The following is a 264,552-nucleotide window of genomic DNA, read 5'->3' on the forward strand; positions in this document are numbered from 1 at the left end:
TGTGCTTTAATCAGCAGAACATCAATTAAGAGTTGGAAATAAAATGTCACCTTGGTGTTTCAGGGGAGAAGGCTTCTTCCCTCCAGCTTTCATTTGGAAAACTTAAAAACTCTTTCTTATGGTAATTCTCTGATTGTACTGTGTGCTCATACCATTTTCATTTACTGGGGTATTAATTATATTTGCAAAGTTTTAGAACTCAACAAAGTAATTAGAGCCAAATTGTACCACCGAATGTCAGTATTCAAATATGTTTTTCCAGCACCCTTGTTAATATAAGTTTTGAATTGTAAAATGTTGACAGAGATATTGTTTTGACTGCCAAGACAAATTAATTGGAAAAGACAGGATAGGTTCAATATGATTTGAATGTTAAAATAAACTTGACTTTGATATAATTACTCAAACAACCATTTAATATCTCAACAAACTCAACCACTCTGCCTTAATAACATCAGAAATTAGATGACAAGTCCTTCTTTTTGCTCCATGATAGGATAACTTTCACAAACACTGTCAAACTTTACACCAAAAAGACATGGACATTTGTGGAATACCTTATTTCCTTTATATTCAAAGTAGTAAAATAAGCTTATTTTTGGAATTAAAGACATCTTTGGTAATATTTCAGTGTGAGGTCATGTCTAAATCCACTTCCCCTGATCTCATGCCAAATAATGGCATTAGATCTTTTACCTAAAATGCAGGATGTGTGTGACACTATGCTGAGGTAGGACTGCGCAGCATATATCAGCCGAGTCCTGCCCATGTGATAATTCTCTGAAGTTAAATAGCCATAAAAGGCTTGAGAACTCTGACCTTCACAATCTAACTAAGCAAGAGAAGCCAATGATGTGGAACAGACCCATCGCAGCACCCACATGATGATAAACTATGCTCCAGCTTTGCTAAAAAATAACTGTATGTCTTCGATGACATATATAGCGCCAGCATTTCAATACGATCCCAATTTATTTTGCACTAAAATGGTTTATTGTCAGCTATAAAGCATATGCAGCAAGAGGCGGAAGGACGAGGATGCTTCAGTGCAGCGAGAGTGTCTCAAAGGCACATTGTTCTGTGTGCAGCTCAAGAGCACATCTCAGTGATGTGTCTCAGCTCCACTAGAAGGCCGTAAAAACTACCAAAACCTATCATTAGTCTGCCTCTTGTCACTCATTCCCGCTACTTTACTCACAGTTTGCTGTTTTTGTTCAACGACTTTCTACAAACTTATGAAAAACTTCTATCATGAGTGGGAATTTTGGCACAACAAAAAAAAGTAATAATTTGATCTCATATGAAGTGTTCTACAACAACCCACCACCACAACCACAGCACACACACAAATCCAATGAATTTACAGACATTTAGGCTTCCTAAGCAGTATTTGTCACTTTGTGTCAAAAAGTTATCATAGAAAGTAAAGTGGAAAAAAGGAGTTTTGCTTGTTGTGAGACGCTTGTCATGATACGGGGTCATTTACATTCCTATAACATATTCAGACGCTGAGCAGGTAAGCGAGTGATACATCTTTCGCCATGCCTGCCCTTCACACTTGTCATAGCAGCACCATAAACAGCATCCATAACAATTGAGTCCACAGAAGGAAAACCTGCGATATGCAGAGGAGCCTGCAGCTAGGGCATTCTCTGCAAAGAAATGGGATATGTTTTTCCAGTCGTTGTGAAAATATGAAAAACATTGTTCTTCTGTCTAGCACTATATTCTCCGTGGTAATTTTATTTTGCAGAAAACAGACCTACATTTAATGAATAATGTAGTGTTTAGTGAGAGCATTCTATTATTTGTGTTATTATTTGTCGTTGTATTATTTGTACTTGATAGAGGAAATCTTCATGGGTATGCAATTAATCACAATTAAGAAGATTTTGACAAGAGCTTGGGGACAGAGCAGACATAGCCCTCTTTCTATATTCCCAAGGAGGGTATGCTGTGAAGTGATGAGAGAGGTATGCATGCAGCTAATGAGATATGTTTCCAGTAGGTCTTGTTATGATCTTTGGTTTCCTCTGTGTTAAGGGAGATCATTGAAGGTTACAACCGCTGGCTGGAGAAGGGAGGACGCACGCCTCCTTGTTTCTCTAAACCTCCTCCTTAGATCTATTACAGTGCATTTCACAAGGCTAAGTACCATTTAATTTAGTTGCCCTCCCATATTTATCTTCAGCTTGTGATTTATGGGGTTAGAATGTATGCGCTTGAAATGTAGGGTATCTCTTTACTGTCGGTCCACAGGATTATGTGCTATGTTGCATGAACAGCTCATCCATCCTTTGGGTAATCATTAGCTAAATTACAAATGCATGTCACAATAATTATTTACAAATGAGTTTTGTGTATATTTCTGTTGTTTTGGATGTGGGTTTGAAAATTAAAAATCATAGCATAATATAAACATGTGCAATGTCAAAAAAGTAAAAGCTACTTTTCTCAGGCCACCCAGGTGGTGAAGTTTGTGTTCTAACCTGCCCTGTGCTGTATATACCTGATCTTGCCTACCGTGTTATCTCCACATAATGGTATCTCCGTTTTTTTTTTTTTTTTTTTATTTTTATTTTTAAATTTTGGTTGTTTTCTGTCCCTTAAATTTCATGCTTTTAGTATTAATAGAATCTGACATATTATTTGCGAATGTGGCAAATACACCTCTGAATCCTTGAACAACAACAAAAAAAAACCTCCACCACTCATCCCAAATATCTTCTATTTTATTTTCTTGTGGACTCTAGGACATCAGGATATACCTCAGTGTTGTTGTATTAAAGAATTCACCCATGAAGTACAACAGTCCATTAACTTGTTGGGCCAACAGACCCCACTTGTACTTCATGTGTGAATTCTGTGTGAACACACTGACATTTTTCAGCATGAGAAACACTGATAAGACAGAGGTCAGCGACCTTAACATTTGAGGAAAGTTCCTGGCTGATAGCTGCTTGTCAGCACCTGCGTATGTCTGACGGTCTGTGTTTAAGGTGTGCGGGGGCTGATGTTTGATTATTGTCCAGAGACTCTTCAAAGTCCAAGAGAGTGTGAGATAAAGTGGCGCCCAGGTGATGAATGGCCTCATTCCTCAGACCACCTCTCTAATTTTCCTTTTGGAAATGAAATGAGCTTGTCTGTTCGTTAATTGCTCCTCACAAGCAGTGTTGAGAAAGTGGATGACAAAGTGAGCATACCATCTGCAGCAGCTGCTGACTGGAGGCTAATGCCCCGAGAGCATACATACTGTCCTGACACTGGCATTTCTCACTCTGTACTGTTCATCCAGTCAGGAGCAATAACACCACGAGTTGAATAATTTAGCCATCGCCTCACTAAAAGTCAGTGATCATCCACAAAGACAGCCCGAGGATGAATGGCTTCAAGGTAGCATAGTTTACACATGTTCCACTTGGTTTGGCTGCCGTGAGAAAATGGTCTCGTTCAAAGCAAGTGCAAGATCAGAGTATTGATTATTATCATTTTCATGTTCAAGATAACAAGAAAATGATCATTTCTGTAATAAGTGGGATTTCATTATGAGATTATAAGCAGTAAATAGTGGAGATTTGTTGAGTGATCTAGAGAGCTGTCCCACTTGGCGAAGAGCTGAATTGTGTTTGATTTCATAAATAATTGCAGTCATCAGGGACACACATTGTTTTAGGCTTAACCGTGTTGTTTACCCATGCCACATGTCTGAGGGAGAGACACTGTTGTGGATACACATCGCCCTCAAGGAATCTTACCTAGGGCCCATGGTTGGCAAGTGTATTAAAGGCTTTTCCAGGGTGTGTGTGTGTGTGTGTGTGTGTGTGTGTGTGTGTGTGTGTGTGTGTGTGTGTGTGTGTGTGTGTGTGTGTGTGTGTGTGTGTGTGTGTGTGTGTGTGTGCGTGCGTGCGTGCGTGCGTGTGCGTGTGTTTTTGTATTGTGAATAAGTGAAGGAGAGAACTTAAAAGGGGAATGAAAAACAACATGCATCCAGTACTTGAGGTATTTAGGCGAAGCTGTAAGCAAACACATCCGTAGCTAATGAGGCCTGGCATATGGAGTGATCATTGGAATTCATCACTGTGGCTACAGAGCAGGAGTCTTATCCTCCATCACTTAGACAACCACTAAAGAAAAGTAGCGACGTTGTTTTTTTTGTTTTTTTTTACCCCAGTGTTAACAAATTAACTGACACATATGTGGGCCAAAAAGAAAGTTGAAAAGAAAGGTGATTGATTGTTCCCTTGTTGCCTTCCTGTCAGCTCAGTTTCTGTCAGCAGAGGATACATGAAAGATGGAAACTATCTACGCCTCTGGCCCAAATCCCACTTTGCACTCACAAATGTAGAAATTCTTCGAAAATAACAAAAAGCAAAAACTTTTCCTGTCCTCATGACCCCAAGAGTTTTCAGAATAAGAGGGAAAAATAAATTTCTTTTGGAAGAGGTGAGGCGCTCATTTCTACATTTGTTCACCAGAGCCTTGTGCAAAAGTCTCCGTGGTGGACTGTGCGTGCGTGTGTGTGTATTTCTGTGTACAAATGTGTACACTTGTGTTTGTGTGTGTGCTGAACAGAGCTGGGAGATGGAGGCAGAGGAGACGGCACTGATTAGGAATCAGTGGTTATGCTTCCTCTGACTGTGTTTGCTGCTCGAGATGAAAGGGAGAGGAGGTGGAGGTGTGGGTGCAGGTGGTTGAATCTTTATCTGAGAGTCTCCCTGCACACTAGAGGGACTGCTAGGTCCCTATTATGGGTGACTGCAGAGAGCGCGGGAGTCCCAGTCACCCCTCAAAAACAGCAGCTCGGTAGAACCGGCGTGGTGCCAATTAGGATGGAGCGAGCAAACATATACGCCTCTCTCAAAAAATCCTGATGAAAGTGCATATTGATGTCATAAATTAGAAGAGTACAATAGCTAGTTGGGCGTTTATGTGTAAATGTTTAATTAACCTGTTTGCCTACATCACTGCTGTGTTTTGCAGCTAAGGAATCAATCTACTTAGCAACCCATTTAACAATACAAGGCCTGCCTTGTATGACACATTCATTGGGGACAGCCGAGCAGTTGTTAATGTCTTCAAATTAACAAAGCCATTAACCCAAGTGATAATGGTCTGTTTGGTGTGTATGTGCAGGGTGTCCAAGGACGATAACTCTGAATAAAACCTTGGTCTAATTTTCTTTATGGCTTCATGTGAATTATCTGTTTTTTAATGATCACAGACACATTTATATCAGGACGCTAATGATCAAAGGTGTGCTCAAACTAGCTGTGTTTAATCAGGAATGAAAAAGGAAGCGTCTAATAGAAATGCTAATTATAATTAAGAGAGTTTTGTTGGTCCACAGCATAAAGTTGCCTATTATTGTTCGCCGTCAGCTTTTAGTTTTTACTAAATCAAACTTTTTATTCAACAATTCAATCTGTAGATGAGTCTTGATGAGTCTTTTTTTTTTTTTTCCCAACAGTATATAATAGTGAACAGTCTGCACCCCTCCCTTTTTTCAAAGATCACAGAACACAGAGGGGGCCATGATGACCCCATCCCAGAGGAGCATGCTGTTTTGCCTGCAAGGTAAAGAGCTGGGATGCAGAGGAGTTTTTTTGATTTAATCACCGTGTTCCACAGTGCACAATGTGTACGGAGGAGATGGCAATTATAACACCCATGCTGGCCTGCTGTCCTGCCCGTGTGGTGATGTATTCCCTGGGGGTGTCACAGGGAGACGGTGGTGGGGGCACCACTACCATGAAAGGGAGCAGAAATCCCCCCCTCTGCAGACACCAGGCTGATCCCTCTGCACTGGGAGCCAATGACGAGGCGGATCACTGAGGCGTGGTGCCACACTTAGTTATGGAGCCTTCGTTTGAGCAGAATAAACACTTTAAAACAAGGTGCCGGGTAATTTTTGTGTTTTCTTCTCCAGAAGAAAAATGCCATCTCCACACTGACCCAGTTTACTTTCCAGCTTCAAATCGATTTGATTACACAGCTTTGTATACAGTGGTTTCACATTTCCCTCAATCCTCATATTAATGCCATTCTCACAGTCCAGAATTAAAGTACCCTTTTTCTTGTGTTGTTTATACTAAGCGGAGAGGATATAGTATTATGATACAATATTGATATTTCCATAAATAAGTACCAGTGCCAGCTCCACCACATACTGCATTCGTCAGACTTTTTCCACACTGAGAGGAACTAGCTCAACAACTTTTCATATTGGATCAATCCTACAAGGAATATTGTTGTTTATTGGCAAACATCCTGACACATCATCATACACAATGAAGCGGGCATGAATAATTAATATCCCCTCACATACAAAATATTCACTTGCACTCCAATGGTGTTTACTCCCCTGCAGACATCCACACTGAGGATAACCTCTGCGCTGTTTAGAGGAGCTCTGCGCCTCACTTCTCTGCTGCTGAATACCGAGAAGTTACAAGAGACACAGTAACAACATAAAAGCAGCAAGAAATAGATCAGTAAATACACAGCAGCACTGTTTAAAGAGGGGCTGGAAAACACTCTGATTGTTTTTTGGAACCAGGAAAAATAGTGCAGTGCAGCAGTGCAGCCAAGAACTGGTGACTGAGGCAAATGCAGGTGAGATGATAATGAGCTTAATCTTAAACTATTGGAATTTAAATAGTTTTAGGAGCAGAGGACACATTTAAAAGGAAGGTTTGTATTTGAAGTCCATAAAAATCCTCAGTTGAATTTGGATTAAAATAATTGCATTCTTTTGAATTTCTCGGGGCTACATTTATTACCTCTGCCCCGTCTTTGTCTAGTGTGTTTGTTCAGGTTTGGCACCAGCTGTTAACACATATTTGGATTTGATTTCTCCAGCTCCACAGATTTACTGCCTTCCTCACTCGGATTCCAAATGTGCCCTAAATTCATTTTCAGTCACATGAATTATGCTCCAGACAAATTACCGGTATTGTTAATACTTGTGCTACATTTTTATCAGATTTGTATTAAAGTTAGTACATCTGGTTTGGACTAAAATCAACAGACTTAAAGTGAATTTGGTATACCTTAGTGAATGTAACCCAGTTGGGTCCTGTAGACAGTGTACAGCTGAATATTAAGCTGGTGACTGACTGACTGATGGAAGATGGTGCAGCCCTGGGGAGACGTCTTTGTGGGAGAAATGACACTCCCCTTGTAACTGTCTCGGAAGTAAATGCTATCACACCGTCAAACTCAGAACTTGCTTCCCTCATTTCTTTTATTTCCCCCCGTCTCTGCATTCAAAATCATTCCCACAGCCTACAGCTATGAGCGCAGACTTTTAGTGCACGTCCGCTCTAGACGGGAAGTGTGGGGGACGGGGGCGCATCCTGGGCCACCCTCACCAGGGAAAGTGACAGCCTGGATAATTGGCACTAATCAAGTGACTGCTTGGATTGAGAGAATGTCGCTATCTGCAGAGAGAAGAGCAGGGCTGACCCACAGAGGTAGTGCCCAAGGCCCTTACTCTCCTACAATAGATTCTGTCAATCCTCAGCCTGTGACAGTCGCATCTAGCAGCACAGTCCCTCTTTGGTCAATATGCAAAAAAGAAAGAAGAAAGTCAGAGATAGAGAAAGAAAGAGGCGGGGGTGGGAGAGGAGAGAGACATTTCCTATTTCACATGAAAACTAGGATGCTATGAAGAGCAGGCTACATTATTCTTTTTTATAATTTCTCTTACAGCTATTGCTTTGAATTACAGAGGACTTTTTGTCAAGAGCGAGAAGGAGATGAATCAAAAATTCATCTGAAGAAGTTCTGCATTGGGTGAGGCGAATATACCTCTGGTGGAACCAACATTTGCAAAAGTTCTATCTCCTTAAGCAATTATTAGCGGTGATAGTTTGACATGTACAAGAGTTGTCAACAACTGACTTTAAACAAAGTACAAAGCAGAAGTAAACAGTGCCTTGGGCAAAATTAACTTGGGGGACTAGCCATCTCATGAATTATAAATGGCTATCTATTACTGCAGTGAGTGGTACTACCAGGAGGCTTCATTCACTGGAATAGACTAACCTATTTTCAACACATCTGAAAGTCGAGTGACAGTGAGGCACTGAAGAATGCAGTTCAGGGAAAAATGAGCCTGTTATTTAGTAAATGAGTTGTGTAATTTCTAAATTGTACCAAACTAACCATGGAATACCCTCAGGGGTTTGTGTCATCTGCTATACACATTTGCCTACTAACTGCCTTTCAGTTGCAAATTAATTCCCTTCACAGAGCACATTTTAATCCACCTAATTAGCAAAGTGGCCTATACATAAAAGCCTATGTTTTATCTTTTTAATCCTCACCTCCCGCATGTTGCCTGGAAATAAGTGAAATGATGTCAGCTCGGATTCTATCGAGTCAGGATGAGCTTGACAAACTGATTTTGGACATTAGCTTGTCCTCTTTGATGCTCCCTGTAGATCAATTCTGTTTCTTTGTAGATTTGTATCTCAAGAGAAACAAATTTTGAACTCATCCACGGAAAAAAAAAAAAAATCCACAAGTTCAGCGTATTTCCTCTTTACAATTCTCAAGGTGGAAATGTAGCTCATCTACTGACCTGATATGACAAAGAAGAGGGAGTAGAAAAGCTCCCAGATGCAGCTGTGCAGAAGCCACAAGGAGTGTGGCTGGTCAACATTGATAAAAGACAGCAGCATGTCCTAACCAGGGACTTCTGCCTGCCTGTGCCTTCTGGGCTCCATCTTAGAAAGGTGGTGAGACGTCTGGATTGGCACCTCTCTGGATACACTAACCACTGGAGGACTGTGAAGCCTGAACTGCAGAGACTCCCTGTAGAACGAGACACACACCAAAGGCTTCTTTAGACATGTAGAGTAAACAGATGCTGAAAGTCAATTAGACAGAGCACTTTAGGTTTGATTTTAGAGACTCCCAGCTGGTAGAGTTTCAGGAAGAGACTGATTTCCCTTTGTCTATAAAATGAGCTTCACCTTTTAGTTTTTTGAGTTCTTAATTTGTCCAATCTCAAAGAAGCTGGCCTAATGCTGCAGAGGGCAAAGTCAGTTTCCACTCTTGTCAGATAAGGAGAAAAGGATGAAGCTGCAGTGGGAACATAATTACTAAATCTATAAAACTAAAGAATAGGAATACTTTGCCAGGTTTGGCTTTCAGTACACGCACACCACACTGAAGACACAGTTTGCTTTGCCAACCCTGAATTCCCCTTTTCCTCTTCTTTCCCTTTTTGCAATTTGCAAGTCTTTGCACAGCATGTGCAGATCCACCTCCTCTTCAAAAGACCAGTGAATACAATCTTTTTGCACCAATGGAAATAAATACATAGCTGAATACAGTAAGAAAACAAGGCGTGTGATCTAGCTCTACAAACATGGTGATTGGCAGGTGTATGGCACAAAGTGGGATTCAAGCACAGCTTCACACATTAATTGTAGTTGCTGTTAAAGGATGTTAACCAATATATATTCAATGCTCTCTTTTTAGACTCAGTTCTGAGGAGTCACTCTTCAAGCATGGCAGCGTTATGTGAGTAGCACCGCTGCAGATTTCAGGAGACTTGAAATACCTTTTTTAGTCAGAGCGTCACTGCAGAACAACATTCCCTCAAGGTGTTTATTGGCAACAAAATATACTTAAAATAACTTTAGTTTGTTTTGAATTGAAAGTCTTCATAAATGAAAATAAACAGCGCTGCAGCTATGTGCTGCTGAATATTCTCTCCCATACAAATGAATATATATGTTTACTTTGTGTGCTTTGGCACATCAATATTAAATTTTCTCTTATTTGAATTGAATGTTTTGACAAGGTCCAGAATTATTTATCACCCTGGACACACCGAGGCCATCGTGCTTTGTTGTTTCTAATTATGGGGCTTCAGTTACAAGTCTATGCTAATCTGAAGAACACAGGATTTGGTGAAGAACTTTGCAGATGAAAGTAGCCATGCTCTGATAAAAGGACAGTGAAGACAACACTGCATAACATTAGCAAAGTGCAGTTACTTCTACTGACTCATAATTGTCCAACATGCCTGGGAGATACACAGATGAGTTGGATTCCAAAATCCTTGCCCCTTGTTTTGCATAATACTCAGCTTTGAATGGAAGCAGAGAGGGAAAGCAGGGAGGGGCAGGTGCGAGTGATCTTCCTAGTGTCTCCAAGTCATTTTGTTTATCATTCAAATGCAAACCTTGTTCCATTATCCATGAGGGAGCAGGAGTAATGTGTTAATGTCCCCTACTCATGGCTCATCTTTTGGTCCGAGCTGACAGCACTGTACGCATACATGTCACACACGATAAGAGACAAAAGACAGAGGGCAGCAAAAACAGGTAATTACCTCATACCTACACTTTATAAAGGCGACTCCCTCAGCATTCACATTTCTGTGTATTATAATTAGGCTAACCAGGCCACAGTCTGGGAATGTGTTTGAGGACACATAGACTTGAGCACTTTGATGAAATCTGAGGTGTCAAGCAGACATGAAGAGACCACAGAACTTGTGCCCTTCACTCTCGGTCTTGTGTTTATGCTGCATGCAGTGAAAGAGCCTTCTCACAGGGATCCTTTGCTTTTATGGTGCTTTATGTGATTGATTATTTAGTGGAAAACTCCACAACTCAAATCAGTGTGAAGCCAGCAAATAAAGTCAAATAACAAAGGAGAGTGCAGGTCTGAGGGAGGGAAAGATCTCAAGAGGTTTTTGAAGCGAGTCAGAGTAGCCAAAGGCGAGTAGATCTTCAACCCTTCATATCCCCCCTTTTTTAATATTTCTCCCTCGTTTTAATGATGTGCTTCCTATCCTTGAGTAAAGTTCTTCATAGCCAGTCTTTTTGCCAGAAAGGATTTTTTTCTCTTTGAAATAATATGTAAGTATATATTTAGTCTCCTAGTTTGGAGGCTTAGAGGCCAAGGCACATATTCAAATTTGTGCTTTTATGAATACGCATATTGACGGTTGTCTGGCAATTGCCAAAATGTTAACAATATTTTAATAAACAGTGTGTATGCTCTGTTGCTGAGCTTTGCTGGAGGATTATGAAGCATTGGTTTGTAAATTAACAAAAATAATCACATTAATATTGAAATGTTTCATCTTACTTCCAGTCGTTGGGTACCAATTTATTATAAAAAGATAATTTACATTCCTATAATTCATGAAACTAAACAGACAGGTTGTATAAAGAAATATGGGGGGTTCTGCATAGATAAAAATCAAATATTGATGATGATAGTGTAGAAACTTCCAACAGAGAAAAAACAATGAAAACCAAAGCAGCGGGCCTCTGTCATTACAACGGCTATAAGTGTTTGAGGCCCAGATATCAAAGCATTGCCTTTGATATAACCAGTCTGACAGAGATCTGCTCTCCTTAAAACCAGCGATAATGAAGGCATCTCATCACACTCTGTCCATCACAAACCAAAGCCTCGCACTTCCAGTCCCAAACCCTCAGGCCAACTGAATGTACCTGCATCTCTTTTTCTCCTTCACTAAAAGGGGCTCTCTTGAAATGAAACACAGCCAGTAAAGTTGGTATATGTGACATTTCTTAGTCTGTATGAGGCAGTAGAGATAGTTAGCACCCAGGATGTCGAAATCATACAAATCTTTAAGACGGCACCATTGAAATACAAAAGACAACGATAAAAAGAAACACAATAAATAATCTTGATAGACTGCAGAAATGTACTGCTCTGGAAAATTAATATGGGTTCATGTTATTGACAAAAAAAAAATATACAAACATTTCAAACTAAAAAAGTCTAAGCAGAATTCCTTCTTCGATCTTGAAACACTATAACTTAAATAAAGATAATCAAGTTTTGGTGATATAAATTAGATTTTTCAACATCTAGTTTATGAGTCTTCCCGAAACTACTGCATTTACAGTTTGAGTTTACTGTAACAGTGTTACAATAAAGGGTTTAACAGTATTGTTGAACCTATTGTTCTGTAACAAAATATGATCAACTTTCCAGCAGAGGCATTGAAAGAGAAATATGTGTAGAACTCCCCCCCCCTGTCTTAAGGCAGAGATAGCCATTGAAAAAGTGCTGGTTCAGTCTCCTTCTGTCTCTGGGCATAGCTTTGATCAGTCCCACCTCAAGACTTATCCTGGAGGGAACACTGCACTTCTATTCTCCATGGCTAATCATACTTCCTGTCTTTGTCTTTATGTGCTTTAGACAAGCGTCAGATAGAAGCGCAGGAACAGATTTGCCCTGAAAACCTGGAGAATAAAGCCTCTGGTTGTGCTGCAGCTCGTCTTTACCAGCAGATTTCCTCATGAATATTTCCACTGTTTTGGAGTGGTGGATTGCAACCCATTGCAGCTTTGAGAAAAGGCGTTTTTGAGAGACAGAAAAAAAAAAAAAAAAGCCTTTCAGGAGTTGAAGATACCAGAGTAAATGTACTGTATGTCACCTGACTGTGGTGGAAAATGTATTTTTAGCTGTACCTACAGTTGTTGGATGACAGAAGATGTAGAGGCCAGAGGTTACAGTGTAGATCATTTTACTCTGAACTACAGCGCCTTGCTAACCAGAAGAGATGAGAACCAAGTAGCGAATAATTTCACATGCACAGCATATTCTTTGGGTTCAGGCAATATTGCTCAGCCTGCCACCAGTGGCACTTTTCACCAAGAAACGTGCTTTGTGTGTTTGATGCAAGTACAGAAAAGACCATTTATGCCAGGAGCCAAAAAGAATAAAAAGAAATAGACAAAAAAAAAAAAAAAAAATCCCTTTTCTTTATTCGGGGAAGCTGAAGGCTATGAAAACCATCTTGTGTTCTATTTTTGAACTGATTTACATTTCCATGGCCACCTGAGGGAGGTCAGGCTGCTCTGGCCAACTTCCTTACAGGGAGAAGGACCAACAGTGACAGGGACACAAACCCAAAGACGAACCATACTCCATCCCCTCCAACACCCACTCCACTCATTATCCTCAGTGGCACCATCAAGACTCTCACATGGATATAGAAAATTAAACGCCATAAAGAAACAGAAAACAACAAAATCCTTTTGCCTTTTACTTATTTCTTACTATTTTTCTTCTGCTTCAAAGCCTGTAACTCTCTGCTGTGCCCCAGGGTTAATTAACATGAACCAAACAGTGAATGATCAGAGAGAATGGGAAATCTCTAAAGGTTAAGTGTCACATGGGAAGCGTGTTGTCAAAAGACGAAGAGGAGGTAGGCTATTTTTTTTCCCTGCACGTTCAAAATCAAAAGAAAGAGCGTCTGTGCAAAGGGAAGAAATTTGTAGACACCTTTCCAAAACTTTGCATTTCTCCTGTCAGAGGGGCAGAGCTTCACGGTCTGGCTTCAAACAATATCTGTAATTCCATGACATTTTGATGAACAAAAGAACTCTCCTCTTTCCTCTATAACTTGCTGATCTTTCAAAGGATTTGTTCCCCCTTTCTGGATATCATTATAATTCATTTTAGAGAAGTACACACAGCAGAATTTCATAATGCGATAAGCAAAAGCTGGTCGAAAAAAACACATCCATCACAAAGTTAATCACTGCTTTTATAGACCTACTCATTGAAATTGTGTCTCCTCTTGGTATTCCCGCAAGGAAAAAGAGAAAATGATTTCATGATCCACAGATATCCTAGATAGCATGTCTTGCAGGTGAAATAGTATGATTTCTCTCTGTAATAATTAACATGGGCTCCTCTTCTCTCCCTGTGGCTTGTCGCTGACATTTGGATCATGCTTGAGTGTCTGCCTTGCTGATTTCAATCTCTTGCATGAATGTGAGTCTGTCTCTGTCTGTGTGTGTGTGTGTGTGTGTGTGTGTGTGTGTGTGTGTGTGTGTGTGTGTGTGTGTGTGTGTGTGTGTGTGTGTGTGTGTGTGTGTGTGTGTGTGTGTGTGTGTGTGTGTGTGTGTGTGTGTGTGTGTGTGTAAAGGGTCCAGTGGCCAGTCTGACAAGGACATTGAAGACAGGGCCTGCCTTTAGCAGATGGGATTAAGCATCATGACAATATGGATTAGAGACCCCCTCAGTCAATCCCAAACCTTCAGCAGGTTAGAAGTTGGAAGCCAAATGCTGAAACACAAATTAGTCTTGTCAGTGTGTTTGTGTTCTTGCAAAACTGCATTATGTAAAGGGTCATATCTCACTCACCACTGAATAGATATTTGACAATTCCCAAATTTATCACACCGATCCATACATTTTGTCTGCAGTGACACACCGTATTGATTTACACCATGCTCCGAGGATGAAAACGCTTCAGAATGGTCACCTCATCCACTGTTGCAACAGGCCTTATTTAACATTATTACATTATGTATGCAGGCTTGAATATGGATAATGGATGAATCTAAAGCAAAGCAGTTTAATTACCCACCATCATTCTGTCTCACCTAGCTGCGGCGCATACATCTTATTAGCCACGGTGTAAGTAAACATTAATATGCCACCCTGATAAAGTCTGTCCTCCCCCTTGCAGTTCTTGGTATGTTATCAGCATTGCTGCAAAGTCCACACACCCAAACTGATCCAGTGGCATGTGCAAACAACAGAGGAGATGCTGAAGCCAGGGCCAGACCATTACAACCACTTCACAGAAAATTATCATTAGTGCATCTGGCTTGAGGCCACACAACCCAATCAAAAGATTAAACTGTACACACAGTATTCATACGTGGATCCTGTATCGCTGTATGATTATAAAACAGAAATCCTGTGCTCCCATAATCTGTGTCAAAGAGTTGATCAAACCAAGTGGAGCACAACAATCTTAGCAAGTATCGTTCTTTGCCAGAGAATTCATTTTTCTGTGTTTGGTAGACCGGCGAGTAGCAGAATAGACACAGGGGATGAGGGACATCTCCGTGGGCCACCTGAGGAAGAGGAGACGTAGATATATGTGGGCATATAGATATATAGCATGTAGGTTAACCAGCCGCAGGGTATTCTAATTCTTTCAGCATAAGGCAATAGAGAGAAAGCTTCGAGCAAAGAGAAAACTCAGCATCCAGTCCGGCTCTGAGCATCAAACACTGCTGATCCGATAACCTACAGTCGAGTTACTGTATGTCTGCAGGCAGGCTTTTTAACAAACTGGATAGTGACTAGTATCACACATGACTGATTTAATGCACAACTAATAACAAAGCATTTTTTTTTTTAAGGCGCAACTGCACCTTATGTGTTTTTCCTGTATTAAACAGGCTGAAGTGAAGCAATAGATCCTTGTTGAGAATCTTTTTTGGCTTCTCAAGATGACAGAAGCTGAACTCTTCAAAGACAAAATTGTGTTGCATGTACACAAAGCTCTTTTATAAACTTCTCCATATGTCTTTTTTGTCTGCAGATGGACTGACTGCAGCCAAAACCCAAGAGGAGACAGGCCTTATTCTGCTCTCTTATGTTGTTTCAATCACCAGTCTACTGTACAAAGGAGGCAGCCTGATGGCATGATGAGTGCACAGCGCTCATCTGCCTGTGCTGTTGTCTCAGTTTGAGCCTCATAAAAGGAAGCGGGCCTGACGACGCCAGGGGCGAAGGATCCGGCTCTACGGTCTGAGCTGAGAAACATCAGCAGAGCTCCATTCTTTAGAAGGAGATGTCCTTCAGTGTGGTGCCAGCTCTCCCTGGGGCAGCAGCATAAGACACAGCCTCTTATTTACCATATACAGGATCTCTCCGCGCCCTTAATGAGCCAGGATATTCAGCATCACAGAGACAAAGGCCACACTTTCACTGGAGAAGCTGTGGTTTTGCTGAATTAAATAATGATAATTAAGAAAATATTAATCAAACTCTGGCTCTCTCGGCTCTGTAGATGTGTTGAGGGAGCGGGTCTTCCAGCTTAGCCTGTAGGAGTTCTCATTTAGAGTATGCCTGCGACCTATAGAGCTGCAGGCAAACACACACACACACACACACACACACACACACAAACACACACAGATGCACACAATTAAAAGCAGACCCTGGTGGCCCTCTACTCTATAATTAAACACCCTTTGGTGCTCTGCACAAAAATACCGAGCCAGGTTCAGATGTGTCAAGGAGAGAGGAGTGAAAGGAAACATTAGGAAGCTGTTGGTTCTCTACGTCGCAAGTTCTGTTCAATGCAATGAATTAATAAAAAGCACAAACTAATACCTTCCCAATGTGCAGTTGGTATGTCTGGCGGGCCAGCAGCAGCAGCTTCTATACAGCTGTACTGTGAAACTTTAATGCTGCTGGATGCCTAAAGCGCTGCCTGCTCGGCTCTTTCTCTGGGGTGGGGGTGTTGGGGCTTTTCACATATTCGATCTAACTGGGACAACTATTTGAAGAGAGAAAAATATTTCTCTGACCTTTAAAAACACCAAGACACAGCTGCCTGACAGGTGGGAATGGTCACTGGATCTTTATCAACATAGATTATATTTAAAAAAAAAAAAAAAAAAAAAAAAAATCCTCAGACAGCTTTTTCAGAGTATGAAGTAGTCAAACTCCTCTCAAATTCAAATGTTATTAGGTGATTATATGGTATTATTCCTCACCTTTTAGACTTTAGAGCGCTTGTCATTTGGCTCTAGTTGTTATGGTAATGTGAGGTATTCCATCTCCTTCCCAGCATGCTCTGTGTTTGACATTCATGGGGTTAAAGTCCTCTGAATGATGAAGTGCCAGTGTTTGGGACAGTAAATTGCATCGTTTCAATTGAGAAGAGAGTTCCCCTTGGGTTTGCTGGAGGTCCCCACGGGCTGGCCTTGAACAGAACAGCATGTTGTACATCCATATAAAAAAGGGAAAAATATGGTGGCACTTTTCTCTTTATGATTCAGAGATTAATCTGTCACCATATTCACGCATAAATCTCACTCCCTGCTTTGCAAAATACTGTTTTATCTTACTTTACACTATATTTTATTTTTTTATTGCCCATAAACACAAACCATCACAAAGGGCTAATGTTCTCATCAATATTATTACAAAATGATCATAAATCCACTGCCTTGTTAAAATTTGGAGCCATTTCTCTCCTCAGCTACTCAACCATTGGAAATATTAGACAGAAGCATTATTTTATCAGACAATTTCTCTCACAATAATAGATTATATTCTATCATATTTGAGCTACAGTACGCCACTTTATTTTCATTAGATTATTGCACTTTCCTTCCCATCCTTTCCTCATCACTGTGTTCAGCAGTACTGATCTTGCCTTTTGGGGCTATTTTTTTTTTTTATACTTCAGTAGAAATGCCTTGACAACACTGTGGTGGTTATTTCATCCTGAGAGACCACAAACTAAACAGCAGAAACACGTTGTATAGATGCTTGTTTAGTGGTATGCAAATCATCTTTGCCGGAGGTAAAATTAACATTTTCAATTAAAATATTAGCACCAAACAAACACGGAAAAACACACTAATGATTAAATCATCTTGATATAACCTCTTAGTGGAAAATAAGGTGGATTTCTCAATTTGTTGTATGAAAAAGATGCAGTATCAATCACACATTACTCTGCTTTCATAAAGTCATACATTTTTAAGATTGCAAATGGAGGTTTGCAGTTAAATGTTTGAATTTAAACAGTTGCCTTAATAATTTTTTGTTCTTGACATTCCCAACCTAAAACACAGTTCTGTTTATATCACTTGTGGAAATAAAATATATTGTCTAATTATTGTTTTTATTTATTTTCACTGACTTCACAACTGCTGATAATTAAGAGGGATGACAATAATGCAATACTAAAATGACATGTGTGGTCAAATATTTCATTATCCTTAAAATGTTAAAATCTCTGCCTTTCCTCAGCAGGTATGGAGGCACTACAGCTTTCTGTCCCTGCTTTTAATGCTACTTTATCACCCTCTGGTGGTTATCTGTGCAAACATCAATTTAGGATAAAATGAGAGGAGAGAAAATTAAGTAAGCAGGTTACCAACACAGCAACTTTATTACTTTATTGGTTCAGCATTCATAAACGGTAATAAAGATTCTTCATCTATTCAAACTTTTCTCTTTGAACGTTACATTCAAATGTGTATGCAGAAAAATAAGACCGCTTTTGTTGCAGAGATTGTTCTAGGCATGATATTCATATTTCTATGGGTGGAAAGTGACACTGATGATCGATTTTTACTGGTCTGGTCCACAGAGGCCAAGCAGCACCTTCTGGTAGTCTCCCTTGGAATGTTCCTGCAGAAAAGAAAAGAAACAGAGCAGGTTAGAGAGGCTGCATGATAGAACAAGCTTTAGTGTAACTCGGTAACAGACCAGGGGCTCGTTCTGAAATTCACTTACCATAATAGTCTGTTGCAGAGACTGTCCAAAGTTGGCCTTGTATTCAGAACAGATCTTCTTGAGGTCCACCTCACAGCGTGACACAATAATTCTGGTCACTATCTTCTCTTTGGCTCCTTTGCTCTGAGCAGACAAGCACAAGTAAGTTGTACATGTTCTGTACTTAACTACAGCAGCTGATGCAACACTGTTGTAAGACAACTTTTGCCAACTTTGGATTCTGTGTTCCTGCAGCAAAATTGCACTTTCAGAAGCAGATATATTTCTTACATCTGTTGGTAAAAACTAAAAAACTAAGTCTAGCCCTCCAACTAGCCACATTTCAACAAGAAGGAAAAGAGCAGCACTGTGAGTACCTTCATGGCTTCATTCAGTCTTTTGGCGAAGTACAGCTGCTTGTTCTCAAAGCACTGAACTGGAACAGAAGACAAACAGAATAAAAATCAACACTAGTTTTCTATTGGACAAATTATTTTCTTTTATAATTCTGGAGGGGATTCATAAAAAAAAAAACCTCATTGCTCATTCTATGTAGTCATTTATATATAAAAAAATATGATTTACTGATAAAAGATAAGTGTACCTAGCACCAGGAAAGACCTTTGCAAATCTCCTTTAACTTCCTTCACGATACTCTCCTGCATGTCGTAGGGGCTGTAACTCTTGTACCTCTGAAACACTTAAGAAGCATAAATGAAAAAGATGAACTTTGACAGGTAATGGGTACATTTTTACAATTTATGAACATTTTTGTATCAATAATGCCCTCAGAAAACATGGTGCAGTACCTTTTTGCAGGTGGGGTACGCTTCTCTCAGACATGATGGAGATCCAGGTCGGCACATCAGTTCCCTTTATCTTGACTCCAGCATCATAAAGGGCCTGAGTGCAATCAGCAAAACACCAGTAAACACTGACATACTTTATACTGTTACAGACTGGTGCTTTTCGCAGAGAACTAATAACTCAATCAGATCTAAACAGCTTCCATATTAAACACTTAAACAAGTGTCCACCTTACAGAAAAATAACAGGCAATCCCCTTGTTTTACACATTGGACACGTGATCACATGTATGACACGTTTACCACATGTTGCAACATATGACAACACGAGTAAAATATGTGGACAAGTTTTCACATGGGAATCTACATGGCTTCACAAATTACAGCAATAAAAACAAAACAAAAAACACATTTCCCATGGGCAAAAAAACACATTTTCACAATCACATTTTAGCACATGTAAAATTTCATGTGGTTGTTCTGTAAGGGCGTTATATGGCCGATTTACATTTTAACAGTAGGAGCTTACCGATAAATCTTAGTGGTACATTTGTCACTTGAAAAAGTTTTTAGTAGCTTGTGGAAGCCTTGAAGTTTATTTACAGTAACAGATGTTAGTTTTGTTGTTGCTCAGGAACAACATAAAACATTCACAGATGGAATCCTTTCCATTCCAGTGATACTGAATTTAATGTAAAAATGTGACTTATATTCAAAGACAGAGTGAAAAGGCCGACTTACTCTGGCGTCTTCATCAATCTTTTCATAGTCTACAACAGAGGATGGTTCGGCTCTCTTGGTCTGCACAGAAAAATGACTCAGGTCAGTTTCAACTACATTTTGTTATGTTTATCATAAAGACAGACAGACATGGTCATATCTCACCTGCATAAGAGCCAAGAGCAGCTTAGCAAAGTTCCCAGAAGTATCACCAGCCACGTCTTTGTCCAGTTCCTTCTTGAACACTAAGAAACAGGTTTTTTTTCTTCCTGTTAGGCATTTAGCTCTGTGCATATCCTGACCAGTCATATTGCTGCTGCATGTCTGCTCAAAGGTCATCCATGACATGACACACGACTTCAAATAGAGATACTGATACTCACAAAGAACAGGGACCTACGGGTGACACTTTATATAGGATATTAAAATGGACGAAAGCTTGGTATGTATTGAACTCACACTCTTTGTAGACCTTCTTGATTTCCACCAGCTCATGGCTGCTGCGTGAGCACAAAATCTCGATCAAAGTTTCTTCATCCGTTCCTAAGCCCTGCACAAGACAGAAATCGTGAAAATATAAACCGTCTAACTTCAAATTCATCAGAAGAAATATGCATATTTTGTCATTTTCCCAGTAGAGGGCAGTGTTACCCTTCCACTCAGTCCACTGATAAAATCGGAGTCCCTTACCTTTATGGATCCTCTGATCTCTGTGGCATCGTACTGAGTTGTGCTCTTCATCAGTCCGAGGATCACTGTTTCCAGCGAGCCAGACAGGGCTCCCTTCAGGGCTGAGATCATGTCCTAAAAATATATCAGCGTTACAGATTGTACTTATCATGTCCCATAATATTAAAAAAACAAAAACAAAAAACACACACACACACACACACATTGCAACTATGGAACAGTTTGGATTTTCTGTTCGGGCCTACTGTACCTTCTTTGCCTTCCTTTCATATGCAAAAGCAATGTCTCTCCTTTGGACATAGGTCCGCTGTGTTAGGATGTCAATAATGGTCTGCTCATCCACTCCTGATGTGAAGAATATACATCAATATTAGAGGGCTTGGTAATAAAGATAGCTTGCTTTAGCACACGATGTGGTCAGAAGGTATTTTTCCACATATTCTCATTTGTAGAGAAACGTCTCTCCACATAGATCACATTCTTCATCACTACAAAATGGTGGGCGGTTGAAGAGTTAGCGGTGTGACTGCTGCCAACAGCTCTCAGTCAGTGGCCAGAGCAGAGCTGTGCCAGCGCTGAGGCAGGCATGGAGGTGTTCCCTGCATGGTCAAAACATTTTAAGCCACGATGCTGACTCACAAATACCAGCTGCTCATTTGCAGCAAAAACTCGCAGAGGCAGGCACTGATTCTTTACAGAGACGCACAGTTTGGTATCTTGCCTTTGGTTTTGATGGCAGTCTCTACTCTGGCAGCATCTCTGTCTGGGTCAAAGTCCATAGCGGGTACCACTGTGGGGAACGTGGGTTCATGGGCCTGAGGATTCAAAGCATATCAGTGTGAGAGAAAAGCACCATCCCATTATTAAAACATATTGTATGCAATATGTCCAGTGTTTGTGAAATACTTTGTGTATTGTTTTTTCATAACATGAAAATATGACATTACCCCAATGTTGAGAGACAGCTGTCCCAGAAACTCTGATACCAAAGCCATTTTGATTCTCCTGAAAAATATGAAATGTTGTTATCAAATCTCGTTGTAATCCCTTCACTTACTTGTCTGAACCGAGAGGTCGTGTTTATTTTGACTGAAGATATAATCACTGGAGCCAGTAAAGCAGAGAGACTAAATTCATTAAGTTGCTTCTGGTACAAATGAGTCACTGCAGACAACTTTATTAATCTTATCACCGGTAATTTTCTTAAATGCTTTGCCATGCTCACATTCAGAATAGTTACTTGTGAAAATGGTCAGTTGACAATATGCCAAGTCTTTCAAATCCTCGTTAATTGTGACACATCCATAAGAGTTTAACTAAAGTGACACGCCCTGGAAAAAGTCCGACTGTGTTCCAGTCTGGTATGACAACAGAGTACATTCACATGGACACAAGAAAAGTAATCTGAGAACTAAAGCTGGAAGGCAGGAATTCAATATTAATAAAATCTCAGAGAAAGAAGGTGAAACTGCTTTCACAAGCTAAATGGAAATTGTATGGAATTCAAGTCATTTATCACAACTCATGAATGAAAGTTTACCATCAACTTTTCTGTAAACTTAATCTAAATCACAAATCAAGTTATTAAATGAAATGTTCACATGTATAATGTTACCAACTTACCTTACTGGTAAATGTTGAGATGGTTCAGAGCTTTGTCCTGGTGATGTTTAAGCAGAATGGGTGGAGGTTCAACTTTTCAGACATACAAGAAGGATTCCTCTTTCACCACGCCTGACTCAGATTCCTCCCCTTTCCATGCTCTCATGACTCCACCCTAATCCACTCCAAGCCACTGAAAGTTCAAGCCATCCAGTGTAAAGTTTTAAAGCTTTGAATAACATGTGTGTGTGTGTGTGTGTGTGTGTGTGAGAGAGAAACTTTACAAAGTGACTGCAGCTCTGTGCCTTCAGGAGATTTTCAAGATGGTGTCTAATCCTGATTTCACACAGTCCAGATGTTACAGACAGTTACCACACGCCCATATGAACATTCAACGTTTATTGTTGCTTTATACAAAAATAGCCCTGAACAAAATTTAAACATGAAGTACTGAGTGTGTTTTGTTTAGGCGCTTCAGCATTCACATCGATATTTAAGGACAATACACAACATAAAATCTTAAAACATTGGGGTTTCCTTTCATTTCATTTCCTTTGGAGTACAAGTCAAGTCCTCCCCCTGACTTAACTAACCAATGACATGAAACAATAAGACTGACATGGAGTTAAATCTGTTGATAAAAGATATTAAACCGACTTCTGAATTAGCTTTTTTAAATATCTGTTGCGCTTGGCCGCACGTTTTTTCTTCTTCTTCTTCGCGTTGCCTTGTGCATCCAAGTTGTTCTTCTGCCCAGCTCCAGGGTGGTGAGACTCCTTGGTAGGACAGAAAAGGGTACAAATGTTCTACATTAGTATTTCTGACACTAAAATCAAGTGGCATCACACACAATACGCCGAAACAATATTTTGTTCTTCATTCTCAGAAGTACAACCGTCAGTGGCAAGTGTTGACAATTCAAATGCCCAGCTGAAAACTGGTTGTTATTCGGAGTCCTTTCCTCTGCTGAATGACAACTTAAAGGTGTGTTAACGTCTTCACTATGTTGACTTTTCAGGCATCCAACGAATGTCTCGGACCATACAACAATAAATCTTGCTGAGCTGCTGCCAATATTGGTATGTTCTCTATTGTCTCAGTTTTGGTTTGTTCAGCACAGCTATGCAGTGTTCCACTGGTTCAGTTTGTCTCATAAGAAAACAACCAGGCTTTGCACTAACCAACTTAGAGGAGAAAGAAATTCTTGAAAAGCCATGATAAATGAAAGCGTGTTTGTGTGGTGGTGTGTGTGTGTGTGTGTGTGTGTGTGTGTGTGTGTGTGTGTGTGTGTGTGTGTGTGTGTCTCAGTGGAGTGTGTGGACTTCCCAGACATTAACCAATTAACACTTCCAACAACCTTACATCATTGAAATTGCCAGTATTTGTCTAGCCATGACAGTCATTGTTGTGTTTTTTCACAATTCCCTCTATCAACACAGTAACTATGGCGACAAAATCTAATACACACCTGTGGGAGTGGTTTTGGTGGAAATGTGCAGGGAACCCGGCCGTGTTTTTGGTGGAAGGGCAGGAGCACAGCTGGATCAACAGGTATCCAGGGCACGGAGCCAGAGGTCGGGGGTTGTGGAACGGAGCTGTGGACCTGCTGTAGGTTGTATGCTCCCCGACTCGCATTTCCATTAGCTGCTTTTAATAAGGTCACAAAAGGTTCCCCTGCTTTGTGCACAATCAGGTATTGTCCTTCGCCCAACCTACAACACCAAATGAAGTCACTGAGGGCGTGCTAAAGTCAGAACCCACACAAACATGTAGCACTGCAAGGAGGTCTCGTTTCCTGCCTGAGCAACATCAGCCTTGAGAAAGCAGAAGGTGATGCATCTATTGTGTCGTTGAGTAATCGATTGTGTAATTCTCCAACACAAATATGAAAGCTGACTGATGTCATATTTTCAGACCGAGGTTAAAAAACAAAACAAAACAAAAAAAACAGAACTGTACAGCTTGAACGCAGCTTCAACACAGATGTGTACAGATAATTCATCTCCAGATATTCTGCAACTAAACAACTGATTTTAAGTAAAAGACCTGATGTTAAATCAAATGTTGACACTTTTTTACACATTAACAGTGTGTTTGCATCACCAATTCATTTAAAGCTGCCGCATTAAAGCAAAAGATTCAAACCTCACCTAAACAAACATTCTTTCTGCACAAGTAACTTCATTAACAATCTTACAAGTTATTACGTTTGCGATAAAAAGGAGAGGAATGAGTGTGGGAGAGGCTCAGCACTTCTAATCTACAAACATAACTAAGACCATGAATGTCTGCAACAACTTACCCACTTAGCTTTTTCAGTAGGTGGTGCAGTATATTCAGCGACTTGGAAAGCCTGTGGATGGAAAAGAGACATCACCAAGTTTCAGTCAGCCTACTTTGGTTGGGATCAAAATTTCAACAGAATCTCTTGACGACCAAAACAGGTGATGGCAGCTACCGCTGATGAAAAGGCCTAGAGTTTTGATAAACTGAATGTCAAAACGACAACAATTACATCTTAAGTAACATAATCGTTATGAAGCGATTAGGCTAATCCAATCCACCCGCAAAGTGCTGTTCTGTCAACACTCACTTGAACCCACAGATGTTCTGCTTCCAGTCGTCAGGCAGCTTTCTCACACGAGCTACTTTTGATGTGTGCGCATTGATGTGAGCTACAGAGTCAGAGAGGGAGGGTGAAGATACAGAGGGAAAACAACAAGAGCCGGTGAGCGTGCACGTCAAGAGCTTCACTCCATCATCCACGCCATTCCGAGAGCTTGCAAAGTCATTTTGTGTATGGTGGTTTGCCAACATGGTCACGAGCTTGAGTCGGTGGAGAGAAAAGCTTGTTGGTCCTCTCTGCTTTCCTGCCTCCCACTCCAGCTGGTTAGGTCTCCTTATTTCAACAGTGCCTCCCTTCAATTATGGAGTGTTTTAGAGCTGGCAGCCACAGCCGTAAATACACAATTGGGGAATGCCACATGATAAACCACATGATGAACTACGTCCCACTAAACAAAGAGGGAAGTCTTTTTTTTTCAGTCTTGTTGCTTAATGTCCTTAACTGGGAGATATTCTATATTTTTTCTATAGCTGAAATATGATCACCCTTTCCTGCCTGGCTGTTCCTTTTCATAGAATACTAAACTAACACGAGCACGTTGTTCATTTTTGTTTTTTAAATTGAAAGATTCTCTTTAAAAAAAAACAACCTTAAAAACAAAATCAAGGGTCTCGGGTCCCTCATACAGGCTTATACCCACCTCTTTAGCAAGGCTATATTTACAGCAGTGAAGTTGAACATGAGAAAACATTAAACTGTATGTCAACAACAGAAAAGGACGGTGAAGATGTATAACTTATAAAACTTTCTTTTTGAAAGTCTACCCATTAGGGAGAAGAAAAAAAAAAACATCCATATGGAGGGACAGACAAAGCCTGCATAAGTAAACAAGTCAGAAAACCTAGTTCAGACAGGTAAGCAGCACATGCTCACTGACAATATGCATTAAGGGAATAGAATTGAGGATAAAAACAACATTTAGCTGAGCTGTGCACATGGCATTCTTAGTAATTCCCCACAATCAGATGTGGCTGTAGTTATGGCAACAGAGTAAACTTTGCCACTACACAGCAGGGTAATGACTCATCCAAAGACTATTCCGCTGGTTTGTGGGGGGATCTGCCTTGTGGACTCTACTAAACTCAGTGAGGGCAAGAAACAAGAAACAAACTTTTTTTTTTAAGTTCCATGAATGTTACTTTGACTATATTCTCTTGGCACCTATGTTGAAAAATGAAAGGTGATGAGGCTACTCCTATAACCTTATATTGAGAGCAATTTGGGGCACAGTGCTGCTTTGATTTGAACACAATTCACAAAGAAAAGGATTGCAGGTAACAGTGATTAAAAACTTTACCTATGTAAGGTACTGTGCTGGAGTGGAGCAGTGTCTCTGTCCACAGCTGGCATACCTCACTGCTTGTTAGACACTCAACACCATAAGTCAACTGGTACTCCAGCTTGGGCAAGACTTGAACTGGCACAAACTATTAAAGCAGAGCACAATGGACATAAATAACTGTTGCATATCATTTTTATACAATAATATATGACGTAAAACTCTTTGAAACCCCTGGAGGATGTAATGTAGGAGCATGTTTACCTGGTTTTCACCGTTGCCCACTCTTCTTGTATGGGTCAGTAAGACAGAGCTGCGCACCATAAGCAGCAGTTCCTGCAGACTGTAAAGCTTATAGATCAGGTTGCCCTCTGCTGGAGCCTCGTAATCCTGTTCATCTTCAGCACTGGCCTGCAGGTCTTGCGAGAGTATTTCTGAGTGGGGGTTAAAAGGACATTGCGTATTAATCAAGTCATACAGACACAAATCAATCCATGAAATGATTATCAATTGACACTAACTTTTGTGCTCTGTGGTTTTAATGCTGACAGGATGACAGGAGGATTCGTGAGGCGCAGCACAGGTCTCGCCATCCCCGTTCTGGTTTCTCTCCAAATATGAGGACACACAGGGTTTAACCAGGGATGTTGGATGAGAGGGAACTAAGGGTTCTGCACATCGGGTGGATGACTTAGTAGGGCATTTGGCTGTGTCACTGGCAGACTTGAACATGGCCGTCTGCATGCGCAGGATCTCGCCTAACTGGTCCCCGGGTACCTTTCCCCTATTGACTTGTCGCCTGCCCCTTGTAACTTTATTAGGGGAAGACGACTCTGAATTTACAGGGGTGGACTCGGAGGCAGGGGTAAGTGGGGGGTCGGAAGAGCATGTTGTGGTGTGAGGCTTGGTTTGTTTTGCAGTTGTTGCACTTGGAGACACAGAATCATCAATAACCAGCTTCTCATCATCCGAGTCTCCTGCAAACGGTAGGTCTTGATCACTTTCCTGGGCCGGGTCCTGTCTCATCGGTTCGGTGTTTGGTACAACAGCCTCACTCACAATTGGCTGAGGTGTCTCTGGTACGGGATCGTTGATGTATCTGTGTGAACTGCTGCTGGCACGCACAAGATGTCCACTGTCCTCTTTAGTCTCACTTAAAAAGGGGAGACTTGTGGCCGTCTTACTTTTAATACATCCATCCGTCTCATTCTGTATTTTTGGAATCATGGAGGTTTTAGTGTCTGTTGTCTCCCCAAATGTCTCCAGGTCAGTGAGGTCCACGTCAAAGTCAAGACCAGTGTTTTCAAATGACACACAATTTCTCCTTGAGCTCTTCTGATTCAGAAACAAAAGAGAAAGAATGAGACCAGATATACAATACGATACATACAACTACTACTATTTGCATGTCAACATACCGATGAGAGCTGCTGCTCATTCGTAGGAAGCTCGGTCATCACATGGAACACATTTCTAGTATTATTTTTCATGATGGAGAGCTTCAAACTCTCCTCGTGGTAGATATGACTCCTCTCTCTGACTGTCATTTCAGTCTTTAGGAGGGGTGAGTCTATGTACACAGTCTTCCTCTGAATACTGGCTGTAAAGAAGACATAGAAGATAAAAGACGATGTGAAACAGTACCACCATGAGGCCACTCTCTATTAAAACTGTATCAGATGATGTTACCGTTACATGCTGTATATATTTCACAAAAATAATCAGATATGTCTCAGCGATCAAGCAAAATCAGAAGCAACTTCAGTATATGCACTGCAAATGGTAGGTGTAAAACTATTAATCTTGTGTTGTATGTATTGATTCTTGTCTACGAATCAATGCATTTAAACATCTATTAAACAAGCTAAAACTATAAGGTTACATTCTTTGTTGATGCTTTCAAAATCCAAATCTACAAATCTAATGAGAAAAACCAGCAGTTAACCGTCTAAAATCCAATCAAGCACACAGTTAACATAAAAAAAATATGTTTTTGTTTATACAAATCTCACTGTACTGCACACTACTGTTTCTAATCCGTCTTCTTCTTTTGTATTACTGTGGTCATATGAACCAGAGGTCTCCATTTACCAACACCTGTTTCAGACAGGATGAAAAAGGGTGACACTGTGTGCCTCTTTTTGGCATGGTAGCTATATTAAGCATTTTACATATTGGAAGCAAATGTTAAATGGGCTACGATTAAGCCAACTTCCATCACGACAGTCTGAGCGGCCAACTGATGACGATGTACCTTTTCCTGGGTTTACTTTTACCCAAACAGGCAGCTCCCATTGCTCCCTGAAGTCAGGGCCGTGGTTGTCCAGCAGCCTAACCAAGGCATCTCGAGTCAGACACACATGAGGCTCATAGAGAGCACACAGCTTCTCGGCATTCCCATCACTGCTGATTGTCTGGAGAGAAAAAGAGGAAAGGGTCATGCTACCAGAACATCTGTTGCATCAGTCAAACAAATACTAGTGGATACACAACTGTGTACAACTAAATGGACTTTGATAGTACTGTATGCGTGTGTGTGTGTGTGCGCGTGTGTGCGTGTGTGACCTGCTATCTTTCAAAAAAGACAATTAGCGCTGGCATTGCTGAGCAAGACATGAACACCCTCTGGTGTCTTTTGTGAAAATTGCAAGAGCTGAAATGGAGTTACAATAGACCTGCGGTCATGAATCCCATTCTAGCAGTAAAACATCTCTGTGACTTAATTTATTGGAGCAATTAAAAAAAAAAAAAAAAAAAAGTGAGACAATTGCTTACAGCGTGCATGTCCTTAGCTTTTTTAGCTGGGGGATTCTCTGATGAAACACTCTGATAATCCGATGCAAGCTGTGCATCAGCAGGCAATATCTTGTGTTCTGTAACAGTCACATCGCCCTGGAGAAATAAAGGGTACAAATATGGAAATGAAGGAAGTAAATCAACACTAAAAAGACTGACTTTGCAACTCAACACTTGAAAGGGAGTATTAAAAAACTGGACAATGACATTTCTGAAAAAATGTAAGAATATGAAGTGGTAATCCTACACTTCTTGGATAAGAACAGCACTTCAAAAAAGAACATTACCATGATGAGCAGCTGTTTTTCAAAGGTCAACGCTAGCCCCGGATTGAATGTTCCCCCTGTCAAACTGGTCATCTCATGGATCTGATACAGCTGAGGAAGCATCTTAATGCACTCTAAACAGACCTCGAAGAAATCCTGAAAAACACATTTGGGCTCAATTACTTATGGACACAAACCACTCACAGCTGACGCCAGATGAAATCCTGGTGGTGGCCGTCTTACTTTTCACACATACCTCTGAATATTGCATAGCTCCTTGCGATATGAAGCTGTAGTCGGCAGCACATATTTGAGCCACGTCTTGCAGGTATTTCATGAACAGCATCACTTCATTGTCCACTCGTGTCTTTAAGCTCTGAAATATTAACACAGATGATGTGAAACGGCAGTGCAACTACAACTAACAGGAGTAAAATACCATTAAGGAGCAAATTCTGGTACCTGAGGAGGAAACCTGTTTTTCTTATTCGTCACAATGTCAACATACATCTTCTGTTCTTTGCTGGAAAGGTTGGACATGTAGGGGAAAGGCAGTCTGGGTTCAGGATATGGAGCATTGGCATCACTCTTAAGCTGCTTCTTTTTTGTTCTTGATCGTTTGGTGTCTTTGCAGTCTTCTGTGCTTTCAGCCGCATTGGCTGCACAAGGATCATCACTATCACAGCTCTGCTGGCTGGACACTTGGCTGCTGATGCAACTGTTGTCTTTAAAGTGTGCAGCCTCTTCTATGGAAGAAAGGCAGGAGGCTTTTGCAGCCCCAACATCACAGTCCTGTTTTATGGTGGAATTCTCCACAGGACTTGGAGAAGGAGAAATAAAAATCAAGGGAAATGTGTCAAATAAACACTCACTGGTTAGCCTTTAATAACACAGTGGAAATGCACCTGAACTTATATATTTTTTTTATGTATTATTTCAAATATCAATTTAATGACATACCTGTGGAGAAAGTTCCATAGTTCTCTGATATTAGGTGCAAGGGAATATTTGTCATAGAGGTCTCTGGTAAAGAAAGGAACTTCAGGGACGGGATCGTCCTCCCTTAAATTAAACGAAGAAAGTAACATTTTTTAGAGCGCCTCGTCTTTACATTGGGAAGGATTTACATTGTTTTTTGCATGCAAAAACTTAGCTGGGGTGTCCAAGTTGCTGTTGTAGGATAGTGTGCACAATCAATTACTCTATATTATAGATGACTCAGGTGTACCTGCACTCTTTTCCATTTCCCAAAATATACCACTATTGAGTCGAGGTTTGTGTGAAAGCAAAAATATTTACATTAAGCTGTTAACTTCATTTAAAAGGTTTACTGTAAAAATGAATTACAGAATCCATCATAATAACTTGGTCTTAGCTCAACTTATCTCGCTAAGACCAAATAACTCATTCTGACAGCTACTTGGCATGATGTCATCAAAAGAGATTTCATCTAAAAAAGCCAAGCATGTCAGCTACTAAAACATGATCATTTCCAACAACAATGAATATTCAATATTTGATTTTCCAGAAGACACGAATAATACCACTTAACAGAAATAACATCATACAATAAAGATGTCCAGTGTCATATAATGTAAGGTTATATTACACTACAACATACAGCATATCTTCAACTTGTGTCTATATTATTACATCATTTACTAACCAAACACGCATTCATTATCACACCTGATAATAAAATGCATAAATGTGTCATCATACCGAACACACTGTTTAACACTGGATGAGCAGCAAGAAAGCAACCAGCCGTGGGTGAGAGGGAGAAATAAATCTGTATTTACTGGCAGCATTCATTTTGTGTTGACCGTTGCAATGTTACTTTTGTTGGCCTCTGATCATGCATCCTTTTTTTTGATCAACTCAAACTTAACATTGTTTGAAATAGCAAAGGCGGAAACAACACACCAAAAAAAAAAAAAAAAAAAAGTAACATTACTTGTTTTTGTGTTTTGTGATAATGCCAACTGTTATATTTTGATATATATGTTTTTTTGTATTATTATAACTAAATTTTCAATAATGGTATTCAATTATCAGCTAAACAGCATGAACCAATTAAACCTATTCATGCGTCCGGTACAACGCATGCAACTTCCCGTTGCAGCCTTCAAAATACCAGCTAACAAAACGTCGTTGTGATAATTTGTAATATTTGTCGAGTAAAATCACATCCACAATTAAACGAGGAGCGAGGATACATATCCCTGTGTTTATTTAACGCAATAAATAACATCACGTCAAGAAAAGCGACAAAAGTGCGACGTCTTCTCAAATCTGGCTTAAACCTTTCTAAAAAACTAAGTTACGTCGTCTAATCCGAACATATTTCTGTGACTTTGCAACAACAACAACAAAAAAACACTTCTTATTTAACTTTATTGGATTAAAAATCGTGTGTTAAATGTTGTTAATTTATCATTGACTTCCTGTTTTGTTGAGGCAGCGTGACTACCAGCTGTCCAGTTAGCCCTGTGCAGCCACGTTGGGTCCTCCCTGGTTTCAAACACGTCTTTGAGGGCGACGAGCAAAAGTCAACTAACACCACCGCAGGCGGACACTGAACGGGATTAAGTCCGATTAGGTGCACTTTTATTATACAAGTGGGAAAATGTTTGGTGAACGCAGTTAGCTGTGAGCCACGACACCACTGAGTGATCACGGGCACAAAACTAAAATATAAGGATTGTATCTTGTAGTAGTGAAATACTACTTACCATACCAGCTCCATTGTTGTTACTTTTGGTGGTGTGCAGGAATGACAACATTGAACCTACTGTAAATAAATATCTGGTGGTGTTACCGTGAGCGTTGCCGGTTTACACGTTTGACGGGCGTCATTCTTCTTCGTCTACCGAAATTATGCAGACATTAAAGCGCTTTGTGCACCTTGCTGCCCCCCTCCGGATATTACCGAGAATGGACCTTATTGAATATTTGGTCCATGAATTAGGTAATCTGCAACTCTGCTTTGGTGCTCCGCAGCCTTAATATCTACCACTGAAAGAGAAGTTCAACTTCACCCACCAGCAGCACCTGACTCTCCAGCTCACGTCTTAATTATTTTCAATTTCACTTCAGGGCGTTTAACATTAAAAAATAAATAAATAAATAAAAAAAAGTACCTCATAGCAGAACCTTGCAACATTACAGAGAGGAACCCAACAATTAAACAAGTCCCACATCTGTGATAGTTGGAAGTTTCTTGTTCCTTCACTGACTCGGACCCAATTTATGACCAGAGTCTACAGCCATCTCTATAGGCCTACTATATGAATAAAAGTAATCCCCATACTGTCTTCAGTTTCACTCTGAGGGTCTGTGAAATCTGACTAAACCTGGAGGTGTGAGTCACATTTCTAATACAGATACTGTTATGGAGATCTTACAATTTGCACGTCTCATGCACTAAACTTTGTGTGTATACACCATTGTTTTGGTGAGGTGGATGAAAATGTAACTAAAATCTAAAACTCCAGAGGTAATAGCTTTTGAGCATTATTTGTGCACAAGTATCTCAAAATGTTCTTTTTGGTTTTCTTATTATGAAAAGGCTGTCTTTTCCTTTGCACTAAGTTAATTATAAAATTCTTCACACATATTTTAAGGACATGATATTGATGGGTGCATATAGAAAAATAATTTAAAGGTCTTGCAAATTATTCCCCAATTTTGTCACATTGCAGTTCATAAACCCAAAATAGCAAATGCACTACACAGATAAATTAGATGAAAAATGTATATTCCTTGCAGGGAAATTGAATCATTCATTAAAAATATTTATTTTTTTCTGTAACAACGAATTTGCCGAGAATGATCTTTCACAGAAGTGTGTCTGAATTTCCAACCAACTCCAGATTTTAAATTTTTAATTACCACAGACTTCATTTCAATGACATAAATTGTTGGGTTGACTGTTTTGAGGGAGATATTTTAGACTTATTTTTTTGATTAATCCTGGTAGCAAGCACATTCATGTATGAATTTACAAATTGATATATGACATAACCACTAAAACTAGTTCTTACACACAATGATTATGCAGTTTATATGGCCAGCATTGGGTTAATACTAATAATAATGATATGTCTAGACATATACTGCAAAGGCATGCTTTTCTCTTTTTAGTTTGTCTTTAAAAATGTGCTATGTCTTTGTCCAGATTTTCATTACCAGATGCACATGTTTAGACCGAAGTCTTGACCTAATTTAACATAATCTGTTCATGTAGAAGTTTCAAGTGGAGTGATTAAATATTGTAGCACTAACACTTCGGCCTGATGAGATTATTACAGCTCAAAAACATGGTATTTGTTTAATTGAGCTAAAAAGCCAGTGCAGCTGGACACAGAGAGCGGACAACAGAGACAGATAAACAATCAGGAAAAAAAAGCCCATTACAAGCGGTAAATTTTATTATGGGATAACAGCACATAAAGCACATCTAAAATCGATGTGTCCAATGCACTTTTAATAAAGGTAATATTAAAGGTACAGTTTCTAAGTACAATATAACAACATTCATATTAGAATGAAAAGTATTTAAAAGACAACATTAAATTTCTTATTTTTCTTTACAGCCGTATTTACAAAATGAATCAAAATACTTATTTTCATATTTAAGAATCAGACAAGAAGGAGCAAAACTACGTTTGTGAATAGACTACCTGCTAAAGAGAGTTCAAAAGAGCTGGATAAAAAGGTACATGATCATCTGTCCCCATTTAACATCAGTAGCAAATGTGTGACTTAGAAATTTGTGACAACCACACACTAGTTTCAGCTTCCCCACCATTTGTACTGCTTTTGCATGGGAAAAGAATCCACCCCTGCTCCACCCACCCTTCATGTTAAGTTACCCCAACAGACTGAGGGCACATTGAACACAGAACATTAAAGAAATCCAAATGTGTTGTATGCCTGTTTTACACACATACAAATACTTAATATACAATGCATTAGTAAATCTTTTCTTCTCAGTGAAATAAAAACGTTGATAGGACATCAACAGAAGATGAAAAAGTGTGGATTTTCTCTTAGTTTTTGCTTAATTAGGAAAAAAAACCAATGTGCAGGTGAACTTTTCCATAATATTATCCGCAAGCATTTATTGACCATTTGGGATTGACATGAAACAAACTTCCCAGTTCCTGAAACAAGGTAAGGGGTGACATGTACACTCTAAAACGGACCATCTATACATTGAAACCCTTCAACATAGCGCATCAACCCACGTGGAAATGATTAAAAACACATCTGAAAAACATTTTAAGCTTGTGAGAGTGAGAATTCATCCTCGTACAAAATACATTGTCACTTCAGTACACGTTTGGAAAACCACAAAAAAAAAAGACAATCAAAACCATGTATGCATTTTGTTACACCGAGAGGCACTCAGTGTGATACGCTGTGTATTATTGCAAGCATATTCTTACTGATAATTGCTACAGAGTAGAGAGAAAAGGTCAACTTTGTCTTCGAATGGCAATCCTGTCATGTACATTTTTAACACTTCATGTGGTGCAAAAGATTTATGCCACTGGTCTGAAGAAACCGCCGTTTCAGGATAATCTAAAATGGGGAATAACAAAAAGCATACCAAGGCTCTGTTTCATGAAATCCAAGCACCACTTCCCTGCATCAGGTGAAGAACAATGCAGACACAGGAGGTAAATAGTTAGTATCTTAAAACCTGACAAACTACAGCCTCAGTGAGTGGTTTTTACAATCAAACAAAGAAAAAAAGAACACAATACTGCTGTTTCAGTTTGAATATTATAATTTGTCCACAAACCAGAAGAGCAACCTTAAATAGCTTGTTAATTAGCAGATACTAGCTTTGCTATAAGTCAGAAGGAAATAAGTGCCTTATCCCAGGACTAGCACACTGATACAGGTACTGGCTGGGTAATTTTTTTTTTTACCAACTATCATTTTCATTATCATTATTATTTATTGAGTCCTAATATCAATAATACATTAATATCCAATGAAATGAATGAACTAATAGGGCGGCCAGGCTTAGGAATCAATACTTGGTTCACAAAATTAACTTACCTAGCACCACACATCAGGGCAACACAAAATAAATGTCAGCACACCCTATCTCTATTAAACTAATTCTAAAAGAGGGAAGCAAAGTAGAAAGAGTTTTATCGTACAATGTGATGTAATTGATAAACAGATAAATATTTTCACTGGGTAGGCCTTAGTAGCAGTATTTTCCTCTTACCTATACAGACAGAAGTTACAAAGCTACCTTTATACATGTGATCAATAGTAACATTAAATATGGTGAATAAACAGCTGAGAATGAGGGAGAGAGTGAGAAAATAAGATATACAGCATACAGGCCATGTCAAGTTCTTCGTTCTCCACCTGGGAACAGAACCGGTCAAATATACAGATGGAACATAAAAACATCCACAAAATCAACACAAAATAAAACAAAACCAAATAGTGATAAATAAGAAGTGTATTTACATGCAGATGTTCAAAGACTATTATGCACAAAAGAATGAAAAATAATACACAGACATATATTATTGCTTGACATTCGATTATGGCTAAAAGTTGCTTTTCATATTTTTTTTTTTTTACTATATTCCTTACATGTAATTTTAATCATAAATTCTTATCACCTGTGCTTTGGAGAATGAGTTCTGTCAAAATGTGATGACTGACTCATAATTCTGGGGAACACACTGGCAACTTTAAGCGTGACATAACGCCGATCTTCACAATTTATGGTCAAGAAGACTCATGTTCCCAATTTGCTGTCCAGAATTTAAGTCAGGTCATTTCAGCTCTGGCTGCGGCCTAGCTGGCCGAACTGATAGCAACACATGTTTTCACCGTCAATCTGGTTGCTTTACAGCATCCTGGAGACCGATGAATTGTTGAAGGCATTATGTCATGCTTTTAAAACCTACAGCTATTATGGATGGATCAAGCTCAGCATTTCCCAAATCCTTTTCATTTAAAAAAAGAAAAGAAAAAAAAGTCCCAAATAAAAACCAAAACCTGCTCGTCCAGATCACCCTGTTCCTCTGTAATTATTAAAGCCTTGTCTGGGTTTTTTTTTTTATTCACACATTGTGAGAACAAACACATACACACATACATACACATACACACACACACGCACACACGCGCACACACATACTATTGCTTTTTACACACGGACAACAGAGCAGAGACAGAAGGACCAGCACATTTTACTGTATACTATACACTGATTGAATAGCACACGTAGCATCAATCCCTTACTTAAATTGGGATATCTCAAATGAGAATACACAGAAGGACATCACTTTACTTAACGCCTGCATGAAGGCGTAGTTTATAGTTAGACACAAGTGTCCATGTGTTTGATGGCCATTTTCTGCAATCCTGCCACTATTTCAACCATGTACGTAAGAGGATGAAAATAAAGTGATGGGGTTTTATTACTTTTTGTTGCACGCTGTGAGTAAACATTATAAAATTGGAGTCAGCTGTAGGAATAAAGTCAATTCAAAAGGATGATGACTGCACTGTAGAGACCCGTAATTGTAACACAAGGCATATTGCTTGTTAAATCTTGTAGAACACATTACAAGCCACTCAACTATTGAGACTTTAATGAAAAAAAAAAAACTGAACACATTTTCACTTTTGACAAAAGAACCATTTTGGTGGTAGACCTTAGCTGACCACATTAGACAAAATACTGAATTGTTTATGTGACTATCAAGTAATATTACAACACCTTAAGAAAAGTGAATAACCAAAAATTTTGCAGATAATTAACAGGATATCAGCCAAATCCCCATTTCTTCATTTTCTGAACAGGAAGTGCTATACTACATGTTCAGTGTGCTATATGCCAAAAAAAAGTTCAGCCAAGCTCCTCTCGTCAGTGGAGCGCTTTCAAGAGATTTTAAAAATCTCATGAATTCACAAAAAGAGCTAATCAAATGCTCTGCGACTCCAGAGGAAAGCGAGCTGCTTCTTCGGTCTACCTGTTACCTCCCTGAGCGTTCACACCTCATCCTCTTCGCTGCTCTTGCCGGGCCACTGGGCCTCTCAACCTGGATTGTCTAGCAGTGTTCCAGACTGGGTTTCTTTTGTTTTGAGACTGAGGTTTACTAGTCGTAGAGGGCTTGTGCATATCCAAATCGTATTGGATCATAACAGAGATTATTACTCAGGTACAGCATATCTACTACAACCCAAACACAACGGATTAAGTATTGCATAAGAATATTTGGTTTTCTAACAAAGAGGGTTATCACTTGTAAAGACCCTGATGACACCATTTGAAACCAAAACTGATTTTTGTGTGACAGAAATATGCTGCTTACTGAAAAACTGCCGTTTGTAAAAGTGATGGGGTTTGTTGTTTTTACAAATGAGATATATATAGATTTTTTAATTTTTTTTTAACTCGACTTGGCTGGAGGCCCCTTATGGACATCAAAAATGTAAAATTCGGATCAACTCAGTGATGAATTTTCAAATCTTAAGTTCAACCACTTCTCATGGAACATCCCTGAAAAAAAAAATAAAAAAAAAATACTAAACTAAACCTAATGAATACAAACAAATGTCCTCTCAAACAGAAAGCACAAAAGAAACTCTTCCCTGAGGGGTGACAGCACGAGGCATTAACGCCTCATACAAATTGCACGGCAGAGGAATGATAGTGTGCAAACAGAAAACAAAAGACAAACAACTGGATTCTATGTTACAGTCTGTGACAGATGTGTTAACATGCTTTGTTGGGTTTCTAAAGGGATATCATTTTTTTCTTTCTTTTTTGTTCCTTTCTTTTTTTTCTCTTTTGAAAGATATTTCTAGAAGCCGCTACTGAGATTGTTGGAATGTCTTAGGAATCCATTCTACATTAAAGACGAGTAGACTGGAAAGCGGAAGCAACGACTACTGTTTGGCACATCCAGGGTTTTTTCTACCACTTTACTACCACACTGACAAGAAAGACACACTCAACAAAACAGAAGCACAACAACAAAGCATTCTGAAAATAGCACTTGTCCTACCATTTTTATGTTTCTTCCCTAATCATACAAACAACAGCTAATCTAATTATTGCAGGAATATAGTTAAGTGCTACCTGACATCTTTTTCTCTCCCTCATTCTCTTTCATGGGTTTATTAACCAAAACAAGTTACAAAAATAGAAGCTTTACTACCAGACAAGGCTTTGAATATTCACTTTCCCTTCACTGTTTCTTCTGTGTCCTGTTATGGCGTTGCTGGGCTGAGGCTGAGGTGAGAAGGCAGATAAAGTCACTCTTAAACAACAACAAAAAACACTCAAAACATTTTGACAGAGGCTCATAAATGTGCTTTCAGCTTAGGCCCTGCATTCCTGTCATTAGACTGTTAACTTGCTTGTTGTATCTTTATCTTCCACTAGATGGAACAGTTGGATTACAGTTTGTGTGTGATTTTTTTTTTGCCCCAGTCCAACCACATGGTATTCAGTGTTATTTATTAGACTTGGCTGGATTAATGTTTCTTTTTTTTCTTGTTTTCATGTGCAGTTTTTCACAGTAAAAAGAGAACCAAACATTTAGAAATTAATATTAAGAATTATGAAAGTGCTGTAAGTGTGCTGCAAATGTCTCAACATAGGATACCTCGGTTTTCTTGAATTTTAAAAACAAAAAAACAAAGCTATGATATTCAGACCTGTTTAGAACAAGGACTGTAACACATCCGCAAGGTTTGTTGGTTGCTATTTGGTGTGCGCGTGCTCACCGAGCGAAGTATCAGAGCTACATTTTGACAGGTGTCACTCTGGCATTTGTTGAGGAAACAGGTGATTGAGTGTCTTTAACGTGCCTTCTCATCCATACCTCTTTGTTCACCAACCAGCAGCCACGCCAGCCATCCTAACAGACATCCTGAACACTTCCAGACCAGTATCATCTGCAGTTCCCAAAACCTACCTCTGTGACCATGATTCAACTTGTATTTCTTGTGCACATGCAACACATCACTAGGTAAATATACAAGTCTTAAATTAAAGAAAGGTGTAAATAAAAGTGCCTTATCAATTCAACAATTAAGAATGGTCTAACTACTAATATCATACATGTTATTTAAAATAGATTCTATAAACATTACTTTTTTCTGTATAGTAAGTACTTATGACCATATACCCTGTAGTACATTATAAAACAGGTGGAATGGACCCTTTTCATTGTGTTGGTGCCCTGTGCTTCTCCAGGGTACCTGTCCAGAGAAGGATTAATAGCAGATGGCCTTACATGATTTCACTATGCAACAATGGTGGATGGAGTCTTTGACAGCTAAATTCATTGCGTTTTCATTAGAATTACCAGAATTCTAGGTTTCTTTTTTTTTCTTTAATTTCTTTTAAACGATTGTCCGTAGAGAGGTGCCGATTGCATCACCATGCCAACCTCAACCTCCCTCAAAGTCGCTGTGAGTTTTCATTCCAAGCACTGTGTCCAAAAAATACGACTGAACACAAGAGAAAAGATGGCTGAACTTGACCGAAATGTGCGCATTTATCAGTTATTTATTTGAGTTTGGGGATATAGTGCATGAAGGTAATCGGCTTGACTATGAAAATAGTAAAACCATTTTGGGAGTTTAATCATGGAAATAATTCTAATGTTGTCATCTTCTCACTGAGGAGGTCTTTAGCTATTTTTCAAAAGCATCTCAATAATTGTTTTTATAATTACAAGTCAGATGCACAGAAAAATCCTGATAATGGTGAAAAAATGAATAGTGGTGAAAATGAAAATAGAGGTGAATCATATGTTCTGTATTAGAAAAGCGCATAAGAGGGTCAAGTTCAACCAAAAATAAATGATTTGTTCCTCTCTCCTCTTCATGTCCCGTGTGGTGTGGGGTTCCACGTCTTCCAAAGAGAACTAAATTCAATATAGTAAACCTTGACAATCAACTCCCTAAGCCCTCCCCTCCAATGTAAAAGAAGAAGTTGAACAGCGTGCCATCTGTCCGCTCTGGTTTGTGCAGGGCACCAGTAAAGTGTCTCAGATTCCTCCTCCACATTCCCCTACGGTGGGCACACTGGCACCTGGCAGGGCTGCTACCCGTCAACGGGCATGGACTGCTCAAAGTCTGATCCAAACAGCTCCTTGTATAAGGGGGGGAAGTGGGCACGCACAATGTCTGGGTATATTGCTTTGAAAGCTGTAAGCTTCTCTGTATGCCTACTGCACAGCGCTCGCAGTGTCGACACTTTGCATATCAACTGTGGAGAGAGAGGAGACAGGCTGTTTAGATTCACAGGGAGGCAAGGACATGGAGCAATGGTAGTGAAAAACATTCCTCCCTACAGTGTATTCCATCTCACACAGGGGCAAACAGACTTGTAAATATTGAGACAAGCGCTCAGGCACAAGGAAAACTTGACACTTTATATTAAGGAGCTGGTGCAATTGATAAATTGCCACTTCTCTACTGATAAAAAGGCAGTTCATGTTGCATTATGAATGTTTCCCCTGAAATCTGTGTTCATTTAATCTAATACACTAAAAGTGGTTTATGGCCTGTGGATAAAGATCCGAAAGAGTGGGAGATTACACTGCTACAGCACTACAGCTTGCTTAGCGGACAGCTACTTTCATGGATAATGGATGGAGTGTGCGCTGCATTGCACTGTACCTTTGTAAGTATACCGTCCTCTCTGTGGTTCTTCTGCAGGACATGCTGGAGGGCCAGTTGGATTTTCTGCTGGAGTTTCTCCACCTTCACTTTCTCCTGGAGCCAGGACCGGTCTGGAGGGTAAATTATCACAACTTTTTGTTACTGTGAACAACATGTGGGCCCACTAAGATTCAACATGGCTCATATGAGAAGTAAGGATGCAAAGCCAATAATATGATATTAATTGTTTAGAGAAAAACAGGAGGGCAACCGTGTTCACTGTTGTGGTGAATGCATGTCTGCCTCACTTTTTCTTCGCACTATGAATGACACCTACCAGCAGACATCAACACAAAGGCGGAGAACAGGGCGATCTCATCCTCAGACAGGTGCATAGAACACAAGTTTTTCCCAAACTCGAAGACGGAGCTGATCAAGTCGTCACAGCCTGCCACAGCAAAGGACAGAGAGAGGGGGCTTAGGATGAGGAAGACCAAAGAACAACATTCACTCTTGATCTTTATTGGGAGAGAGGCACATAGGGCGGGGAGAGGAAGGGGAAGGAATGAAAAAGAGCGGCATGCTGACAGCACATGGGAGCGTCTTAAGCAGAACAGGCAATGCTTTTACTGAGTTTTGCCTCCCAGACGAGTCACTTTTGGCAGTTGGGTGGTGTTATGCAAGCCAAAATGAGGTCACTATTGAGGCTTTTAGTTAAATCAATTATCGGGAATAGAGAGAGACAGGCGGATGCCACCGCAGCTCGGGAAGCCAATCATTCTGCCTTCACTGCCGCAGAGCCCTCTGCACAGACCTCACAGGACACTGGGACAGATGCACATGCTCACTCATATAGCAACACGGAGTGTTATGGGGAATGGTAAACTCGCACTAAAAAACAGCAGTCTGTATTTTTACTGCCACTATGGGACACATTTACCTTTTTTTTTTTTTCAAAAGGTAGTTGGAAAAAAAAAATCCATGGTGGTAAATCTTTGTAATAATATGGCAGTCAAACACGAATGCTATTTGCTTTCGCCCGAGATGTTTTATGTCAGACTATCAATGATAGTTTTGATAGCACTCTCCCTAAAGACACTCCGTCTGGCTTTATTTATTCCACAGTTACAGGAGCCATATGCAGCAGAGCCTCACTAACATCTCTGTTGTACCATAAATAACCGTTGAAGCGACAGCAATACCAGGTGAGGAAAGGATGAGTGCTCAGTGTTTGCTTCTAGATGTTCAGAATTGTGCAGAGCGGAGCAGCAGACTCTAATTTTGGCTGTTACACCACTGGAAGGAGTAAGACACTGTAAGAAACACACATAAAACAGCAGCAGCACACACATACACACATGCACACTCATTCAAACATGCACACGCATGTACCCCCCACACACATGCGCACACACTTGCTCCCACTCCACTTACCTAATGACTTGAACACATCAGGTCCGGCATATTTTCCATCAAAATAGACTGTGTTGTTTTGCGAGTCAAAGGCACGGCACATTCTGACAAACACAACTTCCAAAGAGCCTGTGGAGACAGACAGGAACACAAGATGCTGAATCTGAGCTTTGTTTCTTTTCTTTTTTTCCGAACAGTTACACATCAGTCACGGGTGCAAAACACATGATTGTGCTTTGTGCTAATCTTCCACAATATGAGTAACACAACCACTTTGAAATAAAGAAGCCTGCCGTCAGAGAGAGAAAAAAAAAATCGCCTATGCAGATGAAAATATCATCGACAGAAGGCTATTCTTCCATAATGACATGCCAGATAAAAAATTTGCTTCATTCAGTGGTGACAGTGCTTATTCATTCAACCTTTATTTAGCAAGATAGGTATTTTTTATGCCCTACAATTTATACCACTCTGTAGGAGTGGATAAGAGGATCAAGAAAATGTAACAGAAGCCATTATTGCCTCTAAGGGAGACGCTACCGTTTTAAAATGTCATGTCTGACAAGGGATCTCCGTCTTCATTTCATTATTCATATTGGTTGTGCTAATGTAAAAAAATACCCATGGAAAGACCCAGGAGAGGTGTTTGTTTACTGCATGTGAAGTATGTGTGTGTTTGTGTGTCTGTGAGTTTGAGTATCCGTACTTGTGCATAAACAGAGGTGACAGTGTGCAAAGAGCCGTGGCAGAGTAATATATACTATTCTGCAAGTCCGTCTTCATGAGAACAGTTTGAATAGACATCATGGGTGTCTTGGAAAAAGGAGAGAGATGGCAGCCGACATAATAGGTATTATCTGAGCTCTGGAACACATGACTTATCTAATGCTGTGTCCGTCTCTGCTGTGTATGTAATGAACAGAGAGAGACAGAGAGGGGTAACAGGCGGGGTGGGGTCTCCTCTCTGTGACACTGTCTGTGCGTGTGAAGAAGAGGGCTTTGTGCAGTCAGGTCAGCTACGCCCTTGTGACAATGCCAGAGGGAGGTGGTAGTGGTGGGTGAGTTTGACGGCAGCAGGCCATGTTGACAGGCTGTCATACCTGCTTTCAGCAGCACTATCTGATCGTTCTGACACAGCTCCATGAAGCCGTCGATGCGCTTGGCAAACTCCACCACATACTGAATGGCCTCTGTTATTTTGATAGCACACAGCTGCCACATGACTTCCCGGGGCTAAGAACAGATAGGACAGAGAATGGGTTATCTGCTTTAAAACAATGGTTTTGATTACTGTAACTGCTGTGGAGGCCTTGTTAGGCCCAGTTGTGGTCAAGCTACCTTGTTCTGGTAGCTCTCCACCTCCTCTTGCAGGAATGCCTGCCAGGTCATCTGCTGCAGCTCCTCTCTCAGGTACTGACATGTCTCCATGTGCGACTTAGAGATGTTTTGGGCCAGGTGCTCTGAAATACAACCATCATCACAAAGATCACAGTTGAGATCTGAGTGTTACTCACAAGGCTATGTGAAAGTGAAGACCTCACTGATGAAATATGCCACAGGAAAAGAAGATTTATTTACTGAGCTTTCATGAAGGAGGAGAGGCGGATACGCGTGGGCTTTTTTGACTGGGAAAAGGCTTGTTGACATTTCCTTTTACTGCCTGCAGGAAGCTCATAGCTTAAGGTTGAGGCAAAGCCAATCTAGTTATGACACAAATGCATGGAAAGGAGGAGGGGCGCCACGTTACTCACTGAAACAAAGGTCACATTTTCTCTGAGAGAAATATTGAGTATAAGAATTTAAATGGTTTTGAAAACACATCTGTTAAAAAGGAGTTCCTAGGCACAGGGGAGCCTAAAAAAATGATTTCCCCAGACGCCTGCCCTGCTGGATCCTGATTGGCCCTAATTAATGGAAACTAATTACAAAAAAGAGGCTCTTTTAATGAGTGTTGGAGATGAGTCTCCAACCTCCTGCTATTTTAAGCAACCTTTGTGTCGTTTGCCCCACGGTTGAGTTGTTCACCCCCCTCCTTCATTTTGCTGTCTCTCATTTTGCCTCTCCCTCTCTTTTCTGCTCCTTACCTAGTTCCGCCATGGACACGGTGGGGGAGGTTTCTCCGTTGGTGAAGGAGCAGTAAGGGAAGAAGCCAGAGCCAGGGGCAAAGTCGCAGATGGGCTCCGGCTTGATGCCGTTGATGTCCAGGCCTGACTGGTCGGGAGACGGCTGAATGTCCAGGTAGAAGCTGCTGACCGCCGAGTCTGGTTTGCTGCCATCAGGGGTGTGACCATCCATGTAGCCACTGAGGTCATCATGGAGCTCTGTGAGGCCGTTGGCTGAGAGACCATAGCTAGGTGTGAGTGGCTCCGCCTCGCCAGGCTGTTGTTGGTGGTCACGTTGCTGCTGCTGCAGCCGGTGCTTCTGGACCTCAGCGTACAGGCTGTCTCGCTGCTTCTTTGACATGCGGCCAAACTTCACTGCTGTGATAAGCAGGACAAAACAAGTGTGAGACTCTCTCGAAACAATGAAACAAGAGACACTATTGTGCCACTCCATATGCAGCAGCAAGGGGCTTTTTGCTCCTTGCATCAAGTAAAATAAATTATGAACAATATAATTAATTAATTGTATGCATGATCATTTCTTTACACATGTACACATTTTATTGCAACATCCATATTATTGAGTGACTTAATTCATTCTGTAGTGATGTCAGTTGTGGGGTTATGAGTATATACATTATTTCACCTGTTTCCCAGGTATAAAAAGATGTTCAATACTTTTCTTAAACCAAGAAATGTACTTTAAAATGATGTATTATTTTTTTTCTACTCACTCTTTAAGGAAACTGACCCTCATCTACAGAAAATACCAGTTGAACCGCTTTGAAAATAAATGGATTTATCGCACACTCTTGGCTAAATTTGTATTCTTTTGCAGAAACAATCAATCTTTACGTTTGAGTCTGAGCAAAATCACCTGTTTTGACAAAGGAAAAGGATTGAACTGGGAAACACTTTTAGTCACACTAATTTCCCATTGTCTGATAATTGTGCATCACATTTAGATGACGTCTGTCAATTTGTGCTTTCCTCTGACACATTAACACACCATAATCTTTGTTAAAGTTCCCTTCAGACCAAGAGATAGCTTCCATTGGCATACTCCTCCACTGGACTCTTTACACAGATAACACCTATAACAGTGGAGTAAATCTCCATATTTCAGGAGGGATCAGTAATTATTACAGAAATGAACAGCTTCATAAGTTCAGAGGCAAAAGTGGGAGGTAACAAAGAGTTTATCAGCCAAACATGAGACAGGCTCTGTTACTGCCTCCTGTTTCAACGTTTCCAGACTAAACAGTGGCGCTGAGAATGAGACTGCTTGGCCGGCGTTCTGGGGGCCTGGCAGTAAGTCAGCCGGTCACAATGTGTGTGTATGTGTGTGTGAGTGCGTGCGTTTGTCTATGCACAGTGGAAAGTGAGTGAAGCGACACAGAGGAGAGTGCGGGCAGATGGGCTCTGGTGTGTTCAGTGAAGGTAAGAGTCACCTTCGTCTGTCCTAAGTGTGTGTGTGTGTGTGTGTGTGTGTGTGTGTGTGTGTGTGTGTGTGTGTGTGTGTGTGTGTGTGTGTGTGTGTGTGTGTGTGTGTGTGTGTGTGTGTGTGTCTTTGTGTGCATGTGAGAATGAGTACTGCCTAGCCACACACACACACACACAGTGCTAATGTACTTCTGTGCTCATTCATATTCATAAATATGCATGCATGTGTGCATGAAGATGTGCCAGTCTCTGTGCTTGTGTAGTATGTTCAGGTTTTTGCTCCTCTGTTTGTTTTACTGAGAAATATCAGAGCTGTACTCTGTTCTGATAAAGTTTCCTCAACCCAGCCTAGTCTGGACCAGCCTGGCACAACAGGAACCCTCCTGCACACGTCCCCACCTGTGTGCTCCCATTACTGCATCTCAGCTGCAGCAGCACTAATGACAACCTCTAACAACCTCCTGTTTCAACAAACCTAGTTTCTATCACAGCAGCAAATTGGGCCCACAGACAAAGCACTCACCTACTACTAGCAGACAATGAACATGGACTGACATCTTCACATATGTTCACAGCAAGAATTTCTTGGGAAATGTCTATTGTGCACCTTTGAAAATAATGGCATTATCTCACCATGTCATTATCTTTCTGTATGTTTCCTTTGTCACTCGACCAAGAGTATACAATTAGAGATAACAATAAATTGAGTAGGTAATGTAAATTAGCTGCTGCTGAATTGAGTAAAATGCGTAAAAAAAAACCACATTCCTGCATTGTAATTTGTAATAAAAAAAAATTGTCCTAAATAAAAACACATTATTGCTCTCAGTTTCAGTTTTCTTTGCTGTGATAACAGTCTGGAAACTGTGTTCGCCTTAATGTTTGTTCAGCCACTCTGAATGGTGGACCAATCAGCAACCATTGTCGTGGCTAAGTGCCATGACGTTGAAGTCGAGCACTTTTTTTTTTTTTCTTAATGCAGTTGTAGTGGTTGTAAAGTTTCTGCCCATCTGGTGATCAATGACGATTGGTTAAAGGCTACTTCAATAGATTAAAAATAAACTTGAGGTCTCCGCCCAATAAGATCCAAAGATTGGAAACGATTCCCAATGGAGCGTAGCCAGACCCTAATACACACCGTGAGTTTGGATCTGGTAACATAATTACTTGAGAATAATAATTTCATATTTTTATTACAATCAAGAAATTCTTCCCTCTCTTCCCCACCTTCACAGGATGACAAATGTCCACAACAGCATCCCTGAAGCCTGGATCCAAAGACACTTCAGCAGATCAGCTGTTTGCCCACACACGGACCTGATCTTAGGCTCATCACCCTCTCACTCCTCACCATGCCACCCTGCTGCATCCACCCACCTGTTTTACCTCTTCCATAAAGCACTTACCATCTCGTGACATGCCCACTGCCAGGCACTTCTGCAGCCGGCAGTGCTGGCAGCGGTTGCGACTGGTGCGGTCGATCAAGCAGTTCTTCTGACGGGGGCAGGAGTAGGCTGCATTGCTCTGCTGACTCCTCCTGAAGAAGCCCTGCACAGGAAGGGGGTGACATGGAAACACCTCAGGTTACTGGATGAACCTTAGTGGGTGGAAACATGCTCTGGGACTAAGGGATCAATTTATGACTTCATTGTGTTTTAGTGTTGACAAAATGTATTACGGGCTGATAGTGATTTACTGGGTTTCTAGTGGTGATATTTTTTTATTTTACTGCTGCCAAACTGATCTATAATAATGCCGCTGTGACGGTATTTTACTGGCTGCTCTGCTGTAATATCTGGCATTTGAGGAGCGTTGTATTTCACCAGTGTGTGCAGCATGAGTGTGGTGTGTTTGGGTAGAGATGATAACAGTGGATGGTATTTTTCTATGGTGGGGTTATTAGTGTTGATTAACGCAGCACTGGCATGTGCAGAGCTAAAGGATTGCGAATGCACACCGACTGGATTCCTCATCCTTTGACTTAATGAATTGATTCCAGCACATCATTAACATGCCCCACTCTACTGCTCCATACACATATGTCTTAATTAGCTGCTCATTGGCTGTTTAATTACAAGAAAACAGCTGACAGCTGCCAAGTTGCTTTATAATGGAAGCCATTATGGAAACAGTCTAAAACTGCCAGTGACAAGCAGCGCTCTTTAATAATGCTATGATTTATGGTCCAAACTTTTGTACTCGCACATTTCATTAAAGGGCCTCTCTGCCTGGACTAATTAGCAATCATTAAAGATAGATTTCAGCAGTTTATTCTTTAGTGTTTTGTCCCTTCCAGCTCCTGTGTTGAGGAAGAGGAGCGCTAGGAAGAACAGCTAAAAGGAACCTCTCTGTCCCTCTGTCTCTCTCTCTCTCTCTCTCTCTCTCTCTCTCTCTCTCTCTCTCTCTCTTTCTCACACACACTCACACACACATAGACATAGACACACACTCACACACACACTCACACACACATAGACACACAGGAGCAAACAGCAAAGGTGCAGGCTGGCTGAGGAATGCTAATGATGTGCTTGGTGACAAGCATTGGGACAAGAATACACTCTAAGCACAAAATTCCCCTCACTTTGAATGGCTGGTGCATTTGAAACAGTACAAAAGGTGGCTTCAATAGAAGCAACACTGTGTAGCAAACAGCCAACAATCTGCTATAATTCAAAGCACTCTCCTTTTGATCATTTTATTTCAAGAAGAGCAGGCTGCAGCAGAACCAAAAAACAGCAAAAAGACATGTCCCTGGGAGGGAAAGGCAGAGTAAGGCAGAGGAATGACTTTGTCCTACTAATTGTGGTTTTTCTGTGATGTCCTCTGTGGTGCTTGACCACTTTAATGATCATGCTCTGTGTGTTTACACTTTGCAGTCCCTCTCCAAATCATCGTAAAAACTTCAGCAACATTTTCAAATGTTTTTCCTAGCAAGCAACTTTCTTTACTGTCACAATTTTCCCCCATCTTTCCCCTCTCAGCTCCTCTGTCCTTCACACACACACACACACACACACACACACACACACACACACACACACACACACACACACACACACACACACACACACACACACACACACACACACACACACACACCCCTGAAACGAACAGGTTCAGTCTCTTGAAGCTTACCTTACAGCCTTCACATGTTATCACGCCGTAATGGATGCCTGATGATTTGTCTCCACAGATCTTGCAGGGAATTATTTCGATTTGAGCTGCAGAGAAGAAAAGGAAATGAAAGAAATAAAATAAAAAAATCAACATTTTGCTGTGACAAGTCACCGTACAACACCCTCACCATGGATCCATGTTGGTACATGAAAGAGGACTGTGCTTCTAAAAACATCTCATCCAGTGGCTTTTGAATTCTCACTTCCACAGAGCATTAGCTGGATATTTACAGAGTTGTGTGTGTGTGTGTGTGTGTGTGTGTGTGTGTGTGTGTGTGTGTGTGTGTGTGTGTGTGTGTGTGTGTGTGTGTGTGTGTGTGTGCGCAATAAGGGAAGGAGGCCATTTTAAGTCCTCACAAGCAGCCAATGTAAACATGGTGTTAATTTGCATCCTAAACACAACTTGCATAAGAAAAATCCCAGCTACCCACGAACCCTAATATAATACAGTAGTACTAATACTGGCCTTATGCAATGACAAAGACTCATTTAGCCACATGAGGAGATGTATTCCCTGTTGGAAAACTTGACTTCACGAAGCCTCTTAAATTTCAAAACCATAATAACCCCAGGAGTAAATCCACTGCGGCCACAAAGAATCATAACATGCTAGCTGTGCTGGATGGAGCAACGGCAGGGGCTGTGTGTGTACCTCTGTGTATACACTATAGAAAAAGGGTTTCAGTTGCAGTTTGGCTGTGGTGTTTGTGCTGTTGACAGGTCTGAGATTCACCCGCCATAGAGGACAAAAGCAGCGAGAGGACAGGCCTCATCCATCGTTGGCCTTCTCTTCAGGAGCAGACCACAGGGCAACACAACAGAGCAGACAGAACACACAGACATCAGAGACACAGAACTCCCTGCCCGTCCCACTACTCTCAGCTTTATCACTGCAGCCACTGATGCTACATCCCTCTCCACCTCCACCCCCCTCCGCCCCCTCCAGAGATCTCTATCTCATAGCCCTCCTCCACATCTCTAACATCTCAGTCCCGCCATCCCAACAGTGCACTGCAGCACCAGACAAATGCTGCTATCTGATCTAAATCGAGGAAAGATCACCGCGGGATATTTTCTCACGATGTAATGGTTTTCTCCAACCAACCAGGCGCCCAACCAATCAGAGCACGAGGAGATGTTGCAACACCACTCGATACCAATTTGGGAAAGAATATTATGATTTGCCTTAATAGGATACAATAAAAATTCAAATAAATAAAAGAAGGGTGGTACATTCAGAATGTCACAGTGTTACATCAGCCTCTCCCCTCTAACCAGGCCTAACTGTCTACTATAATGCCTCAGGTCTCTTCCAAAGACAAGAAGCCTTGAATATCCTTTGTACACCTTAACAACCAACCTCTTTAAACTAGTTTGATCACATCAAAAGTACTTTTGTTGGGGGTTCAATCCAGAGATCCCTGCCCATTTTAATCAGCTGCCTAGGAGCCTGTAATGTGTCATGTGGATAATGTCCTTGTCCCTGAGGCATGCTTGGGAGAGGCCCTTAACACTTAGTCTCTAATCCACTAACCCGGGAGCCACACTCTATTCATTCAGGAGTCTCTGTCTGCTCTCCACACGCTGCTGGAGTCAACAAGACCAGCCATGTTTACTTGGAATTAGCCTACATTTTAGTAAAATGAACAAAAGGGAGAGGTGGAACAAGCACAATTAATTCCCCTCCAGACAACACCTCCTGCAATTTGTGATTCTCACATACAATAGAGGGCACTGCACCTCATCGGCCCGGATTAGAGTGAAATCCAGGCAGGAGGCGGGCTTTGACAACCTAACTGAGAGGGTTAATTTATAATTAATCTTTTCCTTACTGTGCACAGTTGCTTGTTATTTCATTTAGGTCTATCTCTGTATGAGTGCACTCTATTGTTTGTTTTTGTGTTCTCTCCGCGTGAGCATTAGCAGTGCAGTGTGTTTCGACTCCTTTAGCATTTTCAGCCTCATTACTTACATAATTTGTTCTGACATGCACTCACAACAACTGAAGCGTGCTGTAATTATGACTAGCTGTGGTTATGGTGAACTAAAGGTTGTAGTGTTAGGCCCCAGCCATTGGGTGGCAGTGCAGGGCTGTGGCTATGGTTGTTTGCCAAGTTAAGCCAAGCTTCCACCCACCCTATCCAGCCCACAGGCTTTTGGCTCTGAGCTCCAGCCTCTGATAGCTTCAGGCTTAGGCTGCTGCTAGCTTCCCCCCACCCCCACAGCATAGCTGTGAGATGCCTTCATCTCTCCCGAAGAAGCGGAGCTGGCTGGGCGCTCGCTCAGGCCTGACAGAGGCTGTGCCACATCAGGTGAAAGCAGTGGGAGTATAGACACAAGGGTGCCAGGCTGGGCAGGGCATACATTCACACAAGCATGCCTCACAAAGCCCCTATCTGCAGCAGGAAGGCCCTGAGTGCACACAGTCTCACCAGCTAACACTCTCTCACTCCACCGCTGCACAAGCCCCTGGATGTTCAGTGCACTCAACAGTAAAAAGGGTTTGTCTCTGGACCAGCTGAGGCAGCCTCTATAATGTCTTGTATGAGAGAATACATCACTCTGAACATATAGTTATTTCCACACAAGGATGAGCCGTTTCCTAAAGACGCAGGTCAAGGAAAATAAATACTAAGCAATGACACCACGGAGATCAAATACGCATTGGAGTCACCTAAACCATCAGTCAATATTTGTCCCTTTGAGTGACTGGTCATGGGGCCCCGAAGCTACAGTTCAGACACTGAGGATGATTTAAACTGAATTCACACAGACGACTCAATCAAACAAAAAGGCCTACATTTATAAGCACTCCCAATCTGGCAGTCAATATCTATTGACATGAGCTGCGATGTTAACTGCCTCTTGGTGTGAAACAGGCAGCTGCTGGCTCGCTTGAGCTTGACCAGTGCAGTGCCACTGTTCCCATTCACCGCGCCTGCCTGCCTGCCTGCCTGCCTGCCTGCCTGCCTGCCTGCCTGCCTGCCTGCCTGCCTGCCTCTGCCTCCCTGCCTGCCCGCTTGCCTGCCCGCTTGCCTGCCCGCTTCCCTGCCAGCCAGCCCTGCCTGCTCTGTTTACGACATCAAAGCCAGGCACAGTTAGACAGGCAGCCAGGCTAAAGCCCATCCCAGCAGCCTGCCGCTCCTCATAGCACTGTGAGATGGCCTCTGCACGCAGGCCACTTCAAAGACACCTGCTGAGACGCCGAGATTATGTTTGAATCACACCGCAGCACAATCACGCCACGGATACGACCATAAGGGTTGGACAGCAGCTCAGGACTGATTTCCTGTATGTAGCATTGCAGCCTGGTGTGGGTGTCTTGGATAACGGGCATGGCAGAGAGAGAAGACAGTCAAACAGAATGTTAAAGCTTGTTCTTTGTCTGTCTGTGGCTGAGCAGTTCAAGGACACTGATTCACAACACTAGCGGGCCCTTTGAGGGGATGATGTGTCACTCAGAGCACATGTACAATAGGGCAGTGAGACCTCTGCATGTTCACCCAATGCCCTTCACTGTCTTCTCCAAAGCCTTGAGATCAACCCACTGCTCAGCCACTACATTACATTATCAAAGACCAGGAACCTCAGTCGAATGTAAATACCCAGAACAATTTGCCAATTGCACACTAACAGCTTACAGAGGCCCTGTCATAGTTCATTTTATCATAAGCATTGCGTAGGCAGACACTGCCAGACAAAATATGTTCCCTCGATGCAGTAGAAATACGATATAGCTTCATTTAAATAGATATAAAGAATAATTCACAAGACATAATTAAAATATGAAGCTTAGAAATATACTGAAAAAATAGGATTTATATAAAAATGCTGATATACTAAAAGTCACGATAAAGCTGTTGATAAAAAAAAAAAAAAAAACGGCTTCTGAGATGACCCACTGATTGTATAGTGGACTGTATTCTTGTCAGACAAAAAAATAAACAGGTTCAGGTAATTCTTTTTTCTATTGTTCAATGTCGCATAGAGATAAAACACAAAATATAATGAAACTGAAAATCCTACAGGCTTGTGCAAACATGGAAAATCACTAGTCAAAATCTCCTGGCCGTTCCCACTGAACCCTTGGACTACTGACATAACGTTGAAGGATTAAGATTATCCCTTACATTACAGACCCATGCCCAGGCCACCGTCATAATGCTGAGAGCTTAACCCATTACTCGATTGGACCATTAAATCAGTTTCACATGGCCTGATGATTCATGATAGATGTGCACAATAAATGAGGTCTGAAACCAAGGCTTTTATACTGTTGTGTATACGCAGAGTAGATTTTTTTCCCCATTGCCTAATTTGCAATGCACATCCTTCTGAAAGAAAGCATGTAAAGTAGATGGAGGAAAAAACACATTGGCTTCTCTGTGTGCATTGGTGTGTGAGTGAGTGTGTGTATATATATGTGTGTGTGTGTCAGCCATGTTGTGTTGACAGCTGTCAATGACAGAGTGATGCAAGCCAGTGGGCTCATGTCAGAGATTATGTAAGGAACTGGACAGGGCACAGCATTATGAGCAGATTAGCAATCCTTCCCCCATCACACAAACTGTGTTAAAATTTTCTGCTTCTAAAATAATTTGCAACAAAACGAAACAAAAGCTTTTAAAAGATCACGTCCGCTTGCAGGAAAGTTTCACAAAGCTCCTTTTCTTCCGGAGCATTTACACATGGTCAACACACAAACACCAGAGGCACTGAACTGTCTGGTAAATGCACACTAAGCAATGTTCACCCATCATTATGTGCACCTCTGTATTTTTCTACATGAACTTCCCATTTGGCAAAGGAGATCAGCTGTCGGTTGATAGAGTCTTCTCTAAAGGGATACCCGTAACAGTCAGATCGAGCTGTAGAGAGACGACAGCCTAACAAGAGATGGAATCAGAATTCTGCCTTTTTTCATCTGCTGACATGTGAAGTCGCACAACACAATACTTTTTTATTCCCATTTATGCAGCAGAAGAAAGGTTATTTGAATGTCAGCGGCAAAGGACAGTCATGGCACGGAACACAGGCTGAATAGTATAAATGTGTTATTTGTTTAGGGATCGGAGGCTGTTGGTGTATTACCATAGAGCCGCTCTCATGGCATTTGCTGGTTTGTAGCGCAATGAAAGCACACACTGCGGTGTAGAAATTCACCTGCAGACCTAAACTCTATATCAACCCTCTAAACAGCTTCCTTTCAACCTATAGATATTCTGAAGTCATCAAAAATATTCTGACCAAAGGGATTAGAGTGAGGAAAGGCATAATTGACACATTTTGATGTCTCTATGCTGAGTCTTGCTAATTCCCCCCAATCATTTAGCTGCCTAAGCTGTGATCCCCCTTCACTCGGGGGGGGGGGGGGGGGGGGGGGGGGGGGGGGGGGGGGGGGGGGGGGGGGGGGGGGGGGGGGGGGGGGGGGGGGGGGGGGGGGGGGGGGGGGGGGGGGGGGGGGGGGGGGGAGACCAACTACATTTGAAGAGATATTTCCGTTTCGAAAAATGGGCTCTTTAAGCCTTTCCCTATTATTCCTTCATAGCAGTGCAGTGACTTCGCTAAAGCTCAGGTCTGGACCATTGCCCTGGGCTGCTTTTTGGATGAACTCATGCGTACATCTCTGTGTTTGTTTGTGTGTGAGGCCTATTAATATTTCAACACTGCCCAACTCCAGATGCCTGTACAACACAGCAGTGCTTCTCTCTTCATGTCTCTCCCTGTATTTACTTGACTGTTTTATTGAAGTGCATTCTGACACCCTCTATGAGGGGGAGCAGGAGAAGGGAAGATGTATTCCCAAACCGCAGCACAAGACATCTCTCTCCATGTCTCTTTCTCCACCAGCGTAACAGTAATTTGGGCACTAATTTATGTGTTGTTGTGGCAAAGATTGACGAGCTTCCTGACTGGGAGTCTGCTTTCCTGCACTCTAGGGGAAACAACAAAAGCCTGGGTTTACTGAGCAGACGAGCACCATGATGGGTAGCATGTGTGCGGCTCCCCTCTCCCCTCCCTTGTCTGCCACACCTGAGCTCAAATCTCTCTCCCCATCACTCTTTACCTCCCCCGATCCATCTTCCCCCACCTATCACCTTCTTGTGTGCGACTACAGTGACAAGTGAAGTTGTGGCATGGGTGCTGAGGACCGGAGGGCACGCCCCTTCTGTGTGTGCACGTGAGGGGGGGGGGGGGGGGGCATGTGTGCCTGGGAGAAATGCTCACACTGTTTACTCTGATGGCAAAATACAATCAGTAGACAGCACTCTACCCGCCTAGTTAGTCACAGAGAGCCATGAGAACTGAATAAAAAAAATTTGTGTTGCAGATATTTACATGCTTTGTCTAACTGTTTAGATCACTTCGCTTGGGCTTTTCATAAAATCAAATCAAACCCATGCTCTATTATAATGCATTTCAACATTGTGAGTCAGAGCTGATTGTGCGCTGCTTTACTCATACATTGTGCAGCAACGCATTGGGATGCACCAAAACTCAAAATCACTGAGGCTGAAATCACACAGGGCCGACTGATTGACTGGCGCGGGAGCTGCCGGTTGAATTCTAAGATTTCCTGAAGACCATGTGATGTTTCTGAGTCTGTAGTCTGACCACTTGAACTACGCTTGCAATGGTTAAAGGCTCAATTGTGGTACAGTGCCTTAGTTAAGCACCTCTCAGCCCCACATCTCCCTGCAGGCATGGCAGCCAAGCAGGCTCCTTTAAAAAAAAAAACAAAAAAAAAAACAGGAATATATATATATATATATATATAATGAATCCTTCAAAACATCGCCTGCAATTACATGCAGAAACCTTTACGTAACAACAAAGACCCTTGTTCCATTGCACCAGGGAATTTGCGACTGCCACACAGTACAACTTCCTTTCTCCTATAATTGCTGTATTAGTATGCATTTCTGTAAGACAACCAGGATTCTGCTGTGGGTTTTTGAATACGATTTTTCTACTGTTTAACACAAAAGAAATTTACATCCAAACAACTTTTTGCATGTTCTTTTTTACCAGTGGGGTGACAGAGTAACAGCATTGTATGTGTACATTTGGCTGCTTCACTCATGGTGAATATTGGGAAGAGAAATGAGGGTGTAACGGGGGGAAAGAGGAGGGAGGCTGGATGTCCCATCTCATGCTGCTGCTCAGGGTCAGTGGGTCAAAGGAAAGCAGCCAGAACACACATGCAGAGCAGGCTGAATAGTTCAGCTGACAGTAATTGTCCCTCTGCGGTCTCCTTAGGAAAACATGTTTCCAGACAACGCAGACTGGCTGCACGAGCCAGATAGTAATCATGATCTTGATTTGCTCCATGGAAGAGGGAAGCTCAGCACAAGCCTCCAGTTATGGCGAGTCGGTATTTCCATTGGAGCTGACATCAGCTGAAGCAAGCTCTGGGCAGGAACACAGCAGTGTCATAATGCAATATCTCTACAAATAATAAAATAAGGAGAATCCAAGGAGGAGTCTATTCTTTAGAAAATGTCTAATTTTCTTACATTACTGTGACATGCTGGAGTTACTGGGTAAGGGAAATTAAACTGTAGGTAATATAACAATATAGGTACCGGCAACATTTCTACCCCATCATCCAAAACTAAATAAAAGGTTTGTGGAGATGTTTTTATGTGGTGTGGTTTTTGTGAATGAGATCAAATTTAAAAAAAATAAAAACAATCTTAGGAAGATTTGTTCTGACTAGACTGCCAAACTTGTCAGCTGCTGGCGCTGTGTACCAACTCCACCGGTGAACAAAAAACACTCCTCTTAGAAGAACCAAGATAAAAGTACGTGCTCTCACTGTCTTCTGACAATGTGCTAAAGAATTGTCAAAGTGAATCTCAAAATTTAAAAGTCAGTTGCCAAAACATGTGCAAGTCTGTCTACCTTTTAAATTTGGAAAGTTATTCTCGTCTATTCGTTTTAACAATGAATGCTCCACAGAGCACCTGCGTTACTCAACAGTTTTTACAGCAGGACTGATGAGCGCTGCCTTTGCCATTCTACTTGAAGGTCTTGGGTTTTCATCAGCTGAAAAAGAGCAGGCAAGGACAGGGAAGATGAATGACATCAATGGCCAGCCGATACTTCCAGGGACGTGTGATTGAGACAAATGAGCCTTGTTACATTAGCTGGGATACTGAATCCTGCTGCTCAAAGATCCAGAGCTTGATAGAGCTGAAACTAGAGGCACCCAACCTTTCTACAGATCACCGGTGTCATGGGGCCCCTGAAGAAGAGCTTTCTCAAAGTGCCTGCTTCACTGGGCTCTGTCCTGCACTTGTTTTTTGGACCACGTTTGTTTTCTCCCGTTTTATGTGCATCTACGCACACACACACACAGCGCTGTTATTTGGCCTTCAAAGATTTTGCGGCCCTCTTTTCCAGGAGCAGAGAGAAAACTGAAGTGAGATGGAGCCATTATCCAATCCATATACAATACATTTGTGTATTAGTGGCTTAATAAGTGACTGTAAATGCTTCCATCATTCATGATGTATCCCCAGTGCTACTAGATGTGCAAAATGATTACACTGAAATCCCGACCATGTAAAATATTTACTTGTGAGAAAATTGGCGAGGCAATTGAAAAATCAATCTGTTTATTCCATTTTGCTCTTGCTAGTATCACGGCCATGATCAGTGAACTAAGGCAATGAATCTGAATGGTTTGATTAAGTGTCAGTGCACTGGTATGTCTCTTTATTAGTAATTATGTGCGGAAGTGGGCATCAAGTTATACAGTATTTGATGGGCTTGCAGCAATATATATATATATATACATATATACATATATATATAAATATATATATATATTATATATAATATATATCATGATATATATGTCATATCATATATATAATATATATCACATATATATATATATATATATATATCATGTACTGTATTATGTAGATATATTTACTATACACTAGTTAAAACATTTTTAGATATGTTAAAAAAATTACACTCCATCTAACAGGTCTTTTTTTTGAAAAACCACTAGATTTTCTCAAAATTACACTGTCACTGATCTTAAAAGTAGCTAATTTACATTCGTTTCTAAAAAGCTTATATTTGGAAAAAATTTTTTTTTTTTTTTTTTTACAAATTTACACGGAGTTAAAAAAAAAAAAAATCTACAATAATATCTGCTTTCACCGTGGAGGAGCTGCTGAGCAACTCCACTGTCATCCTCCTTTCCTCCAGTTGTAGCAGACCGTATGAAAGGCATTCCTAGACGACAGGGGTGCACAAGGAGTATCTACTGCCACACAGAGTTCACAGACTGCTTACAGCGTGTGAGGCACATTCCCCCTGCACTGCTGTTTTCATAGTCCTACAAACACTGGCCTGGTTTTGTTTAACATGGCAGGATTAAGCAGCCATGCGCAAAGCGTGCTTTCCTCCTTGCACACTTTGCTTACAAGGGACGGCCTGAGCGCTCTCTGCTAGCTTTTGGTGAACCAGCTTCCCTGACTGCTGGTGAATACGCTGTAGTGCTCTAATCCCAGGCAAATAAACAAGTGCCAAGATTAATGATTGCATAAACACATCCCAAAAGCCCTGGAATAACAATCAGCTCTTCAGCCTGTTATGCTGCCATGCAAAGGCTCAAGAAGTCAGCTGACAGACACTATATCCCTCTTACCTTCCTGCCACCTAAAACAGCCAGGAATCGTCTGTGCTTTGTTGCTTCATTAACGACAGGAGGCTGTCAATACTTTCTACGTGTGAGAGGGAATGCGGCGCTGCACTAGGAGAGAGCTTCTGAGCCAGAGCAGGATGTAGGGTCCTCCACAGTTCTTCAGCTCTTCACTTCTTGCTTCTTGTTGCTAATCAAGGCCACTACACAGCATGTCTGGCCCTTAGCGCCTGACATAATGACCATGTGTGTCTGAAGCCATAATGAAGGCATCATGGTAGGAAGAAAGAGGAGATTGTGGTGCAGCTTTGATAAGTTTCTAAAACCTCATTATGAGTTCTAACACAATGGCATTTTCGACTTTTAGGAAAAAAGCAGTCAAGTTGACATCCAGGAGGATCTTGCAGAAATAAATCACGACCACAACAGACCAAAAAGGGCCATTAAAATGACATTAGGAGCACGGACCATCCTCTCATTCCTGTCATCCCAGGTCTGCGACTATATGATGAGCTGCTTTGTGATGAGGGGGAAGTAGTGGAGACGGGGAGAAATAGCGAGTGAAAAAGAAAAGAGAGGCGGGGCAGTGCAGTCCACTGGTACAGGGGCAGGAGAGCGTGGGATGTTCAGATGAAGTGGGAGGCCCCTCTCCAGGAGGTTGCTCCTCAACATGAAGGCAGAGGCAGCACCCCACCTAATGAGGGGTGAAGTGGAGCCCCCTGTGGGACCCCCTCAGGCACATTCATTAGGAGATGAAAAAGCATTTCCCGCGGCAGAGCAAGTGCCTGCCTTGGCCTGGACATGTTTAATTGAGGGCCATATGAAAACAGAAGGCCACACTGGCCAGGTCTGCTATCGTCAGTCAGGGGAATCAATACCACACAGGACCAGTGAGCCAGACCCTGACTAAATGCTGTGAAGAATTGAATTATGTTTTTTTTTTTTCAGTGTTTGGGTTTGATACCACATTTTAGGCTTACAACATTCAGATTATTAAAGGTCAAGTGAAGTGATACATCCAACTCTGGGTAAAAAGTATGTTGTAGACAGGCTATTATAGAGAAAATGTGTGGCTTATCACAAGTTTCATTTCCTTCAATGCATTGCATTTTGTTGCATCTTTTTAGCTCCAGGCAAAAATAATAGATTCATTTAGCCAGTGGTGGTTTGTGGAAGGGAACCAAGGATTATGGTAATACAGCGCTGAATGCTGCAAGCAAAATACGGTAAAAAAGAAACTGCTGCAGTAAGAGACACAGGAAGGATATCTGAGAGGTTAATTTATATGATTGCACAAATCTGCATTCACAAATACCTCTTGAAAATCTCATATCGCACAAGGTACGCTATTTGTAAAGACAACAGAGAAGACAGTGCTTCTTTCCTTTCACTGTATGAAGAAGGGCATTACAGGGTATCAATCCATGGTGATTCAAATACATGTCCGCTTATCACAGCCGCTTATCCTTGTTCCTGATGAATCCTCACATTTATTAAGGCTGTCTTCTTGCCTTGTTAGATATGTATAACCAATCTCCTGTAATTAGCAACTGCTAACCTTTGGGGTGCTAATCCCCCATGAATTGTGGATTTGTACATCAAAGCCCACACTCTCCCATATAGCTGGTGCTTGAAATTACACTCTATTTGAAACCTGCAATTATTTGTATAGCATGGATGCAAACAGTCTCCTCTTTTATGTCTCTGAGAATCCCGTGGGTTTGCAGTAAAGAATCCTTAATCCACTCCAGTTGAATCCAAATATAGAGTTAACACTAGCTCCCTAAAATTCAGATGCACAGCCAAGTGCCTGCCGTGCACGTAAAGTGGAGAAAGCTCTCTCTCTCGCTCTCTCTCTTTGCATAGTTAAGATTAGATTTATTTAGTGGCTTAGATGCATCACATAGGAAGCAACGGGGATAGCCCAGGGGTGTGACACAAAGATGCATCAGTGATGGAGCAGGGAGCACGGGGGCATGGTGTTGTGATCTTGTCCATTTCACATACAATAATTACCTGTAGTTTACTGTAATCACATGTCCAGGACTCTGTAAACGGGGTGAACACTCGGCTGTTTAGAGTCAGCTGCAATTTGTACTCTTGCCCATTCAAGGCTAGGCTAAATCCATTGTGCAAGGAGGGAGAGATTATAGAGAGTGAAAATAACTGAGATAGCTTTGCGTGCGTGCGTGCGCGCGCGCGCACACACACACACACACACACACACACACACACACACACACACACACACACACACACACACACACACACACACACACACACACACACACACACAACAACAAAAACTTGATGCTTTTGCAAGGAAGGATGCCTGAAGCATTTACTCTCTTTAATGAGAGACACGAGTCTCATGTGTCAGCAATGCACAGCATGGGAACAATAGGGTGGGCTTTAATTCCATCAATCTACTGTATTTATTCTTGTATCACATCAATACATGTCAGTTAAGCAGGATGAGATAAATCATGTCAAGCAGACCGAGTCAGGGCCACTCTCTGTGCCCAGTAGATATGCAGATTTAAAACTTGAATTGCGGTTATATGCAGTCAGTGACAAATTTAGAGCATCGGTTTTAAGCAGGAAAATACAAGAGATTACCTTGAGACAACATGACACAAAGATCATCCCTCCTGCACTTACTCTTGTAAGTGAGTAAATAGCTATGAATTAACGATGATGTTGTTAGGTATTTAGAGGAAACGATACACCTCGGCTGTCACCTAAGCCTCCCATGGAAATCTCTTTACTTACCTTACTGTAACAAGGATCCCACAGTTACACTTCTTTTGCCATCCTAAATGGGAACTGACACCTCACCTTGTGACACCTGACATAAAATGCATGCATAAGTGGGCAAAGGGCTATTGAATGACACGGAAAACTTGACTGTGACGAGCAGAATTGAAATTCATATCGCTCTTCCGTGTGTGTTTGTGTGTCGTATGTTAACTTATTGTGCAGAACGTGTAAATCTGCCTTTATCTGTGAGCAAAAAAAATAACAGGCAGTGGCATCTTCAAAAGTACATATATGTGCAATAACATCAGCTGTATCATCAGATAAAAAAAGTAACACATAAAACACCTTGAGGATTGGCTTTGAGCGATAGCAATAACCCTGCAGGCGGCCAAATTGTGATTTATATACTTTGGCTTGAGAGTGCATGGGGCATTAATGTATATCTCTATGGTCGCTGGGCTTCTCACTGTAGCATGAGACTGAGTCAGAGAGAATACATTTGGTGTAAAATTGCTTCATCTGTTTACAATTCCATTTGGAGTTTATGAGAAAGACAGGCAAACACAGCCTGATATATTGCCCCTGTGTCACGGCATGGCAGGAGCATCTACACAAAGATTCATCTCTCACTTAGAAGCCAAATGATACGTCTAATTTGCTGCAAGCACAGTTATTTTTAACCTCTCCAGCTGTCAGATAATGGAGCTTGACTGTCAGCGCTGGTGTGTGTGAGTGTGTTAAAAGGTTGCAAACTCTTTTCAATTTACCATTCCCTTTGAGGGAATTACAAAATGCACATTCCCATTAGTTCACCTGATTGACGTTACTTTTTCTTTTATCAAAACTAAAGGAGGGGGGTTAAAGAGAGTTGACTGAATTAAGATGGAGACTTGCAACAGCAATCTAAATTTGGCTTTCACATGCGTTGTCAATAATTGTGATGCCTTGAAAACATCTCAGAAAGTTCAGGGAGTGAAGGTTGTTTTTTGCGTTTATTAATTGGACAATATGAAGCCTTTTTATGACTTTCCTGAATAATTATATCCTTTTGTGCAACCTACTACAGTAACGTCATGTAAAAATCAGAAACATCACCTATCCTCTACAACTGTTCCTGCATTATTCAGTCTCCATTTAGGAAGGTGAGTCACTGGGTAAAAAATAAAAAAAATGTGGTGCTTAATCTTTGCCTAAGCTTTTATTTCATTTGGGAATTTCTCTTTGACAAAAGAAAACTGTACCTGTACCTACAGCAGTTCTTTTTGCCACGAACAGGAGCACAGCAACATTGCTGAAGTAATGCAAAGGGCCTGTTACAAAAGGCCATTGGAAACTGTTCTTAATCAATGAAGTGGCAGTGGACTGCACGCTCGTATCAGTGGTTTGGCTGATTTAACTTGGATGGACACTAATGGATTTCCCAGCCTCATCAAACATGGGTGTAAATCACAGCACTTTCAGTGTTGAGGCACATTAGACATTTCTAACAAGCAGCACTGGTTAGACTGCACTAACATGATAATGTAACAGGAAAACATGATGTCCTCGAGACACGGAAAGATCCAAAGAACATGACAAAGAATTGGATATAGGCAGTGGCACAAAAACATGAATAGAACAAGTTATGTCAGTCAGCTTTATGGACTTTATGTTCAATAAACCCGCTATCTTGAGCTTTGTATGGAATATTAACTAAATCAGCCAAACACCTAAAATGTTTATTTTTATTAACTCAACAAACAGCAGGGAGGAAACCATTGTTTGCCTCATACAGTTATTTCATTTTTCTACTGTAAATAATTCCACTGTCCCAATAACCAGCTGACCTCAAATGTTTGCTAACTCCTGCTTAACGGCATGTTATGTAAGAAAAGTGAGGGGAACATGAGAGGATTGCGCTCTGCTCACTTCACTTTTCTATGTCAGCACTGGTCTGCCTGCTTTTCTGTGTCATTGTATCATTTGGCTCTTACGAAAACGTATGGTATGCTCTCAGTGTGTAGTGACACTTCATATTGACCAGGTCTGCCTTTAGCTTTAAGGTAACTCAAGATCCGAACCACACTCATGGTATAACCTCAGCTGCTCTCAGCCTTGTGCTTACATGACCAGACTAGAGCTCAAGTGAACTGTTATAAAATAGTCTGTGACCTCAGCGTTAAACTGTAAGCTGAAGTTGTTCTTGCTTTTAAATGTCCGTGTAAAGTGTTGTATCACAACTAAAATGTGCCACAGTGTAGCGGAAAAACTGTAAATTCACAACAAATGTTGTAGTACACTGGAATTTTTCAAAATGTCTGGTCTAAAGATTTTTCATTGGTTTGCTATTTTTTTTTTTTAAATTTCTTTATTTAAGATTCACTTAATTCGACGTGAAATGACAACCTAATGCTAATCATATAGGACCTCATTATTTTAACAGAAAAGTAAAAAGATCATGTGCTGTGCTTGAAAGAGATCAATAAGTTAATGTGCTCTAAAATAAAAGGGGGATCATCTTTTTTCCTGCAAGAGATTCATGCTTATCAAAACAGATTTTTTTTTTTTGCAAACAGGCTGATGCAGTACAATGCTGTTCTTGCTCAAAAAAGCTGCTGAAAAAGCTTTTATGTATTCTAACCAAGTGTGCTCACACGTCATGTAGCAAGCGAGCAGCAACTGTACTATGAAAATGCTCCCATATTGGCTGTGTGTCCTGCCTCACTTCATAGGAGGCTGAGCTTCGTACTCAGGGGCCAAAAGCAGCGCTTTTTAAGGGTTACATAAGTAGCAGCTAATGGTGCTGGGTCAGTATTTTGGATCTAATCCTCAGAAGCAATACGATCCACCACAACAACTCTCTCCATGTTATGTTGTGCTGCCCCACCAGGAAACGTAACACTCTCTATGAATCGAAACAAACCGCATACAGTGGTGAATGGCAGGAAAAATGATTTCTCCCTCCCTACCTTCTTGATACACTAGATTTATTTCTCTGCCTGTTTGTTTGGCACAAATATCACGCCAATACAAACGAACGCAAGGCTTGAGGAATTTTCTAGAAAACCCATTGCAATTCTCCGCCATGCTAGTTAAATTACAGAAGAGGTCACAGCAGGGGACTTCAAAACACAGCTACCAATCAACTGCAGCAATTCTCCTGGTGTGTTTGTCAACATTGCTGCCTTGTGTAATTGGCATAATTGTCAGGTTAGTGCTCAGAACAAACTGGGCGTCCTCTTGGCGAGCACGGGCCGTGTCATTAAAAGGACATGTTTCTGGAGGCGCTCCCAGGGACACATAACACGCGAGCATGTTGGAGCGACAGCTCGCCTGATAAAATGGCTGCCTCTTATCTCTACTATGCATATGAAAGGCTTATGCCTTCTCCATGACAGATTCTACGCCTCATCACCACGGGATTTGCCCCGTTACACCAGAACAGAAGCTGCAAGAAAAACAATGTATCACATGTATAGCCTCGTCTTAACACTGTCAACTGTTAGTGTATTCTTGTGTGTACCGACGTACATTTTCCTGCACACTTAAGAAAAATACAGAGTGAACATAAACACACCACGCAGTTTCAGAACTAGTTTGATGTGGATAACGAAATGTGCGTGTCTCTCTCTCTCTCTCTTGCACAGAAATTCTCAGTTTAATGGCAGCAACAGTGAATTTGGCAATCCTGGAGCAAGCTTCAATTATCTTGATAATCTGTTATGAATACTTGATATAATAATGATATAGTATCTATAATTACCATGATGATGTGGGGTAGAGTGTGCTGAAAAATAATCGTTTGTATCATCACCGCTGGGTAGCATCATTATTAATCTGACAGCACTCATAAAGCGCTTTGTTTGTTTTCTCTGATTGCTCTTTTACTACCAAAATAAACAACTTGGCTCCTTTGAATTACAGCGATATAATTTGTTGGAACAGCAAAGGCATTTATCTAAAAATTTATTTTCAATTTGAGGTAAGCTGCAGTCATGAAAGCTAAATCACTACCAGGGAGAAGATTATTCTAATTACTAACCAGCTGTCGCACATGCTGTATGAGCACAGGATGTGTCAGAGCACACAGCTACCAGTAATCAGTTTCACAGAATCATTTGAGCACACATTTACATCTTGCACTAGATGTTAAACATGAAATTGTCTTCATTTGTATGGTAATGTTGTAAAACTAAAAGAAGCATATGCTATAATATGGCACGACTTCATTTAGAAACAAAAGTGTTATGTTCAATTTGTGACGCAATCTTAAAGGCTGAGTGTTTATTTGCAGCTGGAATAATCCGGATGGTATTTCAGTTTCCACTCAGAGTATAGTGAAGGGTATGTTGACCACCTGACAGCATAGGAATGTAACTCACATATTTGGACTAATGTGGGTAATGTTTATTTTTAAAAGGAAAAGGGAAAAGTGAACCCAGAGATATACTGTGATTTAGTCACACAGTACGCTAGTAAGGCAGAGTAGGGGAATTTTTCTTATATGAAAGTCTGTCTTTTCCGAGCTACAGTATATCTGAATTAGACCATAATGCAAGCATGGCTTGGTCCCTGGGGTTTTCTTTGCCATTTGCACTGCTAGCGCTGCAATCCCCCTGACAGGCCTGTTTATGACTGCTCTGCTATCAGAGGGCTGAGCAGAGCCAGGGACGAGCCTTCATTTGAGATTAAAGTGACCGTCACAAAGTCCAAAATCATCACTGCTTCCCACAGCAAGGCGAGGGGAGACACTGAATGGGCTTAAGCTCATGCATCAACAACAACTCAGTATCAGACGGATCCTCTGCTTAACACAAGTTCCTTTTAAATTTCAATATGCATTCATGAATGACATTTAAAGACATTTTTTAAATTGGCTACAATCAATCTTGTCATGTTTGTGGCTTTGCTGCCATAAAACAGAGATGGAGTTTGGCAAAAACCACGCATGACATTACCTTCTAAAGACAGCGATAATATAAGGAGGAAAATGTGCCACTCTGTAGCAGACAAACAAGGATGAACTGCATCATATCAAGATCAGACAAGTTCTGCTTATTAAAACTATCATCCATGATTTCTACTAACTGCATGGCTGAGAGCTTAGCTGACTTGCCTTTAGTGGTAAAGCTTATCTATGCCCTGATCCAGAACCACTGGACTTATTGCTTATATGAAAATATGAAACAGAATATGTGCAGCTGAATGGAATTCCTGGCCTCTTTCACCACAATCCTGACCATGACCAGTCAAGATGCCTTCTCCTTCCAGGCATCATATGCTCTGCACTCATCTGTCTCTTTCCCAAAACCCTGCAAATTCCCCAAAAGAGAGATGCTACTCTATTATAACGCTGATAGTTTTTCAGGGGGGGGAAACTCACTGATGAGTTTAAATTAAACCTGAGTTCCTTTACTCCTACACTGTAGGTAACAAAGAGCAATGTAACACAGGAAATAATGGCAGACAGAGGTTAAACAAAGCAACAAAGCCTTTATACACATTACGCTATTCCTCCTTCCATCAAAATTCTTGCTGTAACTCCGGAACAAAGCAGCTATTCTCAGAGGAACATGAAAGACGGACACCTGTCAATCACAGCGCCTGTGACTCCATATTTCCCGTGTCAGAGGCTGCAGGATGGAGAAATGTGCAATATTCTGATAATATTTCATGCAAACTAATGCAAGTCAGAACACTTCTCTGCTGGCCAGAAGGAGGGGGAATGAGAACAGGTAATTATCGGATTGCCTCAAGGCAAGAAATGATAGAGATTGCAGAGAACGGGGATATTTAGCCCTGCTAATGAAGGCCCATGTTTTGGGAGCACCAGGAAGGGGGAGCAGAGGGAAGCTAGGTTGTGGCTCAGCAGGAGGTAGAGTCTGATAAGACCATCTTACATAATGGCCACATCCAGGCCTGGCTAGCTGTTTGGACTGAGGCTCCCTGTCCCTCACATTCACTCCTTTACTCAGCATGGCCAGGTATTCAATTTCTCTAAACATGACCATTTAATATGTTAATTCCCACCAAACACATTTATAATGTTCAGGTCTGGGCATTCGGCCTGTTTACAGATGCACAGATACAGTAATGATTGCAATGCAGATGACTCCTGTGCCATTTTAGATACAGTTTCTTATGTTTAATATATCAATAGAGATTATAATCACTGAGGAAAGACAAAGACTTGAGAGTGATTTGAGTGAAGGATCAACCCCTGTGGCCCAGTCTATTTAACCCCATTGAAGGGTTTATGTTTGCCCATCTCGACAGCCTTACTTAAAGTGCTGAAAAATAAAAAAGAGATTGCTTATTTTGTATATGCAGCACTTCCCCCGGACGGATATGAAAGTTTAATCATGGCATTAGGATTCACAGGCATTCCCTTGCTAGACCTGCTTGCAGACATCAGAATTGCTAATTTGCTGGTTTGCCCAGGGAAGGGCTGGCTGGTGGTTGAGGAGGGGATGAATGGAAACAGGAGTCTGATTTGTCCAGATAACCTTGAACCCCAACGCTCAGCTTCCTGTGGATGTATGGAGCTCAATCAGTCCCTCTTTATCATGTTGATCTGAGCCGCTGTCCAGTACAGCGGCCGGCACAGTGCCACATTCGCTCTTACCTGACTACTCTGAGAGTGTGTCATCAGCCAGAATCATTTCCTCCTATCTTCTCTGCTTGTTCTGACACAGCCATTAACTTATGCTGCAATGTCGTGAATAAATACTGCTTTCAAAGGCAATCTAGGCTCTGCAGTATGATCCCAATCAGATATCAACATTAAGCCAAAAGTAAATCTTTGACAAAAATCATAGTAATTGTGGCTCAGTTTCTAATCTGAATAATTAATTTCTATTGCTTGTGATGAGAATCCACCGGAGGCATAGACATGATAAAGAAGAAAGGTCCTGACAGGGTTATGAGTCAGCAGAGATGTGAAATTCAAATTAGCCAGGCTAAGCAGTTTGGAGCTGATGTTGATTTGAGTGGACTCACTGGTCAGCCCTACAGTACAGTTCAAGAGCTCAAGGCTGAAAGACGGTGGAGTTACTCATGGGCACAGGTGCTTTATCAGCAAACCACATGTGAGGGGTGAAGCAGTAATAACTGTAAGCAGTCTCAGTGTATCTCTATATCTACAGTAAATTATAAAACACATCTTACAAGCATTCCTCTTTTCCAAACATATCTTCATGATTATCTCCATCTGAGGGAAAAGTGAGTGGAGTAGCTGTTCCGAGTCCATCGTAAGAGCTGGACTCGCAGATCTATCATTGGCAGGTTGAGATGGAGCAGCGGGAGCCGAAGTCTTACTGTTTTCTGTCACAGCCTCAGCTGTGTGCACACACTCTCCTTGCACACTGTCATCTTTCACTCAGCCAGGCACTTGCCTCTTCGCCCACTGTGCCCACCAGGCCCGGGCAGCACATGCCACTGCCAAACATCCATTTACTCCCCACAGGACTCCCACGTTTCTGAAGTGGGCCTGTCATTGAGACCCGTTTAGATTTCACTGCACTAAATGCCGGGCGCACAGGTAAATCTGTTGTTTGGTGAGCCACACAAACACACACAATACATGCAATTAAATGCTTCATTTAAAATCGGCTTTGATCATTTCTGCAGTAACACCTTGTCAAGCTGACTGGCTAAACCTGATGGAGGGTGGTAATTGCATCCCTGTAGAGAGGCCAATAGCCTTTCAGGGTATGTGTGGAAATATTGCACCACACGTGTCCACCAGATTCAGCCATGAAAGCTGTAAAGCACACACCATAGTCCTAATACAATGTAATGCATACTGTACTGTACATGCATCTTATAATACTTATTGTGTTGATAAGTACAGGCCGTGTGAGCAAACATGTATTAATTGGCTAGTATATGAGCAGCATGACCTGATGTCCAGAGTTATGTTCTCCCAACAAAGAATCCCACCTCCAACATCTGAGCCCGGAGGCAGGTCTAATGCTAACCTGCAGATGCTGCCTTTGTCTTTGAAGTGGAGCGATGGATGTATCAGAACAGATGGAGATGTTGGATGCTTTCAGGAATTATTAATGGCACGCTATGATCCCAAATGACCTTGAGCAAATAGTATCCCAGCACAGGAGTACACAGGCAGCCCTGCGCATCCATATTGTATTTAGACAACACACCTGGGTCAATGAAGAAAACACCACGCCACCCTTACTGTACTTCGAGCTCCACAGTAATCCATTTGGGAAGGTTTGCTTCCTTTTTCTTGAAGAGACAGCGCAGAAGAATCCAATCACATTAGACACAATCGTATGTTTCAGGAATAGATTTGAGATTTATGCAGCAAACACACTAATTCCGTAAAGCCCAATTTGTTTCTCCCACAATGGGAACCATACACTGGAATTAATCTGCAGAAAGCCTTTCCTGTAGTTTTAAAAATAAACCCTTCTTCACTGGAAGCTTTTTATGGTCGCTCAAGGGATATACTATTGTGACATCAAAATTTATCTTATGAACATACATCAGTAATAGCCATAATATATCTGTTGCCTATGGATAACGTTCAGTTTACATTACAAAGTGCACAATCTCGGAATTGCCTCAGAGAGAAACTGAGCTGCTGAAAAACACAACCCCTGCGTTTCTCTTTATAAATAAAGATAAATGATAAAAATTATGTTTAAAAAAAAAAAGAAAGTCATTGAAATTTGTTTATGTTAATATATGGATGTAGCCTCACAATGCGTGAATCTTCTTATATTTTACACCAGGAGAAACACAGACATGCTTCTAATCTCTGATCAACAGATCACAGAAATGTCGACTTTAAAAGTGTAATAATAATATTTCCCTTATGAATTATGAAATTACAAAATACTTGCTAGAATCTAATATGAACAGACGCTAATGTGTTTTACTGAGACTATAATGAAACTGTAAGTCTATTCTAAAATTGTACTGCACCTTTCGGGACATTCATTTAATTAGCCTGATTTTGTTGATTATTATTATGATTATTGTTAGCTTATACTGTAGCCTTTAACTGTCAGTGAACATTCAGCCAGATATTGTTTTTATTTACACTGCACTCTCTCAGAGCAGCTAAATTTTGTTTACTGTTGCTCCCCTGCTGACCTTTTTAGAGTGGACTTACAATTGATCTGTTGTTGCTGCAATACTGCAATTATCATTTACCTTTCTCTTTCAACAAATTTGAACCAATATTCCTTCCAAAACTGCCCCCCATAGTCCTCCTTTTATTTGCGCAATCCTCCTTAAATTCATATACACAAAAGAAAGAGGTGATTTTTCCATGTTTTTAATGTTTCCATGTTTTATGCCCTAGGTGCCTGAAAACATAAAATCATAAATAATGTGCGCAAAATGCACACAAATTACTCGGGCCATTTCCTGTGACCATCAACAGTAAACTGCAAAGTCTGAACCAAACTGAAGCTGCAGTCCGGCAATAAAGAGAACATATTACCTGTATGGGTTTAATTAAGGTTATAGAGTTCGTATACTGTATTTAAGGGGAATTGTAGGCTATTAAGATGATGCCGTGCAATGTTTGTACAGCTTGTGCAAGGTCTGCAGCCCTCAGTTAGAATAAATACTGTGGTGGTACTCTCATAAGACACTGCATGTCTTCAAAGAGCTACATCTAAGGGAGAAATTGATCAGACACTTTTTCTCACACTCGGTAAGAGTAGAAAGGAATACATTATTTGAACGGTGTCTGTCTACTTATATACCATGGCCTCTGATTAATTACCTTAGGGCTTGCTAATGAGCATTTGTAAATGAATACAAAGTTAATCTACTATGTATACCATGTTTACTCTAGTTTGCTGAGGCCAAAGAAAAAACAAAATCCCTTATGTATAAATTATAATAATCCCACATCAAGAGAAAGAAGGAAAAAAAAATACACGCTGAGATCAAAGCAGAAAGGTCCAATGTAATCATGTGTCAAAAGATCAAAAAAACAACTTCCTCACTGACTCAAATGGGCAAGGTATGTCAAACGTACGGTAGTTTATCTCTGATCATCCCTAATTTGAAAATCTGCTTCACCTTGTCTCTTATAATGCCTGTTTTCATTCCCCTCTTACTTTTAGTTTATCTAAAGTGGTACATATGGTCCAGGTCTTATACATGATGAGGAAAACAAATATCAAAAGCTGAAATTGGCCTGTGCTTTACGTGACAAAGAAATGTTAAAATCTAAGCACCGAGGTCCTGTTTAGATTTCACAACACCATCAATTTAGTCCCTAGAAAAAAAAAAAAAACTAATACTCAAATATACGCCAAGATGTGATGTAGCATGGAAATTTGTAACACACTTGGAATCAAAATTATTTAATTTCATAACAGAATAATAAAGATTTCCTCACACACAAAATACTCTCCCTAACGAACATACATCTTTCTTCCCATCTCAGATACTTCACACTGTCAGATGGAGCGTGTTTGGTGTCTTTCACCACAGCATTTACACAAGAAAGCAGAACTCCAGCCAGCTGTTTACTGGGAACGATGGCGTAACATTTGGACCTCCATTAGTTTTACTCTAAATTAGCCTTGATTAACAAACACACAAGAAATAAAAAACAATGTCCTTACCTCATTTATTTTTCTTTGAGTCTGTACATAACTAGATAATTTTGCTGATAATATCTTGTCTTAGCGAGCACAGTATGCAATGTATCGATTGCATATTCAATGGGTGACAAAATATTTAAACATTTCAGCAACAAGCAGTAAAACTGTGGGTGATCCATTTGACAGTGGGACGTCATTAGCGGTGGGTTGTACAGATTTTATAGTAATTGAGAATGCTCTGTTTGGGCAGATTCCTCCTCTGTTGCCCCAAGTTGCACATTAAAGGCATTAAAACAGCCATTAGCACAGTAGGAACAGGACCGTCTTTCTCTCCCTTCCAACTACTGTCAAAAACAAAACTTAGAGACGACAGCTGCTGATTTGTAACTAAGTGACAGATCCCTGCGAGCAAATAAAGCAGTCATGCAGTCTTTTTGCTAGAAAACTCTTTGTTTTGCTGTGATAGAAATCCACTGAACTGCACATAAACCCTTAAAAGTTTACATGAGGATTGATTTTTGAGGAGCTATTTACTTCAATTTATCTGATGCCTGTGTCCCTTGTAATGGATTCTGGGAGCTCTAAAAATGAGCAAAGAGAGAGTCTTTTTTTTTTTTTTTTTTACATCAGGGATGAGGATCCCTTTTTTGCCCAAATTAGGCTTCTGTAAGAGGGCGATCATAAGCAAATCTTAAGACTTTGAGCGAGGGTCTTTGCTGACTCTGCTGTTGTTGAGGCTGGACCAGGCTGAGCTGAGCAGCCAGGTTGACAAGGACCTGTGCTCAGCACTAGGAAAGCTCTCATCCAGAAACAAGAAACCCAGGGGAACAAAGACAACAATATGCCAAAAAAAAACCACACTTGAAAATAACAAAACAACCCAAAAAGCCTCCAAAAGAGTCAGTGGTGGGTGATTGCCAGCTGCACTCCAGATTACCAGGCTCTCTGAGAGACTTTCAGCAATTGCTGAGAGCTGTAGCATCATCTCTAGCTCCTTAATCAGTTCTGCTGGGGAGGGATGGATCCTGACATGCAAAAGGCTCAGCACGATGGGGAATAAACTCATAATCAGCAATCAGATATTCCACATTGCTGAAGGGGTTGGGGGATCTCATCTCAGATAGGTCAAGGATCTCTCCACAGCCAGTTAACCCCTTTGCTCCCGCTGGGAAACATGCACACATTCATTGTCTAGGACAGACATTGTGTAGTTGGCTCTGCTGCCTGACTGGCTGGATGGTGAGAGCGACACATGCTAACTTGAGTGTGTCTTTTTTGTTCCGTACATCAGCTGTGTAAATATAGTTTCAATTTCAAAACACACTTTATTAGTTTATAAATGGAGTAGGGTTTCATTAGCACACCATGTCCCTGAATAAGCCATGTGCTGTGCCTTTAAACAAAGTTCATTGCCTTGCACATTCTTCCTCCTTTCATCTTTGTAATTAGCACTGAAGCAGCATTTCTTTTATTTCAAATGTATGCATGTGCATAAAAATCAATCTTAAGCAGATTGTTCTGGCAAGGCTGTTTTTCTTTGTTATTTATGATAAATTCCTTTCATGCAGCTTAGTTGGTGTGTGGAGCAACCCTACATTCCAAACCTTGAGAGTTAATTTTCACTTTAATTTGAGATTCAGACATGCTCTGTAACATTCTGCCCAGTGGCAACGTCACGTGTAACCAGTGCCGGCAATGACAGAGAAGTTAGTCACAACTTCAAAAGTCTGCAGTACAGATATTATTATCATTTGTCTCTCTTGACGAGCACCCCCTAGTGTTGAGGAGGATTCACATTCTTTGTTTGTTCATCAGCGCAAACGCCAGATCAGATGAGTGTAAATGATGCCATCCTACTAGTAGAACCCCTAATGGCCTCTGCTGGGACATGTAATCAAACGCCTCACACACTTCTCTCCCTTTTGTAATCAAGTGGCGGAGCACATGTTGTGACGACCTTTGTTATAGCTCTGCCTGTTCCCTCATCTCATCAAAATTCCGTGCGCCCCTCATTTTTCATCCTTTCTTTCCCGCCAGGGTCCCTAGATGCTGCAGTAGCTCTCCATGGAGAAGAGGGGCGTGCGTCTCAGTATGCTGTGACCTCTGACCCTTCTTCATTCCCTGACTCTACAGCGTACTTTTTGCTGCCATTCTAGCAATGCCTTTATTATTTAGAGTCGTATTTCTAATTGCAAAAACACAGACTTCAATATGTGCAACCCGGAAGATCTGCTTCAACAAATTCATGGCTCAACCACACATGTCTAAAGCACAAGTGCTAAGTAAGCTATACTAGTGACAAGCTCATATCAGCAGCTATCACTGAGAGCTCCTTTTTAGTCACCCTCAGTCACATTAACACCAGAAAAGCAGTCCTTTCTTGTCTCACCTCTGCTGGGCTGACGCAGGAGGAGGATGAAGGTGATAAACCACACAAACAATACTCCTCTTCTTGCCTGCTGCCAGCATGCTTGCCTAGCAGGGAGATCTGATTACAACCGAGAAGAGAGCAGCTTGGTGTTTCATGGAAAAGCAGGTCAACTGTAGAGCGCTGTCAGACCTCGGGAGTCACCGGCCTGATGGAGGAGGACGAAAAGCTATCCGACATGGTAGGGAGAGACAGAGGTTTGTCTCTAGATGTACAGTAACGGTCTTTATTTACTCTCCCATTAGGAACAGAAAGAAGAGGAGAAATGATGGAAGTGAAAGGACTGTGCATACGACTCAAGGGAGAGATGCATTAGTGTTGTCTGGTGTTCCTCCTCACCTTCTACCTCTTTCGGTTTCTCCCCCATCTCCCTCTGGCTCACACACAAGAGACGGAGCTGCCCCACTGCCAACACCTTACTCCTTATGTGTTTTTCTGTCCTCAGTGTTTGAGTCAGACAAAACGCAAAATCAATAATGCTTTTTCTCCCCCATTTCCTCTTTGATGCAACTTCAAAAAGCCAATGGACAGCCCTCCAGAGGCTCACAGAGGAAAAAAGCCAATGGTACGAAACACGCTCTGAATGAAAGTGCAGGGGAATAAAACTTCAACCTTCACTCTCTTAAAACACAGCTAACTTCTAAACCACAAGTGGCAAAGCATATGAGGGCAGAGCTGAAGGGCTGAAGAAATTATTTTTTTCCCCCTAGTAAATTATGTATTCACACACTCATTTTATTGGTATACTGTACAGAATAAAGCTGATCTACACTGGGAGGATACATGTCCGTTTTTCAACCATCAATAATAAACCATTAGAATGTGAAGCAAAGGCTCTATGTGAACAGGGGCAGCTAAAATTTCCCATTTCTATTCTCTGTACATATTCTACAGAGGAAACTGGAAAAAAATTACAGAGGAAAAAAATGAAAGTAAAAATGTTCTTTAACTCCATGGACTGTGGTATATGATTATCTAACGAGTGCTGACAGAGGAAGTATTCTATCAGCAGCTAAATGCTGCATGACAGGGAGACACTTCAAAGGATCTATAAGTGACTCCTGAAATACTGAGTGAAAGTAAAGTAGTAAATTACCCTTAAGTTAGAGGCATTTGACTAAGCCCAGCTAGGTGTTTTACCTGACTGGAGAGCAAAACTGAGAACCCTGACTGAACTTGGTGTGAATGTTTCAGAGTGGAAAAAAAAAAAAAAAAAAAAAAAAAAAAATCCTCTCGTAGCACGATTGTTACCTTGAGGACCTGCTGTTTGTTGTGTCCTGCTGTTTGATTGGACACAGGACGGGAGAGTCATTTAACCTTGCCTGTGATTGGTCTAATCTGTCAAAACCACAAGGTGTGACTGACAAGACAAGATGATTGACAGAGCTGTCTGGCACCCCGGCAATGGTTTGGATGGTGTCGCAGGTTAATGTTTGTACAGTATAAGAACTATACTCAGATGTGACGACAAAAACACTGTAATTATTTTATTAATTTGGTTTCTGCAAGGACAGTTTTAGACGATGTGGGCAAGTCAAATCCCACAGTAATCATCACTTAAATACTGAAACTGAGGAACTGAGTATACTTCTGTAAAATGATGATCCGTTTTACATGCAATGCACAGATTACAAATTCCCATGTCATATTTATACTGTGATGATGTTCTTGTGGTAGCCAGCACACATGGTTGAATATTATGATCACCCTTCATGTGATTTATATAATTAAGTGCAGAGTGGACAATAGCGATTAATAATCATTTCCACAAGCGATACTAGAATTATCAATTAAAATTAGTAACATCATGAACACACGTAAATATCAGGAAATTAAAACATAAAATAATATAACATTCAGAAATTGGTGTCCATCATTTGGCTCCTCTCTTCTCCCGAGTGCACCCCCCTCTCTTCCCAACTTCTATGGAGCCAAATCAAAAATCCATGCTCTCAATGGGCAGTCAATATCTCATTACCCAGTCCCTCTACACACAGTCAGGCAGCCAGGAATGTTTGTCTCAGTGTGCACGGCACAGACTGGCACACCTCACACGCTTTAATAACCTGTGGGGACATCATTCCACTTCCTCAGCCAGCTAGGAAGCAAGAGAGAGGGCTAAAGCACACAGCCTCCGTCTGTTAGTGTCACTCTTGTTTTCCTGGTCTTTCATGTGCTCAGATGTTGTGTGCATGTTTTCAATTTCCCTCTAACATGTAAATACTCTCTTAAAGACAGTGAAAATAAATCGAAACAATTTTTAATAAATGCAAATATATATAATTTTATGGTACTACCGAACGGAATCATGTATAATTAAAATTAGTTTTAGAATTACATTCATATTAAAACCAAAATAATTAACAGCAGAGTAAAATATATGTTTTTTTTTACATCAGAAAAATTAAAGAATATCTCTTCTTAAAATATTCCTTCTTTGTAATTGGGTCTTTTATTTTAAATCCTTGCAGGTGGCTATATTTGCCTTCACCTTAATCTGTGACAATTTTTTCCTTTGGCTCTTCATGTCCTCAGTCCCTAACTGGATAATAGCCAATCTTGTTAACCTCTGCTTTAATGTGTGAGAGCCTGCAGCACTGGGTAGTGAGCACTTCAATCGGCCACTGATAGAAAGAGACAAAGAGTACCAAATCTACAGCAAATATTTACAGCCTTGTTAACATAGCCTTAAAGCGCCTATCACAAGATATTTGGCTTTACTTTCTCTGGGGCCCCAGAACATTTTTCACAGTCTAGTACACACTCGTGCTAAATCACATATTTATGTGCTGACTGTATGGACTGCAGTGGCTTCCTGGGCCTGGCTTTTAACAATTTGGAAACATTGTTGCTACGTATAGCTTTCCACAATAATGCTCTTTGTCGTGGGTTAATTATATGTACTCTGGATGAGATGCACTTTTTACCTTTTCTATCCACACATCAAACAACTTTCTTTAATTATGTAATTGGAATTTTCATCTTAATTGTGCTGAGTAGGCCGGCTAATTTGCATTGGGTAATGAGAGGGATGTTTCCATTACAGGTAATTAGGTACTTGAGAGGCAGTGGTGTGGTAGAGAGGCTGAATTGAGAGGGAGAGGTGGGTAAAGGTGGGGGGGGGTGCAAGGCAGAGACAAAGCCATAGAGACACATAGAGATGTTTGTTTTAATACTGTGTATTAGCATTATTTTGAAGTGCAGAGGAAGAAAAACAGTTTAAAAAAAAAAACACCCCAAAATGCACATGCAGTATGATCCTGCATCAATATCAACATAACGATAAAACAAGTCTGTGCCCAGGCAGCAGGTCATTGGACTACTCATTCATTTAACTGAATATTTTCAGTGAGAAATGACTACCGCCATTTACATTAGTTTCCAATAATATATCCTGTTCACATTTTAATTTAATATCTGACATTGCCACAGTATGCTGTCATGACACCAGCAACCCCTGTCAGACTGAAAGCACCAATATGGGGAAAGACAGAGCTAAAGGAAGACAGAAAGACTGGCAAATGGACCGGAAGAAACTACGAATTAACTAATGTTGTTTTTTGCTGATGATATACACAGAAAAATGTAATCATGGATCATCTCTATTCATGTGTCTAAATTACATTTATTCATGAAAAATAAAATAGTTCTTCTACACTAACACAAGGAAGTGAAACAAACACGCTAACATTTTTCGCATACGCCACACTTTTAAAAGTCACAGAAATGCTGCACTGCACGAGCCGTTTATTTTCTTCACAATTGTTTGATTTCACAAAGCCCTTCACTATAAAATGCATATAAAAGGACATTAGGTCAAAGGTCTTTTTTCATGTGTCCCACTGAAAATAAGACACTGCTCCTTCTCAATTTCAAACATGTCAGGCTTATCACTAATGACTGTGAGTTTCAATTCATAAATGAATTCTCACACGCTGTCGACAATGAAAAAGAAAAGAAAGAAATTAACTAACGCTGTGGTCAGAATTGCCAGTTTCACATAAACTCATGACATTTAAAAGGCAAAGTAATATCTAAACATATAAAATGAAATTAAGATAAGTTTTTAGGGTTACTATCAATATTACTAACATTGTACTAAAATATTATTTTGGTAATAGAATATTTTTCCACATTACTTCTATTTACTTGTAACAGTATGTATAACCCTCCACTGCTTTTTTTGTTTTAACAGCAAAAACAATATCATACAAAGATGTACATTTATTTTTAGAAAGGTGGGAAGAAAGAAATGCAGCACTTATCAAATCAAATTATCAGTAGTGATATTTTTCAGTTAACACAGAGTGACAGCTGCCTGTGCCCCATCGTGCTCATTGTAGCCTATTAATTTTTGTCATGAGTGCATTTAAGCACATATGTTTGGTTGTTCACATTTCTCTCCATGTGGTAGTATGAGAGTGCATTCATAAGTGTGAAAACCGTAATTATGTGCATGTTTGTGTGCAAGCATGCATTAGAGAAGTGCGTGCTCTACTGTATGTCTGACTGCACTTTCAGTATCTGTCTGCACGGATATGTGCGTGTGCACATGTAGCACGCCTGTATGATGGAGGAGGGTGGAAGAGCTGGGATTAAGCATACTAGATCAACATCACAACGACTGGGAGGACCCAGTCCTGGTCTCATGGCCACACATGTAAACCCGAAGAACCAAAAAATAGGTCAGTGGAACACAACACACTCATACACACACACACACACACACACACACACACACACACACACACACACACACACACACACACACACACACACACACACACACACACACACACACACACACACACACACATGCACCGGTATCAACTCAAAGAATCACAGTCTACCAGTCGCGCCAGTGCCTTGTCGCCCGTCTGCGACCCACGTTCAACACTGCCACACACATCTTCCTGCGGCACAGACACGTCCTCTGGACTGGAACAACAGGATTAAGAACGGGACAGAAAGGAAAAGCGACAGGACCCCCATTCCCCCTGCATGCTACCTCACATCTATGCCAAAAAAAACTTCTGCTCTGAAGCTCCGGACCTGTTCTTGTCAGAGACGTACCCGTGTAAAGATTACACCGGCTGTGGTTTGCACAGTATCCCACACAACCGTAGCAGTGAGAAAACACACTGTAAGTAATAAAAATCAAAGCAATAAACCTTTACAGATTTTTTTTTTTTTAAGATAAAGATTTCTAGTTAAGTTTCTGAGTTGAAAAAAAAAAAAAAAATTCTGTCCATGCACGAAAGAAACATGAGAAAAGCATAATTGACTTGGACACAATCAGAAGCACGCTGTATTTCTCCCTCCCTCCTTTCTCTCTCTCTCTCTTTCTCGCTCTCTCTCTGTCACACGCATGCCTTGCAAATGAAATGCAAAGAGTTGGCAGGCTATGAATAGCGTAGCCGTACTTCCCTACTTGTTACTCTGGGTGCAGGATCAGCATGCATTTGCTCTTACCTTTCATAGCTGAAATCACAAAATACATCATTAAGCTTCGAGTCCATAAGAGAAGAACTATCACCAGCGCAAAGCCCTCCACTGCTGTCTCAGCAGCAGCTGGCCAGCACAGCTCTGTCTCTCAGCCTCCGAGCATGACCACACCAGAATCCATGTGACTGTGACATCAGTGTTCATGTCTGACTGCTCCCCACCCACTAGCCTTTGATTGGCACAGCATGCAGCCAGTAGGGGCGCTGAGAGCTCAGGCAGGGAAGCTGGCCCTCTTCCCACTGATTGCAGTCAGAGCTTTGTATACCGGCTTGCTAGACACAGCACAGTCTAACTATCTTCTGTGCCTTATCTTTTTAGTGCAAGGATGAAGTCAGAACTAGCAGAAATATATATTTTTTCTTTTCTTTTTTTTTTATGATCTTGCTCTGCACCTTATGCTCTCTTGGTTTTCTGCCTTTAAAAACGGTGCAATGTCAAGTATAAAAAAAAAACAAAAAAAACAAACAGGCTAGACGGGGGTGATCAGAGAGGAGTGAAGGAGAAAAAGAGGAAACAACAAAAAGGTGGCAGAAAAAATAGAAAAGCTGAGAAAATGGACAAGTGAGGACGAGTAATGTTTCTGTGGCTCAAAGATAGAAGCACTCCACTCTTCTCCTCCTCCCTGTCTGTAGATATGAGTGATCAGTGTGAGGCCAGATGTCTGTGAGCAGCGGTGGGCTCTACGCAGAGAGAAGATGAGTGGAGCCTCAGCATCTTCCTCTGACCTCTCAGAGGACCTGCATGCCCCTCTCTCTCTCTCACACACACACTCTCCGACGGCTCTCACACACTCCTTTTGACAGGTGAAGAAGGGGAGATAGTGACGGAAGTGTTTGGATGATCCCCTCCACCCCACAGCGACCAGGCGATGAGTTTCTTCCTATCACTTCTCCCTCTCTTCCTCCTGTGCCCCTCACTCTCGCCCCCTGCTTTCCATTCCAGTCTCTAACTCTCTCTTTTCCTCTCTCCTCCCCCTTTCCTCACTCATCCTCTCTCATATGATAATCTGTTCTGACTCCTAACCAGCTGCCTCTCTCTGATACAATATTCTGGTTTTAGTGCAATCCAGCCTTGGCCAATAACCATTTGGCATTTCCATGAATAAGCCGGTGCTCATATCATCTTGTCTCAAGACAAACATCACACAGCTTCGGTTTCAGACACTGCAATGTTTCAAATATAAAAGTGAAAGTACAGAAAATGTTTTTTTTACACCATCGATATTTAAAATTTGGATATTGGAGGCTCATTTCTCTACAGTTGTCTGATTTTAAATATCAATAAAATACTTCAGCACTGTATCTTTGCCATAGAATTCAGACTCTTCCACGGGGTAGACATTTCATATTAACAAAGACGTTGTAACAGGTATTACGATTACTGATTTATTCCTTTTTTATACTTTTAATATCTATATTTATTTGATGTCTTCTATCCTCTGAATAAAATTACTTCTTCTACTTTACTCTATTTTACTTCTAAAATTACTTCTAACCACATACAAAAATTAAAATGAGGACTCAGCAGCTTGCAACATAAATCTTCCCATGACAATGTTTCATTAGGACTTCTATGATCCATTAGAGTCACTAAACACATTAACTCAGGTTGTGTCAACAGTGGTCTCTTATCGCACACCGTCTAATGAACAAAATATCATTCAGAGGCTGATAGAATCAAATGGAGCGTGCCTGGGATACAAACTACATGCTGACAGGCCATTGTAAACTATTCCAAACAATGTGATGCAAGAGAAAGCGCAGTCGTCTTGTTTCGATGTTGCCGTCTCACCACAAGATCTTCAAAGTTCAAAAGATGAGTCAGGGCCAGGGCCCACGCAGGAATATGTTCAACTGCCACTATCTGTGGTTGTCTCGCAGAAAGTGGCGGCTGCGTCAGTCTTTCTAGAACCAAGCATAGATCGACACACCGTGGCTCAACACTGAGGTACGGTTAAAGGAAAAAAATAAAACAGGATTGCGTTAGCTGGTTATACAAGAACATCTGAGAGGAGGATAACATCCATATTACAATCTGAGCATCAGGAGAGAGTTGGAAGGGGCGCATGTTTTCTACAGTATTCATCCACAGTGTGTATGTGGAGAATAGCTTCGGAGAGATTTTTCTGCGGGTTAGGAGGATTATAACATAACTCTGTGGCTATTTTCAATAATAACACAGAAAAAAAACGGTAAAAAGTCCAATTAAATTCGACCTGGGTCACAAATACAAAAAACATTCAATATTTCTATGATACATTAAATATAGTTATTTACTACAAAGCTTTTTAGACAACTCTAAGGTTGAATTAAGTTCACACTACTCTGACTACTCTGAAATAGTCCCTATAAAAAACCCTAGACAACAAGCTCTGTGGATAATCCAGAGTAACAGAGAATCTGTCTCTGGTAAGAGTTGCTGCTGTTGCTTTGTCCTTTCAACTCTGCAACAAATATAGTGCCTCCAACTGTATATAATCACTCTAAAAAGCCCAAGTCTCCCTGAGGACAAATGTTTCCAGCAAAGCCGCTTCATTAGCTCTTGATCACACTCTTTCTTGACTGCTCCGCATTACCAGTGACAGCATGCCAATACGCTACTGATACTTGTTCTTTGGGGCATTGATTAAGCCAAAAAGGGAATGATGGTCAACTGTCTATGAGTATTAATGCAGCGATGTGAAGCTATCAAAAGAATAATTTTCATCGATAATTTCTTTATACCCCTGAGTACAAAACAGCTTGTGATATTGAAGTCTCACAGCATTTCTGTCAACACATTAAAGACACTGAGCTGAGGCGGGCACAAAACACAACATTTCTGCATTAAGACTGGCTAAGTCATGTGTCTCACAATTCTCGTGAACTAATTCAAGCAAATGTATTTACTGTAAACAAGCCCTGTGGAATGAAATTCAATTGATATGTGGTACAGAACATCCACTGGTGCCCCCGGAGGAGAGAAGACGACGAGACCTGATAATGGCCTCATTAGCAGTCTGTCAGTAGCCATTCCATGCACAGGCTCACCATGCAGCTGATCCACATTAACTCTTACAACTCTGGACTGGCCACAAAGACCACGGACCTGCAGTCTGCACGGTGCTCTCTGTAGTCTCTGACCCCTGCAACATAAACACTTTCAGACCTCCACATTTTGTGTCCCGGTCTTGTTGTGTGGTATTTTAGAGAGCTGAAGCTTATAGTCCTCCACAGAGCCACTTGGGTGTTTGGAACAGCACCGGCAGCCTGAAGCAGCGGTAGAATTAACAAGCTCCAACAGGCACTCCATGAAAACAATACAGATCAATTTAATATAGATGCCAAGGAGTGGAGGGCATACTATTAGAACCATAACAGCACCGGCCCACACCACGCAATCATAAACCAATTTAGGGCCATTCCAGGCAATTTCCTGGGGGCTCCCACTTGTGGGAAGACTTCAATAAATCACACAGACAACAAAGGAAATATCTATTTCAGTGAAAATAGAGGACACTATTGGGTTATGTCCAGAGGACTGCGGAGGGTTGCATTTAAAGACAAGTTAAATAAGAGCAGTGAGAGTTTAAAAACATGCCACTGCTGTGCCAGTATTTTATGGCACGCATGGCTACAGGAAATGCTGTTAACTCATTACGACTAATGGATTTTCCATGGAGCAGCGCACTGTGGCTCATCTAGCGAGGTAGCAGCTGTAGGTAAGCGTTGTGCTTTTTACAATTTTTATAGTTACACTCAGATCAGATGGCTCGAGATGAATGACTATTCATGCTGCCCTTCATCCTTTATATGCACAGCAGCCACAGGGCCAGATCAGCACAAGTCTCTCTCTCTCTATCTGTCACTAAATGCACATACACACAAACACAATATTTATAGAATAATAGGGTCAAAAGGAAGGGATATGAAAGGATATCTTTCCTACATAGGTGAAGTGTACACCTGTCAACTGTCATGTAATCAGAATCAACAACACAGCACTTATAGTGAATGGTTGACAAGGCTATAGCCTTTTGTTTTACTGCCTCGGTTATTTATAGAGCGAAATTTAAATATTTTTTGAACAAACGTAAAAAAAAAAAAAAAAAAAAAAAAACAAGCTTCTGGTATTTCCAAATCAAGCCAATCATCGTGTTTTTGTCAAAGAAAAAATAAATTACAAGTCCTGTGTTACCAATGAAGCAAAAGCCAATGTGTTGACCACAGACTAACCAAGCTTCACATGGTTTAATGCAGACCTGCTTGCCTGCTCTAAACAATCAGTTAAAGGTATGAGTGAGGTGGTGAAAAGATGCTGTGAACAATAAGCATGTACTTCAAATGTACTCAACTGCTTTTTAGTCACTATTTTGTTTAGTGGCAGTTTAGCTGTTACTGTTATTTCCCGGCAAGATTTAAATTAAGTGAAAAGTCCGGGCATTTCTTCCAGTTTCTGGGCACTTTAACAGCAACAAAAGTGTTTGTAATGTGCCCACTGGAACTGGATGTTCAATTGGTTTACAAATTTGATTTGGTTTACACATTTACCAAGTTATTGAATAAAGGCTGTTGTTGAAGTGACTGGAATAATGAATGAATGTATGTGTTTGGTTTATCAGATGAAAAGGAAGTGGTAAAAGGAGCTCATCAGCACCGCTGCGGCGCTATCATATACCTCACAGGACAATTTTTCAATAGATCAATAGAAATCAGATTTAACAATGAATTGCACTGCATCTCTTTTGTGTGAGGCTGCCCTTGGGGACAGAAAGGAAAGGGATAGGAGGATAGAGCGAGAAGGAGCGAAAGGGAACGAGGAGAGGAGATTATCGCAGGCATGGCAGCCTGTGTGAGAGGCTTAGCTTGGCTAGGCAGGGAGGTGGAACCCTGTGAATTCTAATGAACTGGCAAGACTCCCCCAAAACCAGCTCCATCTCCATGGCATGAGGACGATAGGAGGGAAGGAGGAGGTGATTAGGAAGGCGCAGCCCCTCTACTGCAAACCAAACAGAGCAGGTCATTTTCCCTGTGATAATTATGGCTATAACCAGGCATGAGGGATTGGTAATGGACCTGCTTATTCTTCATGCTCTGCAAAGGCAACCACTGAGCCTGTCAAGGGGAAAAGCATGATGATGTGTCTTTTTTCTCTTAGTAGGGTGACTGTGGTAAGAGTTGCAATGGCTGTTGAAAAGGGCAGCAGGGGAACTTGGCCTTTGAGGGAGAAGTTAACGAATGAACTTCATTATTGAGGAGCATACCAGGGAGACCCCCTGGAGTGTGTGATGTATTACCTAGCGTCAAACTTACACACTCCCCCAACATCAGCATGGCCCGACATCAGCTCTGGGGGGAGGTAGGCGTGTAAACTAAAATAGTTTAACCTTCTGGCCTAAGGCTAGAAGAAAAGAAGACAACAGAGAAACAAGCTGGTGTACAAAATTTGCATCAAAAAAGTTGTTTTCAGTTAAAGAAATATTCTAAAATTTAAAACGCACTCAATATTTTCTCTGCTTTTGGGATGAACCATTTCTAAATTATTCTCAGACCTGAAACACCAAAGTGGATAATCGGGCAGAGCCTGATCCTGTGACTGTTCAGTGCAGAAACCCTTAGAAAAAAAAAAAAAAAAAAAAAAAAACAGTCTTGGCTGAAACCAACAAATAATTAATGTTCTCTCTGTGACTTCAGGTAATGCAGTCGGTCCGGTGAGGCATTCCAGATCAACACGATGTAGTTTACTCTAAAGCAGCTCTCTGTTCAAGCATGAAAGTTACTTTTCCTAAGTTCTATGAGATTTATAAAAAAAAAAAAAAAACAAGTGACCCACCAGAGGGACTCGTGTTTTCCTCAAGATTGAGGGAGATCTTCAGGCTATGTGTGATGTGCACCACTTAGCCTTCCCCCTTCCCCTCTTCCACTGGGCCTGCATGGTGTTTCTCTATGGTGGACGGGACGAAGGATCTCTTTACTGAGCGCACTCTCAACACTTTTACTCTTGACTTATGAGGATGCCATGGGTGCAGGGGAGTGATTCATCACTGAATGTGTTCCTCTTGCACCCTCACACATTAGTAATGTGGTCCGCTGAGGAGGAGTCCTGTCATCAGTCTGTACCTGGACCCTCTGAACAAGGTAGGTCAACAGGAGGCAGCAGCAGCTGGCCCACTTTTAGTCTTTCACAGCACCTTTAAGTTTCCTCCAGCTCTGCCACAGCTGAGCCTGACGGACACACCAAGACCAGCTTGGTCAAGGGGAGACATTGCCTTGCTAGTGTAAACGGTGTACTTGCTGTATCTGTTGACTCAGTGAAGCTTGTCCTCCGAGTGCCCAAGTACAGCAGGCCAAACAAAACTTGGTGAGAGGTTAATGTGAGGGGTAAACAGTATCTTCATTCAGAATTTTACACAGAATACAAAGAAAAAACAAGTGGAAAAACAAACAAAATATAGTTTGGATGAAAAGTTCCCAGACTTATCCATCTGAAACCGCCGGAGGGAATTTCATCACATGACTCCGTAGTCTTCTGTAATAGAGCCGCAACAACATAACACATGATTGTCTGTTCTTTCACAAAATATAGAGCCACTTTAAGTCAGCATAAGCCTTTGACCTTAACATTGCAGGTAATGCACATTTAAATACCTACCTCAGTATTCATGTTTGTCATTTTACTTGTGAAGATTAGGTGTAAAAAGGCTATTTGAAACCAAAACACAGGATTAAGGGATAATGCTGCTCTGTGTCTTGTGAGTCGACCTTGATTCTGTAATCCAGCACAATACTGGAGAACAGCATATTTTGCGCGCTGTTGTACATTCAATACTCTCACTGTAGAACAGCTCACTCTGATGTAATGGCACAAGCATAATGGCACCATGCTGAAAGAGAAAGTAATCTGAATTAATAGGAACTTCATTGTAATATCTGTGTAACACAACTGGAAATAGTATTATGAGATTTGTGCAAAGAAAAACATTATTGACAGTACTTTTATATCGATTAGGTATGAAAGGAGGCTACATGAAAGTGTAAGCCGGCAACAGTGTTATGGGTAAAAGAGAGGAAAAATAGAGTCGGTAAAAATAATTATAAAAGAAAAAAAACACAAATGAATTGTTTTGAGTTACGCAGGCCTGCACTTTAACGACCACAGTGAGAAATGAACTTGATCTTTAAAGTGAACCAACCTGCCGTCAACCGTGGTGTTATTAAGGGCTGTGCCACTTAATCAGAGTGGACGCCAATTTAGCGAGGAGCTAACTATGCAGCAGGGACCCACAGTGGCATCAAACATATTATAGAGCATTGTGTCAACTGACTCCTGCGTACTACACGCACAGTATACAAGCTCTCTTCTCTTCGCTCAATCTGCTTTATTTTCCTGCCTCCATATCTCTTTACCTGTTTTTTTTTTTTTTTTTTTTTTTTTTCCCTCTCTCTTTTCACCGTGCACCAGACACAGTAGAAGGAAAACCTGCCTTTGATGTCTGGGATCCTATAATGCTGAGCAGTAGAAATCCGCATGCCTGTTATCTGCAGAATCTTAATGATGACGGCTAACTTCACAATGGGTTAACCGCATCCCTGTGTTCTCACACTGCACACCCACGGAAACACAAATTAATAGCAACGCGGAAAAAAGAGCATTTCTCTAATAAAGCAGATTCAACAAAATGGGCACAATGCGATCAGCACAAATGTCAATGTATAATATCACCGAAAGCTTTTGTGAGCACGTCTGCTTTCTTCTCTGTGTATGTAACTTCTTTTTCTGCTTTCTGAACAGAATGACATTATTTGTCGGAAAGTTATGATCCTCACTTCGAATTATCTAATTCAGGTTCAGTACACATTTGATCGGTATGCAGTTTGTTGTGTTTTGTCCCAACATATTTTTTTTGCTTTGATGCACAGTGCAGATTATCATTGATCTTAAAATGGTGCTTACACCGTAAAGCATTTCAAAAGAACTATATTACTGGGGACATCCTATTCATTTAGTCAACAACATTTCAGCAATTCAATTATATCTGTTAATTGGATCTGCCTTGATTAATGCATATATACAGATCCTTAAAATCCATAACGTAATGTTTTTGACAATAGATTTATTTCATTTCATTTTTCCACTCCATTTTGCCTCAAAAGCCCGTCAGTATCTGAAAGACGCCGCTGTAAGGACAACCTCAGAGGAACCTTATGATGGCACAAGGACATAAAATTATGGACCCGATCTTAAAAGCTTCCCCATCAGCATCAGTCAGGATCATATCTGGAGGAGCTCCATGACCTCCGCCTCTGTCGCCCTCCATGAATCAAACCTTTCATTACATGCTGACACTCTTGTCCTGCGCCGAATGTGTGCACACCATGGGAAAATGATGAGGCATCCGAAACCTGATGAGAGACGGATAACCTGCGCTTGTGCGACTGTGTGCCACAGTGAGCGTGAGGCCAGCCGTGCCCTTCCAGCCATGCCAACTGCTTTGCCTGGCAGAAGCCACCATCTCAGCACAGCCCTCGCTCCCTGGCCCCTTTCACCTGAGGCGGCAGACAGCCGGCATAAGAAAAATCGCCCACAGCAGATGGGGCCACTTACTTTGGCTGGCCCATCCAAGCATTGTGTCCTTGTCACATGTCACTTACTCTTGTTTTCTGGTCTGACAACACTTCAAGACAGGGCCTTTCAGTTTTGCGGAAGACAAAAGGGAAAGGGTGAGGAAAAGAAGACGAGGTCTCTCTTCACTCCAGCTCAAATTCTCTGAAAGAGCCGGTACCAAGAGAAGAACCAGATTAAGAGCAAACAAAAGCAGAGCACCCACAGCCCCACAAAAACCTGTCTTGCACCCCACCCCCTACCCCCACCTTATAAAAAAAAAAAAAACCGGGCCCCTCGGAGGTGATATAAAGAGTCTTTACCCACAGAAACTTATGCAAAGAAAGTGCATGTACAAAGGCCATTTGCAATTTACAAAATGGCAGACATAATGCTTTTGCTGAAAAATGAGGACCTGCCATATTGAGTTGGAGCGGAAAAGACATGGCAGGAGAGGAAAAATAGAGAAAAATCATGTTGGCCTGGTTTACGACAAATAGATAGCTCTATTGATTTCCCTTTTACAGTGACTGTCCATCCCTCACTGTTGTGATTACACTGACCTATTTCAGAAAAAAATAGCCATCTATTATAGATTAAACCAAAATGTCCAAAAAGAAAATACTCCTTTTGTGGAACAAACAAATAGAGTAAGATGAAACATAACCTACAGTACAGAGGGAGAAAAAGATTGTGTCAATTTAAGCATTCAATGTTGCTGTGGGAGAAGAGGAAACAACCAGTCCTAGTACCATGCTGAGAATCAAATAACTTGCCACAGAAAGAGAAGCTGTTTGTAGCGGGGCCCTGCATTGTCATTTTCAGTTGCAATAAAAACATTGAAATGATGGTGATATTGCTCAACTAAAGTTTAAACATCATAATGGCAGTTTAAAAAAAAATTTGAATAATGTTTAGTAAGAACAACAGAGTATAATGTATTTGATAATAATCTACTGCACAGTACTGCATTGTGTTGTTTAATACACTACAGCACAATTCAGTGTTGTAGGTTTTGTGCTGATGATTCCTTTGTGTGTGTGTGTGCTCGTGCTGCTCCACTATGTCTGTGCTGTGCGTCTCACTAGACTATCTCTCTCCGTGTAGCTCAGGGGACTCTGGCTGGCTGATCTTCATTATCAGCCCTAGCTTAACAATGTACTGGATGCACTTCCCACATGAGTGCAACTAACAAATCCCCACGGAGCTGAATCAAGGCAACAATGTGATGAAATACCTTCAAACAACCACTGAGCATGGAACACTGAGCTATGCAGAGACAACTCACACTGCCCCGGGCGATTCCACAGGAGTGCGCCTGTTGCCAAGCAAAATTAGACAGCAACTGGGACATATTATTCTCCTAAATTGGCAATGTACAGCACTATTAAGGACCATAAATCTCATGTTTGATTAACTGAAAATACCTCCACTCACAGAGCCAGTGCACAACATTGTACTGCCCAGACATCCAAGCAGGATCTGCCATGTCATTTTGTGGCAAAGCAGATGCTCTTCAAGGGTAAAATCTGTCATTGTGCTATGTGAACACAGAGAGCATTATTGGGATTAATAAGGCTGTTAGCATATTTTCAAAAACATGTACCAGAATACTTTTATCAGTGTTCTGCAAAGAAAAGAAAAAATCAAACGCACAAAGGCATGAAGTCTACAAAACTCCGGCTTTATAACTTTGAGTGAGCCTTAATGAGTGATATAATTTCACTGTAATTCTGAACTCTGTGTTTTTTTCTAAGGCAGTACGGAATAATCTATCATCTGGCTCCTTTAAAACAGATTGGCTGTACTATTAGTATGTGAGCGCACATCGCTGACGTGAGAAACTCAATACAAGCGGCTGGCAAATAAATGAAGATGCAGGAGCAAGGCCATGTTTCTCAATCAGTGTAAGAAGTCTGTCACCACAATGGAGATAAATATAGGATGAAAAAAAAACAAAAAAAAACTGGAGCTCTCTAAAGTGTATCTGTAGACTGAAGAGAGGAAACTTCATCTGTCTCCTTTTCTCTTTTCCCGCAGTATCATTTGTACTACTGCCTCCCTCTGGCCACTCTATTTCCAATCTAAACCCAGACGCACACTCCACATACTGCACATTAATACAGGGGATTGGGAAAATAATGCAAATGTTTGAAATACAACTAAATCAAATACACTAAAATGGCATGAATTCAAATACAATTTACGTCGTGTAAAAATTCAATAATTTAATGACAAAAATTATGACCAGTATTGTGTTTGAAGAAGAACAAAAACTGTATATTTATTTGTAATAATACATTCACTGTATTTCTAAAATTCAGAAACTGTAAAAAATACAGTACTTTGCAGACAAAGCTGCTGCCAGTTAATTATTGTACATTTACAGAGAAAACTACAGTACTTAAATATTTGCGTATAGTGAATTGTGATGCTGATATTTTCCATCTTTTATTGAAATTATCAAAAAGGGGCAAATTCACTTCCAGTTGCTGTATTGGATTTTATTTTATTATTATGTGGTGCTTCTGTTATTTGGACATATTAGCAGATTTTGATTTTATCCAATAAGCTTTGTCTACTCTTTGATAAAGGAAACTGTAAACATGCAACTTAAAGTGTATATGCAGATCTTTGTCTTGTTCTATATTATGGTCTAAACAGTCAGCAGACAATCAGTATATTGTGCAGCTACAGCTGCAACAGAGAGAGAGGATTAGCTCTAGGTAATCAGGAGATCTCCTCTGTTCGAGGAAGAGCATCCTGGCTACATGACCTGTGTGTGTATGTGCTAGCTCGCTCTCTGCTATTCGAGCTGAGACAGAGTCCCAGACTGCTGATGGCAGATTAGAGGTGAGACGTCTAATCTCAGCGTAATCAGCTGCTGCATCTGAGCCTCCGCTCCACACCAACTCTCTCAACAGGTCCAAACAGAAACCCATCTCACAGAAACCCAGCCCTGCTGAGGTAGAAGAAGGTGATAGAGCATATCTGGTGTCCACCATCAAAGTAGGACAAAAAGAAATATATATATATATATATATATACAAAATTTAAATGCTTGATCTTTTACTGTCACCTCTTCTTGACACGGGCAGTTTGAGAGATAAATCCACTGCTTCTAAAAGTCTACATCACCGCGTGTACGTAAAACTGCCAGAGAAACGCACAGGAAAACCACAGCTGACTTCTTGCTGAGAATTAGAGCCTTGTGGTAAAAGGACTTGCTGGTGTGGGGCTGCCCCTTCTGGGGAAATGAAGAAGCAGGGACAGATAAAGAGAAGAGCGGGGTGCAGCCTCAGACATAAATCTACATAAGTCCTGAAGGGGGAGAAGACATCACAGCCATTGGCACAATGATTTAAGTATCTGTTTTCATCTAGAATACTTCACCTTCTGATGGCTCAATGATTAGTGAATTTGGGTAGATGGAAGAGGGAAGCAGAGGAGGAGAGGAAAGGAAAGGAGAGGAGAGGAGTCTGCCAGTGAACAGCTGCCCCTGTAATTTATATTGATGAGGGGACTGGCATGGCGGGGAGCTTCCAGCAGTTTGATCACTCAGGCAGAGTGGGGAGTTAGTTTGAGACACAGCCCATCCCTGTGGTCTGGGTTGGACTGGGAAGACCTCCTAAACACACACACACACACACACACACACACACACACACACACACACACACACACACACACACACACACACACACACACACACACACACACACACACACACACACACACACACACACACACACACACACACACACACACACACACACACACTCGCACACACTCGCACGCACACACAAGCAAGACTGCCAAGCTCACATTACGAGTGGCAGTAGCGGGGAAGCCGATGTTTTCACTCCGAGAACAGAAATAGATCTACAGCCCCGCTATAACCATGTAGGGCAGTGACATCTCCCTCATTATTACCCCACCAGCCATGGCTTGTGGGGGTAAAGCTTCTCTGAAAAAGACCTTCCCTCCACATTCTCAATGACCATTAACTGGCCCTTGAACTCCTTCTTGTGCACACAGCTCTGACGAGGCGCTAGGGCCGCTTCCTGTCTGTGAGGCACAGCAATCAACTACTTGTTAAGGGGCTTTACTTTGATTTCCTCACATGGACAAGATTTGAATATTTCTCACTGAAATGAGACAGGGTAGTCCAGTCTCTGCCCAGGGCTTTGAACCCAAGACTCCTAAATCATGCTCTTTGATTTGAGCCCCCATCCAGTGTAGAGGTGCTTAGCGCCGCACTAATTAAGATAGTGGGGTAGTGGATGGTGGGTCAAAGCGTTTCTGTTCTACCTTGAAGATATCCTGACACTAACACGAACATTCACACACACACACACACACACACACACACACACACACACACACACACACACACACACACACACACACACACACACACACACACACACACACACACACACACACACACACACACACACACACACACACACACACACACACACACACACACACACATCAAAAAAAATACCATAGCCCCTCCAGACAAGCAAATAGCTTAACACACAATCGTGCTGCTGTTTTGACAGGGCTGTTTGAGTAAGGTAGAGCTGTCTAGCGTTGAAGATCATATCCTTTGCCCTGCTGTCTGATGTAAGAAAGAGCCGGGGTGTTTTACAGGGGGAGATGCAGCCTCTCACAATCTGAAACACTCCGACCGCTCTTACAGAAAAGCCCTCTGGCCTTCCCTCTCCACAAGTTTCATCAGAGTGATCAGAGTGAAAGGATAGCCTTCAGGGCTAGTTTCTTCCATTCACATAGTGGGGTACGAACACACACGTACGAAGGTACACACATACACCGACACACTGCAGAGCACTACACAAAAGCGTTTTTACATGCCTTTTCGATTGCACTTCACAAGTGTCAAAATACAGTACAAATCTCTTGGAAATTATTGATTTCTACAGGTTTGACTGTTCATCAATTCTTAATGAGAAGAATGAATTGAAAAGGCAGCGGTGGTTAAAGAAAAGAAAAGCCTGTTGTTGTAGTGCACAAAGAAGCCTCGCATCTCACGTGTGAGACATGTGTCACATACTGTGTCTGTATCTTTCAATTGTGCTGATATGATCTGTACTTGAAGAATACAAACTGGTAGTTAATGCAGCCTCAGAGGTTACAAACCACCACACAACACCACATCCTTGTTGTTCAGCTGCAAGGCCTTGCAGAAAACAAAGAGGTGCTTCACCACACTGCCTGCTTCAAATGTGCATGATTATCAAGCAGTCATAAGACTGCATAGCATTTTAATTTCCTCTCTGGGGTTATCATCATATTCTCTCCGGTATGGAGATGGAGAAATACAAAATAGTGAAAGTGGGTGGCACAGATCTAATTGAGGGTTCATAACAGTACTAGTAAGGCAATAACATGTTTATAGGCAGTGAAAAAACAAAAAAAGAGTCAACATAGATGCAAATACAATGATCTAATCATCTCTACTGTGTCGATTATGAGATGTAGGGATTTTTTTTTCACATAGAATTTGCTTTAGAATTAGATGAAATTTTTACTGCCTTAAAATCATAGTAGGGATAAAAAACAGATTAATAAAAAAAAATTGTACTTACAAGTGTGTGTCTTCTTTGTAACTGAGATACCTGCAAAGACAGAACAAACAAACATGAACAAATATATATATAAAAAAAAAACAATTTAAAATCTGCACAAAGCCTAATTTATATGGGGGTTATAAATGGTTGAAAGTGATGACGGCAATGCAGAAGGAAACCGTGTGTCCCGACACACTGCGACTGACCAAGGTCACCGAGGTGGCAGGCCCCGGGTAATTCTGTGTGTAGGCTGGTGTCTGACTTACGGCCATGCTACATCAACATCTCTGACAAGGTGGTTGAAACTCCATTCTCTGCAGGCAGTGAATGGAAATTTAAACAAAAACCAACAACATTTGTTATGCTAATGAGTTGAGTAGCCACACTGATTGGGCCTGAGCTCATGACTAAGCCTGTCCTGAGGGAGATGGTGGCACTTTGACCTCAGTGTTAGCTAGCTAATCCTTTATTCAAGCAGGTAGTCTCCTCGAGATCAGGACCTCTTTTTCAAGAGACAGTGTACAATTTTTTTAATTTTAAAGTATAATCTAAACACAGGTGAAGATGCACAATAACAATTAAGTCAAAATATAAAGACAACTATTTAACATTTAAAAGATATGTGCATAATGTTTCAAACAGTTTAAATAATAATCTGTTGAGATCAAATATATTAAAACGGCTTTTAAAAAGTTCAGACTAAACATGTGGAACATTTAAAGATAAAAAAAAAAAAAGTCGCTTCTTGTGAGACTTGATCAGAGAGCAAAGGCTGGTCTTAAGTACTACTCTCTATGTGTGATACAATCCTCTTTTTCCAAAAAGAAAAATGTGGCTGAATTTATTGTAAAACTCACTGTGGCTTACACAGGCCTCAGAGAAAACATGTTCGCTTTTGCAACATAGTAGGAAAGATTTAATAACCCACAGAACAGATACGTGCAGTGATGTGTGTAGTCACCAACTGCTACTAATACAAGTGGCCAGTCTGACCAGTGTGAGTCAGACCTGGCTGCGACGGAGGTGGAGCCACGCAGCCGTTGCTCATACTGCCTGTCCTCATCCCTTCAGGTGTCAACTCATCGAATGAGCCACTTCGGTTTTTGCCGTGGCTCCGGCTGCTTCTCCTGTCTGCACCATTGGTCTAATGCCCCGGGAGCCTGACGCGGACAAGCGCACAGCCAGCCGAGGTCCCCAGCGGCCCGTTGGATGCTCATGCTTTGCAGGACGAGAGTACACTAATAGATCCCACTTGTCATGCGGAAGCAATTGCTAATTTTTTCTACAGCCTGCATTTGAAACTCCGGGGACGGCGAGTTGACATGATTCAATAACTCTCTGTGAAAAAGGCGTCTGGCCAGAGATAACAATGTTTCAGACACGTTTGAGGGGAAAACGAGTCAAAGAGCAACGAGGGGGAAAACAAATAAGCCCTTCAGTCTCCTATAGACATAAACAGAGAAACACATAACTAATAACAACTCCACTGAGCAGAAAGAAGGAAAGCAGTCACCTCGGGGCCAGCAGTCTGTGATGAAGCTCTAGCATTGTTTTAGTGCTCAGGGCTAAAAGCTTCTGTTCTGTCCAACTGTGAAACTACGCGAGGAGAAAATAAACAGTAATCCGGTCTTAATTCTACACTTCAATCAAATGGCATGAAAGCCAGCAAGAGCTGATGGCCCATTAAAGACCAGCAGTGTCAAGGTGCTGCAACACGAGGCAGCTGTAAAAGGCCGTATTAAGCAGTTAACCGACTCTCCGTTTGGGTAAGACAATTTCTTAGACCATGTAAGGAACATAGCTGGTGGCTCAGTGGAAACTGTATTCGCAGGAAATAGCAAATAGGCAGCTTTTTTGCCTGGCTTATAGTCAGACCTTACTATACAATTGCAGACACATAGAACAGACATCCTCAGACTACTTCTGGTCCATTAGACAAGTGATGTGAAAGGGAGTGATTTAATCCAGGGATAATTTACTTCCTGTAAAATGCATTTAACATACAGAAGGTGCATACAAAATTCAAATTTATTGCTGGTTGCATGGGGGTGTCATTTTCTCAAGTGTTAGCAAATGTGCCCCCGCCTGATCAGAGATCTTATGTTATAAACAACCCTTTACTTTGCGAAGTGTTTATGACAGAGGAAGTGAAAGATACAGTGTGAATACGATATGTGTGTGCTTTCGCCCAGCGTTAGCCACACAGACCACACTGATAATGTTGACAAGCTGACTTATGTTTCGACATGCAGGGATGACTAATGATTGTTCTTTAATCACTTCATTTCCTAATTAATACACTGAAGGCACCCATGAACTCAGTATCAAGTGATTCTGATACTAAGTAAATGTCTATTGTCCCACAGAAGCAAATGTATTAAATCTGAATGCTTCATGAAGTCAAGTCTATGTAAAGAGGGGTATTTATTGTAATAAGTACCCTGGGGAATTTTCAGCATAAACAAACAGTTTTGTTTACTGGACTTTAGAAGTTTCTCGCGACAAAATATTGTGTGCATCCCTGGGGCCAAAAAAAAGCAAGTTGAATGCATTTACTGCTTCATAAAAACTTGAAATTTCTTTCAAAACTTGCATTGTGAAACTTGTCCGATGGTCGCCTTCCTCCTCTTTTTGTTTATCCACTTCACTACCTGCTTTGGCATTTTTCTGGCACCAGCTGACAAACTACTAACCGCTGCAGCTTTTGGTGTGCATGTGTGTCTTCATGCAAGTGCTACAGGGAACAGATCATTTCTCTACAGTCCCGGTAGTGGTCAAAAACTCCACAGAATTTCTTTAGCAGGTTTATTAACTTCATCAATAAAACCAGATGAAAAGATAAAAATGTGTAACCTAAGTAAAAATAAACCCTGAAACAGCTAACACGGGAGCTGGCCTCTGTTGAATCTGCGTGTGTGTGATAAGCTACTGCCCACCTTGCACCCACCAAATCCCACACACCTCATGATAACAACACTATGCTCTTCTCTAATGTGTTGTAAAACGCAGAGAGAAAACCGTTACTGTATTTTAGCAAAGGCTCATCTGGCCTGTTGCTATACATGTTAGAAGAAGCAGGACGGGCGGTTAGTGGGCCCACTTCCTCCTCTATGTGTCATTCAGAGCCCTGTGATTGGGGGTGGTAAGGAGAAGGGGCCACAAAGCCAATGAATGAGTCAGGCGGGGAGAAAGAAGGAGTTAGCTCTGGGCACTGACATTGGCAATGCCTGCCAGCTCCTGTCTTCTCCACTGGATGGCAGGTTCAGAGGTCAGTCTGGAGGTGAAGCTCTCCTTGGCTGACAAACAGGCTGTTATAAACATGCCTACAACTTGAGGATCACCTTTAATAAGCATCTATGCTTTGTGGGCATTAAATAGAAATTCAAGTTAAAAGATAAGTCGATTGTCTGTATGTATTTGCGTCTGAAATCTAATTTCTATATTACCAGAAGGAGGGGCAGTTGTCACGGTGTGGCCTTTGATCTGTCATATTTTCCCTTACATCGGTAAACAATTCAGCATAAGTTCTCGTAAGACATCGCCTATGCTATAGAGAAAGAGAGATACCGTGCAGGTGACTGGAGGTTAACCACCACCACATCTATCTGTAGGGGGGGCACACATCCTGTAAACATGCCACTTAGACAGGAGGAGAGTGAATCTGGGGTTTGGCAGCCACAGTGCTGCAGCCGGCTGTGGAGCACGGTGCCATCGCAAGCGACTCAAAGTGACAGCACTGTAATGAAGTCTGAGGCGTACGGCAGGCTGTACGTCATAATTTCAGGTTCCTTAAAGCCTGACAGGGAATGATTATCATGGATGGTTATTGTCACCCTGCCTCCCTGGTAGACGAGGCGTGCTCTGGGGTTGTTGCACCGTGACATTCAAAGTTACAGTCTCCTTCATATAATGGAGCTGTCCTCTCAGCGCGCTAATGGGAGCGATCCATTTAACCTGTGCCAGAAACACACAGACGAGGAAGTTCCTAATGCGAGGCCTCTCCCGTGGGGACGTCACACTCCCCCCCCCTGGCTGCTCCCTTCCTGCTGCTTGATTCATTGACTGGCGCTCCTCACTTATCCTCATTCACTGTTCAGTCTGGGGAGACAGGGAGGCTCGCTTCCTGCTGCCTGCTCCACATGCCACTGCTGCACGCCCACCGCACACAAGGACACAGCCGGCGCAACAGACCCAATTGCAGGAAGAGCCAGTGAGGGTCCAGTGAGGGACTGGCTAGACACCTACTGGAATTACGGGTCAATACCATAGGCCTTGGGAATGCTAACAGTACCCACTCTCTACAGTTAATTAGTTAATAAGGCCTCTCAGATAGAAAAAAAACAGACAATAATGGAAGGTTTTCTTATTGTCTTAATGATGGCGGCTGTATGGGACTGTTAATTTTAGGCTACTCCTGAGGTTGCTGGTTAATAATGGTGGCTATGTCATGGTCATCTTAGGAATGATAGATGTAGCCACATTCAGTAGTCCATCTTTTGACTGCTACTGCCTGCCCGACTAACAAATTGCTGCTACACTCCTGAGAGAAAATAATTAGAAAAAATGAATGTGTTTCTCTTCTTAGCCATCACAATGCTCCAAAAAGTAGCACCAATTGTTTTTTCTGTGATTTATGGTGCTACACTGATGAAAATCAACAAAGTCCAAATTCAGACTTCAAAGAAACTAGAATATTTAGAAAGATGACTTGCATAGGTGTGTTTCAGCAATTCATACATTTATCTGGTGGAAGCACTGTTCAAGTACAAAGACATGATGTGTGGTTGCTCTTGCATTATCACTCATCTCATCAAAAGTCATAAAACATGATGGATGAGCTGATTCAAGGACCTTGATGCTTTCTTTGGCAGCCTTTGTGAAGGCCAAGTTTCATACACAAAGTCATTTAAACAATCCTCACTTTTGCTGTGACACACTTAGCCTTATTAGCTATTATACAGCTATAAACTATACATGCAAAAATGTAATGATTAAAAAAGCACAATGATTCTAATCAGCTGCCCCCTAATATACTAAAACACTTAATCCATGGAGAGGCCAACTCTCTGGGGAGGCTCAAAGAAAAATGACTTCTCTGTCTCCAGGCGCTGTTATTTCTGGTCATTTCTAATTGGTTTTAACTAAAAGCAACCACTCTGAGACTCTACAGGTTACGCCAATGCATCACTATGGAATTGTCTGCAAATAGAAGATATACATCCAAATTAGTTTTAGAGGACACCACAATTGTCTTTCAGAAGACGAAAGAAGAAAGGTCAGGAAAAAATAAAAGGATACAAGCCTTACTGAGGAAGGCAAGAAGGTGGAGGATCCCAATGGAAGAGTGACATTATCAGGGTGACCCTGAGATCATAGCAGCCCTGGCTGACTTGAGGCTCCGCGTCACACGCAACTCGACCCCATACAAATTTCTCCCAGGTTCATGTACAACATCTCCCCCAGTGCAGTTCTGCATTGCTGGGCCTGCGAGTCTCCAGGTGAGTCCTCAGTGCTGTTTGGTGGCTCGTGAATTATACATTGCAGCAGAGGAATTGACGTGGCCCAGGAGGGCTGAGAAACAGCAGGCATGGCTGGGAGGCAGACTGAAGACTCTGACGGAATTTTAATTGTACCACAGGGAACACTGCGATAAGTGCTATTGTTATTGGTGAGATGCTGCTGCGCAGGTTCAGTTGTCTGGGAGATTAAAAAATTGACAGGATCCAAAAATGACTCTGTTGTGCAATGTCCAAAGCTCTAACATGGCACCAGCTCAACTGTTAATGACTATTCTGAGAAGAATGGCTCATATCACTGTTGTACTGAAATTCATGACTGTGCTGTCTGTGTGCTCAGTATTTATGTACAACATGGTCAGAGGGCCAACAACAAACGTGGTGTGGCTAAAAATATTCAAGAAATATTTACAAACTAAACAAGAAGCCACTTAATCAGAAACCACTGAGGCGTTCCATTCACTTGTGCTGCTGTGTGATTCAGTTTAGTACTGCAGGTGAAAAGCCAAAATGGTCGGGTTTCTGCTGCTCTGGTGTGTTTCGCTCTGATCCTGGCTCTAGCTGCACTGTACAGTAATTCTCCTCTGAGTGCGAGCATGTCCCAGGGGGCCCGCTGGATGCAGGAAGGCCCTGGGCACTGGTCAAAGACAGGCCAGGAGCACAGGCAGGCCTCTGTGTACTCTCTGCGGTTCCCAGCCCAGCGGTAATCTCCCAGTGATCCAGCCTCAACCACACATGAAACCCAATAGCCTTTCAGCCCGCACCATAAATAAAGACAAACCACATTCAGTAGACCACCCCGGCTTACTTCACGGTTACTGAGCTGAACAGCAGGGACAGACCACCACTGGCTGTGTTTACACACGTATATATAAAGGCTTTTAACTACAAAAATTCTAAATGGATACTTTGTCAGAAGGCCGTAGATTTCAAAAGGTGTAATTACATCATCTTGACCTCTCTAAACTTTTTATTTACACAATGTATACAGAAAGCTATATCACAATATTGAGCTGAGAGTTTGCTCTGCCTGTGAAGTAGACAACAGCAAACCTTCCCCAGAGACAACAATTGAGAATTTCTATTCACATTACAATATATTACTTTAGTCCTACACAGGTTGAAATCTAAAGGGTAAATACAATTACCTACAGCTCCTGGGGCAAACACTCCAGTTATGCACTTTTTACAATAATGGCTTGTAAGAGCTCTACAGTTGGCCAATAGAGATGTGCCCCTTGGGGTTAACCTATTCAGAAGAGTTTAAATATTCATGATACGCAGTATGCTGCTGTTAAATGAAGATCATCTTAGACCTACAGTTTGCTTGTTTTTACTTGTTTTGTTTTTCTCTGTCTTTGGTTTCTGTCTTGGATGATTCACAGGCCACCTACTTCAGGAAACCTCGGTGGTAGACGGCTTTTGCCAAAGGTATATATCAAGTTAACAGATGAAGCATTGTTTGAGATTTGTTTACTCAACTCCCCTGTCCAAGGTTGGTATGTATTTTGTATCATCTCAAGAACAGCGGCTGTAAAAGATGGGATTAGAAAAGGTGAGTTGATATGTGCTCTGACAGTTAGTGACAATCTGTTACCAGAGCTGCCCAGGTCTGTCAGTAGACTGTACACACAAGCCTGCTTGTATAATCACCTAAGGGGGAGAAAAGACTAGAGCTTTAATGACAAACTAATGTCAGCTAATATCAGCTCTAAACGCTGACTCAGAAACATACAGGAAACCTTTCATTACCTTCACTCATTCAGTCTCAATTCTCATCCAGTAAAGTACAGTGCAGTACACTTGTCTAATGAACAAGGGTCTATGGGGAAGGATCAGTCTGTGAGTGTGTTGGAAGTCAAGGTCCCACAACAGTGGGCTCATGGCACTGCTGATAAGGACTTGGCTGTAATTGCTCAAAAGGGAGGGAACTGCAGCCCCATTAGGTCTGGTCTTAGCACTTGCCAATAAGCCGAACTGCCCCTCTGAAGCCTCCCATGTAATGAAAACTTCCTCTGAGATGAATTACATGTCTGTCAATCCACTAATTAATATCATGGACTTCGTCTTTTTGCTCCTCTGCAGTAACGAACTGAGTCAAAGAGACAGGAATTGAGGTAGTTGAGGCACTGGAAGACATAAAGGAAGGAAAGGCAGAGGCAAACTAGCGAGCACACTGCTACTGTGATTCACTGCAGTCATGGTCGGCACTTAGCGCAGCATCTATTTTTCATGTATTTCATAATTAAAACCTGAGAGTTCTGTAAGCCCTCCATGCTCCATGTAGATCAAAGGTAGTCCTATTAGCAGGGAGTTCATCAGTGTAGCCACTCCTCCATTTCCAGGCAGAAGTGCCATGCTTAAAGCACAAATACCCTGTAATTACACACGTGTGATAACGGGACAACCATGGAGCTGGACCATGATTAATAGAACACAGATCACAGTTTCCTCCTCCTTTTTCAAAGCTAACACAACACAGGACTTTACACACGAGGATAACCCATGCGTAGCAGATAAAGAGGTTGATGAAAGACTGAATACATATTTCACACATCGCCTCTTGTGGTGCAGGTGGAGTATGCTTCAGTTTGTTGCCTTCTCCCTCCCCGCTGCATTCTGTATGTAAATGTAATCGGAGGATAACACGGGATAAAGCTCGGCAGAGCAGAGACATGATGCCTCCCTTCTGCGGGGATAGAGGGATACAAATCTACCTCACATGGTGTGGTGAACAGAGTGAGCTGTGTTGCGTTATTTATTTGTCCCATTGACTCCTGGGTAACTTGACACCACAGGGTGCACCTGCCTGCATGCTCAGGCTGCGAGAGGTACTTTCCATCAATACTGTAACGACACAGCAACACCTGAATTTGGACTGTTCATCATTTTTAAATGATTTACTGTATATCTCTGACTTTTGACCCCTTAAAAAGTATTTGTAATCATTTCAACCCCGCCCCTCCTCCCCCTCTTCCTCCCTCTTTTATTCGATTGTTTTTAGGTAAAATAAATAAGTAATTCCACAAGAGAAAAGTAAACATTAGAGGAAATTCCTAAGAATTAAGAATCGTAAGCAGATATAAGTCGTAATACCACCGTTCTAAAATACTCCATCAGAAGTAAAAATTTAACATTTGAAATTTTAATTAAGGAAAAGTTAAAAAAAAATATATTGCAATATTTTTTGCAACATTTTAATTTTGGGGCATAATGCTGGATAGTTCAATTTTATTGTTATAGGTTCTTAATTTGCAAAGTAATTTCAGGCAAATGTGGTGGAGTAGAAATATTAACTCCTGAACTGTAATGGACTATAAGACTATAAATATAGATACCCAAGAAAAGTACCTCCGAACTTAAATACACAATTTGAGAAAATATATTTGGTTACTTTCTCCTACTGATGCCTTTAACACATCATCCCCACAAGAGTAACCGAACATTAAGCTCATATAGTGATTTAAGATATTTACACAATTTATCTTTTCTATTTGCTGCCTACTGTATCTTGCAGCTACAAAGCTTCCTGCTGTCAATTGAGTTATTCTTATGCTACTGCATAACAATGTCAGAGGAATAACTTGTGGTGAAGTCATTTGAAAAAAAATTATGATTAGCCAGACTAGTATTTGCACACTCATTGGCATAACAGTAGAGTTGTTTATTCTTTGTTTCTTACTTAAAGCATAACAACTCTCCAAACTAGAGCCAAGTAAACAGTAGGGAGCAGACTGCAGAACTTCCTCTGGGCTCATGAGGTCAGCTACAGTTCACAGTACAAATACCCTGGACAAGGTAACAGGAAGCACTGTTGGTTTAGTGAGTAGGAAGACAAAACTCCGAGCAGACCAGCAGCGTGATTGCCGATGCATTGCTATACTAAAACTTTGTGGGATATTGAACCTTTTAATGTTCTTTTTTTTTAATCTATGTTACATCAGTTATCTGCAATTGTCAACGTTATTATGTGGCAAACCAGACACATGGTATGAAGAGCATACAGAATACACAAATGGCCCCATTCACATAATATAAATCTCCAACATATGCAGAGACAGACACTTTGTGCAATCACAAAGTCAACAGGGGTCTGAGGTGGAGGCTGGGGCCACATCTATACTGCAACCACAGCCATACATTCTCAGCAATATGAAAGCTTGCAGCCGTGGCCAGCAGTAATAATTAATAGCATACTCTATAAGCATTCCATTAGGTGCAAGCAGCTGTCATAAACATCTTAATTAATTTACAAAGCAAGCAACTAGGGAATTATGGCGACGTAAAAATCTGCTTCCCTCTGCCGCTCCATAGCACTGGAACAGATCGGGCTTTTAAATTTTTAAACATGCCTTTCATGTTCTCTAGAGCACTAAAAAGCCTTTGAACAGTCAGCTTGTTAGGAGATGCACCTAGCAGCCCAATACCTACGGGTCGTCTTGCTATTCTTTTCATACAGTGACAAGAGGTTTTGGGCCTCTCTTTGCTGCTCCGGCTTGACTCAAGGAATCTCTCCCTCCCTCGTATTTTCTTTGCCACAGTTGACATAGCGGCACAATGTTTTTCTGTCAAGCACTCCATCTGAGCTCTCTCTCTCTCTGTCTATCTTTCTCGCTCTCTATCTTTTTTTTATGTACAAAGAGGACACACATTTACAGAGAAGCCACTGATGAGTTTAACAGCTTTTAACAATTATCTGACATCTGATCAGAGGTATAAACAAAAACTTCACACAGTGTGCTTTGTGCGAGAAGGTCGTCCTCCTGAGGATGGTGCAGCTGAGGGACAGAGGCAAAAAAGAACGAGGATGCATCTCTTTCAATGCACTATAATCTGAACACTATTGTGCCAAAGCAAGGGTCAGAGTGCTGTGGTAAAAACTCTCTTCCTTACCTGCTCTCACTCAGAGAGGGCAAGATTAGACTGGCCACTCCATTATAGGAGAAAGGCTTAAGAGCATTTCCACTTTCAGAGCTAGGATATCAGCAGCTTCTGACACTAAGCAGGGCTGACCCATCATTTTGGAGGGGGGCTGAGAGGCGGGTATCAGCTGTCTTCCCAGCAATACAGTTGAGTCTGGGTTAAAATCATTTTTCCTGACCACTACAGTCTTTTCAAAAGAAAATACACAGCTCTATGAAACAACAATGTGTGTGTGATTAATCTGTTAAGAAGCAGAGCCAACACTCTTCTAGTTAATATGCAGTATATTTACTATCTACAACTGAGTCAAATTAACTATGCATAACATCTACAGTATGCCATTTACCAAGTCGACATGGAATTTTAATGTGCCCATTACTCCCTGACGATGGCCCGGCATCACATATCCCCTTTTTTTTTTTTTTTTTTTCTCCCTCCCATTCTAACCTGTCTCTTTCTTACCATCTCTCTCCATTTCAGCCCATGCCATATTTGCTTAACCCAGCCAGTGTGACAGCACTCAATGCTAAAGCACTCCCAAGGCAGATGATCAAAGTCAGCAGTCAATTCACATTACAATGCATTGATTTGATGTTTCCTAACCTCCCAGGCCTTTCTCTAATGCTGCCAAGGACCTTCAGGATATTTCACAGTGTACCTCCTCTCCCGGCTTTTCGCTGTCTCCCTCTCTCTCTCTTTCTGTGTACCGTGTCTGAAACTGAAAAATATGGTTGACAGAGATGTTTCTCTGGTCATGTTGCATGCATATGATTTGAGTGTATTTTATCTCGTTCAAAAACTGCTGCTTTATAAATAGCAGACCTTCACACTCAGTAATTCATACAAGACCAGCCATTTCAAAACCACCTTCCTTTTACAATGTAATAACTGCCTTTCATTCACCCCATTTCAAATATTGTTTTAGAGTAAATCACTCCCTTGTTCGCATATACCACACTTCGTTTGTTCCTCATCACTTATTCATTTGCAATTCTTTACCGAGTTGGCTTCTATGCTTTAGTGACTGCCATTTCCCTTTGAGGGGATGTTCAGAGCACTTCCATATTTTATTCAATTATGAAAATCTAATATGGTGGAAAGGTGTGCATGGCGCTCACTCACCATGCATTATTTCACACATATTTATTCTGCCTCTCTTTTTTTGGGTGCAGAGCAAGCAGCCCAGACAGATGCATGCCATTTGGTTTCTGTCATTGACCCCTATCTATCACAGACAGAATGAGAGAACGAGTTACCATATCCGTGTATAACAGCGGCATCTATTGCAAGCCAGGTTTTTGTTTTGTTTTGAGCTTGTTTTTACTCAGAAGTTGTCAAAATACATAAGCATCATTGCCATGGCACAGTGACACACTGACCTACAAGCACAGAGGAGAACTTTGTCTGCCTTGATAAACACTCACACAAACACACAAAGAGCAAGAGATAGGAGGAGAGAGAAATAAGAACTATTGATTTATGTACAAGAGGCATTCCTTAAACACCATTAGTCATCATGGTTATGTGCAGCAAGCTGGCTCTTTAATTATTCGTCAGAAGCCAGACAAACTCAGTGCCGCGTGAAGAGCGTCTATTGATTTCCGCCTGGCAGATGGGACACACTTACTTATAGCAATTCACCGACCGTGTGGATGATCAGAAAGACAGAGATGCTACTTACCTCCTATTCAATCTACAGAGCAACAAGAGGACAACTGTTAGAACTAGCTTTTTGAGCAGCGGGGCAGACTGAAGAGTACATCAGGTCAAACTGCAGAGGTAAGAGAACCTGGCGGCTGTATCTGACAGGTGAGAGGCACCTGTTGTAGCATATAATAGAGAGCAAGAAGACATGAGTGACATGTACACTGCTAAATGTAAATAGAGGGTTCAAAAAGATGATAAATGTGTATGTTTTCATTTATGCAGTTTGACACTCACAATTGTTTTTGATTGCTTAAAGAAACGTCAAATAATAATGCAAATGTCCACGACCTCTTTAAAAGTCTTCTGCTATCCCACCAGCAGAGGCGAACCCAAACATATTCAATAAGCATCAAGAGTAATTGTTTGATCACTGTTGCGGAGTCTGACTTTCTGTTTGGCTGTGATCCTGTATGTACGTGTGTGTGCATGGATAAGAGAAAGATAAGGAAAGAGAAGGAGAGAGGTGGAGCATGTGTTGTCTGCACATAGACAGCTTGTTTATGGCCCGAAAAAGCAAAAAGGATATTTAGAGGACATAATCAAAAGAAAACATTAGAACAGATCTCTAACACAAAGTTTAGCTCCCTTATTACGCTGTATCATATTAGAGGATTCTCGTTAAATATCAAATGATCCAGAACAAATACACAGAAAAGCTTTAGAATAAAAGGGCACCTGTATTTCGAGTGAGCCTTTTTTGGAGCCGACTGTTCATCTTCTGTGAGGTCTGTGTTTTAAAGTGCTACTCTATTGTTATTTCATGAGAAGGGAAGCCAGAGCCTCGTCTGAGCCGTGCAGGGAAAAAAAGAAATCCCTCTGCATGGCTATACAACACACAGACAGCACATTTAGAGATGTCAGCTCCTAACTAGAGAACAGTCAGTGAGGTGAACCCTCTAACCCCATGTAGTCACCATGTCTAGCTGGGCTGCACTGGAAACCCCAGTTAAAAATGCATTTGGTGTAGCTGATGCAACGGGCAGAGCAGGCGGGCTAGGTTAACATGTGCTGTTCACAACCCTGGTTAGCGAAATGCCACTACTGTATGCCTCATCACCGCTGCTTCCCCTGCACTTACATAATTTACACAGGCAAAGGGAGGGGAGGACAGAACAGAGAGGCAGGGGGGAGGAAGGGGGTGGGGTCGGTGAGCTACAGGGAGCTCACGTCCAATTGCGTTTGGCCATGTGGAGAGACAAATACGGCAGTAAGAGGGGAGCTCATGCCACAGCGGGATTTGATGACTACATGCTGAGACATCCCTACGACATGCTGATAGACAGTATAAGACCCCACCCCTCCTTTGCATTCACAAAGCCAAGCGGAATATACAGTAGACGCAACAGGAACAAGGCAGAGAGTCTGAGCACATTAGAGGTGCACTGATCCAAGACCATGGCATGGTTATTTATTAATCAGCTGAGCTTAGCTAACTGCCTGCTTAGATGAACAGCACAAGCTTGTGGCACACTGCAGTAAGACAGCAAAACTGTTGGCATAACGCTGCTTAAAATACATGATGTATTGACTCGAGATAAAGCTATTGGCTACTGCAATTTTGGATTTCTTTATATTTTCATTTTCATGTAGCATGTATCTCTTTTCCATTACTACTCACAGAGAGTGTGAAAATAATACAATATTATACAGAGAGCAAACAATCTGAAGCTTAGCACTGTAAATCCATTTCTGCTTATTTGGCTGCAAAACAAAACATTACTACGTGATCCAAAGTAAATACTGTCAGAGTGTACAACAAACAAAGAATGTTTGCCCATTTGCACATTATTCATCTCCGAGGGTGAAGTCAGTGATGAGTAACAGCATGGCGATGTTGTCAGTAAATACACTCTAACATACACAAAATCACCCCTTTCATGTTGTACTTTTGGAGTTCACTGGCACCACAACACTGTGCGCTGACAATGTTTTTTGCCAATTTCAACACCTCACAGTTGGGGTGTCAGCACATTGAAATGGTGTTGAGAAACACAGCCTTTTAACTGAGAAGAAACATCTCTAGGAGAAAAAAAGAGAAAAGAAAAACAGAATGGGATGCAATTCTCCAGAGTGCATCCCCCTCATGTCTCTTCCACTGTTTTTTTGGCGGGCTCGGGTAATACACAGGAAAGCACTGGCACACAACACTCTCTACCTGAACACAAAGGGAAACATCTCAGCCTGGAGTTTGGGCTTCAGAGACTAATAGGAGGCTTGTGCATCACCATGGGGAAAATGACTGTTAGGATCTCCATTGGCTTATACTGTTGATGCAAGCTTTACTGACTGAAGTGGTTGTGTTTAGTTCTTCATTACTTCATGGGCCTTTTAGAGAGGTGCCACGAGGCTTCTGAAAACATGTGGGGAACAGCCAGTGAACAGGAAAGGCAGACTGGGGTCATTACAAGACACTTCCTTTCATCATTTCCGAGACTACCTTGCACATTCTCTCATTCTCCCAGACTTCTGCCGCACGGAGCTGAGAGAGCCAAAGCCTCTTGGACAGTTCATTTAGGATAATTCAGTGATGAGAAATGGGGAGTGGGGGATGGGGGAGTCTTGTATGTATGCGTGTGTGTGTGTGTGTGTGTGTGTGTGTGTGTGTGTGTGTGTGTGTGTGTGTGTGTGTGTGTGTGTGTGTGTGTGTGTGTGTGTGTGTGTGTGTGTGTGTGTGTGTTTGCCAAATCATGTCTGATAACTGCATCTTTTCAAAATGTCTCCTCTACATTTCAAGCGAGATGCAAAACACGTCAGCGAAGACAAGAATGATTATTTTCATAACCTGCTGTAACATAAAAAGGCAATCTAAAGTGCAGACATATAATTATTTTATGAATTCAAATGAATAACACAAAAAGCATATTTCAAAGAAATTTTCACATAAAAAAGATGGAACAGAAATTATCTAGGGGCTTTTTTCTCTTTCTTCAGACTTCAGAAAAGAGAAATTTATTTCTGCCTTCATCTCTAAATTGGATGCAATTTATTGCCTCTCCAAAGCTCATTTTTCACTGGCTTGCAGGATCCATGGGCCATGGCAGGCAATGCGTATCTGCCCGCCTCCCCTGGCCTCGGGTGCTAATATGTGGAAACTGGCCTGGGGATATGGAGCCCAACCAATGGAAGAGGAGGCAGAGGGACAGAGGAGAGAATCAATCCCTAATCGCTGAGGAGAAGGCAGTAGGAGGGGTGAAGAAGAAGTGGGAAGAAAAAAAAAAAAAAAAACAGAGAAAAGACAGAAAGCAGTGTGTTTACCAGCAGACATTTGGGTGCTGTCAGCTGACTGCAAGAGCTCTGGGATATCAGAGAAAGAAAACTGAATTATATAACCAGGCTGTTAAAGCAGGGAGAGAGGGTGAGAGAGACAGACAGACAGAGACAGAGAACAAGACAGGAACCAGGGAAAAAAACATTGCCATTTAAAGTGACAGGGACAACACGATCAAAGCAAAAACAAACATGGCACACGGTGCTGCCTGCACAGACACCAGACAGAGGCAGGTGAGTGTCCGACGAGCAGAGACCTCTGATGAGTAGTTAAAAATGCAAGCACCACGCGGATGTGAACACAGGTCAGAGGTTATTACATCCATCATGCTTGCATTATCTTGGCAAGGGTTCTCATGTAAGCAATGATTGAATGCCCCGGGAGCCACATTGTTGCCTGGTTACTGTGAAGTTTTTTGGTCTTCGTCCAACTCTACTGAAAGGAATGGTCCAAACCACACCACAAGCCAATACCCTCTAACGCCACTAATAGCAAAAAGTCCACTCAACACCACAGGGCCATCTATTGACTACCATTAGCTTTGCACTTGGACTCCATGTTATTTTATGTCACCCACTACATAAAAATATAATTATTAGATTAATAGTCTCATTTGCATGAGATGCAAAATATGTGCTTAATTTGAGGAATCTGTTCAGTTGGGCGCTACACATGCTGTGCACACACACACACAGACATTAAGTACAGTTAGCTCAAGGTGCATTCTGTCCTGTGACCTTGCTGTTACACTTCTGCAGAGCAATGAATAACTATCACATTCCTTTGGCTGACAGCTGACACCAAGAGGCCCAGGTGATATACGAGACATGACAAGTGATTCTAATTAAATGTAGAGCTTGTGGATGTAAAGTGGCAGGAAGGGAACAAATCCTGTCCAGACAGCAAGCGGCAAAGCGGCATGCCTTGCTCCAAACGAGATGAGCCGGGCTGTCAGGGCTGCCTCAGCTGTCCTGTAAACCTGGGCCTAGCTCCCCAGGGGGACTGACAGGTTTCAGCTGGAGGGGAGAAGGCACACCGCAAGCCTCCTGCCCGTTCACAACAACAACAAACACACGACACACAAGCAGGCAGTTCTGATGTAAAGCAAAGCCACGTGGAACCATGTGCATTTGTCACTTAACTATGTACTAACAAGGTACAAAGCCTGGTTGTCTGTACCCTGAGCCCAGATGAAGTCTACATGAATACATCGGCTCCGGTGTGATTCGGTGACTAAATAGAAAACAGGCTACAATCACAAAGAATCAATGGATACAGGAAGTAAGACACCTCTGTTGATGCTGCATCCCACTTGTGTTTCCACCACGACTGTATTCATCCAGCTCAGGTTGAGAACAAAGGACCAGACATGGTAAGAGTTTTTTTTTTTCTTTTCTTTTCTTTCACAGACAGCAGAGGACCCAATGGTACTCAAAGCAAACATGAGTGTCAGTATGTGACACAGGACTGCACTTTACAGAGGACATTCACGGGGTCTTCAGCTTCCCAATCAGACCCCTCGAGACAAGCCTCACCAAATCAGTTAACCTTCGACCCATCTAGAACAACTTGGGTCCCAGGAGACATGGTCAGCCAGCTAAAAGACAATTGTACATCGTGCACTTCTCGACTGACAGGAGCAGTCATGTTGGTTGGCATCTGTCCCCTCCAGAAAATGAAGCAACAACAATCTATCATAAGCCCATCTGATGCTAGACAGGAAATAATGATTTGATAATACAAAGTCATGGCTAAGTCATTCTCTTGTCTCCAGCAAAGCAGGGCCTGAGTTGAAAAATATGGCTTACAATCTCATGATTTTTCCTTTATGATAGTAGCAATAATATAATGTCTTCAGCATGATAGTGAAAATGATTTTTAAGACAACATGCATCGTTGTTGATTGCTCAGCAAAAAGGTGGTGCAAAGACAACCACCAAAAAAGTAATAGTCGAGCAACAATGACGTCATATCTTAAATTGTCGTACACTTCCTGATTTTGGAGCAGCAGGCTTTGATACGTACCGCACCCGAGTACACCTAGTCCGGACGAAAGTCTGCCTCTTACAAACAGACCAAGGTTTTGGACCATTGATAAGCAACGTTCACACAAACGTTTGGGCTCTAACATAATCAACGACGTAGCAAGTTTGGAAGCACCCTAAATTACCTGCTTTAAGGGAACTCAGTGTGATGTATTCCTTATGATTAAGTAACCGTATGCTAAAGAAGTTGCAATGTATTTCCCTAAAGATAAATTTGAATTCAATGTACACGCAAATAATTTACTATTACATTATTGCATTCTGTTCTGGTTTTATGCTGTGAGGTTTGATGCCCCATTCAACTGTGACATGTATCATTTTCACATGCTCACTGCTGGAGTCCAGTCCATTACTTTCTTTGGCCCTCAGCAACAGGTCTCATCAGTTTTCCCCGCCCCCTGTCCAGCCCACAAGCCCTCTATTTTGGGTGTCTTACAAAGCCGCTGATGTGATTAGAGAGGATGATGATTACAGTTACATAACAGAATCAAATTAATTTGTGGCCTGAACAGAGCAGCGACAGTAGGAAATCACTCAAGTTCTCAAATCTCCCTTTCTCTTGGTTGCTCCTGTGTTCCCTATCTTCACTCAACACCCTCCTCCCGCCGCCTCTTCTGTGCCCACTGCCCCCTCCTAGAACACACATAGACACACCCCTCTCTCCTCCCTGCCCCTCCCTCTAGTCAATTAAAGTCACATCCAGGGATTAAAAGGAAGTAGGTCAGTGGAGCATTGCTGGGGGAAAAAAATGCAACAAACCACGTCAGAAGTCACTACGTCGACCTTGTGAAACACACCAAACTAGCGGTGGCCTGTGATCTCATCCTGTCTCGGCCAATGCCGGGGCTCCGCTACAGAAACCAGGTTCAAATCCCATAAACTAAGCTTTGCCCTCACCTTGATTTCTCTGCAGCTCACAGGAAACCCACCTGGAGGGCAGCCTAGGGAGCTAGGCTTTGGTGGCGGACACTTGATACCCTCTACAGAATGCTTTGTCTCCAGTCCCCTGAACAGATCCTCTTCAAATGCAGGATTATAGCAGCGCTACAGGCAATGAAAGCCCCATAGCTCCACTGCAAGGAGACAATGCCAATAGTCGCCATGTGAGGTGAAAACAGTACACATGGTGTAACACTTTTATGTCCCTCTCGTACAGCGACAGTGATGCAAGTCTACAGAACACGCGTTCTCATTTCCTTTGACTTATTCCTACTGCATGCAAGACTGCTGTTGTAAATTAATCCTTTGGCTTTATTGTTTACATATCAAATCTACAACTTTAGTTCAATATGTATTGCTGAAAAAAATAAAAGATTTATAATAATACTGTAGCTTAAATTGATGTAATCATCACAGTAAATATTACCTTGGAATTAATGATTGCCAAAATAACAATACTGTTGCTTGAAAATAGCAGGTTAGAATTTGTATCCTGTAAGTAAATGAGAGAAAGGCCTCACTTGTACTGTGCCATGACATAAAGGTGCTTCTGTCAACAAATTACACCATATCTGTCCATAATAATCAGCCTCATTCTCCACGCAGACCATAGAGCAGTGAATAATAATGGGGAAAAAAATAAGCTTGTCATCGCTGCACATTAACAAGCGAAAACTATATTCCACGCTCACCAGCTGTGAACGGCTTTACAAATAATGTATAAAGGGTTTTTTCGATGACAGTCACAGAGACAAGACGACACATCTAATTGTTTAGCAACACTATGTATTGAGATGACAAGGGATTTAAAGTAAAGGCATGCTGCAAGTAATTTGTTTACTTTCTTGATAACAGCCAGACTACAGACAAGACAGGATTAATAGGCTGGACATTAAGAACAAATGAAAAATGATAACACATTTTGTAATGCGTTTCAACTCTTTGAGCAGTTGTATGAATCCATCCTCTCAAGAAATTATGCATTTTTAATAGGCAGCTGTGTATACACAATGATGTAACAGTAAAGATGCATTGTGGTGTCAGATGTCTAGACACTAAGCTGGAAAGAGATATAATAATACCACCCGTGTGAATAATTTGACCCCTACCCTACTTGTGTTTACTTATTGTTACATGACTGCATTTATTTATTTCGCTTTTATATTTTTCATGAGGTCATTTTGTGTTCACTCAAACTTACGAATGGCAAATTCCCACAATGGCCATTCATGGTCTTAGAACCTGACTCACTGCCTGTCTGAGGTGTGTTGTGGGTGTGTCTTACTTCACTTACACTACATATTTTATGTCACATAAGCTTTAGTTTTTATATAATATAGGCTCATTTATCATATAGTTAACCTGGTCCTTCATTGCAGTGAAGGTCCCAGGTTCTGTACTTGGTCTTTTGATGGTCACTAGTATTTTAGACAAGTGCCATTCAGACAGGTAACACATTTAATGGTCCTGAATATTAATGCTTACATTACAGTTTTCTTTGTTAGTTTGTTAATAAACTAAAAGGTCTTAGAGACACCATACTGCTATGTAGGCCTTGGCTGCTGGGGGACCTCCCATGATGCACTGAGCACCTCACCTCTCTATCACCTATACGATCTTTCTCTTTCCATGAATTCTATGCCATTATTCCATGTCATTAACTTTATATCTTCTCTCTCCTGTAGTCTATGAGTTTTCCTCTCTCTTCCTGTACCTTTCTGCAGGTATCACTGGTTTCAGAGCTGCATGTTTCTGATCTGCGGTTACTGTGCCCCGCAACCTGCCCATTGTTTATTGTTTGTTGTTTCTCTATGCTGTTCTTTTCTCTATCTGCTATCCTCTCACTCAAACCTATTGAGACAGATGGCCACCTACCTCTAAGTCTGGTTCTGTCAGAGGTTTCTTCCTGTTAAAAGGATTTTTTTTTTCTCCCCAATGTTGCCAAGTGCTTGTTCAAAGGAGATTTGTAAGGTTTCTCTCTATGATGCTGTAAGCTCTTAACCTTGCTATGTAAAGTGCCCTGACATGACTTATGCTGGGATTTGGCGCCAATAAATCGAATTGAATATAGAAGCATTTAAATACTATGACTTGTTTTCAGATCATTAGTTTTAGCTGTAACAAGATTTGCTGTGACAAATCTCCTTACCACAAACCTACCTGACTAATATTGATATATAGAGTAAACTCGAGACAATACAACATTCAACAAACAGACAGAGAGGCATAGAAACTGTTGTCATTGATCTGCAGAGCTTATTTAGAGATCTACGCAGAGATCGACGGGGTTGATTTAAGGTGTGGGCAGACAAGCAAAGCTGCAGCCGCACCAAACTCTGAGGGATTTGCAGCGGCATGTCTAAGGCTCCCTGATGACCACTAAAAGGTCCAGATGGAGGAAATTAAATAATTCCCTTTGACATAAGATAGTCCAAAACATTTTCCAAAAGCTAAGCTTATAATGCAGCTCTCTTACTGCCCATCTAAATCTTTCTGACATAAATCTGCAGTGAGAAACATAATAGCTTAAAATATTATCATCATATAAAATGCTTCTGCGTCACTTCCTATTAGTTATTGTTTAAATTATATTTAATTTCAAGACATATATTACAGTGTTTTTTCTGCTTGTTCTGAGAATCGCAGTGAATACAAATTTACAGTTGAACAGATGACCAACTGTTACTTTTGAGGAAAACAAAACAAAACAATGCAACAAAGACAACAACTGAACAATCAGAGGTGGAAATCAGGAATAAACATGAAAACTTCTGTCTCTACTGGAATATTTTAAACTGCATCAAAGCCTAACATGTTTCTAAAAATTTAAATATTTTTCATTTTAACTTATATTCAACTTTCTTTGTGGTAAGACATCCAAGCCTGATATAAAATCACTAATCAGTTGTGGGGTTGTTGTTCTCATCATGTTTGATTGTTTAATCTAACAAACATGTACAGTCACTGCAAAGCCCTCCAGTTATTCTAACTACAATGATTCATCATCATTTCAGTGACGATATGGTTTACAAGGTTGACTTTCAGATCCTTTTGAAGAAGACACCTTTACAATCTAAGACATGAAGTGAAAGAACAGGATACCTGCGGTTGCGATCTTAACAGTCTACTTGTTAATGGTGTTAATGGTGTTAATGGTGAGATCTCAGCGCAAAGCTTTCATTAAACCATCGAAATAAAAAGCAACTCTCTCCTCTCCCGAACAGCAGTGCACCGGGAACAATGTTGTTGCTAGATGATGATTGGCTAATTAGCTTCGAATGCAACTTGAGACACTCACACTCTGACTCAACTTCTCCTCTGAGTGTGTTGTAAGATGAAATACAAAACTGTTGGAGACACTGATTTCTGATATTATGAAAAAAAATAAAAAAGTGGCCAAGCCTGCCACATTCACACTACATCAAAGCAAAGCCCTGGCAGGGATGATGGCTTGAGTCGACATCTACAGACTTCCTCCATAATGAGCATGTTATCGCATCCTGATTTCAATTAGAGCAGGACACAGATCTAGACAGCCACATGTTAAAGTGTCTGCACCTCAGGATTCCCTGCCATTATCAGATGAGGAGTTGACTGAAACAAACCTGATTGGTTCAGGGACAAATTGCTGCAGGTCACGGCTTAAAACTAAATTGGAGGATCCATTCGTTGTGCCTATCATAGGGAGAAATTACACGATATGTTGATATCAGAATTTTGATTAGATTAGTGTTGTCGAGGATAACATTAAACTAATACCAAGAGTTCGCACGTCTTGGTCTATGTGAGCAAGTCTGCATAAAGTGAACACATTCAACCCCTGTCGTTGAAGACATGAATGTTGGTGCAAACTCACAAGAGAGATTAATAAATATATCTTTTGATAAATACACAAAGAAAGACTTGGTGTAAAAGGCTCACAAATTCAGAGTCACTTAATCATGTATGGAAAAAAACACTGCAGCTGTCCTTATGTTATCAGAGCCTTGTCGACAAAAAAAGTTCACACATAGTTTTAGAGGTAAAACTGAACAAAGATAACAATATTGCCAGCAATTCTGACCCTTTGAAGAAATGGCTGTGACAGTGTGAAATTCCACAGACTCGTCACTGTGAGGATGAAAGTCTAAGAAAAGCAAGGGATGAAATCTGCATTCCCGAAAGAGCCTGCTGCTCTAATCTTTGCATTGTGAAGGCAAAAGACGAGTGAGTCAGATTTACGTCACCATTTGTTTGCTCTTTTTTCCACCCACAAATGGCTCTTCCTGCTTCCTCTTTCAGACTTGCCTTGAGGAGATGAATCGTTTTACAGTTTAGTTCCTCATTTAAATGAAGTGGGCGGGATGTGGGGAGGGTATTTTAATCACTTATATAAATATTTGCATTCACATGGGCTGACCCTTGGAATAGTCTATTACTTCATCTCTTTCACCCGCTGGCCCCCACCTCTCATCCAGACACGCTTATTTACCTCTTCTGCTCTCCCTTTCAATAAGACTCCAACCCGCCTCGAGACATTAGCATAGCCACAGAGCTCCACAGACCAGACGGCTATGAAGCTTTGTTCTACGCTTTGTTCTGAGGGGACAAATAAAGCCTGCAATGCAATGTGAGACTAGTAGCAGAGGAGGAGAGGGGGGCTGGACCACTGGGGAGACTGGCAAGTCCTCTGTTTCTACCCTTTAATGCTTTGACAGCAAGTAATAAATTGATCATAGCGTTGGGCATGATGCCGACCTTGAGATTTCCTCTTAAAGTAGTAGCTGGGCAGCAGAGAGGGAGAGGTGGTCATCATCCGACTACAGCACATGTGTGATTTACTGGGAAGACTCAACGATAGTGATCTGGGATGGATCTCAGAAGAGACAGGGCTCCTGCATCTTTAATTGTTCAGAGGAACAGAGCCTCATCACAATTATAGAGCATTCAGGAAGCCTCCAAACTCATTTAGCTCTCCTCATCTGGGAACAGGAATCCACTAAACACAAATTCCTCTTCTGCCGCCTGCGGCAAAAAGCCTTCTTTTTTTTTTTTTTAAGATTAATAAGATAAGAGATTTAAGAATATCCAAAAGACAGAAGAAAAGACTCATTGTTGAAAATGAAACATCTCCACATGTCAGCATGTACAGAGGGGCAGAAAGATGTGAAAAAAACTTGACAACGCCCTTATTGTCCATTTGATTACTTCAATTAAACCCTGCATAAACAGAGAACATTTACATATCTTATTTTCTCTGTGTAAATACACATATGTTCGATCTCTTAGTCTGCTTATTGTGTGCCTCTCTATAGCGACCACACAGGACAGTAAGAGAAAACATGAACAGAGCAATACTAACATTCATTATGAACCTTCTCATCTCTCTGTGTACTCTTCATCTACAACTCCCTCGGGGGGGGGGGGGGGGGGGGGGGGGGGGGGGGGGGGGGGGGGGGGGGGGGGGGGGGGGGGGGGGGGGGGGGGGGGGGGGGGGGGGGGGGGGGTGTATGAGGTCAACTACAACTATAATTGAAACATTGCACGTTACACACATCTGAGCCCTCCCATCATTTAAAAAAAAACAAAAAACAAAGGCATTAAAACAAATAAAATGGTCGAGGTATTGCTGCAAGAAAGACTTGTCTAGGACAAACACACAATCTGTGCCACTGCTGCAAGATGAAGATGTGAAAGAGGATGATGCCACTGGAATAGCTAAGGGCTTGTACACAAAATAGAAAAGGGACTAAATCTTTAGAGTTATATTCTTTCTCATCTTAATGGATATATGGCTGTTTTCATCGTAGCCATTGTGATGGATGTCCCTGGGCAACATCGGTAAAGTGCACTCTGTTTCCTTGCATGGCCCTGGTGAGATTCAGCATCACAGAATGAAGCTCAGAATGATAGAGAGGTGTGACCAGGTATATCTCTCTCTTTCACTCACAAACACAAACACAAACACACACACACACACACACACACACACACACACACACACACACACACACACACACACACACACACACACACACACACACACACACACACACACACACACACACTTGCACACCACCATATTTTAGCCTTTCAAGCAATCCACATTGAAGCTTTCAAGGGCCATGAGAGCAGATAAATATTTGAGGTGAAGTAAGCACACTGTTCCCTTACCTTTGACAATGTACATTTTTAATGTTGCCATAGACTGCCCAAGCACTTTACAGGTACTTTTAAGGAGGAACAATGCCTACAAGAAAGTCTGTACACATGTGGCCTTTACTAATATGTCACTGCATGTAACTACAAGTAATGAAAGCTTCCTTTACTCTCTTTTAGGAGGTACAATTTTTGTCATGGTAAATCACTGCAGGGTTTTCTGATCAAGAAAAGAGCAGTACATAATTTGTGCAACACTGACAGCACTGTGGACCGTGGAGCAAAGAACGCCACCAACACGCACCTGTAGAGGGCATTGTAATGCATGTACCATTTGGAGCCAATGAAGAAAAAACAGACAAGGCACAACTGTCACCACAATGTGAGCCTCCCTCTGTGCAATCACATCAGCCTGATCACGGCTCTTTAGTCATCATGGTCACATGAGAGAGGGGAAAAAGAAGTGACATAATTTCCTCCATTTAAGCACATCTGTTCCACATCTGACAGCCATCCAGACAGATTTAGTGGGGTTTTCTGCCCCTGCTGTGGAGATTGTAAACAGGCCATTCAGCTTGTGTTGTTAACTCAAACAAGATGTGAGGCCCTTGGCCAAGACTGCCTTCAACCTGGGGCCTTGTGATTACACTGGACTCGGGACAGATTTGGGCCCTCGCTGAATGTCTGCCTGGTCACAACAACACCTGGTCTGAGATCAGCAAGGGAGCACAGAGAAGGCACAGGATCTAAGAGGGGTTTGTCCGCCGTAAGCCGGGGCTGAGTGCTCAGCAGACAAACTCAGGTTGCATAACACTGCCTACTTCAACACTAGCCTTAATGAGGAGAGAGCCTTTCAATTCGCCTCACAATGACGAGCTATAAAGGAGAGAGTGAGGGAAGAGAAGCGAGTGGCTACAGGAATCCCATTTGTATTTTTAAGATGAGCTCTTTCAGACAAAGGTGTCGCTCGGAAGTATCACTGTGTAATGTGGCTAATCTCACACCGAAGATATTGTAAATGACTGCTTAAGACCTCTCATTTATCTGCGGCACTGCTCGCACTCATCCATTCGATCAGCATCATTTAGCACGTAAACATGCTGCCAGTGACAGGTATCAGAGCCGCCTCTCTAATCAGACACATACCTCACCACTGTGGCATGTCCTCATCTATCTCCCTCTCCTCAGAGGCAGCCCAGCCTCCCAATCAGTATGGATAATACCCTGTGGACCAACTACCACCGTCTACACAGACAGAGAAACACTGCAGCTGAAAAGAAAAGACAGCTCAGGCCCATTTAGCATTGGTGTGTTGACACTAATGGACACACATACTACACCCTCATGTTTGAGAATAAGGATATTATGCAAACATCCAGCCATCCCTTTGCTTTCCTCCCTAAAGCACAAGGTGGCGGGGGAACAATTGGTTTCATGGGTACCATGGGGTATCATTTGGTAAGGTCTCCCTGTCTCTGTCTCTTCTTTCTGAGCTGGAGCTGGTGGAGTTAAAGAGGAAGGGGTATTATCTCAGACTCTTGCCAGCCCAGTGCACTCTTTGGGATAATGTTCTTATTGGGCGTGATCCTCCGGCTGCAGAAGTCATGCTGTCTTTACTCAGAAAAGCAGAGGGGGGACTGGAGGTGGGTGGATGGCTTCGCCCCAACAGATTTAAAAAAAAAAAAAAAAAAAAGAAAGTTCCTGTTACACTTGCTTAAACCCACATGTTTGCAGAAAATAAGAGAATTAGTAATAACAAGAAAAGGGGTCGTATTGCTATAATTACTCTTATAATCACATGCAAATAAAGGACCAAAATGTATTACTTTCCACTTGTGAAAAACAGCAATTTAGTATTTTATTCTTATATTTAATACAAAAAGGGATATTTCAAAATGTATTTTGTTTCAAAAACAGTTCCAGTTCACCTTTGCCAGATATTTTCTTGCGAAAATATCTGATATCACTTGACTGTGCTCCTGCTGAACAAACAAACCACTCAGGAGGTCATGCGGAGCAAGGGGGAAACACTTCATGTATTCTCTACACAGCAAACTTTGAAGTAACTTTTTTCACTTGTAACTATAGGCTATGTCAATATTTGACTCAGACCCTGGCAGGATGTTCAGGGGAATCCAGAGGGATATACAGTTCCATAAGTACATTATAACAGGAAAGCAATAAGAGTCTAATACAGCTGCATGGGCATAGTGTACAATAGAGACAGGTACAACCTCAGCAGACCAGAGCCGGTTCATAGGGTGCTACCATGATTGTCTCTGAGCTCACAGAATTAAACATAGCATTATGTTAGCACCTCCTCTCCAGCCTCACATCAGAGAGTCTTTTGAAGAATAAATAAACAATCTGTGAGGCTTCAGGTGACAACACAGCATACTGGCAGCACCTCAGCATCTGATAAGGTCCATCTCCTTGCCCGTGGCTCACAATCAGAGAGATCAATTTCAATCTGGAGACGTGATAAAGAGAGTTGACAATGCGCCCCTGCAGCTGTAAATATACAATGTCATGTCTGAAAATAACTGATGAGAAATGATCTAAGCTCAAAATGTGCATTGATTTCATTGCCTCACTCCCATCCCATTCCAATAATTTCAGCTGGCAGTTCTGTCGACTGGGAAACTCTGGAGACATTGTCAAAATAAAAAATAAAAAATAAACGGCAGAGCTCTGGTGTCAAATGCATAAAAAAACGATCACTCTTCCTGCGAAAGAGCTATTGCATTTCAGTGTCTTTTTTTTTTCCCAGTTTGGTTTCTCAATTAGCTAATCTAAATGATATAGTGTCATTTCATACTGCAAATGTGTTCTTTATTAACCAACAGACATTCTGCTGTTGTGTGCCAGACGGAGGTGATTGTGTTATCTGTGAGGCCGGCTGTGCAACTCTCCGCTGGGCTCCTGCAGCTCGAGGACTGTCCCTTACCTCCCCACTACCCCAAGCGCTGCTTCTCCCCTGCACTCTAATTGCCTCCATTACTGTATCTGCAGTCAGATAAAATGCTAATTTCACAGCACATTAATTTCTCCAGGCTGAACAATAAGCAACACAAAGCCCAGGCCGCCTGTCTTTGCCTGGGCAAGCACGTCTGCGGCGCTGGGCTCCTTCCCAGTGGTAGAGGAGTGAGAGCACCATTATGCACAGGTCAATGAAATGAAGGAAAAATCCATCGATTCTACATTTGAAAAGAAAACACAGGAGAAGGGCTGGGGCAAGGTGATTTATCAGTCTCAGACGGAGTCTGGCAGTCAGGCCAGGAAAATGCTGAGGAAAAATGCACCATCCTCATTGGCCTGTCTCAGCCAAGCCATAATACAGTAACATCTGTCTATGAATAGATATAGCTTTTCAGCCTTCACCTGAAACATGCCAGACTTTTAAAAAAGGGATCAAACTTGTAGATAAAAACTGTAACTTAGCTGAAAATGATCTGCTGATGACATTTTGTGGGTCTTTAACTCAATCATGTCTCTGATCTACTTAAGCATTATGGGATGAATTAGCTAATTTCATATCCATCACTTTATCCTTCTGGAGTTCATCGATCATCCGTATTTTTCTTGCTCTGAAGCACCCGTCTGTGTACATCAACCTAATGTTCTCATATTATATGCATGGCTTGATTCCTCCCTCCAGCATCCCCAATTGTCTCAGGATTAGCAAGTCCACATCCCACTTCACCAATCAAAATGTAATAGCTCCCATCCTCTAATGGCTACACAACACACTTCATTTATTCAACCGCAGTTTTTAATAAGTCATTATCAAATTCTGCTCAATTCTATTTAGCCCTCCAGGATAGCAAGAACAGTGACGGAAGTGCTGTTAAACACATGCAAAATTTACATTTGTTTGTATGTGCACATGTGTGTGTGTGTGTGTGTGTGTGTGTGTGTGTGTGTGTGTGTGTGTGTGTGTGTGTGTGTGTGTGTGTGTGTGTGTGTGCGTGCGTGCGTGCATGTGCTTGTGCCAGGAGCAGAGAGAATCCTGACCCACAGTCTCTCTCTTCCTGGGAGAGGCAGATTTCCAAACTGGAGTGGGGCTGGCCGCGACTTTCTCTGATACGCCCTTCACACAAGGAGCACTGGAGGGCTCACTAAAGTGTGCATCAACATAAACAAGTCACATCAAGTCACAATTCAGCTCTCTAATTATGCAGTATATCAACAAAGGCAATTAAAATACGAATGCAGCACTGTGTTAGGCACTAATGCTTTCAAAAATAAAGTTAAAATAGCTTTGCCTTTAAAACAGCACCCCTTCTCAGAAATACACTTATGGACAGTTTTTCCAAATACTTTGCTGGTATGTTGTTCCGAGCATCTTGGAGAACTTGCTACAGTTCTGAGGATTTCAGCTGTCTCGGTGTCTTCTGTCTCTTCATGTAATCCTAACTCAATGTTGTTGAGATCAGGGCTCTGTGGGGGCAAGACCATCTGTTGCAGGAGTTCTTGTTTATTCTTTATGATTCTGGCTATGTGTTTAAGGTTGTTGTCAAACTGCAGAATGAATCTGGGATTAATCAGACAACTCCCTATAATGGTACCGGCCATGGATAATAAACTAAGGATCGAAATTGCCAAAAACTTTTGCACAGTACTGTCGGTCACAAGTGTTTGGTAAAGAAAATGAAGCCTAGATGTTCTTTCCTCACTAGTCAAAAACAATCAAGCAACTTTAATGATCCTGAACAAATACGTTTCATAAATATTACATAAAGGATGTGAGCATGTCAAAAAGTTGATGGGAGATTAATGAGCACTTTCTACACTCTGGTGTAAAAAATGAAAGTGCCAACATGTAGAATTTGAGGTTTGTAGACTTTGGTGACCCCTTGTGTCTCTCAGTATTTTATGACAGCTGTAATAAAAAAAAATTTTTTTTAAACAGCCCCACTCCACCAACCACCTCATCACAGGCTGCAGACATGCACACAATAGAAAACTGGTGATTGATGAAACCGATGTTAAATGAGTATGAATGAGTTTTCTTTCCTACAGCAGAACATGTGCTCAGCAGGAGACAAACCCAGGTCTGTCAGTCAAACAGTACCGCTTCACTTCTCAAAGCACTCAAATGATCTTCACTCCCTCAGTGACTGGTACATACATTTTTGCAACTGAACAGGCTCATAACGCAGTATATCCTGCAAACTTTTTTTTGTAGTAAATATTTAGTCAGAGAAGTTGACCTTTGACTTTTTGGATACAGAATGTCATCTTATTTTTTTTAAGATCACAGTAAACCTTTACCTTTGGTCACCAAAATGTAATCTGTTCATCCTTGAGTCTAAGTATACATTTGTGCCAAATATGAAGAAATTCCCTAATGGCGTTCCTGAGATATTGTGTCCACAAGAATGGCGCAGACAAACAAACAGCCAACCCGAAAACATAATGCCTCCAGCAATGGCTGTCGCTGGCATGGGAGAAGAAACCGCATGATTGGGAAAAAAAAACACTGATTTTCTTGTTCAAATTCCTAGTCAGACATGCTCACTAACAGATTTCAAAATCTGGCAAATACCAACTGATAAAATAGCCTGACATACTCTGACCCAAATTCACTGAGTAAATATATGGGCCTAGGTACGTTCCACAGGGAATTGTTTGCAGTTGTTCTATCCCACTGGGCGTAGACTTTGGGTTAATTTTAACCAATCAGCATGCGCCAAAACTGGCCAACACTGCTGCAATTACAAGCATTTTTCCGTGAACAATTTTTTTTTTTTTTAATGGTGGCGCCACATTTTTTTCAAACCCAGAAGTGTGATGGAACACTGAGCATTTGTTTTGCGCTGAGCACTGAATGTTTTTTTCTTTTTTTTCTTTTTCCGATCACAGAGTTGAGAAATGGCTGAGCGAATGCTAAATGAGCAGCGTATCCAGACTATAATCACAGTAAAGAAAACTGAAGCTGTGAGCAATAGTCTGGCAAAGCCAGGCAAATGATAAGAGTTAACTAGTGCAAACAGTGGCAAAAAACATTGAGAAGACTTCGACGCTAAAGAGCTTTTAATTTAAAACAAATGAAATCAGTGTTGAGTTTACATTAAGGCGTAATACAGAAAATGTAACATGGCAAATGGTAGCGGATCAAAACAAGGCTTTGAATTGATGTCATGAATCACTTAATACACCTTCAATGGCAATATGTCAACTTTCATTTGTTTTTACTGGCTCTCTTGCATGACTTATGGGACCAAGCAGACAGAATTGTTTATTTCCTCACTTAGAAAAAAGTGGCAGAGCGTCATTTAAGTGTGCTCCAGCAGCACTACACCTATGCCTGTAGAACAACTTTCTTTACCACAACAAAATATGAGATGACAATTGAATTACTTAAAAGTTACTTTAGCAGCTTTTCCAAAAAATGATCATCCAGAAATAATGTACCATTTTGCACCAACTCAGATCGGTTTACACAGAGTAGACAGCAAAACAAAACAAAACAAAAATGAAACTGTGACAAAGAGCCCTATCAAAATCAATCTGAGAATATTCAGCACAGGGACTTTAAAACCATAGATTAAGGGAAGCTATTTGAAAAGGAAATATAAACCATCTAATAATTTGTCTGTATACAGTGTGTTTCTTCATATAATAGAAGGAATCCCTCAGTGTCTAATGTAAACCTGCACAGTGTTATAAGTATAAACATTCTTACTTAACATTTTCAAAATGTTTACCATCCACATAGCTGGGATGGAACTGAATATCTATTAAAACACAGTCAGCTAGTGAAAGGCTTAAGTGTGGCAGGCCGAGTTACATCATACTCTCACTGGTATTAACCCCCTGTTTCTAAGAGCTGTTCTGGCAAGTCTGTATGGTTCCTCCTGTTTCCATTCAAACACTCTGAGTGCTGTGGAAGTGTTGACAGACTGAGCACGCCCGCACTGGCTGGCTGGCTGGCTGGGGACTGGGTGGGGTGGGGAGAGAGCCTGCTAGAGGAAAAGCAAAGAGGATAGTAGGCTGGTGCCACACGCTGCATGAGGGACCAATGAACAGACAAGCTCTGTTAATTCTGCATCTCGATATTAATCAAGCAGGCACAATGGCAACAGCTTAAAAAGATATCAATCAGATATTGTTTACCAAAGGCTGAGGAGGACACGTGATAGATTAAGAGGTGTGGTATCTGGTATCGAAATCAATGGGCGAATGTTTGAGAAGTGATGGCAGGTGGGATGCCATGATGCCATGACGCCCGCCTCCCCTCCCCTAATTAAACCATTACTGCAGGGCGTGTAGACTTGGAGGGGATTACATAATGCACTCCAATGTGCTAGAATGGGCCAGTCCCAGTGGACAGCAGGCACTGAGAAGAGAAAGAGTGGAGGAGAGGCATTTGAGGCATTTGAGATTAAGTCCCTTTCATCTTCAACCAGACTCATATTTCCTAAAGTTAAGTACTAGATGAAGACTGTGCGATTACGCTCTCCCTCTCCATCTCTCTCTTTCGCACATATACACACTCTCTCTTGGTCTCTCCCTTTTTTTTTTTTTTTTTTTTTTTTTTTTTACTTTAGTGGAGGACTCACGAAATGTGCATTGAAATGCCTGTGGAAGACTCAGGCTCTCAATCCCCAGTGCTAAATACAGGAATTTCTAAGAATCACAGTTCAAAAAGGAGACACTTAGCTATCTGCTCTCACATTTCACAAGAGAACCAGAGTCAATGGCTGGGCTAGGATGCTTGTAGTAGAGGCTTCAGCATGGAGAGAATTATCTCACATGTTTCACTGAATGCTTGCCTAACCAGACAATAAGGGTTATTTGTAATTCTTCTCAGGTACTTATTATGATTAAAACAAACACATACGGAAATAAAGTAAGCACAAATGATGTCTGGTATCCACTGGGAAACTATTTCACTAATGTAATCAAAAGCAGAAAAGAGGACCAGCTGGAAAAAAAAAAAAAAAATGTTATGGCAAGAGGAAATACAGGCATGTGTTTGTATTTAAGGAGACATTTTTTTTCTGATTTCCACAAAGCAGATGCAAATTACACTTACACACTCGTCCAAACATTCTCCATACTGAGAAAAAACTTTGGTTACTACCCACACAGGTCATAACTCACACCGTAGGTTACACATAAGACAGAGCTCTTGCAAAAACATCCTTCTGTAAACAGTCTTGTGTGCCACTTTTCTGCCGCAAAAACTGTTTGTGAAGTACTGACGATCTCTTCACATCACATTTCCAAACACTGAAATGCTTCTGATAGGAACTCGTAAAAGAAACAACAAAGAATAGACAGGTCACATGTGCAGGAGTAGACGGATGCATTATTCTAAACCTTACATGTGATGGAATTGTTTCAGCCAGTTACAGGAGGCAGGAGAGTAAATCACTGTGATTGCTCACAAATAGCTGGATGCAGCCGAGACGTACTCGGGTTGGGGAGCTATCACTCAAGCCCCGAGACACAGAACACTCAAATCCGCTCACTCTGAGTCCTCTCCATGTCAAGTGGATGGGGGATATCATGACATGAAAAATGTCTATTCTCTGGCTCTAATCACACAGGCCCTCATATGATTAAAGCATTGCAGCAATCAAGCAAATTCTTGGTTGTGTGTTTTTGCGAGAGAGGATGCGATCGCCACCAGGGCAGGGCTTCTCCACTCAGCAGTGTTTGCTGAAATAAATCCTGCATCTCCAGTGGTGCCAGACAGCAGACGCCGTCTTTGCCAGCTGTCTGCCATGCCGCTCTGCTCCATTCTACCCGCCGCTTTCTGCCGTGACTGCTGTCCGACGCTCAGCACTCAGCCCCTTGTTTTCATAACAGTTCCGGCACGGACGGCTGGCACAGCTGTTCTGTGGGTCCCCACGGCCTTTTAAAAAAGGCAATAAATCAATCTAGGCACTCAATACAGGCGGGAAATTGACCAATTAGAGTGGCCCAAGATGCTTATGTTCAGGCGGACGATTTTACAAATTGGCTATCTATTTATACCAACACAGGCACTCTACAAGAAAAATTCACTGGCTGCAGTCAGTGCATTAATGTTTTTTTTTCTCAGGCAATAGACACCACATTTTAGTATTCTGAGGCCCTGCTGTTTAATCACACTTCCCTCTTTCAACACAGCCTTTGTATAACTACTACGTTCTTTTTCACTCCCACTGTTTCTATTAACAACACAAAGAGAGGATGGGATCAAACATCAAATGGTGTAATTTTGTGTTTGTTTTATTTATATACTTTATGTGCAAAGAAATAAAAACGGTCTTGTGCGGACCTTTTAAGTAATGAGGTCTTATCAGAGGCTGCCAAAAGTGTTGTATGTAAGTGCTTATAAGTGATTGTTTGAACAGCATGTCAGAGTTTCGAATGCAATTATTTATCTGGACAATATAATGTATGGGTGCGCATAATGCTTCAGTATAACAGTAGAGCTAGGACTTTTTTTTTTTTTTTTTTTTTTTTTACTATTTTATGAGCATTACTGTGTGTTTGAGTTGTTTTGTCTCTCTTAACTCTACGTAATGGTAACACTTTTAATCTGCCTCATTAACATTTATGATCATGATGTGAACATCAAAAAGGGTTTATATCACACTATATAGAATGTAGCTATAAGAAGATATGAGCAGATTTGTGTGTTCACATACAATATTTATTAACAATTATAATTTCTCTCATGAAGCTGTATATTAAATATTATTACAACTGTGTCTCACTATTATTCCTATTTATCATCTGTTTTTACATCAGTCTCCACAGGAGTTAGAGTTGTTCGCAAATATATGAATAAACACTTATATCAGCTCCCGGCTACATTAAAGTGTGCTATAAGGCATTTGTAAATGTGTATGTGCTGCTTACTAAAGCTAAAGAAGTTTTACCTGCAGAATATAAATTCATCATTTTGTATTTTTTATTCTTTCCTGTAAGATAATACAGATCAACAAAAGGATAATGTGTCTATTGTGGACATCTTGTTTGCGACAACAATGACCTTCCATTTCTGCATCAACACCATCATTATATTTCACTTGTATTGTATCATCTTTTGAACTACAGTCCTGTTGCCTGTCTGAAACCCCCCAAAACAGAAAAATAAACTCGATAAGGAGCTACAGGTACCCTGGCATCTGTTGGCAATCTGTCTGTGTACTCGCACTTTTTCCGCTCAACGTAAAAAGCATTTATTGGAAGCCTTTTCATTAAGGAGACTGAACGTCATCCTGATGCCTTTGTTGTTGATTATCAATCTCTAGGTAACAATCACATAACAGGCTGCTTGCACCTGCTTGGCTGTATCTCCATATGCTGCTCTCATAACAGGTAACAGCATAAGTTAGCATTCATCCCCAGAACTGGCTGATGCAATGCTCAAGCTAAATCATGCACAGGATCCAGAAACAAGCCACAATGGTGGTTTTGTAGAGCCGCTGGCTAAGTGTGGTAAAGCCTAATTAGTGCTAGTCTGTAACAAAGTCCACTGACTACGTTCTGAGGAATGCCATGAGCACAAGCAGCAGTCCCTTATGTTATGCTAACTAGAACTCCAGAGCATCATTATCATTCACAGTCTACTTGCCTGCAGACTCATTTATGCTTACATGTCACTTTCCCTCCATACAGTCTAATCAGCTGATTAACACACACGCACACGCACACGCACACACACACACACACACACACACACAGAAGACTTTAAAGGTTACAGTCCCTATTGTGAGTATTTAAACTAGATCGCCCTGCTACAAAAAGGTTATCAAGATTAATATAAACAGGAAATGAAAACAAATAGGATTGTGTTGTTTTTCTCCCTCATTCGCTTCAAAAGAAGGCTTGTGGCTCTCTAGCTGCACCAGAACCCCACTACTAAATCTACGACTCAATCCCCTCGGCTCGGCACGACTCTTCAGGCAGTCATTTGTGTCTTTGCTTCTTGACTGTGACTGTGTATGCCTTTGACAAAAAAGTTCAAGGGTTAGAATTGTGCTCAACAATTGTTATCAGTTAAAAAAAAAAAAAAAAAAAGGAGGAATAATCGCTGCATTTTTAGCACATATTGTGGCAGCACTATAAGAAATATTTAAATAATAAAACACGGTTCAAACACTTCCATTTTGATGCTATCAATTACCCTCTTTATTCCTCAATTCCAACCCCTTAAATATTAATATGATTCCATAATGAGGCTGAGTGGTCGGAATCACTCACTGTCCCTCAAGGCAGCTTCGCAGTGGACGAGTGCACAGACCTCGCTTGATGAATAAAACCATCCCATTAAGCTACACTTCACCACTCATACATGCCTCGGTGGAAATTGTGTCTTCTCTTTGTCACAGGAACAAAATAAAAAGCTCCATGCTCCGTCTGCAGGTGCCTCCTCTAATAACTACATTCCTCACCTGGTGTCTTCGAGCTGCACGCTGCCATGTTAGGTTTAATAAATTGTAATAACTTTATTTGTGTGCATGTGTGTGCCTATTATTTATGTGTATATTGTGGTCTGGGGTAAGGGTCTTCGACTGTAACACATAAAGACTCAAATAAGAAAACAAAGCAGAGAAACTCAAGACACCGGCAACCTAAATAATTACCCACAAAACATTTTTTTTTTTTGATGGGCTTAAAAAAACTGTTTTTCGTGCTTCCAAATGAACTGCATGATAAATTCTATGGGGTCAGTGGTTTACAGGCAAAGGAGGACCTTTCAATTACTGCCTGATGAGGCCTGAAAAGAGACAGTCCTCAGTGGAGAGCACAGAATGAGAAATGAGACGCTTAACATTACTGAAATTGTTACATTTCAAAAAGCAATTTTCTTAAATTGCTGAACAAGTTACTAAAATCAGACACGCAATTAGGATCTGATTTTTGAGAGTGGAATTAAAGGAGTGGCTCTACTATCAGCACTGTCTGGGGTACAGGCAGCCGTTGCTCATCTCCACAGAAAGGCTTTTATGTGTAGGACCCCATATCATGCAACTCACACAATCTAATTAGCTCCTCTCGAATGGAAGAACACTCATTTTGAAATGCAGCTAATAAACGGCACAAGATAACTTGGGCTGCTGTTATTGTCGCATTTATCGACAGATCCTCCCTTTCATGTGTCATGTGAAAATGAGTAGCCATGCTACTGAATCATCACTATTTAGACAGTCAGCTAATACACTGTGAAATGAGCACCACTTCACCATCACAGAGCAAAATAAATCACCCTGAGAACAGAGCTTTTGACAAGAGCGTGTATTATTTCTATAATACTAGCAGCTTGATACTTCTTGTAATAGTGCATTAGGAAATTATCCCCTCTTGGAACTGCACTGACCTTTCACTGAGCAACTTAACATTATATCCTTCAGACAAATTAAATGACGGCAGACTCGCTACTCACTTAAGTATTCAATAGTTACGTAAAGCACTCAAATGCAAATACGTGGACATGCATATACAGTATGGTGTATGGCCACTTAAGAGTTACACAAAGAGAGATATGTGCAGATTCACCCAGACACACAAACACGCGCACCACATGAGCGCAGACGAGGCAACCAGTGAACCATGAAACATCTTCATCCATCTCTGTTCCCATGGCAACAAGTGAATCATATTCCTTTTACAACTTTGTTCTTCACTCAAAAATGTAACCATCTGCTAAAAACATATAGTCACACAGAAAAGTTATGTGATGAATATTTTAGAGGGCTTTGCTAGCGGCTGCAGGCATTATGGTCCCAGGCCAACGTCTTCCTTCGAGGCAGAAAAACAGCCACATCCTCCCCCTCTGTGGTTGATGCTGAGGGGGACGTCCTTCTTCAGGAGTGTCCTGGCTGCTCACACTCCTGTACGACTATTATTGTTATACCAGGACACCACAGGATTATAGCTGACCTGTCTTTTTCCTTTTTTAAGTAGTATATATAGTTTCAGATTTATTTTTCTATTGGAGGAAATTTGTTCCCACAAAGAGTTTTGATACTGCCTGTCATCATAATAATGCATCAAAAAACTATTATTTAAATAATCAACTTAAATTTACTTTTCAGAAATTATATTTTTCAATATTAAGTTATAATGCAATTGAAAAAAAAAGGCTGAAAATGATCACTTAAGAAAAAAAATATTGCTCAGTAAATACTAAACCACAACTCCAAACATTGCATAGCTATGACTGTAGACTCAAGCCTTTAAAAGTTCTAAGACTTTGGCAAATTTCAAGTGATTTTTGGTTCGTTTGGTCTGTCCTTGTTTGTGTGTAAGAGAGGTCTCTTGGTAGGTTTTTATCTGTTTATTTGGATGTGTTTTTTTTATTTTTGTATCTGGTGCTTATTAAATATATATCTACTTACTAACAAAAAAAAAATATTCATAAGAACCATTGGAATACTATATTTACTCAGTCTAAACACATCTATCTCTTACAGAGCTGATTAACAATCATGCCATCAGTTGTAAATAAGACTAATGATAATAGCAATTTTACACCTCAACAGTCTTGATGATGCATATTTCACAGAAGCGTAATAAAAAAAAAATAAAAAAAAGAAGAAGAAATTCTTTAAGTACCAGTTTCCCCAACGGTATCTTCATTGGTACTAATTAAGATCATGAAGTTACCTTCAGTCACCTTTTCTTCCATGAAATTATATACACTTTAATTGAACTAATATTAAAGACAAGAATTTAATAATATGTTTTCTAAAATCTTTGAAGCGTACAGTATGTTACAAAAGCATTCAAACTAATAGAGTGTTAAACACATCAATTTATCTACAGTATACAGTATTTGACTTTAAGTCCATCTGTGTACTCTTGTTGGTAATGAAGTTAAATGACGGTAAAATGCATGCAATTAGGCATTCATAAATTAGTAGCCTGACAAGTAGCAGAAACTAATGGTAACTGTGGCCAATGTAATTCCAGAGAGCAGACACCTTAAGTAGAATTACAGAATACTGACATACAATATTAACCTGCTGTGCTTTGACATCAACATGAAAATATCTTAAATGTATCAAATATTACCTTCTTAAAGATAAAATAACATAAATAATGTAGCCACAGTAGAGAGAGGTGATTTTAATGTATGACCTCACAGGGCAATCAGCATGAATTACCAAAAAAAAAAACCAACAAAGGCTATCCTAGACACGATGTCATGACTTCATCTCTCCATTTTCCCTTCATAAAGTTCTTATTGTAAAAGTTAGCAAGTAATTGCCTAGTTACAGAAAACATACAGCTAATTCATCATCCATGTGGAGTTTGGTCTGGAGATGAATCAAAGTCCAACACTCACTCTCTTCTTATTTCATTCTTATTCCTGTTAAGATGCTGTACTAAGCTCATCAGCTAGTCGGTAACGTTGTCTGCTGTATGGTGTTGTGCTGGTAGTACACACTGTGCAGAGTATATTTAGGAAAGAAGATGCAGCTGGAAACTGATATTGATGACAGCAGAATCTGAACAAAAACCAAGACACTGAAATAAAAGACTTCATAGAAGGCTTCATAGAGCTGCCTTTAAACTGCAGAGCTGGCTGGTAATTCTCTGTTTGTCACTATGAGCAACACTTTCCCCATTTCACTGACAATATGATACCATAGTCAGTACTAACTATTTATAATACATGTTAAAGAGATCCATTTTGAATCATTGCTTGTTTGGATATATCTATTCAGATTATATTATTGTAATAGGTCATATTTGCTAAAATGTTAATGTGTGGGTGGTACAGTGGTACAGCGGTGAGCACTGTCTCCTCACAGCAAGGAGCTTCTGGGTTCAAACCTCAGCCGGGGCCTTTCTGTGTGGAGTTTGGATGTTCTCCCTGTGCCTGCGTGGGTTCCCTCTGTGTACTCTGGCTTCCTCCCACCGCCCAAAAGACATGCATGTCTGGTTAATTGGTGATTCTATAAATTGCCCTTAGGTGTGAATGAGAGCGTGAATGGTCTTTGTTTCTGTCTGTCGTTCTGTGTTGGCCCTGTGACAGATTGGCAACCTCTCCAAGGTGTACCCTGCCTTCGCCCAAAGTATGCTGGGATAACCCCCCCCCCCCCCATGACCCTGTTTAGGCTAAAGCAGGTATAGATAATGGATGCATGTTAATTTGTATAATTTAAAATACAATCTTGCATTGGATATATGAGTGTGTGGCTCCCTCTGCTTAAACATGTATATTAGGAAGTTAGCATGTTGATGTTAGCAAGTTAGCTGCCTTTGATATGTCATTAGGTTTAGATACTGTATATGCTGTCATTAATTTAAATGTAATTTTTTTTTTGGCCAGGCTAAATGAACAAATAGAGAGCACAAAGAATTTAAGTCAACTATTTGTATCATATCATTTTTGAGAGTCCAAATTTCAAAAGTGGCACTCGGCTTTAGATTCTACCAATGCCATAAAATTGAAATGGAACAGAGTCATGTATAAAAGAAACTTTTAAATTTAAAACGCCCAACAAAACCACAAATTAGAGATTTCTTCTTGCAATTGAACCTTAAAATCTGGCTGTTAAACTTAAGAAGAGTTTGAAATTTGTTTATCATTTACTTAAAAATATATATATATATATATTTCACATGGTTTTCAATAAGCTGCTTTTTTGTGAAAATTGTTTGAACAAAAATTAAGAAAACTGAAATGTATTTCGGTGCCCTACTGATAACAGTGCCACAGCAGAGAACAGACTTATGACCACTCTCACTTCCAGTCTGGATCGGTGCCAGAGAGTTTCACATGGGTTGAAACCCCATTGTGTAGCAGTGGGTTCACTCCTAGAGCAATACATTACGGGTGAACAGAACGCTGCTGAGGAACAAAAGAGACAACTGAACCAGTATATTAAGCACAACAGCATCCAATCCATAAAAGCCAGCATTAATAGCCAGGCCGGCCATTTAATATTTCATCTACAATGAGGCCAATTTAGAAGAGTTGAAATGAGCTGTTGGAAAGATGCCCATTTTTTAGCACCATGCCACACAACACAGCCACATTATTTATTCCCCCCCTCTGCCCTCTTCACCTGCCAGAATTAATGGCTCCCAAAAAGCTAATTATACGGTTTAATCTGGATTATAATGTATGTTCTCCTGATCAACAGCAACAGTTTGTGAAGCATATGTAGCAACTCTGTGGTGTTGTGCTGACCTCGTGTCGAACATTACTCTGGAGGACTGACACTCTACACACCAGATGGGGGAAGACCAGGCTCACTGTTTTCTGGAGAGGTAAGAGTCTGGCTAAAACAACTCACGTTAACACCACAGCCAACACATCTGTTTCATCCTGTGGTTATATGAATTGCGCTTATTTTTATCCTGACACTTTCTGGTTGTCTGAGAGCAATTTGATTGACTAGGCCAAAGAAAGAAGCATTTTGGTCCAGAGGAAATCTTTTCCATTTTCTCTTTGAGTGTAATGACAATTTCAAGTTCAACCACAAACATGTAATGAATATTATTGTCAAATTCTGAGGCTCCTTTGTTTTCTGTATTTTTATTCTATCCTTGAGATTTTCTAAAACATGTTTTGCAAAAAGTCTGTAACCAAAAACAAACCTACATCCTTCTGAAAAAAAAAAGAAAAATCAATAAAGCTGACAAAAATTGTATACGGCTTCATACAAATAGTTTTTATGTGTCACAATTGTGCTTCTACTTAATTGTAAAGAAAAACCTGACAGTGTTTTGCCATAAAGGATGGTAGTTATGAAACAAGTTGTAAGTTCGCCTGTTTAGGTGCAAAATCAGAGCCACCTGTTGAGTAACTATGGCATGAGCTAAGATTAAAAGCAATATTGTGTATATGACATATAGCTTTAAGACTTACGCGAGCTCAAGAGAGTTATCTCCTTTGTATTAGTGACATCTGTCTGCAGTAGTAACACTGACATCTGCTGGGAAAGGAGTGATTCCTGGCTAAAAGTGGGACAAGTAGAGTCACCTGTACCTGAGAATAGCTCTTTTACTACAGGGGCACAAATTTGTAGAACTGTGAAATAAATATTGTATATACTTTATTCACTTTGTTTAAAAGTGTCTAAATTATTGGCATCATAAATTCTTGCAACCCACTGTGGGATGGGGGTTGTGGTAAGTGGTGGGCACAGGATTTTAGCTTAAATACAAATACTATATCTATCCTTCCCTTGTTGACTGCATCCCCAGGCTTAGAAACAACTTAAAGTAAATCTTACCCCTTCCCTCCACCCAGCTCTGGAGGCTGGAGGTGGTAGTGGGGGGAGGAATAAATCATTTGGCACTTGAGGCCCCATGAGGAGACCAAGTTTGCCTGTAAAATAATCACAAATACAAGTGAAAATGTTCCATTTTGAACAGCATGCTTCCTAATGTAAAAGTGGCAGGTGGCATATTTCAAGTGGGCTTTGATTGATCCCCAGCTGTTTGTAAAATTGTCTGTCGTCACAGAATTCAGGTCAGAGCGATAAGCATTGTGGGCATTCCCTCTGGGAGTGCTGTTCACATGTTCTCATTCAGATGTCTGTGTGGCACACTGTACCACTGAGGCAGTGGCAGGCCGGCGCGATGGTACCGAGCAGAGCAGAAGATGGAGAAAAAGAAGTTTAAGAACAAAAACAAATCATGATTAAGATATATAGTATTAAATTATGTACATCTTAAAAACGTTTTGTTCTTTCTTGCAAAACATTCCTCATTTTCTCCAGCAATCCGTCAAAGAAACATATTATGTGTGTAATTTAAAAATTACAAGTCTGCTCCAGCATAACCAGTATGAAAAATTAGACATCCAAAATTAAAGTGAATTTTCTATAGAAAAAAAACCTGAAGAAACACAGCCGCTGCCATGAAAAGGCAAGTGCAGTCTAAAACAAAGTAATGGTAGAAAAGATGGCAGCTGTAATTTTTTTTCATGGTTTCTTTTTATTTTTTCCTGCCAACCTGGCGAATAATCAAAGCCTCCAACAAAGGAGGAGAGGGGAGGGGGGGACAAAAACGAAATAAAAACTACATGAGCAGTCATACATTTCTAATGGGACTCTTTTAATCTTGCAAGGGAGACTTTCAATAGTGAATTAGTCTTTTTTGTATTCCTTTAATGCGTCCAAGAGAAATATATGCAAATCTCTAGCTAATGCTAACGGCAGCAACAAAGGAGCCAGTTCTTTGCTTCTACACTGTGTTACCAAGCCGGCAGTGCAGCAGTGGCCGGTATAATGCCTCCAGATTCAGACAAGGCCTCCTGGATCAAAACCATTAATGAATACATGTGGACGTTCTCGGCTAGAAAGATTTCGTTCTTCTGCTACCCAGAACCTTGGTCAAGGCTTCCTGTGTTTTTTTTAAGCCTCAACCAGGCTACGGTTTCAACCCATAGTGCATTAAATGTTTTTAGATGGAGCTGACATCTCCATCTTCTTTTTCCCCTTTTAAAATGGAAAAAAAAAAAAAAAAAAAACCATGTCTTTCGAGTGATGAGAAGTCACTGCGCCTCGAGAAATTGTCAAGAGAGTGACAGGAGCTTTACCTTCGAGAAAAACAAATGTTCATTTTTGAGAACTATAATAAACATAAGGTGTTTAATAATGTGATATAAAAATCGGAAACTGCCAAAATATTTCCATGTATATCACAATTAAACTCTACTCACAATCAATATTCACCTCTTTTTATACTGTGACTATTGCTACTGGAATAATTGATAATTTGATCAATTCTTTTCCACATGATACTTGATGACACACAGTCGAAACACACTGATGTAGGCATTTGAAATCCATCTATTTTCATTTTGAGGGCCTGCCTGGCAAAGTCTAAACGTGGTTAACTAGTAGAGGCAGAGTTAATCCTTTTATCTAGATCCCTGCTGCAGGGGATCCCAAACACACTCTGATTAAAAAAGGAAACGTGGGCAATGAACAGTTTAAGAATCATGGGCCCTAAACAGATAAAGGCGGAACATCTTGTTGCTATGGCAGTGCATATGGAATGACTGGCGACAGTTCTCTCCCCGTCTAATATATTCACATTATTTATGAAATATTTTATAAGTAGCATAGCAAATGCTAAATATAAATCCCAAGGAGATGCTCTGTGCCTTTCCAGCTGGAGTTGTGGAATGCCAGTGCCTGTGTTACACAGCTTTTCCTTTGGAAAGGCTGGGTGTTTGTTCACGAGACACACTGCTTTTGATTCCTCATCCTCCTCTTCTTCAATATGTAAAAAGTAAAAAAAAAGAAGAAAAAAAAGAAAAGAAAGAAACTTCAATCTCTTTTTACATTGGCAGATAGAAACCATGAACAAAAGAGACAATTTGATCTGCTCATGTGGGAAATCGGATTCCTGTCTGAGATTTATGCACTGCACTCCAGGATACAAGTAAAGACCGGTTGAAAAAACTAAAAAAAAAACTAAAAAAGGAAATTAGAAAATTAGAATACTATTTAGAAAAGGTAGCTTCCATATGAAACGGAGATCTCTACATCTAACATGTCCATGCAGTTATTATTCTTAGACGGCAAGTGAAAATCCTTCAGTAGAAGTAGAGAATAGATTTTTGAGGCACTCTGTGAGCGAGTCAGACAGATGTGAACTAGGTATCCGGAGTATAGGACATGTCCCCTCCCTCATATATGATATGACAGAGCAGGACAACTGCACTGCTATTTCTCCTGTCAATACTCTCCCAGCATCCATTTTCACCTGGCTGACACCTTTTACTGGTCAAGGGATGAATAAATCACACTTAGTGTACTCCCTTGGTAGTTTGACTAAAAAAAGGATATCAACATGAAGGAGGACTGCAGTGTTTTCCTGTCATCGCTGCCCCTGAGGTACGGTGAAAAATTACCGTTGATAAAATATCATTTTTCAAAGAGCCTTATTGCTCTTTTAATCTATCCGCCACAATGGATGGCTTCTGGGATGTGTTTCATTTCATCTGAACACAAACAATCTTTCAAAGGGCTTAATAACAGTTACACAAATGAGAGTCATTAATTACCTGCTAATGGAATAATAGATGTGCCATCTAGTGGAGCTCTGCTACAGGAAAGGTGTGGGGCTTAAAAAATAATTATGTAGGACTCCACTTGTCTTTGAGCTTCATTAGCGCTCCGACACAAGCACCATAATGCAAATACAGGCACAAAAATATGCTGATCATATTCTCTCTGATTCTGGTGATCTGTTTACATAATGATAGAAAAATTCACAAGTGGGGATCATTTCAGCTGCATAGAAAGGGCAAGGTAAAAAATTAATACAAAATGTGCTGTGCTATGAATATTACTGTGTGGATTCCTAAGAAATGTTTTATGGTTGTTTTTGTTTTTCCTCCCAATGAATGTATTTTGTGGAAATCCTGCCATAAAAAACAATTGCAGTTTAAATGCATTCCCAGCATTAATCTAAATAAATTACTCCAGTCTAAAAAAGTATTTTCACAAATTATAGCAACTGTGTTGTCGACGGCTTCTCGTCGACAACAAATTCAACAACTGAGGGAAGAATTTCACTTTGATTATTAAATCAGAGCTGACTGATGTGACACACTTGCAGTCAAAAATCACATTCATCTTCCTGCAGAATCAAAAACTAACACATAGGTATTTTTCATCCCAACCTTACTGATAAAACTAACAAATAGAGATGGATTTAGGGGGAGAAAGAGTAGTTAATGAATGATAAATTAGAGACGAGGGGAAACATCATAAATTCTGACAAGGCGCTGTTGTCTGCTGGATGATAAACAGCACTGTTGGATGGAATCTGCCTCTCTGTGTATCTCTCAGACGCTGGCTGCCACTTTATCTCTTCCATCCTGCTAGATTACACCTCCAGGGTTCAGGTGGGAATCAATCATTGCTATTATTACCTGAAGTCACAAGATGCATCTATCACCACTAAGGTTACCATAACCTCAATATTAACAGAGGAAAAGCCCCTCTAATAAACAGCAGAAAGGATGGGCTGGCTGGTGGGATTTCATCTTCCTTTCACTTTTAATAAGGCACTCAGAGGAATAAAGATTACAGGCCATATTTAGCATGCAGAACAAATCAGGCTCTTCCAGGCTCTTCCTCTCCTCCACTTCTCATTCTGGTTAGTCATTAAGACTGAGGAGAAGGGTTGGGTTGGGGTGGGGGGTTGGGGGGGGGGGTTCTAGTGTGGAGAGGCGTTCCCTAGTTCAGCAGTCATGCTGCCGTTCTCTGTGTTCTCCTACTGCCTGCAGCTGCTGTTAATAAGACTCTTCTAAGGCCCGATATGTGTAAACTTGGTAGTGAGTCTCCACATGCCTCCACAAGCCTGGTTAGACCACTGGCTCTGGATCTCTCTCTCTCTCTCTCTCTCTCTCTCGCCTATATAGTGCACCACCAGACAGATCCAGTGAAGGAAGAGTGGCTAAAGTCCCGGGGACACAACCTTGTTAATGTTCATCCTTCTTTTATAAGCCACCATTACACAATGGTGTCTCTGTAAAACAAGATGCAGAAAGAAAGTGAGCATCAGGGCAAAAATGGCTAAGCTTCTTTGAGGATTAATGGAATTTAGTCGAGTAGCAGTCTGTGAGTGCATTAGAGCAGCTAACATGGGGTCATGGCACTGCCGACTGTTTTCACACGCCACCCCTGACATGAATCATTCATTGCCATTCAAATGAATATCATCAGCCGAATGAAATATCATTAACCACTGCTAAAGTCATTCCATAATAATATACCTCCAATTAAACTATGATCAGAGCATCAGGCCTGATAATAGATTCATACCAATTAAGTTAGAAATATATTCAAAGGACTTTTCACTTTGAAACCAGTCTTGTTATTCCCCTCGACATCCAACAACAGCACTCATTACAGTGGCTCCAAAACTAGAAATGGAGAGACCATGTAAATATTTAAAACCCTCACAAATATATAAATATTCATTCCAGAATGATTTGATGCGCTAAATAAATAATCCCTTGTTAAATAAATGACACCCTAAATAAAACTTTAAAAACAGGATCTGGGGAAATGAAGATGAGATGAATCAGAGGGGAGGATTCTGGCAAGAGGGGAGTGAGAAAATGTCAGCTATCACTCCACCCTATTTGAATTCCTAATGGCAGCCATGCAAATGAGCCGGTCTAATTAAAGCCCAACAACCAATTAGACAAGTTTTAGCTGAACCTTTTGGGGAGGTACTCAGACTGAGCCACAGAGGAGATTGTCTGTTTGGAAGGTGGAGTTACAGAGTCGGCTCAGAATTGCTCTGCATTTATATTTCTTAACACGTTAAAAAGCAGGTTTTTATATCTTTCCAGACCTTTTGGATCAATATACTTCAGGCCTTTTTTGTGTGCAAAGTGCAGCGTCAGGCAGGATGTGCAGGAAGGAAGCAGGCAGGTATGAAGACAGGAATAGATAAGATTGCATTTTCACTTTGATATAGAGCCCATTGTAAATAACCTGTAATCGCTGAAGAAATTAAGAACAGGTGAAATATTACTCATTATCCTCTAACACTATACACATCCTCAGCAGAATACCATACAACTGTTATCGCTTAACTTTTCTTGTTCTCATCATCTGATGTGAAATTATAACTGCTCTATTGCTTCGGCCCAGAGACTGACCTCCTCTGATAGATGTCTGGTCCTACAGGTCCGCGCTCTCCCCACACGGCGGACGAGACATAATCTAGGGTGTCGCTTGGCCTATTCTGCTTCCCATTTGACTGCCTCTTCCAGCCTCCTGGCTCTCTGGAGGGCTAGGCCTTTATGCTGCTGGAGACTGTCCTATCACACACCGGGCTGCAGGAACAGCGCTTTTGTGATGGCTGTGATTAGTCTTTTGTGTTCCCAGGTAGAATTAAGATGAAATTCTACAGGCAGTCATTGTGTTCCTATCTTCAGGACACTCAAAGAAATATGTTGGGTTTTGAAGGGGTGAAATGAAGCCCGCGGGGCCTTGGCAGACCTTGCTCTGTGGGGAAATACACAGTGGGAACACAATGGGAACAATCTTGTCCTTCAGTTTCCTTTTGTGCTCTGCTGAACCTTAGTCAGTGCTGCCCATTTACTGTAGCTTCTTTTTAACAGAGCAGTATTGTCTCACTCCAGTCTGCCTTTCCCTTTTTGCTAGCTTCTGAGAAAGACCCAAAAGCTGATGAGATGACAGCCATGACTTTGCCAGAGTCTGGGAGACCCTCAGGGTTTATTACCCACATTCCTCCAAGTGTTGGGTATGCAAATAAAGTTTGGGATGGCGGCTTTCAGATGTGATAATTATGGATTTATTTGTAAGCTGTCACTTCCCTTAATGCTCAGGGACATCAAAATAAGTTCAAATGCAACCATCAGAGAGGATCACATTTGCTAGTGTACCAGAGATTCAAAGAACACGTGATTCTCATGACGCCAAAGGTCTGTCAATAACCACTCATTTAGACAGCAGTGTGCTTTGGAGACCTTCACTGCATGCAGTCCCCCTCAAAAAATGTCTGGCAGAAAATATTTACATTTTCTCAGTCGTTTAGATATTCAAACATCAAGGCGCTTTTATCAGCGGGTAACACAAACAAAGACAGAGAGCAAATTTTTATTGCCACCTCATCCCCTGAAACAGACTGGAGATGTGTACAACTGTTTCAGGCTGCTCCAATCCTCTGATAAAAAAAACAGAAGCAGCTTTTTAGATTTATATACTACAGACTGAGCCTGTTGGCCTAATGTTGCAACAGTCCTTAGTAAATACCCTTACTCTTTAACATCTCCAGATTACATCAGCCACTTTCTTGACAGGAGGAAATAAATGAACGACCACATAAAGACGTCTGAGAGAGAAACAACAAAGTGTTTCACGATGAACTGTGCATCTATTGTCTTGCGTGAAGTGGTGCCTAATGCAGGGGGAGTAGGTGAGGATTTCCAGCTGCTGTTTCAGCAGGAGTGGAAAGGCAGGGCAGAGCGCCGAGCGTGGTGCCTACCTGAGAAACAGCCTGGCTGCCAGGGCTGCCTCACATCACAGACTCTCTGATGGAAGAAAATGGCTGGGCCCGGAGAGTGCTATCTCCTTTCAGCTCAATTCTCAAACATTGGTCTGTCGGCCTCTAGGAAAGTTCTCTGTCATTGTATAAGTGCACATTAAGGCCTGATAAAAAAAAAAAAAAACGATGGAATCCAGCCATCTGTCTTGATTTGCCGGTGGTAGTGAGCGTATGAGCACTGAATACCTGCCACTCAGTGGAAGAATACTGCAACTGTAGGTTGACTAAAGACAAATACCGTCATCCACTATGTTCTAGAGTATTTGTAAATAAATTAAAGTGATTAAGGTCCTTTTAATGATTATTTATATACAGATAAAAGCCCATGTTAGGAAAATATGAAGGGATGAAACAAACATGAACTCATCTAACTTTCCTTTTCATTTGTAATTTATAGATGAATAAGTAATAAAGAAAAGCAAATGTAATATGTATGTATATATGAATGAGTATGTGTCAGAGTAAACATGTAATATAAGACAAACAATTTTCATATATATTTACACTTACCTCCTTTGTCTTTGCATTTAGAGGACAAGAAATATATTTCAGAAAATAAATGGTATTAAAGCTGTCTAAAACAATACAAATCAGCTGACATCAGCTAAAACAGATCATGCAACTGCTCTGTTAAGTAGCCGTCGTATTTTACACCAGTTTAATTAAGAGTATGATGGGTGGTTAGGTAACTGGACTTACCTTTAAAATGTGATGATGATCATGTGAAGACAGTGCACGGGGACGAACGCAGCACCGAAGAGAAAAAAGAAAAAGAGACAGACAATTTATATTTGTATTTTCAGGACACAGTAGGAGTCGTGACGGCACGAATGAACCAGATCATTTTTAAATTACATGTTAAATAAATCCAAATTTTCTGCATTGGGGAAAAAACTATTGTGAGTGGCAATAAAATTACACTTTAACAGCACAGCTCACTCATTGCAATAAATCATATCAAAGTGTCTGGAGCACAAGTGGTTGCCTTGTAGACAAAGACCTTAAAACGCGTCTGTATTAGCCCTCTGCTGGTTAATATCAGCAACTCAGATGATAAACGATGCACAAAATTCATCCTCTTATTACAGCACAGTCTGTTCATTGCAAACTAAATGAAATGTAATGATAAGAATCACGGCAATGACAAACCGAGGTTAAATACTGTACCCTGCTGGCAAATACGTGTGTTATACTGATAAATAGAGCTCGTTTCCAGAGAATGTCTCTCTGTCGGTCTGTTGGTCTCTCTGTTTCTCCAGCTCGCTCTGTCTGTTTCACACACACACACACACACACACACACACACACACACACACACACACACACACACACACACACACACACACACACACACACACACACACACACACACACACATAGATAGACAGAACTCACACACATGCACACACGCTGAGACTGTGGCTCTCTAGGGGCTGTTTCACAGTGGCGCTGGGCTGCCTCAGAGCACATTCTATCACCAGCGCAAGATAGCATCTGATGACTTGTGCGATGTAATTGAAGTGTAGATTACTATCTCTCATGTGCTTGCCAGATCAAAATAATAAAAATGCAGGGAGGGAGAGATAGAGAGTGAGTGTGAGCAGGCTACTCCACTGTGGCAGAGCTGTACATGCCTTTCTACTGCTGCAGACAGAGAGAAACCTCGCAATCCTTCTCAGGAGGACGTTATGCCACTTAGAAAATTGAATCCCCCCCCACCATCTCCTAAACTGCACTCTGGATGAGTGTATGACAGGCCAGGACATGTTCCCCACATACAGAGTGAGGCGGAAGCCTGGGTGTTGAGAGAAGTGAAGTGTTGGAGGACATGGGCGTCACTGAGAGTTGACTGACAGCTGTGACAGCACTGAGATGTCAGAAGTAGGCTTTACAGGAGTCAGACCTGGACTAACAGTTCAAGGACGCCAAAACGCTCGGCAACTTCCAGAGACACAATGAGTGATTGTGAGGATGAGCATTTTTTTTTTTTTTGGTCTACATTGACTAAACAATTAACAAAAATGTTAAAAGGGTAAATAAGAGCCAAAGATAATCAGCAGCTAAAATCATGACCTAGTGCACGACAGGGGAAGGATCTGAAATCTCCGTTCAGCTGAAATAAAGAGGGGATCAATGAATGGAAGGGAGCGGAGAGATGGAAAACTTGGAAGGAGATGAGAGACCGAGAGAGAAAAAAAAGGGGGAAAGAGCACAAGAGGAGGCAAGAGAAACAGAGAGGCAGAGAGCGAGAGCACAGAAAAGAGCAAGCGCACACAAAATGAAAAAATGATCAGGTTCACATGCAGCGAGGCCACCAAATTTGTCGTTGTGTAGGAGAACCCCTCATTACTGCACCTCATGGGCACTCGGCGTGGCCTTTGAAGTGCTTTGAGGTACATCATCCCATGAAACGAGCATAGTTAATCCACTTGTTAATCAAGTGTGCTCATGAGCTTATGTCTGAAGTGGCTCTTTCTCCTTGGAAGACTTGAAGCGTTCAAAGGAAATAGTGGTGGGGTGAAAAAGACGGAGAATTGTAAACTTCAGACAAAATCGGAGTGCAGCTGTGCCAAAACATACACAATATCCCAAATTTCTTCCACAGGTCTGCAAGTGTCTCTCAGTGATGCTAAATGTGAACCATTTAAATGTTTCTTTGTACTGCCCCCTTAAGATAAACATCTCTAATTTATTGCAACAAACAAGGGCAGTTGGTTGCTCCTTAGGTTCATGTATGCAAACTGAAATATTAAAGAGGCAATTGGGAAAGGTGGATGCTGTTTCCTCATGCTTGTCTTCCTCGTTCACTCTCCATCCATTCCTGATGAATGGCTTGTCCCCCTTTCTATCCACAGCAAACAGGAAACTGACAGAGGTGAGCGAGGGATGGCTGCCTCACCCTCACTACCTCACTCACACTCTCTCTCTCTCTCTCTCTCTCTCTCTCTCCCCCCCCCCCCGAAAGCCTGTGGGCCGCTCTGAGGCACAGCCATGGAGGCATGGCGCTGCCTCCCCTGCTGCGCCAACAAGTCTCCTTTTCACTTCAATTAATGAGCCATAAATAACCCAATGAAGGTGTCAACAAAGAGCACCATTTATCATGGCTTTCACCAACTCCACTTCATGTGACGAGAGGAGCTCATTCCCAGCCTACAGCTCACCCAAACAAAGACAATGGAAAAAGAGATTTATTCCTGGACAAACACTCCAACCTAGAATTCATCTTGCACAGGGACTCTCACAGGTGCAGTGATTTGACAAATATACTGGGAACAGTGGGCCCGTGCCTTTGTTAGATTTCCACAGTCAGACCAGCAATAAATTTGGTTAATGGGAGGGGGGGGGGGGGGACAACACTCTTGCTAAGCTCCCAAGAGGCTGCCAGGAAGCCCATGTTAAAGACACTTCTTTCTGTCTGCATCTACTTCTGGGCTGTGGATCACAAAAGGCAGCCAGGGTCTCCCTGAAAAAAAAAGTGAATACAAACGAATGAGAGAATCTGTTGAAAATACCAGGCTGGTCTGAGCAGCAGGAAGAATTGCTTTATCAGGGTGTCCCATAAATGTCACTTTGAGTCAACAATGAGGAAAAGAATATACAGCACTGAATCATAGACCCTCCTCTGAACAGAATGGCTTCAAGAATCATGCAGCAAGCAGAGGTACAGTGCTATAGTGAAGTGCTTCGGAGAAAAGACGCAAACTCCCTGAATAATATATGACAGCTCGGGTTTTGAATCCGACATTAAAAGTGATGATGTGAGTACAAACTCAGCTCTGCTTCATCTTGGATCCACAAATCAAAACCTAAGGCACAAAAGTGAACAGCAAATAGTCCATTTTCACAGTAAGAGGGCTTATGGTGTGAAAAAAAATAATAATAACAACAAGCAGAAGCATTTTCTTCCTTGCAGCAAAGCCGGAACTAGTGTCTATATGATCCTGCTAAACCAATTAATGGTTCCTGTTAACCCACTCATCTTTAGGGAGGATTGTCTTTCTAAATAATACAGCAAGATGTCCCCCATCCACCACGCAGCCCACACACACACACACACACACACACACACACACACACACACACACACACACACACACACACACACACACACACACACACACACACACACACACACACACACACACACACACTTTGATAAAGACGAGGACATTGTCACTTAAATCTGGGGCTCTGCTCATTCCACAAACACACACTTCAACTCATAGGTTCTGCACAATACAGAGGATGGCGGAAGTCTTTGTCTGGCTATGGAGTGAATCCCCGATCTAAACGCCTCCACACGCCAGACACTTTGATGGTGTCTGATACACGCTTCATAAAATAAACTAGCAAGTACAGCATATAATGTTGAGTCTATTCAGACAAGGGAGAAGAGGTAAGGGAACAAAATCAAATCCATTACAGCAAAAGGGATATTAAGTGCTGTTATCACAGAAAAACATAGCATTTGTACAATTTTCCAAGCCACCCCCAGTGATATAAATGTCCAGCAACCATAATCAGTCTGGGTTACAGCCACGGCCAGAAAGCCGCGATAAATGACATTTCCCAAAATCACGCTGACATTTTCTCTTATCAAGCAGCAGGCACTGGCATGGTGAGAGCAGGCTTGTCAGTCAGAGGCAGACAGGCCTCACACCTTATCACGAGGGCACTCAGCCTCTCTGGAGCTAATGCTGAGACTGGGGATGAAGTTTAGAGATGGGGCTAAGGGGCAAAGACCGATACTGAAGCAGAATCTGGAGCTCGCCCCCCAAAAAATGAACAGCACAGTTACATCAGGTCTTAAATCTTTGGTTCTTTAGAAACGGTATGCTTTTAACTGGACTTCAGATGGAGTTGATGTGGAGAAACACTGCTGCACTTCTGCTTTGGTTGGAGCCGACTTTAAAGCAGCGGATGCAGATAAGGCTGATGCTACAGCACGACTCGCCCCCGCCCCCCACCCCCCACCCCGCCCCCACCACCGCTGCTGGTGCTTTTCCAGTCAGCCTCCCTCGGAAGCAGACACAGAGCGGAAAATTAAATATTTAAGGTTGATAATGACGCTCTTCATTAACATGTGATTCCGAATAAAAAGTGGAATACATAAATAAAGAAATAATAGAAAGCCTATAAGCGGACATGTTGAATGAATTTCGGTGATGATAAAAGGGAACGAGTGAGAGGGATTTCTTGGTTGGGCAGAAAATGATTGAAGCAAAGGGGAAGAGATCAGAAAGAAATGTCGGTCTGGGGAAAAAAATTTGACATATAGTGTGCATTACTGATTGTCGAGTTTTTTCTGAGAGCTTCATATAAATCAATTGCCTCAGTATTTATTTTTTTTCGTGTGTGTGACCCAACTTGTGCCCTGCTGTTCTATATTTTTCTCTCATCATGTTCTATTTCTCTATTTTCAGAGTCCAGATGGTGCATTTCTTACTGTCAAAACTAAGACTGGACTTCCAGCTCTGTTAAAGCAGCTGGCTCAGCTTCAGGAAAGTTAACAAATGTCACCGCGACACCTTTCTCGTGACAGCACGCAGTCAGCTAGCGGAAGAAAGTGTGGGAGAAAACTCGAGGTATTCTCCTGGCTACTGAAGATAGCAGTCAACAGTGTGATTGGCCTGTGCTCATGGGGTAACGGACTCAAGGGGCAAGTTATGTTTTCTGTAGGATGATGATTTGGTTGGAGATGGCTGTCTGAGGCAGCATTGTGGCAGTGAGACAATATAAGTGGGGGAGAAAGCCTTTATCCCTGGCAGCACATGTCTGAGTCAGAGCAGTAGATCCTGCTAAGCCTCAGTGACTCACAGCGCAGCTCGCAGTGCGGATCATCAGCTGTGTTTCTGTGATGTGTAGGAGCTTTTCAAAGTCAAAAGCATTACTTCAGGAATTCAGGGTTAAAATCTGCATGAAATGAAAGGATACGCAAATAAACACCGATGTTTATGAGAGGACTGCATACAAAACAACTGATGTTATGATGAGCATTTCTGCTATACAGTACAGATGAATACCATTTGGCGATTTAAACAAAATAAAATCCTGTGGCTGAACAGCATTGGGATCTCAGCTTGTAGTTAACTGCACTGAGGTGATGGATGGGTTAACAGGGCATAAATTATATAACAGCAGGTAAACGCAATACACTCATTAGATTCCAATGCTTTTATTTTCCCCAGGAGTAGCTGCAGTAATTGATGTCTTGCTCCTCTGTCTGTTTGTTTTACCCTGACAGAATCAGTGAGATAATTCACACTCGACTGGCATTAACTACAAAGCAACAGTGTTTTCCCTGACTGTATGGAATAAAAGGGGACTACGGAGAGAGCTAATGTGGGATATGATGATGAGAAATTGTAACAAACAGGGGCCAAAATGGGATTTTTTTTTTTTTTTTTAATGATTTTTCAGCTGTAATGGTGAACAATTCAAATATTTTAGACATCTGTGGTATAAAAACAAAAAACAAATGAAACAGATGACTTCCTGTGTGAATTGAACAGGAGTCTTTTATAGGGTCCATATGTAATCAATCCAAATTCCGGGGATTTGATTTCTGTAATGACCTCCTGTACTGCAGCTAAAGCCCCAGTTATGGCGTGACACGTACACAGGAACATGATTGTTTGTTTACTCCTGTCTGTCCCTTGAGTCTGTGAGTTATCATGGTGTTTATGCTCCCTTTGTCCAACAGTGACTTCACTGCTGTTGTCATCGCTTACACAATTGGACAATTAGATCCATATTTTTAATGGTTGTGATTATCTCAGTGCTTTTCCCTTCATGAGATTCCTAAGGCGTGTAAATCATCTCCTCTTACACCTCTATTAAAAGATGGAAATGCTCCTTCTTTAAACCACAGGCCTATATCACGATATTTGTATCAGTCTGGATTGAGGAAGTGGCACAATACCACTACCATTAACCATTACTCTCTCAGACACATAACTGCTGCTGTCTGTCCCCAGCACAGACAGACATGGTTTCACATGTTTTCTGCTCTTGCAACTTAGAATAGTTTGCAAACGGAAAATAAAGTAAATAACTTGGTATTACAGGCTGAACTCAAGGTACTGCAAATCCTCTGTAAATTGAATCTTTTAGTCTTTGTCTCTGTTTTTAGTCAATTTTAGCTTCCTTAATGCAGATTTCATCTATGAACCTTACTTGAACATTGTTACTTATTTTGTTAAGTAGTGTTATATTTGTGTGCCTGATGTTGTATCGTCCTGTCTGGAATTATTACTATTACAAAGACAGAGAGACACAAAACCTTCAGCCTGTATACAGGGAAGCTGCTTGGGACATTGGTCCTATTTATTTCCCTCTGACATTCTTTCTTCATTATGTAGTGCGCTATGCCTCCGGCCACAGTCATCCGGCTGCCTGTCCACTCTCTTGCGTCTCTAAATGGGACAGCACTATTGAGAAGATTTTGAAAAAAAAAAAAAATTATACATTATAGGGACCATACTGAATAGAGGGACAAGACGTAAATACAGATGATCATAAATGAAAATGTCAAAGAAATGAAATTACAGCTGGAGAATCACTAATGGAGTGCAGATATTTCCTATTAAGAGTGCACACAACACATGGGTATAATGTGCAATATGCGCATCACTTTTATAAATAAAAAAAAAAGAGAAAATAAAAAGTAGTGATGCTTAACATTTGACATTCATTTTTCAGGGAAAGATATCTGATGCCCAGCTCAGTAGCTGTGATCAATATCTAATCTGGAGAAATAAATTGCTGCTGTTTGTCTTTCATCTTTGAGGAAATGTATAAGCATCCTGACAACACCGTGGAAGCATTAATCAAATAATAAAATAATGATTTGGGGAGGAGGAGGGGCAAAAAAGAAGCATACTGTAGTTTGCTCTGATATTCACTGTGACCTAGCGCTGTTGACATCCTTGCATCTTGTATCACATCCTGTTACTTCAGTGCAGTCGGGGGAACTTCAGGAGAGATCATCTCCTCTCTTTGTCAGAAAGCAAAGCGATGAATTGGATATCTAAGAAAAGGTATCAGTCCCCTGTGTACACTGTGAATAATACACTGTAACATACACGGATGTCATACACTTGTGCTTCTGACCTTCCTCTATTTGACAGTAAAGCATTTTTTTTTTTCCCATTTATTCTCAGCCCCTGTCTTTGCAATTACCATGTTCCAATCTTGCCTTGTCCCCACAGTCACCCGCAATACCCAGAAGGATCGGCAGTCTTTCTTCTGGTGCAGCAATTACCACCCCTATCTCTTTGAAACAAAAAAGTTTGGTGTAGGATATTAGAAAATGTCAAATTCAGGTTATATTTCACTTAAGTCCAAAGGCGGTGCAGTGTGCTCTCAGGAAACACTATTTTCACAGCCGTTGCATTATGCATGACCTGCGAGGTCCATCATTATTTTCTAGAGGAGGCAAAGGAGTATTGTTTGCTATCAGCGATGTGTAGAATAAATGACTGAAAAAACATGAATCACCAGGTATTGACGTTCATAGCAGAGGAATAAAATCCTCTTTAGAAGCGTGTCTTCCCCAATCAAATTTAGCAGCTCAATTAGCAAATGAAAAGTGATTGACTTGAACATGTATTTGACTTTTTTTTTTTAGCAAGTCTTTATTAAGTATCACTTTTTGAGAGTTGAGTCAAATAGTTCCTGCTTCACTGACATGCATGAACTGTGGCCTCTTATCACAATCCTGCAGGACAGACTAATCACATTCCAGTCTTTCACCTGCATGCCTGACATGCTTTGCTAGAGCTCATGATGAACCTTCTCAGGCAGGCATGACACCACTCTGTCACTGATGGTGCCAGACTCTCATGTGTGGAATATACTACTGCAACAGCTAGTTCTACTTCTACCGCTACTTTGCCACCACCACCAGTAATAACAAGGGGGAAAATGATTTCATAAAAATCCCACCTCAAATTCTATATAAACATCACTCTGAAAATAGTCAACAAATAAAATAAGTAAATAGGGATAGTGGAGGGCCAAGTGTTTCAACAGGGGGTCCACACACAAATAGCATATGAGACTTTTTAAACATATGGCTTAAACCACTTCCCTGGTCCCTGTGGCAATGCATTTTTAATCAGTTAGTTAACTAGATAATGTCTCCATGTTCAGAAGATCTGAAAGCAAAAACAGCAGCTCGACAGGCTTATTAAGTGGTGTCCGTGTGTGTGCTGATACACATTTATACATTTTTTTGTACATTTTTCTTTGACCGACAAGTTTTTTTTTTCAGTGTTTTAATTTACTCTTCTTGCCTGGCTGTATTGTTTGTAATTATCGAAGTGTAATATTCTACATCAGAGTAGTAATTTGCCTTTAAAAGAATAGCAGCTGTAAATTGATGGAATTTTATTTAGGATAGTATTCAGACTGCGCTTTGACCTGTCCAAATCACAGTGCTGTTTATGACCAGGTGCGAAGGCTCTGACACTGCGGTTAAGATGCTCATCCTGTATGTCCTGTTTAATTCTACATTCTCTTTCAAATAGACCTCTAAAAATATTAATAATTTTGTCCTAAACAAGATATTTAGAAAATAAATAGTAAATTGGATAATTAAGAATATTACTTAGAATTATCTGAAGAATCTATTAATATCCGCAGACCTATTTTTCATACATTAGACGATTTTATACATTAGACGATTTCTGAAATGGACATTAATGCCTAAAATGTTCACACAAAGAAGTGTATTTATTCTGTATATCTTGATTTAGTCTGAATATTTAGTTCATTGTACTACATTGTAAAGTTTTAAAGTAGTAAGTAAGTAGTAGTAAAGTAAATGTACAAACTGTTTTGTTTTTTTAAATAGGTGATGGAGGAAAAACTCAAGTTTACTATTGGTGTCTTTAAAAAGTTGTGAAGGTACATTTGAAGACAGAAAATGTCATCATTATTATTTCAAAATTCTAAAGAAAATATTGCAGATTTTCAACCAGATTTGTATACTTTTTTATAATTGGGACAGTCATACTGAGAGAGTAAGCATCTCATAAAAAAAAATTAAAAAAAATCAAAACAGCCAGTCTGTCTACTTCCTTTTCCACTGCTGGCACCAGCTCAGCTCGATTCTGTTCACTTTTCTTGGTGTTCCATTGTGATGGAGTGAATCTATCACAATCACTGCGTCACTGTGCATGACTCGGGACACCATGCACCATTATTATCTCACCAAGCTACTATAGCAGCAACAATTTATTTTACTCACTGATACGTGATTAACAGCAACCCGCAATTTTGAGGAGAAGCAGACGGTGCCGTTAGGTCGCAAAGAAAGGATCCAGTGAATGTGTGTCTCTTTGAGGATGACATCACGGTGGTTTTATGCAACGTTACTAAAGTAACATCGCCACATTGAAGGGGTTCTATCTGCAGTGGAAAACTAAATCCAGAAAAGTACCTGGTACCAAAAGCGAGTTGAGTGGAGTATAGTAAAATTCGTATCTGCAGTGGCTTTACACAAACAACAACTGGAAGAGCATGGAATAAGGCAACTTTCCTGTAGATATGAAAAAAAAATATTTGAACAGATAAATGTGGGAATCAAACATTCAGAGCCAGAATAAAGTGTCAAGGATTTATGGCATTTGGAGGTGGAAGAGGCCACCGCAGATGAAATTAAAGCACCGCCAGCCGGTAAGGACAGCAGCGCAGAGATGCCCTGTGCTGAACAAAACTGGTGGTGGCACTGTGGTAAATGTGCACCGATGTAAACACATGTGGAGTCGCTGTGTTGCAGCAAATTTGTGTAATGTTACACCAAAGCTCTGGGCCACACATGGACAGAGGAGTGCTTGAGCTATATTTAAGAATCCTTTTTAAGGTTTTAAGAACCCCCCCCCCCAAAAAAAAAAAAAAAAAAAAAAAACCTGTAAAAAATAACCAAAGTCAGCGGGGTGAATGTCGGAGCATAGAATAAGAGCAGTAGTTATTATTACAGGTTATATGTTTCATCCGGTGAGGGAAAATTCTGAATCAAATGTTTAACTGTACAAGTACCCAGGTGTCCGTCAAAACACCAACATGAGTGACTGACCATGAATGACTAAATGAGCTAGTTGCATTAGCTGCAAGACATTTTTTTTAAGTATTGGTTATGGTTAAGCCGATCCAATAGGCAATGAGTCAGATGCATTCTGGTTGTTGTAGGTTTTGTTTCCTTTTGAGCAAACGGTAATATCAGAGTCCTTTTTCTTTGTTTTCTTTGGTCCTTTAGCACCAACTCCAAAAATATTTATGCCCTTCTATTGCATAGATAGCCCAGTGTTATGAAAGACCATGGTGGTTTGTGCCTGGGTAGCTCAGTTTTCATCCAATATGTGAAGGCAATGTGAATCTCAGATTCTAGGTTTCACATCCAAAACCTTTCCACATTCACAAAGTATATATGGAAGTATATGATATATGATTTTTTTTTTATTAATTTCTAAATGTGTTGTCTCCCCTTACAATGACCATATTTCTCACCTTTGTTTAAGCCAAGTGTAAACCAAACGTTTAAGCCAAACTTCTTCAGACCAAACTCTTGAGACTGCTGTTTTTTTTCACTGTGGTGAAGTATGTGTGGCCTGATGGAAAAGGAGAAAAGTCTGGTGATGTAACACCCTCTGAGGCTAAGTGCTCCACACCCTGTTCCTGTCTCTACTACCACAGCGATTTTCAGAGAGATTTATTTTCCACCCCATTTTATTGTCGTGTTTGCAAACACTGACAACACAGAAACAGAATATGACAGATTTTTTTTTTTTTTTTTACTAAATATGTATTTACTTTGTGGATGGCATATACTATGTCTGCTATTTAATTAGAAAGCCTCCTTTATGAGATCAATCCTCACTGTAAAAGTTTGAACCTTTCTTGGTTCCTGCTTGGGAAAGAATTGTTGATGAAGTGTTATGAAAAGGAGGAAAGCTGTGTAACAAAAATGACTTTGGAGTGGACCTGGCAAACAGTCCACTGACATCTGTTTTCTACTAGTTTAGCAACTCTATACTATGTTCAGGCCTAGTAAGGCCAAGTCACTGTAAGAGTTACAGTTGCTATAGAAACAAAACAGGATGGACAGTATTGTCGGTGCTGTGGTTGAAGGTCTGGGATGAATAGGCTCTCATTGTGTTCCCTTGTTGGCAATTTGAGTGAGATTTACCTAAAAGAAAAAACAGTAATATCCTGTTTTGGCAGTAGCATAGCTTGTTTAACCTTTCACCCATCGTGTAATTTGTCAAGAGGAAAATGAACAATACCCCACCAGCTGAATCCCACTTTGGGACAATGCAGCCGAACCTGAAAAAAGAAAGGGACCTAGCCCTAAAAAAAAGGGTACTTCAAAGTGAAGGTGGACAGATGGCGGTGCTCTGGTTTGAGCTTCATCATTTTAAGTGAAATCATGCAAAAGAAACAACTGTGTTCCCTCAAAGGAATGCTGTTAAAAACAAAACAGAGGCAGGTTGCTCACTTTCTCCAGTTGAGTTCAAGAAGTGTTTCCACACAACAATAAGACTGTCTACAAAGTCACTTTCAATCCAGAGGTAGCAACTCATCTGAGCAAAGAACAAAGCCTTCTCATTACCTGACCTCCGAGATGAGTCGTATTCTCTACCATTAGTGAATGCACATTCAATTACACACGCTGGAAACAGCTCCAGGGTGCTGAATGGGTGAAGAGAGCCAGACAAGACAGAAATTAAGCTTGTTACAGACTGATTTTCAACTTCACTTAATTCAGTTTCCCTTTACAGAGCGCTTCCATACCCAAGCATTTCTTGTGTTTTTTTTCTTTCCTCCTCAACATGGAAGCAGGATTTACATATTGCAGGTAAACTGGGGAATAAAGAATGCAGATCCAATTAAACCTCTAGGGAGCTAATTAGTTACAATTAAGTTTCTGCTTCACTTGTTGTGTGGGATTATTTAGTAAACACCTACAGAATGTTGAAAGAATCTTGGCCTTTTCCCTGAACTTGAGAAGAGCTCTATTCATCTCGTGGAAATTTAGCCTTTGTAACGATTTTTTTTTTTTATCATATTAATTAATCTGTGTGGATCCTGTGGCGAGTTATTGACATCAAAGTTGATAGAGACATGGCGAAGGAGCAGAGCATCCACTCCATGACTTTTAAAGGAATCTAAGAGGTAAACAAGGTGCACGATAAAGTGGCCAGTGTTACTATCAAAGAGGCTGAGGAAGTCATCGTACAACCAAGGTCTGCTTTGAGTTAATTGCGAGTTGACTTCATTAACCGTGATGCTCAGTATTAAGTGCCACTTTCACACTCCCTCGTTATGCCTGCACCACATCTTACGAAAAGGACCAAGGCCGACAAATAACACAGACAAAGATAACAGGCTTTTTGTGTCTGGCTTGTTGCTCAGTTGAACTGTTTGCAACAAGCAGAGAGGAATGTCACATAACATTAAACAACAATTGCTAAGGCATTTCACCTTCCTCTGCAGACCAGCCTAGAGCCAGTCATAGGTGTGTGCAGTGTCTTTGTCCTGTCATCACATATCACCATTCATGTGGACCTCATGACACATCCCTTTCCTTTACAATGCCCACTAAGTGACAGACAGAGTTTCAGCTGGGCTGTCAAATAGTGCCATATGCGTCTGAGATAAACAACAGTAGGGACTGAACATGATTCCCAGGACCTTTCAACATTAAATCTTTGATTCAGTTACAAAAACGCATATTTTCTCACTTATATTTTGTTATCTGAACTTGCAGATGCTGTTGGTTTTATTTGCCGACATTCTTCATGTTTTTATTATTTTATTTTCCTCTTGCTATAATTACACTGCAGCTATTGTGAATAATTTTCCATTTTTAAAACCATTTTGCACCCATTAGCAGGAACAGTCAGGCCTTTTGATAACTGAAGGTTAGCAATGAAAGGAGATGCACTTTCAACTTCCATAATTTGCTACAAACAAGAGTATGTCATAGCCTGTGGGATACCATATGAATGCTGATACAAGCTATTTAAAGCACACACAGTTATGTACGATGATACTGTCCCATTGCAATATTCAGCATTTGTGCTGTTACAGTTTTCAGCAAGTCTAAGTTGGTTAACTTAGGCCGCTAACTTTAACTTTGGTTCCCATTACAACTATATATTGTAAATAATACACAAACTAATTTCATTTGAAGTGAAAGGAATTTCATTTGTGGTGCCCCAAGTTGAAAAAAAGTACTGCTGCAGATAGATTCAGAGTCCCTGTTACTTTGGAAAATCCAGAAGTTGGTTTTGACTTTTCACAGTTTCCACTGGAAATATTTTCCTCCAAGGAAACAGTCCCAGTGAAAACAGTTCACGCTGAGGTATGTGGATCATCCAGAGTAATAGAGACATGTCGCTGTTTAATTTTTATGTTTTTGTCTTATAAAATAAAGAAGTTTTGAGCACCACAAATTAAATTTCACTCACCTCTGTTGGATTGGGATGGCGACTGAAAGATATCTCAAAACATGTGTAAATAAAACCAAAACTATCTCTACAGCTGAATATCACACAAGTTAGGTGAGAAGAGTATGTTGTCCTGATTTTGGTGAAATGACACTTTAATAGAGTTTCAAACAATCTCTTAATACCAGTTGAGCTTTAACAAGCAGCATTTTACTGATCATTTTTGCAGGTGGTGCAGGAGGTGTTTAAAGAGGAGGTCTGTGAGCTACATGCTTAAGTTGACATTGGCATTCAGCGCGCTACAAATGCAAATCGTTTCATATTATGGCAGAGAGGGAAATGGCACCTGCTGGGCAAACACGCCATATATTGTAATGTAGCTTAGCAGCACTTGCCCAGCTCCTTGCACTACAAAGCAGTCCATCAAAGTGAGATCTGAGAGGGAGAGAGAAGATCGAGACTCTTTTCACACCTTGTCAGACTGACTCGCCTCTACCAGTTCCTGACCGGTCAGTGGTTTTCCTCTACAGGAACATCGCCGAGCAGTGCCACAACCCAAAAAATAAACTACAGACAGTGCGATACTTATAATCAAAGCACTTTCTAATAAAGGTGAGTCTATGAGTGGGGTACATTTCCAACTTCTCAACTAAAATCAACACTATATGATACTTTTTCTTTTTTTCTATGGTAAACCATGTCATATATAATACCATGCCTTTTTCATTTCAAGGTGATTTCAGCTATAAAGTGAATGTTTTTTCATATTTGTTGAATTAGTGCATGTACGTGTGTGTATAATCTGGAGGACAGTTCAAATACTTTATTTTATTTTCAAACTTGAACTGATACAACGTACAGTGTCCATACAAAAGTAAAAACTATTACAAGTAAATTCCCTGTACGAAGCAAGATTAAAATCTATCCGGTAAACTGAGATGACACTTGGAGGTAACAAGAAAAATAAAAAGTCAGTGTAAACCTACAGTAACTTTTGGCTTTTCACTGAGCTTGGAAAGGGTTTGCATTAAAGCTGACGGAGGGTAATTTCCATATTAATGACCTGTTTGATGAATCTCATTTAAATAATAAAAATGTTGCAGAAAACCCTCTTATTTCATTCTAATGAACAAAGTAAGGTGGGGATATGGGGAACAGCTACATTCTGTCAGTGTACTGCATGTTTTAATAGAAACAGTAAACTGATTTGAATAAACTGATATTATTGAAAATGAAATGTGAAAAACCAGAACACAAGCACAGTACAGTACAATACAATCTAATTCAGAGCCATACAATTATCATTAACTTAGCAAGACCAGATAAATTTGTAGTGAATACTTGTTAGGATGGATCGCACTATATTGAAGGTATCCCTGTTACTTTATCCACTGTTCTCTCAGCGCCCACATTGATTTTCAAATTATCCATCCAAACAGAGAGAAATTGTTTGTGTGACTTAAAACATCAGACATGTGCCACTGGAGAAAACTCACATACAATGTTAAATATCCTCCACAACAGTCAGATTACAAGCTATACTGAGCCCCCCTGCTTTGCAGGGGCCTCCAAAATGTCAAAGGAAATGCTTTGCCACATGCCAAAGGCACTTGTCTCCATTAACATGGCACCAGGGGAGACTTACTTAGACTGACAGGCGGCAACAATACTGAAAACTCTCCCAACTGTGAGAAGAGAGACCCAAAATGAAGAGAAGTGAGAAAAATGAGTTTGGAACTTTCATTGTCCTAAGACTTCCCTCCACACAGATGCGCAGCTGAGCCAGTGCAGCTGGCCAACTGACAAATGGGAAAAAATAGTCCAATTTGAGCTGGTCGTTAGCAGTCGGAGCGCAGCATTCCAGATAAATGAGCGGCTGCCTCAGGTATGGCAGGAGATCTTCCTGAAGCATTCCTGGGAGACCGGACCGTACCACGGCAACCCCTTAGCCATGCCTTCGATCCGACAGGCCCGACACTACAGCAGAGGTGACCTTGCAGTGCCGCTCCTGCCGGGCTTCTTATTTTTACACTCCCCATCACAGCCCCCTCTTCTCCCTTGGCCTCGACTCCTCTTTTTTCTAATCCCCACTTAAAGAGACAGTGTGGTGGTTTTGATATCATTAACTTCCCCTTCCCACCGCTTTTTGTCTACAGACCGAGGCAACGATCGAGACGGAGCGAGTGAGAGAGAGGTGGTGGCGTTCCATCTGGGCTGGATCCAGGGCGAAGGGTGGAGGGAGAGCCAACTCCATTAAAAGTGTCTACGAGGGGTTGAGCTAAGTCAAACACTTACTACGGATGTTTGGACTTTGACTCTCCCCTTGTTGACGCTATGCAAGTCTGCCTCTCCTGCTCCATGTGTTTGTGTATGCGTGTCTGAGTGTGTTTGTGTATGTTGCAGTGTGCCAGCGTATGCCACTGTGCCTAAGTATATATGTTTCAGTGCCAGCTGCCAGAGCATGGCCACTTTTTCTCTGCACACCCACTGTGGCCTGTGGGACCGTAATCTTTGTCAATGCCACGCTGGTTACATTTTGCAAGAGCCCTGAACGGAGTGGGCCAAACGAACACAGACATGGTTGATTCCGCTTGTTTTTCACTCTATTTTCAGGACATAGCTCGTGAAACCCCGATCCAAAGGCAGTATTTAGACATTACAAGATTAGAAATGAATCAGAAGCCAATTTGGAAAGTAGCTGTATGCTCTCCATGAACTGTCTGCAGAAGCAGCCACACTCGGTGAAACAATGGGAAATGTGCTAAAACAAAGTAACTGTCCAAGAAATTTCCTTTTTCACTTACTGCGACATGATCTTCAAAAAAAAAAAAAAGTTCATCAGAAGACAATTTATTTCCAAATATATTGGCCACTGACTGTATATTCACTACATCTGCACATTACACATTTTTGGCTTTGGTTAAAACAAAACATCTCCATCCCTGTGGACACTAATACAAACCACAGTGTGCCTCTCATCAGCCTCTTAACACTTCACACAACCACTTCTTGACAACTACTTCATTGAATAAATCATGACTATTGATTAACATGCTCACAAACGTCTGCACAGGCACATTCTGAGGTTTGTTTCTTGAGTGCCAAGCTCATTTAACAAGGGCTCTTTCATGTGAGTAATTGTGCATGCTTCCAGCCATCTACACCACTCACCCCCCACCCCACCCACCCATATAAAATAGAAAATTCCACAGCTATTCCTCCCAAACAAATTAGTGAATTGTGATGAGGTGAACTGAATCAATTAATGCCTTAAGGTCAGAACCTATTAAAAACATTTTCCCCATGTTGTCATCACTTATCTTTCCTGATGTATGCAATCTCATTTTGTGCTCTTAAAACCGTGTGTGACACACTATGCAATTGCAATATCTATTAGTATTCATTGTTCTTTTTCTTCAAATGTGTAGTGGCAGACTTGTCTAGGATCACAGGTGTACATGTTTTCATTAGAATATCAAATATATCAAATCAATATCATGGCATCCTTAACAGAGACATTCTGTGACTCATCTTTGCAGAAACATAAAAGCAGCAATGCAATCATCTTTTTTTTTTTAAATTTCAAATAGAATTATATTAAAATGTGTTAAACTTGTAATTAAGTGTATAGTAGTAAGCATTGCCTCGACCTGAAGAGCAACGGCAGTACTTGGCTTGGTGGAAGAGGAGAGGAGAGGAGAGGAGAGGAGAGGAGAGGAGAGGAGAGGAGAGGAGAGGATGGGCTCTGACTGTCACAATTTGGAGAAGGGATCCCAGAGACAAGGTGTGCTCTGGGACTTGTTCAATCACCTCACTGCTACAGTGAGTATGTAGATCCCAGCCAGCCATCCAGGTGTCCCTGGTCATCCCAGACAGCCCCTTCCCTAACCAACAAATGAGCTACTACTCTGTTGGACAGGCATGCTCATTAAAAATGAGGTTGTGCAATTGTGGGGGGAAATAAGGGAGAGCCGAGGCAGACACACCGCGACTTTCCTCCCACTCTGTGCATCCCTTTCTTTCTCTTTCCCTGGTGTGGAAAGCTGAAGACCAGTAGAGGAGGGTGAAAGCATCTGGATCATGACCTTTCCTCAGGCGCACTGAGACAAATTAAAGCCAGACATCTGATGAGAAGAGACTGAGGAGACCTTCCAAGCTGCTCCAAGAGCAGCCTTAACACTTCCACACTTTCAAGTCACTGCACATATAACAGGTTACGTTGCCCAGTTATTTTCATAACAAGCTGAGGGCGTGCATTACATCTCAATAATTTCACCATCAATTTTGTTTTTATACAAAAAAGCTTTTTTTCTGAAATACAAGAAACAAACAGTTAACTCGCCCTACATTTAGCCCCTGAAAACAGGAAAAACCAGACCCTCCAGGAAATCACATTCGTTATAATTAATGCAAATTCAGCCAATCCCCGCAATATTTGTGGGGGCTTCCAAATTTTGCAAAATTACAGCAATTTCTCCGCATTAAGTACTCAACAGAAGCTCTGCTGAAGGCATCACAGCAAAAAGTAAACCTTTCCAAACAAAAGTTGCTTTATCAATTAAAATAACTCCTCTTATACAAGTAGTGAGGTTTCTCAACCTCTCCTTTCATCATCAAAACAAACCACATGCAAGTAAAAAAAACGGCAAAGCTGATGGGAAATGTGGTCTTATCATGAAAGTGGACTACCAAGTGTCACACTTCCCTGCATGAATCATGAGTTGTAGTTTATCGGTTTTATACATCGACTCTGTAGTGCAGCATTGAGGATGATACAGTGGAGCCGTAGGTTCATACATGATTTTATACACTCTTACAGAAATTGCACTTCATTTTTTTTACATTAAGTATGAACTAATATTATTTAAAAGCATTTAAAGTACTTATTTATACAAAGGATGTAGATATTGTATTTAATATAACAGTTGCAGACTGCATTTATCTGTAAAGCAATAGGTTACTTTTATGACTCAGGAATTGTTTTTGTAACTTTGAGCCCATGGTTCTTTAAGTTTAGAAAATAACAAAAAGATAACTCAAATATTTACAGCCATTTTTGTGAGGTGCAGTGTGCTTATTATCATATTTTTTGGGAAAAAAAAAAAAACACAAAATCTTACAAATTGCATCACAACTTTTTTGAAAAGTTGTTGCAAAATCGAGCATTTTTGATTGCATCCAATCATAAAAAAATAAGTAAAGGGACTGGAAAACCATTTTAGGCTCAAAGGAAGAGTCTGTCCACACAACAGACTGCCTCAGGGATTGAACTAATTGTTTCCATTTGTGATCAGGGAAACTCTGATAGTTGGACTCCAAGAAACCAAACATTCAGTAACACTGTGGCTGATCCTGATCACCCAGAATATCCGCTTCTCTGCACTCTGGCATCGACAGAGACTCACTTACAAGTAGCATCATGGTCCATCTCCGTCAAGACCAACAAAAGCTACACTTTAGAAGAGCCAGACTAAATAAAGTGTTCTCCCTGAGGTCTAAATGGGAAAAAAAGACTCTTGGAAAATCCAGTCTTAATTGCTAAGGAAAACCAAGAAACTGAGAGGCTATTGCTTAATACATCAGACAGAAATGCTGAGACTGGCTTGACGTACACGCAATTAACCGTGGATCCAGAGCCGGCGAGAGGATCTAGCAGGAACAGATTTTGATTGAATGTGCAACTTTCACTGAAATATGACTGAAGAAATTGAGCTTAGTGCAAAATGAATTAGGCTGGTGAAACGTCCAGAGAAAGTTTTGAAAATGTTTTAATGTTATTGTAACGGGGTTGAATTAAAGCTCATGGTCTTTGAAGCCCTTTGTTTCATAATGGACATGACGACATGTCTTCCACAGAACTTTATGTGTCATTTAATTTGTATGTAAGATGTATACTCTCTACATTGGATATGTATTTATGGATGGAAATGACACCGCGATAAACAAGGGTCTTCTTACAAAACAAAAGCTGAAAAATGTAACTAACAAACAGGAAATAACACTGAGAAAATGTTTTACTTTGGTCTATCATAGGATATAAAACTGACTATTTGATTACATTTCATTAGTTTGTAGATAGAAAAAGAAAAAAAGAAAAACACTTTCTTACCTGAAGAAGAGGCCACCAACAACGGGACAGCAACGTAAGGAAAGAAAAGAAAAGAAAAGAGAAAGAGAAATGTTTACAAGCTGTGGGTTATTTTGTTCTATCAAATATGGTATATGATAGTCAATTTAAATATATTTGATCAGACAACAGAGAACCTCCATGGAACAACAATATGTAAACAATTTTCTGAGAGACAAAATAAGATGAAATCTTCAAGACCACAAGAGAAAAGTGGGAAACATTTGAACTAAATTATGACTTTCATATGCCTGGTCTGTGCCCTGTAGAGACAGACTCATCTCTTTGACATGTTCAAACAAAACTGAACAGTCAAGCTTGTAAGACATAAATACTCTCTTGGAAGTCTGTCCACCTCTCTCCGACACCCATGTCCATAAATCTATACAGACAATCGCAGTAGCTCATCAACACAGTAGGGAAAAATTCAATGTGGGGAAAAACAGTTTTGTTTGAAGTAGAGATTATGTAGTCAGGGCAGTTGTTACACTAAAGTAAGGTTTGTAAAGCTGTAATAGAGGGGATGTCTCGGCAGGAGAGCCTCAGTCAGGGCTGAATACTGATGCGTCTGACTGATTGCCACGTCTGTGGGATCTAATTTGAAAGGTGGACAGTGATGAATGTCTTTCCTCCACTTACTGGCCGTCTGATGTATTATGCATCCCCATCTGATCAGAGAGGCTGATGAGGCGCGTGGAGACGAGGGGTGTCCATGTCCGACGCACCCTGACATTGGTTATATAAATGAATGCACCTCCACGCCTTTCATTTCCCAGCTCACAGGTCACAAGAGGAGCTAAGAGGGCCATCGTTAATAGGGGATGACTGACTTCAGCTGGGGCCGCCCGTGCATTTTGATGGGCTACACATTTGACAAAGTCTCTTAGCACAGTGGCTGAACCATGCTCCCCTGTCAGCCTGGAGTCTAATTGTCAGAGACACAAACGTGGGCAGCAGCCGCAGGATAGTGCTTTCGGCTGCCCAACCACCACTGTGATCATCTGTCTGTGTACATCTTGGCACGGCATGAGAAAAGGTGTGCTTACTTCAGTTGTTTGGCAGACAGATGTGGTGGAAAAGGGACCCTTATTGTTACAGCCTGTCAGCGACAAAAACCCATGATTTAAGACTATTGCTTTGATCCATGGCGACTGGAAAGCGTGTTTTGCTGCTGACATCATGATGCCAGCTGTATAACTGAAGGAGTGAAACCGTTCTATTAGCCTGAAGGAAAAAGCCTGACAGCCGAACCATGTTTTGTTCTCTCCCCAGGAAAAACAGCACTGATAATTGTGCCTCTACTGAGGGAGTTGAGTAGGCTCATTCTTTGTTTAAGTGTCCACCAGGAGAGCACTCTCTGACACAACCAGGGCTCCTTAGCGCCCATCAACTGCACATTTTAATGTTCTGTAGCAATATTAACCGCAGCGGCAAATAAAAAAAAACCCGGCCCTGGCGGGCATGACGTGGGCCCTAACGAGTTTATGGCTGCCCTAATTGAGCCATTTTCACATCAGCTGCGGTTTTTTTGTTTTTTTTGTCAGATCAGGATCCACTCTCCCACTCCCAGCTGGAATTCTCTCCAACAAGTCAACCCCCTGCCCCCCATATCAACCCTGCACAACGAAGGTCATTGTTGGCACAGATAAACCCATTTGCAGCAGCCCACACACTGACACACCCTGAGAAGGATTTGTGGTCGAGAAAACATCTCCTGGAAATACAAAACAAGATTTAGGATCATTTCTCATGGCTGATAAAACTGAGCACAGGTACCCCAGTTGACAGTGATTACGAGTGTTCAACTGTATCCGATTCCACATCCACTGTTTTTAAAAGCCCCTCACTTTCAACCATTATATGAATCTTGAATATAACCATGGCATTCATTTGTATAAATCCGCAAGCTGATTATGCGGCAAACGGCAATGTTTACCAGCCAGCGAGCAAGGAAGCCATCTTTAATTCATTAGAAAAACACATTTTGTGGGAAGATTTTGAGCGGAGACTTTACATTACTCAGGCTGCTTTAATACATGATCAGTATGCAGAGGAGCCCTATGTTAAAGTAGTGGATAATGGGTGAAAAGGGCTGGGGTAAAATACCGTACTCCTCCAATGAGCCATTAATTAGTTCTAAAGGAGGTGAACGACGTGTTCAAAAGCTGAGGATTTTTCATTAGTCATCCTGTGGCTGCACACTAGTCATAGAGACGCACAATTAGCCCTCCCTCCCCGCCGGCAGCAGCCTCTGCTGTGTGGGTGCCATTGTCACAATTTGACGGGACAAGATGAAAATAATGTCCGTGCTGTCCGTACACGATGTCACTGTCAGCGTTCCTTCCCGATCACCATCCTCTGTCACACGACTGCTTTGATTTAAAATACACGTGTCCCATTATGGCATATCTGGCCGTTATAATTAGACGATGGGAGCAGATTTTATGACGAGACACTGCAAGTGATCTAATTAGCATTGTATTAAACCACTAAATCAAAGTTGTAGCACGTGTGCTTTTGTTTGAGAGTTCTTTCATCTTTGGGGGATTGTTGTAAAGATTCTTCATGTCATTAATCTCTCTTTAAGATGCTAAATGAGCCAGAATATTAAGCAGATGAGTGGCACACTATCTAGCCCAACCAGATTTGGTACAACATTTTTTTTTTTGTATACAAAACAGAGTTTTGTTTTGTAGGCAATAGCAGTCAATGAAAAATGAGATGGGATCAGAAAAATTATCTATTACAAAGCTCAATAAAGCTGCTATGAACAACCGCTTGCTTTAAATTTACTCAGCTCACAGGGTGTATAGTGTAACATATGTAGCTCATTCTGTTAATGTCAAAAAATCTCCAAACTTAAGAGTCATATTAGTTCTACTAGCCTGGTATTCCCAGAGCAAAATTAACTGTGTCACGCTCCATCGAGGATTGTTTCCAGTCTTCAAGATAACCAATCAGCATTGACCACCATACTGTATGTTGGACGCCAAAACTCTACCGTTACTGCCATTGTTGGAAGTACTTCAACGTCACCCACACCCGTTGCTGATTGGTCCACCGTTCAAGGTGGCTGAGCGAATCTTAATGCAAACAAGGTTTCCAAACTTCATCAGATCATTTCTCAAAGACTGAAGCTGTGAGCAGATAGTCGGGTGGAGCCAGGCTAATTTTCTACAGCCACAAATGGACCTCTATTTCAGCATGGGCGTTTTCCTGTGACAACTATTAGATCACAGTTAAATCACTGACTGCATTCTACCATGGCAGCCATAATGCTGTCTACTCTTTTTTTTTTTTTTTTTTTTTTTTTGCAGTTTAATGTGTAACTAATATTTTCTTTTAACAGCACAAATTATGAGCAAATATACACTACTACAAAATAACATGCATGAGTCAGGCTTCAATAGATGCAGGCCTTGATGGTAAACTTGAGAAAGCTGCACACGGGACAAGTGTGGCAGCAGACAAGAGTAAAGAGGAGGGAAAAAAAAGACTGTTCTGCTGGGAATGTGACAGGCTTCTCCATGCTAAGCCCATTCTTCCATGCTCATGTAAAACGCATGCAAGTGCGCACACGTCTGCACGCAAGCAGATTCACTCATAAACAGCCTCCCTTCACTGATAGCCCTACAACTTATTATTTTTTTATTTACTTGCTTCCTGTCGTGATACGCTGATAAGTGGCAAAGAGACCAAACATGTGCAAAGTAAGAAAACAACAGCAATATAGTCATTTAAAGGGAGTCTATTTCGAGTCAGGGACAGCTTCTCTCTCCGTTACTGAATTAATCAAATCCAAAGGACATCATCTTCAAACTCGACATCCCCCTAAAGGCGAGCATCTCATTCGGTATGCAGCTGAGGAAGCTTCACAACATCCTAAAAATACAGCGCTCCTGGAAGAGAGGTGCTCTACCAGTCTGAAGGGGAGCATGAAGAAGTAGCAGGCCCATGGGAATAGACATTGTGATTAGATGCAAAAACTCTGCTTTCATAAACAGCATTAGTTCTTGTTAGACATCCCACCCCTCCCACAGATGCAAGACCTCTCTGTTTTGCAAAGCAGGGAGAAGGCATTATTGTTTTATTTGCATTTTCGTTTCCCAAGCTCTTTACCCCCACATGTCAAACACTAGTGGGCAAAAGCTGTTCCTGTTAGACAGGTGTTTGGACAGAAAGCTCAGTCCGCATTCATCATCTGGTGGTTCCTGCGTCTGGCAACACGGAGTCATCTGAATGTATTTTTTCTTCCCTTTCACCCACCACCTCTTTGAGCTAATCAATTTGCTCCAGGCTATAGCTGTGAGCCTGTGATCATATGCTGCGAGTCCAATAAAGATTCAGCAATTGGACAGGGCATCAGTTTATTTTGCTGTTTTATCAGTATAATCACTGTTAACTTGGTTTGCAAAAGAAAATAAAACCGACACTGATGAGGTGTTTCACAGCATTATATGTAAAAGTATGAATAGCTTCATTTACTGAACGTACAATTGCATTCTTAGTCTTTAATGATAAAACAACAAATTTGATTTGTTTTTTTGTTTTTTGCCATAATAGTTGTGATTATAGCTTATTCTTATATACAAGATACATATTGTGATCTATTTACGTACATTATAAGTTGTATGCTGTAAATTTCTATTCTAATATGAACTATTTACCACTCAATAACCAGGTAATGTAAAAGGTGTTTTGTAGTGTTAGGTAAGGACTGCAGGTGCCATGAATGCAAATGATACAACACAACATGTATTTCAGTTCCAAACGGTAATGAGAGCAGATCATTTTGCAACCCATCACTCAGTGTCAGTGCCAGTTATCAACAAATTTGTCTTTCTGCCAGGTTGTCACTCTATGGACTCCCCTATTACTCTTCTGCCTAAATTCAAGAAAATATATAATTTTAGAGGCAAACACGCTCTGAAACTTTAACAACAAAGGAAATGAGACTGCTGTGCCGTGATTAGAGTTCAAATAAAAATACAAATATAACTGCATTATAGCAGAGATGTAATTAAAGTCCCACTGTTCATTGCATTCTTTCTGCACTAACGCTGCAGACTTTAGTTAACTTCACAGGAAATAAAATGATTACACAATTAATCATTCACCAACTGTTCATCTTGTACAGTCATGTGAATTAACATTTCAAACTATCAGTTTTACTTTGGGCTGCCTAATATGCACGGTTGTTTTGGAAAAACCTGATCAAAGTTTTTCACCAGATGAAGCTGTGCAGTTTGGCTCTTTACTTTTATCATTTGCTGTTTCTCAATTTGGGTACTTTTGTAACAGGTAAATTACTTGTGTAGTTTGTCAATTTTGACAGTTTTGTCTCAAATCGAACACTACTGTTGTGCCCTTGCCTGAAATAACATTTGAATGCATCACCGACCAATATGCCTGCCACTTTGTTTGCTCATTTTACATAAAACGGAACGTGATTTTGTGCCCTCTGTTTCAAGCTCATAGTAAACATATTGATGGCTTCTGTCCGACAATAGCACAGTAGTACTTAGTGACAAATAAATACTTTTGTGTGGGCTTGTATAACTGGTATTTGTATAGTGTTGTAACACCTTCTTCCTTTGCAGTCACTGTTAGAAATGGGTTGGTGGTCCCTCCCTTTCTGTGGGGTAGCCGTGATGGCGACAGCTGAGGTTAAAAAGTGTTCAGCATTATATACGCAATGTTCGGATCATTATGAATACACCATCTGGGTTCACAGAGTGCATACCTGCCATACTTGTCAGTGTAAATGGATTTATGCACTAAAATTACGTAAAGTGTAAGTACGTAAATTGAGAAAAAGCAATTTCATTTATTGTATTGAGATTAGAAGGTTTTAGAGGGTAAAACAACAGCAATCAGGATTCCGTCCAAACAGTAAAATTCGACAGTTAAACCTCAAATAATGGAAAATGTGATAGATATGTAACATTTATGCCTATTTTGTGTATTAACTACATTATAGTCTCCTAATTGATTCAAATAAACCTGATGAATTCATATAGTGTTGCAGAAGCTTGTTTCATGTTTAGAGGTGCAATATGCAAGATTCAAATTCCATCTTGAAATACCACTTTGAACATTCAGGGCGTTCAGTCTGGTTAGTTAGTTAGTAGTTTATTTATTTTTTTATAACTAATAATTGTACAGTTAGATTGTATGGACCCCGTTCTCGATCAATCGCAAGCCACACAATAATAGCAAAAAAACAGCCACAGCAAAACCATATTTTTTGGTATAATTTGTGTGGACTGATTTATATAAATTTATACAAATAGAAAAAACATGATGCGGATTTAGTGTTTTCCATGACTCACTATCGCCTGTTAAGTTGCAGGGTGGTTTTATGAGACAAGATGACTAGCAGATATCAATGCAACTTAATACATAGACGTTATTAACATAAAGTTAAAACTTTCTTCAGATTCTGTGTAATATTTTAGTTATGTTTTTAATGTTTTAAACAAAAAAAAATCTTGCATTCAGCACCTTCAATTTCAATGGCACAAGTTCATCATGGTTTATTTGATCATTTTGTTTCAACTGTCACATTTTCTTTTCATTGATATCTCAACTTTTCCACCTCTGTCAAGTGCATTCAGAATCCCAGTGTTTTCACTGAGGTAAGTTGTTCCATTGTTTTCCAGCTTAGAGGCAAGAGGAAATTAGCATTACTGTGTTATATATAGGATACTTTTCAACATGAATTTAAATGCTGTGAGAAAGAAGTGAACAATACATGTTACTTTTAGGCTATTGCTGTTCCCAACTCTGTTGCATTTTGGTGAGTTGAAGTTACTGTACAGTAATAATTTGTAAATGCATTGAAATGAATTTAATTTACGCTCCCAGGCTAGACCCTTTGGGCTTTATCTATTGTGTTTCAAGAGACAGTTTACAGCTAGATGAAGAGAGAAATCCTTAACACCATTGCAGTTTTAAAACAGCCAGAAGGAAGACACATTAAATTCCCTAATCCATTTTGATTACAATGTCTTTTCATCTAACTTTAACAACCATCTAAACAAATACTGCTCTGTGCTTTCACAACGAGGCAGCTATATTGGTGTAATGCATTTTGAAACTGGGCAAAAACGTGTCCTTGCAGCCTGCAGTCAAGACATGTCGTGATTCCATCTCTTGCATTAAAAGTATTTTATGTGTATCACAGTGAAATTTAAATAATGTGTAAAATTCACAATAAATGATAACAAATCAAAGGAATTATTTAAGTTGAAGAGATTTCAACAGAGGCATTTATTGTTTTGATTGCAGATGTCAGAGGATGCAAAGTTTGCATCATTTAACCAGGACTGCATTAAAGAATGTAACCAGTAACTTAAAATTGTGTCGAGACAGATTGAGTAAAGATTGTAAAAACACCTCTGTGTTAATTGGATGTGAATATTTCAGTGATATAGGTTGTTTCCTACCAGTTTCTGAGAGCAAATAAACATGCCTCTATTCTAAATGAACCAATTCACTGCACACAAACCTGCCTTACTGTTTCTGATACTGCTGCTGCTTTATTGTCTCTCTTGACAAATTTACCGTTGCAGATGTTCCTAAATATAAACATATCTGGTTGCGTGCCACATCCTTGCCAGTGACTGTAAAATCCTTTTGTCCGTCTGTACTGTGAGGATTCTGTGGGGTATGGATGAAGCCATTTTGTGAACATAGTTCTTGTAAAATGAAGTGTATATAAAGTAATAACATGCAGGAGGGTCTCCTCTCTGCACCATGAATGAGTCGCTGCTGCCGTGGGGAGCCGGTGACATGATTGTGATTGGACGAGACACAGAGAATCCAGATCAAAGCAATCTCTAGTGTTTTGGCCCCCAGCGCAGTGTAGAGCAGGCCCACACACACGAACACACACACGCACGCACACACACACACACACATATATATATACATATACATATATATATATATGCGTGTATGTGTGTGCGAATATATATATATATATATAATGTATCTATACACACACACACACACTATACAGTACACAGACAAGTATGTACACACACGTGCACAGTCTTGCACTAACACTGAAACACATGCACCCTCTTTACCTTTTCACTCTCACACATGTACACTCACACTTGGTGTCACACATTTATGCACTCAACCTCACAAATTCAGTCTCTATCTCTCCTGACACATTCACACATGTACAGCCGACACTCTAATGCACTCAGTGGCTGTGGAGTGTTGATTTGGATGAGTAAGCTGCAGGAGCTGAAGGACACTACCATGCCTTTGCAAAGATATTTAAACTTTTAGAATTAAAATTCACAGTATTAATATTGACTACTAGGTGAAGTTTTTTTTTAAGCTGCAAAAGAAAAATCCAATTTAAAAATATGGAGGAAATTGTATTTATCATGAATCATTTCTTTCCATCTATAGCATGAATATACACATATAAAACTTATCTTATTTTTAATTGCAAAATTGTACACTAAATGGCAAGCACAAATATACATTATACACAGTAAACAAATATACTTTCAGATTAAGTTGTTGTAGCAAGATATATTCTTTTTGACTTCAGCCTAAAGTTACAATGTGCATTACAGTATTTATCTTGAGACAGGATGTCATGTTGTTGTCATTCCTGCCTTCCTTCCCGTTAGTTGGTCCCATTTCCTTCATAACATTGTGATAAATCTTAAAAGGATATTTTTGGTGATATTCCATAATTTTCTTACTGTCAACAACTTCCAATTAAAAGACCAAAACTAACAATTAAGCACCAGGTTATTTTAGGAGCTTATTTGTTTAATCTTAAAACTAAAAGTGCATATTTGTGGTTCATTGAGGCTAATTGTCACAGTATTTAGAGACTGATACACTGTTGCCTTTGTATTTCTCAAGATATTTATGAACACTAAGAAAATATAGGAGTTTGCTACACTTGTAAAGTAAAATAGTACAACACAAAGCATGATAGTGACCTTGAGTTAACCAACGTCCGTCCACTACCTCTGTAGCACTGTTGCTGGGGCTTTTTATTCTAATGTGTTTGATCGACAAACTCTACTGCAGCCTGCTCCTATTGCAAAAATCACATTGCCAATCAAACAGGCGCCGAAACTAATAATATTGTGCATGATGGTGCAGCAGTGATTAATCAACTACTCATTTGAATGACAGAAAAACATTGTGTTTGAATAATTGAAAATATCATACATTTAAAAGTTATAGTCCCCACTAAGGCAAAGCTCTTCTTTAAGAACTAAGTAGCCATTTGCAATGGGCATTTTTAGGTGTTAAAAATCTGATTTCAAATCAATAATGACATTATTTGTTCGCTGCACCCCTTTTGTTTTCTAATTATTTATTGTTCATGTGTTGCTAGCTGCAGTTTTACATCCACAGGTGCCTCTCATGTAATTGCTCCTCGGATGTCTGGCCTGACTGAAGAGCTGAGGTCAGTCTGAGGTTACTATGAGGAAATGCCCTGTCTGTGGCACGCAAGAGCAGCACACATTAGCCATGCTGCAGTTTCGACTCTCCTGTCTGCCTCTTCACCAAAACACACCCTTCACAATATAAATATAATTATAATAATAATAATAATTCCTTGAATTACAATAGGGATTTTGCACCATCGGTCCTCGGGCCCTAATTATTTTACAAATATATTTAGCATGGTGGGTAATGATCTGACCGTGGCAAGCTGCCACGGTACATAAACACAGTTCATAGTTTGAGTCTGAGGTTAAGAGTAACATCATCAGAGGTAAGTGTTCACTGGTATGCATGTAAACAGTCTTTGTCTTGCCTGCACACACACTGTCACTGTGACACATTTGTTGTGTATACACTCGTGCAAAAGCAGGTTCTTTTTTCCCTTTTGCTTTTCTTTTTAAACACACACGTGCACAGACAAACGCAGACAGTCATCCACCGTATTTGCTGTGGAGCGTGGGTCTGGCTGCTGACGAGTGGGGTAAAAACTGAAGCCGAATGGGAGGATGCAGTGCTTTCAATGTGACCTTGCTGGTGACATGAGAGCAGTGTCTGCGCTATGAGCAGGCAGACAGACAGCTTCAGACTAACACACACACACACACACACACACACACACACACACACACACACACACACACACACAGGATTGAAATAGAAGCCGACTGTGGTTACAAGACTCTCCGTCTTATTTCATACTTTCCAGTGGTAACAGTTAAATTGACATTTTCTGTTCCCGCCATCCCCGTAAATGGAAGCCTCCGTTAAATTGCTTTCATATGGTTAATCCAAATTAAGCATACCCACAAAATAAGATATTCCATTTCATTTGGATAGCTGATGATTCCAACAAATCTCTCTTTTCCTTCTCCGTGTGCTCACAATACCAAGGCACGTCTGAATGAATAACTTCAAATCTTGGAAAAGACCCAATTTTGGGCAAAAGTGTTTGTACAAGACAATCCTCAATGTTTGCCATGGCATGAGAGCTGAATATGGCAGCATTCAAGTGTTTTAGTGGCTTAGAGAAAGTACATTTCAGCTGGAAAAAGTTGCTTAATTGAACCAGATACTCTATTGTGTAACATTCACGTTCTTTCTCTAAAACCAACAGAGGAGAAAAGAATGTGTGAAACAGCTGAAAGAATGACAGAATTATCTTCATGTCGTAATTCATGCGGCTCTTTATGCCTGCTGATTTATCTCAGCAGTGGTCGGATACATTTCCTCCTTCATAATCAGTGACGAAGAGGGAATTAGAGCTGCGTTCATTAAAACAATTTCTTTATTCTAGTCCTACTGCTGCACGCCCTGTTTGAGATAAAAAAGAAAAAAAAATGTATAGATACTTCAGACAAAAGTGTATAGATATTCTGGAGAAATGCTGTAACTGTGTACTTTCATCCCATTCAGTTATTCTAACTTGTTCCATAACAGTCAGGCTTGCAAAGCTTTATCAAGTGGGAATTTAAATTGTTTAAGTTTCTCCGCAGTGACACAATTGATCCTTTTGCTGCATGCCTGATGTCACCAAAGTAAACTGAATGCTGGAAAAACTGTGAACCAGATGCTGAAGTAACCAAAGACAAGACAGACTATAGTTCACAGATATTTGGAGTGCCTGTCTTTAGTTCCGAGCTATAAATTAGCTCTGCTGTCAGTTCTGTCTTCACTTACAAGTAAAAAAGGGAGACCTTTTTTCTCATCACAGAGGACTTGGACTGTCACACAGGGAGTGCTACCACTACTCAAAAAAGGGACAGGGCCTTCAAGTCCTAAAGTACCCCCCCCCCCCTTCTCTTCTTCTCCCAGCCTCAAACTTGATTCCCAAAGGCTTCCATTGATTCATGTGCTACAGTGTTGATAGAGAGCAAACAGATATCCCCTTCTTCAGTGTACCAAAGTCTGCATTGCCTTTTTAACCTGTCTACTGATACAATTTCCCCATTTTGAGTCCTAGACATACTCACTGATAAAATAGAAAGTCATCCCTCATACTATACACAAATCTGCCTCACTCCAACCATGAAATCAGCCTTGTACACACCAACATTCTGTCTGTATTTACACTCCTGCTGAAGTGCAGGGCTGAATGAGAATTGGAAAGCAGGGCTATGGGGAAGTTTTCTCCCTTATACACTGGGCATATCGTGTTTCTTTACTAAACAACCTGTTTTTGTTGAATTTGAGGCATTGCAAGTCATTCCAGTGTCCCACTGTAAAAGAGATCGTGTGCAAACGAGTTGAAGAGAAAACCGACAAAACAGTCTCAGGGTGACTGAGTTTGCAAGTTCAAGTCGGGACACACGTCAACAGCTGGCTCTACAGGAGCGCTTGTGCAATTATCAACAGCAACAGCAGGGAAAGTGAAGAAAGGGCCAAACTTTACGTCATCCAATAGGAGAGCACTACAGACAGTTCTACTTTTTTAAATTTATGATGAAGTGTACTTGAAGTGAACATTTCAATTGACCAAATATCAGGTGCTGCTGCCTCAGCTGCAGATGGAATATCTGCTCGGGACCGCTCAAAATCCCCACAATGAATTACACATGTGACAAAGCACTTTGATTAACAGTCTCTACGGTATCTTGATGTTGGCAGTTATAACAGTTACACCTTTACAACTGATAAGTATAATTGCCTCACATTAACTCATTGCAGATCCAGACAATGCAGCACAAAACTTTGGAGGGTTCTCTCTTATCTAGTGGGGCTGCGTTGTAGAGTAACAGCAGCTGAAAGCCATCTGCTGTAGAGGAAGAACTGGCTGCCTTAACAAGTAGGCAAACTGTCAGAGAGGATTAATGCTCTACCTTAAACCTGAGTTAATAATAAATGGGCTGTTTACTTGTTCAAGGGGGAGGCCATAGATAACAGTACTCCGAACCCCTCCTCTTACTGCCAAAAAGATAAATTCTGGTTAAGTGGGGACCTGCCTGCATTGTGGCCTCCATTTCCCCAATCATTATGAACAAAACAAGAGTTTTACTCTCATTTACTAATGGAAAAGGTCAGATTGCAATGCATGTATATACCACTTTTAGAGGAGCTTTTGAATATTCCGTTCAGTGATAGTAAGTCTCTTACCCGAACTGGACCTCTTAAAAGTCTAAACTTTATTAAAAGAACCTGTTTTAAACATCTTTCATTTTCACTGTAGTAAACAGCATAATAACACTAATGATTTGATCATGAAAGATCCATTAAATCTGACCACCAGCACAGCACCCAGCTCCATGCAACCCCCACCAAAGCTCTTCAAGAGAACGCTGAAGGCGGTGTTAAAACCGGCGACGTGCATCACCTTCTTAGCTGCTGATGCATGCAAGAAAATGTGGGAAAGAAACCCCTGAGAAGGAGTCAAAGAAATGTCTTCTTCTCTCCCCCTCTCTCCTTCACTCCTAGAGGGCTGTATTAGCCCACGGTGGGGATTTAACTAATGAGCCTAGCTGCTCTCCAATGAGGGCATCCCAAGACAGCCTTTCTCCTACAATTGGTTCCAATGGGTTTAAATGCGCTGGTCGCTGCAAAGCTCCTCTCTGTCCAGGAGATTATAAGGTAATAAAATAGATGGAAGAGATGCAGTAGAGGGGTAACTTTTTACATTATTTGCTGTAATGATGATTGCTGAGCACAAAAACTGCATGTTGCTAAGTCAGTTAGGTAAAGCTGCATTATTTTATTTCTATCATCATCGTGGAAGTTGTTAAAAAGTGTTGTGTTTTACATCAAGCAAGAAGAAAAAGAGAGAACAATAAATTAAACTTATGTTGAAAATAACGTGAAATAAAAAGATTGCATGATTGATGATTGCACTTTGGTCGACTAAAGAATCCTTCAGCTTCTCATCAAAATCATGAATTGATATTTCTCGGTGTAGTTTTCTGCTACGGTGTTTTGTGGAAAATGTGCAGTTATTGCTTTACTACGAAGATATTAAGCTACAATAATAGATTCCTATTCCACTTGACATTTTCCACAAACCCAGTCATTTACAGATGTTCTGGTTGTTTTACTTTTTCGGGTTAGCTAGCATGCAATTGTTTTCGTGGCGAGAAGAGAGGGAGCTTAATCATTTTTGTTATGAAAGCGAGTTTTGTTTAGGAAGGCTAGTTCATGCCGTTAGGATTTCATGCTGAATAATTTTTTGTGAAAAAATTACAGGAATTTTGTAAAATTGCAAGCTCCTGAAAATTTTGCGGAAATTGCTTGAATTTACGTGAATTATTACAATTGCAAGATTGCGATTTCCTGGAGGGACTGGACCAGCGAAGGAAAGACCAGGGTCAAAGTTGGATTGCTAAATTCCAAGTGGGGCGGTAGGTTGGCGGTGGTAGGATGGATCCAAACCAGGACTTTCATCCAGGAGATGTCGGTTGAAGTACGTGAGGAAGTGACATGGATTTCTTCAAGGAAATCCTTTCCTAACCCTAACTAAGTAGTTTTGGTGCTGAACCCTAACCACATGTTTTTTTTCCCTCAAACTCATTTTGCTTTCAAGAGTTTCTATTGGGGGGGAGGGGGTGACTGGATCCAGTTCTCTTTTGTCGAGTGTTTGAGTAAGGGTGTGTGTGTGTGTGTGTGTGTGTGTGTGTATAGCCATGTTGTGGATCCAAGTGAAACCCACCAATCGAAACTTGTCTCCCCCATCAGCATAGATTTCTCCCATTACGTCCAATTTAACTTTTTGACTCACGACCAAAGAGGCCGGATTCGCAATCTAGACTTTTTGTGACCGAGGAAGAGACTAGGTTCATGAGCTAAACTGTGAACTCTGTGACTGAAACCAACAAACTTGTAACTGATAATTTGTTGGCAATTCAGATCGAGTTCATATGTTTTTATTTACGAATTAGATTTTTGATTGCAGGTGCAAGACATTTTCTCTCAAACCAGTCTTTAATTCTTGCATTAAAAAGACGCGAAACTAACTTTATATAACAAATCCTTATGTGTGTCCATGTGTCACACCTGACTGCCCAAACTTATTAACGATTTTGACTGGAAAGAGGTAATAATGACAGTTAGCGCATAACAACTAACCAAGTGTCATATTATTGCCTGTATATCACACATACAGTATGCTAATGACCAGTTACAGCAGGTTGTGAATTGAGTTATTTTGTCAGATAAATGCCTGAAAGCTATTTAGTGTGATACTATTTGTCTGGCGTTGTTAACATTCAAATACCTAAATCCTGAGTGGCACCAGTGCACTTTGCATGCTGCTGGTGACCTGCACAGATGGGAGATGCTCTGAATATCTCAACAAGAAATCCTGACACAAACATGAAAATATTTCTCAAACACCAACATGATGTCTGGCTGCAAACAGTGATGATATGGCGTCAAACCAAGTGGTTGTTGAAACCATGCGGTCCTGGAATTGTCACAAACCATCACTGTGTGTGATTCCTGAGATCAAAAGGAAGATATTTTCTCTCAAGCATCAATTTTGCCACGACCCATTCATTCACAATAATCTATTTCAATCTTGTGTCAAATGTGCAAACAAAACCTGCGATAATCCCGACTATGGTGTGTGTGAGTAAGGATAGGATTCTCTTGACTGTTCCTGTAACACGAACAGCTGACAGAGAGCTTATCACAGGGGATTAACTGCTGCTTTTCAAGGTGTTTTTCCACATCAAAACTGTACTTTTTCACACACCACCAAAGAGCATGGGTGTGGCATGCAGCAAATCTCTCTCCCTCTCAAAACCTCCCTTGTGATGGTTGAGCCTTTCGACAAGCCCAACGTGACAACTTGCAGCAAGCAAGGTAAGCATTTAACAATGATGAAAACTGACACCCACCTGATTACCGTGTGTATGCAAAGCCAGTAAATATATTACCCTGAGGAATCAGAGAGGAAATCCATTGATTGTAAGTGAATGGGAATTTATCTACAGTGCATTCATCATCACCGTTGTACAATCATAGCTGACTGACTCCAAGCAGAACAGTCATGTGGGTGTGTCCCTGCACAATGATGTCTATTCAATGGCCCCTGCTTTGTTTTCATGACAACCAATAATAAATAAACCTTGAACACTGACTCACTAACTCAAGCTCAAGTTACTCAGCCTCATGCAGTGATAGCTCAGAGAACCAAATTGAAATGTTTAGGCTATCTCGTCAGTAAACTGGAAACAAGGGAGTACAGTATAATCCCTTTTCTCAAAACCGATGTAATTTTCACGACAAAGCCAGCAAAGGGGGCATCTCCTCACTTTTCTCAGCCCCTCTTCTTCTTATTAGGCATCCAAGGGACACTCATTTGCAACACTGAAGCGACGCCGTGAATATCACCCTCAACTGCTAATTCTCAGTGGTCTTTATGGTGGTATAAATCATTAAGACAGATACTCCTAGGAGATGCGATGGTGGTCATATACCTCTCGTGCCAACATGAATTTGATTTCATTTGTTCTATGCTGTGTATCTGGCAAAGCACATAACAAGCTGAGTGATGTTTAACTTAACCCCTTGTTGAGATCATTTGCATTATTTTCAGCTCATTTAAACACCGTAGCAGGATATGCAAAATGGGTGTTATGGGGTTTGGCCAAGGACAGTATATCAGATTAAATGATACATAACGTGTCACTTGAGTCATTTAAGCCCAGCAATTGACGAACAAACGGTAAATTCCATCCCATTCAAATGCTTATAGGTGAGCCTTCCATCTGCAGCAGATACAGTGATGTGCTATATGGAGGATGCTCATTGTGAGGAAACCATTGTTCTACTGCTAATCCTGGCTCAGCTTCTCAACCAACCAGCACTGGAGGCTTAAATGCAGCAGCCCTTTTAATTCTCCACTTTGTGCTGCCGTTGTTGTGCTCTTCTTGTAAATAATACCAACAGGCTCAAGAAACAGACCCGCAATTGAATATGGACCAAGTCTGTAGAATGAATTGTGACTTGTAAATTAAGTTTTTCTTTTTTCTCCCTCCTTCCCTTGGACTGGCTCTTGTTGTCTGCCAGGAGATGTGCAGTGGCAGAGATATGACTCTGGTGTCGAAGAGCACATCAAAGACGGGGCCTATGAGAGGTCTGCTTTACCTTTGAACATAGAATAGGATTGGAGGCTGCGCCAGCTCTCTGCAGGCAAGGCTCAGGCTGATCAGAGGCTGCCCAGCGCAGCGAATGCAGCAGCAGTGGGCACAAACACTCGTACTATAGTCAGTTTCAAAGGAGCCCTCTACCCACCACTGATAGCCTACACACAGAGTGAGCGCAAGCTTTGCCACTGAGGGAAACTGAGACTGTATGCCAAAGCACAACACCCTGCAGAGCTTAGGCAGTGTCATATGGAACAAAGTTACTGATTCAACAGTCTCTTGCATAGTTCCTCCTAAATACTGCATTTCCCACTACGCCGAGCCAGCATGAGGAGAAAAGATAAGTGCATGCTTGAATAGAGTCTCTCAGAGGGAGGTTCAGAGTGTCCACAACATTATTCAGAAAACACAAATCACACACACCTTTATGTCTGTACTGGCCAATGGGAATTGGATAGCACAGATAAATTCAGCATGCTCATCTGACCTGTTCCCTGGGACTGATTCAATTAAAATTAGCTTTATGTTTCTTTTTTTTTCAATCTTTCTTCCACTTCTTCTGCGCAAAATATTAATTACATGAATCATAGTTCACAGTCTCTCAGTTAATTGTTCAGCAGTAGAGCATTTCACAGGGCCGCAGCTGAAGCCTGGGAGATGAAAACAGGATGGAGATGGGGGGATGTGAGGCGTTCAGGAAAGGGGGAGGGCATTAATGCTTTTCCACTGTCACTGGACTGTAAAGCGCAGATGGGACCCCCATCATGTGTTGTTGCTTAGAAGAAAGACAACCCCTTACATTTAAAATGCCCACATCTATTGTTAATTATTAACAATTATCAGCAATTGATATTCATTATCTGCCTTACAAATACAAAGCGAGATGCTGCTGGCATTGAAATGATATCTAACTGCATTCGGTGGCACAGTAAATGTTACTGGATTCCTTACTCCTCTTAATTTTATTTTCAGTAAGACGATAAAGCCCCTAATCATGCAGTGTCTACTCTTGTCACTTCAGAGCAACATGATTGTTTAAAAACCATTTGGCAAATTATCTCACAAAAACGTGCGTGGGCAGAAAAGTGTTTATGAGCAAAAACGATTATCAGGTTAAGGCGAAGAAAGCCATGAGCTAGCAGTTTGCTTGCTTTGTAATCTCTTCCCCCATATCTTTATAACAAATTTACTGTGGACTCCACAGCTTACCAAAAAAAAAGGTTTGTATCCTGGCAGTGGCCCACCAATTAAACAGATAATTATGCAAATGTAGCCTTTACTTAGTCAGCGAGTGGGCAGCGGCAGCATCTAGCGCTTTCCACGGGGCAAAGGCTATCGCTGCGCTCACACAGAAGAGTCTATAGTTAAGCAGCATGCTCACGATCTGGCTTCCCTTTCATTTACACACACACTTACACACACACACTTCACCTTTAATTATCGGAAACAGGAAGCTTACAAGCCGAAGTCAATGACCACAGGGAGAAAAAGAGACACCCCTGCTGACTGTGCATGAATAACACTTGAATGCCACAATACTGTAACTGTGCACTGAATCACTAAAAGCTGTTTTTCAGAGCTGATAAGGAAATCACAAAGGGAAATGTCTTTCTCTAATGTGTATTATTACTCATGGCAGTTTGTCAACAGCAAACCTCTTGTCATGATTCAAGTAAATGGATCTGGGAAAACAAAGCGGAATTGTAAAGTGACAAAAGTGCCAATGTAGTTTAAGTATGAAAGAGCCCTCATTAGTATGGGATGTATCTCCTTTTGCGAGATGTCTGCCAGATTGAGCGGTTCTAGAGGCATACCGAGCCATTCAAGATGCACACTACAACAAAATGCTAATGGAAGACACAAAGCACTGTGCTGACAGGATTTCGATACAGGGATTGTTACCAGTTGGAAAAAGAGAGAAGGCTGGATGCCCGAGTGCTCTAATCCCACCTGCCTTTCAATACACTGGGGGAAAAAAGAGACGAAATCCGCCCCCACGAAGTTCAATATCTGCTTCTGCTTGACCACATCTCAGCCCCCTCGATGAGAAGCCGCGTCTCTGTGGCAAGGTGAAGCAGCGTGGCTCGAGGAGTGCAGGATTAGGCCAGACTCTCTGGGCAGACCTCACAGCACTTCGCTGAAACATTCATGAGGGTGCCAGCATGGAGTCACAAAGACAGAAGCCAGCGACTGATCCCCAGGAAGAGCCCCCTGTGTGAACTAGACCCCCAGCTGCTCCTTAACCAGGGTGAGTGTGACAAGCCCTCTCACATAGCCCATCAGCCACTGGCTGCAAGGCTCTGTTGGGACTCTGTAGGTCCTGGCCACTAACCAAGTCCCTCCTGGAAGGGTCTGGTAGCCATGCTGAGGTGCTCTTTAAACTGAGAGAACTCACACTCCGGAGGCCGAGGTAAGGGCTTTCCTTTGCCTCATATATGTTTGTTCCTTAGTGACAAACAGAGGGCTGCTTGTGCCTGCAGAAAAGTCACAGTGAGGCTGACATGTTTGGATTGGAGAGCAGGCAGGCCTGTCTACATAGTTGCAGTGAAGCAACAAGGGGCTGCTATAGAGCTAACACTGACAGAGGAAATACTTTGGACTGCAAAGGATGTTTTCTTACTGTAGCTCAGTGCTCATGGATGCTGTTAGAATAACAGAAAGGTCATAAACTTACAGGAACTCGGCAGTCACACTAATGGTTACTGAGCTCAAACATTTTCCCTGCTTTTAGAGCATCTGCTATTAACTCTTTTAAACTTCTTCTTTTTTTTTTCTCCATAACTCTCCATCAGTGTTTGAAGTGGTAAACGCTTTTTAAAATGATTTGTGGGATCCGAAATCATTTCCTGTAGTTTCCCCAGTTTACCTGACCTTGGCGAACAGATGTGCCAGATATGTGTCAATTACAGAAACAGTCATTTCTGCCTCCACACCAACAACTAACACTGAATGAGGCTTAGTCTACTTTTCTTAGTTATTCTCATCATTCCGAAGTAACACAAAGCAGTAAAGCCATCCCTGGATACTTTAAAACACATCTAAATAAAAGGGGGCGGAAACAGCAATACAGCCCTAATAATGCAAACTAATATGCAATAATAAGTAATTTATAACTTATCAATATTTAAGAGGTTGTTGGGAAGTGATCATTTTATACATATTTTGTATGTTGCTTAACACAGATAACACCTTCACATATTAAATGTGAATACATAATTAAAAATGTGTGAATGCTAAATTTTAGGGTCGGTTTTTATGGACTCAAAACATGTATGGGTCAATTGATTGTGTGAATTCTTGTTAAATGCTGCTATAATGCAAATTTTGAAAATATAAATGTAATTAAAACATCTGAAATTTTTGATTGGAGGTTTTGGAGTAGAGCGCTTTATTATCACGATGTTACTGTCTATAAAAATATGAAGAGCATTGCTTATGTAGTTTAACCAGTGTATATGTGTGTTTGCAAGTGTGTCTGTAAGCACTTCTCTGTTCTCTCCCCATGTCTTTTTATGTGTAAAATTTACACTACATACAGTAGCCATACGCAGCGCTGTTACATGACTACACTTGGTTGTCGAGGACCTCAGAGGTGCCTGATGGAGCAAAGCACACACACTGAAATACAACAATCAAAGCGTCTCTGTTACCTTGCCACCACCGCACTGCATGAGAATCATAGCACTACAGACATAAAGTTAGGCTGTGTTAATTTGAGCATTACATATCCACAGGCAATCTGCAGAAAGACACCAATTACACAGAGTTTTAAAGTGTCTAATTGAGGCCCTTCAGTCTGAATATGTTATTGCCAGTTCTGATTCAAGAATGAAGACAACATGCTCAGCTGCGCCCTGCTGCTTACTCTTCAAGGGATATGTGGTGTTAATAGGATGGATGCTCAGCCTTTGGTTCAGCGTCCTCCTACTGAACCAGCATGCCGCGGGGTGATAATCCTTATTTTGTTGCACTGGCTTATTACAATGCTAGCAGTAAATTTTGCATTTAACCACAGGCCCAAGCTGCTTGATGGGAGAGCATCCCTCCGGAGGGAGTGTCAACTCTATAGCATATCATGAACTGGCCTGTTGTGCGCTTAAGAAAACTTTTTAAGTTGAAAAAAATTATGCTCTCTGATGTTAATTATCATCACCATTCCATGTACTGATGTTAAATTACACTTAAAATAATGACTAACTATAAGACAGACATGAAAAGACATGAGGCTGTGATGAATGTGAATGATTTCTGGAACTCGAATCAAAACTCTTCTAAATTGGAGTGCTGATGAACTTGGTTGGCCTTTAATTCCACTTTTTTGCAAATGCAAAGCTTTGTCCACAGACTCGAGTACGGGTCACACTGATTTCCATGACTCCAACTCCAAAAACAGCCACCAGACTCTCATTAGGAACCCCATGTTGGAGAACATGAATAATGCAGCACACTTAGAACACTGGCCAGCGTCTGTACATTCACCAGTGTGTTTGATCTTGTCAAGTTTAGCTCACATTTCTGCATTTATTCTGTGGCGTTTAACTAAGCAAGTTCCCCGAATGCACACAAGGGTGTCGCAGGCAGTCACTGGTATTTGATGGGTATAAATATGGGAACGTTTGAAGATTAACCCAAAAGACTAATGCCGCTGTAACACTTGCAACGAGTAGATCAGCTAATGAGAAGCCAGCCCTGGTCTTTGGCATCATAAACATTTTACCAAATGTATTCCAAAGCCCCATGGAAAAGCAGCTTGAGAGTTCTTCCCCTTATGTACTGTACTTCATCTCATTACTAGAAGGAGTCAAAAACATCAACAGGAACTTTGAAGCTCTGAGCTCTCCTGCGAACCACACGGCACAGAGGTGAGAGTGGGCATATTAAAAATATATAAATATAAAAATAACAACTCAAAATAGTCCATCCAGTCCACCCACCGAGGTGTTACAAAATACAAAATAAACCACAAGGGCCTACACTCAACAAGTGTTAGAAAGGTAACTATTAAATTATATTGCTGTGTGGCTCAGAAGAGAAAGTTGAACATGGAAAACGGAGTTGTGGTTTGCTCTCATGTGAAGTTTTGCATGTTAAACCGTCCAAAAAATTCAAAGCAAAATTTCAGACACACATTAATGTAGACCACAGTCAGAATTTTTTTTTTTTTAAACAAACAGCCCCCCAAAAAACTCAACATCAGACTAAACAGTGGAGGCCTCTTTGAGTTTATACTGTTTCTAAACACATAACCAATTATTTCAATACTAATCAACACAGCCTAATAGTTAATTCGAAATTATTTGTGGTGAAATGTTAATATGAAACCAAATGCATGATGTTGAAACATTCAAGGGGACAAGAAAACAGTTTGAAGTCTGTTTTCTGAGGGATAGTCGTCTAATTCAAGAAGAAAAGAAAAAAAGACCTCAGAGAACGTAGGAAACTGATGGCAGTTAATACCGAGCCGTCGTGTTAGAAGCCCACTGATTTGAAAAGACTTGGGCAAAAAAGGGGGAAATAGGCATGTCAAGCTTAGCTTTATTGAAGGTCAGAGTAGCCTACTTGCAGTGTGGGCAATCTTCCCCTTAAGTCATTTAGCTTTAATTTCCACATCTGATATCACAAAACGTGCTCCCTGTAAGAGGGATAAGCTTAGCATTGGCCAGAGCTAAAAATAATAAGTCTTAGATGTTAAGAGACCAAGGTTTGTTCTCCCAAGTCATTAGCTGAGATAGCCGTTATACTGACTTTTATTCCCTGAGAGGAGCGCAGGAGGAATGGTGCACTGCCCGTTCTTGCCTTCAATGTCATTCCAAAGAGTTTGGTCTCCTCCAAATAAAACAAGATTTTCCAAGAAATAATATTCCAAAGTACAGGATTACTGACACGATCAAGGTTTTTGTTTTTTGTTTTTTGTTTTTTTTTCTCATTTAGGCGTGATGCTGAAATAATGCTGTTACAATTGACTTATTTAGTCACCAAGTCAGAACCTATCAAGTCAAATTAATGATGATTATACAAGTACACTCCCCAATGGATGACAAGCTGCATCATCTGCATAAAGATAAGAGCATCTCCACCAGAGAGATACTATCAATGCCCTTGTGAAAGCCAAGATGAGAAAGTTCAGCAGAATTACCAAGTACTCATCGAAGAACTCAATTATAGTAAACAAGAATAGTTAATTTGTTGCCAGCAGATAATCAAACTGGATTAAGCTGATAAAGACTGATTTTAAGGTGCTGTGGCAGGGAATGTAGCGCATGAGCCAAAATGTTTCCAGTTTGATAAGTCAGCCGGCACCTCCTTAAAGCACATTGGGATATTTGATACAGAGTCACTCATCCTGCCCCTTTGACAGCAATGAAGGTAAAAAGTTAGGGGCTATAAAAATGATATACATGACAACGGCATTTCATCATGTGTTGTACCAGCTCCCAGATACTCGCTGTTAGCTCAGGACCCAGAGGAGCTTCTGTATCTCCATGATAAACTCATCTGGCATGATTTATTAACTAGTGAATCACACTCTGCTCTCGCTCCGTAACGCAGACACACACACACACACACACACACACACACACACACACACACACACACACACACACACACACACACACACACACACACACACACACACACACACACACACACACACACACACACACACACACACACACACACACACACACACACTTCTCTACAACTTCTCTGGAACAGTAAGCCTTTCCACAGGGACAGTCAAAGTCATTAGCACCTCCAAACTTTCTCCATGCTAATTTTTGCTTTGATATACTGGGTAGCTCATTTAAAACATAGTTCAGAAACAGGGTGCTAATGTTTAAAACTTTTACACTCAATACAACTTCTTGCCACCGTCACATGAGAGAACTCACCATAAATTGCACAAACGTTAATAATGGTTCTTGGAAAACGCATCTTTCAAGCTGGGTAGTTAAAAAATCATGACTTGTTTCACTTTCAAGTCATCCGTCTGTCTATGGATTCAGGGTGCCTTCCCTCATCAGCGCGATACTCTACTCTGGCCAAAATGACCTTGTGGAGGTTAGGCTAAGGCAGCTGTCTTATCACATCGGCCCTACCCAGGTCTCAAGCGGTCCATCGAGTGCACTGCTGGCACCAGACTGCACAAAGAATGCTGGCATCATTTCATTCTTTGAGCCTCCATCTGCCACGACTCTGACCAAGGGGCTACTTCTTATTTTAGACCATCTATTCGCATCCCCGCATCCGTGTCCGCTCATACAGACCCCCACCGGCCCATCACCCCTGTCCCATTTACCCCTCACATCCACTCTTCAAACGCAAAACTTGGGCTCCCAAGGCAGAGCCACGCTGAACTCTATGAAGTAGACTGGAAACATCCGTGTCCTTTCCCAAACTTTGTCAGGTGAAGGATAGTGGTTCTGCTCTAATGGACAGAGGAGCAGCTTTGCCCTCTCACTTACACAGCACTTTAAAAAGGAAACCCCAGACAGCCAGTACAAAAGCAACAATGGGACACACTTATCACTTTGTTGAGTACAGTTTATGAACAAAGTGATCATTTTAAAGCCAGCAGCTAAACATTTGTTTTCTGAATAGTTTTTTTCCCCCCTCAGAGTTTACTTATCAAATTAATTTTATTAAGTGATCAATAATGAACATTTTGAGTATGTTAAATCTAAATAGCTAAATAGCATCATATGGAGTTGGCTATATTAGAAAATGCATAACAGTTTTATAACTACTGCAATACCTGACACACCAGGCCAGAGACCGCAACATCTGTAATGATTGATGTCCATCATATTAAAGATATCAAAGTAACCCAAAAAGAAATACATCAGAACTGACACATATGTATTACCAAGGGGCAATGGTTGCACATAATTGACTTCATATGCAGCTCGAGTGAGATCTGGCATGCAGCTGACAGCTCTGTGGAGATAGTGAAATTTTACAGTGCACAGAATGTGCTGTGGTGGATGATGGACTGCAGAGACCAAATATTTGGTAAACGGACGCAGTGTGTTTTAAATTCGCATTGGAGCCTTTTTTACGGGCTCATCTAGAAATGAAGGTAACAGGATTAAGACTATGGATAAAACCTATTTGTCCTGGTGACATTTCCTCTGCTTTTCATGCAAGGACACATAAACATGAGAGTATGTAATAGGAAAAAAAGCTCTAATGATGATCTGACAACTCCTGACATGTGCATGCTTCAACGTTGTTGCTTCTTTAACCACCTTGTTGGCTGGGCTGGTACGAGCAAATACAGAGCCAAGTCAAGTAGTGAAAGATTGCCAAAGAAATGTCTGGCAGAAAAGAAAGATTTCTCTCCTGTTGGATAAATCTCCACGGTAGAAAAGTACACCTGAGGCCACTACTGTACCAGAACAGTTGACTTTGACTTTTTTTTTGTGTTTGGAGTCTCACAGGTGGGACCAAATTAACTGTAATCATACCCAACTTTTAAATTACTACAACTCTGAAAGCACAAGTGACAGAACAAACTTAATATCAAAAGCTTTTCTTCATGTGGTATTCATCTAAATAACAGCCAAAACGCTGCAGCATATCTACAGCTGCCCAGCTTGCTGCTTGAGTTGTAAAATATAACCCACTATAGGGAAGATAAACCACAGCTTTTCTGTTCATGACCTCCATTTCTTGAACTTTTGCCTTTCCAGCTTTAGTTCCGTGTCTCTCTCAGCTGCATTGTGCTACTATATTGTCTGCTCCATCAGTTGGGGAAGACAGTACTTTGGTGAATCTGAATTGTTCTGTGTTTTAAGATTACTCCCCAGAGTGTGCATCACAGCCCCACACCGTTAGTTCAGAATTTAAAGGAGTGCAGATTAATAAATCATAATCCCGAGCTCAGCCCTCCTCAGTCACCTTTTTTGTTGTATCTAACACCCCTATTCCCTGCAGGCTGGGCACAGAAAAGTATGTAACTTCTGTACTGCTCAGGAGAAGGGAAACAAACAGGTGGTGTAAACCTCGGCGGGCCCTGCATCTCCGCACGAAGTCTCCCTGACTCTGTCCTATCAAAGCAGATTGTGAGACCTTGCTGCAGTTCCCCGGTAGTCCCTTGCTATGCACACTTATCAGCCTCTGGGAAAACCACTCCAGGTGCTCATTGACTTGCATGAAGGCTGACTTCAGTTCTCACGCTTGTACATTCGAAAGGCTGATGAGCTGCTATTGATCTCTTGCAGAAGATGCTTTTTCTCATGTACAAAGAAGATTATATAACTAATAGCAAGAAAAGGATTTTACCAATTATCTCCACTGGTTATTATTCTAGGAAGCCTGAAAAAATTACAGCAGGAAAAAGTTTGCATTCTTTCAACTATCAACCCTTGTTACCGCTACCAGCAGAGGAAGCATCAGCCTGATACAATGTGCACAGAGTTGGGAAAGTAGACTGCTATTACCCATGAGTGCTGAAAGATGCCCAGCATAAGTGAGATGCCGCTTGCTTTCAAGGACACTTAGGATCCCAAGGTACTTGTTGAAAAGGAGGAATATTATTAACCCCAATGGCATGGCCTTCCGTTTCTTTATATTTCACAGGCAGAACCGTCAAACCATTATATTACAACGTTTCTTTGAATGGTGAAAGCTAATTTGACTTGGGGAAAATTGTTCTGCGTAAGGTCAAAACAATGGCACAACAATGGCGGAAATGGGGCATTTTAAAAATAACTAGACAGGAGAGGAAACTTCAGAAACACAAGCTGTTCTTTTTTTTCTAGGCCAGTGTGCACCAGCTTGCCATGACTAGACACTTGTTTAAGTAAAAAAAAAAAAAAAAAGGCAAGTAACACACTTTTACTTTAGAGAAAAGCCAGATGAGAGTTGATAGATGCATAACTTGCTTTTAGATTTTTGTCTCTGCCGTTCACTTTGAGAAACTTTGTAAAAGACCTTGAAAATCCTCAGATGACAAATTCGTCATTCTTACAAACCAATTTAAACTACACTTGTAAATCTGTTTGAGGAGGCTAGAACCGCTGGATTAACAGGGAACATTAGAAGAAATAGCAGCACCATCTGAAATGACCTTTTCACCTCATGAATGATAATAAACGAAAGACGACTGCATGTTTAAAGCCTTCACTGCTACTCCTAAAGAGCTCTGATGTTCATTAACCCACATTGCAAAAGTGTTTGTGGCAAACATACAAATGCCCTCTGAGTCTTACTGCCGAGGGAGGTTAAAATGTAAAGTTTGACCTCAAAATGCTACTACAAAACAGGTCATTTCTTTGTGTGTGGAAAGTATGAATATTCATAGAAAATATAACAGGAATCACTTGGTTGGCACTTGAGAAAAGAAACAGTCACCAATGTCACAACAGCTCATTCTCTTTAGACCATTAATATCAGTAGAATCTGTGAGAAGTTAGTCATAAATTATTGGTGTTCCTAAGAAAAAGTCTTACGAATGCCAAATGATCAGATATCCCCTAGCACTGTATGACAGTGTTCGGTAATGTTCATGGTAATCTGCCCTTCAGATTTTGACAGATGTCACGTGTGGAAATGTTGGCCTGGGGGTGGTGGTAAAGGAAAGGTCAATGGGTCACAGTGAACCAATGACATTTTGACATTATAGTGGTGCTATAGGTTAAGACTTCACCAAAATTATTACAGGAACCATTCTGACACTTTGAATATTCACAAAACGTTACTACAATCCTCAGCAGTTGTCAAGGTATCTTGCTTGACCAATGAGCTGGATAAAGCTAATGGACATTAGCATGATTATGATGTGATTCAGATGATAATATTTGTAATAAAGGTAGAATAAAAAGCAGACAATCTTTTGAGTATGTCTGACACTTGCATATAAAAACTGTTAACAGGTTTTTGGAAACACTCACGTGTGAAAAAAAATGGTTTCACGTGACCTCATTTGAGGCTGCGTTAATTGACAGAAAGTTTGGAAATTAAAGACTCTGGGGGTATCACAGATGTATTGGTATCGGCATATACGTTTTTTTACAGCATATAATGCAGAAAAAGATGCTTGGATTGGCCTCCTCCTTCGTCCTCCTCCATCTATGCTTGATGTGAGAGGTTCAAGGCTACATTTGCCCCTTCTTGTAAACCTAGCCGTCAGTAGTCAAACTGCATTGTGTGTAACGTGGACACCAGTTTTTGATGAGGAAGGATGAATTATAAATGCAATATTGCTGGTTTGGCTGCATTGATTGATCTTTTTTTTTTTAATTCATTGAGTTACTAATACTAAATCAATAGAGTACTCACAATTACTCCATTCTCCAGCTTGTGACCATGTTAAGAAGCACAACATTGCAAGTAGTATATTAAACTGTTATCTAACAAATGTTATCAGTCATACCATGGGAGTATTTTTACTAATTTGTCCACCAAACACAAATTTTACCAGCCATTTGACTCTTGGCTGCTATTCATTTAGTTTCAGCCCTACAGTGAAATGACTGTGGAGGAGAGAAATGCTGGAAAAACTCTGGCTGAGCAGGTGTGCTTTTACTCTTGTCTTTTCTGTATAGGACATGGCAGTATGACAATATTCTGTCTACCATCCTTAGTGACACAAGACTCTGGAGCTCCCCTATAATTAACCCTGGCTGAGCTCCAGCCCAGGTAGTGCAAGAGAGAAGGCCCACTGACTGCCAGCATGTCTGGCAGACACCATCCATCCCCCAAAACCTGGAGATGATCCTGCACAAGAGACACTTTGACACTCTCTACCGCATCCACGGTGGACTCAGCAGAGCTTCAGCCAACAAACCCATCTGTGGAACTCATTATTAGATCACAGCTAAAGACTCAAGCAAGGCCCTCTAAACGAAAACACAACTCTGCAGATATTTTTTTTTGTAGCTGTGACAAATATCACTATTCTATTAGCTCATTAAATTGGTCATATATTTTGCTTATATATTTCCCATCATTTACATTTCTGTAATGGAAAGAATTGATACTCCACCTTTGTGATCTCAGCAAACCTGTGAGGCTGTTTCCTTTGTTTATATGGTAATGAGTCATGTAAATAACTGACCGCAAATATTTGCTCAGTGTAGATAGGGAAACATAGCTGGTAGAGCTCCTACTACATAAAACTTCTGGTATATGAAACATTTCCACAGCATCCAGAAGTGCTGAGCATTGTTGTGCATCAGCATTTCTTAAAAGGGCCCATAAGAGTTTGAACATTCGAGGTATCATCTCAGTCGTTGTTGGATAAAGGGAATCCATAAGCCCCTCATTGTTTGCAGTTTGACCAGGTGCTTGGCACATAAAACCTCTACATTCATCTGCCAAAAACGGCTGGCTTGCACACAGGACTTCAAACATCTCTCTTGCTCACTGCTATGGAAATAATTTTTTCAATAAACTGCTCTCCATGTGGAAACATAAACTGTTTATCTTGAGATTATTCTTTGAAAAAGAAAAAAAAAACTTTAAAACAAATATTTATAAAAAATAAATATTAAAAAAAAGAACTGCGGATATAGCATAATGGTTTTAGAAAAATTAAACATTATCTGTTTATCTGTTTTTGTATAATAGTCTGTTACTCCTCAGTTCCAGTGAATGAAAGGCATATCATCACGCATAAATCAAACTAATCATACATCTCATAAAAATGCAAGACAGCCCAGTGCTGTCGTTTTTTTTGTTGCTCCGAGATGAATGCGAACCTGAGGTTAACCAGATTTCTTACAAAGACCAGAAATCAATTAATATCTAATATGTCTGACAATTAAATATTGAGAAAACAGCGGGTTTTCTATTAGATTAATTTGAGTGTCTTTCAAGGTAACATTTCACCAGGGCTGCCACATTTCCTTACCTTCCCTGTTTTGGCTGCACTTTTCTATCAAAATGATTGATTCATGAATGGATGACTGCACAGGCCTGGTGTGCGTTTCAGTGTTTCTTTTATGCTGCGAGCCCAATCTGGTTTTTAACATCTTAAAATGGTTTTCGTATAATAAATTACATATCCCATTTGATGACAGTAGATAAGGGTACTCTGCTTTATGAGAAACATTACTTTATTATAACTTACCACCACACCAGGTGTGATCATGTTTGCAAGATTTGCTTTCATTAATCCCAAAGCTTCTTGTCTGACATACTCAGTAACAAGTTATCATTTGATGTTATTAAACTTATTAAAAACAAAACACACTTGCAGTAATTTAACATCATTAAATTCTCAATTATGAGCTGTCATTAAATCATGGCTAGTGAGCAATTTCGTAGTTTTTGTTTAAGTAAATAGGATCCAAATATGACACTAATTGCGCGACACAAACTCTCAAGCATCAGATTAACATAAGCGACATCTTGGCATGCATATCCATGCTGCTTCACACTCCCATTTAAGAACCTCACGACGTCTAAAAGTTTTGATGTGATTCAGTCACCCTGATATATGGCATGTTTCGACAGCCTGCTCTGGTCTCATCCTGTGAGTGATCATAGAAAATCACCTGCAACACAACAGTCCCATCCAGGATCCCGGAATCACAACTTGCCATTTGAATTCTCGCATAAAATAATGCACAAAGAACATAACAGCATTTCATTACTAGGAGGCAAAATAATCATTTTATCCCTGCTGACCTTGTGCCTTCACGATAATTTTAAGAGTTTCATTCTCTTTTCTCAACTTGGTGTTCAAAGACACACAAAGGAAGAGACTCTCTGATTTGTTACTAAACATTCAAAAGCCAGCAGTGATGCTTGTTAAGCTTCAACATGTTCAGCATATCCAGCTGGCAGACCATCATTACACAAAATCAGACTCACTGGCGCTCAAAAAGACTTCCTGATATTTAAATCCTCATATCTAAATAACGATCAAGAAATATCAGAAATGTGAACTATAAAACATCATTATAACATGATATCAAGGATTGCATCTATTTTTCTTTAAAGTTCTCTTGTAATTTCACTTTCCATTAAATACAGTGTGGTATAGATCATTTTACAGAATAGATGGTTGAACCTGGGCTATCGTTAAGGGTCAAACAATATCCAAATGTATGACACAGGTTGAAACCACCCAGTGCTCCGCAAATCAGCTGGGCACAAAATACCCTTCTGTTCCCACTGTCACCTCCTGGTACCTTCACGCTTTGTGGATATATCTGGGAGGGAGGGGGAAGCAGGGGAGAGCCAGAAACCAGGGGCTGAGGCCGAGGAGCCTGGATAAATTAGCCAAACCACTTAGGTGATTTCAACTAAAATTAGCAGTGCTGCCTGTGGGCTCCATCAATTCTGAACTTGCTCAAACTCTGACAAGCATGGGGGAACTTTTTCCCCCTGGCCCCGCTATCTAGGAGCCCCCTCTGTCTGGCTCTCTCTCTCCTCCTTACACCCTATCCTCTGCATTCCCTCCACATTTTACTGTAGAGAGCTCCAATTAGGGCTCTCAGCCACTTTGCATAATCACTACACTACATGATAAGCTAAATCTTTCCTTATTTCTTTACCTCATTCATATCAGAAGCATCTTTCAATTTAGGAACATTTTCTAGGGTGCTGAAAAAAATAATAACTGAGACCTCCGGGGCTCAGAAAAACTATAAACCTGAATTTTTTTAAAAAAATTTCAGTTTGAAAGCACAAACAAATGGTGACAGTGTTCAAAACTGTGCTGTGATTCATTTTTAAGGTTCACATTCAACATTGAACTCCATGGTCAGAGGTTGACACACAACAATGTGGCAGCTAAGAAACCACATGATCTGAATTGGAGGAAACACAATGAGCTGATATTTCAAAGGGATCCTTTTCAAGTGTTCTAATACAAAATGTACACATCTCCAAAGATTTCTCCTTTTTTAAAACATGCAGCACATATTGTATGTATCTGATTTGATTCAGTGGAATTATAAAATGAGAGAATAATGGAACAAAACTGTTTTTAATAATTAAGACAACTTCCTTTTAAAAATGTTCCAGTCTTCTAAAACGGACAGGTTTGAAATGAAAAATTCACAACACATTTTCTATTAAGTGAGTGTCAAAGCACTGGACTATCTCATGTCAGGTGACACACACGGCACCTGAACTTTTTAAAGAAGCAGTAAATGCTGAATAATTTGATCAACAACAGGGGTAAAACCCTCTTTTTATGCACACGGACACAGGACCGATTCAGCTAAAGCCACAACAAAAAAAACCATGTTCAATTTGGAGAACATGTCTGGATCCACGTATGTTTATGAAATCAACCAGAAATTTCATGGTGATTTTTGTTATTAGCACAATTAATTGCTCATGAAGCTGCGGGGTGAACAGTGCCTTTCATTGCTAATCAGACAGTAACTCATCAGCACCCAGACGGCTTGCATGCCGAAACAGAGCACAGGAGCATGAAAACCCAAACACACGTGTACAAATCTGTTATACACACACACACACACACACACACACACACACACACACACACACACACACACACACACACACAATCATAGCATTTAAAATGATACTGCCATGACTCACTAAGATGTTCAGTCAGACATGTAAACATGCATAAAATCTAGGACTACCCAAGCCCATAGAGCGACGGCAGATGAAGACAAAGACATGTCAGAGGAAGAAATGCTTGGCTCAACCAGCCAAGCAGACTAAATTGACCTATTCCTTAATCGCCTTTAATGAAGACAGTGTGAGCCCTGAGTGCCGCTGAGACCCTGAACGTTGGCGCTGCCCGTGCACACTGCCGCAAACTGGCTGCCACACAAACAAAGCTGAGCAGCTGATTTTTTTTATTTTAAATTGTGAATTCCAAATAATCTCTCCCAGAGATTACCTTTCCCCCAGCAGACTCTCTCTAATTTGTTCAATTAATGTGAATAGTGTTCCAATTATAATGTCATATCCAAATGAATTTAATTTGAGATGAAACTGCCTGTGACAACTGGTTGGTGAGAGATCTCTGACAATGGAAATGAATAAAGTCATTATACTAAGATCCATCCATCCATTTCAGACTCATGCAGGTTTTCCAGAGCCCTTTCTCAATATTTCGGATACCTTGAGATCACTTTCAGAAAGAAAATAATGTGAGCAGTTTTGACAAACCAAACTTGATTTCTTTATCAGTTTGGCTGTTCCATAAGGAATAAAGACAAATTTAAATGCACACTTTTCTTGCATGAGCAGAATATATGGACTTCCATTAATCCTCACCTGTTTGATGACAGTCTATTTTGTAAGCTCCTACAGCTCCGAGATACCACTGAGACAAAGAGGTCAAATCAAATTAAAACTATTTGATCACACTGCTGTACACCACCACGGCCGGCTGCTTTTTTTCCTTGCCATTATGCAACTGCTAACATCTGTTACTTCTTCACAGACATTACGTGTGGCCTAATACAGCTGCAACATTATATGCCGGACTACAAGACAAAACAGAACAGGATCATTTGAGCAATTAATGGTCAATCTGAATATCACAAGGATAAATGTTGGAACTTGCAAAAGAGGTTGACTTTTTCAGATTCCCTCGTGAAATTATTTGCTCACATGTTAAATGAATTCATTTTGACTCAACCTCCATTTTGTACTGGGCCAGGACCGGTAAAAATGTATGCAGACAAATGTTCTTATCTCTTTTGGGAATGTCTAGCGGAGGACATTTCAGTGGGAATATGCGAACATTCTTTATTCAGCATAACAGCTCCTGCAAACCTATTGTTTTGAGTTGACAAGGTGCTCCACGGAAGCATGTCAGCTCTTATATCAAATTCGCCATTCTGACCTTCGCCCTAGTTTCAAGTGGGGAAAAAAGAGTGCACGTGAAACGGAGCGGGAGAGGGGTTGGAGAGAGTAAAGACAAGAGAAGTTACAGAGAGGAGATTTCCAAGGACGACTCCAACTTTCTAATGGAGTCTCCAGAAGCTGGAGACTTGTGCACCAGTGAGGAGGAGGAGGAGGGCAACAGGAACAACAGCTCCCTCTGGGGTGAAAAGACCAGGCAGTGATCAAGGGTACCAGTGAGATGAATAACTGATCAATCAACTGCACAAGTCAAGCATCAACACATCATATCCAGCTCTCGCCTGTGGTGTGGATCGCTTAAAAATACCAGCATACTCTTCCTTTTTTAAACCGTCACTGGTTTTGTCTCTTCATACTGCAGATATTCTTGTCATCTTTCTTGATTTATATATATTTCTCAAATATGTATATAATTAACAGCCTATAAAACTATACAAACTGCCAAGCTTGCCCATTTTCAAACCCAGCTGCTTATTTGTTTTTTACACATCTCCCAGCTCTAAGTTGTGTTAAGAATATATCTCCTCAGCACTGCTGCCACAGTCCTATTTGTGGAGCTGAACAGTAAAAATACCTTTGCTTGAATAAAACATGGATGAGGGGGATACAATTGTTTCTGCTTCCTCTCATGACATCACGGTGTATTTTGGCAAGTCATTACATGAACTGATAAACCATGCGATATTAAAGAAGCTTGCCAGCATTAATGTAATTCAACATTCAGCATGTGTCCTCAGCCATATTTCAATTTCTGTAACATTTTCTATACTCATTTGTTCACTTTACACAAAACTGTGGACTCAATTCTTTATCAGAGAAGACAGAAAAAAGTAAAAAGACAAACCTCTTTTGTCTTTTGTTATTTCTAGCCTGACAAAGTGCTGAAAATGTCACTATTGCAACACTTTCTCCATATGCCTCCAGACATCATCAAAAGACTATTTTTACTTTTTATTGGTAAATCATCAACTTTTATTTGAAAGTAAAACAAATGACAGACGTTTCAGCCCCTTGGCGCACCATCATGCGGGCAGGACAGCAAAGCCAGGCAGCCTGACGAATGCCCAGCCAAGGCAAGCTGGAGGGAAGTAAAAGACACTCCTCCTCAAACAGGCCCGTCAGCTTTCAAAGAAGCAGCCATTAGTGAGTGCTCATCAAGCGGGAGTAGGGGCCCGTCCATTCCCCCGGAGGAGGGGAGCAAACGGCAGGCCGCAATGCCTGTACTGGAGGAAGGGAGGCGGAGGACTACAGAGATGAGCCCCGGACCCAGTGGTGTTTCCGAGTGGAGTCAAGCCGCACGTCCCAGGCACAACTCAATTCCCAGCCCAACTGTCACTGCTGGCACTCAATTCAGCCCCTTCAAGCACATAATCTGTGCTCGTATGGCTGTTAAACACCACACACTCCGGTCCTTCACTCATTTTGTGCCATGGCATTGTTGTGTCTGCCGTCTTTCTATTATTGAGTCATTAAAGGATTTGGATGGGGAACCATTTCTCAGCATATGGTATCTTGATCAGCGACAAGGCAATAAGATAACGAGACAATAGATTCCTTCCATATTTAGAAACTGATCATATTTTTTCTACCTGGAAATGTCACAATATTGTTATATATACACATACATAAATATTTCTACACACACATACATATTTCTACACGGAGTATATATGCATATACATATGCTTTGTAGCTTAGAAACCACTACAATCATTGGCTTTTTGGTTCATGCAGTGAGGAACTGTATGCGGTGACTGATTCTTGCAAGTTGGAGGGAGAATCACTGCATTAATCTCAGTGAACACAGTGGGGTCTAAGGTGGCACTGTGCCACGCCGGAGATTCCCACTTACGGCTATCTCTCCCGATGACAGAGCGATAATGTCACATGGGTCCAGGTGAGCGAAAAATGGCAGCCTGCTTGATGCTCAGCCGGCTGCTTTAATTGGCTAAAACAAAGTAATTTGAGAGCGGTATGGGGGGCACGAGAGGGTAAATGATGGGACAGAAGGTCATTGCTTCTCTTTTACTCTGCTGTGTGCCATCCACCAACACTCCCAGCATGTGCTACAGTTAATATTGAGATCTATTATACACTAGCCTTTCACCATCTGCTTCACACACTGAGAATCTGTGCTGCATACCTTGTTATTGAATATAAAAAAAATAAAAACATATTTTGCTATACTGTATGGCTTTTTGAGAATGCAGCAGCTTACTTTGATCCATGGGGATCATAAGACACCCAGATGTTACTGATGGCTGGTAAATTATAACAAATGATGTAACAACATCAAAAACGTTTTTAGCCAAAAAAGCAAAAAGATATATATATTTTTTTTTACAAAATAAATAGCCTCTGTATTCAGAAATAGTGAAAAAGATTCCTTACAATTATCTCCGAGTCTAATGTGTTGTCTTCAAGTTGCTTGTTTTGTCTGACCACCAAAAATAAAAGAGAGTCAGACAAATACAGCATCACATCTGAAAAACTGAAACCAGATAAACACAAAAGAAATCTCGGAGACATCGATGATATCTCCTTCCAATTCAGATGTACTAAATTAGTAATATAAAACCTTTCATACCTCCCTACACACATTTGAACAGTGTTTTTTGAAAGACCGATTTTATTTAGACTGTTGTATGTTTTATTATCCTATACATATCCCCTATTTAACTGTCAATCACGGCTTTCAAAACTGAACGAGCGAAAAGAAACAGAAAAAAACAGGTCATAACAAAAGGTGCTGTACTGTGGACATTTTTCCAATATATATCATAGCATTTCATTAACACTTGTCTGTCTGTGTGCATGTGTGCATTTGTCCATGTGTGTATCTCCGCCTATGCGTTCAAGCGTGTGGATATGTGTGTATGCGCTTGTTTGAGTGCGCCGAGATACATGATGCACCTGTGTTAAACAAATGACCCCTATGCCTGTGTGGGTTTTTCCCAGGTGTGGCTGATGCATGGATCATGTGGTGCAGTGTGCTCGGGGCCACATTGGCTCAATCGTCCTGGGATCATCTCTGAATGTGGCCCTGAATTTGCATTGAGTGAAGGAACGGTTCACTTCCTCAGCACAGCCTTCGACGCATCCGAGGCGCTGGGGAGGAGTGTGCCAGACCAGCCCCCTGCAGGCAGAATCAGGTGTTATCTGTCTGACTGGGGACACCACCATCAATCTTTCCTGTCCACTTTCCTTTGCCCAGAATCAAATCAGCATAGTGTAGTACATCTGCGCTGACAACATGCAGACAAGATAAGCAATCGACGATGTCAAAGTTTTGCCACATTTGCCTGATGTGTGTAAGGAGTACTGATAATGTATTTATCACTACATGCAACTGGTTTCGCCTTTCAGCTATCAAAGGATATTGTGATATATTGTGATTCCGCTTTTCTTTCTCTTAATTCCTCTTTTAATTTCTCAGGTTTTGCTCTCTCATCCATGCTCCATACAGCTGGAGGAGCAACAATCCAGATGTAACCTTGTTATAAGTCAACTAAAACCTTTTATGTACCAAAGCAAAATGCACCAGACAAACACCGATAAGCTTTTTTCAATCAAAAACTAAAAAAGATCCAAGTTCAATTTTTTTTAATTCTGAAAGTGACCGTCTCAAATATTTGGTCAGATATAAAAACAGCGCTTGGTGTAATTGATTCCACTTGTACTGCCTTTTACACACTTTTTTCTCATCTTTCAAAACACATTACCTTGGCTCTTCCTCAAGGTTCATTTTCATGCCCTATCATATTTTCCATTTATATGCTTCCACTTTTCATGTCAACAGAACACAAAACATTTCCTCCTACTGCAGCACGAATACAGCGATGTAGAGCCCTTGAAGGCTCTTGACTCAAAACACTCGACGTCTTTTCTTCACCGTAAACTGCCCTGAGTAAAAAAATGCAATCTGAAACAATACCAAATTTTTCAGAACTTATATGAGAAAAACTCTGCTATCTCCTCATGTCTGGACAATCTCCTTCCTGACATCAATCACTTCCCTGCCTCACTCAAAATTCAGCTGTTACGCTTTCAAACCTATTCAGACAGACAAAATAGCATCAGCCAACGTGCAGCTCTTTTCATTGGTTACTTATTAGATGAAGAATTGATCTGAAGATTTGGCCCTTGATTTTTTACAAGCACGGTGAAGTCTGGCCCCGAGCTATACTGCACACTTTAAATCCCTGTGTGAGCAAGCCTGCAGCCACAGAGTCTGCTTCTGGCTGGTGCACATGTTTCTGTACTTGAAACTAAAGATGACCAGGCAGGTAAGGATTTAATACTTTGGTATGGACCTGCATGGGAAAATTCTCATCATCTGTTAAACCACTTGAAAATCTGATTGATCTCCCATGTTTGATGTCTTTTTTCCAAATTGCTCAATAAACAATAAAGGCACGAAAGTAAAAAAAACAAGTGCAATTACTTGTAATTAATCTGTACGACAAGCATCAGTTTGTCACAAGGTGGTAGGGAGTTTAAAAAGCACCACAGCCCAGGGATAATCTGAAAATCAACCAAAAGATGCAGAAGAGAGCAGAAGGGGAAGAAGGAGGTGAAAAACCTCTGTTGACACCTGGTCTGTATGATAATCTGATTTTTGTATGATGGCTCAGAGTTTGAAAGGCACTTTGTCCAATTAGAAGTGTGCAGCAAATTTCCACCTGCCCCTGACAGAGATGAAGTGGCTCTTTCAGAAGACACTGTGGCACTGAGCCAGCAAAGAGAGCCCAAACACCGCAAGTGGAGCAAGCAGAAATTAATGAGCATCACAAGCCACACTTGTTTAACACAAGATGACATTGAATGAATATTCCCTCAGTAAGGCTGTTTCATACTATATTTCAATTACGCGAACAAACTTTCTACCCCTAAAAAGGCTGAATTATAATTATTTATGTAGGGACAGTAAGCTAATGAAAGCTTTGTATCAGCAGGAATTCAAAAAGTACATAATTTCTCATTTTAGAGGCTTTGGATTTGGACTTTTACATACCTGTAACTTTCTTCTTTTTTTTTTTTTAAAGGATCAGTGTGTAGGGTTTAGCATCTAGTGGTGAGGTTGCAGATTGCAGCCAGCTGAACACACCTCACCTAACCTTCCCCTTCCAAACGTGTAAGGGAATCCACAGGGGCTGTGAAGCTCATCACAAATGTAAAAGGCCCTCTCTAGAGCCAGTGCTGGGTTTGTCCCCTCTTAGTCACTGTAGACATATGGCGGTGCAACATGGTGCACTCTGTGGAAGAGGACCCACTCATTATGTAGATATGAAAGGCTCATTTTAAGTTAATAAACACACGATTTGGGGGTTGGTCATATTGCCCTAAAATAACGTCACAATATTTCAGCGATAACAAAAAATATGACGATGTGACAAAACTGTGAAAAGTTTGTTATTAATTTAAAAATAAGTGCTATAGTGTTATATGTTAGCATAAACGTCAAAGGCTGCCTTTACATATTCTATACACTGATGAAAACATAACTATTAATTATTACCATTTCAACCAATAGATCTGCCTAAATCCTACATGGTAAATTGTTAAAGTGCTGTCCTTAAACTAGCTATAACCCAAATAGTTTTTAGTATTGGCTGATGGCATTCAACTTTAAAAAAACTAAATAAAACAAAACTCCAGATTTGTACATTAACATAACTGAAAAGCAACTGAAATTGTATGCCGTAAGAAAATCTCAAGTTCTTGATAAGTTTGTAGGGCAGCATATAAGGAACATCTGCCATGACCAACCTCAGCCAAAGGTTTTAATCTTCCTATTTCTGTATGTCTATTTCGGTCTGTCACATAAAAATAGGGTTTTAACAACCCAGCATGGCGTTAATTATTGCCTCTTAAGCACTGCATTACTAAAATAAAGCTGCAAATATTGATTGATCAGACAGATGATATTTGTCAGTGAATAAGGATTCGAAAATCCTACATGGGGAAGAGTGACTCTGTCTTTCAATCATTGTCAGAAAGCAGCACAGCAGCTTTGACTGAGCCCCATCGTGCCACACTTTGTCTTTGTACGCCTCCTAAAGCAATCAATTCACAGACACATACAAGAACCAAATATTCATTAGTGACTTATTCATATTCAAAAGCTGCCTTTTGAAAGTAACAAAAGAGACAAATTGTCTTTGACAGGCACGTTACAATGATTCTGTGACATACTGCGTGAGGTAGGAACAATTGTGATCATATTCTATTATTTTATGAGTAAAGAGTTGTGTTCGTTGCTGCTGTCTGCCAGATGAGGACATTTCTATGAACAACTGGTTTATTTAACAAAGATTATAGTGTTACAATTCATTTGAAACTGACAAAATCTTACAAAATGAAACAAATACAAATGGCCTCTTTTATTGCACTAATTTCGACACTCAGATTTGCTTAAAAACACGCAAGGGTCAGTGAAACATCAGTGTTTGGAAAATACAATGATGAGTATGTTTCAATAAGACCAAGCTAATAGTTTCACACAGAGTGATTGAACATGATTAATTCTTACATGTATTGTTTAACTACTCCAGTCCACTGGCCCTTAGTAAATGGCAAAAAAAAAAAAAAAGAGAGAGAGATGGTCTTGATGTTAATAATTAGTTAGTTCTGCGCTCAAAAAAATTCTGTCCAACCTCACCAGATTTTAATCAAAGGCTGAAAATAGTAGCTGATTGTAATCGGCACTCAGAAGTCACCAGGGGTGTTTGAAGAGCCCGTCAAGCCTGCGAGTGGAGCTAATTCGATTAAGTGATGGCAGTACCTGGAGGGGACGGATCTGTATCTCTCCCTTTTTTATTTATGAGATTAAGTTGCGCTTGTTATTCCAATATAAATAATCAAGCCAACAGAAATGACATTGATTTTCAAGTTGTTTTATCTCCCATGTCTCCAAAAGTTTTTTGTTTATTTCAGGTGACAAATAAACTTTGTGAAGTCATTACCCTGGCATTACTGATGTAACGAACATAACGAGGGAGGATGTGATATATGTGCTTCGCCCTTCTCTTTGCTGTTACCTTACCTCATGTGAGAGAACCAAGGAAAAACAATGTTTATACATCAAAAATGGTTTGCTCTTGCAAGTCTTTTTTTCAATCTATACAATTTTAAGAAGAATTTGTGCAAATGAAAAGCGCTAACTTCATGTGGTGATGGTGCAGAGACTAAGAAAAGGTAAAAACACACATTCTCCAGACTGATGTTTTAACCATTCCTGTGACCACCTTCCCTATACTGCAGTATACTGAAAATACGCAAGAGCACATATTGTTAAATTACATTATTGCTCTTTGCAAAGAGGAGAGAACACGGATTAGTATATCTTGTTACCTTTTGTAGCTGCCGCTCTTCTTCTATGCTCGACAAGACAGGCTACAATTTGCGACAGATATTTCCATTTTTATGTTAGTCTGATGTCGTATTCCACCAGAGTCCTAAAAAGCAGGGTTGCGGTGAGGGCCATTTAACCTCCAGAAAGCAAGATAAATAACAGTTAAGAGGTTCTTGAGGTGCGCTGTTTGAATAACATACTTTAGATTTTACAACGTTACCTCTTCCTGTTTTAAAGGAGACACATGCACATAACGTCTGGGAGAACCTCCACAGCTGCAAGATCGACCTGTGCTCAACACATGCCAACATGTGCTCTGCAGCCAGCATGAAGAGGTAAAAAATACACTTTCTCTTGAGCGCGCAGACACTCAGTGGCTTTAGGTTCACATGACTTGACAGACCCGACGTGAAGCGGCATGATTGCATGTGTCCTGTACGATTTTTTTTTTTCAAAGCCAAAAGAATGATGGTTTGAAAGATACTTTAGGTCAAAGTTTCTGAGTGCCAGGATTTTCCATGCGAGAGGCTTACCTACCTTCTCGGGAGCTTTTTACCGTCCACAATAGTGGAGATGTAAAAGGCTTGGCGCAAGATGTGACATAAGAATTCCTCCGAGTGATCCTTTAGACCATTCGCACCAACTCTTTCCCTCCAGGCCTCTTCTAAGGGGCCCATTTCATATCAGAGAGGCACAGAGTAGCACGGAGCCAAGCACCACTAGTACTTAGGTCACAGTGTACCACATTAAATTTAGACTCCTTTAACACCCTCCAATAATGCATCTGGAGTATTTCCGGTCATAACTATTCAAAAATTTCTATCTAAGATACAAACTTCTGTAAATGGGCCATAGATCTGAGCTATCAGTCACCACTGGAGATTTCACATCAAATCTGGTGTCTGTCACCAGTTGAAATTTTCTCGCCAGCCCCACTTAAGCCACTGGTGATTCAAACTCCAAAATAAACTCTCCCAAAAGAATAAAACTTTCATAGTTGGGCTAGGTTAAGTTTCTAAACTTGTTTTAATTAATATTTCCTATTAGAGCTTTGACAGCATTACCTATGATGTACACCTAAAAAAAAAAACTGATTTACAAGTTATAAAAAATTAAGCTACACCAGAACATTTGTGGTTTTGCATTATTGTGGTTGTGTTTTAGTTTAAGTAGTTAGTTTGTCAGAGCCTTTCAACTTTTCTTCTGCATCTACAGTGTGTATCCTGAGCTGGGGAACAAACTGTTTTGTAATGTGCATGCGCCATTTAACAACTGGTACAACCAGTGCAATCCTGTGCTGATTAAAAGCACATGGACATCACTTGAACCTAGACAAATTGAATTTTCTGCATCATATCAAACAAAATATAGATGGTGGAAATGTTTACAAGTTGACATTAATGCAGAGTTCAGTCATATGAATGTTTATGGAGAGAATCATGAGTCAAGTGTAGAAGTTAAGCAATGGTATGCCTGCAAAGACTTAGCAACACAAGATACAAAAGATTAAATGCTCCAGTAATAATAATAATAATAATAATAATAATATTTTTAGAAATCTTAAACCCCTGCTAGTGCCTCCCAGAGATCAGAGTCATACACCACACTCACACACATTTTTTTCATACGCGATACTACTGAACCAATGTCCGTAATGTTGTAAACAGAAGAAGTAATGTAAAACAGTGCTAAACATGCTACTGTCCCAACTTTTTTGGGATGAGTTGCTGATATCAAATTCAAAATGAGCATATATTTTTCAGTTTCTCCATTTCAACACTTCATATGTTATCTTTGGTTTATTTGCAATTAAATATGGGTTTATAAGATTTGCAAATCATGGTTTTTTTTTTTTATTTACATTTTACACAGCACCCCAACTTCTTCGGAAACAGGGTTGTAAAATGTCACGAGAATTAATACTTGGCTACCAAGTCGATGCCAATTTTTTTTTTGAAAACATGACGGCACTTGTTTTTCTATGGTGGCAAAACTTATCAAAGGTACATAGATGTTGTAGGTACTGAACATACTTGACAATGACAATAACATGTGTAAAGTCAGTAGCAAATGCAGCCACAGCAACAGGTTGGCTGCGACTTCAGGGAAAAGAGTTGTGCATGGTGATATTTTTAGTTCGACAACCAAGAGCCAGACTGCAAAAGGTGTCACAGAGCCTTTTGAACAAGGATATAAACACCATAAAATTATCTCAGCACCTTAAAGACAGGCATGCGGATCAATTCACAGATTTTAGGAAGGTGAGTTTCAGTTGATAACTTTACATTAACACATTGTCAAGCGTTCATATCCTGAAATGTCATTATTTTATGTGAATTGGGACAGCTTCCTCTGATGAAACAATGCTCAATAAACTATGTTCATATTGGTTAAGGTTATCTTTTTAGGGTAATGAAGCGATAGCTCATAATATGAGCTGAATACTGCTCATTATGTAAAAACATCTGTTATAATACAATCAATGTGTGTGTGTTAGCACACGGTGTGCAGCAGTTTGTTTGTTTTTATATATAAGTGTTTATGTTGAATCACATTTATTTGATAAATAATTTTTGGTGTCAAACTTGGTATCAAGAATATCAGGAATTTCAACAGTACTGGTACCAACTACCTAATTATGGTATCATGACATCTCTAATGTGTTGTTAATTAGTACAGCAGGCTTTAATTCATTGCTGAAATCGGAAGCAGGTTAAGACAGCTCCAGAGCTCCGAGGACATGCTGACTGCCTGTGTGAGAATGAATGAATTCATCGAACTTATCAACTTGAGAAAAATTGGGGGGTTAGAAAATGTAATACCTATTAATCAGTTTATTTCATTAATTTCCAATCCCTCATTTTATACATATTCTTACTTACTATTTTAGACTGGCATAAAGAAACAAAGCCTCACACTTGACCTAACAAAATCTAAATCAATGCTCATCTAACTAATACTACTGATGTAATGCTGACAGTCGCAAACACTTTTTAGAGAACCACGCTGCAACTAAAACATAATTTGACCTTTGAAGCTCACAAGAACAGAAGACCTTTTTTCAAAGACAGTGGTGCCAAAGTCTAAACTAGAAACAGATGTCACCATCTATGCAGCAGCTCAGTGTACAGCTGAAGAAATACTGAAGAAGTAAGCTGATTGTTAACATTTAACAATGTAAAGTGCCTGACAGGTATCAATAAAAGAGTTCATGATATCATTACTTCACCCACATTTAAGAGTCAAAAATGCAAGAGGACAGAAACTTGATATTGTGTTATAGGCAGCCAGCCAGAAAAAAAGAGCCACATAATGGAGTTCCTCTCCTGGATCTGTCTGAGCTGAAGGTTCAGCTATAAGCCTATACCTGTATCTTCATGCTCTCTAGCGGGCAGAGAGCCCTAATTCATTGAATTTGAGAATGCCACAGCCACAATAATACTGCTGTGCACTCGAGTGCCATTCAAAATTCAATGCCAACTCCTGGCTAAAAACTTTTTTTTTTCAAAATACCTCTGCGTCCCTGCAACTCATCTGTCTTGTGTCAAAAGCAACTAAATAAATGCAGCCGCTCTCGCTGAGAGCTCTCATTTCGCATCTGGCTGCATGTGTACATTAGGAGAAGACTAAATAGTTTTTAGTTTGAATCACCTAAACTGCAGTGTCAAGTGAGACATTTATCCTACCACAAAAACCAACACTTAAAACAGATTTATTTGTCAAAAACATTGTAATGGGACAATCTACAATAACACTAAACATTGCGACATAATAGGAAGAGAGGTGGTATTTAGTCTGAAGATATCATGAGATTTCATTTAGATATGACACTGAGGCAAACTAATAAGCAGGACGCACTGTGATATTCTCCACTGCAGGAAACCACATCGAACTTCACCTGATGACAGCGTTCACATTTAAAAAGCAACATAATGTTATTTGTACTTTATGAGTTGCCTCTTTCTTGCCAAAGAAGGACAATGATTTGCAGATGATTTTCTGTCAGTGTAAATGAGAATAGCATTGTATTTGCATTTGTACAGTATAAAAAGACAACATAAAAGTCACTGACACACGCTGGAGTCTAATACTACACTATTAAAGACACACAAAAAACGCACACACATTTTTGACCCTCAAACTTGTTAAAAGAGAATCCAGACACCAGGAATCAGATCTGTGACTTCAAGAGCTTTCCTGAGCAATTGTGAGGTTTCAAACCTCTGCAGAGACCATCACCTTACATAACCAAGCCATTAATATTGATTGTTTCCAAATTTGCGAACGGAGAGATCTTGCAATATGAAAATAACACCCTTTCTTCTTTCCAGTAATGATATCCACAGCCCTTCAAGGCCTGTTCTCTGACCCACTCAAGTTTTAACAGCAGAGCTTCTGCTGAAGTAAGCCCTTTCTACTTAAAAGGTATTAGCACTCAGGGTTAAAACAGTAAACGCTCTGCATGCAGGATAAGAAATGTGCATCCTCAGAAAGTCTAATACAGCTGGTGTAAAGAGGGAAACTGCGCTTAAGCAAGTGTCTGACACCTTTCAGATGTTGGTTTCTGTGGCTGGCCTGAAAAGCCGGAATCTGCGTGTAGAGCTGTAATCCTAAAAAATGTCTTACAAGTCTGCAACGCTACTGTGGACCATAGATGGGTTTTTTTTGTTTTTTTTTTACAGTTTTAATGTTTAAGCAAGCCTGCACTCAACTGTGCCAATATAATACCCAGCTGCAGTTTCTTCTAAATAGAACATGTGTACTTTTACGTGAGCACTTTATTAAATAAAGCAATTAAGCCATTATTTCTTTATGAAAGCGAGCTTTTCTTCTGTGCTCCTGCATGATGAAGGCCATGAATATTTCTACATTATTACAACATAAAATATGTCCTTTGTGACAATGGTTAAAGGTCTTTTAAAACAACAGCAGAGATTAGAAAGCAGACCGCAACAGACTGGCGTTACAGTATGTAACACTACATCTATGTTACAGATGGCAATTTAATGATTCTAAAAGATTTTTAAAAAATGGCTTGCCCTTTCTTAACACACTCTTAAAAATCAATCAGCTCTGCCTGTATGACAGAATACACGAGGTGATCAGCTATAATACACATTAAGATTTGAACTACACAGTTAAACATGCGAGAATAAATAAACTCAGGAGACTACAGCCAGACAAATGTTGACTCACAAAAAGTTTTAAAAAGTTCTCAAAACTTTTCTTGAAACCTTCCAATGCTCTTACTCTCGAACTACTATCCTTATTTTTTGCAAAAACGTCCCCCCCAAAAAAAGTTTAATTGCAGAGAAACTCCTTTAAAAGTGCTGAGATTGCCCCACTGAAAATATTTTTTTCACCCATTCAACATTACATAACAGAGCAAAGGCGTTCATTTTCCTGTCTTTCTCTTTCCCAGACGCACTTTAATCCTGTGCATAAAAGGGTGGGGTGAATATGGGTCAGCAGGTTAGGAGAGTCTCAAAGTCAGACTTGTGAAAAAAGAAATCAATCCACGAAGCCTCCCAACTACCTGTCTTTGCCGGGCTATTACATAAGAGCTCTCAGGCTGTGCCAACCCACAAAGTCCCACAGTTTCCCTTCAGTGTTGTATAAAAACTGCGGTGCTTTTTATTTTTTTTTTTATTATTATTATTATTATTTTAACTAGATAATCGTGTTGCTATTGAGGTCTGGGTGAACTATTTTATACAGTGAAAAGATCTGCGATGATGATTTCTGCTGTCTGTTGCGCGGCTCGTCTGTTTATGGCTAAACCTGTTACATAACCAGCTTACATTCCACATTCACCATATCACACTCTAAATATACCCTTGCGCACAGGAAGAGTGCGCACACAAAAACCACCGTTCAGTAAATTAATTGTCACAGCTCCACCGCTCGCCTTTACTGCCGTGTATCGACACCAACTCTGCTTGTCAGGAATCAGCAGAGAAATCACTATTTCTTTGAACTTGGGTGAGCCCGGTTAGCCTGTACTGGAGACAGCCGAGAGGGGGTGTGGTTAAATACTGTCTTGTACTGTACAACATGGACGGGACGTGATGGATAAATCATGTAAAAAAAATAAAGAATAATAAGTCGTCCTCATGCAGCAAACCAGACAGACTTTTTAGCGGGCTAAATGGCAATGCCTTGTTTAGTTGTTTTTTTGGTTGTTTTTTTTATTGTCTGATCATGTGGGGCTTTATGGCCGCGAAAGGCGTGCAGCGCCTTCATGCTGACAGCGTTTGCTGGCACTAAACAAATTCCAGCAGCTGGGGCGTCTTTTTCATACACGAATAGCCTAAATGTGTTAGCTGGGGATGTAAAAAAAAATAATAAAAAAAAAAAAAAAAATCCAGCCAGACGGCGCTGTGTGCTGTGTAAGGCATGGTGGAGGACACGTCCCTACAAAGGAGAATGGGACTGATCGATAAACTGAGCCACAGTTTCTCAAAGTTCACTTTCGACACTTTGACAATATCGCGTCGGAGCGAGCCGGTCGGCCTGTTTTTGGAACGAGGAGAGTGTCCTGTTGATCAAGTCCGAGCTTCTGGATAATTGATTAATCTTGCAGTCAGAGTAAATGTGACATCTGTGACCGTATCACCCCCTATGATTTGAGCTGTCAGTAGAGCCTGAACACCAGCAACACACACCGAAGCACTAATTAAACCGAGCGGGCAAACGCCTCCGTGGTACTAAATAAAAAAAAAGCCCTGTCCCTGTGGTCGGGTGAATTTAGACAGTGTGCAGTTATTTGAGGACGCGATTTAATTCATTTTGAAGTTTGATTAAAACGTCCTCGATCGGTCTGTATTCTTCATCCAGTAAAAATGGAAATGCGGTACGCTTACCTCTGTTGGTGCTTGAACAGGTCTGCCTTCGAACCGGGGCTGGATGGTCCGCTTTCCGGAGCGTCTCCAGGTTTACCGGGGTTTCCCTGACCGGGGTAGCCGGCTCCGAGGCGCTGTTGCCCGGGTCGCTCGCAGGATCTGGAGGGGACTCCATGTTGAATTTCAGATTTACTGTTTAACTACCGCTAGTACTTCAAACTAATTCTATGCGATCTGTGAGCTCCGACACCACGTCTTGCTATGTAATTTAGACTAGAAGTAAGAAATGAGAAATGCGAGTGTGTCTGGAGGTGGGTGTGTAGGTTTGATTGTCCACTAGCAGCGCTAGTGAGAGCTCCAGTCATGCAAACTGAAAAGGGAGAGGTTGTCAATAGCCGAAGAATAGATGTAGGCCTGAAAGTAATCCATGTTGATCGACCCTGCGCAGTTTTACATGGGAATGGCAATATTTTTTATTTTATTAATGCCTAACCCTCTAGCAACAGTTTCGTATATCTGTGCATTATCTTATCATATTTTGAAAAAAATATAACACCACCTCTAGATTGCTGCTGAATTTAGAACTGGAAACTGTCCAGAATGGTCAAAATACATCATTATGGCTTGCAATTACATCAGTACACCATTGAAACCATATATGTGTGTATTAAACTGACAATAAATATTGTTTATGGAAAGCAGTGCTTTTTTTTTTTAGGTCATTATTTTTCTTAATTCACAGACTGAGAATCCCTCTGCATAATATTGTCACTTGCATTCTCATCGCCACATTTCTCAATATTTTTCACCATCAATAAAGTCTGCGTTTGCAAATTCGCTCAGAAGCTGCGGAGGTGCAGGACATATTCACTGCAAATTCCTTCACTGTGAATGCCCTCCCTGGCTGCAGCATATATACAGTCTGCTGGCTGCTCCCGGCCACAAAACTACTATAATGTGCAAGAATTCAAACAGGAATAGTCCGAGGACTTTTCATTATGTTCATCAACATCACCACCATTAACATCATCATCATCATCATCATCTCCACCATCCTGTGGGAGGAGCGGACTTGCATCTGTGAGTAGTCTGCCCGAGCTTGTTGAAAGGACTCTTCCTTTTCCTCGCAGAATAACCTGTGTCTCCGCACTGCCTGATAAAAGAGACGATTGACAGCAGTTTTGAGGCTGTAAGATGCGGTGCCGTGTACAGCTGGCATCAAACGTCACTCTGGCAACCGGCATCCGTGCCGCGCTTGTTGCGCAGAAATTACAAACACCATGCTTTCTGCATGTGATCAGCGGGCGAGCTGCGAGACGGAACCCCGCCTCTTCAAAGCGGTGCACGTGGACTTTGATATGGTCCTGCCCTCTCAGCACACAGACAGGCGGCTTATGGAAGTCGACCATAAAAAACGAGAACGTCTCAAATGTAATGTCTTCAAACACAACCGTGTTTCTGTAGTCTGTGTCTATACAATATTCATTACAAGGCCTTACTCAAACAACTGCCTTCATAAAAAATCATCAGCATGAATTTCAGTCCACAACTTCTCCCAGATTTAGTCAAGAAAGTACAGTATATGATCTATGCAGTTGCCTCTTTCAAAGTTTACTTAGTGAATGCCACTGTAAATGCCCTCCCTGGAGAAGTAACTCAGAAGTAACTTTACTTCTCACTATCTGGCTTTAATGTGGGGTGTTGGGTTTCTGTCTTGAATAATGCCCAAAGCAGTACACATAAACAAAACTGTATTTGACTGCATCTGCATTCAACACTTATAATTACATGACTACAGCATACTGTGATTTAACAGAAATGAAATTAATGTATGGTATTGTAATGTAATGCGTTGTATTGCTGAAGCAATCTCATTTTATTGCTAACATTAATAAATCTGATACCACGAAATGCAATACAAATTTCTGAAGAATGTTTTTCAGGTTCTTCATTTAGATTCAGAATCCTAAATGTGTTTCTCTCTGCCACAGTGTCACATTAGCTTTAGTTGATTTGACGAATTAGAAATGATCACTAACATTAAGAGTAGGAATTTTGTAATTGGCTATCACCTTTCATTTAATTGTTTGTTTATGTGCTGGATAGACATTTCATTAGTCAAGTGACATAATTAATATGGAGATAAATAGTGACAAACATGGCCCTGAAACAATTAAAGGGTGAGAGAAGAAGACTGGATATGATTCATATTCTTACTTCCTTGTAATTAGGCTAATCTACTAACATCAAGATGTGAATTATTAAATCCATGTAAAAAAAATAAATTAAAAAAAACCCACAAAATCCTATAAAACGAACCAACAACATAAAGCATTTTCAGTGTGGGCTAACCACATGTACTTCAAGGACTTTGTTACGAATAATCAATTTTCATGTTTCCACTGCAGCACTCCTGCATGTAACTCACCAACAAGAGCATGATATAACTTTTGGAGCTATGCTCTGCTGAAGGCCGACTTTTTGACAGAAAGCCAGAAGGAATCTCTCACTGCCAGGAGAAGAGGCCAAGTTCCATTCCTTCTGCTCAGCTTTAGCTCCTCCAAATTTCCCTGACCTCCTGACCCAATGCAATTTGGCTGCATGAACTATACACTCACATTCCACGCCTGTTGCATGTTCTGCATTGAAACTGAGATACACTTTAGAAATGTAAACACTCAGAATTTTACCTCTGAAAAAAAACACAAAACAACCCATGTCTGCATAAACAAACATGCTTATATAGTTTGTGCGTGCAAGCCCAATTGTAACTGAAACACTCACTAATGTATATGCATGCATTTCACAAGGCTAAGAAAGAATATCTTATTTTGCACCTACAATAGGTTCAATATAGATGCACAAACAATAGCAACACAGACACACACTCATACTAACACACTGTCCTGTGTTTAAACCAAAAAGATGCAAGGACAAGTTTGATGTTACTGCTTTAATTTTTGAGTTAAAATGAATTATGCTGCTGTCACATTGTTGAGCAGGGGGAAGGATGTGGCGGATGTGAAGCGAGTAGAGTAAGCATGCCTGCCGTGATCAGATGATTGATTAAGCTGACACTGGCTCAGGGGTGCAACACCGCTCTATTTTTCTCCCCCATTATGTAAGGCTATATTTCAAATCAGGAGTGCACTGGAGGAAGACACCAGAGACACGAGACAGGACACCCTTCAAATAAAAAGTTTATCAGACAACAAGCCAAGGAGACTGATGAGTTTCCCTTCTAATCTTGTCTTGGGAGTGGCGATAGAAAGGAAGAAAAAATGTGTTTGTCAAAGGACAGAGTGATCTTTAGACAAAAGAAAACTAAACTAAAACTACATTTCACCAGTTTGTCCACTGTATTCACAATTTCCTCTGGTTCATTTTATTAAATTGTTTGACACTAAATTCACAATTAAACAAAATGTAGACGGTTACAAGTAGACTATGTATTTTTTTGTTGTTGTTATAACTGATTAATTTCATCAGAAAAAGATATGTTCAGCTGTACTTGTTAAATAAAAATTCATTCAAATTAAGGCAAAAAAAAAAAAAAAGGCTCATAATTCAAAACAAAACTGAAATGTTTACTGTATGAAAGTGAGTCCTTCTTCCATTCCTCTAGCTGTCAATTTAAACAACAGGAACAAAATCTGAATTCTCAGAAAGACACTTTTTCCAGGCCGACATGGTGACATATCTTTGTTGCCTTACAAATCGGACATCAGAACCAGAGCCCAGCAAACACGCCGTTCTTTGCATGCTCGCTCAGCGCAGAGTGCCAGAGTGTAATGAAAGAGACATATTAATGGCCTTTCACTTATTCATGTGTTGGAAATGAAGAGGCACAGTCACATTTTGAAATGGTTGACAGAATAAAGAGCCAACATTGGGGAAATGATTGTATTTATGATTTCAGTCTGACAGATGAAGGTATCAAGAGAGAGACTGAGTGACACATTTCTGACAGTTCACAGTGTTAAATGATGTGATGTATGGCAATATACCCGAGCACGGGGGCACCCGCTCTTATATGCTCTCGCTTTTAGAATCAGCGCCTCATGAGTGCAGGTGGCAGACGAAAAGTCTGTTATTTCAGCAAACACGGGCAGTACAGTATTTTGTACAGTATACACACATAATGTATAGGAATATAACAATAGTACTGCAGTATAGCTCAGTCTGAAATGGTTTTACACTTTTTAAATCTTGGAAAACACAGATGAATCTACAGTGTTGTTTCACTCACTGTAGTCTCTCCTTCAGAGACAGCACCACTAGCACCACCTAGCAGCAGCTTGACTTGACCACAGTGAATCACTGTGTCCACACTTGGCTTCAGGTTGCCAACACATTATGTCTATATTTTTTGTAAAGAGAAATGCCTCAGCATACTAAATAACTAGTTCAACAGTGTGATTACATTTAAATCCCTATTTAAATATGCCATTTTGTCTATTTTGTTTTTTTCCAGGATCATATTAGAAAGGAAATAGAAGTGTTCATGGTGCCTCTGCTCTCCCTTTTCCACAATTAAAGCAGCAATGACATTGAGAATTACACTTCCTCTTTATAACATTTGTACATTTCCTGCAGCTGAGTAATTTTAGTTCCATTTGCAACCTAAGGACTAAATAAGACAAGAGACAATTGATATTTACTTTTCGTAAATAGTCGTTTTGCATGCGTCTTGGTCACAAAGGCATGAAATCAAGACAGCTAGAGTTGTCACAGTGCACTTATTCATGCATGCCTAGCCAGTTACATCACTATGCATTCATACACTCTGGTTTCAGATGGGTATATTACACCAAGTACTCCAAAACACTGAACTGTGAAAGAAATGTTCTACAATGGTGAAAGGGATAAAGATTTGGCGGGTTAGAGTGAACTCCTTTCTGTCAGAGCTTGAATTGACTCATGGCATGTGCAGAGAGTTCATATGACTGGGGACCGGAATGATTTTCTCAGTTCAAAATCAGGAGGTGAAAAATGGTGTGGTTATTTGTGCTGGACAGAAGTTAAGAGCTTTTCCCTGAGGCCCACTGCCTCCCTGCTGACCGCAAGGCAGCCTTCTCCTCCAGCATCCACTCACCTTGTGAGATCACACCTCTACACCGGCTGCCGGGATGGCACACCCCACAACTCTGCAGCAGCTATACTCTGCATATAGACTCGCTGGTGTTTTTCATTTGTCTATGTATCACTGTGTCTGTTCTTGTTTGTGTGTAAGATGCCTACAAAAGTTGAATTCTGTGGCAAAACACAGAGGCAGGTGCATTAAGTGCAAGGTCAAGGTTTTGTGCTTGTGTAATTAGTAGTGTAATTGCTGCCTGGTTCTAAGGCTTATCAGAGAATCCGGTGTGGCACAAACAGGTCCCACGGGAAGAGATCAAAGCAGTGTCTGGGGAAGGAGGATCTCCAATATAGATTATATTTTAAAGGTTCAGAGGACAGAAAACAATCCTACATGCAGTTTGGAATACTTTATATGGACCCAAAAAAAATCAGTATACATTAATGTAGATTACAGCAGTCGCACAAGCAAGTCTATACCTGCTAAAGAGTGGCAGTAACGGTATGAAATACTGTTGCATAAGTATACATATGTATAATTACTTTAAATGTGGCATAGGGTCATTACTTTTTGAATTTTTAAACGTCACATTGAAATCATGAAAAAAAATCAAAGACTTTATTCGACTATCATTTTATCACAGAATATATTTTCCCATTTCTTTTTCTTTTACTGGCACCCGGTAGTAATGCATTGCTACTACCAGAAGGTGGCAGTGATGCACCTAAAAGCTGTTTGCCAACCACCATTATGCAACAAAACAAGAAGAACACGACCAACCAGATGCAGGTGGTGAGATTAGATGCTACTCTCAGAGTCATACAAAAACTATTCCATTACTCAAAACACTATTGCTCAAAATATTCTGCGTGGAACTCCTCTAAAAAAATAAACAAAAATGAGGTGCAGTGCAAACATTACAAGGTGGAGCTAGCATATCACAACTATGTACTGGCATTTGTGAGCAAAGCACCAAGCAAATGGGCTATCCACAGACCACTAATCAATGGCCAGTGTTGTTACCAAATGAAGTAAGTTTGATGTTATATGTGCAGAGCAAACAACGGCTCTCATCTTAAATATGATAGCTAAAGACATGCTTCTCATCAGCTTTGTTGAGGGTGAAGTTGACAGTGTGAATGGGTGTATGTGCATGCATGTCTGCATTTGGGGAGTTGGTGTTCAGTATGGTGGATGTTAAATAATAGTCGAATTGTTCCCAAATAATAATCGAATCATTTTTGTTTAACATTAGCATCCCCAGTTTATATAATTCTTTACATAAATGTTGCAGGTAATCCAAATAATGTGTCGTACAAATGCCTTTAGGAAGCACAACGGGGTGTATGTGAGATCCACTAACTGTTCACTTTATTAGGAACACCTATGCAACTCAATGCAATCCCCTCTTATGTATGTTATTAGGGTGGACAAAATATTAGGTACACGTAATACAATGCAAGACCCAATATAAAACAGTCCAGTACATTATTGCCCACTACAGCCTCAATGGAAATGAACAGCAATAACACAAAGTTGAATTATCACCTTTGTGACAATGTCAACAAAAACTGAAAATGTATAAAAGTAGAATTGACGGCAGAGCTGATGTATTAGATTACATTTAATAACTCTGATATTCCTAATAAAGGAGTTAAGCCAAATATGTTATGTTTTTCTTTGTCCCTATAATTTGGTTTTCATTAACATGCTGTAAACAGTCAAATTGCCCTGAATTTAGGGACCTTATGTTACAGCACAAATTATTTTGACTCATCTGTCAACAAGGCACCATGGCCGCCAACCCATACTGTTGCATGTGATGAAAACAAGACAGCGGCACAATGCCTGCCTGATCCTATCTGACAATCCTCGCCCATCCAACATTACTGTGAGGTCTCTGATGTTGGGCGGCTGTTAATTTAGCCTTTAGCTCAACGGTACCGTAAATCACAAGACTCAGGAAGACAAATGTCAGAACACATGTTGCCAGACTGTGTCTTTGAGTAGAAGATTCCTTTAATTGGGTGTGCAGGGACTGTGTCCAATCCCCAGCACCCTCCTCTTCTGCCTCCTCCCTCATTCTCCCTCTCTGCCTCTCTCAACATACTAACAAAAGGCAGAGAGATGAAAAAGACAGCGACAACCCATCCCTACTTTGTGCCATTATAGAACAGACACACTAGGGGTAAAGAGGTACGATGCTGAACATCAAGGAGAGCTTTATATAACTCTCTTTTTATTCGCCTTGTTTCATGTTTATTTTACTTCTTCAAGTTATCATGTCTGATTGACACTGCTCCCTGTCATAACAACCATTATTCATCGAACCAGCTTATGGAATACAGTGATAGCTTCTGGATATATTTGTCTGAGTTTAGGAAAATGTGTAAAGAATCAAAAATGCTCTCCAAAGTATGTTCGGTGTCATCTCATCATCAGTGTTATGATTCCACCCTTCCCCTTTCTCTGTTCGCGCACACTCTGAACTTCAGCAGAGGGAATAGAGATCATAAAGAATAGATATTCAAAGGCTTTAACACAAAAAGACTTTCCTCAAAGCTTGCCTCTCTCTGGATCCGTGGGGCTAGGGAGGGTGAAATGTCCACATAGAGGAATCACAGGGCTCAAGTCATTTTAATTCTGTTAAAATGTATTGTTCACAATTAAGAAATCATCGCTTTTGAGCATAAAATGTATATTTTATCATTTGAAACCACTTTTGAAAGTGTGTACAGATCTAAAATTTCCAATTTTGCCGACATTGAAGTTCAAATGCTTAAACCTCACATAATAATCCACAATGTGAATAAAACGTATACAAGAGTAAATTCCCAAATTGCTCATTAGTAGTCAAATAAACTAAAGAGCACAGTCAAAGGTTGAATCCAGTTTAATAAAATCTGAACAAGATGAAATGACTTCAAATTGTATAGTTACCACAAAACTAACATTGATTCATACTGGCCCAAGTCTAATTATCAGATATTTTTTTTCTTTTAGCAAAGCCTCACCAAAAGATGAAGGATTGTAATAAGAGTTGTGATAATTCTGTATATCGTGACAAAAATTGATCTAATTCAGTGAAATTATTTGTTCGGTGTACATGGAGGCCGTGCAGATTAAAGGCTGTAAAACTGAAATGGAGCTGTAATACTGCTGCAGCTCAGGGGAAGTTGAAAAAGCCAGTTAGATACTGCATATAGGATAGATGAAGCTGTTCTGGAAAAATCCTCTTATATCTCCGCTTTCCCTCAGCAAAGCCTGGAACTGGAATAAGAGAAAATGGTGCCTGAAAGGATATGCTACATGCACGTGTGATGATTTATTGATGAAAACATTACAAATACTAGCTTAAACAACAAAGATTGGGGCAGACAATGTTTTGATACAGTGATAGTACCAGCTACAGCATCCTCAAGAAGTAAAATAGTCCATAAAAGGTTTGTTTATAAAGCTGACTGTTTCAGATCAAATATTTTCAAATACAATATGTCTGAATTTCTTTTTCAAACATTAAAAAAATGATCAGCAAAATAAGATGAAATAACAGTTTTGATGTTCTGTCAAAATTTTTTTTATATTTTGTTGCAGATATATCTGGTGAATCTAGCATCAAGCTTTAAGAGGTGATAGTGAGTCACTGTAGCATCCAGTCCACCCTCAGTCCAACATGGGATAAAGAATTTATTATTATCTTAGAATATTTTTATCTCTTCTTACAATGAATGCAACAATAACAACAATGATGGTTGAACCTCCTGGCATAATAGAAGCAAAACAACAGTTAACCTTGACTTTGCAATTTTAAGTAGCAAACAAATCAGGTGTACTGACTTTGTTTCGACAATTCAAAATGGATCTTTAGTGCAGCTGATGACAACACAAACGGTACCAAAACCTTTCAAAATAGCATTGACATAATGTGTTTTTCTGTGGCTGTTTTTTTTGTGCAATGTTGATAAGTGAGCTATGTCGTAAACTGTAAGATGATTCCACACATGAAAATTACAAGATTGCAATGTTTTCCTGAGTCAAATGTATAGCACACTTTCCAACCTTCAAATCTTGCCTCATCTCATTACAGTAATGCCAAGTGATTTCGATATTATGAATTGATCTCCATTATTTTCATCTATCCACTCCTGACTGCTTACAATATAACTATACAATCACCAGTTATAAAAAACAATAATAAGCCAATCACTACCTAATGGCAGAACAAGAAAATGCAAAATTCAAACAAACGGCCAAAACTCAGAGAGCCAGACTGAGGAACACTGCAGTGACTCACTATCGCCTCTTAACATACTAAGTGGTATTACAAGATGGGACTTAAATTTTACAGATTGCACCTTTAAAACGGTAGGATTCACAGAATATGCCTATTCTTGATCGTCGCACTAATACGCATAATAAACTCAATGTACAAGTAATTGACCCTGCAACCCTGTTAGTTTTGAAAATGCAACAGTATTGCAATTTCAAAAGTCATTTTTCTTACACAGATTACATTTGCAAAGCAACCTCAATTGTGTATGTTGTGTTGCAACCCCAAAGCACAGCAGAAACTCTTATTTCCTGCAACCCTCTGACATGTGATGCACATCATCTCTGTTTGTTTAGGTAAGGCCCGGCATAGCAGTGGGGAGCGATGGGTCATGAGCTGCACAGCACCACTCTAATGAGCAGAGCTGGACACAGACAAAGAGAGTCTGGACTCTGTTCAGCGTCTCTGCCCATTATCTGGCTCTGGTCCAATAAACAGAAATTAATTCCTGTTCCTTTCACTGACTATGTTTTCATGTGCATTACTCTGTCCGCAAAGGCTACGCAAATTTTAATTAATATGCCTTAATAATACATGACGTTCAGCGTAAAACTCTTGTATCCCGGAGAGAGCGCTGTTTTACTTTAATAAATAAATTTCACAACAGAACAAAATATAATTATCTATTAAAAAAATTAAAAAATAAACCTTGTATTCTTGATAAATCACAGGATTGTGGGTCTTTTTATTCCATGTATTCAGAGTAAAAACACTCAGAATGTAAAAAACAATTTGCATCAGTAAAGTTAAGTGCAAACATTGTGGACATCTTTGATGAACACTATCAAAACCATCATGTCATTACAGTACAATCAGGAGGACAATGTCACTGTGGGACAAACTATTGCCTGTCCATACATGTTTTGTACAGAATATATAATCCATGCTCTATAAAGTGTAAGTGCTTCACAAAGGAATGAAACCATAAACTACAATCTCCATAAATAGAACAGTGTCTCCGTTCTCTTTAAAAAAAAAAAAAAAAAAAAAAAAAAAATTCTTTAGGTTCACATGTGACCAAACTTGGAATTTATGGAACTAAATTTTGGAAACAGTGTGGGTTGCTAAACAACAGTCTAAAATTCACCAAGACTAAAATAGACAGCCTGTAAAGAAAATTACATAGAGACAACAGCCAAAGCTGTCGTTTTCCCCAAGGTTTTCTAAAGCCTGAATTGTTGACAGTAATGTTTGTCTTCAACAACAAAACAAGTCTCTTCTTTTTTTCCTAAGTGGATTTTTTTTTTCCCCAACCAGACCCCATAGTGAGCAGCAGGCACCTTTTATTGATCAACACAAAGTCCCAAATAAATGAGCGCAGAATGAGAGCTATGCTCCAGGGAGTTCAGGGTAGCTGGAGCTCCATAGGTTCCCATCAATTTTAATCACTCCACTAATGAAGAGGCTCCTCTCTGTTGGATGTCCATAACTCACTGTGCCAGAGTTACCTCCACTACCTCAATCAAATCATTTCTACGCAGCTCGCTTCTCTTCCCAACTCTAATGACCTTTTCAAAATAAACAATGCCTGCATTCACATCACTGAAAAATGGTTAGATATGAATAGAAAAGTTAAGTGTTTTACAAAAAAAAACAAAAAATGCACGCAGGACAGAGGGAGTTAATCAAGCTCACTTCAACTTGTTTGCCGAGAACACAAAGCATTTTTGTAATGAATTCTCACTGAGTAAAGCATGATACCACAATCTCTTTAAATTGGCAATGTTCTCAGTTAAAATACCCAGTTTGTTCCTCAATAACAAGAACTAATTTAACAGATTATTAGTCCTTGCAAAACATTTATTATTTGCAGCAGAAAAGTCATTATTTGATTTGAGAAAACACATTTTAAATCGATGTGCCTATTTGCTAAAGGCTTAAATTATTTATTGATGATTGCACCAAGCAATGAACTAAAGGGACATTTTTGGAAGAGTTGGCAGATAATAATTATTATGCGATTCATGTGTCCAAAGTTTTCCTTTTGCAAAATGCCAAGACCAATTCTTCACCGGCAACATTTTATATTCTATGCTGCCACTTTTGAAAATATTCAAATGAAATGCTGTCCATTTCATTTACCGGCACTTGCTTTTTTTTGGTCTTTTTTTTTTTGTCTCCAAAGTGTCGATAAATACAACGTGAAGCCCACAAATATAACTTGAGAGATCTGGGCCTTCCTGGGGAGAATCTCCTCATGCCGTGATGGTGTGTAATCTCTTCTTCACGTCATTATTATTATTATTTTCTTTTTATCCTCCAAGGATTTCAAAAGTTATTGAAACTCCAGAACTCTGTGAACTAGTGTTTCATTTACTCACATACACACACGGCCGCAATCATATTTTACTTCTCGTGACGTCCAGAATCTTTCTCCAGCATCTGCTCCGCTCACTGTAGGTAAGGGAAAATATCCATCACCTTCCCCCTGGGTTTGCGTAAGCCTCTCAAAGAGGGGAGTCACTGCCATTGGGCTGTTTGTTGCCACGTTCTGGGATTTGCCCTGTCTTTTCAAACTTGATATCTGAACTCTCCATTCTGGGCATCTTGGCAAAGGAGCCGGTTTAACCCATGTTTATGAGAAGCATTAGATATTTGCATTAAAAGGTGCCCTAATTATTATATATTACATGAATTTTGCAGTGAAAGTGTACTGGGACTTTTATTAAGTAAAATGTGACTAATAAAATGCAAGGGAGAGCCATACAACATAAATGAAAGCCATCATATACCATTTGATTCAAATCTACTGTGGTGCGACAGTAATTTGTACATTATTATGTGGAGGCATTTGCTTTGCTCAGAAAACACACAGTGGCGTACTCTCTGGGTGATCTCTCAACTGGAACACATTAAATTCACTGTGATTAACAGCTTGCTCTGAGAGCCTATGGTGAGCATTGATGTTTGATCTTTCATTTGTGATGTAGCACATGGGGCACTCTTTGTGTGTTGTTGTTGTAGCCTGTGGGCACAGTGCGCCGTGTGCGCAGGCAGGGGCAGTGGGCCAAGTGGACAGAGACATTGCTCTCGTCTCTGCAGCTGGCTTGACCTGCTCATACATCCACATTGAGAGCGGATGGGACCAGCACCGGCGTTGCTCTTTAGATATCAGACTGGGAATACTCATGACACATTGTTGCATTAGACACCGGAGTATTGTTGTAGATTCAAACATTGAATCTACAACAATATGATAAATACAAAAAGTAGCTTTATGGTTGTAAATCAAATGCATTCGACAGACGAGGATGAAATATTTTTGTGAGTGGAACTAAAATTAAAAAGTAAGATAATGACTAGAACCTGATAAATGAGCTTGTGCGGCGGGCAGGTCTATGTTAAGATGCATTGGTTATTATCGATCAAACTAAACAACCTGATGGAACTGACTGAAAGTCACCTTGATGTAATTCTGGCTATCAATCATTTGGAGTGCACTCTTAGTCATGGTTGGCAGTGCCATTAGCATCACCATGGCATTGTTTGGTGAAGACGACAGGGCTGTTCCGCTGTGATTAACACAACGAAGAATCATATCCTCCTGTCCCGCTGCAGCATCTATTGTTTCCCATTTAGCTCACTAATCTCCTCCGGATGCTTCATCTCTGCATTATAACTATCCCAAAATGTCTCGAATGTCACTCTGAGAGTGTCTGTGTGTGAAATATAGTACACTTGCCTCTGTATTTGTATTTTTAAGCCTGCCATTGTCAAGCAGTTGTATCACAATGAGGAAATCTACCGTGGATAATTAGTTGAGAATAAGGTGCTGAGAAGCCAGAAGATTGCTTAAGGTTTTTTTTTTTTTTTTTTTTTTTCAAACAGACCTCTTAAGCCTTTTTTGTTTGTTTTGTAAACAACATTGAATGTTCAAAAGGCACTTACATTAACTGAAATTAGCCTGGACCAGAACCATTGCTCAGATAAATTTCCATGAATTTGTGTTTCATTTACAGAATCAAACCTGAGCTACTCTTTATCTAGGCTAGGTACTGAACTTTGATACTTTGATAGCACCAAACAAATTGCTCCAGTACCCTCTGGTATCAAAAAATGCATTGACATATGCTAAAAAAAATGTTGATACCTAGGCTGCATCTCCATCAACACATTTTTGTTTTAAAAGGCATTACTTTTGCTCTGTTTACTTACCATGCTAAGGCTACATGGGCAGTCTGTCTTCTTACAGCGGCCTACATGATGACACCTTATTTCTCTTTTCAAACAGATATTTGGCCGGTCACCTGTCTGAGTTGCATGAAAATTCTAGCAACAGAAAACATCCCGGGTTACTCTCTCCCCCTCTAAACCGCATGCAAATTTAAGATTTGTAGTAAGTAATGTAATTTCTTAAAGTGGATTTCATAAAATTGGTGTCAGAAAAAGTTTTTGTCCAGGGAAAAAAGTCAAAGTATCAATACTGGTATCGATAATTTTTTTTAACCATACTCAGCCCTATCTATACCCTCAGCAATATGAAATCAAGTTGTTTACTTGATCACTATTTACAATGTAATAGTCCTCTGGACAGATGACCAGACAATGTGTTGTACTCATGATCATTACCTTTATACCACCATCCAGCTGTCTTGCTGCCAGTGTTCACAACAGAAGCACAGTGAAGCAGTGCACTGAACACCTGGTCTGGGATCAAGGAGCAGAACACATTTGCCCTCTGGTCTCACATGGACTGCATTCAGCAGCGAACTATGGGCATCCTAAAGATTCTGTGTGGTTGGGAGACATATGGTTTAGGCTGGTGTTACGTAACCCTCAACCCTCACCATCTGCTTGGAGGCCCAGGTGTGTGGAGCCTGCCAGCCTCCGACTGAATCCAACACCACTGGAGCTCTCTCACTCATGGCTTTTTAATCTCGCCACCATCCCCTCTCTTGTTCCAATTACCAGACATGCACGTGTACAAATAAGCTGTATTAATAACTGTGGAAGCCCTTCCCAATTTGTCTCAACAGAGGAGGGAAGGACCGTAGAAGCTTCTACTATGGACGTGGGAGAGAAGGTGTAGAGGAATAGTCATGCCTGGTGATTGTTGACAGGAGGGCCCAGCGCACTGAGCAGGCTGGGAGTTATTGGAAAATAAATCATAAATCATCTCACCTCAGTGACAAGGAAAGGCCCTCGCAGAGTGCATCTCCTGTGTGGCCAGTCTGACTTCATCCAATTGCCTGCTCCTGTATTGCTCATGCTAATACAGCTCTAACTAGTATGCATGTACCACACCAAGGATGGATCATTAAAGAGATGTGCCTGAGACATGGATGAGGAAGGAAAACTTGTGTCCCATAAGCAGGAACAACTTTGACCTCTCTATGAGCACCACTAAGAGTTCATCCCACAAACCCTCTGTGTTCCCATGAGGCATTTACAGGCGTGTTTCTACCACTGGTGATTTAGCCAGCAACTCATCCCCTCAGAATATTGGGGAGAAAAATCTATAGTGGGACTTGAAACATCGCGGGTGGCTTTCTATTCAAAGCACAGACAGGCTTGTAGTCAGAGTGCAAATGCTGCAAAACCAACAAATGCATTTGCCTTTACAAATACAGAGCATCGAGTCAGGTGACCGAGCCATTAGTAAATATTGAGTGGAGGGGTGTCCCGGTAGCGTGGTCTGCAGATTTATCTGTAGAGCGAGGAGTACAAAGATGAGCCCCCATGAGGATTCAGGGAGAGATGGCTTGTGTTTGATCACCCATCAGGTGTCAGCGATGTTTCGGCTGTTAAAAACACAGGAGAGGCTGCCGCTCTTGTTTGTGCCAAGCGCATCTCTTCAAAGAGCCTCGGAAGCTCGTAGCTCCTCATTTAAATGGGAAAGTTTCTTTCAGCTGATAGCGAGCGCTGGTGGATCTCCTGTTGACACAGGACATTTTTTTCCTGTGAAAACACATCACTGTTGTTTTCCTGCCTCGTGTTGAGAAGGTGATTAATGACCAATTTTGAGATTCTATCAAAGCAACTGCAGTGTTCTGCAAATCCAGCTTAATTACTACACATTGTTCAAAGTGTAAGAGGAAGAGGATAGCACATGAATGCTGAGACCAGAAAAAAGAAGTGGTTTTAGTTATCAAAATATATATTCAAAAATACTTAAACAAGGCTCAATAACTTCTACCTACTGCAGATAACGTAATATTTTTCTTTTGCTGAGATTCCTTTTTTATACCACGCTCTGTAAATAACCGATATAAACTTCCTCTGAACACATACTTGATCAATTTTAATTGCCACAGCTCTCACCCATCCAATATAAACAGAAAGTTGAAAGTAAGAAAAAGAAAAAAGTAAGAATGAAATGTATTCCTGCGTACTATGATATGGTAAATGTTAGCGCCTGCTGCATCGTACTCCATATCACTTCGCTCCATATGAAAAATAGTTTGCTATTTTGGAACCCCCTGGCAGCCATAGTGGATCACCACAGACCCAGAGCTCATTTATCTTTTGTCAGAGATGAAGCCAAACTAACGCCATCTCCTGAAGCTGCTAAAGAATGAGGAGGGACATAGGGAGGGTAAAAATAAACCCGGAGCCCAGGTAGCTACATAAAGAAGTCATTCTACAAGTAATGGGTGGCTTCTGAAAGTGGAACTCTGTTTGGAACTGTCTCTCCGCTCAGAAATGATGCTATTTAGTGTTCAAGTTTATCCAGTTACCTTTGCGGGCATTTATGAAGACTGCCTGTAATGAGAACATGTGGATGTATAATAGCAATGTGACCTGGCAAGCTGTCTGGCCAATTAAATGATGATTCTGTAAAGTTCCTGTAAATACAATACGATTAGGAGCCAAAATAAAGGTGCCTCTATATGTGTCATATTAGAGTGCTGCCGCAGGGCACCTCACCATCCAATTAATCATCTGAAAGAAAATACACCATTGGTGTATAACTCTGGTGTAAAGCACCACTATTGCTTAATTAATGAAACACCTTCATGTACTGTTTATGAAAGAGAAATACTATATATGTCTACTAAATTCATATGAAACAGTACCATAATAGATAAAAAACCAAGGCAGCCATACTGTTTCCTATAGATTAACATTACTTTCAATACTATTTCACAATTCAGTGACCTTTCATCCTCTCTAAATAATTCTATACATAATCCATACATTTTAAATTACCTTTTTAATTTTACAAATGGAGACACTCCTTCTTACAACTACTTTTACTTAGAGTGTAACTGTCTCTTAGGAGCACAATACATACTGTTACAGAACAGCTAAATACGGTAAGAACAATTACTGTGCCCCAATAGTATAGAAAAAAAATGCCCTTTGCCCCTTCCCTCTGCTTGGACAGGTAAAACATCATCCTCTTACAGCGTCGGGCACAAAAAGTACGCCTGCTCAGTGCAGTCAACACAGAGACAAGCCAATACATAAAAAAAACTGTGTTTACATGCACAGAGTAATCGGGCTATCGGCCATGCTCTGCTAAAAATCTTCCTTGGCTTTAGCTGTTTACACAAACCTTTGATAGCCTGCAAACGTATATCCATGTTCCCATGAATAAGCCCGTTAAAAGAATATAAATCCTTTACACCTGTGGTGCCCCAGATAGAAAAGTCTGCCAGCAAAAAGATGTAGCCACCAGCTACAGTAGATTTCTTCTACTACAGTAAAATAAATGATAATCCTTGTGGAAGTGCTAACATTAACAGTGGAAACTCCTTCCCACAAAATTCAATGATATGCACAGTGTACAAGTTTCCGTAGATGATAAATTATCAAAACTAAATTAATACATTTTTGTGACTTGATCTTGACCAGGTTTCTCAGAAGGCGCAGGATGTGCTTTTAGAGGCTGGAAGTTTACGCGTCACATTCAAGGTTGTTTTCTTGTTTCTAAAACTGTTCTGTATCCGTACTGATGCTCCTTCGTGGACACATTATGATACAAGTCCTCCTGTTCCAAAGAACAGAACAGATGCACCTAACCAGCCATAGTTTTAAAAAGTAAAGCTTCCACAATGAACAGACGTACTGCCAGGAAGTGGCAGTGTAAAATATAGAGGCCAACTGCGCTTTGTCAATTTGCCCAGTCAGATAGCATAAAACATACTTACTCACTGCAGTACAAATTCAATACTTAATTTGTATGTCATATAGGGGGCTGGAGGACTCTGAGAAACCAAGAGTCCGGTCTGGGTTCTTCCTCTCTGAGAGGCCAGCCGTGCTACACATTTACAGATATTTTGCATGTATGTGGAAATAACATGTTGCGGATGGATTGCTCACTTCAACGTGAAAATAAAACATGAAATACACTAAAATGCCATGTGAACTCCTATATTACGGTATTTCTTTGTACTGTCACTAACGGTGATAAAAGAAATGGAATGGCTTTGTGTGATAATTGTTATCTGGAAATAGAAAATGCCAACAGAAACTCTATGCCACAGAGTAAATCATTCTCTGCTTCCCCCAATTCACAGGCCGTGGGATTAGCCATCCTTTGCATCTCCTCCACGCTCTACATGATTGGATGGATCTGTGGCGCAATAAACTGGAGGTGTAGTGTAGCATATCTGTCTGACAAGGCAATGAGAGATCAGTCTGTGTCTCCTCAAAATGAGTCATCTGTGGGTCCTGGAGGTGCGGAGCTGCTTTGTGGACAGTATGACAGTCCTCAGGTATATCTCTCAGCATGGCGCAGGCTGATAGCGTAGTGGGCTGGTGTGATACACTGCTTGGTTACTGTTACAGATCGATGACCCTGATGTGTCTGACTGTCCCCACCCTTGTCTCTATCTGTGCACCTCGGAGAAGTTCCACTGTAAAGGCAGGCAGACAAACGCACCCGTAACCAACACACAGCCATCGGGCTTGTCATTGGGGAGAACACACCGTGACTAAAAAAGGCCAAACTGTGATTGCCTCTCCATGCCTGATGTGGTCTGATGATGGCTCATCCCTGGACCGGAGATGAGAACCTGATGAACTGTCAGGAGCCAAACAGCTTTAAATGAGAAATCGACAGACAAAAGCTGCATATAAGGAACTTAATAAACACGGTGGGATGCTCGGACTTCTCTTTGCGGGTGGTAAAACAGTATGATGGCTTCTCTGCCTTGAACATACAATGCAATGTTTTACGACACCAGCAGTATATCCAGATTGCAGCCTCTTCGCTTAAACACAACTGGCCACATTTCCATTGCAGTGTCTTGTTAATTATAAAACTGCTGAAACAGACTGTATGCATTGTTTCATGTTGCACTACTATTATCAAAGAAATGTATTATTCTTTCTCGCGGTAAAAGATTTCATCACATCTGCAGAGCTCGGAAAGCTGTTTGACTTTGATCTCAACGTGTCTTTTTAATCAAGTTCCAAAAAAGACGTCTTCATTGTTGCAGGCCCTGGCCAGGCAGCACTGGGAGACATATGCTAAGTTTATCTTCAGCAAATAGATCAGCAGTGCTTTAATATTTTTGCTCTAAAATGGTCTTTTTTTTTTTCCCATTGCACTGGGCCCATTTGGCATTTTTCGCTGCTGGGCATGACTTCTTAATAGAATCGGAATTCCAATTTGACTCTCCCGCTTAGCAGCCTTAATTTGAAGACAGGCTGTCCACAGCTTTGGAAAGTGGAAGGCAGTAATTTGAGCAGACCCCCCCTAGCATTACCATTGCTGCATGAAGCATAATTCCTGGTTAAGTTTTTCTTTTTCTTTGAAGGCTACAAATGAAGTAACTATTTTTTTTGTTAGTGTTTTCAATTGTTCACAAAGATTAGAGTGTTTTGTCTTGTGATATTCAACTGATCTCTGTGTGTAGGGAAGTTCATCTGTTCGCTTGCCTCCCCCCTTCTGAGTGGTCAAGGTACAGGGTCAGCAGCAGAAAGATGGGGCCAGGGTTGGTAGAGATTCAGACTTTTGCTCAAGGACGCTTCAAAAGGATGGATGTTTTCTGTCATGGGGGCCTGAACTCAGCCCTTCTGGATGAAGGACAGTCTGGATCACAAACGTCTAACTTCACAGATTATTGTGATTCACTGATTCCCTCAGCACAAACGGGTCCAAAAAGATTGCACACCTACGCTGTAATAGCATGGGGATCAATAAATTATTAGCTTTAAAGCAACAGACACAAAGAGGCTGCTAATTGAGTGTATAATTACTAGAACATGAAGGGAGGTAAATTGTCTCATCAGAGCGCTAACAAGCATGTGACCGGTTTTCTAAAAAAATTATTCTTTAGAATTGCCCTGGAAGCGATTGCCTCCTGAGGATCAGTATGAATGGGGCAAAGGAAGATAATATTAAACAAAGTTTAGAAATTATAGTTGATGTGCAAATAGTATTTGAATGACTTACAAAGAGAGATAATGTTTCAGTGTGTTCAGAGACAGGGCTGAAACTGCCACATTTCTCGGGTAAAGTAGAATATTAAGTATGGTTATCTTTTTTTCATCTAACTAAATTATCATTAAAAGATGACTTATGCTACCCATTATACACATATATTTAACCATAATTAACCAAGTCAATACAGCCCTATGATTGCACCATCAGTTGTGCATCTGAAGAACAGCAGTTCAGTGTGCGTAATGTGGATGGATAAATAGGAAGCGAGGAGAGAGATGAAGAGAGAGATGGCTGCCCAGTCTGCTAGCACTCAGACCCAGCTGGGTTATGGGGAGGCAGTGGCTGCCTAATGAGCCTCTCTTACCCCAGAGAGCTCACCCCACTCCTCCCCCTAGAGCCCCTAATATAAGGATAAAGGACTGCACACACTCCATCACTATCACATGTGTTGCTTTTCCAATGCGCAGCATGGGATCTGATGAAAACGCAATCTTTGTCTGTAAAGCGGCCACTTGCTCACCAGTTAGCAGCACACTCATATTGTCTTAATCCACAGGAGTAACACTGATAGCTAACACAAATACTTACACCTCAAACTGAGACGTTTTTTGTTTTTGTTTTTTTCAATCACCATTTTGTTGTTTCAGTGTTTTCTTCACCAGACCTGTATCCATGAAAACTGCTTGGGGCTTTCCCAATAAAAGCACCATAATGTCATTATTAATGACCACCAATGATGCTGTGTTAAGGCAAAGGTGGGCCCTGCTTCGTGTTTAACAATCCTATGAACACATTTTCCTTGGCAGTTCTAAAATTCATGGCTTGTCCGTGAAGTTTGTCTTACTTTCTTATGCGTGTAAAAACCCTACTTAATGGCCTTTTCTTTGTCAGGTCAAAGCCATAGTTCAACCTGTGCAGAGGAATACTCCCCAGACAGTTGTAAATTCCAATAAGAGGTTCATGCCAAAGTGAGCGTGAGTGAGTTATTCTGTTAAGGAGGGTGGTGGGCAGAACTCCAGTGGGCCCTCTTTCCATTACCACAGCTCCCCAGTGCCTAATGGTCAAGGCCCGTCTCCACTGGGTAAATGTTTACCCTACAATAAGAAGAGAAGAGGCTCACCGCAAACAGGAATACAGAGGCCAGCATGGGCAGGGAAATAATGAGCTGCTATCAGCCTCCCTGCTTCCCTGCCTCGGCCACAGCCAACGCTCATTAAAGCCCGGGTGATGTGCAGGAGACTTGAATGCACTCAGTCAAGTGGTTCTCCACTCTTCCACGGAGAAACCTGCCTTCACATTCAAAAGGAGAGAGAAAGAATCAACAGTGAAAATATTTGAACAATCTATTCAAACACCTTGTGGATTGTACTGAAGGCAGGCGGCCAGAGAGCAGTTGTTGAGAATGGGCAATGAAGAGATGGCGAAGACTCGTAGGCAGTTCAGTGGGGTTTTTTGTCATGGGCTGCCAAAATGGCTTTGATTTACTGAGGGACCTATTGATAATTAATTGTATCATCTGTTTCCTCCTCCACTCCAGCCAAGAAAAGCGAACCCCAACTCTTCATCAGAGGCCTGGGCACAATTCATACCATCAGAGAGGGCGATTGGACTGAAACTGGCTGTGCAAGCTGTCAGCAGATGGCAGCTGAAACTAAACACCTTCCACTCTCAGCCCCGAAGAGAACACAGACTCATGAGTCCAGAACTTTGCCAAGGTATGGCGGAAACAATTAATAGTGTACTCATGAATACACCACTCTGTTTGCTGCTTAGCTAATTAAATCAGGTGGAAGGTGCCGCGCTTCCTTATTCTGGCCCCTCCCATCAAACTGTAATGGCAGACACTGCAAACAGTCTTTCTCATTTCAGCTAGTTAAAATGGCATTGCGGGTTTAGGCTATCATCTGCGGTTAGGATTACCGATAGCTTTAATATTTCCTGCCTGATTCACACAAATACAGCACTGTCTACAGCGAGTTACAGAACATGGCCGTATATGGAACATACTTTTACCTCAATAATTCATAATCTTGGAGGGATGCTGAATAATTGAAGTGAACTTGGAGGCCTTTCAGCTCAGCAGAGCTTTGCATGTAGCTGATGGATCTTTGGGATTCAATGCACATTACAGGGGGAGAGGGGAAATATAGTGCTAAGCTGTGTTTCTGTTTTCACTGCACATTCATTGATCAATTATTCAGCCAGGCCCTCTGACTGTGACCTACAGTTCTGAGAAGAGGCCCGAGTCTTCTCAGCCAAAGATGGGTCTGTGACAGCATTTCTCTTATTGTGCTTCATTTCATGCATCAGCCAGTATGCACTTATACAGTGTGGAAAACACACCCAAAATTCTCTGTGAAAACGCTCCCATGTTGTTCAGCTGCTGTGGCCACTGCTTCAAATATTACAGTAACTGTCTTTCATCTTCTTAAATGAGTCAAAGCGGCGAGGCTACTTATGAAATGAGCAGCGTGGCCACTTCAGGCAACTCTGTTCCTTTCCATGTTCTCCGCTAGTCTGGGAAAAGACGTGAAAAAGATGGAGGGGGTGAGGTGGGGTGGTGCTTTTAGAGAGCTGGGGGGGCTCTCCCGATTGAGTGTGGCTTTATCACACAATCCTTCTCATGAGTGCTGGATCTTTTAATCAAAGAGATTATTTCACAGTAAAACCAGCCTTGCAGCCAACATGACTGGGGGTGTCTAATTAACACAAAAGCAAAACACTGTGCTTGTGCAAAGTCCCTCAAAAAAGGCGACCTCCGTCACTGCGTCTGCGATAGCCTTCTTTCATCCCCCAAGAATGCTGTTTTTCACACTGAGGAATTTGTCCACTGTGGCTATTTTACCGTGTTGAGCATAACTCAGAGCTCTCTATGCAGTCAACAAATTACACTGAAGGCTCAGTTTATTGTAAATCAGTCATGAACTCATTTTGAAAAAGAGCCATTATGTGCATTGCAGGACTTGAGAAATAGTGCAGTGTTCTCTAACTTCTCAGGTCTATTTGAAAAAGTACAGCAAGACCGTCGGACACATTGAGATTGTTTGCTATGCAGAAACAGCCCTCTGGGATTAGGTCTGCATTGTTCAAAGCTCAAATAAAAGTAAGTGTACCTATTGAGGCCAAAAGACATCCTCACTGAATGAGAATAGCCTGATATACAACCGTTTAGAGGTCAAGCTGAGCTTTGTCTGCTATGATTTATGATCCACATGCTCACCTACAGCTGTAGGGGAGAATACATGTCATATAACATTGCTTTGTTAGAAAAACACAGTTTGATACCGTTTTGATAGATGGATTTGAAGTTACCCGGGCTTTCTGACATGAGCTGAGTGTGTTTTAGACAGAGGTGTTTAATCTTCATCCTGACTGGTAGGCTCCTCACGTCCCCAGAGCTCCTTGTTTTCCTGTATTGATTAAAATCTGCCCTATCCACCTTCCTGGTGTAAGAACTCCTTCAAAGAAGGCTCAGTGGGATTATTCACTGAGAAAAACTTAGCCCAGTCTTTGTTCTGCAGGTTGCTCTACCTTGTTCAAAGAGGCAAGTCACTGGGCCAATATTGGTACAGAAAAAAAATGGTTATGAACAGGCATTTTGTTGTGAGCCCCTTGGTGACTGGTGCATTTTCATACTGTATATCAGGTAATTTATCTTATTGCTCCATCACAAAGCGTATTTGGAGGATCTAAACTGCAAACAGAGAAAGCCAGAGGTGACCTTCATTCAGAATGGACAGCTTCGCGGTTATTTCGCTTTGACCCTTGAAGCTGTGGTCTGCACAGAGCAAATGAAGTGGGGATTGGAACAAGGGATTAGTTTGGAAATGAGCCCTGCCCTATCACGAAACAGGGACTGGCTGAGGACTGGGTAGCTTACATCTTATCTTTTTTTTTTGTTGTTGCCGGAGCTGAGGATATAATTTGAACACACATTCACATGTCTGGGTCTGCGGGTATGTTCTACAAAGGTATGATGGCAACAACCACTTAATTCGTGATTAGGGCTTTATTCAAAGGCGTGTTTATTCTCCCAGGAATTCATTAGATCCAGAAGCTGCTTCATTTTTTTTCCACTCCTGCGACTCATTCCCCCAGTGAGGTGATTTAATGCTAGTCTCTTGGTGATAAAAAACTGAAGAGCATGACCACAAATACATTGAATACATTAGCTCTTTTTTCTCTCACAAACACAGGGAAGGTTATTCTATCATGCAAATTACCCAGTGCACCAACACATTTCTCTTGCGTCTCATTCCACAGACATCAAATTATTTTAGGTTTAGTGCCAGGTGACTTACCTGTATTGTTTTAATGTTCCCATTGGAAAAAAAACAAACCATAATGTTGTTGTTGTGACAGCTGAAACTATTTGAAAAACATTCTGTGCCGTGAACTTTTCTGTGAGGATTAATGCAATATAAAGAAGAGAAAGTAAACATTTTAAAATGAAGAAAAATCCAGATTCTACAGTAAGAAGATGTGATACAACTTGCAGTTGCAGATAAATAAATTCACTTCAATAAATATAATTTATTTTAACTTGTTTACAGAAACTTTTTAACTTTTAGCTTGACAAGTGTTGACAGAATATTTGTTTATTCACCTCATATATATGAATAAAACAGATACAACCAAAACTTTTTTTTATTATTATTTGTGTCTAAAAGAGCATTTGTTTCATGATTCTCTTGTCAAAGAAACTCTGGTTTTAGATGTATTTCAATTCTTTTGATACAGAATTCAGCCAAAATACTGGAGGAATAGTCTTTTGACAGGCAGATAAGAAATAGCCAAACGCAATATAAACTTACAAACTGTAAACCCTTACACACAGACAAGAATTGAGCCAATACTGTCGGCGTACATGAGGCTGGAGGTGATGCTAAAAAAAATAAATGTAGAGTTTGTATTTAATTTAAAGATGAGTTTTTTGACTATCAAACTTAATCCTATTTTCAGTTATGGTTTGCAGTAAACTTTATTGTCCAAAATGACATCAGTGCATTAAACAAGTGAACTTAACTGGGAATGTCATAATTACAAATGATTATGAATGTAAAAAACACATATACCAGTATATCTGTGATAGGCCAATATCAAACGATAAATCAGTTGGGCTCTATTTACAACATAAACCCTCAACCTATTAGCGAGGTCTTTTTTTAACCACACAAAAATACTTAATTGGACCCGAACACAGCAGATTTTATCATTCAAAAGCACTTTAAACAGAGCTTGAACTGCAATAAAGATGCCAGACTGTGAACCAGCAGCTGGCACATAGCTTTTACCTCAGATAACATATCCTGGTATGACTGCTGTATACAATTGAACATCTAATGTGAAATCTATTTATGGCAAGACACAAATCAAATAATGGAACACAGTTAAACTGTGAGAAGTATATTCAGTAAGAGAGACTGTAACTAAAAGCAGGGCCAGAAACAATGAAGGGTTTCAGTGTTTTCCACAGCAGAATCATGCGTAGCCTTGGTGTGATTTGCACTTCAGTGAGCGACTGTAGCAATGAAGTCAAGGCAGCAGCTGAATTCAATAAAAGACTTTCAGCAGTTGATAGAATTTTCTCTTTTCCCCCCCTTTTCCTCCTTTTGATGGGCATCATTACAAACTCCAAATATAAGCCTTTATGTGGACACGCAATTTAGAAATGCATAGAACTCCATTTTGAATTTCAGTTAAGATCAAAATGTTACCAGCTATGCATGTTGAATCAAAAGTAAATGTATAAAATTATACACAAGTCATCTAGAATATTTCCACTTGATGTTTTCACTTAAAATATTTATTTCATGGCCTCGGTGACTGAAGGTTAAGGGGGGAAACTGAGGGTAAATATAATAACCTTGTTTTGTTAAGTTTTTGGTGTTTTGAACAAAAAGAAAATATTTTATTGAAGAGAATTTAAAATCGCAATAATGTTAAACTATACTTTCTTAGAGATGCAGCTAATCTGGAGTAAATTCACTTTGCACCTGTACAGCATTAGAGCCTGTCTATGTTAGTAGATGATGTGTGTGCTGTGAAGGCTATGTTTCCAGACGGCTTTGAGCTGAGCTGCAGTGCACCATCTGTAGCAGCCAAGGGGACAACTGTTGCTCATTAAATTAGCCAGTTCCATCATCCTGATGCATCAGAGGAAGACCTGGGATCTCAGTGACCTTTCTCTCCCCCACAACCAAGCCCTTTCCTTCACTAATATAGATGCAAACTCAAGTAGGTCAAACACCAGGTATAAATCTTCCTTGGCAAGCTGCTGTGGCGTTTGCCAGGTATGCACTGCAGGCTGGCGTGACGGACTGTGAGTGGAGGTGTGGCTCAAGCATGAAGTGGGCACGCTGTTGCTGCTGCCAGCAGGCTGGGACCAGCTTGCCGCTGGCCGAAGGGTTTGCCTCCTACATAGGGACCATTTGGCTGCAACAATGTGTTTCTGAAAACAGATATTTGTTATCAGAATCAAGCTGACGGTGCATTTATGTGAACAGTTGGGATTAGTGTTGCTGTCAATGCTCCACAGAGCACAAATTCATAAGTTTTAGGCAACTAAAAGTCTTAATATATGCATTATTCAGCAATAAAGTATCAGAAAGATAAGGTCAAGGTTACAACAGCAACGTTTTATAGACAGCCGTTGATATGAGAAAATGAATAACTGCCAGGCCATAAAGCTTTTTTTTTTTTACTAGTTATAAAGTCTGATTTAACACTGCGGCAACTGATTTTGACCTTTGAAGTTTTACTGCAGACAGAAAGGTCCTGCCCTCACTGGGTCATAATATAACACTCAGTCCATAAAAATAATTGTAATGGACAGAGCTGCAGGAAAGAATTTAAATGCTTAGAAGATGTGAATGGTGTGATTCAAAGTTTTTTAAAATACATTATAGTTAATGGTTATTATCATAGATGGTTTATAGAAAAACCTTTCTAAAATGTTCATGACATTTTTTTCTTAGGACTTTTTCAGAAGGCCTGTCCCAAAGGGATTTTAAACTGAATCTGGATATTTACCCAGATTTAAGTAGTAAAATACTTGCATGACATCAAAATATTACAAAATAAAATGGTAAATGTAACGTTTTATTGTAAGAAACAATTGCTAAAAGACATTAACATTAAATCTCTTATTAGATTTATATTGCTATAAAAACTGAAGGAATTTTGGTACTAATGCACATAGGTAGGTAGGTAGGTATATACTTTATTATTAATCCCTGAGGGGAAATTTTTTCGCCACAGCAGCATACATACAGGAGCAATAATAGAAACAATAGAATAAAATAATAATAGAATAGAATAATATAATATAAAAGCAATAAAATAAAAAAATTGTTTATATATATATATGGTTATCCGAATTTGTTTGACCACAAAACCACACTTGATGATGAAATGGCAACTGAAAAGAATTCAAAGTATTGACAATTGAGAGGGACAAAAACTTTTTTCTTTTTTTTGTGTGTGAAAAGCATCCCCCCGCACCCAAAAAAAGCTTTTCTTTCAATTTTTTGTTGTCTAAAATCACCTGTATTGGAAAACCTGCATTAGTAATGCCTCAGAGTGAGCTCTGTGCACTGTGATTTCCTGTGCACATACAGTCTATGTAGCCTCACATTTTCAAACCTCTCTGGGAAAACTCACACCTGTGGTGAATTCATTCTCTCCTCTCCTCTATTCCACTTACATAAGGGGCACAACAGAGCCCTCAGTGGTATATGGTAATGCGTGTAGAAAAGGTAGAGCCATCTTTACTTCAAACTTGCATGCTTTCCTCAGCCAGTAAGGACATAGGTCTTAGCTATGAATCAAACGCTAAAGCTAAAATATATATATTTATTGATATTTTACTTGTGGTAAAGCACGATGAAGTGATGGTAAGATAATCTTTTGCTGTCCAATGTGCGGGTTTGAATAAAGTTTCAGTTTGTAAGGGCAGAGAAATATTTTTCACATCGTCGTAAAATTAAATAAAAATGGTGTACTGAATAAAAGAAACAGGAGATGATATCCTATGAAGAAAACATTCCTGTTGTTGTTCATGTTCTTATTGATCCACCAAGATAAAACTGAATTGGATTGAACTTTGAGACAAACAAAGTGTTAAAAGGTTAGGTATTACACTAATAATTACAATATTACAAAGTATTAGACAAAAAAATTATAATATTACACAGAATAGTTCATTCTAAAAAAAAATTTACAACTGCATTTTTAACCTCGTGCGTAGGTAAATATACAGTATACAGTATGTGTTGTATGTGTTAATACTGACTTGCAGTGATGGTATTTATCACTCACATGAAATGGTTATTCAAATGGTATGGAAATTTTCACTGATGATACCCACAGTGTAAATGCTAAACTTAAACTTCAGAATATTTTCTAAAAAGCCTAATTTAACAATCAAATGGATAATGGTGGTACAAAGACGGGGTGAAGGCTCCAACCATAAAATACAAAGTTTCCTGTTGCGTCTGGGAACTTAGTTGCATGTTATTCTCCAACTCTTATCCTCACTTCATGTCATCTCTCGACTGCAAGAAATCTAACTAGGAAGAAGAGAACAACTTTAAATACTTCCGTTTTACAGTTTAAAGAGAGTTTTATATAGCTATGGTAAGAGAGGACTCTCTCTTATGTAGTATTGCTGACTGGACAGAATCTGATATTTCCTAAAAGACAAAAATCTGTCAAAAATAACAAAACTCTTCAATCATAAACGCTAATAAGCCATATAAAGCGATATGTTTTCCCAGCTTAAGTTTGTGAACTATCTTCAAAATGGAACACTGACACAAATAAAACATGTCTGGAGGAGTGCACCCTGAGTTTCAGAGGTTGAGGAGAGTTACCGGAGGTTGCTGTGCTTAGCCCGTATAAAAAATGGAGGGCTGTATTGAGTTTGTAGGCCTGCAGCTCCAGGCAACGGTGATAAATCCACCTGTGAGAGAGCTTGTATCAGACAGGCCCAGGCCACTGGCAGATAAATCGACTGGCCCGTGCCCTGACTGGGAGACGCACCCCTGTGGGCTTCCCTGCCGCTGAGAGTTATATTTCCAGCTCTGTCCCTTGTAGGTTGGAGCAGCGCTTCAGGATACGAGCAAGCTAAATGAAACACTAATGCACCAAGTTTCCCATCAGAAATTTCCATAATTCATTTCCACACATTTCCTTGAGAGCACACTGTGGGATTTGAGGGAGGGGCTGGGAATCTAAATGTACCAACTGTGTGAAAAGAGGTGTCTGATCAACAGCTCAGTGGCTGGAGCCTTATGTGAATTTTTGAAAGCCCGCCACGTGACCTTACAGGTGTACTCCCTATCTCTCTAAAAAGGACGGTGTTTTTTTCATCATAGCGCAGGCAGAGTTAGTGTAGTCAAAATGTGCTCTGCCTCCTCCCTGAACATCTTTGGATTTAGAGTTTACACAGTTGAGAAAATCTATTATTTTATGTTGCACATTTCAAAGAAATCCCCTTTCTCAGCCATTTCATTTTCATCAATAAATAAGCCAGATTCTGCTCTTTCATTCAGCGCTTGAATCTATGTTGAATGATTTGAGGGGCTTAAAACTGCTTCAGCAGTTCTCTTTGTGCTCCTGGTTAAATGTTTCCCTCCAGTTTGTTTTTGTTGCTGTTAAAACTACTTACAAAGGCTGTGTGTGTCTGTTGGTATATTGAATCAAAGCTCGAGATGTCCAATAAGACACTGTGCTCAAAAAGTTCAGAAAATATTCCATAAAAGGACATTTTCAAGCTTTGGATCCGTTTAAACTGATGTTGTCGCCAGTTCTTTGTTCTTGGGTTATTATTTTTCCATCCAATATCCAGTCAGAAATAATGATCAAAGTGAATGACCCTTTTTTAAACTTCCAAACAGGATGCAAATTGAAAATAAGTAATAATTTGTTTATATATATTTAAGCTGGGTGCAAAATCCTTCAAGAATAATGTAGCAGTAATGAGGCTTTGCAAGCATTGTTGGATGGAGAACAAATGGTTTGTACCAACAGTGTTTAGAACACAGAAATAGTCTGTACACCAGGTGCTGTAGAACAATATTCCCTGCAGTGTGATGAATTGGTTGACTAAAGAGGGTATTCATCCAAAAGCACCATAGTCTGCAATACGTGATTGCTAAACCTGACAAAGTCAAAGAGAAATGGCATGTTCTTACAACTTGTAATACATCAGCCAGATTCTCGATGATTATAAGGACATTAATGTCACATTGTCAAGAGCAAAACAAATGATATTTTCTATATCAGATCTCAATAATCCTTATGATTTTCACACTGAATGTTCAGTATTAAAACCAAACCAGTAGAATAAATCATGGGTGCAGCTGTGGGTGAAGGTGTGTCAGTAAAATGCCTCGTTTTTTATTTGCAACACTGGGCTAAAGCCACAAATAGACAGAGGGCTTTCATGGGGAAATTAAGATAAGTTTACTCTTGTGTTCCATTGTCTAAAAAACAATCCTGATAGTGTTTTTTCCCGGCTTGGTAAAAACCAAGAAAAAAAGATAAACAATCCTCCAGGGGAGCTTTTGCCCGAGGTAAGACACAGGTGGATGGAGCCCACAGCAGGGTCACAGTAAAGATTTATACTATGTACAAAGTAAAGAACAGAAGAAAAATGGCTGTTCATGTAGCGTCTCAATGAAGCGAGTGAAACAGCTGTTCACGGAGTGAGGAAGTGGTCAGGTAAGACAGGCCTGGAAATAATAATCACAGGCCCATCTGCTGACCTGGGACTGCATGGCCCCCGGGCTCCCAGCACAGGCCCTCCGTATGGAGCACAGCACAGCCCTCGCCCCAGGAAACCTGGCCACGCCGCACTAGGCTGCTGACACTGCCACATGCTCTCTTTCTGTGGCCGGGCGAGCCTGCAAGCCTGTGTGCTTTCTCTATATGATGCACTCAAGTTAAGGTGCCACTGCAGATACTATCTATAACCAACTGACCGCCATTAGATTGTGTGTACCCAAGGTTTCTATATGTGTGTGTGTGTGTGTGTGTGTGTGTGTGTGTGTGTGTGTGTGTGTGTGTGTGTGTGTGTGTGTGTGTGTGTGTGTGTGTGTGTGTGTGTGTGTGTGTGTGTGTGTGTGTGTGTGTACCTCAGGGGGGATGTTTAAACTTAAAGGAACAAAAGATCCAAACCTCTCTTAAGGGCGATGATAAATTGTTGTTTTACTATAAGTTCCATTTAAAGAAATGGGTTCATTAGATATGAGGACAAAGTTTTAAAGTAAAATGACCAACAACAGGGAATCAAGGGCCAGTCTCCTTCCAACTGCCAAACTAGTTAATTTATGATCATTAATTTAGTGACTAATAGCTGTGTAAGATGGCATTTTAATGCAATGTTGGATTAAAACACATTTATCATATTAGAGAGCACATCAGTGATTTCCTGGTTGTGCATCCTTGATAGGTTTTACAGGAACAAATCAATATGCTGCTGTAATTGAGCGATGAGGAGGGTGAGAAGTGTGAACAGCCTAATCATAATTAAAGAGCAGGCTGCTAAATATGAGGGTGAACTAAGGCTGTGAAAGATAAACAGTGTCAGCAAGAGATACTGCACCACAAGTCAGGCTCGGGTACAACTTTCTTGTGTTGTCTGAACTTACATCAGAGACCAAATGAAGAAGATCTGGACTACAACCACCGACCCTGAGTAAAATCATCTACAGTAAAAAGGAAGTTAAGATTGCAGCAGCGACAAAGCCTCAGCTGATGATTGTTGAGCATTTTTACTGAGGACATGAAATCAAAACGGTAAAGACATTCTTGTTATTCTGTACCCCTATCCTCACAATATTAAGACCAATCATAATTAGTCCCCCTATTCACTTCACAGTCTGAAATGTGATTCAAATAATCTTCAAAACCACTTAAAGGAAGCAGATGCTTCCTCAAAATCCACCTGCTCACACTTAAAGCAAACACATATAAACAAGCTTCTACTTAATCACTTTCTCTGCCTTTCTGTCTCCCTCACACAAGCCCGCACACATCACACGCACATATTCTTTGCTCTATGACATGCCGTCAAAGCACGCAACACAAAAGCACCTTTAATGTATTGGAAGAAAAGTGGTAAACAGATTTGCATCACTACCCCACATTATCTGCTGACACCCTGAAATGATTTGTTTTATGCACACTTGGCCTTGAAGTTTGCAAGCAGCTTGTCAGTGATGATAGAATTGAGGTAAATGGTGTAGACTGAGAAAACAACAACTTTGCTGAGGTCCCCACTTTGAGTTGGAAGGCGAACTGCTTAACGCAAAAGGCAATTTTAATTGTATCGATTCAGCCATACAAATGTAGAATTCTCTTCAGGAGTGTGCACGTCAGCACAGTTTCTGTCTTTTAATGCAGCCAAAATGAGCTAGTTTATTTTGTAAAGCCCCTCAACCCAGGTAGACAGCACACAATCATAGGATGGGGTTTTAGTTTCGCATGATCCAACACAATGCACAAAAGTTATTTGACAGAGAAAAAAGTGCAGATTGTTCAAAGCTCTGTTTAAATATGATCAGCATTGCAAAATGCAAACAGCAAGATAAATAATAATTTTTGCACTTGCGACTTTATGTCGCTTATCAGTTGGGGAATAGCGAAGTGGCCTTTCTTGCTCTTTTAATAGTTCAAAAACATTCATTTAATATGGAACGAATAATTCAAAGATGCACAAATGCCAGAAAAAACTGACAATGAAAGACAAATAACCCACAATTATGACTTAAAGCTAAGAACTCCTTTTTCATTACAGAGACAAATATTTCAAATTTTTAGTTGTAAAACATTCACTTGCTGTTTACTGATTCACATGCCAATAATCTTCTCTCTGCTCCGTATTTGTCAGATGGTTGTGACCTGTTTTTACTTTTTGTTTAAATACAATGGTGACAAATTAATGCTCAGAGCCATGTGGCTGCTTGGTAATTGACATAGAAACAAACAATCAACAAACACTAAACAGGAGTCATAGAGTAATCACATATTATAAACTGCTCTTATGTTTATGTATTAGACTTTGGGAATACATGAGAAATTTACCAATTTACCCTTAGGTAGGTTTGCTTTCTCTTCTTTAGTTTCCCATTTGTTGTTGTTTTAACAGGGAATTATATCAAGCAAAAGTACCAGCAAGCTGCTGAGATACTATAAAAAAAAAAAAAAAATGCCACCATGTAAAGTAACAAAGACTAAAAGGGATAAATGACATATCGTTTAAAAATCTGATAGTGACAAAAGTGGCGAAATGAGGATTTTATGATAATTTAGAATAAACATTTTTAAATGTAGTTATTCATTGTTATGATTAATTAATTATTTAAACTCTGAATATAAAACACTGTTAATACTGACCTGTAATAATTGTTACGTAACTGCCTGATCGCAAATATTTGACCGACCACAATAATTCAGCTTAAGAGTTAGAATTGTTTTCTTCCATCTGTATTAAAACAGCTGGCTGAAACAGAAATGTCATATTTCAATCAATATTTCCACCATTTGAGGTTTTACTTTTAATGATATCATCTTGTGCAATTTTTGTTTGCGAAGCCTAGAGGGCGAAAAGGTATATATATTTTTTTATATATACCATTGTTCACTGCAAATTTAGGTCTCTTCTTCTTCATAGGCATATACAATAAGAGTGACATAAAATGTCAGGAAAAGATAATTAAATCATTAATTGAAAATTAATGGCCAACTAAAATGTCCTGATCTAAACTAATACAAACTGCATGGAAGTTTCAAAATTCAGGAACAAATCACAGATGCCACCAAGACATTATTAGTAACAGTTTATTATTAAAGACAGACATTTATGGTATGAACACACTGTGTACAAGCATGCAAGCCTGGGAATGGTTGTGTCTTTGTTTACACACATAGCCTATCTGCCCATATAACGCTGCCTTACACTGACATGTAGTAGATGACAGGCCCGGGATGATGGGGATGGTCATTTCCCAGGTAGATCTGGGCACACCGTGAGGGATGGGCTCTGCGCGGCTGTCACAAGACATTACCAGACGGCGCATACTGCTCCACACACACCACAAGCCCATGAAGATGATCACATTTGATACACAGATGACATTCTATCCCTGCTGTGACAACACGGGCTCATTTTTCTGCTCTGACATTCGTTGCTGTGTGGGTGTTATTCAAGTCAAATCTATCATTTTAATGGAGAAGTAGTCAGACCTGAGGATTATTTGAGGGATAAATATATCATCGTCTGTTCACTCGGTATCGACTGCGTGTCATTGTGCCCCCGACTAACTCTTTCATGACGAAAGCCTCAAGATACCATAAAACATACATACAGTAGATGCACAGGGCCCCATACCATAAAAACAACAAGTGAGCAAGAGGAGCAAGCTGTGCAGCCATTTGCATAGGCTCTGTTAACAGGCTCTTTAACATATTCACAGAGGGATAATGAACAGAGTAATTATGTTATCCTCAGTGAGTACAAAGATACAATAGTCCCATCAATTAAAAATCCTCAGGACTGCTCTTGTTTAGCTCCATGAGTGTAACAAAGTGAATTGTCCACCATGATTTTAGCTTTTTGTAAATGTCTTTAGCACAGTCGATCTGATGAAACTCCAATTTGCCAGTAAGCAGTGCACAGGGGCACAATGAAGTATTCCAGCATATTGCTTAAGCCATGGCCTCTGAAAGTACACTAATTGCATCTGGGATTTGGTGATCCAATCCCATAGTGCATTGCAGCCGGGTGAGGAGCAGGGGGGTGAATTAGAGGCTGGCGGGGTGAAGCTTCTGCTTGCTGAAGCCTTGACAGTGCTTTGTACTGAATGATTGTTCTCCAGACAGCTGACGGAGGTAGCGGTGCACGCAGAGTTGTTTGAAAGCCCAAAAGGATATGCGTCTGCATCATCAAAGTCCAGCAAGTCTTCCATGTGTCAGGGAGAGATTAAGCTCTTCCAGAGAGGGCAACGCCTCTGATCACTCTATTCAATCGATGGGATTTGAATAAAGGAATAAAAGATCAGGCATTGTGTATCTGGGTGCTGTGCAACCGCTGGATAGGATTAAGGCATGTTGGAGCTGTAACAGTGACAGACGCCATCAATCACAAGTTCCCTACACTAGTTAGCTGAAGTTGATATTAGCCCTAAATAGGACACATCTGTTTGTTGCTGCACACTCTCAGACTTTAATTAATTCTCAAGTCATTTTATTTTTAGGCATGGGTTTTTATTTGTTGCTGCTCCTGTACATGTGCACAAAAATGTAAATTGCATCCTTCCTTTGCTCACAGTGAGGGGCTCACATACACTGTGATACTGTGAATTAAGCACACACGCAAATTCACATGCACACCGGAGCACACACAAACACAAACAATATGAAAGTCACTGTGCAAACAAACTTTGGTCTGGTGGTCTGCTTCGGCCTCATTTTCCGGGCTGAGTTCTCTATCATCGCAGAGCGTCTCCTCCACAGGCTCTGTCAGATAATAGCTTCCTTTCTCCACTTTTCAAGAGAGAATGAGACTATTCCCTGGGAACTGAGTTCAAGGGCAGGTCTGTGTAACCCAGAGAGACAGACTCTTGCCAAGACCTTGGCTTCAGATCCCGGAAATGGCCCAGCACATTTTATGCCTGATCTGAACACGGACTCTGCACTGACCAGGAGTCCCAACTCTCCCACATTAGGCTTGGGTGTGTTGATCCATTTCAGGTACATGGACTGTCCTTGGCATCTTAACCTTCAAGTCTAACCCATCACTAATTGTTCAGACTGTCTTCCGCTTGCATCAGAAAAAGTGGTAGTTTCTTGACTACTGAATACTAACTCAACTGATGCCCTAACTCGCACAGTTTTTTTCCCCTTCACTATTGTCTACTCTGTCTTAGCCCTTGCCTCTCCTCTTTTCACCCATCATGTCCCACAGTGGGGTATAATTACTAGAATCCTCTGCTTGGCTATGCTCTCCTATTATTAGCCTAGCGTTTAAGCCCTGTCCCTGGTCAGATGGTCAATGCTTGAGGGCAATATGTCACACTACATGGGCACAAAAGGTAGCCAAACAATGCCTATTGAGGACCAGGTGCCATTGCAGTAATACCATTTGGCTACCACTCACTATTGTGGTGCCCTGTGCTTGTTGATACAGTACATTAATTGCTAGGGGTTTCAAGCAACCATCTTAATTAAAGCACCCATGGACAAGGTGTGTGCACTCAACTGTCCATAGAAGCTATTATGACAGTTCTCAGGATTAGCTAGTTGGCATCCTTGAATGACTAATATAAAGACGCAATGACAGAGAGGAAAAAATATGACTGCACCCTACATAAAAGAATAAGCAGTGGCATCATTACGGTGGCTTTTCATCATTATGCTGCATGAGAGAAACAGCTTCTTTTTTTTTTTTTTTTTTTTTTTTTACAAAGATATTCTTGGCGATCAAGTCAGCCTCTTTAACGATGTTTTGGAACTCTGTGTTCACTGAAAAGAATACATTTGATTGGTATTTTTTGACATTAAGTCTTTCCTTTTAAAGATGTTCCTATATTTTCATCATCAAAATGTATTGCACTTTATGCTGCACTTCATGCTGTAACAGAACAATTGTTTCTTTGTTTGCAAAAGACAATCTAGTAATTCTGCAGACTAATGTCACTAACAAGAAAATAATCATAATCTGTTTATTATAGGGCAACGACTAATGATTCATTTCTTTCTCTTAATCTCTTCTTCATTTTATGATCAACTAGCTGTTTTTTTATATATATATTTAAAATGGTAAAGGATGGGTGAAATATGCAAAATCTGAATTTATTTTTACATTCCAAACGGATGTCTTAGATTATTAGGTGCAGACCAAAACTCGTGGATATTTAATTTACAGTGATAGAAAAGAGATGAGTCCAAACCATGTTTTCATTTTTGCCTAATAAATTACACCATAAATAATCAAAACTATTAAGTTTTCTTTTCTTCTGTTAATCAATTAATTGTTTTGGCACTAAGATTATTTAATGTGGCTATCTGAAGCTACATTTAGGCTTAAATTAGTACCTATCCCAAACCTTGTAAATTGACATTTTTCACTTTAGTACAGTCAGTCAGTAACCTTTAGTACTAATAGTGGTCGGTTACTCCAACTGTGGATTTGCTGTGACTCTCCACAGGCTCCAAAGATGGAGGTAGAGGCAGGATGAAGAGGATAAAGGCCTCTCTAGGTCCAGGTCAGGCCTCCTGCAGCAGCAGCTTGCCTTCTGGATAAGAGCAGCAGACCTCAGTCTCTTTACTTACAGCCCGCTGGAGCAAGAGGTCGACGCACACCTGAACCCTACACAGCACACAGTGGGCCACAGGGCCCAGCAACACACAGGACAGCTGACCTGCTTTGACCTCTCCTCTGCTCCGGGCCCCTGGGACCACCGCCAATAAGCTCAGGGACCACTCACAACCTCTCTGTTGGCGCACTCTGGCCCTCAGCATCTCAGCAGGCGAGTGTTGCACAATTTAAAAACACAGAGCTATGTATACTGTACACATAACAAAGACACACACTCAAACATTGTACAGGCATCACATACTGCCTCATGCAAACACAATCTGTCACACACGGCCATGTAGTGCATCTCCGTCTCTCCCTCTGTCTCTCTCGCTCACTCAGCCTCTCTCTCCTCCCTCTGTCTGTGTTTCATGTGGAGTCAGGTGGGCGCTGAGCATTAAACTGGTGAATATCTCCATCTTGTGGACAATGTTTGTTTCATTATGAGAGATGCTGTGGGGCAAATGTTCATTGTCTGTTTAAGCTCTGACCAGTAACGGTCAGAGAACTGATTCTTTTTATGACTTCAACTAATATTTTTGATTATATTCTTCACACAGAAGGCTGCAGCAACATGTCGTGGAGGTGTATCAGTACATCTATAACAGCAATCATTTTCTTGAAATTATAATGTAATTCAATCTGTTGTAAACAAGTCGTGTTCACATGTGAAATAATTTGTCCACATCCACAGCCTCACAGGGTCAAAGAGGCAGCAGGGTGACTTTATCTTGAATGTCACTTTGTTTTTGGTTGGTTAGACAGTACCCTCTCTTGGATTGGCTTCTCGGATGAAGGCACAGGTGAGGCCCACAGAGGAGCAGCCCCCTCCCTCCATAGCATTTCCTGTACTAAAGCAGCCCTACATTTTAATATGCAACATCTGTGCCGGGAGAGCCTTCCAAAATGGCTGCTCCTTAGAGGATGACGGTAGAGTCTGCTCAAACTTGGGGTTGGGGCATTTGGTACTGCAAGGTTCTGCACAGATGTTAGCATTCACAATGTCACCCTGTCCTTTGCTTCAGTACCCAGGGAGGTCTATTTTAAGGGAGGGTGGTGTGTTTTCTTCCTTAGTTTCATGAGATCACTTTATCTGTAACTGTCAATGTAACAATTCTACATAGACTTGTTAAACCTAACTGGGGCTGCTGTCTCTGATCAGTAAGGTATGAAGGAGCTTTCTGCCTGTTAATTTATCATTTGGTCTGGTTCTACTATACTGCTACAAAGATGGGTTTGTTGTATCTAGTGGTGCAACACAACAATAGATCAGGCAATCACATTTAAAGCTCTCAAAGAGATAAAAAGAGTGGCTGAATCAGAGAAGGCACTGAATCAGATGCATTCGTAGAGGAACATTACCTCAGTCGCACAGAACTGTGCTTGTGGTGTGCTTTCACAAAGAATTGAGAATATTTTCTGAACAGAGATGCCATGACCTAAAGGCTGCTTGTCAGTCGGATTATTCAACTGATTCTCAAACAAGACTCCAGACAAGGCTGCAGAGAGTCAGAAAGGGAAAGAAAAGACCAGAAGAGAGAAAACGCAAAACCAAAGAGAGAGGGACATGTAGGGTGCCTAATGCATCACTTACACAAAGAAGATGTTCATATTTAATGCTCATCATTAAGGCAGGGTTTGAGCATGGAAGACGCTTCTGCTATTTTCCCACACCCCCTGAGCCAAGTCCTTGTGACAGCCCTCCACTGCATCCCGGCAAATTATCCGCATGAACTGCGGCGAACAAAAACAGCCCAGTGCGGGGGAAGTGAGGCCCAGCCTTAGCTCCACTCCTGTGATTGGGAGACACGTCACTTTGCATCAGCTCCAGCCTTCCAAACCACATCATCTGCAAGTGAGGAGAACAAGACCACTCCGTGGGGAGAGGACAGTTGAAGAGAACAAGGCAGATAAGAATAAAGGATAATAAGGAGGAGGACTAGTGGAGAGGAGAGCAAAAGAGAGGGATGGTGAGGAAGAGAAGAGAAGAGAAGAGAAGAGAAGAGAAGAGAAGAGAAGAGAAGAGAAGAGAAGAGAAGAGAAGAGAAGAGAAGAGAAGAGAAGAGAAGAGAAGAGAAGAGAAGAGAAGAGAAGAGAAGAGAAGACATAGTGTTCTTTAGGTGTAGTCAAGTCAAGCATTATGATTAATATATCACTGCAGATATCTGATCCACAAACTTGTGAAACATCCTGCAGGACGCTTGTGTTGGACAGTGGTTGGTCCTACAGCAATCTAATGTTAAACATAGTCAGGGCACTCTCTGGTGGACAATGCTAAACTTGCAGGACCAGTCATCTTTTAAAGTTTTTGGTTTTTTGCTAAATGGAGGACTAGTTGATTTTAGATGTTTAGAACAGTACAGATGCCTGTGGCCTCTTTCTCAAGGATATATCCCGACGGCCAAGGAGACTTGAGAAAAATTGAGTTACACCAAAATAAACCTGTCTTCCAAGATTCATGTGTTCCAAGCCTAAATTGGCCTATTTAAAGACATAACCATAGACAGCCTTTGAATAATATTGACTTGCAAAGTATATTGAGGTCAAGGACAGGATGCTACACAATGCTAGTTGGCACAAGAGTGATGGAAAGTAAACCATATACATTTAGGACTGGTGCAAAGTAAAAAGTCAAGCACTGCTATTTTTAAAATAATGAATGATTAACTCTCTGGTATAAAGAAAACAAGCTCACAGAAATATGAATATGAATATGTGGTAACATTTTATAGTAAAATTCAATCCAATATTCTAATGCTTACTTTACATGTTTAAGAATGAATGCTTATATAATTAAAGCAAATTAATGTTCTTTTTTTCCTTTTTTTTCACAGTTTATTTCTGTATCATGAATCTATTACTTTCATTGTGTCGTCGTGCTATTTTTGCCGGCTCGTATGATCACAAGAATAATCTGCTTGAGAGAAGAATAAAAAATATTGCAGCGAGCTCTAAAACCCTTTTGTGATTCTGAATGTGATTGTCAGATTTTCACGTTTGACACTTTTTCATGAATTAAGAGATGAGTTCATCAGGTTTCACAGGATATTGATGCAATAAAATGAGGACGTTTAACTACAGTAAAGCCAGTGTAATTGTTAAAACAATAATATAATATAATAATATAAAATCACAACAGTATTTCAATAATGAAAATACTATACAATTGTTAAATAAATCCTGATTGCTACATTTCATTTTTCTATTAACAGGGCATTTTGAAAGATCTGTTTAGTGTCCGACAATCCTTAAGTATTATATTTCTTGAGAACCTAATGATATTTCAACAGTGGTCCGGTGTTTATTGTACAAACACAGAGTACATGCAGGCTGTCTGTCTGAATCATTTCTCTCTTGCTGTAAACCACTCCGTACAGCCGAGCACACTATCCATATTCATGTGATTTTTGCCGGAAGGCATTGGTGTCTACTAAAAATAGCATAGTGAGAGAAAGGGGCTCACACTGTGTATGTATCCTAACATTCATGAGCCTAGTCCCTGTGATTGGTTGTAAACAAGTGTCTCTTTGCTATGAACATTCTTCATGTTGTTGAGTAAACACTTGTAAATAATTGCTGTGGGCCAGAGTAAAGAGATATTCGAGGAACATATATTGTAAATCACCAGAGTCATGCATTACTTATTTTTCTTTTGTAATTTTGCACACTTCAATAAAGACATCTCTGGGTGGTCGGTGTATTTGCGTGCACGGAATATCCTGATTCATGTTCATTACTGCCTGTGTGTGAGTGTGAGTTTTTGTGCCTTTGTATTTAGTATATGAGTGAAGTCTGAGAGTAGATGCACCTGTTTTGTTAGTTTTGTGCACAAGTGAAATTAGCACGTTTAGATGAGTGAAATTGATAACATCTGATGGGTTTTAAAATATGTGAAGTGGGCAGTGAGAACACCATAACATTTGCCTTGTGGTTTCCACAAAGACAGTGTCTCAGACTGAGTTGAGGCAGAATCACCAGCAGATGGCAGCATCTGCCAAGCTGTTCATTATAGGTTCTTCTAAAAGGTGACTATAGTGACAATTACTCACTGATTAAACATAACCATTTTGATTTAAAAAAAAAAAAAAAAAAAAAAGGTACTTAGTTCGAATCTGGCCAATTAAATTTCTCACATTAAAAAGCTGGATAACTCAATGCATTTCAAATTCATTCAGATCCACTAAACCACTATGTCTACACAGACATAGTATGTCTCAACAAAAAGCATCATATTCTTATTTTGGCTTGGTTATTCATCGGTCAAAATTACTCAAACGTAACAACATTGTTAATTACTGGTTAATGGAACATTTCCAGCCAAGCCGGTGGTAATTTGCTATTTTGAGCCAAATGCTTTACATAAAGTCTCCTGGACCAAAAGGAAATGTGTTAGAGTGTATGCAGGCCTCTACTAATGTGGCTAAAATGCAGGTCATTTCCTTTTTGAAGAAATAAAAGCCTGAGGCTGTGCTTTGACTTCACTAAAACCGGACATGGAAACTATGACAATGTGCCTGTGAGCCGGAGAGAGGCTTTGTGGGTGTGTGTTGGCTGAGTGGGTCCAATAACACCTGAGAAGGAGCAGATATATTCAGAGTTGCACTCTTTCAAGTTCTATACTGAAAGCATTTGTGTCGCTATCATGTGTTTTCCGAGTTAAGAGCCACGTTCACCTACAGCACATTTTAGCACTAATGTGGTAAAATGAAAATTACACCCCTTTACAAAAGGCCAGCTGCAGGAGGTTTAATTCGACTGGCTCATATCAAATAACTTCTGATCATTACTTCAGCCAATCAGCCGCTGGGGATTTACTCGAGCTCATGAGGTCAATGTGACTTGGGCTGCAAATTTCATTCTTTCATTGATTTAATGTTTATTTGTACAGGGACAAGTATGTAACATGAATGCAACATACCACAGCATTTATAATATTAGCAATGCCTATGGATGGGCATTTAAAAGCAAAAATCACAAAGCTAAACAATATCTACTTTTATTAAAGCATAAAACTCAACAAGAAAATACACACTGAATACACAGGAGACAAATAATGCCCACAAAACAACCAATTTACAAACACTGACACAATAAAATACCACAAACTACTACAAGCCTATGAATACATAATTGATCCCTTTTAAAGCTGTCTCAGTTTCAGTTTAAAATGATACAGTCCCAGGATCCAGTTTGATTTCGGTGGGTAAAGAGCTCCACATGTTAATCCTACGAACAGAAAAATCCATTTGCCCAAATAAGGACTTACGTAAGAGAACCTTACAATTCCCATTCGATTGCTCCTCATGTTACTGAGGCAGAAATCCTGAGAGGAACCACGAGGTCACTGATCACGTCAGAAGTCTAGTTGCAGGCATTTATACTGGAGATGCCTTAAAGAATAAAAAATGTAAATAAATTTAACATGCTTAATTTCTTAAGAACATGACAGCGATATGAACTTATCGGCTACCTGTCCAAAATGTTATTGTCTGATTACAAATCACCTCAGTCACACTCAGATCTCGACTAAAACCTGCAGAGAATTATTGTCTGAGCCTACAGCAGGTAAATTCTTAAACAGAAGTGTAACAGATTCAAATCACTACATTTATTTATTCCTCATGGGCTCATTTGGCATTTTGGTAGAGCACTAAGATACTCCTTCATTTTCTCTCAGCAGCTTGCTCGACTTACTGAGGAAATTGCATCGAGGCAACTGCATATAAATTATGGGATTGTTCTCTAAAACTTGTAGGAATTGGCACTGGATATATGGACTCTACGCAGCCATGGATATGACTGGAACTACCATACATACAATCTACAATACATACATACAATAAAATGTACCATTGATTCACCTCTCAGACTAAGAAGCACATAAACGGTCACTTCAAACAAACAACTACGTCTCACACAGAAACATATGTGCTACTGTGGTAAATTTCTTCATCGCACAGACCGATTCATGTCATTTCAATATGTGGCACTGTACAACCCTGAACGTGTTATATATATATATATCATAAGCCTGTGTGACAGTGAGCCAGCATCAGAAATACCAGGGCCCTGAAAGTAAAATAGACATCATTTGTTTAATTATGTAGACCTGTGCTTTTCCTATTGTGATGTTAAAGCGTCACCCACATACAGTAGAACACAGGATGACGTCATGATGATGTCATCATCTGAAGCTTGCAATAAAACCAATGTTCAGCTGAACAGACTTGATAAAGTTCGTCTTTGTTCCCTCTTTGACCCTTTCCTTACAAAGTAACATTTGGACAACAAATGTGTGTTGTAGACATTATACTTTTAGAGTAATCTCATTACCAGCTCCCTTGTTTCAGCTCCTTTGACTCCAAATTTTGTGAACAGTGAACTTATTCAGTGACCTATGTAAGCCCTTCCACTGTGAAGCCCAGGGAGACACAGCACAGACAAAGTTCTGCATGCATAAACATGGATCGCACACAAACACACATAACCCTTTATTCTGCACCAAAGCGCTGACGTGTACCAACACATGCAGCCTCACATGGTGAGAAACATGTGCCCTGCTGAGATCTGAGCTTTGTGGCCTTTGAAACTCTCGCTTTCAATTCGCTGTATGAAGCAAAGGAGGCTCAGCTTTGGAAAACACGCAATATTTTGGCTCTCAACAAACTAAAGGCAATAATTCACCAATTAAATCAATTCAATTTTTTTTTTTTTTATCAAAGGAGCACATTAGCGACTCACTAAACCTGCAGCAGATTAGGATGCCCGAACCAGTAATCAAAATCCGATTTATTTATTTTTTTTCCCATTGTGCATGACAGTGGGGCAGAACAGCAAATGAAGTGAATAATTATCCAACACTTCACAAATACAATGGTGTGAGAGACTTTGTGGTATGGAGCTTTTGTTGTACTGAATCAGTCGACAGTCACAGCGTCAGAGTGACTGTGGCCTTGTACCCTCATGGTGAGCTTGCATACCGGGTAACTGAGACATCCAATACATGCTGTGACAAAAAAAAAAAAAAAAAAACATCACTAGGTTACAGTAAGATGTAAGAAAAAGACAGATCATGCAACTTTCTAACTAGGATTAGTTTAATAACTTTTCATGTAACTAATTGTCTGAAGATCAAATCACTGGTATACTGGTGAGTTTGGTCAGGTTTTTGTAAAAGCAAAAAATGGCCACATAACCAAATGAAAAAAAACTAAATCAGGTTGCAAAACAAAACAGACAAACAGCTCATACAGTGCAGATTCCTAATTAAGTGAAAACAAACTTGCAGAATTTATGTTTGAGGCTCTGACCTCATCACTCGCCATATAAACATACACCAGACACCAGACTCAGAATAACAGAGATATTAAACACAGAGGATGATGCAAGCTGCTATGACATGGACTGTACTGTCTGTGGCGGGGAATAATTAAGGCTTGAGTGGACTGGGCAACCACATAGCAATTTGCACCAACATTGCAGGAAATCTACTGAACTGAAATCAAGCTAAACTGAGCAATACACCTAAAATACAACAACACTCACACCATCGCGGTGGAATTGTGGTTCAGTAAAGTAAGTAATGAACATCAATTTTCAACATGAATGAATCTATTTATTTAGGTTTTACTTTAGAGTATAGGAAATTCTGATGGACTATATTTCACAGTTCATGGAATTTGAAATGATAAACCAATAACTGAAAAACAAATATCCTCAGATTAAACATGAATATGAAATATAGCTCTCATGTCAATCATGAACCAAATGATTTGAATATTTGTGCATTTCCTTGCTTTGGGCATGCCATTTCTTTCTAAGAAATGTTACTTGGATGTAGCTTCAGGTTGGCAATGTGTGCAACTGAGTTAAGTCACAAACAGCATCATGAGCTCAGCCACTTAGATGTTATTGTGAAATGAAGAACACAGCAAGCGAACTTCAAACATGAAGCTTTACATAAAGTCTGTCTACATGTAGGCTCATTTCGACCACAAGTTTTCAATAAAGCCAATACTATAATGAAATAATACTATCACCAGTTTGAACTCTGCACTAAAGGCCAATAATCAACACCACAGGATGAACAACCTCCCACAGACTTTGCACTGAAAGAACACCACCATAGACAATACCTATACAATGCTGTGGTCATTACCTCTGCGCAATATCCATCCTTTGCCCTAAATAATCATATTGCATTAGAATATGACAATTGCATGTAGCAATGATTGTGTGCATGTGTGCGTCTTTTAATGAGATTGTATACCTCACACCTTGCAGACTTATATTTATATTCATTTTACGTTGTATATAGTTTCATACAGTTATTCTTGTTTGTTTTATGGGAGGTATGCTCAAGTGATGTGCCTGGATATTTCGTTGTATGCCAGTACAATGACAATAAAGAAATTGTATTCTACCCTCGACATACGGTATGTTTTTCAGAAGAGTCAGTAAAAACACAACATCCCCAAAACTGCAGCAACAACTTAGAAACATGGGATGAATGCATCCAAAATAGTCAAAGATTAGTGGGCTATATATTTCACCACTGAGTAACTCTACAACCTAAAAGTGCTACTACGCGCATGCCAAACAAAGCCCAGAGAAATATATATTCAACTAAAAGCAAGTATTTCACAGTAGGCCGTAAAATTCTGTGGTTTTACTGACAGTTAGTTGCCTAAGTACGATGAATGATACAGGTTGGTCTCGCAGGGCACGGTGAGGGCGTCCATCTTTATTGTCACCGTGTATCGCACGACGGCGCACCTTGCCGACATCATCACAACAAGACAGTTAAACCTGAACCGGAAATATCCAGGATATTACATACTGTATGCTACCACAAAGTCTGCAGAGGCAGTTTAGGCCTAGCAGCATATAAATGGGGAGGTAACAAACATCGTGACCCCAGGTAGCAAGCAGCAGCATTAGTAGTCATATTCCCGAGACACTAACTCAAAAAAATAAAAGTTAGTACAAAAGGCAAATGTTTACCCGAACACATAATTCTGTTCCTCCAAAGCTCGGTTCTGTGTGATTGAACTCTTGGTACAGAGGTAGCAGCTCGCTGAATAATTGCTGCAAAGGTTCTCCAAATCTTAAACCGACCGCCATGACTGACGTTCGATTTCTGATGCGACATGTCAAGTATGTCTTGTGACAGCGCCTGTCCCCATACATTTATTTATCATATCATTAGCAATGCAAATTGCTGCTCGGCTAATTTCTTTAACCCACCAACCATCTTATCTTCCATTGGTGGTTGACAAAAGCATAAATGCGCGGTTATGATCATTATTTTTGTAACTAAACAAAACTGATAAAATGGCACTCTTTCATGGCTGCCTCCTCTCACTCATTAGTTTGGGCTATCCACACTTCTCCCCATCTATCGCAAAGCACGGCATCAAAAAGGGCCTGATTTATCAAACAAACTGCACAGTGTGGATCCAAGTCTTTGAAGATTAGATCACAGAATAATGAGGGTTGCACAGTTTTCACAGCACTATTAAGGATTATTTGTGATACAGCAATTATTCTCATCCAGATAAAAATGCTTCAATTTATCCAAAGAGTACAGTAGACACAGTGTTACTATCACCTGTTTGACAAGCAGGATAATCTAATAGTGGATGTCTTTCTATCACTTTCTGCGCCTTGGTTTCATCCCTTAATCACAAGGCTATCACTAGCCAATCACTGTGGGCGGGCAATATATAAATGCCGGTGGGGGTTCCCTTAGCTCTCCCTTCACGTCAAACACATGTCCCGCTTGCGGTCTGCCTGATTTCCGCCGCTTCGCTCCGTTTCATGTCAGCGTCGCCCTGTTGATTTAACGGAGAAAACTCCTTTTGGCTTGATCCGTTTTTAACTGTGTGTGTGTGTGTGTGTGTGTACTATGGTAAGGGAGCTTTAGGCTCACTTTGGTCATTTTGTTTGCGTAAATTGGGTATCTGATCATCCCATCTGGATGATCAGCTAACGTGAATTAATTAGTTTGCTTTGTTTTCTCTTTTGTTCCTGATTTATAACCACAGGTTTATTTCCCTTCAGTTTGATCTTTGTTCTGATCAGTAGTTTATTTGGCTGATTAAGCCTGGCAATTAATACTTGTCTTTCAAATAATATTTTGATTAATTGAGTTAATATTGCTTAGTGTAGTTTATTTTGTGGTTTATGTTACGTTGCAGACCTGCAGCAGCCGGCTGTGTGCTGGATGGGCTGTTTAGTTTCTTTTCTCCTTTTCGTATTTTTCTTTCTGTGAAGTGGAGCCTTGTTAATTCCGTTCCCTGTCTTTTCAGGAGCTGCAGGGCCTAAGGTGGTGAGGTTGGTGCCTCCCTTCGTGTGCTGTGTGGTTTGGTGCACCCCTGGTTCTGAACCCTCCTGTGTGTTTGCGTGTATGCCAGTGTGATTGTGTGCACACGTGTGATTGGAGTGCCTCCTATTTTTGGGATCCTCACCTTTAAGGGTCCACTTCTCCACTGGTAAACCGCAGCCATGAACATCTCTTTTTAAATAATTTTATAGGTTAAGGCTATTTTATTAGTAGTTTGTGCTTAAAATTTTTATTTTATCGAACCACTGTATTGAATATTAATTTTGTTATAATAAAGAATATTTCTTTGGAATGGAACTATTTCTCCTGCGCATCGGTATAACGAACCTGAGTGCCTTCTGAGTTCTTGATACTGTGTGTGGCAAAATGTATTCTTTAGGTGAAATTCCTAAGATGGCATTGTCGTACTCTTATTAATAATATCGGTTAACTTTCTCAAAACTCGAATTACACCCTCGTCTCGCCACATCTACAGTAAATATATTGTGCATAACATCTTGAAACACAGCACCATTCATGTTAATATATAGGCAGAGTTTCCAAATGGCAAAGCTATTTTGAAAAATAAAGCAATATTTTTGTTTTATGATGCAGTACCAGAGAATTTGGTGCAGAAAGTTCATTAGTCCCTCGGGGTAAGACATAATTCTGTCACTTTGTGACAGGAATATGTGTCTGGAGAAACCTAATTGAAACAGAACTTGTGGTTGCAAAGCTGCACCCACAAGCTTTCATTTCTATAACCTGCCCCAAGACACCCATGTCTGTGCACTCTTCACATCAACAACTGCAGTAACACCTTGCTTACAAATGAAGGTGAGGCATTTATTAAGGCAGGATCAGCGCTCCAAAGCCCATCAATTCTTCCTACATCAGTTTTATTGCAGCTCTGGTCTCTGTCTTCGACTACAATGGAAAATGAGGTTTGAAAGTACAGTCTCGGAGCTTCAAGTGTGAACATTTGATGCTTAAACTCTGCCATCTTTCCGAAGACAAATGGTTTCCTCTGTGCCGGGGGTTTTGAAACACTTGAGTGAAAATGAGACTACAATTTATGCTGGTCTGTGTCCGTTGGTTGCTAAGTAAACCAAACTGGCAAACAAAAACCCATCACCTAGCTTCCATGTTTACCCTCAGTTAAATAATGTGACCAGAGACTGTGGATCGTTTGTTATCTATCGTACCTGGTGCATTGTTATATTTACAGCCCTTGTATGAATCAAATGATGATACAGCACGTATCAGTGGGAAAAGCAAGGCTGTATGTTTCAAATCACATAATACTAAAATATGAAAATCAGATATACTATACTTATTGTACAACGTATTTAAATGTAGGCTACACTAAAGTAATAAACATATTTCTACCCTTCCCCTTACTGACTCAATTCTCAATTTCTGCTCAATATATCTATATCTATGTTTGGATTATCTAGTTCTTGTGGAAGACTACATTAAGAAATGCTTTTCAAATCCGTCTGAGAAACAGGGTCTCCACTTTAAGAGTATTTGTTTCAGACACTTCAGCGCTTTGAAATTGTAATTGAGCTTTACTGGGTTTTCTGGCTCTTCAAAATGCAAGCATCATGTAAATGAGACTTTTATCCGTATCTCTGGTCCATTATCATGAAAATGATTATTCACTGAATTTGGTGTTTGTGGAGCTACCATGACATGGTATTTCTCCCCTTAAAATATGATGATTAAATTGACAAATGATACAGGATGAGACCCTAAACTGACCCAAATAAACAATTAGCTCTACGGTCCACAATTTTTACAATACCTCAAAGTCAAGGACAAACACAGTCGAGGGAATCTGGACTGTGATGCCCCTCTGTGGCTTGGATGTGGATTGTGTAAGTGGATCATTGGAAGTAGGACAGTAAAGATGACACGGACAGACCTAAATGTGTCTCATTCCCTCTGACTCTCAGGGAACCAGATCAAGCACCAGACTGTAGGTGGACTGGGCACATAAAACACACCACCTAATGAAAATAACAATACAATGCAAGTGTGGTACACTTGCAAGGAGCTTTGATTTAAATCTGAAATTATTTTAATTGTAATTCAGATATATTATCAATTTGTAATTTTATGGCACCTTCTTTAAGCGGTGTTGATCAAAATTTTGGCTTTGTAATTGGTCATTATTTTATTGTTATAAGCATTATGGTATGTGTGGCAAAATGTTAAAAAAAAAAAAAGTATTACCTTGAATTCAAATTAATTTCCATCTGCCTTGACAAATAATTGATGTTTGTTGCAAAACTGCGTGGGGTGTTCGCAATGCATAAGCCATCGCTCTCTCTCTCTCTCTCTCTCTCTCTCTCTCTCTCTCTCTCTCTCTCTCTCTCTCTCTCTCTCTCTCTCTCTCCCCCCTCTCACACACACAAACATACACACACATTTCATTTTAGATGCACAGGAAGGATCTATTGACAGCTGGCTTTGGATGCAAGCAGCAGCCTGACAGAGGTTGAGATGCATTTGAATCAAACAGACAGGGACAGCTTCGATCAACTTATGTGTCGAAATAAAAGCATCTCACACATGAAAGGCAGGATCTCCATGGTTTCCCCGGGAGCTGGGCCTCGTTGCCATGGGAGTGGAAGGTGCTACTGGAAGAGGGAAAAACACAGAAAGAGAGGCAGGAAGACAGTATCATCTTTCCATGTACCTCATCATACTTAGTTTGCATGAATTTGAATATACTTTCCATTGGGCTGTTAATACAAATTTTATTTAAAAAGTAGCTCTAAGAGAAAATCAAGTTATTGTTTGACATTACATACTGCATACATAATAATTTTTAGGAAGATCTAAAATTAGCTTCAATCAAACAACCCCCGCCCACACACTCTCACGTACACGCACCTTTCACATGACCTGTGCCATGATAAACTGTTTGCCTAACTGTGTAATGGTTGTTGGACAATATTGCGCAAGCAGTGTCCTGATCCCTGTCCTAATGCAATTACCCATCACGCCAGCATGTGCCTGTTCCTGAGTAGTATAATCAGATCACAGGGAACAACTGAGAAATAAAAACACACAACTGATGTGTCATGCAAGGCCTCATGATGAGTTATTAACTTCTTCTTTTTACTGATGCACAGTCACAGTAACCAAATGGCCATTCATGCGAGGAACTGCTCACCGTAACCAGACAGCCACAGCTTCATATGGGATCTCCACAGGGTTGAGCAGGTTCAAACACCTCAGTTCTGTTTATATAAGTCTGATCAGATGTGTGGAAGCCCAACCTACAGTATGTCTGGTTGTTATGTACTAAACAGGTCACGCTTGGACTCAGCTCCATGCAGGGGCTGAGGTGATTGAGTGGGTGGTGTAACACAGGGCAGGTGCACAGGCTAAGTGATGAGTCTGCTACGTGCGGATACAGCATGATTTGTTCTCGGCCTTATCATAAACTGTGAATGTCTTCACAGAAAACATATGCTGGGCTGTTGCATTGAGTCAATATAGTGCCATTGTACAGATTTTGTAACTGATAAAAACAGAGACAGCATAAATGACCCAACTGGTCAGTGTAACGCTGGAAATAAAGTCCATAAAGTGGGATTCATTTAACCCAATAAATTATTCCGATTAATTATACCATAAATATTTTTTTTTTCCGTTCTACCAGTCGCATCAACACACATGCAACAAAACAAATCGAATTTACAAATAAATCAAATTTATGAATTAGAAGAAATGTTAATTAAATGACTCAGACTCCGTTGAGTGTTTAGCATCGTAGGGCATTTCCAGTGTGTTTCCATGTGTCTGTGTGTGTTTGTGTCCATTTCATTGACATCTGGTTTCATCTGACCTGATTTGGCCTCTAATACCCAAAGCTTTGTTATTACTTTCACTGATCAGCGGCACAGCTGAACACTGAAGGTAGTGTTCGTTTTAAGACTGGGCCATAAACAATGATGTCATGTCCCTGAAACAACACACAGCTCTCTCATAGCACTACCACTGACATCATGGAATATTTTTAACCTCCTTCAATTATTAATCTCATATCTATCTTTATGGTAACAATCTAATTAGTGTATATGTTTGCAATATGCTCAGATGAGCAGATGAAAGACAGATTGTTGGTGACAGTGTCTTTTCAAGATACATGTAATCAACCAGCTCCAATGTCAACACATCATGTGCTATGACACATCGAGGTCCTTTCACAGGTCATTTGATTGTTGCACTGGGAGGTGGATAACAAAGCAGTTGAGAACATAAACGGGTGGAGTAATAGATCTACCGGTGACTTGATTGGTCGAACATGTTTACAGTGACATGTTAAGAAGGTGTATGTCATGTGTTTTGGACAAATATAGGAGCCTGGCAAAATAGAAAACAAGATAAGGAAACTCATTTGAACAGACCCTTTTACGTAGGAAGCTGTAAAAACGGAACAGTGAGATACCACAGGGGAAGGGGATTTTGTTTTTGCACATCTTGTAATGAAAACATTTTTTTTCCATTTCAAGAAACTACCAAACACTGAATAGGTTTTGATGTGAGTAGAGAGCTAAGTTAGAGAGAGATATTCACAATATTGAAGCGTGTTTCAGCATTTATAAATGAAGTTGTTGTCAATTCCAGCTGCCCATCTAATGTGCATTGTAAATGTGCATTAGCCAGGCAAAGGCATCCTGGTGGATGGAGGTAACCAGGCGACTGTTTTCAGACACTTGAGATTAAGCCAGCGTACTTCCCTGTGGGGCGTTTACATTCGTGGTACTCGTAGGAGGACAGATGTTTCCTACAGATAATATGAAATCACTTTTAGTAATCAGATAGAAGCACAAAACATGGCTCATGCTGTGTGAACAACCCAAATCTCAAATTTCTTAGTTTGGATTTATTACATGTTCAAATGGTAAATAATAAAAATGTATCAAAAACATATTATAGCAGGAGTCCTGGGCTATTTTTTTTTTTTTTGTTTCCTCCTGAAACAAAAACATTCCCAAATTCATTCAGTATCAGCTCCACAATTGTAAGGCCAAAATTAGCAGCCTTATCTTTGATATGAAAAACTTGGGAACTTTAAAAAAAAAAAAAAATACAGTTAGTCTTTCTGTTCTTATCAGCAGGCCACAATGAGAAAAAAAAAAAAAACAGGCAAAATTGACATCCACCTAAAAACATTTCATTAAACACAAGTTTTATTGAATTTTTTAAAAAAAATGTTCAACTCAAACTCAACAGAAATGAAGTTCAACGACGCAGCCTCTTCATATAATGTGCCACGTTTGACAACCATCAAAAAAAATTGTGACTAATTTCAACAACAGATATAGCCAGTACAGGGCCCTCTGAGAAAAGGTTAAACAGTCTGTACAAATTTTGAATTTTATTTCGTGAAACAGATCAGTGAAGGATCAATTTGACCTTTAGGTGGTAGTTAAAAAAAAAATGTGTGATGAGTTCATTGTTTGGACTTTCACAGCATAAAGTCGACTCTGACGATGCTTTGTTTCTAAGGAAGTAGCTGTTGTCTATATACTTTAAGTATCCATTTCATTTGATCCTTTCATAATAAGTTTTGCCTTTTGATGATAGAAAATCAATTGTGTATGGGTGGCACCAGCATGGTTGAGAGACCTAATGTTGCTATTTTGATGGAAGAGAGATCAGTGGAAACCGCTCTGAATCCAATCAATAGTTGACCAGCAAGGGGAATCACAGGTGATTCTCATTTATGACAGGGTATTTCACAGCTGAGTCAACACTCAATACAAAAGGCTCCACCAATATCAGCCTCCTTATGGGATCAGGAAATACATCCGGTGCAATTTACTGTTGAAACATGTCGGCTGTCTGTGTGGGACGTTAAAGGTTTCTTTCACAGAAATGAGGTGTTTCTATTACAGTAACACAAAGCTTGTGTATTAAACAGAAAATCCTCATTTGCATCAAAACAACTGAGAGGGGATTGCAGGTCTTTGTCACTATGCTGAATGTAGTTCAAAACTGAATGTTGATCATTTATATATATATTTTTTCAATATTTTTCTAAAGGCTTTTCTCAGAAGCAGAATCCAAACTGTAAATTCTAGTAAGTATTTGCATTAAAAAGCCGTTGTTGAGCACTGAAAACAATCTCGTAGCAGGTTAATATTACAGCTTTGGCAGCCATAGCTTTGTACAGTATATGCATTTGTGAATGCTTCTCATTTCCTCACATTGCTTGTGTTGTTTTGTCATATGGTATATAACTGCCATTTGTCAGTCCCTTGTTAGAGCTTTTCTGAGCCCTGAGACACCTATTAATCTTTAACTAGAAGCTATTGGCAGCCGGGGCTTTCAAGCCTGATCTTTAGGGTACAGGATACACTTGCTTCATGCCTACAAGCTGCTGCTATGTTTAGTTGGGTAAACATGCATATTGCATTGAGAGATGCTGTTTTTCA

At 40.5% G+C, this 264,552-nt stretch overlaps 3 protein-coding genes across 6 annotated transcripts; all 3 read right to left on the bottom strand.

Annotated features, from left to right (window-relative positions):
- Positions 1 to 17,917: 17,917 nt before the first annotated feature.
- On the bottom strand, positions 17,918 to 22,215 carry LOC138626733 (annexin A2-like). Of its 2 annotated transcripts, none has more exons than XM_069708615.1 (13): positions 22,115 to 22,215; positions 21,434 to 21,491; positions 21,208 to 21,301; positions 20,737 to 20,831; positions 20,487 to 20,600; positions 20,256 to 20,346; positions 19,962 to 20,041; positions 19,818 to 19,877; positions 19,080 to 19,173; positions 18,875 to 18,970; positions 18,648 to 18,706; positions 18,292 to 18,414; positions 17,918 to 18,186 (listed from the first exon to the last, which is right to left on the bottom strand). In XM_069708615.1, the coding sequence occupies exons 2-13, from the start codon at positions 21,479 to 21,481 to the stop codon at positions 18,127 to 18,129; spliced, it is 1,014 nt and encodes a 337-aa protein (XP_069564716.1). In that variant the 5' UTR covers positions 21,482 to 21,491; positions 22,115 to 22,215; the 3' UTR covers positions 17,918 to 18,126. The 2 variants fall into 2 exon arrangements, with proteins under 2 accessions (XP_069564716.1, XP_069564715.1); XM_069708614.1 differs by having other exon boundaries at positions 22,110 to 22,215.
- Positions 22,216 to 22,472: 257 nt separating this feature from the next.
- ice2 (interactor of little elongator complex ELL subunit 2) lies at positions 22,473 to 31,910 on the bottom strand. Of its 2 annotated transcripts, none has more exons than XM_069708732.1 (15): positions 31,791 to 31,910; positions 30,016 to 30,117; positions 29,518 to 29,875; positions 29,312 to 29,431; positions 29,077 to 29,211; positions 28,769 to 28,885; positions 28,248 to 28,407; positions 27,412 to 27,593; positions 26,515 to 27,325; positions 26,258 to 26,427; positions 26,012 to 26,141; positions 24,682 to 24,763; positions 24,391 to 24,441; positions 23,557 to 23,800; positions 22,473 to 22,864 (listed from the first exon to the last, which is right to left on the bottom strand). In XM_069708732.1, exons 1-15 carry the CDS (start codon positions 31,802 to 31,804, stop codon positions 22,736 to 22,738), a joined length of 2,805 nt encoding a protein of 934 aa, XP_069564833.1. In that variant the 5' UTR covers positions 31,805 to 31,910; the 3' UTR covers positions 22,473 to 22,735. The 2 variants fall into 2 exon arrangements, with proteins under 2 accessions (XP_069564833.1, XP_069564832.1); XM_069708731.1 differs by having other exon boundaries at positions 26,515 to 27,328.
- A 6,704-nt stretch (positions 31,911 to 38,614) lies between these two features.
- roraa (RAR-related orphan receptor A, paralog a) lies at positions 38,615 to 210,994 on the bottom strand. 2 transcript variants are annotated; one of them, XM_069708658.1, is made up of 11 exons: positions 210,687 to 210,994; positions 93,986 to 94,015; positions 48,822 to 48,907; positions 47,090 to 47,231; positions 44,223 to 44,618; positions 43,477 to 43,598; positions 43,239 to 43,371; positions 42,160 to 42,267; positions 41,063 to 41,173; positions 40,744 to 40,856; positions 38,615 to 40,330 (listed from the first exon to the last, which is right to left on the bottom strand). In XM_069708658.1, the coding sequence occupies exons 1-11, from the start codon at positions 210,838 to 210,840 to the stop codon at positions 40,166 to 40,168; spliced, it is 1,560 nt and encodes a 519-aa protein (XP_069564759.1). In that variant the 5' UTR covers positions 210,841 to 210,994; the 3' UTR covers positions 38,615 to 40,165. The 2 variants fall into 2 exon arrangements, with proteins under 2 accessions (XP_069564759.1, XP_069564760.1); XM_069708659.1 differs by lacking the exons at positions 93,986 to 94,015; positions 210,687 to 210,994 and adding an exon at positions 79,758 to 79,966.
- Positions 210,995 to 264,552: the final 53,558 nt, after the last annotated feature.

Source organism: Brachyistius frenatus, unplaced genomic scaffold (genome assembly GCF_029030835.1).
Source record: "Brachyistius frenatus isolate BFR_SWC_R1_liver_20210118 unplaced genomic scaffold, ASM2903083v1 Contig_77, whole genome shotgun sequence".
Lineage (NCBI taxonomy): Eukaryota > Metazoa > Chordata > Actinopteri > Embiotocidae > Brachyistius > Brachyistius frenatus.

Bases quoted from the DNA above. Each gene is read 5' to 3' on its own strand.
- LOC138626733 (XM_069708615.1), bottom strand. From the start codon at position 21,481: ATGGCTTTGGTATCAGAGTTTCTGGGACAGCTGTCTCTCAACATTGGG. The intron at 19,878-19,961 runs GTGAGATATGAC...TTTTCTGTGCAG, and splicing joins TGCTCTTGGCTCTTATGCAG to ACCAAGAGAGCCGAACCATC. The intron at 18,187-18,291 runs GTAAGTGAATTT...TCTTTTCTGCAG, and splicing joins CTCTGCAACAGACTATTATG to GAACATTCCAAGGGAGACTA.
- ice2 (XM_069708731.1), bottom strand. The intron at 28,408-28,768 runs GTAAGCAATTGT...TTTTCTCTCCAG, and splicing joins AAGCTAAGGACATGCACGCT to ACAATCAGCAGTGATGGGAA. The intron at 26,428-26,514 runs GTTAGTGTCAAT...ACCCCCACTCAG, and splicing joins TAAAACCACAGAGCACAAAA to AAATACTCTCGCAAGACCTG.
- roraa (XM_069708658.1), bottom strand. From the start codon at position 210,840: ATGGAGTCCCCTCCAGATCCTGCGAGCGACCCGGGCAACAGCGCCTCG. The intron at 48,908-93,985 runs GTAAGTACAATT...TCTTCTCTGCAG, and splicing joins TACAAAGAAGACACACACTT to CTCAAATCGAAATAATTCCC. The intron at 43,372-43,476 runs GTAGCTTGACCA...ATCTGTTCTTAG, and splicing joins TGGAGAGCTACCAGAACAAG to CCCCGGGAAGTCATGTGGCA.